At 34.0% G+C, this 278,125-nt stretch overlaps 12 protein-coding genes, 1 long non-coding RNA gene and 1 pseudogene across 20 annotated transcripts; 8 read left to right on the forward strand and 6 right to left on the reverse strand.

The window, feature by feature from the left end:
- Positions 1-24,469: 24,469 nt before the first annotated feature.
- LOC148602198 (uncharacterized) lies at positions 24,470-45,980 on the reverse strand. The gene is made up of 5 exons (XM_088554468.1): positions 45,974-45,980; positions 45,663-45,742; positions 26,937-27,007; positions 26,332-26,380; positions 24,470-25,208 (listed from the first exon to the last, which is right to left on the reverse strand). The coding sequence occupies exons 1-5, from the start codon at positions 45,978-45,980 to the stop codon at positions 25,104-25,106; spliced, it is 312 nt and encodes a 103-aa protein (XP_088410594.1). The 3' UTR covers positions 24,470-25,103.
- A 9,122-nt stretch (positions 45,981-55,102) lies between these two features.
- Positions 55,103-97,966, reverse strand: LOC148602199 (phosphatidylinositol 4,5-bisphosphate 3-kinase catalytic subunit alpha isoform-like). 5 transcript variants are annotated; one of them, XM_088556707.1, is made up of 20 exons: positions 97,533-97,961; positions 81,652-82,075; positions 76,423-76,635; positions 75,710-75,960; positions 73,470-73,587; positions 72,852-72,970; positions 72,179-72,358; positions 71,173-71,308; positions 69,734-69,873; positions 69,044-69,153; positions 67,507-67,753; positions 66,344-66,447; positions 64,130-64,289; positions 61,996-62,111; positions 61,390-61,511; positions 60,522-60,600; positions 59,862-60,029; positions 59,171-59,288; positions 58,361-58,512; positions 55,103-57,544 (listed from the first exon to the last, which is right to left on the reverse strand). In XM_088556707.1, the coding sequence occupies exons 2-20, from the start codon at positions 81,995-81,997 to the stop codon at positions 57,280-57,282; spliced, it is 3,144 nt and encodes a 1,047-aa protein (XP_088412833.1). In that variant the 5' UTR covers positions 81,998-82,075; positions 97,533-97,961; the 3' UTR covers positions 55,103-57,279. The 5 variants fall into 5 exon arrangements, with proteins under 5 accessions (XP_088412833.1, XP_088412835.1, XP_088412837.1 ...); XM_088556709.1 differs by lacking the exon at positions 97,533-97,961 and adding an exon at positions 83,836-83,990; XM_088556711.1 differs by lacking the exon at positions 97,533-97,961 and adding an exon at positions 82,853-82,873.
- A 42-nt stretch (positions 97,967-98,008) lies between these two features.
- Positions 98,009-102,896, forward strand: LOC148602200 (uncharacterized). The gene is made up of 3 exons (XM_088556713.1): positions 98,009-101,474; positions 101,904-102,080; positions 102,356-102,896. The coding sequence occupies exons 1-3, from the start codon at positions 101,421-101,423 to the stop codon at positions 102,854-102,856; spliced, it is 732 nt and encodes a 243-aa protein (XP_088412839.1). The 5' UTR covers positions 98,009-101,420; the 3' UTR covers positions 102,857-102,896.
- A 448-nt stretch (positions 102,897-103,344) lies between these two features.
- LOC148602201 (uncharacterized) lies at positions 103,345-104,886 on the reverse strand. Its single transcript, XR_015917358.1, has 2 exons — positions 104,761-104,886; positions 103,345-104,369 (listed from the first exon to the last, which is right to left on the reverse strand). It is a non-coding gene; the product is annotated as an uncharacterized LOC148602201 (long non-coding RNA).
- A 5,320-nt stretch (positions 104,887-110,206) lies between these two features.
- Positions 110,207-115,093, forward strand: LOC148602202 (uncharacterized). Of its 2 annotated transcripts, none has more exons than XM_088555594.1 (3): positions 110,207-110,471; positions 114,101-114,277; positions 114,553-115,093. In XM_088555594.1, the coding sequence occupies exons 1-3, from the start codon at positions 110,406-110,408 to the stop codon at positions 115,051-115,053; spliced, it is 744 nt and encodes a 247-aa protein (XP_088411720.1). In that variant the 5' UTR covers positions 110,207-110,405; the 3' UTR covers positions 115,054-115,093. The 2 variants fall into 2 exon arrangements, with proteins under 2 accessions (XP_088411720.1, XP_088411721.1); XM_088555595.1 differs by having other exon boundaries at positions 110,209-113,668.
- A 2,269-nt stretch (positions 115,094-117,362) lies between these two features.
- Positions 117,363-118,085, reverse strand: LOC148602203 (uncharacterized). The gene has a single exon (XM_088554469.1). The coding sequence runs from the start codon at positions 118,083-118,085 to the stop codon at positions 117,363-117,365; it is 723 nt and encodes a 240-aa protein (XP_088410595.1).
- Positions 118,086-134,283: 16,198 nt separating this feature from the next.
- On the forward strand, positions 134,284-158,948 carry LOC148602204 (uncharacterized). Of its 2 annotated transcripts, XR_015916986.1 has the most exons (10): positions 134,284-134,401; positions 139,549-139,662; positions 142,238-142,678; positions 142,993-143,136; positions 146,258-146,818; positions 147,707-149,505; positions 150,097-150,266; positions 150,774-150,931; positions 151,224-156,119; positions 156,189-158,948. XR_015916986.1 is itself a non-coding variant. In XM_088554500.1 (9 exons), the coding sequence occupies exons 1-9, from the start codon at positions 134,383-134,385 to the stop codon at positions 151,640-151,642; spliced, it is 3,825 nt and encodes a 1,274-aa protein (XP_088410626.1). In that variant the 5' UTR covers positions 134,284-134,382; the 3' UTR covers positions 151,643-158,948. The 2 variants fall into 2 exon arrangements, 1 of the variants encoding a protein (XP_088410626.1); XM_088554500.1 differs by having other exon boundaries at positions 151,224-158,948.
- A 2,404-nt stretch (positions 158,949-161,352) lies between these two features.
- On the reverse strand, positions 161,353-183,172 carry LOC148602205 (uncharacterized). Its single transcript, XM_088556137.1, has 9 exons — positions 183,062-183,172; positions 173,110-173,281; positions 172,466-172,634; positions 170,822-170,976; positions 167,628-168,969; positions 165,382-165,519; positions 164,399-164,497; positions 163,420-163,511; positions 161,353-162,023 (listed from the first exon to the last, which is right to left on the reverse strand). Exons 3-9 carry the CDS (start codon positions 172,554-172,556, stop codon positions 161,721-161,723), a joined length of 2,220 nt encoding a protein of 739 aa, XP_088412263.1. The 5' UTR covers positions 172,557-172,634; positions 173,110-173,281; positions 183,062-183,172; the 3' UTR covers positions 161,353-161,720.
- Positions 183,173-187,076: 3,904 nt separating this feature from the next.
- Positions 187,077-221,630, forward strand: LOC148602206 (large subunit GTPase 1 homolog). Of its 2 annotated transcripts, XM_088554228.1 has the most exons (16): positions 187,077-187,254; positions 194,813-194,939; positions 197,266-197,386; positions 200,032-200,118; positions 200,847-200,933; positions 202,805-202,948; positions 203,994-204,081; positions 208,157-208,276; positions 209,479-209,880; positions 211,313-211,414; positions 213,092-213,235; positions 214,088-214,211; positions 215,948-216,027; positions 216,657-216,809; positions 218,212-218,315; positions 221,390-221,630. In XM_088554228.1, exons 1-16 carry the CDS (start codon positions 187,081-187,083, stop codon positions 221,418-221,420), a joined length of 2,088 nt encoding a protein of 695 aa, XP_088410354.1. In that variant the 5' UTR covers positions 187,077-187,080; the 3' UTR covers positions 221,421-221,630. The 2 variants fall into 2 exon arrangements, with proteins under 2 accessions (XP_088410354.1, XP_088410353.1); XM_088554227.1 differs by lacking the exon at positions 218,212-218,315 and having other exon boundaries at positions 187,078-187,254.
- A 9,603-nt stretch (positions 221,631-231,233) lies between these two features.
- Positions 231,234-235,088, reverse strand: LOC148602207 (uncharacterized). Its single transcript, XM_088555176.1, has 2 exons — positions 234,930-235,088; positions 231,234-233,359 (listed from the first exon to the last, which is right to left on the reverse strand). Exon 2 carries the CDS (start codon positions 233,356-233,358, stop codon positions 231,310-231,312), a length of 2,049 nt encoding a protein of 682 aa, XP_088411302.1. The 5' UTR covers position 233,359; positions 234,930-235,088; the 3' UTR covers positions 231,234-231,309.
- Positions 235,089-238,392: 3,304 nt separating this feature from the next.
- Positions 238,393-240,500, forward strand: LOC148602208 (uncharacterized). The gene has a single exon (XM_088555497.1). It carries the CDS (start codon positions 238,401-238,403, stop codon positions 240,441-240,443), a length of 2,043 nt encoding a protein of 680 aa, XP_088411623.1. The 5' UTR covers positions 238,393-238,400; the 3' UTR covers positions 240,444-240,500.
- Positions 240,501-249,545: 9,045 nt separating this feature from the next.
- Positions 249,546-253,387, forward strand: LOC148602209 (uncharacterized). The gene is made up of 2 exons (XM_088555380.1): positions 249,546-249,680; positions 251,280-253,387. The coding sequence occupies exon 2, from the start codon at positions 251,288-251,290 to the stop codon at positions 253,328-253,330; it is 2,043 nt and encodes a 680-aa protein (XP_088411506.1). The 5' UTR covers positions 249,546-249,680; positions 251,280-251,287; the 3' UTR covers positions 253,331-253,387.
- An 853-nt stretch (positions 253,388-254,240) lies between these two features.
- On the forward strand, positions 254,241-255,245 carry LOC148602210 (uncharacterized; annotated as a pseudogene).
- Positions 255,246-262,344: 7,099 nt separating this feature from the next.
- LOC148602211 (uncharacterized) lies at positions 262,345-266,202 on the forward strand. The gene is made up of 2 exons (XM_088555400.1): positions 262,345-262,494; positions 264,093-266,202. Exon 2 carries the CDS (start codon positions 264,101-264,103, stop codon positions 266,141-266,143), a length of 2,043 nt encoding a protein of 680 aa, XP_088411526.1. The 5' UTR covers positions 262,345-262,494; positions 264,093-264,100; the 3' UTR covers positions 266,144-266,202.
- The last annotated feature ends 11,923 nt before the right edge of the window (positions 266,203-278,125 follow it).

Genomic DNA, 278,125 nt, shown 5'->3' on the forward strand with positions numbered 1-278,125 from the left:
TGGTGTCCATTGTCCAAGGCTAAATGTCGTGTCCATTTATAGGAACGGGACTTAAGGTCATTACAACCAGGACAGTATTGAAGCTTAAATGAACCATGGCCAGCTGCATGACAAGACATACAAAAAGAATACATATATAAACAAAATATTTCATTTAACCAATTAGGCTTCTGGAATAGGGTTAGTTTGCTACAATATTGAAGGCATCACTACAGAAATTTAACGGTCGTCATCATGAACTCGTGGATTATTTCGGCACCATGAAAACCGATTTGTTCCCCACATCGTAGTTTTTTACCCTACTTGGTGTATCCCGGACTAGGCATTTTATCATTTTATGAGCAACTCGGCAGGTCTTTCTAGAAAAGAAGAGGACGATTATCCAACAGCAGTGCACCTGGTCCATGCTCTCAGTCCGAGTTGCTCATTTACTTGTTTCTTTGTACGTGTTATTTAAGGTATTTGATATTCTTTCTTGTGTGTGTCTGTTTTCTCTGTCTGGTTTTAATCCTTGGATTATGTTCTTTTGATTCTGCTCAAAACTTGGTTCCCTTGATTACTCTAATCCAATGATAGTCCTGGAAATATAAATAGAACATAAACACAGGGATAGATTCCAAAACTGTGAAGGGGCCTTAGGCTATCTTTTGATAATTTTTGCCCAAATTGTGTACGAAATTACAAAATTTTCCAATAAAAGATTCACGACTGGAAAACAAAGAAAGAGTTGTAGTGGTCTGTAGATTGGTAACTTAAGGACATGAAAACAAAACAAGACATTGTTGAATACGTGAAAGGAAAGTCGTCCTCGGATGACAATTATGGTTATCATGACTTTTTCTCGAGGCGACCTCCAAACTACAATATGCTGTCCCTTTCCTAACCTTTTAATTGATCTGCTTAGCAACCATCTACAACAAAATAATCCAATCACCTGGCATGGGATTTCATGGAAAATTTAACAATATTTCAACATGTCAGCAATGAAATGTCTGATGGTCATTTAAAATCGATCAGGGAGCATCTGTTGTCGTTTGGCCAGAAACATCTAAAAACCTTGTCAAAACAAAATCTCAGACAGCCGTCTCAATCATACTCTCGTCAAATGGGAAATGTCACGAGGCTCTGATTGATAGCTTGTTTTCTGTGACTTCCATACTGATGGTCATCTAGTTCCTTGCATATTTGAGGGGTGTGTGTATCCCATATCTTTTGAGTTGGTGTATTGCATTATTCCCGAGCTGGAAAAGAAGCATTCTCCTTTTTCCTTTCTGCGGATTTATATATGAATTTTGACTAGTTCCATTCCAATATCTCACATATAAATTAGCTTGAGCAAAATGGCTGCATAAAAGAAGTTCTTTTCTGATAAAGAGATTTCAATTTTAAAAGGACCAAGAAGTACAAAAAAAAATCGTAATTTTCATTAATTCATTATTTCTTTGCCTCTGATAATACCATCGCCCGTCGCTCGACGAACGTTTCAGAGAATACCACTGTCTCTTAGGCAGCCATCACAATGGTACCTCTACATAAACAACTTTTGTATTATTAAGTTAAAATATATTCCAACACTGATGAAACACCGATGTCTTTATTTCTCCACGTATGTAAATGTTTATTGTATTTTAGGTAACAAAACACGTTACTAGCAGTATTTTGTCTTTGCATTTTGACTTTTTCCACATGCTTTTAAGTGCTGTTTTTTTTTCACTCTCCTTCATGTCTCTCATACAATCAAACGTTATGCACCCAGGCTATTACAAGGTTGAACAAACAAGCTCTAAGTGATACAAATGGTATTTGCCACCGAGACTCGGTCATCTTTGCACATGTAACGGCCATAAAAGCACACGCAAAGCTCGATCACAAATGAAGCATTCTGTTTCTGCAAGTAATCAAAGAGGAAAGACAAATAACCGGAGAGAGGAATGTTGAACGTTCATCAATAATTTGTCAGAAGTGTAGAGACCATCCATCATCCTGATCATATACAAAGTTGTTTATTCTCTTCACTTATACATATATTGAACTAGTTTCATAAGTTGGAGGTTTGAAATGGTCCGTTGGGAGTCATTCAAATACTCCTATTCTGATATATTCTGTGACGCCCGACAATTTTTTAGATAAAGTCTCCATATACTCTAATAAAAGTACAAAATATAACCCTAGCAAAAACGAACAAACTAACAAACAGTATAGAAATAAAACGAAAGGGTCTATGCCACCATTTAGTGATTGTTTCAAAATACAATGTAACCTGTGCGGATTTAGAAGGGACAGGAGAGACGTTTCATTTTAGAAATGTTTAAATGTATGCTTTTACATAAGCATGAATTTTACCGAAAATTCTGACCTCAGAAAAAAAATGGCATGAATTAAATCATGTTGCGACTCGTCCCTCTCTTTAATTGATTAGATTTACCCCCTCCCACACCCCCCCCCAAAAATGAATCTTTGAATCCGCTCCTAATAACCTGTCCCAATTAAACCAAGAAATTATCGACAACCTGTCCATACTATAATGTTCTGAATTACTAAGCTCAGTTCGTATGAATTTTCCCTATGTAAACCAGACAAAATCCTGATACCAGGAGAGGTCTCGTGTAGACATGCTTCTCTGTCCGACAAAGATAAATGCAGAAACGTATTGATGTGACGGAAGTAAACGAAAATAGCATTTCAAATGCATGTACTCTGTGGATCAAACATTGATTAATTACAGCCCATCATTTGATAAGAATTCTAAAGTCAGGCAGTCTCTATTCTCTTATAATACTTGTAAACTTTCAAATCTGAAGACATGCATATTAGTCAGAGTCCTGATTCATGCAGAAAATATTGCACTTCTGAATTCAAATTAAATGGTTCTGCATTTCAAGAAATATCGAAACTAGAAGAAATCTACGGTTGTTTTTAGTGGCGGATCCGGGGATTCTCAAAAAGAAGGGTGTCCCCGATTTTTTTTTCTCATGAAATGCGAAAAAATACATTTATTGTTCATCTAATGTTTTTAACATAAAAAATAGATCTTTTGAGAAAAAAAATTTATAAGGGGACTTGGTGATCTGCCGATGTCACTGCCACACTCCACTATATTTTCACATGTTAGAATTAGTATCACGTGGTGGCTATAAAAACTGAAATTACCATGATATCCACGCATACTAGTTAGCCCTATAAGTATAACGATATAGGAATGATAAAGTATATATGGTAGGACTACCGCTGCTGAAAAGATATGTTATGAAGGGAGATCACTCTCTTGTGGTAAACATCTACTGAAAAACCTCCAGACGTGTATAGTTTAATGTTTTGAGATTCTTAATCCGGTTAACGTACCACACAGGGTAAAAAGAAGAAAAATAATATCAAAAAGGGTGACGAATGCTTTAACTAGACACAATCAAGTACATGTATCTGTGAATGTACTAGTTCATCAATGAATAATATCAGAATTCTTTCAATCTAAGCTGCACTTTTATCAATTTCATTATCGGAACTGCGTGCGATATTGGTATTACAATGACAGTTCTGGAATCATTCCGTACACATTATGGGAACTTATACTTGATTATAGTGAGATGATCTGTAATGATGGCGGATATTCTGGACAATCTGCAATAAACTTTAAATGGAGGACTTTACCACTATTAATTCTAAAGTTAATAGATACAGCTGACCAGGTTTGCATTGCTCGAAACACTTCTATAGTTGAATATGATGGGTAGGGTATTGAACGGGATAAAGTATTGGTTCTGTTGAATATGATGGGTAGGGTGTTCAACGGGACAAAGGATTGCTTCTATTGGATATGATGGGTTAGTAATTGAACGGGATAAAAGATAGGTTCTCTTGGATATGACGGGCAGAGTGTTGAACAGGGTACACAGCCAAACATGCCACATATGATAATCATACGGTGCTCGATTCAAATGATAATTAAATGGTAGTCATAATGATATTGAACATATGATAGTCATATGATTATCATATGATTCTCATATGGTAATTTTGGCTTAAAAACATATGACAATCATATGTTTGTGAAAAACATATGATTATTGTATGATAATCATGCGACAATCATATGTATACCGAAATATATGATTATCATATGGTGCTCGATTTATATGATAATCATATGATGCAAACCATATGATTTTCATGTGTGGCAGATTTGCTTGTGTAAAGGATTGGTTCTCTTGGATATGATGTGTAGGGCATTGAACGGGGTAAAGGATTGGTTCTCCTGGATATGATGAGTAGGTCATTGAACGAGATCAAGGATTGCTTCTATTGGATATGATGGATTGGGTGTTGAACGGGGTAAATGATTTGCGCTACACTGAAATGTAGTCATATGAAGAATAATTTGCGTTATGTTGCATTACAATACCAAGCGTCCATGCAAATCCAGAGCTTAACGAATTTAATCAATTTTTAAAAAGATTTTTCATTAATTGCATTTGTTATCCCTATCAATAATTCACGTGTATTTTACACCTGTCGTCTACTAGCGAATCAATTGTACCCTGATTATATTTTATACGAGGATGATCAAAGGAGTTTATATTTTGGTAACCGTTTAATATGTATATTTATGCGATTTTACTTTTTGATGCATTTTTTATACAGTAACTGAGGAGTGAAATGCTAGAAAACGTGGCAATTGGAAGCAAGTCTTAGAAACCAATCACATAACCTATTACAATGTATAACACGGACATTTGATGGGGTTAGTCAATCGTCTTCATAAAAAATTATATGCAAATTCAAATTCATATTATTTCCTTGATATACATAACAAGAGACCGAGAAACAAGCAGGACGTGAGACATAAAAGCAGATAGAATATGTACATGTACTTTTAGGGGAAAGCATGTGAATTAAGACATAAATTATTTATATGATCATCATTGCTTTACTATCGTCCTTATATACACGACAATTGTTCTGTTTACTTATATACATACAAAGGACTGGAGGCTCTCTGCTCAGTCGATTATTCTCTCATAGATAGGCTACTGGAAGCCCTCAGCTCATTCGATTAGTCTCTCACGAGAAACAGGTATCTGTAATCAAGTGAAGCAAATTTACACAGCACTATATATTTTATGCAGAAATAATAGTACAGGGGACTCTACAGACATTACAGCGGTGAATCAGCCAAGGACAAATTTCAGATTTTCAGTGTATAGGGATTACAAGAAGAAAGAAATTATGTCAAACCGAGAAGAAATTGTTATATATGAACACATAAGGGAGCAACCATTTGTTTTTAAAGGGCGTCAAATTTTCTACCCCGCCTTTTTATTTTGAGAAAATTTAGGTACAGTCATTTTTTTCTTAAGGGCTTATAGCAATTTTTTTAAATTTAAACAAAATATATCAGGGCAATAAAAGATCCTGCCTTTTAATTTTTTTTCCTTATGGTCCGTCTTGGCTTTTTATTTCTTGAAAATTTCAACCCCGCCTTTTTATTTCCCATTTGATCCCAGCCCGAAAAATCAAATTGTAGTTCCCGAAGAAGTTGTGTGATGTTGATATTTGTATACTTCTCAGCTTTTCTATCATTCACAACTTAGCTTTTATTATTTCTTTGTACCAACTCCCTAACAAAGTACTAGTCAAGTACATAGAATGCGCAATGTTTTATAAGGATTTGAAGGATATGTGTTTGAAAGTCACTGGTGTAATTTTAATAGTTACAATAACTAATAAAAGATCCATATAGACATTTCCCTCTAATAATTAATGTTGTTAAATTCTGACTTAATTAGATACTGACCAGAAAAACAGTAAACGAGGCCAAATTCAAATTGAGCAGAAGAATCGGCTCTGGAAGGCATCAAAACATATTCTACCACATCTCGCGAATTAGAGTTTAGATTGATAAGAAAATTATGACACAAATGTTCGATCCAGTCTTACAATTTTTCGTTCCATATAAAAATTATGGCAAGGAATAAAACCGAAACCAGCCAATTCATTCTGTTGTAAGGTACTTTTAATAAATTTACAAGCACTTTATTGGCCACAGTCAGCCCACTACCAAAAACAATCGGATGGAAAGTCGATGTCACCATGAATTTAATACTTCGAATAACATTAGTCAATTAAGGTCAAGGATACAGAATAAAGCAACAAAGAAAATAAAGCAACGGAATGACTATAAAAAACTAAATAAAATCATGAAAATCGAAGATGATTTAAGGTTTTTGTTGTTTTTTTTTTTGGTTTTGTTTTTGCCAGTTATACAAGTAATCATCAAGTTACACGGGAAAGTGTATCTTGAGATTGATGATAATTCCACTGCTACAATTTTCACGGTCCTTGATGGCACCAAGATGAATAGTAAGGGAGCATTGGAATGTTATGTTACATAACAATAACACATTTGAATTCCTCAAAGAATTACTATACAATATATCAATTACTATGATATGATGTCACAGAACAAGATATGTGCAGTGTTACGGCATTAATGTTCCACGGTGAAATGGTACTACATGTACAGATGCAACACATGAAAACAATTTAGTGATTCCGTCAGCAAAAAATCTTGTCACAGAACGTAGGAAGTGACATGAATGCACTGGTTATTTTAGCTTTTTTTTTCAAGGAAAGTTCTTTAAGTTATCATGACAATGTTTAATTCTCGCCTGCTGAAATCAAAGCTAATGTAATATAACGATTTCACATGACAAGTACTTTTAATGTCCATTAAATATTGAAAAAAAAGACTCGTGTCCTTTTATAAATGAAACTTATTCTGTTATTACTACCCTTCCTCTGTAAAATGGAAATACTGATGGATATAAATATACAAATATAGATTCCATTCAATCTAGAGGAATCATAGATATAACTCTTTGATTGCCTGGGCATTTGATTCACTTTTAATGATGCAAAGGAATTTTATTTCAGTTACAACTTGGTGTTCAAGACACACCAAATTTTATAAAGTCATAAAAACTACCAACCACAACAAAAATTAGTGCGTGAAGAGTTTAATGACTCAAAAGAAATCAGAAAGAGCAAACCAGAACACCATGTAAACATACTATCACGTACTTAACCTATTCAAGATAGAAAAGAAAACAATCTACAAATAGATGAAAGATCAAAATGTAACACAAGCTAGGGTTATTCGGATGTCAAGCAAAAAAGTGAAACAAACTATAAACAACCCCTTATAATGAATATTAAAACTGTGAACGTTTAAACATGTTGTCGGGGCCTTTCAGAGCTTACTTAAAGGTATGTAAGTGACATAAGGCAGAACAACTGTGTAAAATTTAATGTTTAGATTTCTCAAGAAGAACATCAAAGTTATACTAATTGTTTAGACATTTCGAAAAGAACCTTTTTAACAATAAATATCAAAAACACAACGACAAAATAATCATGATCCCAAAACAAAACAAAAACAAGAAAATAAGACAACAAAACAAAATATAACACCAAAATTCTGGAATTGCCCCTACTCAGGCCGTACAATTCAATCTGGTAATACCCTCCCTTGACTGAAGGTTAGCACGTTTTGTCAACCAATGGAATTAGAAAATAAGAATGATTTAAGAAAGAGAACATTGAAATGCTCTGTTGCATAACAATACACGTGTTACATCCATATCCTTTATCGGTTTTCATTCTGTCTACGCACTTGTAATTCTGAGGAATCCATAATAACAAAGAAATATTACCTTAAAATAGATCTTAATGTGTCACTTAGCAAATAACATTGTAGAATGAATAATTCCTCCATCACATGACATACAGACGTTCAAACCAGTAACGACTGCCCCATATGATATTACAAGAGCAATCATATCCATGTGTTCCACGCTGTTTTTACTTGGATGTAAAGCTTGATTGAAGTTGTTTTTAATAAAACATTACTTTCTTAAATATATCCAATTAATTAATTAAATAACAGATTATTTAAAATAAATAATTGGAAGATACTTGGATAAACTGTGAGTCTATATGAGTCAATATCTGAGTTACCATGGCATTTCTAAACCGGAATTATAAAGAAATTAAAATAAAAAAAAAAACAAACAAACAAAGGAAAAAAAAACAACAAACGAGAGTGGTTATTAATAACAAATGATAAAACTAAACAATTTAAAATGGGTTTATTTTTGTTAGATTACCTCGAACTACATGTATATATTTTTGCTTATCCTGTTTCTTTGAAAAATCTACAAGCATCAGAGACGCCATAGAGAACACTAATGCTCTTTTTAATGATCTACAAGCACCAGAGAAGCCATAAAAACACATTTGCCCTGTTAAATAATCTACAAGCATCAGAGACGCCATAGAGAACACAAATGCCCTGTAAATTAATCTACAAGCATCAGAGACGCCATAGAAAACACCAAATGCCCTGTTTAATGATATACAAGCATCAGAGACGCCATAGAGAACACCAATGCCCTGTTTAATAATATGCAAGCATCAGAGACGCCATAGAGACCATCGATGCCCTCTTTATTGATCTACAAGCACCATAGACGCCATAGAGAAAAAACAATGCCCTGTTAAATGCACGGACAGTTTACAATGATTTACATTCCGCTATAATGATAAAAACAAATTATTATTCATCAAATATTTGACAAATACTCGTTCGGTATGTAGCGTTTATCGTTGTTTTTTCTGACGCCTTATCTGATGAAGCGCCACTTCACGGCGTTTATCAGAACCAAGATCAGACAACTATGGAATAAGCAGCTTACAATAAGGAGAGAACAATTACATAGGAGATTAGATCTAATACCGCTTTGATTGCCAACAAAATAGGATAAGAAACGATTGCTCTTTGCTTTCTCTCAATTTCATTTCAAAAAGAGTTGATTCGTACCCGATATAAAAACTCTGAATTAATAAACAGCGAAACTTCTGAACCAAAGTCGAATTTTATTGACAAATTTGTTGAGCAGCTGGATGATTAATGAGAGGGGATTTTGGGATAAAACACTGTCTGGATACAATCTTTATTTACAGACACTTTGCTGTAGATGTGTAGGATAATTTAACAAGGGAGACCTGAGCAAATAACATTCAAAAATCTGCTTTAATGGTCAATTTACACATCAGGACATTTGGGATCGGTAATCTCAATTTCATCAAATGTTAAGAATGCATTTGAATACAAACTTAACGATGCTGTGGGTAAGTAGTCGTGTCCTATTATTGAGGCATCTCAAAAATATTTTAAATCTGTTTTACAACTCGCATGCGACAGCACGACGGAACTCAAATTGCCAGATTATTTTCTTTCACATCTATTTTCCACATCCCCTTTAAATGATAGATTTTATATTAATTTCAAACGAAAAAGTTTGATTGCTCATTGTGAAATGTACTTGGAATCCGAATAGGAAATCCACCACGCTTATTTTCTAAAGAATAAAATTTCTCCTGGACGCGGCAAAAATGCTCCGAGAATTCTGACCAGCAAAAATTGCAGACGTCTCGTTCAATCGATGCATTTATCGCTATAAAAATTGTGACAAAAAGCGGTATCAACAACTGAAAAAGGGATTTTTAAGGAGTAATTTCAGTATTTTTTTTTATTGAAATAGAAATTGTTGTAATTAAGGTTGTTGTACTAGATCTTATAAAACACCATTAGTAGTTTTCCATTTCATTCACCAGACGAACTTGTTTTTTTTAAAGCATTTAGAAGAAATTTAATACAAAAAAATCAACATTTTAACACGATTTATCGAAAACACTTCACAGTTTTTTATTCGACTTTGTCTGGATATGTCACCTTAATATGGCGAAAATCAGTTTTCACAACAACTAATGACTTTGTACCGGAAAGGTGAACACTTTCCCGCGACAATGAATATGTCGTTTGACCGAGCGGCTGCCATTAAGAAGTTAAAACATTTTCAGTAAAACAAATTCCGATAACAGAGGTAGATTTTATCTTTGATCCAAACTAAAAGCGATATCACTTTCTGTTGATCGTGTTTTCGTTCTTAGTAAGACAAACATTGTTATGGTGTGATTAATTATAAAATAATACAATTCCGGATATTTCACAGAAATTTCTTATTAATAGTGTTGATCCTGGTCATGATATTTTGTGACAAAGTGTTGTAACATCTGATTGATGCTGAACAGATGACGTAGGCACTAGGTGAATCTTCGTTTGCTTATATTATCATTAAAGGTAAAATAATATATGATGTATGTAATGATGACGTAGCTTTACGTTGCGCATGGGAAGTTTACTCTATATAAAAGCATGGCAAATTGTGTTAAACAAATTATTAGATTTTGAAATTTCGATTTAAATTGTAAAATTTTAAGAAAAGCGAGACGAATTAATCTGAATCTTCGCATTTTCTGCATAAATTAGATTTTTTATCATTTTATCCACCTTTGTCGCCTTTTAACGTACAAATACGTGCATAAATACAATGGTTTCATTTCTTCACAAATATCTGTCTGGCAAAAAATTGTTTGAAACGAAATAATTGCATCCGCGCATAATCTAAATCCAAAACAATAATTACATTCAGTGGTCACCGTATGGTCTTCTACTTAAGTGTCGTAACACACCTTAATATAAACACATAACTAACAACAACTCTTGGGCGCGTGGAATCTGTTGTAGGTTTTAACTAGTTTTACACGGCCTTGACAAACACTCCTTTATTATCAAGTCCAAAATAAACTGAAACAAAAAAACAAAAGCCACACACACAAACAAACAAAAATAAAAACAAACAAACAAACAAACACGTACATAATTAAATTGACTCAATAATACATTGAAAGAGTAATCAAGGGACCTAAGATTCTAGCAGAAATCAAACGAATGTAATCCTGGGACAAAGACCGAACACGGAAAACAGACACACACAACAAAGAATATAAAATAACCCAAATAATATTTAAAAAGTAACAAAAGCTAGCCCAGAACGTATAAAAAAGTGACGAAACCATCAACACTGTATACCATCATTAGCAATGAATCATATACAAAGGTGTTTTATTTTTAATTTTTACGCATGATACGGGGTTGGGAGTTAGCAAAATAATGTTTAAGAAAAAACGGCTCGCACAGTTGAACCCTAGCATAAGAGAGGGCACAGTCCGGTATTCAAAAAAATGATTGGTTAATTCCGGTAGAATGTCCTTTTAGTGCTCCACCTGTTGGGTATTTTAGTATTTCATTTTAACTAACCATATTCCCCAACGCTTTTGCTAACAATTACCCGAGTCGCAAGGAAAGATTGCTGTGTCTTTAAGACCACTGAGCATGCACTTAAGAAGAAGTTTTAATTCTAACCATAATAGGTTTTCATGTTAACTATCCATTATAAGACGGTGGTAATTCTATCCTGTAATCGCCAAGGTCTAGTCGGCCTCGGATGCCATTAGAAACAGGTTCATCAGTAAAAAGCTGGACATATATGTTTGTATACAAACCATTGATTTTGCATGAAAAACGGCTTTTATATCGCATTAATACGACATAACACGTCGGCTAGGAAGTACTGAGATTTTTTCGCAATTAATGTGTCTTGTTTTAATGGGTTTTGTCTTTGAGAATTTATTGTTTAAAAGTTGCTTACGATTCTTTCCATTTATTCATAATAGCACTTACAAAATATAAAATTCGTCGAAGCTCGTGACCTATAATTGAGTACTTATGGACACGTAATATATGTACAAAGAACGTCAGTGCATGCTAAATCATTTAGTCTTCAATGCAGGTTGACATTCTAATTACAACAAGCATACATAGAGTTAAGTCTATGAGCATGCGTGGCATATACTTCCGCGAGGTACACTGTATGGTCTTGGTAGAACAAAATAATTTTCCTCACGGAAGTGCATATTAAGCATCATCGACTATTTCACACTTAACAGGAAAGGGTCTATTAACCGGATGACTGGGGGCCATGGTTACATTTTAAAAATCAAAATTTCGAGGGAATGACACATTAACAGACAGCAATACCGGAGGGTTTAACAACTTAATGGGAAGACACGAAGAACTAGGTTAAACTGAAAAATTAAGAGCTTCATCGGACCGAATGTGATGTGACTGCTGTACCAATTTTACTTTTTTCTATATAATATTCATCGAAAATAGAAAATAACAGGTTAAGAGTTGTGGTAGTTCAGGAAAAAAATCGATGGTTCAGAGAATACTACGTTTCGGTGGTTCAGAGAATAGTATGTTTCGATGGTTTAGAGAATAGTACATTTCGGGGGTTCAGAGAATAGTAAGCTTCGGTGGTTCAGAGAATACTACGTTACGGTGGTTCAGAGAATAGTAAGTTTCAATGGTTCAGAGAATAGTACGTTTCGGTGGTTCAGAGAATAGTAAGCTTCGATGGTTCAGAGTATTCTACATTTCGGTGGTTCAGAGAATAGTAAGTTTCGATGGTTCAGAAAATTCTACGTTTCGATGGTTCGGAGAATAGTGAGTTTCGATGGTTCGGAGAATACTACGTTTCGGTACTTCAGAAAATAGTAAGTTTTGATGGTTCAGAGAATAGTATGTTTCGATGGTTTAGAGAATAGTACGTTTCGGGGGTTCAGAGAATAGTAAGCTTCGATGGTTCAGAGAATACTACGTTACGGTGGTTCAGAGAATACTACGCTTCGATGGTTCAGAGAATTCTACGTTTCGGTGGTTCAGAGAATAGTAAGTTTCGTTGGTTCAGAGAACAGTAAGTTTTGATGGTTCAGAGAATAGTGAGTTTCGATGGCGTTTCGGTGGTTAAGAGAATATATGTCTTCAGGTAATTTGCAGCTATGGTGACTATGTTTATAAATGAAATAAGCAAACTCTAGATAATGATATACAATAGGGACATGTCTATATAACCCATAAGTTATGCAGTAATTATTGTATGTCCTCACAACTACTCCAAATTTATCCATTTCTGTAGATGACGCATACTATTCTAAAGAATAGACCATTTTTATACAAATACCCATATCTCCTGTTGCAGGTTATTAATTCCGCAATTTCTCTTGGTCATAAAAAGTCAACCTAATAAATGCACAATTCCATTTCGAGAAATGAAGAAACAGTCATTTACAGAACAGTGATTTGTAAAGTTGACAGGAAAACTAGCAAGATTTGGTCATCAACTAGATATGAAATTATATAAAAATGATTTATAATGTTAAATGGTTCTCAGAAAATTAAACTTGGGGGAAATACCAACGATAAAACAATGATCAAATACGGCCTTTCTCCTAAATCTATAACTTTCTGAATTGGTCTTTGGCCCTATCACGAATATCTCACGCAGATATTTGACAGCAGATTAAACTAACGGCAGTCATTCTAAGAACCTGGCATGAAAGAAATAATTTTGATGATAGCAATTCTTTTTGGTCTTTTTATGCGATGCAGATATACTAATACAGACAAGACGATCCAGCATAAAATATGAATATCGTAATAAACGAGTTAATGTGTTAGAATCTGTTTTGAAATTAGATATTCCAAAATGAATTTGATGAAAACTAGGAAGAGGAACTTTATTTTCTGATACAGGTATTGCAATTATTTTTTTCTAATTGGCAAAACGAGAAGAAATACAACGTTCAAAATATTGGTTTAAAATCAAGACAACTCGAAGATGTTGAAAAGTAATAGGGTAAACAATGGGAACACAAAATTCAGTAAAACAATACACATTTCTGTATTCCATGTATGAAAAGAAAATGCACTTTGAATCTATACGCACCCGAAGCATAATTGACCATAGAATGTCCATTTTGAGGACTATATTGGTCCAATCTGTTGCAAAGGATTATTGCATGCCTACTTCGTAGAAAGACTGATGAACATTATAGCAAATCAAGAATCTCTAATACTGTACACTATAGTCAATGGTATAATGGTGTTTCTGTCTGGTCTAATGTTGTTTTATATGGCGTTCCTGTCACTTTTGGTCATTTTTAACTTGTTGGTTATTAGCTTTATCCTTTAAGTGCCATGCGTAAAAATGGAAGCAAGTGAAAGATTGCTTATCATTTTATGAAGATCTATAATGGCTTTTCCTATTATCTATGTGATTAATTGACTGTTTCTGGATTTTGATACAAATTTCGAAAATACAAATGAACAATTTGTATGGTGTAAATAAATCACTGATTATTCAGCCTGCATTTGAGAGTGTATTCGGTTATTGGTTAAAAGTGATCGGAAATTTGCTGCAATGAGTGGCGATATGTTTCTGAGTTTTAATTAGATGATGCTGGAGATGACCATATGTTCCCCTACCACCCGAGACCCCCGTGTTGTGTAATGTGTGCAGTTTTGCGAATTTTTTTTTTTCAAGTTCTGTCTTTTTGATTGATTGTGTCGTGTTTTAAAAATAGCCAAGCAATGAAGATTTTAATTATTCGCTACAAAATAAATTAACATCATACCTTATATTGTTCGTGCATTATAAGTCTTCATGAAGATTTTTTTTTCGTGGAATTAAGAACTTAAAAATGATTAACGGACGTACATACCGGAAGCAATATGATGAGGAGCTTACCCACGCCGATAATCAAATTTTGAAGAGTTAACATCGGCAATAACACTTAAAATCAGTACAATTAACGTTAATGGTTTGGTACTTTTAACCTCATATTAAATGATGAATTACGATCATGAACAACTTTGACCATCAGTATCTGTAGAATGCTGAACGCTACAACTATGTACATGGTAGTCTGACCGACAACACCCATAAACACTTCACTGAAGGTAATAGATATGTTAAATTGTTCTGACCGCTGCCAGCTGTCTCTGATCTTCAGGTGGAACAAAATTAATATAACAATCGCCGACATTTGAATCATCATTACCTTTGTTGTACTGCAATGTATACTTTTACCAACGCAAAGATGGAATCAAAAACAATACATGGGTATTCTTAAAACAGTCGTGTCACATCTCTCTGCAACTTTTTATTACATTACAAAGGTGAGAATCAGTGAATATAGATATCCATATATAACGTAAGAAGATACGAGAGTCAATAAAACACCGGAAAAACATGGAGAAAGATTATTGTAGGGTACTAGACTAGAGCATACGTTCAATTAACTTATTATCAATAACGTATAGTAGGTACAAACACGTTTACATTGTAATTGTACAAAATAAGAAATATCAACAGTACCGTAGACAAAACAAAATTAGAAATTCGAAACTCGAATGACTAAAAAATCGCAATGACAACGAAAAAAAAACATATAACACAAAACCCAACCAGAAAAAAGAAGATCCTCATCAATAAGATCCAACATATTTTACTGATCATAAAATTACATGTCGAGAGGATGGCCCGTAATGGCGATTTCTAAAATACAGTTAATGGATTTGATCGTTGCCATCTGATTCACACAAAGGCTTGACGGAACAAAACGAGCACAATTTACACACGGCAACACTCTACAATAATTAAATGGACAGGCGGAACGAGTTGGCGATAAATACGTCAAATTTGACACGGTCTTGCAGTTAGACTCTCCGCTTGGACACGAGATTAGAAACATTTGAGGTAATTAATCATGTACCAGCTTCTGCCAGCTTTTATTGGAAAATATATATATTCCAGGCATACCGTAAAATGATGTCTTTTATGATTGATATGGCACGAAAGAATGACAATAAAGCTTGAGCCATATCATTGCTCTCTGCCGCATTTTGATTCCATGCTTTTGAACAAACTGCGTTTTTCAGTTTTTTCACCACTCTAAACATTACTTTTTTAAAAGAATGTGAGTAAGTTATTATACGATATTTTATCAATCCTTCCGGTTTGCTTTTAGGTCAGCCATTACGGGCCATCCTCTCGGAACTTTAGGCATCGTTTTCCACTCGTATTAAGACCGGAAGACTATAAGAGAAAATCATACAAGACGGAAAAAATCCGGGAAACCTTGACGAGCTAACCAAATCAGGGCTATGGCAACAAAATAACAAATCGGGATACCACTTGTAAGCGGGCCGATTTTACCCAAAGAGTTATTCAGATTAGTGCTTCGTACTATAATGTACAAAAGACGCTGACGGACAGGTAAGCTAGATAAATTGGAGAGGCACCTTACAGTTTCAAAAATGCAATGCGAATAAAATATACACACAAATTATTAGATGTTCGTGTTTTTTATTAATTGTAAAAAAAAGTCAAAGTTTAATTATAGCATCGACCAAATGTTAACACTTGCAAAAATAAAAAAAAATGTATATCCGCTTTCCAGTCATAAAGCCACACTTTGTTTTGAATATAAGCAAATCAAACTTTCTAAAGCAGATTAAAGATTTATACTAAGGGAAAATTAAACACATTTGGATGAAAATCTGTCACGTTGAACTGGTCTGTGAGAGGCGTAGATATTTATCTAAACTTTGTTTGACCCGTTCCGGATATTCTTTTGTATAATTGTACTTTTTGTTAATCATAGAACCATGTATTTTTACAAGGACTTAAGATATATTATGCACAGTCGCATGGAAAAGGTTTCTCTATAAATATTACCAGTATACAACGGATATCCGATTTCAAGTGTGTACTGATTCTAAACAACTTCATTGTGGCTGAGTTACAGTTATTCAGTGCTGCAGTATTTTAGTTCCACTTTTAACATAGCCAGAAAAACTGTGCTAAACTCACTAAAGGAAACCACCCGGTAACTAATACTGTCAAAATATAAACAAACCCGTCAAACTAGACTCACTAAAGGCGACCTCGCTCAACACCCGGTAACTAATACTGTCAAAATATAAACAAACCCGTCAAACTAGACTCACTAAAGGAGACCTCGCTCAACACCCGGTAACTAACACTGTCAAAATATAAACAAACACGTCAAACTAGACTCACTAAAGGAAACTTCGCTCACCACCGGTAACCTATACTGTCAAAATAAATACAAACTCTTCCAACAAAAAGTTGATGTTGCTTCGTTCTGAAATCAAATCCTACTCTATGGCAAACCTACATGTGCATTAAAGACTTCTGTCAAAATACCAAGTGGCTCTAATAGGTAGGAACAGAGAAAATGTATATGATCACTGTAGACGTCCCACAAAGCTGAGGGGGTGTTGACAATAGGAGGCGATAATTAACAATGCAAGTTGTTATTGTTTTCGAATGAAAAGGCTTACAACTGGTTAAATTAAGGGTCTGTCCTTGGTTACATTGTAAAGATTACCCGTTTGATAAACCAGGATTCTGTAACTAATACAAGTACACTATAAAAAAGGGTGATTTGCAGGAGCCTCAATGAGGATACACATACTTATCAATCAGAAAGCAGAGAAATGGTAAAATCTTCCCTTGTCTGAAAATATCGGATCTTTAATCATAAATAAGATCAATCCGATTTCGACCTTGATGAACTTTGTATGATAAATTTTCGTTGGTTTGTTATTTTTATATTAAAAGCGCTTCAGGGACAATATGAATGGAAAATGGAAAACCAATTTTGTACCACAATAATCCCGACACGATTAATATCTAGAATTTACATGGAATTTTAAAGTACGTTTATTTATTGATAATGATTTCATAATTTTTTAATGTTTGTTCTCTTAAAGGAGAGTTGGGTACCTGACATAGAGCTAATCAACGGCCGTGTACCCAACCTGGTTTGCTGTACAAACATTGTATGTTGATATGTACTGGAAAGATGGATTGCTGCGTACTAATTGTATCCAGATCTGGAAGTATCAATCTGTGATTAATGTCTTATACTACCCCGTGCTGTGTGGGAAATGTATAGTGATCATGGGGCCCGCCGTCCGTTCGTCTGTATACAACTTATTTGTAATGTTTTCTCTGCCACTTGATATTTTGACAGAAGCTTTATATATGTATGCCGTATCTCAGACTGATTTCAACTTTCTTGTTATTTGACGATTTTGTTTATATTATGGATTCTGAGGTGGGGAGCTGCGATATTCGTAAGTGAGCATTCCCTACAGTTTGTATAGTTTTGTTTTCGTATTTTTTCCCTATGTCTGAATATGAGTTATAAAAACGCAAGTTTAAGATTGGAAACGATACCTTTAGGAGTCATATGTTCGAGTTTTGTCGTTATTTCATTAACTTCAAATTAATATACGATACTTAAAACCAAATAGAATTTAACCTTGCTATGGAGTATATCTGAATTTAATTGTTCTACTGAGTTTCTATACTTTGGTATTTCAACATCGTTTTCCCATAGACTTAGTTCTATATTAAAAACTGAACCCTGAATAATCCGACAACCGGTCTAAACCAAACCCTTAATAATTCGACAACTTGTCTAACCAAACCCTGAATAATCCGACAACCTGTCTAACAAAACCCTGAATAATCCGAAAACATGTCTAAACCAAACCCTGAATAATCAGACAACCTGTCTAACCAAACCCTGAATAATCAGACAACCTGTCTAACCCAACCCTGAATAATCCGACAACCGGTCTAAACCAAACCCTGAATAATCTGGAGATTTGTCTAAGCCAAACCTTGAATAACATGAAGACCTGTCTAAACCGAACACTGAATAATCTCTCTAAGCCAAACAGAAAGTCTCTTAATTTAAATCCACTTTGACCCTTTATAACAACTGTCTAAATCGGACCAAATGGGGTTTGGTTTAGACAGGTTCAATGTACAATAATTGGAGACAAACACAAATGTCTATTGTATATCAAGATTGAACCTTTTTATTGACAGTTCTGTGTTGTTTTTTTTTCGGACTTGTAGTGTAACAAGTTCATGTTGACAAATTTCTTGTTTTATTTAAACTTGCACTTGCTAGCAGACAAAAACAAGGTCTTTCAAGTCTTATCCTTCAAGATATATCATGGAACGAAATAAAACGAACATTTTCTTAATGCCTTTCACATTCTTGACTAAATAATTAAATATAAGGTTTCTATACACTTTGTCACTTCCACAATCTAAAGAAATATACATAAGATTTGTTTTCACTTTTTCCTCTTCCTTGGCTACGGGACAGATACAAGTTTTATACAGATCTGATTAGTTCCCGTTGCTAATTCCGTTATTTGAGACAAAAGATTGTCAATAACCCTAAGGACTGCAGAGAATTTAAGCCAATATTAGAACTATGGAATTTTGCCTTAAATCGCTTTGTCAAATTAGATTCTACTGATTGCATTAGCTGCTTCAATTATTCAGAAAATAAGAATTCCAAATTGAAAATTTTCTTTGGCTCGTATGTCCTGAAACTCCTACATCTGACCTTGTTACAGAGGTGAAATTTTGAATGAGGTCAATGATATGTCAACGTGCGAAATAGGAACAATTTTTCTATTTTAATGCAAGGGCTATTTTAAGTTTTGTAGAACTGTCATTTGAGATTTCCTGATTTCTGTGTTGTCTATATATTCTATAAAATTACAGATGCATTTAAATAGAAGGTCAATTCAAATATAGTAAGATCAAAGTACATGACCAAAAACATGAAGACAGAGACGATCTACATACGCAAAGAAAAAAAATACAATTACGAAAATTAGGAAAACAGGGCACCACTAAAACTCACTTGCAATATGAACTCAAATAAAAACGGAAGTGACAGCATGTGCTTCGGAAGGGTAAAAATTCCCTCCTCTGTCAATGTTACCCGTCACAACGCAAGAGAATGATATCTGGTTTGAGTTCGATTGGTTGTCAATCCGGTATGACGTGAAACTTAACGAAAGATATCTTCACGTTTTCTTTGGAGGGGATAACTTGAAGTACATCTTAGATTAACTGACAATGCAGATTTGTATTGACACAATGCTAAATAAAATCTAAAAACGTGTCACCATAAAGAAAGATTTTGTCATGTCTTTACCTAGACATGCGGTGACGTGTAGGTGAATAAAAAAATCGAACAAATAAACGTTAAGAACTATAAAACCAACAGAATTACATAATTATTTCATTTAATGCAATATAAGTGCAAGTTGTGGTACATTTCAAATGATATACGATGGTAATATTTGGAATGCTCTTTACACTTTAAAGTCTGACTTCATTTATTTCCTAGCGACTTCAAAGTATTAGAGAAATCGAAAACAATGCATCAAGGTAGTACATACAGAATGTAAACCAACAATGCTAAAAACATGAGGTTAAGTTCGATCTCCTATCAACACCTGACCAGATCATCATTTTCGTTTCTCACAAGAAAGAAACACATCTATCTTCTGACCACCCATGCACTTGAGTGCACAATGCATTAAATTCTGCAATTTGTGACAGTCTTGAAGATAAATTCAGTAGATAATTGTTTTTGTTGCATGGAATTTCTTGTTGATCAAATGTTGTTTATTTTGTTCATTTGGTGGATAATGTCCGCCTGCCAGCAGTTCATATTAATTGTATAAATACATGTTCATGAATCAAAAATCAAAACACCGAACTACTTAAATGTTTTTATTGTCAATTTCCCGCTGAAATAAAGCCTAAAATTTTGTAAAAAAGAAGTTATATCTACTCTATAGAGGACTGCATACAACACAAACATATGGAGTCATTCAAAAAAAAAACAACAAACAAATAGCAAACAAAAACAAAAACAAAACAAAACAAAACAAACAAAATAAACAAACAAACAAAAACATTGAAATAATTTCATCTCCTGTTAGCATTGATTTTTCTTCGGTACTCAGATATATCTTAAGTATAAATCTCAAACTAGGTCAGAGAAAAATACACGTTACCGAAGACAGCACAATTAAAGTCCATTCGATGAGAATTACGAAACAGAAAACTGTTTACCAATCGCCCTTTTAAAAAACGTTATAATTAAAGTATGAATTCGATCTTTTAAACAGAAGATGACAATGTTTCCTTGTGACATATGACATGACAGTCTTATTAACAACGTGTGTCACCTTGACAACAATCACCTGCTTAAAAGTCATTTGATACGAAAATCTTAATGTAGACAAGTATGTCGAATTGAGTGCAATTTGTTCGGAAAGTCACCAAGATTATCTATTTTCTTAAATTCTGACCTGGAAAACTTTAAGCTGACGACATTTATAAAGATTTAAAGTAGTCTGATTTTTTTATTTGGTCTCATTAATATATTACTAGTCGGCGCCTTCCTTTGATTCAGATAAGACATCTAATACCATGCTTTTTTATTGTATATTACTGGTGGTGGAAATAGGAGCAAGGAGAAGACTGAAAAAGCATTAGGTGAAAATTGAATGAGCTAAAACTTTAAAGCCGTTTGAATTGTTGAAACCTATTCCATTAGAAATTATTTCATTTGAATCGATCGCCCATCCCAATTATTCTAAAATGAGCACTGGAATAGTTTCTTTAAAAAAAATTAAAAAATTGCCGTATATCAATTTGTCCAACACAAAAACAGGACGGATTGAGCAAGAAAAAAAATATCGGCAAAAAAGTTACTTAGAAAAAATACGCCATCACCCGTTTCTCAAACTAAAACTAAAATCGATTATGTAAGTAAATTCTATTTTGCTTAGTGTCATATCTTTTGTCGAATTTTTATAACTTTGTTTCCTTAGTCCACTCGGGATTGTGTTTACTGGACCCAGTAAGGCCTGAGTCGAGTCGGGATTGTGTTTACTAGACCCGGTAATCCTTAGTCCACTCGGGATTGTGAAGACCCAGTAAAGCCTTAGTCCACTCGGGATTGTGTAGACCCAATAAAGCCTTAGTGCACTCGGGATTGTGTTTACTAGACCCTGTAAGGCCTTAGTCCACTCGGGATTGTGTTTACTGGACCCAGTAAAGCCTTAGTGCATTCGGGATTGTGTTTACTAGACCAAGTAAAACCTTAGTGCACTCGGGATTATGTAGACCCAGTAAAGCCTTAGTGCACTCGGGATTGTGTTTACTAGACCCAGTAAAGCCTTAGTCCACTCGGGATTGTGTTTACTAGTCCCAGTAAAGCCTTAGTCCATTCGGGATTGTGTTGACCCAGTAAAGCCATTTACTTTTATTATTTTCCACTTTATCAATACTTTTCAAAGTTATATCTTATTTCTTTTAGAAAATTACACGTCTTCGTTCCTGGGACCGGCAATTGAATCGATTACTTCGGTGCAAAGAAATATTGCCATTTTCACTGCTTGAACCCAATACAAAAATGCAGAATTTATGGATATGGAAGGCATGAGTTCATATTGATGGAAATTTTGGTTAAATATCTTAGACAGTTTTGGCATTAAATCATGATATTTTCCACGAGAAACCTAATGAAACCAGCTCCGAGATTGGTTCTAATATTCCAAAACGTGTTGACTCACTGATATGGAATTGCAAAATCGTTTAAATAATCGTAAATTTTTGTTCCGTTGAGTGAAACGGGGATTTGGAAACGCATAAAACCATCAGGGCGCGGTATATATCCATTACATCCTGACAACCAGTAGTTCTCACGTGATTAGGACATTGCACGAGCTGTCTTCTGCTCAGTTCCATACGGATTGCGCTATTAAAAAGTTAATCAGCTGAACACAGAATTATACCCTTTTTATCGGTACCTGTTCCGTTTCAACATTTATCAATCATTGCCAAGTTTAGATAACAGGTCTCGATACGCCTTTTGATGCCAACTATATTCTCCATTGGAAACGCCTACAGATCCGGTTCACCAGATCGTGATTTCCTATGTAACCCAGTTTAGATAACATGACTGCATATGGCATTTGATGCTAACAATTCTCCATCGGAAACACCTACGAATTAATTTCACCAGGCCTGCGTTTCCAATGCTATCCAGTTTAGAGAGTATGATTGAGTGAGCCTTGGTTGCTATTCTCCACTGGAAACGCCTACGAATCCGGTTCACCAGCCCGAGAGTCCTCACAAAGTCCAGGAGACACACGTCCAATATAAAGTTTAAAAATCCGTGGTCTAGATTTCGGAAAGAAATATAATACATTCAAATAGATTACATTGGCCTCCGGTCGTAATGTCAAAAAATGTCATCTGGACAACAATACCATAACGTATTTGGCTTTCAATAAATTTGATGACGACAATGTAACAAAAATTCTTCAGCGGTAAGTTCTTGGTAAGGGAGAGATACAGCCTTATCATGCACATCACAACAATATATACTTGTTTTGAGCTTCTGTAATTCATTTAATTTTAAAGGAAGACATAACTTCCCGGAAATACCGAAGACGAAAATGACGGGACAATGTCGGGACAACCGACCAAAAACAAATCCATAAAAAATAACTATATAAACAGTACACGTAGATATTAAACGAAAATCATAAACCCAACTAAAAACCGGGGTGAGGTAAGATGCACAGACAGGACGAACAAGTCTAGCTGGTAAATCATCGAAAAATCAAAGTAATCGATATGTATAAAAGACCAAGTCAAAGGATTAGCATAAAAAGACATAGACAACATCCTGAAGTTTGATATTATTGTCTTCTTGTTGATTTCTCTTAAATAAATACGAATAAATTAATTAGGTTAAATGACTGACAAAACGCATCAAAAGTATCGAAAATAAGATGAATAAATTATCATTTAATTTACTTTTTGTAGATCGGAAACAGCTATTGAAATCAGGTCACCGTCATTTATATCTTTTTACACTTTAAACGCAGACTGTCTGTTTGCTTGTCAATCTTTTCTATTTATCTTTACCTTACGTTCTGAATGCATACAATCTTACAGTACCGTAGGTTCTAAAGATGTAAATATAATTGGTGGTAAAAACCTGTATCTTTGACAGGTTTCACAGGTTCGTTGGATGATGAGTGAAGTCTGCATCGTGATGAAAGCTTCTCAAATAATTTGAAAGACAAGGCTTACCATTGCTAAGATAACGGAAATTCCATTTTTTCGCTTAGAAATTATATTCATGTTGAACCCCATGCATCAATCCTGTTTTAGCATTATTGCTGCTCTGAAGTTTCATATACCTGTCATCTTGAATTATACATGACACTATTCATTTCTAGCGTTCTTCTTTTTTGCCAATTAGTTGCTCTAGCGTCAGCCATGTTTGTCATCTCGACTTAATCGAAATCTCGTCATTTCACGCGAACGTTGACACTTTCCAAATGCATCTGTTGGTAGTTGGACGCATGATGGATGATGTAGATAATTTGTGTGCATTGAGAGATTGTTTCTAGAGGTCGTAAAATGCATATTCGAGGTTTTTGTTGCTCTTAAGTTAGATGGCAGATACATACAGATCAAACTTAGTACCTATTAACTTACAGGATATCCACAATATAAGAAAATGGCAAGCATTTTAACATTTCAGCCTTTTAAACATCCATTGTTTCATCAGAATGGACCAACTCAGAAATTCAACTTCCGTGCTTTACGTGTGTCATCGCAGCGTCTTCGTAATGAATAAAAGTTTTGACCAATGAGAAGCGTCATGAACAATATCAACCCCAGAATGCAATGCAGTTTCTGAACTGGTCCGTTGAGCTAGGGAATGTAAAAAAGTCTTAGGTTGATCTACGGAGTGATCAATCTTCACAAGTATTTCACGCGAAAATTTTATACATGAAAGTCACGTGAAGGGCAATACACGAATTTCATGTCAAACTTATAATTTCATGTGAATGTCCGAGTATTGCTTTATGAAACTCACACTCTACATGATATATTACTGAAGATAGAACTAGATAAAGAAAAAACCAAAATTTTCCAAAGTTGAAGTAGATATAGCTCTTTGTACTGTGCGCGAAGCCGTCATGTTTTTTTTTGTTTTTTTTGGTGTAATATTGATTTTAATGCATTAATTCATATGGAGATACATTGCATTCTTATTATACATGCAGCAGTAGATATTAGGACACACAAGAAAAGAGAAATGGTAAATAAAGACTTTAGGCGGATGTATATGTAATAGATATAATAACCTCATGCACAAATCTACCTTTTATTTATGCCGTGTACTTCGTCAATTAGTGAAGGACCGAAGTTAAACAAAATATTTTATTTTAAAATTGGCATTCTAAATTTTCATCGTCTTTTGCTGCTGATTTTTTTTCTCTAAATAGAAACCACCCTTGATTTACGAATGTCTGGCATCAAGGTTCGCTTACATCATTATCACGTTCTTTTTCACAAACATGCGATGTATTCACGATTAACAAGGTGATTAACGTGTATATGTTGCACGTCCGGGGTTATCGTTCTTGTTCTCTGGCTGATAAATGTCATATTCACCTAAAACAATACGTGGGGTATCATGAAAGACGTAGTAATACAGAATATTAGGATTTTATTTGAATTTAACATACAATTACCGACCGTTCAAGACTTTGTATCATACAGGAGATAAGGAATGACACAAACGCCGTGCTCTCAAAATATTTCTGGAAAAGGTCGTCTGGGGATTTGATATAAAGATGAAATATGAACATTATGAGCAATAAGATCAGCTGCATATCATAGAAATTTATGGAATATTATGAATCAACTTTGAATTATCATGCATATAACTGCATGTCTACAAAGAAAAACTTATAGTATTGATATGATAACTAATATAATGTCTGCTGGAGTGGAATATAATCATTTATCAACCAATTTATATCATATTTCATTTAATCACAATTCATATAAAAACTGAAAAAAACGCTAATGATTTTGAACCAAGAACTTTCACGTGGCATACGTTGGGTGTCAAAGTGTATAATAGAGTTTTTAATACAATTGTTTTTTTCAAACTTATCAGGGAGATTTTTATATGAATTTTCCATGATACCGATAATAATTCGTGGTTAAAAATAATCTTAAGACTGTATACCGGTATTTACTATCAAAACATTTGAGCTGTCAAATCTGTCAATATATAGTGTGACTGTTGGTAGTGCCGTAAAAACAGGCAATATGATACCAGTGGACATAAATCAAAGACTTATCTGCAGCAGTATGTTATAATATTATTGCTTCCGTCGGAAATAATGTCTATTTACTATAACAGAACCTTACAATGTTATTTTCCCGTTCGACCAACCAGCAGAAAAAGCTTACACCTAATCGACGACGACGGCGGCATTTGTCAGGAGACGGAACGACGAAACCAAAACTACACTAGGATTTATTTCTCCAATCGACGAGACAACGGCGGCATTTGTCAGAAGACGGAACGACGAAACCAATACTACACTAGGATTTCTTTCTTTAATCGACGAGACGACGGCGGCATTTGTCAGAAGACGGAACGACGAAGCCGAAACTACACTGGGATTTCTTTCTTTAATTACACTCTAGAATAGCTTTTCTGATTTTGTTATTTCTATTTCATATATACGTGCGTTTAAGTGTTATAGCTAAGTACTATTACCTGTTGAAGATTTTCCCCTGTGAAGATAGGTCTCAAAATCTCACTAAACCTACAAAAAATAATAGTGTCACATAAATATAATTTCAAACAGAGCTACCCCATAAAGTTTCAGAAATGTGGTAAGTATCAAACATGTTGCACCACGCAATATAGAGATCAGAAAAGAAACCAGCATCGGTACAAAAAATTCGGGAAAAATACTCCAGACACAAGTCGCAATGAGCATGATATAAAGATGAAATATGACCGTTATATATGGTTTGATCTGTAGAACACATGCAGAATTACCACATGATATACTCATCATGGATTGGCCTCTGTATGTCTGCACGCAAGCTTTTACCAGTATTAGTCACATGTTACATGGTATGGTGGAGATTTTGTTGTGGTTAGTCACATGTTACATGGTATGGTGGAGGTTTTGTTGTGGTTGTTTCTTTTTTGTTGCAAGTTGTTTGTTGGTAGAATTTTGTGCAGCTACTATAAGACAGAATGTTTTAACACTATAAGACAGAATGTTTTCACACTATAAGACAGAATGTTTTCACATTTAAAAAAACAGCCTTAGAATGAACAGTTATTCTTAGTCTTCTTTTTACTTTTACCTTTTGTTTGACACGACTGGATCTTTTTTTAGAAATTGCACAATGAAGTGAATTATCCGTGATTCTTTTTGCTGAAATTTAGAATGGTATACATCTTTGGTTAATTATACTTTGTATTTTTTAATTATGACGGACCCCAACTTTCCATTTGACGAAGCTTGAATTATGATGGACCCCAACTTTCCATTTGACGAAGCTTTAATTATGACGGACCCCAACTTTCCATTTGACGAAGCTGTAATTATGACGGACCCCAACTTTCCATTTGACGAAGCTTTAATTATGATGGACCCCAACTTTCCATTTGACGGAGCTTTATGGTATTTCTTACGAGTGAGATCTTGTTGGCCAGTCGTTGTGTTTAACTCTTGTTTCGTTCTAAATATATATGAAAATTACTAGGTTACTCTTTGATAACAAAATAACGGTTGTTTTATGAAAAATGAGATTAACAATTATTAAATGTCTCAAAAATTTTTATTACATACACAGAATTTTTATTCCGCACTAGGATTTCAATCATTCAACAGAACTGGCTAAATTGTACAGGGAAATGAAAGGACGCACTCGAAAATTACTCAGAATTGTGTATAATTTGTACTCGTAGTAATTTCTGGTGCAAATCTGAAATTCTAGTTCGGAATAAAAAACAATGAAAATAAATTGATTTCGTGATAAAAATTTTGAGTTTGTAAAGTAGAAATTTTGAGTCCGACATAAAACATTTTGAGCGGGCAATTTACATCACATTTTATTCTAATACCTTTGACGACAACTGCTAAAAATGTAGATATGAAAGTTTTGTGCATTTTTGAAACCGGAAGCATCTATGGAAGGGTAATCAAGGGAACTAAGATTCTAGCGGAAATCAAAAGAATGTAATCCAGGGACAAAGACCAGATATGGAAAACAGACACACACAACAAAGCTAGAAAATAAACTAACCAAAATAATACGTACAAAGTAACAAAAGTAAATAGTTATAAGTCTACTACGGTTTTTCTTAACAACAAACTGCTTATATCTATAATTGCACGATGTTCTTATTGTACGTGTATGTAATGCTATAAGAACATTTACAAACAATGGTCATAGCATTTTCCATTTTACTAGTTTTTTATACCCACGAGTGTTTTTGTCCTGTAGTGATCGGAGGAAAAATATTTTACCAACTACATTTGAACTCGGCTTCCCCACCCTGCAATTGGCTTCAACGGACGAGAACAAGTGATCAATAAAATCTTAATAAAGAAGCCTAGAATAAAGAAGAGAAGTTAAAAGTCTCGTGGATCGTTATGGTGTATCCATCAGCACCATGAAAACTGATTTATTCAACGGGACATAGTTTTCCTTTCATCGTTTGTCTACCCCGGACTTGACTTTTTATGAGCAACTCGGCGGGTGTTTCTAGAAAAGCAGAGGACGCTTATCCTACCGGTGCACTTGGTCCATGTTCCCAGTTTTTAGTGGAGTCCGAGTTGCTCATTTACTTTTGTTACTTTGTATGTATGATTTTAGTTACTTTATGTTCTTTGTTGTGTATGTCTGTTTTCCATGTCTGGTCTTTGTCCCTGGATTACATTCTTTTGATTACCGCTAAAACCTTGGTTCCCTTGATTACTCTAATCGGAATACCATGACCATAATCTGCACACCACAGACTTTCTCTTTTGACTGTAGCCCAAAGTTTATCAGGTGATTTTGTTAGTACCCTCCAATTCGACTGTTACCCAGAGTTTATCTCTTAGGTAATTTTTTTATGACCCTCCAATTAGATTGTGGTCCAGAATTTATCAGTTAGGTAATTTTGTTATTCCCTTCAATTAAACTGTTGCCCAGAGTTTATCAGTTAGGTAATTTGGTTATTACCTTTCATTTAGATTATTGGCAAGAATTTATCAGTTAGGTACTTTTATTATGACCCTTCAATTATACTATTGCCCAGAGTTTATCAGCTCGCTGATTTTATTATTACCTTTTTTCATACGAGCCTATACCGGTATACTGGTTCCGATACTAAGTTTCTAAGCTAATAATCGGATATGATATCGTACACAAACCAAATACACGAAGGGAAAGTTCAACGCGCAATGCTTAATAGAATACAACTAGAGACTACCAGGAGCCCGAATCGCTCACCTGGTTAATTTTTTTTTAAATTGATCATTTCATCAATCGAAAGTTTCATTCTATTTATTATAATTTTCAAGATATTGACAGAAAACTGCAAGAAATGTTATGTTTTGCCTTTCAAGGGCAATAACTCTTATACGGAGTCGTCTGACAACTTTGATCCTTGGAGACTTTTGTAAGCCTTATAATAAGAATCATTTCAGCAATTGAAAGTTGAAAGTTTCATTCTATCTATCATAGGTTTCAAGATATAGACGGAAAACTGTAAAAAAGTCATTTTTCACCATTCAAGGGCAATAACCCTTCATGGAGTCGTCTGACAAGTTTGATCCCTGGAGACTTTTGTAGGCCTTATAATAAGGATATTTCAGCAATTGAAAGATATTGGTCAAACCTAACGGTTTTGGAGATATATGCAGACTACTATACGACCCCTAGGTTCTATATTTAGTAAAGGCGACCATGTTTTTTAACCGATCATAAATCCGAACATTCGTGTTGTTAAGGATACCCTAAAAACAAAAATACCAACTTTCATTGAATTCTGTACAGTAGGTTCTGAGGAGAAGATTTTTTAAAATAAGAACAGCAAAAAAACGTCCAAGAAAAGGGCAATAACTCCAACATGGGTAAACAGATTTCCACCAAAATTGGACCACAAATAGATCACATCATACTAAATACTTTTACCCTATCAGAATTTGGCGAAACCGAACAATTATGGAAATATATGCAAAAATCTGCTGTCTGACCCCTATGTTCTATTCTTAGTAACGGCGGCCATGTTTTTTAACCAATAAAAAATCCGAACGGTCATTTTGTGCAAGATACTCTAAGAAACAGTCATTATAAGTTTCATGCAAATCTATTCAGTAGTTTCAGAGGAGAAGAAGTTTGAAGAAATTGTTAATGACGACGATGACGATGACAACGGACGCAAAGTGATGGCAATAGCTCACATGACCTACAGCCACGTGAGCTAATGAAAACGGATAGTGTGATATGCTTCTTTAAAGTAGGCTTCAGGAGTACATTTTACCAATGATTTATATTGTAACATTTTCAAACACGATAAAGGTCATCATGTGTTTCTAAGGTTGTGTACAACGGAAGTTTCGTCATGTGCAAATATCGTTTGTTGCAATTGATAAGCGTAGAAATAAATCTCTATTTGCCTGAAGAACTAACTAAAGAATGTCTTGAAAGGGTAGCTTGGGGTTTAATATAGTCATGAATTTAGAACGATGCATATTATTTGATCAATCGGAAACGTTATGAAAAATGAAATTCAGTTTATCATCTTCAATTATCATGAATTCATCTCAAATGTAATCAGCAGTCGGAAATATTTTGGCAATTAAATTTACATATGAAATGTAGGCACAGACCATTTCTATTTCCATAGTGCAGCAACTATTCCAACTATTTCTTCTCTCTCAAACTTCAAATAACAGAATAACAATAACTCATTAATGGATTAATTGGAGATTTTTGATGGACAGTCATTGCAAACAATCTATAGAATCTAATTCATTCGAGAAGTTTATTTTAAATTACAAGGATATGCTGTGAAAGTGTAACGTTTAACTATCAAAATTGTAGGAACTGTTCGTCGAGTCCGATCTTGTTTCTTTGATTTCTTGAAATTTTTAAACGAAGTAATATGCAGCCAAAAACATATTAAATATATATGTGTGACAAATCGATATACATTAACAAAACGTATTTTTTGTATAAAAATAGTGAAGTTTGAAATGGATCTTTGATTATCTATGGACTCAGTCTTTGCGGCCATTAAGGTTGTTTAAAGATATATTACCCTGATGTGGATGATATACGCCCAACGCTTAAATACTTATCTTGTGTTAGGTTAGTTTTGTACTTCTGTTCTATGAAAAACTGTAGAAGTGCTTTAAACTTTAACAAACAGACCAGTATTGGTCTTTTGGGAATATAATTAAATGCGTTTCTATGAAATATTCATCAAGTCAACACTACGAAGTAATGCAAAAAAACCCATTCGTTTTGCTCGGAGATATACTAAGTTAAAATAGTTAAGAAGTAACGATTTTCTATAGTGGAATAAAACAGATTAAAACACATTGTCGAATGATTCAATAATACGAAGCCTAAAGGCAGTGATGAATATTATTAATACCAAGCTATGCATATTGGTAGTTTATTCCTTCTACAATTGCGATGGAATGTATTTTAAATTGCAGATATAATTCGATTCCATCATACCATTGTGTAACTAGCAAATACTGTTAACCCCAGGTACCAGACTTCAAAGGAGATACTCGACCCGAAACTCAACATGCATTTGCTACTTCAAACACTCAAATCCAATAATACGACAAATTTTCAATTCATTTAACAAATAAATGATGGCCGAAATGTATTAAAAATTACAAGCTTTTCACATTACAAAAAGTCTTTAATATGAATATTCACTTTTCCCTGTTCAAAGACAAAGCGACATTTTGATTATTGAAAAAGCAATATAGAGCGAACGATTAATACGAAACGTATATCTTTATTATGGCTTTTTCAGGAAACTCCGTCGGAATAATCATATTTGGACCGTTATATTGCTACAAAAATGTTCGATGGAATGGATGCTTCTCAATTTACAAGGTGCTGTTGGAGAAATAAAAAGATTTTATTCACTCTAGTTAATTACAAGTCATGTTGAGCCACCATTTGCAATGTTGCATCTCGGGGAGAAAAGTAAAACACAGCAACACTTAATTTGACACAAAGTCATCACGGATTTCACACTAATGGCTAATGTTTTCTATCTCAACATGAACAAATGATGTTCTGAATCAATATAAACTTTATTATGTACTTTAAGGCAGAGATCCTCTGAAAGGTAAAATGTGTGACAATGAGAGATGACATAGAAAATCAGAAACAAAATCTTCCATAAAACTAATTACAACTTCCTGATTACCAAAAAAAAAAACAAAAACAAAAACAAAAAAACAAAAAACAAAAAACAAAACAAAACAAAAACAAAAAACAAAAACAAAAAAAACCAAACAAAAATATGTAATTGTCACAGACTAATACTTTGTTGATCTCATTTAAGTATAACACACAAAACAACTCTCTGGACCTGAGAATACTAAAAGTTTAGACATCCCAGTGTAGTGGAGTCTCTGGACCTGAGAATACTAAAAGTTTAGACATTCCAGTGTAGTGGAGTCTCTGGAACTGAGAATACTAAAAGTTTAGACATCCCAGTGTAGTGGAGTCTCTGGACCTGAGAATACTAAAAGTTTATCCCAGGGTAGTGGAGTCTCTGGAACTGAGAATACTAAAAGTTTATTCCAGGGTAGTGGAGTCTCTGGAACTGAGAATACTAAAAGTTTATCCCAGGGTAGTGGAGACTAGTGGATACTACATAAATCAGTCAACATCACTAAATGACCGACATTCACATCTGTACAGAGGCAAGAATTGAATAGGTAGAATTTTTCAATTAAAAGTCATTATCTTGACGAAGCCATCAAAGAAAACAAATTATTTATGTACCCGATGAATAAATCAATTCAGAGGATGGGAACACAGGTCCAGTGGGATTAAAGATACGATCTAAAATTCAGTCAGTGACATGCCACCAAGTCGTCCATTGCCCCCAAACACTGAAAATCTGCGATCGTACAAAATCTTGGTTATGCACTTTAGGCTATATGGTTACTTTCTCTGAGTGTTACTTCATCTGGATATGTCAGATGCCAGTAGAAATACTTTGCGCCTGCTTTACTGTTTTGTGTAGCATTAAAACGAAAAATGATATTATAATCTTCAGATATTGAGACTGGTGCCAATTTAAAATATCACTGTACTAGTTTTGAAATGCATCTTACCTTTCCGCCGTAGTTGAATAATACAGTGAAGGTACTTTTAGTCGTGGAAATTAATTTTTAATCCACATGCTTACCATTCATGCTGATGCCACTCCCATTATTTTATGTTAGTTCATATTGTAAGTGCTTTAGGTTGTTTTGTGATGTCTTGTTTTCCTAGTCATCTTTGTTTTCTGTTCTCGCGTTCTGGCAATGCATTGGAATTTAATAATGTAATTGAAATTGTCTTTTATTTTTGATGCTTCGATGCCGATATTGTTGATGTTATTATTAGCAGTGGATTGATAAATTCATGAAAACCATTACAGAATCTAAGTATATATTGACCAAACAACGAACTGGTACCTAACGAACAACACATTACAACAAATCCAAGGCCATGAAAAAGACAAAATAATATAAAAGACAATTAAACATGAGAAACGAACAGGTACGAACACTGAATGTTTTGACATTAAACTCCAGTTAGTCTCTGGTTGGCGAGTATACACGCCGAAATGAACATGAGACCATCGCCTCATCAGATTTGATGCCCGAAATCCATCGCTTTTTTTCATGCTTAACTACCATTGGTTGTTTCTTTTCTCCCGTAAACCACCTTTCCAATAGTTGTTCATATATCGTATTTGTAGTTGGGGTGATATACCCCAAACCCCATGCACCCCACCACCCATCAACCAAAATATTCTTTTAGGTACCATTATACTCCTATTTACGCGATATTTTGTTGCCAAAATATCAGTTGACGCATTTTTGTATTTTCGACCACTTTTGATGTATCGTTGAGTCAAAAATCAATTTGTAAATGTAAAAAGTAAAATCACACATATATATATATCACCACACAGCCACATGACTCAGCTTTTTAATGGTACCAAGAAAGTTGCGGTGACCCTTACGGTTTTGAGTTTAATGCAAAATAGTTTACAGTATCTTATGAAAAATCACAACAGTTTTTTTTTAAATATATTCTTTAAATGTCACAATCCCTACAGTATTTATGCTTTAGTGAAAAAAAGATAATTGGTATTTTCTGTTAGTACTATAACAACCGACGCATCTGGGAATCTTTTGTTGAATTGTGCCGATTTTCATAGTCAAAATGTATCAAAAAAAGCTAAAAATGGAATTAAGAATTTTCCATAAAGAGTCTACAACTCTACAAATTATTGAACGACAGAAAAGTCTCCAAGTTGGTATCATTTGATTGATTCCACATCAGGGAAGCTCAATAAAGTATTTTTTTTTACTAAATAATTAAAAAAAAAACTAACTCCTAGAAAATAACTGCTCAATGCAAGCGCTTAGTTTTTTGTTTGGGGGTTACAAAAATTATAATGAAATAAGAAGATTTTCCAGTATTTCAGATTTCATCCACTATTGTCATTTTTTTCAAAATACCGTAGATTAAACGAACTTTCATATATAAAGTACCTTTATATAGAGTACATTTATATAGTTCTTAGCTTTCAAATGAACCAAAAAGTAATACATATAGGAATTTTTTCATGTCTATTTATGTGAAATATTGCCGCACCTACTCTTTCCCCAACTTGCTATTTTTTCAACAAAGAATAGAAGAGAATGGGCACTGTTGTTTTAGTCATCCATGAATCTAACATATCCGACCATCTCAGGTCTTTAATTCCAAGTTTTAAGATGGCAATAATGACCTTATATTAAAAGGGGAATTTTCAGAATTTCTTATTTTCTTCCATTTCACTTGTTTTTTTTTTTCAATCAGGGCACTTTTCAAATACCATACTTTAAAATAATGTACGTTCAAAACATTATACAGCATGTAACATCTATTAAAGCCGTCGTGATAAATAATTGAACAAAGTCTAGGCCATTCTGACAAAAAGGTACTCTTACCCCGCTAAAATTGTCCACAATATGGAAGAAAATAATCGTTTAAAATATATAAAAACTGTAGATAATACTCATTGTGCATTTATGATGACATTATCTATTACATATCATCACTGCAGAAGTTTTATGGTCATCATCATGAACTCGTGGATCCTTATGGTGTATCCATAAGCATCATGAAAACTGATTTCAACGGGTCATAGTTTTCCTTTCCTCGTTTGTCTATCCCGGACTTGACTTTTTATGAGCAACTCGGCGGGTGTTTCTAGAAAGGCATACGTTTACCCTACTGGTGCACCTGGTCCATGCTCCCAGTTTTTACTGGAGTCCGAGTTGCTCATTTGCTTTTGTTACTTTGTATATATGATTTCAGTTACTTTATGTTCTTTGTTGTTTATGTCTGTTTTCCATGTCTGGTCTTTGTCCCTGGATTACATTCTTTTGATTACCGCATAACATTGATTCCCTTGATTACTCGTCCAAGACAGGTGCTCAATGATTATTAAGGACTGAAGTCTTCAAAGTCACTAATCGTCAGATATTCCTGGCAACTGATTTCGGCTTGCTTTCAACATCCGAAATGGTACAAATGCGATATTCTCAAAAAATGGTTGACTTCCGCAATAATCTTGGTTCCCTTGAAAAATTATTCTTTCGTAACCGTGATGATCCGAATGTTTTTTTTCAATCAAAACAACTATTAATCAGGAAATGCGGGTAATATTTTTGTTTCCATTGTTTTACCGGTCTTTGGGTCGCTTATGATATTGACCATGGGAACCAGATGATATAGTCAATTGCGACGAACCCCTGTGACTGAATCGGAAATTGGGCAATGCTGAATGGTAACAGATCATTTCAGCTTTTAATGTAAACTTTCCGTTTTCACAATAAAAGCAAAAAATATAATAAATGCTATAGTTTGGTAGTTGACATTGGTCATCTTTCTGTAATCCTGTTCAGAACTATCAACATTATAAATCATTAATTGAAAGTGAAACCAGATTGAAGACAAATTAGTTCTGAATTATGAATCAGTTAGAATGTTTAAAGAGTCAGAAAGTTTTAGTGTTAAATCTCATTTGGTCACAATTGTTTTTTTTTTGTTAATGTGAAGCCGGTTCGAGCTGTAAATTCTCTTGGTTCAGCTTTAGTTAAATAACGAGTGTCTTATCCTAGGAATGATTTCTCTTGATTTCATTTAAAGGTATGCTGAAATATAAAAGTTGTCTACATATAAAAAAGGTATTTATGGCTGCATTATATAATTAGTTCATAATTCCTCCAATAATTATATCTGCAAATCAAGAAGATGTCAGGACTGGTAAGGTTTACTCACAGTTTGAGAGAAGCAAAATGAAAACTATTAAATTTGATGTAAACATAGGAAGTTAAACCAAACAAATAAAGAACAACATTATCGTTTTCCTTAAAATCTATAATAAAATAAAAAACTTAAACAGTTTAGCTGTTTTAGTTTTACATTATTTAAAGCATGCAACTACGTTGGCAATAGTGTAGTAAAGAGAATACGTAATAACGTTAAAGTGCAGTTTCAATGATGTGCTTTGCCACAGGGCCTTAATTAAATTTTCAAACTAAGTTCTACTGTAGTGGAAATTCTGTGATTACTTAGTTTAAAGTACACCTTTGATTTTGCATTCTTTTTCAATACTATGAATTCTACAAACAGTATGAGGAGCAAATTATCATCGATTTTTCATCAGTGAACAATTGTTCATGACAAGTTTGTCATCAAGTCCGGAATGAAACAATCCAGATCCGATTCTGTGAAGACGAACGATTCCGTTTGTCAACAATAGGATATCATGCCGCATAATTGTAATCCAATATGTCTTCATTTCCCGCCAATTGTCAGGAACCTTACTAAGACCCATGGGTAATTATTGATGAATTATACAATCATCGGTATCTTTGGTTTGTGTTTTCGCCAATACAATTTAATTGTATTCAACAGTTGATGAATATGCGTAGGAATATATGAAGATCTACAATGATATTAGCGCCATTTTCGTTTGCTTTTTAAGTCAAAGATCCCCTTTGTCAGTGCGAATTTGAATTATTGTAAACTTCGTGCATTGCATTTATTGCTATTTTCAACCATAAGTCTCTTATTGTCTGGGGCGGTTGGAATAATTTGACCATTAAGAGACAATTATCACATTTTGTCTTGTCTGTCCAGAAATTTTAAACATTGGTCTTTTTGTCTGCATGGTTTTGAAACATTTGATAACCTTTGTCTGCTACCTTGTATTCTTGAACTCTAAGATCATTGAGTGATTTTGTTTCATTGTCTAAGGCGGATCAAGGGAATCAAGAATCGAGCAGAAACCCCAATAATATAATCCAGTGATGAAGACTAGACAGGAAAAACAAATACACAACAAAGAAAATGTCTTCTTCAAAATAACACGTACAAAGAAACAAAATCAAATAAGAAATTTGGACTCCACCAAAAACTTTGAACATGGTCCAGGTCAATCGGAAGGATAAGTGTCCTTCGATCCTCCAGAAACACCCGCTAAATTGCTCATAAAATGTTAAGTCCGGGATAGACGAAAGAGAAAAAAAAACATATATCCTGTACATGTAATTCCTTTCTTCCGTAGAAATTATTTTACCAATTATTATTTTACAATATGAATGCAACCTGTAACTGTTAAATTCTATAGGAATGTTGATGATAACGAAAAACATGAAATATTTAAAAAAAAAAAAAAAAAAAAAAAAAAAAAAACTTTCAAGGAAACTGGTACCGTTGTCGCAAAGCAGAATTGACTTTTAATTATTCATGGAATATCGACAAAGAAATGCTCATACTGCCTTGCATTATTTGTCTAAGTAAAAACCTCAAGCTAATTACTGTTCTATCAATGATGCAATAAGATCAAGAAACGTCTAACCCATCACGACAATCTACACAGACAATTTATAGTTCTCTAGAAAGACATAACTCTTGTCGGTACTGATCTTTAGAAATAAGACTTAGCTACCTTTAACTAATAATGTACTTGTATAAAAAAGTGAAAGTACAGTTGATTAAAATCGTGATAACACGAAAACTACGATTTTTATGATGACGTTAAAAAATCCAATTGTGTATGCATCATACTATGGTACAGTGCATTAATTATTTTGTTCTTACCTTTTGAGAATTTTAATAAATGCAAACATTTATCCTAAAATGCAGTTACGAGTAGAAGTCAGTCAGAACAAAATTTCAGTTGCTGTTGGCTACACTGACACATATATAAAAAATGTATCAATCAGGTTAACAAATCGTATTAGTAAATCAAATATACAATATAAAAAATCAAGTCATATTTAATAATAATTACAAAACGAAATTTCCAAAATCTTATTGAAAACCAAAGAGACAAATGTTGAGTGGAAACTATGCTTATGTTTTTACTTTTCAAATAAACATAATAGCATGATAAACACCATTAAATTCCGGATTCCTACGATACTCTGTTGGTGTATCTTACAAATCAGGACAAAATTATTCTGATGTTTCATCAGCTCTTTGTCCATCTTCATAGGGCTGACCAACTGTTATTCTTGTTTTTGCCTTCTTGTGAAATAGATTGGAAATAAAGAGACAAAACAATAATGACTCTCTCATCAATTATTGACTGTACACGGTCTAGGGAATCATTTAACTGTCTTGTATTTTCGTTTAATTAACAGCACACCACTAATTACATTTCTTTGCCTTTCACCAATTATTGATGTAATAAGGAGGGACAATTTCTGACAAAATCAATTCGGTTATACCGACAGATTTATTGTCGTCAATGCTGTAACTTTCTCATCGTCTATTACTACATGTATTATGCATATTTTGCGATAGACATAAATATTACTTTAGGAGCTTGTGCATTTCAATTTTGTGTTTCTAAAAAAGCAGAGGACGGTTTCCCTTCCAATGTACCTGGTTTATTCTCTCCGTTTTTGGTGGAGTCAGAGTTGCTTATTTGCTATTGTTTCTTGGTACGTGTTAATTTCGTTATTGTGTGTGTCTGTTTCCCCAGTCTGGTTTTTATCCTTTGACTATATTCTTTTGACTTCTTCCCGAATCTTGGTTCCTTTGATTACTCTTTAACATTTAATACCTTTCTGTGGTGTGACTTAAAGTACACTATCCTTCGTGGTTGTAAGAAGCGATGGTTAATACAAAAAGAACTTAATGAAAAGTTACTACAAAATGGTTCATACTTAGTGCCCTGAACCAATGTAGCAATATGAAAATATTGTTTTTTTGTAAAGGAAAACTATTGACCAAACTTTACGACAAACGTGATGACTGTTCATTCAAAAATTGTCAACTTTCCTTTCATCTGTGGCAACATCCCTTCGGCTCCTGCATATCACAACTCATACGTTATGCCAGAGCTTGCCGAAACTACGCTGACTTTTTGTATCGCGCTAGAACTCTAACGAATAGGCTTCTGGAACAGGGTTATGTTGCTACAAGATTGAAGTCATCACTACAGAAGTTTTATGGTCGTCATCATGAACTCGTGGATCGTTATGGTGTATCCATCAGCACCATAAAAAACTGATTTATTCAACGGGTCATAGTTTTCCTTTCCTCGTTTGTCTACCCCGGACTTGACTTTTTATGAGCAACTCGGCGGGTGTTTCTAGAAAAGCAGAGGAGCTTACCCTACCGGTGCACCTGGTCCATGTTTCTAGTTTTTAGTGGAGTCCGAGTTGCTCATTACTTTTGTTACTTTGTATGTATGATTTTAGTTACTTGATGTTCTTTGTTGTGTATGTCTGTTTTCCATGTCTGGTCTTTGTCCCTGGAATACACTCTTTTGATTACCGCTATAACCTTGGTTCCCTTGATTACTCTTTAAAATGTATTTTAAAATTTATTAATTTTGTGTAAAATGTAATTCGCATGTTTTAGACAGATGAAAAAAATGAGGATCGTGAAATCCAATCAAACAAGAAAACACACAAAACAATAACCAAAATCAAAAACAAAAACAAAACAAAACAAAACAAAACAAACAAATACAAAAAAAATAATAATATCAAATGAATAAATAAATAAATAAAGAAAAAAAATTTTATGTTAAAATAACTAGGTTACGGATTAAAATTTATTCCAATTAATATTCCAATGTCATACTAAATATTGTGAAACGAAGGTCAATCTATGAACAACACATCACCACCAAAACTGTTACAAAATACGTAAAACCAGAACGGTAAGAGTTTGTGATGCAGTACTTTACTTTCTATGACTGAATAATTTATTTATTTTCAGTACTACAGAAGTAAAGTCCAATTACTAATTACTTTCATTCAAGAAGTCTTTAAATATCTCGTCGTCGTCGTCGTCGTAACTGTTGTATAATGTTATAGTTTTAGACTATCGTTTTAATCTAATTTTCTTATTGTAGTTGTATAATGAGTTTCATGGTCTCCTTACCTGCTAGGAATCAATTAGGCATTTAAGGTTAACTGGATTCTAAAGCAAATCGCACCTTGTTATCTACCCATCAAATCATTTTATCAAGATGAACATTTTTGACGTTTGCGGACATGACAAAATTCTCTACAAACTTGCCAAACGCTTGTCATGTAACTACATTAATAATTGTTATGTTGTGCTCAAAACATTTTGATTCAATGCATTGTTTTCCTTCTATCCAGTAAATTGCTTTACGATAAAATTTCAAATATTATTTTGTCGCAAGATAAACAGAGAGCTATTGAATTTAACAGTAGTCAAAATAAAGTGTTTCCTTCAGAAAAGATTTAAATGTAATTGAATAATGATTTAATTTCGATTTTGTCAGGTGAAAATTAATGTTATATGTAGCGAAAGGAAAAATAAGGATCAAATTTCATGTAATCCCTTATTATCCAGCCTTGGATTGACATGTATAAATAATTAAGTCAGCATTGTTTAAAATAAGACAGGTATATCAGTCATACATAAACAATATAAAAAAGAAACATGACCAATGGCGAGCACAACGCTCACAAAATGTAATTCCAATTTCCGTATTAGTATCGAGTTTTTTTTTATGTGTATAGAAGGTTCAAAGGGATATCAAAAATTAGGTAGCATTGTAAATGTCAATAATTTGATAGACAAAGAAAACAAACCAAAGAGTTTGATTTTGATTTTTTTTTATATAATTCAGTTATGTAGCAGTGAGATTGATAGATACGTATACATTAAACCTAATATGAATTGATTACGAAAAATATGAAAGAATGAGCACACTCGATGCATCTATTAAAGAAACGTTGTGAACTTTCGGTTATCTTTGATTTCAAATATTTTTCTTCCGTGCCACACTAAATTTTATGTTATTGTTTAAGTAAACAAATTAAGATCAAATGGCCTTATGAAGATATCCGTTTTTTTGGTTTAATATCATGACTAAGCTTTGTTTATTTTCTAAGAAAAAAAATAGTAGATGCTGTATGATTGCCAATGAGACATTCGTCCACCAAAAACCAAGTGACCAACAATAAAACTGTACAGGTCACCACATGGTTGTCAACGACAACCACTGGACTACAGGTTCATGGCTTGGGACAGGCACATAAAGCATGTGTCGGGATTAAATGTTTTTAAACGCTCAACCATCCCCTGATGTCTTGTTATTGTAGTTATTTGGAGATCTTTTTTCTTATTTTGTTTTATTTTTTATATATTAATTGTTGTGCAATTCAATCGATTCTTATTTATCAACAGTAGATACAATGAATTATAACTATGCATTGGTAGAATATTGCCTCCAATCAACTGTCTTATAAGTTTAATACTATGCATTTTTCATTTGTAGCCCCTGTCTTCCCTCTCTTAAGGAGGAAGATCAGCAAGGACCCTTTTGGCCTCATAATTTGGGCATTTTTTGAAAATTTGATGAAAGCTGATTTCAAGGTAGTAACAGTTTAGTAAAATGGTCGCAAACACTGAATATAAGATGTTTTTGACGATATTTATGACGTTAATGCTTATTAAAAGTATGAATATATGTAACTTTTACAAAAACCTTTAACTTATAACATTTCTGAAACTTTAAAGATGGTTTTTTGCGTGAAACGGGAATGGGAAAACATCTGTTGACTGAAGATATTTTACACGAGTTGTAACTGGCAATTATACACAAAATGTATAAAGCACGAGAGTCAACGCACATGTGGCCATTGATAAAAGAGAGAAAAACTGCACAAAATTCGGTGCTTCCCAGCCTTTTTAACAGATTTTCCCAATCTCAGCCAAGTTTGAAGGGCATATACGACGATATAAATATTATTATCAAAAATTATTATCATAAAACAATCAATTGAATTATAAAACACATCAAAGAGCTGGAGAAACAAGATAAAATTTTCTTTGTTTTTGGGGCAAATTTTTTCCCTTACCGTACCAACTTCTTTGTGAACAACTTGCATTTGTTTCATTTTCAACAACCATGGGGACCATTTTTGTGACCAAAGTTAAGGTATTCAGTGGGCATACTGAAGTCATTCAGATTCAAATGATAAAGTTGTTTAGATTTCCGAATCCTGATATTAAGCCCTGATATGTGAGCTCCGAGTGCTTCATCGTGTGTGTCATACAAACCACAATATGAATTTTAAGTTTAAATTCTAAACTAGTCATGTGTTCTCAAGTGTACCCAGATGTAATTGAATTACTTATGTTCAAAAACATGCCTGTGAAAATGTCGTGTCAGGTAAGTCAGGTGTAATTGAAAAATATATTGTTCCGAAACAGACACTCACGAAAACCCACTCAATGGGAAGGGTAGATTCTATTTACCACAATTGTTGATATTCAATTAAGAACACAGGTAATTGAATTAGCAGAAACGCAATCTACCCAGTTGAATAACACGGGTACCAGCGATAAGGAACAAAAACATTTCAGTCTAGAATTATTTAACAGATCAAAACAAAAAGATAAACCACAAGGCATAAAGTACGTTATTATCTGATATACTTTGAAGGTGTGATTGGTAATCAGATAAGTTATTTGTAATAAATTGATTTCATTTTCTTTGTTTCAAAACAATAAATGAACATTGACCAATAATTGTTTAGAATGTCGACCAAACTGTAACGGTCGTAAATTTTAGAAAGATAGACTTTGGAATTTTCGTTGTTTCAGAACAATGTAGAATTGGTAAATGAGTTATGTCAGCAAAAACCTTTGAATTCAGTTTAGAAATATGGAATCATCAAGTCGAAGGACTAATTTGAAAATTAAAATTTGTGTGAAAATGTTTGTAATTGTGTTATAAATAGCGTAAATATGTATCATAAGCGTAGGTTGGATAAAGTTTCCGTGACTGAGCAAATCGAATAGAAAGGCATGCATAAATACCACATTGATTTAATAAAACAATATTTTGATATGATAAACTTGTTTGTCTATAAAATATTTGTTTTTACATAACTCCGCGGCAAGTGATAATTGTGTGTTCAGTAACATATAGGAACAAACAAAATCACGCTTTCTACAAATCAAAGGTACGAAAGTGATGACTTTAAAGTTTAAACTTGCAAATTATCAATGTTTTTAATTAGTGTATTGAAAGCTTATTTTATGATATATGTATAGTCGAACTTCACGCGCTCGAACTCGGATGGCTTGAACACCCGGGATTTCTGTAACGCAAGTTAAAATACAAAAGTTTTCTCCTACAAAATCAATAAAAATAACCATGGATTTCTCGAACACAAGTTTTCTCCTAAATAATCAATATAAATTACTAGTTGGAAATGAATCTTTGAGAATAACCCTTACTAACTCGTCACCCATTCTGTCAGCTTGGTTCATAAAAAGGTATGAAAAACTGACACCCTATCAATAATCAAAGTGTCATTTTAGTTGATTACAGGTAATATTAAGGTCATCACTAACTAGTGAGTTTTGCTGATTGAAGTTCGAGAACGAATATACAAATTATCAAAGCAATAACATATTTTACTCAAGCAGACACAGCAGATTATGCTGATATTCATCAATGAAATAAGAGCAGACCAACCAAATTTTGTTGAACATTTCATATGCAAAATGATGATTTTAGCAAATAATATATGATATAGAAAGAAATATGAAATATGAAATTCATACATACCATTTTTTGCAATCTTGTCATATGAACTTTAAACTTTTGTTTGTGTATACCCTTTATCTCTATGAATGTTTTTTCTTAATACAAACAAAAGCATGTATTATTTGATATATAAATCCCCAAAAAAGCAAACAAATATATAAAAATTAAAGTAACATAAAACATACAAAAACAAAACAAACAAACAAACAAACAAACAAACACCAAACATACCAACAAACAAACCACAAAACAAAACAAAACAAAATTAAAAAAATAAAACGTACAAAAAAAACCCATCGAATTATAAACACATGTATAATATAACTATCGGCTAAAACATGACTTAAAATGTTAACTTAGAAAAACAAAGAATTCATTCGTGACCGAGTATATAATGTGAATTACTCCGTTTGTGTGGACAGAACTAAATTTAAATGATTTAATTTCATAACATGTGAAAATATTGTTTTTGAAAATATTTCGTGGGTTAGCATGTGATGATAGTAAAACTTGAAAGGTAATTGATGATGTGGATATCCAACTTTATTTTGCAAGTAATTATTTATTTTGATAATTGATAACTGATATTTAATCAATAAACAGGTTAATACATTATTCAAATTAAGAGATTATTTTTCCCTTGTTTGTCTATAAATAAAGATGCTAAAATAATCACATAATTTGTAAAGAAAAATAACATTCTTATTAGAATAGCGTAAAGGATGTAACAAGAAAATGAAAGATTCGGATTTGACTAAACAAATGTCCAACATTTTTATACAATTACATATGTCTCATTCTCCAGTGTAGTAACATTCAAACTAATAAATTTGATCGATATTTATTTTGAAAAAATGTGAAAGGGGGTTTAAAAAAGCTCAAACTTATTTGGTATCAAGTGATAATTTATTTGTTTAAATTTATTAAATTATCATTTCAAGTATATAAAAAATGATAAAATTAGAGCAAGTCTTTGAAGTGTATTCAAACAAGACACATTCTACAGTATTGCGTAACCTTGTCTCATAAATTCTACACGTTTATCAGTATATTCTTGTCTGGTCGTATTTCATATGTTTGTGCATGTGTTTCGTATTCCAAGTATTAAAAGTAATTGATGTTTGTTAACCAAAAACGATGAAAAAAATCTCTTAACTGCTTAGTCAGTAAGATCAGGAAAAATTATCAATTGTATAACAAATCATAAAATATATTTACAAACAATAAGTTAATAAATTCGTTTCGGAAAACAATTAACTTTATCAATTATCCATATGATTCAACAATACAATTTGACTGTCATATTACGATTAATGTACAAATTTATCTTAGAAATATAATATGTAGAAATAGTTCTAAGGACAAAAGTCACGACGTTAGCTAAACGTTATATTTATGAAATTGAGTAATACCTTTGAAGTGCTGATTAAAATAACTATAAATAATTCATATTTAGCTAATAATTTCCAGCTTTTTGCGAAGTTGTCACATAAACTGATTAACTTTTATCGGTATAGTCTTGTCTGGGTACTTCTAATAACACTATGCATGTGTTTCTTATTCTGTAGTACCAGATACAATTGATATATGTTCCCTTAAATGATTGGATATTCGTTTATTTCACCATTTTGGACACTTTATCTGCGTGAAACAATCTCTTTAACTGTAAAACCAGAAACCGTAGAGGAGATAAAGGAAATTTGATAACTTAGTATAGAACTTACTGCAAGGCTACTGTCTGGCTCAAAGTGAAATTTATGGCCTTTTTGTTCATAAGATACATGGTTGCACGTAAATTTGACAGCTTATAAATCATTAAGCCCACCAGTTATCTCTTTGCATTGGTTGGTGTTTTAAAATACATCAGCCACCCTCAACCATAAATACAATTCGAAAAATTGATTTGTAAAATTTTGCAGATTTATTTATTATTCATCTCACTTCTTGGTGTATGATCATAAGTTTGGTATTTCAGTTTTTTATGTCCTACATACAAGGGAGGGAGGTTTGGTGCCCTGAAAAACCTGGATTTAACCCGACATTGCGTTTAAAATGCTTGTACCAAGTCGTGACCATTGCGTTCCCAGCTCCTCCGGTGGTGTAATATCTATTTTGGCAGATTTGTTTTTGTCTTGACTGGATTATAGATTGGATTAGTGTTTGGTAATTTTGTTATTATCCTTATTTAGCCAAAACACAGCTATAAACATATTATTATGAATAAAAATATTTTATCAAGATATGATCAAATGTTGGATTGTTATCAATTTCTATTGCAAAACCTAAAAATAAAATGTGAAAAGCTACCATTATGTCCAGGTGTGTAGGTGATGCAGCAAATTTCATTTTCATTAATTGATACAAAACGTAAATATATTTTAATTTCTTGTCACTTTGTTTTTTAATACTTTAATATCCCATCATGCATGTGGATTGATCCTCATTGTAATACTCACATCCAATAAAACTAATTAAACAGTAACAAACTTAAACGAAACAAAACAGAAATGTAGAGAAGAAATTTAAAAAAAAATTCTCTCTCTCACATACAGAGAGAGAGAGAGAGAGAGAGAGAGAAACAAAATAATCTAAAAAAATATTCAGTAAGTATTGAATGTGTATATGAAAATATTTTTGAAAAAAATACTGTGATATTTCAGCCTTAAATCTTATTTTTAAGTGGGCATGCATGCATTAACAATGTCCAAGTAAAGTTCCCGTTGATTTTCAATGAAGTCCTCAAAAAAGTATAGTACATTTGATACCTTTATAGTTGAATGTTTGTTTGTTTGTTAGGGTTTAACATCCGAGCTGCAATATTTCAGCTATATTCAGACGATGAACATGAAATTGATGATAAAATGAACAACATGAAATGATGATGAAATGAAAAAGGGATGGGACATAAGGATAATGGGGTCGACAAATTTTGATTGCCAGTGGAAATAGGGGGAGATGGGTAGGGTCGGGCAAATTAGCCTCCTGTGGCGGAGCCCTATGGTTCCTACTCCGGGAGAATACCACAGTAGGGTTCTTTAACGTGCGAGGAACGTGGCATCTTTCCCAACATGGTGCACCACTATGGTTTGCGGTCAGGTTTTCCGTATTATAGCCTGACAACCCCAGCATGTAACACGCCAGGGGTACCCAATTCTACCACCTAGGGCACACATCCCAGTTGCTCTGTGGGCAGAGCGCCCTAACCCCCGGCTAGGGTTCCGAAAAAAAAAGAGATAAAAAATTAAAAGATTTCCATAACAACAAAATCGCCGAATAGTAGTCCGATCCATAATCAAGTCAAGTCCAATATATATCTGACAAAGTACATATTACACCACCGGGACGACTGGAACCGCAATAGTATTGCGTCATAATTGGCAAATCAGCGGTAACATCAGCACAAAGAACAATTTACAAGAAAAAAATATATATTACTCATTATTTCAGAAGAAACTGAGTATTTTTCATCCAAGGACTAATATCTTAAAAAGGATTTGGTAAGTGACCTTTTGAGACGCATTTCTTCATACCCCAGATTCAGGAGACTGTTATGCAGATATTTATTGTGATGAGGAAAATAAGAGTTAGTACTTACTCTAGTGTAGCGAATCAATTGTGAAATATAAACACCATATACAGGAGATGAAGGTATATTAATGCACAGGATAGGAAAATTTATGATATTTAAATTCATCTCTTTTATCATAATTCTTAGTGCTGAGATGACCACTGTATTTGTGACCAAATAAAAATAATATTCTTGTATGTAAACAATGTTTATTAAAAAAACCAAACCATGTGTTTTGATCTATTTTAAGCGGGCGTGTGCTGATCTTTTTAGAATAGCACCCACTCCCCCCCCAAAAAAAAAAAAAAAAACATGGATTGAACACATGTCAAACTGAAACTACAACAAAATCACATTTTTTCTTTTTTTGTTCACAGATACCATGGCTATTTTTTTTTACCAGATAACTTCTACGATGAAAGTGGCAAAAAAATGCATCAAGGGTAGAGAAAACTTTTTTAAATACATGATCATGTTTAGTAAATGGTTTCAGATTGGAAAGATTTTAGAAACTTGTTAATCTAAAGTCTGATGAAAATCTGTTTTTTTTATTATACTAAAGAATGAAATGGACTATATTATGAAATTCAAGAAATATTTTATCCTACGTGAAAAAAGAATGTGACTTATTAAATGTATTGAGTTTTGTTGTTTTTATTTGAAAACCTTCTTCACATTGTACATTGTTCATAGGACTCAACATTATACAAATGTCCTTTGACGTACAAATTACAACTTGATCAAGCTTATTCTAGACAACAAATTGTGTACAAAATGAAATTAATGAAATTAACAGCTCTGTACAATTTTCTGTACACATTATATTTTGTTTAACAAGTTTCTTTATTATATTGACCTTGTCAACTGACCTTAATAATGGTCCCAACCAGTTTCTGAAATAGGCTTATTTACAAAAACAATTTAAATACTGAGATAAGGAAACATATGGGCACATTAATGGGTGGAATAAATCGTCGTTCTGTTGTTTAATGTCTTCACGTTGGACACAAAATTATTGACATCCTGGCAGCGCAGACCTCCATGTTCACACGTACCGGACTAAGGGTTATTACCAAATACTTCAGAAAGATCCAATTGCAGTAGTCGACGCCGGTTATAATTAAATCAACGAAAAATGTTTCTTCCAAGCATTAATTATCTTATCATGGAAATTTTATGCCTTTGAATGAAGACAGAAGTTAAACTGTCGTTGTGAATGATAATCGAATTCAAGCATGTGCCAACGGGTAATACGATTCCAAAAGGTTTATGGGTAAAATCACGTGATTTAAGATCCAACTGACGTCTGAAGACTATAAAGTGTCCCAAAGGCGGTAAAATTTTCATTTTTATTAAAAAAAATCAATGGGTGAACAATTGTAAGGCGGAGATATTAGTCTCTCCCAGACAATAGAGATCCGTTAATTAACACCATCAAACTCATTACACTGGGTTTTATGTTCACCGGACCTCAGGGGCTATAAAGTAACAAAAAGGCAGTCATGCCTAATTTAGCATCTTGAAAAAAGTTAGCATTTGACTCTCGATCAATCTTACGATTGTCTTATTCTAAAATCTGTCAATTAATATATTTTCTCCGGCTACGATTGTGAACACTAAACTATTGATGTTTCCTTTACACATCGATCCGAGTTCGTATAATTGTATGCTAAGGTAGATTACTCATTTTCAACTAATATTATACAATGGCAATTAACAAAACGAGAGAGGTAACACAACAAAATATTCAGAATGTGTGGCAGGCAAAAGAAAAAAAAACGTCACGTTCTGAGCGTGTGATAACAACAAAACAAAAAGTACAGAATGTATGACAGGAAAAAGGACGAAACATTCTTAACATGTGACAGCAGCATACCGAATTACTTTGAACTTTCAAGTCAAGTCCAAAATAAATCTGACAAAATAGATATTACACCACCGCAGCAGCTGGTACCGCAATGGTCCTGACTTGGTAAAGGCACTTCAGACGAAATGGTGGGTTAAATCTAGGTTTTACAGCGCGCTCAACCTCCCTCTTTCATTGCGGCGTAAGTATATCAGTGGTGATTAAAAAACATTTGCATGCTATTGTCATAATCGGTAAATCAGCGGTCACATCAACACAAAGAACATTTTACAAAAAAAAAAAAAAAAATCATTACGCATTGTTTTTCAAGAAATTAAGTATTTCGCAATTAAGGTATAATATCTAAAAAAAACCTGTAAGAGACCTCTTAAGACGCATTTCCTCATACCCCTGATTCAGGAGTCTGTTATGAAGATATATGTTGAAGGAAATCAGAGTAGTTAGTACTACCAAATAACTCATGTGACAGACGCATACCAAATAACTCTGAACATGTGACAGCAGCATGCCAAATAACTCTAAAACGTGACAGCAACATACCAAATACCTAAGAACATGTGACAGCAGCATATCAAATTACTCCGAACATGTGACAGCAACATAATACCAAAAAACTCTGAACATGTGATAGCAGCATACCAAAAAACTCCGAACGTGTGACAGCAACATACCAAATAACTCTGAACGCGTGACAGCAAAATAATAAGAGTGGACAGGCGAACAGATGATACTTTCAGAACCTACGATGGGTAAAAGAACGAAACAGTCTGAACAGATGATATGCAAAATAACGAAGCACTTTGTATGCAGATAATCTGGAGAAATCAGGGAACCATACCAAGAAATATACTAGTATCTGAGAACGGTCAAAATCTATTTGTATAAAAACCACAGAAAGTTATACGGGTTCGCACCTATTAACGCTTAGTTTGGAACCGAGGAACATAATGAAGATAAATAATAACTAATTAAAAATCCCAACCAAGTATTTAGAACCTGGATCTAATAATGCATTCACGTGCTACCCAAAGTAATATATCTCACAACCGCACAAAGAAGTGACCTTGAACATAACAGCCAATAATAACACCACGGGTAGAATGAAGCTAAATAAATACTATCTAATGAAGCTAACAAGAAAAATCCCTTAAAATATGCTTGGAATCTCCGAAGGTAAAATATATTAGGAACACAAATAAGTAACGTACGTAAGAACCACATTTATGTGATATATCCTAGAGCCTCATCGAGTAGCGAATTAATAACACCACATCATGAATGCAGATATTGAATCAAAGAACCATGAATACAAGCCAGGTGATAGAATACTACATGTTACAAGGAAGATATTCGACCTGCAATGAGTAAAAATAAAAATATAACAACTCCTTAACTTAAAAATCTTCGAACGTCTAGGATGTTGCAGGAACGTCGATAGACATCATTAAATATTTTATATAAATTGAATTTACATTTCTATACAAACACCTAATTTGCCTGCGTAACAGGCTTGTGAAATTCTGTTTTTAAAACATTGGATTCCTTTCTGCAAATTCAGCATGAAGCAAATTTCGGATTGTATGCTTGAAAGTCATAAAATTTGGGAAAACTATTAATAATCATATTCCCTTAATGTTTAATTCACTGGTTTTTGATTGTAACTGCTAATCTTTAATAGGAGCTACCATTAATGATTGAATAGAAATAAAACGTTTAGGATCTAAATATGAATTTCAAAGTAAGGAAATCTAATGTTCAAACTGTATTAGATTGAAATGTCATTTATTATGCAAGGGAATAAAATAGAAACTAATTTGGATTGATACATTACGCTTCAAAACTTAATAGTCCAGGACATGACCAATTTTTCAGAAAAAAAATGATTTATAGAAATAATATTCAAGTCGAAACCCACACTTTTAAGTAAAGAGCATATTAAAGGGGGAAGAAAATTTAGTTGTCGATGAAGTTTTAAGGCTAATTTACGAACTTGTACAGTTCATCGTTAATGCAATACATCTGTCGTCAACAACTTCACTGTGTCCATTAACTTAAGCTACAATTTATGGAAATGAAGATCTATTTCCCGAATTTGCATTCCGGGTTATGGGCGCGTTCTCCCTGTAGCTTATAAGAATCATCCAAACGCTTTGAAGCGTTGCGTTCGCTTGTCAGGTCGGTCAACGCAATTAAGGAAATTTTGATGGGAAGCGTTCATGTCATACATATATCATTTCTCAGAACTGAGCCCAAGTAGAACGAAAGCGCTATCGGTTTAACCATTTAGGTACTTAATTTGGTAAAACCTAAAATGCCGTAGAAACCGTAATATTGTTTTGGAAGTAATCCGGAACTTTAATGCCCGATTAAGTTCCGCGATTACTTCATTAACTCAGTACCGGTTCCTTGTCTTTCAATTTTGTATTATGTAATCTCATCAAGGCAAACGGACACATTTGTCATGCGTTTTTTTCCTTGAATTCATTTGTATGAGGCCTGCCCTTGTTTGCTAAAGTTACAACTGCTCTTCTTTAACTTGACGTTCACCGTAAACGTCAATTAGTAGAATGCTTAGCTGAGTAAATCTTAGTGCCTTAAACAGAATCATGGATACGCTTTTAATGCAAGGTAGTTAGCGGCCAAAACGTGTAGCTACACGGTCGTTAAACCGCAAATAATCCGGAAGAATGATAATTGATATAAAAGACGAACGTCATTCCTCGAAGAAATTGCAGATTAAAGTTCACGAAGGTTATGCTAAAAGAACAGTTATCTTGTTCATAGAAAGTCTACATAGAGCTGCTGCACGACACAGTTTTAAGGCACTGAAAACTGAATCTGCAATCAGTGAAGTGCACCAGACCCTGTCCTTGCTCGCGAGTTTCTTCCATTATCCAGCTTGAAATCATCCAACCTTTAACGTGAAACTAGAATTACTGTGAACATACGTTTACCGCAACCCTTTGCCACGTATGTATGGACTTATTAGAATTAGACCTTTGAAAATATGATGCTGCACATAAGCATTACTACTGCAGAATAGGAGTTTAAGGTAGGGACAATATGGCTTAAGGATATTCAGACTCTTTGAAATAAAAAAAAATCTGAACAGTAAGTGCATAAAGGCATTACCTATCATTATGTCATGAAAATCCACCATGTAGTATATAAGGAATTACAGATACTGTAAAAGGGTATTCCCATGCCATCTTTCTGAGGCAATGACAAAGTTCATGTTTAATTAATTAAAGATTAATCCAAATTCATTCGGATAAAAAATTATGAGAGCAAGTATGGACCTTGTTCAGCATCAATAAAACTAGAGGCTCAAGAGAGCCTGAATCGCTCACCTGGTTAACCATTTGCTTATTTGAAAAAAACTTGAGGAATGAGACAGGCTAAGTTAAAATCATCTAAACCGTCAAATGCAGGAAATGCTTTTCATAGCATTTCATGTCCTGAACCAGAATTTTGCTAAAGACAACATTTTTTTAATTTTTTTTTCAAAAACCTGTCTTATGACCCCAAAGTTCTATTTTTAGTATAAGCAGTAATATCTGTTCACGGTTATAAATCACAACAGTCATTTTGAGCACAATACACTAAAGAACTATTATGCTTATTTCCATTCAATGATCTTAAATGGTTTTAGAGAAGATTTTCAAAGTTATACGTGTGAAAAACAACAAAAAAAACTGTTTCAGGGGTCGTAACTCCTACGTTAGTCAATGAATGGTTATGAAAATTTCGGCATGGGTCCTTCTCATTATGCTTAACACTTTAACACATGCCAGAAATTTGGTAAAGGCAACGGTTTTTGAGTTATTTGCAAAAAAAACTGCCATCTGACCCCTATGTTCTATCTTTAGTAATGTTTTTTTCATAAATGAACAATCCCAACGGTCAGTTCGTGTGGGATACCCTAAGGAACATATATGCCAAGTTTCATTGAATTCTGTGCAATGGATTTTGAGAAGATTTTCAAAGTTGCACATGCAAAAAAAAAAACTGTTTCAGGGGCCGTAACTCCTACATCAGTTGGCCAATCGTTTTGAAAATTTTTGCAACGGTCCATCTCATGATGCTGAACAATAACAGCATATGCCAGAAATTTGCTGAAGGCAACGGTTTTTGAGTTATTTGCAAAAAATTGCAATCTGACCCCTATGTTCTATTTTTAGTAACAGCGGCCACGATTTTTCATGGATCAAAAATCCCATCCGTCATTTTGTGCAGAATACCCTAAGGAACAATCATGCCAAGTTTAAAACCTGCCAGTCCAGTAGTTTTTTTTAAACGTGTCCACGACGACGACGACAGACGCCAAGTGATGGCATAAGCTCACTTGGCCTTTGGCCAGGAGAGCTAAAAAGTTGCATAAACACTAATCGAGCGGTTTATGAAGAATTGTAGAAACAAAAGTGAGATGGATGAAAAAAACTGTCGGACATTCAGACCACAACATATGTACCATTCTGCTTTAAAGCTAGGGGTGTCATATACGGCGATTAATTATCACTTTATTTTTGTTTTAAAAGCTTTTAAAGACCTAGACAAACAATGTTTGTAATCCTAAAAAGATGTTCCATTTCACATTGTTTTAGCTAAATCTCATACCCAACATCGTACAACAGAGCATGCAATATATGACCACGTCCACAATAAATTATGGATTCCTGTAATTATATCCTTATCAGAAGTCGTCACATTATGGCCGTGAAACACACTAAAATTGGACATTTACGGTGACATCTGCGTCTAAAGGAAAAATATAACATATTGAAGGGTCACTAATTTTGTTATTTTTATTGGGAATATGTCCATTTCCAGTCAAACGTAATTTGAACCGTCATTAAAACTACAAGACCACAATGGTTGTGTCATAAAACGCCGAAGCGCGCGTAATACAATTGATCCTCTGCTGTTGTTCAAGTAATTGATCCGAAGGAATAGTTGCAGAAAATGTTGATTTTTATGGAACAATTATTACTCAGGGGCCTTTTGAAGAACTGTGTTGTATTATCTAATACATCCATGTATTAATGAAGATTTGAAATAGGATTAATTTCATTCTTTAGATCTGTTGTGTTTTAGTGAATAAAAGTCAGAGGTCAAAAATTCATTGAACTGTTTAAATTTATTTAACATTTAATAATAAATTAGACATGGTTCTTTGCAAAAAGACTGAAATCAGTAATCATCGGTTTCCCACAAGATTCATGTGTTATTTTACAGTAATTTTTGTTGAATCTGGTAGAAATTCATTTAAAGAGATATTGCAAGGTATTTTTATGATGTACTTCTTTTGTATGTGTAGTACAATTACTGTATTTACATGTATGGATTTATATAATTCTATGTAATCTTTGATCAATATCCTGTTCAAGATTTAATTCAATAAGGTCAGAAGGTCGTAGAGTACATGTATTTTGATTCTCTAACAAGTTTAATAGATTAAGGATAAACATCAGTCATTTTTCAACTAAACTTTTGACCAACACTGATTAAGAGATGTGACACTAACAGTCAAATCAAAACAGTCTGTTGCTGAGAACCATATAACCAGGCTTATGTCAAAAACATTAACAAATACTTCATTTTGTGGTACTGTTTTCAGATGGATATACATGTATGTCAGAGTTAAATACACAATGAATTATTTCCATTCAAAGAGAAACAACCTTCACATCTCCAAAACAACACAAACAGTTCTAGAAACAAGAAATAGGTCATTGTAAAGTTTATCTATAAAACATGTGATGTACAAATTTGTCAAAAATAAATACAGTATATAAATTCAATACCTATCACTGGAGGCAAAAAGGATGAAAATACAACCTTTCAAAGTACAATGACCAATCATGAATTGCTGCTAAATAAAACAATTTGTTATTAATAATTTACCTGTTTATTTCACATAATTTATGTTTTTTTGTTTATTTTTGTTTCTTGAATTGTTAGGTGTAAAAATTTCACATAGATATAATATTATTTTCAGAATGAGGAAATAATGCTACCTGGTGCCCTTTTTAAGGCCATTTATAAATAAATTTTCTCTTCGATACATGTCTATTATGGACTAATATAAGTTCACTTTTGAGCAATAATAAAAAGCCCTAAAACAATGCAGCTCATTTCTAAACCATAAATAGTGTACTATTTCATTACTTAAGCACTGTTCACAATAAAAAATATTTATAACAGATGAATAAATTATCATTTCATATATCAAATTATTTTCCCTTTTCTTTACAAATAATAAAAGTTTAATAAATAATAAGTTTTTCATTTCAACAGTTCACATGACTGACAAGTCTGAAATTCTTAATGCCAAAATTAAGCAAGAAAGCTACACCAAAAGGTCTAAATTTGATTTAAATTTCCGATAAATCAAAACACAACAAAAATAATAAAAATCTGGTCGGGATAGAACTGTTCTTACAGCAGTTTCCAAGCCGAGACAGAAAATAACACATCAAGATCAGTGTTCTACGATTCCACTTTCCCATCACCCTGGGCAAGTGCAAATTGGAGTTGGAAAGTGGTTTATTTAACCCACTCTCCCTTTGGAAAGTGAAAAGCTTGATTTAATAAAAGTATCTGTAAAGTTTGGAAAGTAAACTTCAAGTGTGGGAAAATTAACCTTCATTCAGAGTTTTCTTGTGAAAACATAAATTTTTGAAAAATCCTAGAACACTGCAAAATTTTGGATGTTCCATCAAGACGATGAAAACTATTATTCTGTTGATCAGCGATGTCACAGTTAATTTGAAATAAAGCTGTCATATAAAAATTACCATTATGCCTACAGTATGACAGTCTAAAGATGAAAAATATTAGGTAATTAGTACAAATAGTAAAGTAACAAACTTCCAATAAAATTATAATATTCTTCAATTAATGATAACCTATCTGATTATTCTATAAACTAACAATTACCTCCTTAAATATGACCACAATGCAAGTGACAAGGATGATATTTCAACAATGGATAAATTAGTAGGAGCAATGGTAAAAGATACAGGTAACCAATACAGTTACTTCCTGTGAAGGTCACTATAGCTACCAAAAGAATGAACTTTGAAGATAAAGAGAAAACATAAACTATACAGAGACCCTGAGGTAGATTGGACAGGTTTTAATAATAAATTCTTTATTTACAAATAATAAATTCTTTCAACCAAACATCCAGATCATTTTAAACCATTTTCCATCAATTAAAGAGAAGAAAACTGGCACAGTAAACATCAAATCAGCACTAGACTTTAAGAGAGTTAACACTATTTGTATTAATAATCATGTAGTACAAAAAAACGTATTTAAATAAAATCAAAAGGCAATAAAACCTATAAAGGTTGGAAAAAAAAATATATCATATCATATCATCTTTGTCCAACTATTTTCATTCAATAACTAATATATGCTAACAACTCAAAGTATGGTTCGTACCGATTCAGTGACCATTAGCTCACTCTACTAACTCAGCTTCTTGACTTATTCATACCTTAGTTTTAACACAGCATGATTTATCAAGTAAAACCATTCAAGCTCTAACTGCTGCTCAAGTTCCAGTGTTTCACTCATCACTCAAATTTAAGTGATTCACTCCAGTCTCAAGTTGCAGTGTTAAGTTCCAGTAGTTTACTCAAGCTCAAGTAACTCACTTCAAACTGTCTGCCCTTATGACCTACATTTCATTACACTCCTTCCACTGAAGTACCCTTAAGTAAGATACATCAGTAAACATGGTCCATTTTTATCAAGACTTTCCATTCCTCTCTCTCTCTCTTCAGTCAGATACAGAATAAAGAGAATAAGCCCAGCAGTCCATCATGTGGAAGCTCATCCCGTTTTAACCATCTGAAGGTCTTTATTGCACAATAATATCACTGTTGATAGTCTGGCCTCATTTATTCCTGATATAGTGGAACAACCAATCAGTCTTTACTGTCCACGCATCAGAGTATGCACTCTGGAACTGTGTACTGAAGTATTTCAATGCTTTCTGATCATCTTTTTCCTCTACTGCCAAGGTGTTCCGAAGGTAACTTATATCATCCAATGATTGCAGCTCTTGGATACCACATGACAACATCATGGACATTAAGTTTATAAATAAATAAGCGTTCTTTCTGATGATCAGGTAGGCTTCACAGCACAGCTGTTGGAACCTGGAGAAAAAAAAAACAAACCACAAGTTCAATCAATACATAGGTTTTATCAACAAAGATGAGATAAGTAGCATATGTTTTGATCTTAAGTACCAGTCCACATAAAATTAAGACACTATCAATGATAAACTGATTCATGGTGTAGAAAAACCCATCAAACAAATGATGGTTTTTCACTCTATACATGCGACACATTCACATAACCATTATCATTTCTGCATTCAGATCTGCAATTTTTAGAAAATCACACATTTGTCTCCCAATAAAATTGACCAAATGAAACCAAATCAAGAACAATAACTCTTGCAAAGTGCTAATTTCATGTACAATCTATATAAATTTTATTTCAAAAGCGCAACACCCAAATGAAAACCTATGACTGGTTATGTGGTCTGTACTTGAATCTGAATAAGAAATAAAAGTAAAGTTGATGGGTTTTTGACAAGTACGAATCACCTCATTTCTGATCTTTATAAAGACTGATATTTACATAGTAGATTAGAAACTCAAACTTAAATGAAAAGTTACAGTTAAACAGTGGACAGTGATTATAGTAAGACTGATAGTAATTTATGATAATATTTTCTATTGTGTTGTTTACTCTAACTACTTTTTGTGAAATTGACTACAGAAACTGAAATACTATGGACAACAACATAAAAACCATTAGATATTTCTGACAATGGAATAAAAAGCTGTTTTTTAATGACTCCTTCATAAAATATTTATCTTAAATGACAGTGTACATTTCCTATGTTACCATTTGTCATAGTGGCAATCCCCAAATAAGTTATTGTAAATCTCATACACACTTACTTTTTAAACTCTTTATGTTTAAGTGGTTGATCAGATCCTCTAGCGATAACTTTAATGAAATCCATAGTCAGAACAAATGGGACACGTTCTCTACTGATACCAAACTTCTTCTTGATATGATTCAGGAAATGACCAAAATCTATATGGAATACCTAAATACAAACAAATATTTACACCTTTAAGTCATAAATACACAAGCAAATAGTGTTCACATGAGTTCATGTGATCAAGCTACACATTAGATATACTTCATATTATTTTCATGCGAAGGCTTGATTTAATGAGTTTCATTTGAACTTTGAAATAAACTATTTGCTCAAATGAGCTGAAAGTTATAAGATATTCATGTGAAAAAGAAATGTGAAATGTTTTGCATTTTTACAAAAAAACTTTCATAATCCATGCCCTGAACAGAATTTCTGTATAGATTGAAATAGTGTAAACAGAACATCTGTCTGAGCTTCACAATGTTCCCCTTTAGATTCAATTCACCAAAATCAAGGCAATGTAAGTAACAAAATGAATAGAAATTTCAGAGAACTGAGTTGTTTAAAACATCATACATCATATTCGTTAATCTCTAAATAACATGTATATGAACTAAATATATTAAGTAAATTGGAGAAAACCATTACTAAATATAAAATACAGTATAAAAACTGAAAAATCTCCCTTTAATTTTTTGTATACCATCAGATTAAACAAATTTCAGTTAGATTTCAAATCATAGTTTATACAGAAAAAAATGATTAAGAAACATCATTAGACTGGCAGGCAAACATGTTACTACCTTACTTTACGTCAACTTACCTGGCCATTTTGCCTGACCATAATATTACCACTATGTCTATCTTTAATACCCAGTATAAATGTAGCCACACAGTAACCTGCACATGATCTGGTGAAGTTAGTTATTGCCTGTTCCTCTCTGAAATAAAACCAAATTTTTATTGCCCTATCTCTACATGTATTGATCTGGAGAAGTTAGTTATTGCCTGTTCCTCTCTGAAATAAAACCAAATTTTTATCGCCCTATCTCTACATGTATTGATCTGGTGAAGTTAGTTATTGCCTGTTCCTCTCTGAAATAAAACCAAATTTTTATTGCCCTATCTCTACATGTATTGATCTGGTGAAGTTAGTTATTGCCTATTCCTCTCTGAAATAAAACCAAATTTTTATTGCCCTATCTCTACATGTATTGATCTGGTGAAGTTAGTTATTGCCCTTCTTGACATCACTGAAAATTCTTATCTAAAAGAAAGGTAAGTGTTAATATTATATATTTCTTAGAAAAAGCCTTGTTTTATCAGAAACAGACATGAAATCATATTCAGAGCCAAAAGCATAGTACAAACTGTCATTTTTAAAGGGTCAGTACGAGAGTGGTCATTTTTAACAAATATGCAACAATCCTTTAAAAGTAAAAGAAACCTGGCCAAGTGGTGTCTTCTGCACAGTTTTCAACCATAAGAATACCCACTTTTTTCCTGAAACTGACCTGTCCTTATTGTGATTTAATATCCAATTGTACAGTCCAAGGGAGTTAATCTGAACAGCTGATCGAATTCCATTCTTCTGTTGAATCTTCATGATAGTAGAGGAATCCCTTACAGTCTCAATGACACCAAGATCCTTACCCGTAGATACCACACCATAAGGTGTCATTCTGGAATGAAGCATTGACATAGTCCAGTTAAAGTTAGTGTAATCTTTCTTTGTATTTGATTATGCTTTTAATCTAAAAGTTTAACTTCATTTTAAACTTCTGGAAGATAAAAAATCACATTCTTCAAAGGAACTTCCTAAAACAAAACATACTTCTTTTAAGTCCATATTTACTCAAATTTCATCATTTGTGTGTGTACTTTTCCATGTTTCTTATAACCTCATTATTAAAAAACAATTCAAATACAAAAAAAAATGGCACAAGTAATTATATTTTGGTTATTCACAATAATGAATTGATTATCATATCTACTATTTAGATATTCTCCTATATTTATTGCTATTTTTTATCATACATTTTAAATTTTGTGAATGGCAGATTGATATTTGTGGTGTGACATTTTGGTTGGAGGAAGTCTGAGAGTGAAATTATTGAAATTTTTTACACAAGGCACATTCCATAACTTGATATATTGATACAAGTAACACATACCTGAGATCTAAGCCTTCATTTTTCCATAGAGTATCCATGATTCTGATAAGTTGTAGAGTCAGCATGTCTTGACGTAAATCTGTAAACATTATCAACAATGAATACTGCATAAAACACTCATGATCCGTAATAGCAAAATAGAAAATACCTTACAACGATCCTGGTAGAGACTCTTTATTTCAGGGCTGTGGGTTCAAACCACACATTTGGTGATCAATTGTAAGTGAAGGTTTTCTATAGGTAAATGAGCACTGCCATCATGATAAAAAATTGATAATTTTTTATGTCAGCACAACATTTCAGTTCCATTATTACAAATTAATTTATTTTAATACCAAGTTTGTATCCATCACAAAAAATCGAGTGGTGTCGTTGGGAAGATTTTATTTAAATTTCTTGCATCATTTTGTTCTTGCTCAACCAGATCTTGGTGGTTGTTGAAGTTGTTTCGAGGTTACTTTCTGCAGCCTCTGACAAAGGTATTTATATCTTGAAACGGGAAAACTTTTAGGAAGGATTATTTTCAATGTATTACACATAATGCGAAAGTAAAGCTGTCACAAATACTGACATTCCAAAAACCTCAGGAAATGTTGTATTAATTGTCTTTTTCAACCTTTTGAAAAATATTTCGTCCATTGGCCTTCTTCAGTTTCCTTTCCAGCTCCTTTTCTATATCTATGTCATTTGATGTTAACTGTGTTGTGATTTTGTGACAAACAGTTTCATCAAAGAAGATTATAATAGACAGTTACAAATATGATAAAGATACCATTTGGCTTAGAATAAGACCTAGTTTTTTTTATTATTATTTCAATTGTCAGACTTTCAAATTGGCCACAAAAGATACAAGACTATAATAGCTTACCATCCCCATTCTTGAAGATAAGTTTGTAGTCTGTAAACCAGATATCAGACATTACATCAGGGTTGTTAAAGATTAGCCACAGGGGTTTCTTCTTAGAAGTCATCACTTTACAAGATGTGATACTGGAATGAAATACAGAGAATTAGGAAAATTCAGACCTTACAATGTAACTTCTTAAGGATACATTTCAAAAGATGTCAGTCATAAATTGTCAAAATAAAAAGAAAAAAAGTTAAGGAAAAGCTATGGTTTAAACTCCATATCCCCCCCATGTACAGGAGGTGGCACGCAATGTCATGCTACACGTGTCTCCACATGTACAGGTGGCACGCGTTGTCATGCTACACGTCCCCACTTGTACATAAGGTGGCACGCATTGTCATGCTACACATATCTCCCCCTTGTACAGGAGGTGGCACGCAATGTCATGCTACACACATCCCCACATGTACAGAAGGTGGCACGCCTTTGGGCTAATGAAATGACAGATGAACAAGACAATTATAAGACTATATACTAAAAATGTTGATAACCTGATTTTTTTATATTATAAATTTACTATAACATCCATAGATGATGGTTACCAAGAAACTATAAATAACTTACTCTAAATCTCCGAGTATATGACTATTATCAAGAGGAGATAAAAAGCCCTTCAATCCATCCTGATAATCTGGTTGCTGTAACTGGTTTGACAGAAACTTCATTATTTCATTAACATCCTGGAACAGAAAGATTTTAAATCAAGCATTTTGTTAGCATACCTATAGCTAAGTACAGATAAGTCAGTGTTCTAGGATTTTTCAGAAATTGAGGTTTCCTTGGGAAAAATCCATATAAAATCAACTTTTCCACAGTCAATGACTGTTTTCCAACAAAACGAATCCTTACAGTATATGAAGTTTTCAACTTGCCACGGGAAAGCATAACTAAGTACCTAACTTTCCCTGACCCAAATTTCACTTGCCCCGGGTAACGGGAAATAGGAATCCTAGAACACTGTAAGTATAGTTCAGGGAATACAATATCATCACCAGCTGCAAAAATGAAAATAAGTTGTGTGACTGACATACTGACTCAGACCCATCGAAATTTTTTTAAGCACATCTGACATTCGGTCAGACACAAGGTGATGACTTGTCTGACCGAACGACAATTTGTCTGACCGAAAAAACTCTGAACAATTTATCGACACGCTAACATTTTTGATGGGGGGTGGGAATCTCCAAGTACATTTTATTATCAAGCTGATTATAAAACTACTGGGTATGGGCTCTTGAATTTGTTAATTTGTCACCATTATTCATTTTGGCTAGAGTGTATCTGATGAGTCTTCATAAACGAAACATGTGTACTTTGTTTTGAGTTCTTTGTATTATATATTGTTGATTTTTTAAATTTGAAATAAAGTATTGTTATTAAATTATAAAATCTATTCTCAATCTCTGGCATAAAACATAATCATTTCAAAATTCAACATTTCATCTTGATAGTCAAAACATTCACTGTCTTCATAATCATCATCATTGTCTTTGTCACAAAGGCTCTCCACAATGTTAAGTGTTGAGTTAACTTCAACTTGTACATTATCAATATCATTCTTTTCCTCATCAAGTATTTCAACATCTGCATCATTAGTCATTATAACATCAACAGTATTTTGTGTTTCATTTTCAGTTTCCAAATAAATAAGTTCGACCCAACAAAATTTCAAATGAAAATTTGTTTTATCAGATGTTCAATTATTAATCTTTATCAATTTCGATGTAAAAGAAATATACTTTATTATTTTGACAATATAATGACCGCATGTTTCACATGTAAACGAGTAGCGAGACAACGGAAGGGACGATATATCAAAGGACGAAATGACGTGTAGCGAATGAACCGGAAGTTACATATTATTGTTTACAATCAAATTGATTGACTATCTCACTAGACTGTAGACTAATTCACGTAATTATTAAAACGTTCTAGTTTTATTATTCACAAAAACCACTTCAGTTTTGAGAAAATCTTTAACGTAAGAAAAAAAAACATCGGACACCCGGGCCGACAAGCAACGTGTATTTACCGGACCCGGGACAATTTTACCGGACAGGTCCGACAATCCGGCAGGTTTCGATGGGTCTGCTGACTGATTGGCAAATAAAGGCAGCAAAAGTCTACACTTCTCATCAAAGAGATCAACAATTCATTAAAAACATGATGCATTACATTCATTTGTTTCATGACTAAATAAAAACATATTTGTTTTTTCTGTAAATTCTTTTGATAATTTCTTAACTATAGGAAAATAACCATCATTATCTCATGGTCTGAACATTTTCTCAGTCTTGCTAAATTAAAGTGAAATTCATTTTTACAATACCTTTTAAATGTGTATCTATTGTTCAAAACAAGTAATATGTGAGCAATGGCTCACTAGTGATACCTCTGCTTTCAATCACAACATGAGGAAAATAAACAAAGTCATTGTTAAACAGGAAGTCATTTAATTTGCTCAAAAATGGATCCAACAATATGGAATACCTACAGAAAGAATGTATTAAAATTTCAAGCAGCTGTGATGAGTAGTTGCTGAGAAAACTGGTGGAAAAAATTGTTACAGATGAAAACACATACAGGAAAAACAGTATACCCCCCTCTCCTTTGAAGCAGGGTTATAAATAGATTCTCATATCAAAAAGGAGTATACATTGTACACCTAATCACAGATTATTTATGCCACACAACTTACATCTTTAACTTCAGTTTTAATCATGTTGGTGAGTTTAGTGAGTTTCTCTAGAGCCTCTACTTGTTTCATTAACATCTTTAGGTAGGAGCCACATCCCCGACAAAATGCCTCTAGAACTAACCCAAATCTGAGCTGAATGGACGGCTGATGTATCTCTGATCTGTATCAAATGTAATCAGTACACACTTATAAATATAGCAATAATCTGTTCGATTAAATTTGATTATCTCCCTGTAAATTTCATGTTTAATATATTTTTAACTTCCTGGTAAATTTATACTAAAATCTATTAAGAATACTTGCCTTCAAAAGTTATTTTGAAGGTCAAAATCTATTACAGTGAAACTTCTCCAAACTGGCCACCACTGGGACAAGAAAAAATGGCCGGTTTATAGGGGTCACCGGATTTGTGAAAAATAGCAATGCATTCTAAGAGCTGTTTCCATTAATCCTTGTCAGTTTGTTGGTCGAGACATGTATAATGTCAATTCAAAACTTTTCGCCTTTTTTTACATTTCAAAGCTTGCATCATCTGTACATGATTTGATTTTACAAACAGTACTGCTGACAAAATAATCTTGAGAGTTTTGAAAGAATGTGTATTAAAGATCAAAGTAATGATGGTAATTAATTATTTGTATTGTTTTCGTAAATTACCTATCAACAAAGTGTAATAATTTCACCCCTATGTTGTTTTGGCTTGGGAACAGGTCACATTAATTGACAGTTGAACGATCGTTAAGATCGTACTATTAAATGACCCTGGTTGCCTGATGTGTGTACATACCAATTAACAGCCAACCAGTGACAAAATGTAATGTCTGGATTAAATTTGTTGTTTGAACTACTGTCCCCTTCAATTATCATCTGTCCACTGATCAAATGCAAGTCGGTCAGTGAATGAATTATTCATTACGTAATATTATGTAATCATTTACAGTTTTGTTGACACATTTATTACAGGTGAACAATCACCGGGTGGCTGGAATTGAGAGGTTGTTTTTATTTGAAATATGTAACTAAAACATTGAAAAACTGGCCGATGTACGGTTTTAGGGGATAGCCGGTCTATTGAAGACAAAACATACAGGTTTTAAGGTATATCAGGCATGACTTTTGAAAACGGCCGGTTTGAAGGGAAGACCAATTTTCTGAGGGTCCAGTTTGGAGAAGTTTCACTGTATTAGTTTGAGGAGGAGTTTCCTTCACAACTTATATCGACAGTCTGATAAACAGAAATCTCAGGAATTCACCTGCTGATGCAAAATATAATCTAACAAAATTTTATTTTTTAAAGTTGCTAATGTACTGTACATTTGTATATGATTTACATAATTACATATTACTACACCACCTTATGCTACTGATCAGTGCCATAGAAATGTCAATTTTAGCTTCATACTAGATCAAAATGTACCTCTTATATACCATATGTGTACATGTGTTCTACATATGTTTTTTACTTGTATGAGAGTGGGAAGCTTACATTAAAAGATAAAATGATCAGATTAGCTTTCTTTAATATAGCTGAGAAATGCCTGGTCTCAGAGTTTTTTTTATTGGAAAACATTCAGGTCACAAGTCACCTGAGCATATTGCAATTTGCTTGAAGTTTGTGCCAGTCTTTGCCAACTGAAGAACTGATGCGTTACACAACAAAGTTCAAAGTTCAAAAGTAAAAATGGTACATATAAAACATTACAACACAATCTCTAATGAGCTTTTAAAACTGGTATAAGCTCTGAAACATTCTAAAATGTCAAGTATATTTTTGAAAAAGGAATACATTTATTTTGCTAGTAATGTACAAATGTGTATGTCAAAAGATGTAAATTGGAATAGAACATGAATGTATATTATCAACTGACCTAAAATCTTCAAGTTTCAGCTCACTAAATTTGTGATTTTTAAAATTCTGTACCAAGTCCATACATATATCTATGCCAGGGTTAATGGTAAAAATGAGAAAGCCACTGATTGATTTTGAGGAAAGTTTAGTAGAGCACTGAATTTGCCTGGACGTTGCAAGCAATCAAAAATCAATGGCATAGGATGATGGACGATTAGCAACTTTGAAGACTTCAAGTCTTTGATTTGTATTTTAAAAAATTTAAAATTGTTTTGAGAATGCAACTCCTTCGGCATTAAAGCAGAATTTATTGCAAAAAACCTATGGTACTTAATCATAAGAAAGTTTCTCTCAACATGTCTTACCTGAGATGCCAGAAGAAAACCTGCCCAGTCTTCTGATTCAGTAAGGCTCTTCTCAACAGAAATCTGCTGATGGGACTGTCTAAGTATGGTTCAAACTTCAGTGCCTGTAGAAAAAATAATAAAAAAATAATGGTTGTTAATGTTAGACTAAGGTTAATGTGTAGAGCTCTTAAACTCTCTGTTCTTGTGATCTTCCTCACAAGAGAAATGCAGATATTTGTGTAGGAATATATTTCTTCAGGCATAATAGGTCATTCAAATGTTAATTATGTCTAGCAATTTCTAATCAGTAATGATTTTGACCAACCTAATTTTTACATATAAATCCACATAAAAATATATTTTTTTAAAAATTGTATGAAAATACATATTTTACCAAAAGCTATTTATAAAAAATTTATTCATAAGTTTCTTAAGAAATTTTTCCTGTGTAGATTTCAGCCAAATGATCAATGCAAGTCATTAATTCTGTCTTTTAGTTCAAATATAACAATACTTTTATGAAAACGTTTCTCAAGACTGTCCCTTTTATATACAATAAAAGTAATTAAAATTCTTTATGATTTTGTCGATTATCTACTTCTAGAACAGATAGATATTTGTGATGTGATATGAAGTAGATGTATTATCAAGAGAGCTGATGAACCCCTAGATTTAACGAGTGAAGTTAAATCGTCAAGCGTTCTAGGCCTGAGTGATCATATTTTGGTTATTCACATTACCCAATTGATTATCCTATATATTATATAGATTTATCATACAGATTTTCTTCATAACTAATCCATATTTGTATCATGGATTTTAAATTCTGTGATTGGCAGAATGATATCAAAATTGTATGTTTTGGTGGGAGAAAGTCAAGGAGTGAAACAATTTAATTTAATTCACAGTGTGAATTATCAAAATAAATTACAATGGGAACATTCAGTAAATCACTGCTGTCTATATAATAAAAAGGTTTTATAACTCGTAAAAGTTAAAAATAGCAAAGTAACAACTCATATTATTTAGTTTCAACATGATAACAAACAAGCCTAAGTGAGTTTGTTATGTTGTTCAAATTGAATAAAGCAATTTGTTATTTTACAATACTCAACTTTCACTTATAATGGAACCTATAAATACTGAACCATAAAAACACAGAATTTCAATAGAATTCCTACCTGTACTAACTGTAACATAAAGAGTTGTAACTTGTCCTCACAGAAGCCATGTTCCAGGCAGGATACAGCAAACTGCCTTACTCTAAGATCTGGATAGGAACAGTCTAACAATTCCATAGCTTCCTCTGGTAACAACCTTGGCCAACGCCTCAACATCATGTACATCTGAGCTACATAATCACTCTCATTCCATTTAACAGCTTGTAGTAGTTTGGGTAATGACTGGGGTTTGGTAATACAGTACTCTCTGAAAATTGTACACAAATTCATTGTTGTTTCTTTGTTTTGTGTTTGTTAAGGATACATGTCAAAATTAATGCAAATTAGTGGCTAGTTTAAACCAATAAAATTTATGTAGCCAAACAACTCAACTGGCCAACAGAATGCAAGCAGTTTGTTTATTGGGGTTTAACGTCCGAGCAGCAATATTTCAGCTATATTCAGACGATAATGCAAGCAGAAATAGGTGAAAAAATATAAACTTCTTAAGGAATGATGGCCATATAAGTAAAAGAGTATTTCCCCCTATGAAGAAGAAATAGTTAAATGTAAAATTTCTCTTCACAGGGTGTCTGTCATGATCAGATGTATATATTAACACTCTACATAATTTAATCTTAAACAACACACCACTCCTAAATAGCCTTAGTTCCCTTTATAGTGAGGAATGTTCACACTGTCTAATTCTAAAATCAATACAATGTACACTACACAGCTCTATAAGGTTGAATTAAAACAAATGATATTTTTAGATTGCTGAAACTACACAAACTTTTTGTATCAGGCTAGACTTCTTTCAATTAGGCTTCTGGAAAAGGGTTTTGTTGTTACAAGATTGAAGTTATCACTACAGGATTTTTAAGGTCGTCATCACGAAGTCGTGGATAGTTACAATGTATCCATCTGCAGCATGAAAAGTGATTTTTTCAACGTGTGATAGTATTCCTTTCCTCTTTCATCTACACTGGACTTGGTTTTTTATGAGTAATTTGGTGGGTGTTTCAAGAAAAGCAGAAGATGCTTACCCTACCGGTGCACCTGGTCCAAGCTCCCAGTTTTCAGTGGAGTCTAAGTTGCTTATTTACTTTTGTTACTTTGTATGTATTATTTTGGTTATTTTATGTCCTTGTGGTGTTTGTCTGTTTTCCATGTCTGGTCTTTGTCCCTGGATTACATTCTTTTATTTCCAATAGAATCTTGGTTCCCTTGATTACTCTTTCTTATACTCTCCTAGGAGATCTTCTGAGTCACTATCACAAATAAAACAGAGGAAGAATGTAGAACATTACAGTCTAGGTTCTTTTTGGGCTATAAAAATACTATGACTGAATAACAGGTAAACAGAATAATATTTACTTTAGATTTTAATACTGACAATATGAAGAATATCTTATGCTGACGAAGATATTCCACATGATATAGTCAGTAACAAAATCAAAGATGTATCAAAATTAAAGTAACTATTTCATTATTTTGTAGTGCTTTTTATTCAATGAAAATCTGTACAGAGTTTTACAAGGTGATGTTTGTATAATACCTTAATTTCCACAGAATTTCTTTCTCTTGTTCTGAGATTTCTGACAAAGGATCTCTACTGATGATGTCATCAACCATAGCTTGTTCTTTCCCTTGGATTTGAGGGGTATCCTAAAAAGATAAAAATAGATTGCTGGAAAGGAGTTCTACTAATGATGTCATCAAACATAGCTTGTTTTTTTCCCTGTATTTGAGGGGTATCCTAAAAAGATAAAAATAGATTTCTGAAAGGGGATCTCTACTAATGATGTCATCAAACATGGCTTGTTTGAGGAATATCCTAAAAAAGATAAATATAGATTCCTGACCAGCAATCTCTAATGATGATGTCATTAACCGAATCTTGTTCTCTCCCCTGTTTAAGAGGGGGTCTTAAATGCACCAAAATAGATTAAAGCCCAAAAGATACCTTACAATACAAGTAAATACTGTCTATGGAATAATCTTTAAAAATCAGAACTACATATTATTTTTTGTAAGTCACTGGACGTAGGATCATACAATAGTCCATTCTACTATGGAAAATTAGCAACAGTGATAAAAATATTATTAGTCAGAGAATATTCTCAAATAAATAAATATCTGAATTTGATTGGTTGAGAAGTTTTTTGGGATACCAAGAAGATTTAGACATTTTCTTAAACCACAGAAACTGCTACTACCAAATTGACATAACCTGGAATAAACTTACAAGATAAACAAGTGGACCTTCTCTACCTGTAGCTTTAAAGGCTAGTTCCTCTATTTCTCTTTCTGATGGGTAAGACACAGGATCTCGAAATCTATCAAACTCTATTTCTAAACATGGTGTTTCAATATCAGGGTTGGATCCTTTAAAAAAGATAAATTTTATATGCATTTAGACAATGATCATTATAAATGAATAGTTTTGTCTTCCATTTGACTAAAATTGGCAAGTTTTAAAAATTTGAAAATACTTCCTATTTATCTAAATGTTAGCAAAACACTGTACATACAAATCAAATTATTTGAGCAATAACAAGCAGATATAACAGAACACCATTATTATATTCTACACAACAGCATTGCTGGGGTATAACTCTGCTTGTCTGTTATTCACATAGACTTTCTAATATGATAGTATTGTTTCTTTATCTGAAAATGATTGACAAGTTTAAAATGTCTACATTTCCAGTAAATGGGAAGACAATGCACCATCTTTCAAATTCAAGCATAAAATGCCCCATTACAACTTTTAATAAAGAATGTTATCAGATGGCCCATGAAATTGCATTGGTTTTAAGTGGCCTATTATCAAAATCTTCAAATCAATCGCTACATTTCTAAACCTAATTGTTTTGTCCTTGAAATCTTTTTCAAAAGCCACATAGAAAATACCCAATAAATTTATTCATGACAAAACCCTTCACAACAGTGAAAACCTCCTTAGTAAAGTCAACACAATTTTACATGCTATGTTGTGCTAAGAATACCTCAACTCAAGCATTTGTGTCAAATTAAGTCATATGTATAAGACCAAGTAGATAACCATGGAACATTAAAATGGGAGACACAGTACAAGCCACAATGCGAAAGCAATATACCAAATAACTAAGCAAAAGAAGCTGAGAAATCAGTTACAGACACGGAACAGAAGGACTGACAGACAAAGAGTAATCAAGGGAACCAAGGTTATAGCGGTAATCAAAAGAATGTAATCCACGGACAAAGACCAGACATGGAAAACAGACATACACAACAAAGAACATTAAGTAACTAAAATCATACATACAAAGTAACAAAAGTAAATGAGCAACTCAGACTCCACTAAAAACTGGGAGCATGGACCAGGTGCACCAGTAGGGTAAGCGTATGCCTTTCTAGAAACACCCACCAAGTTGCTCATAAAAAGTCAAGTCCGGGGTAGACAAACGAGGAAAGGAAAACTATGACCCGTTGAATAAATCAGTTTTCATGGTGCTGATGGATACACCAAAACGATCCACGAGTTCATGATGACGACCATAAAACTTCTGTAATGATGACTTCAATCTTGTAGCAACATAACCCTGTTCCAGAAGCCTATTTGTTAGATAGTGATTACAACAGCAGCATATCAAATGTCAGAAAGAAGAATGTTGGTACTACATCCAACTTTGTTTACAGTACCTGGTAAACCAACATAGTTGAGTAATTCATCCATTCCCTGAGGCTGTGGCCAGAGATTTAAACTGACTTTCTCATTCAATAATCTATCATTGAAGTCAAATAACTGTAAGTTTGCCCAGCCCAGTGACATTGTTTCCTGAAAAAGTAAACATTTCCATTATTCAAAAATTTGAAGTGTATTATCCATAGGAGGCAGAAATAATTGTCCCTTCATCTTTAATAAACAGGTTGGACCTGTACATGTATGACTTATAAACAGGTTGGACCAGTACATGTATGATTTATAAACAGGTTGGACCAGTACATGTATGACTTATAAACAGATTGGACCTGTACATGTATGATTTATAAACAGGTTGTACCTATATATGTATGATCTCAAACAAGAATAATAAATCTACAAGCCATAATAACTTCCATATTATTACAGTAATACCTGTCTAAACCAGACACATTAATATTCTGAACCTTGATATATAGAACACCTGTCTAAACAAAACAAAAGTTTAAAGGGGTTTTGTTTAGACAGGTTCACTATGACATAGAAATGGAAGTGAAATGCATGAACTAGGAGCTACATATGTATATAGTATTATATCATTGAGATGGTTTTACAATGTCAACAAAGTGGAAATTGGCAAAGTCAGAAGTAAACATACAAAAAAAAAAAAAAAATAGAAACATAACAGTAAAATTCGGATTTGAAATAAGGGAATTCTGATTAAAAGTGAAAAATCAAGTCTGAATCAATTAAATAAAATATACAGGTTGTCTGCATGTGTTAAGAGCTCAACTGCATGGATCCATAACAGACTGTTATGGTGTTGAAATATATGGACTTTTCAACCACATCCAATAACAACTTCAGACTGATACAAAAAAAAACCTCAGGCTTACATGAATGTGTTTGACTTGCTTTGGAAAATCATATAGAAAAGCCCAAATGGTATTATAACAAGGTATGGTGAATATGTCATAGTAACAACAATGATATTGTATTTCTTACCTTTCTCCTTTTAGAGACATAACAAATACACAGACATAATTTAGCACTCCTAGGAAGATCTTTCAGGTCCAGAAACTCTAACCATTCATGCCATTGGGGATTATTGGATTCCATTTGTTTTGTTTCCTGACATTCACACATAGCTTCAGTTCCATGGTATATCCCAGCCTTCACATAAATCTAAAAATAGATAAAACCCCAAAATAAGTACTGACAGTCAATAACAGCTTGGTATATCCCAGCCTCTACATAAATCTATAAATAGATAAAACCCCAAAATAAGTACTGACAGTCAATTACAGCTTGGTATATCCCAGCCTCTACATAAATCTATAAATAGATAAAACCCAAAAATAAGTATGGACATTAAATTATAGCTTTGTATACTGTAAATGTATCATTTTTCGTGGTTGCTAATTTTTTGCATATTCTGTAAAGGGTACATATTAGCAGTTTCAATCAATGATAACATTGTTTAGTTTTTAAAGTCAATATCGCAGTTATTATTTTTCACACTTTTATGTTCACTGAGAAAATATTGAAGATTAATACTTTTACAGAATCCCAGACCTCACAAATGCACCAGCATGTAACCTTAATACAAAATATTTAATTCTTTCAGAGATTACTAAACATACATTAAAGTAAGCTCAGAAAGAGTGTTTAAAATTACCTTGCCAACTTCCCTGACATTAACATAAGTAGCACAGAGTATTTTAACCCTCAGCTTGGCAGGAATGTCCCACAAAGAACTTGTCTTCTGTAGGTTTATTTCTTGTAGTAATGTCATACCTGTGAATAAACAATTTTAATGTTTATATAATACGAAAATATCAACAGACCAGACAATATTGTATGTTGTATCATATAAAGACTACACAAAGTCTTTCAAGGATATATGACCAATATGCCATATTAGAAATTCATCAGTTTTTGAGCTTCTTGGAGCTACAGAGATTAAATTTGAAAAGAAACTAAAATCATCAATTCTTTTACTTAATACTAAATTAAGGGAGATAACTCTAAATAATTAAAATATTGAACAACTTAACCAAGTATAAATCCCTGAATACTATATGAACACAAGCATGACAGGCCAATTCTTGATTAGAACATAACTAATAGCATTTTGCCTTGAACTTTGTCTAGTTTTCACAGTTTATACCTCAAACATTTTGATCTTCAATTACTTACTCTATCTTTTGTGTATTAGATGAGAATAAAATAACTACATGATGTTATATAAAAAAAAGGGAAATAACTCTAAATAGATCTTATTAATTAACCCTACCTTTTTGTGTATAAGATGGACTAATAAATACATTTGGAGATAAAGATGCATATAAACTGTCCTTTGTTAACAGCATGAACTGTGGAATCACATCTCTGGCTATACATTCTCTTACATACTGAAAACAAATAGTATAACCCATTGTACAGGATGTTCAGGTAAAGATGTCTCATGAAAACATAAAAAAATCCAACAGTAAATATATGGTTTCCACATGATTTATATAAATGAAAAAAATTGTGTCTATTTCTTTTAGAATGCATAAAACAAAAACAAATATTTCCTTAATGGTTGGGAACATAAAATACTGCATGATTTTTAAAACTCTAGTAATTTATCCATGTAACAGTTTTTTACCTGTTTGATTTGTAAGAATAAAACATTGTATTTTTGTATGTACTAAATAGCATAAAATAAAATGTTTTATATATAAAATGTATTTCACTTTCACTTATTCATCACCTATAATTCTATGGTTCTATGGAAGAGAATAAATCAATTCTAAAGATTTCTCTTGCTATAATTCTCCTGGATATTGTTATGTCTCATCCAATATTTTAAACAGTAATATTGGCTGGGTAGAAGTAGATTTAAAACTAGAAAAAAAAACTGTGAGCAATAAACTGTAAGCAATGCTCACTAACTTGATGCGATCAACTTCCCTTTTTTCATAACATGCATTTTCTAACTTTGATTTTGAATTGTAGCAAAATCTAAAATACAGGTGCACAATGGGAATATGTACCGGTATTAAGATTCTATGAAAATTTCATTCAAATCAATTCAGTAGTATAGGAGAAGAAAGGAATAAGAGATGGGTCCCCAATGTCCTGATATTCACAAATGACAATGTTCATGTTTCACTATGTGAAACCCCCAAACTGATTTAAATCAAATTCTAAAATTGGAGTTGCATCATAAAAACATGTAATAAAGATTCTGTCAAAGTTTCATTCAATCCCATTCAGTAGTATAAGAGGAGTAACGGATAAGAAATGAGTCCCCCATTTCCCAATATTAACAATTGACAACCCCCCTAATTGATCAATTTAAAATCTTAAATAGGAGGTGCACAATGGGAACATGTAATTAAGATTCTGTGAGAATTTTTATTCAATTCCATTCAGTGATATAAGAGGAGTAAAGGATAAAAGATGGCTCCCCTCTGTCCCTAAATTAACAAATGACAAAGTCCATGTTTTGCTATGTGAAACCCCTAAACTGATTCAGATTGAATCTAAAATTGAAAGTGTACAATGGAAACATGTAATAAAGATTCTGTCAAAGTTTCATTCAATCCCATTCAGTGGTATAGGAGGAGTAACAGATAACAGATAGAACCCCAATGTCCCCATATTAAGAAACGTGTCCCCATATTAAGAAATGTGTCCCCATATTAACAAACGAGTCCCCATATTAAGAAATGTGTCCCCATATTAAGAAATGTGTCCCCATATTAACAAACCTGTCCCCATATTAACAAATGTGTCCCCATATTAAGAAATGTGTCCCCATATTAACAAACGAGTCCTCATATTAAGAAATGTGTCCCCATATTAACAAACGTGTCCCCATATTAAGAAATGTGTCCCCATATTAAGAAACGTGTCCCCATATTAACAAATGTCTAAGTCAATATTTTGGTATGTGAAACACACAAATTGATTAAAATCAAAATAACTTGTAATAAAGATTCTACGGTATAGAAGGAGTAGAGGATAAAAGATTGGTCCCCCTACGAAATGGAAGGAAGGATGGGCAGAAAGACTGAGGGAAATATGAACAGACATGCATGTGAGGGGTATAGAAAAAGGTACAATAAAAAAAATAACAATAAATTTGTAGAACATTGTAGTACATGTTTTAGGTTCTGCATGTATGTGTAAGTATAGGTGGCATTTCTTAATGATCCATTAAGTCAGAATGCAATTCGTATCATTAAGAACACTGTGGCCAACTTAATTTCACCTGTATAACCTCTCATTACAATATCTTTTTTTGATACACTAAAAATGTTTTGATATTAAAATCAGTCGACCCCAAGTTTTTCTCAAAAGGTACTTCAGGCCCAAATGTCACGACATATATAGACTAAATATAATTCATTACAAAATTAAAATCATACAAGATAAGTACGTTTCAAGTGTTTCACAAAATGCCTAATTAAAGTATGTTAAAATATGTTAAAAATCCCAGGCCAAATTGTTAACTTGATGGACTTCTCCAGTGTCATAGCCTACCTTATATTGACTTAATGGATGTTCTTCTAACAGGAATAAATCACAACCACACACTTTTAAAGCATAAGTATCACTATATTCCTCTATACAACGTTCAGCATGTTCCTTAGAAATACCCATCATTCTACTTCGTCGACGAATCGTCTCTGCAATCACATTAATTGGATAAGCATCATGTGCCACTTTCACTGTGAATTTACTCCTAGAACTGTCCTCAGATACAACCCATATACAGATCACAACATCATTTTCTGAAAAAGAATAAAAAACAATATATTCTTTTTACATTAGAGATAAAAAATAAAATTACAATTATACAAAGTTAATCAAACTGAAATGTTTTAAAATGTATTGCATTATTGTTACAGGATTAAATCGAATGAAATAGACACAAGGCACAATACACATGTAACCCTTAGTTTATATTTAAGGTTTGTAGTCTGAAAGCTTTCATAGTATCATGTCCAAAAAAAGAATAAGATTTAAATATGATTTAAACTATTCTACATACATTGAAGATGTCACAAACCCAGAATTTTTTTTCCAATTTGAAATTTCAAACAAAGAAGCAATGAGAAACACTGACTTATTAAATCTAGAAAGTTGAAGCCTGTTTTGTTAAAGACACAATTTTACTGGTTTCAATGTTTCATTGCTTCATACTGATTCTACTACTTCAGCCTTTAATAGTAGTACAGGAGAGGTCAACATACTCATTTCCCTAATTTTATCCTGTAGATGAGATGGTAGTACAGGGGAAGACTCCAGATCAGGAGGATAGGCATACAGAGCTTGGCTAGCCTTTCCTCTCCGCTGTCTTTCATCTATAGCTGATTTACAGACTTCTAGTATATTACGACGGAATGTCATCACTTCCAGATCTTTTGTATCGTTAAACTGTGTGATATGGACACCAATGGTGACACCTACAAAACAACAACAATCTACTTATGGCAACTTTTATTACAAAAAAAGAAAAAAAAAAAAAGGAAAAAACAATTTTTAACAACCACATGTATTCAGCAATAACCTGTCTTAGTGTTCACCTGTATTCAGCAATAACCTGACTCAGTGACCACCTGTATTCAGCAACAACCTGTCTTAGTGTTCACCTGTATTCAGCAATAACCTGACTCAGTGACCACCTGTATTCAGCAATAACCTGTCTCAACAACTACCTGTATTCAGCAATTGCCTGTCTTAGCAACCACCAGCATTCTGCCATAAACAGTCTTAAGACTATAATTAAACAATGTTGAAATAACCCTAAGTAGTACATTTTTTTTTTATAAAAAAATAACCTGTATTATTCAGTATATAAAGACCACCTGTAATATTTGATCATAAATTTGTTCTCCCTGGGAAGGTTACTTATGAATTTGTCCTCTCTGAGAAAGTCACATGTGAATTTGTTCACTCTGGGAGGGTCACTTAAGGCAGAATTGACTGTACATGTACATGAAACTTTTGCCATATTTCAAATCTAATACCATCCTCAAACATTTGTGAGGGCTTAGTGGCTGATTACTGGAGGTTTAAAGGTAAACAATTTTCAGTACTTGAAAACTTTATATCCTATAAAGATAGCTACTTCTAAGTCTTGGACTTCAGACAGAAAATGAGTAATGCTTTATTTTTATGTTAACATAGTCCTGTATTTAGATATGTATTGGGAAAATTCCTACATTTAACTCCCACTTAAATCAACCAAATCAAGAACAATAACTCTTACAAAATATAACAATCAAAGTACAAACTAAGACTGATCAGATGGTCTGTAAAAGTTTCTGAATTAGGTGGGTTTTTGACATGCATGAATCACCTCCTGTCTGTTTTTTGTTTTTATTTTTTTTTGTATATAAAATCTGCTGCTTAAAGTTAAAAGTACACACAAAGGTAATGAAATGATAGACAATGGTTCCTTGTAACATAAACTCTAAGATGTGGCTAACCCATCCTTCATTTATCATCTAAACAGGAAATGAAAAAAACCTTTAAAAACTTTTTACCACAAAAAATGTTTTGCAGACAGAAAAATTTAAACTAAATATTTGTCACCTTTACAAGATATTTATAGTAAACAAGTTTAAAATACTTGTAGTCTGGCTCTTAAAATGTCACTTTAAATAAATGTTAACAAGTGGTTTGTTTACTGCAATGATTCACACACAGAAGTACTTAGATGCCCATAACAGACTGATGTTTTCATTTCTCATTCCTCTTTCAACATTTATTTGAAGTTCAGGATAAAGGAAATGATCCTTGAAAGGCCCTATCAAAGACAAAACACACATGTTTGTATTAAAAGTATAAATTTGTGCCCCTGTCATTGCAAAAACGAAATAAAATATTGAAAACCCAAAGGCCTTCAATTATTAAGTGCGATGCCTAGGTGCCTAAAGCCATAAAGATTTGAAAAAAACATTGTACTTGACAATACTCTACTGGCAAAGAAAATGGTATACATAAAAGCCTGGGTAAGACAAAGTTATGCATATAAACATGGGCAAGATAATGTAATACATAAAAGCCAGGGCAAGAAAATGCCATATATAATAAATTGGCCAAGAAAATGTTACACATAATGAGCAAGACAATATTTTACATAAAATCCTGGGCAAGACAATGTTAAATGTAAAATCCTGGGCAAGACAATGTCAAATGTAAAATCCTGGGCAAGACAATGTTAAATGTAAAATCCTGGGCAAGACAATGTCAAATGTAAAATCCTGGGCAAGACAATGTCAAATGTAAAATCCTGGGCAAGACAATGTCAAATGTAAAATCCTGGGCAAGACAATGTTAAATGTAAAATCCTGGGCAAGACAATGTTAAATGTAAAATCCTGGGCAAGACAATGTTAAATGTAAAATCCTGGGCAAGACAATGTCAAATGTAAAATCCTGGGCAAGACAATGCTATATATATGTAAGCCTTAAAGTATGTTTTTAGTAGAAATCAGGCAAAATGGGAAAAATCGGAAACATGCATGTCAAAAACCAACCAATCTGACAATATCATAAGATCTTTTCAACAACTGAAAGTTTCTTTTAATCTATCATAGTTTTCAAGATATTGACTGAAAACTATTATTTCAAGGGCAATAACTCTTACAAGGAGTCTGAAGACTTTTGTAGTCCTAATAATATGGTTCACTTCAGCTATTGAAAGAATTTGGATAAACCTAATGGTTTAGGAGATGTATGTGAAAAACTACTGTCTGATCCCTATGTTCTATTTTTAGTAACGGCGGCCATGTTTTTTGACGAATAAAAAATCCCCACATCAGTTCTATGCAGCATACCCCAAGGAACATTCATATCAAGTTCAGTTCTCATTAGTCAAGTAGTCTCAGAGGAGAAGAGTTTGGTATAATTGTTAGCGATGGTGATGGACGAGGACGATGACGGATGCCAAGTGATGGTAATAGCTTACATGGCCTTTGGCCAGGTGAGCTAAAAAAGTCATTTTTCATCTCTCAAGGGCAGTAACTTTTACATGGAGTCATCTGACAACTTTGATCCCCTTAAGACTTTTGTAAGCCTTATAACAAGGATCATTTCCACAACTGAAAGATATTGGCTAAACAGTTTTGGAGATTTATGCAAAAATTTGCTGTCTGACTCCTATGTTCTATTTTTAGTAATGGTGGCCATGTTTTTTAACCAATCAAAAATTCAAATAATCAATTTGTTTAGGATACCCTTAAAACAAAAATACCAATGTTCATTGAATTCTGTACAGTAGTTTCTGAGGAAAAGATTTTTGAAAGTAATAACATCAAAAATGGCAAAAAATGCCAAAAAAAGGGCAATAACTCAAACATGGGTGATACAAGCATATCTGCTGTTCAACCCCTATAGTCTATTTTTAGTAACAGCAACTATGTTTTTTAACAGATCAAAAACCCTAACAGTCATTTTGTGAAGGATACTCTAAGGAAAATTCATCTTAAGATTCATCCAAATTCATTTAGTAGTTTCAGAGAAGATATATGAAGAAACTGTTAATGACAATGACGATGATGGAGATGGACGCTAAGTGATGGCAATAGCTCACATGGCCTACGGCTCAGGTGAGCTAACAAAGCAAAAATTGTCAAAATCGAAAGTAAATGTACAGTAAAAAGAGAATTGTTATGATAAAATCCGGATTTGAAATAGCGGAATTCCACTAAAAAGTGAAAAAAAAAACATCCCTGCTTGAGTAATGATAATATTAAACAGATTTTTCTTCACCACTGTGCCCAGAAATGATGACGTGACATAGAGCATGTTGATCTTCAATTTCTTCCTTATTTGATTTCGATTGAAAAAAAAAAAACAAAAAACACCTTTATACTAAAATGGGTAATGCAGAAAATAAAACAATTCTACACAGATACAAAATGTAACCTAAAATGACATTAGTAATTCCCTATAATAAATACCCTTCGATTAACTCCTACTTCATATCCTATGATAACCTAAGTAATTCCCTATAATAAACTCCTACTCAATGATTCTATAGTCGTTAAGGAATGTGATCAGTGTAGACTTGATGTTTGTTTTTATGTATATTGTTATTAATGACAACAGATTAAGACAGATTTGGAATGTACCTATATTACATGTGGAGTAACAGTCTTCTGTATTCATTGGTTTTTATGATCATGTGATGTAAAGGTTATTCCACGTACAAGAAGCCTTGTTTCTATTTTTAAATATATTGACGCTATGTTTCTATTTATCTGTATATTGGCGCTATACTTCTAAATTTAGATCCGGATATTAACCGTTCCGTTCCATAATTACTCTCAGCCAATCATGGTGGAAGTGCTTAAGACAAAGAAGACAAACAGAAAACATTATCTACATATGTAACATATAAATTAAGGACTTTCACTCAGTCAATACGTTATATATATGGACCTATTAGATTATATTGACCTCGAACTTTGTCCTCAAACAATATAATCAGATAGGTCCATGTATAACATATTGACTTCGTTAAAAGTCAATAATTGATAAAAATGTCCAATAATTAGAACTTTAAAATCATAAACTGAACACCTAATGCAAGTTTCTCATGATAGTGATCTAAGAGTCAATTTAAGGGTATTAATGATAGCCTATAAATTGTTCCCTTTATTCTATTTTTAATTGATTCCTTCTTGAAGCAGAGGGCAGTAACAGAGAATGACATAAGATGGCATGTCATCTTAAACTTCTTCTATGAGTTCAAGGAACATGAAGAAGCTGTTACAGCATATTTGAAAATGGCCAAACATTCAGTCTATTTGACAGGAAGAATTGTCTGTGACCTCATATGTCTTATTAATTTACCATAGGAATTGCTCGATGTTGCCTAACTAGAAAATATAGAGAATTAATATTTGTTAGAAGGAGTTCAAGTACTAAATGTAAATAACTAAACACATAGTAACTATTAAACAAGTAACATATAGTAGTATAACTTTCAAATAGCTGTGCCAAATCATGTTAGAAATAGATTATGACAAAATGACATCCATGTATACTGTACCAGGATTTTACATGGTAGGACACTAACAGTCATCTGGTTGTCCCTGGCCTACCTTATTTGAGAGAGGACTACCTAGAGATTTTAACTGCTAGTCCTTTAAATTGGGCAAGACTATACCCTAATTAATTCTTAAAATTTTATTATTCCTAATGACAGGACTACTTAATTCATCTATCAGAAAGTCTTGTGGGCTACATAGAAAGAAAAGCTGGTGTCATACCCTGGTCATAACCCTTTCTCTAAATTTTGAGGCTGAAAAGATTCCCATCGAAATTCATGATGACTGTTATGTGAAATTATTTATCAAAGTGTTTCATAGTAATACAGTACTTCAGTGAGTGTACATGTAAGTACCGAGGAACAACTACATGTACTTCTAACATGAATGGCATTTTGAAGTGCTAAACATCTAAGAATACCTATTTCAAAATTCAGCATTTTTTCTTCTCTGTTACCAACAGGTTCAACAATTTTCAAAATAGGCTGAAATAATCTCAAGTCACAGAATCTCCTGGTCTCATCATAGAATTCTTCTTTTCTAGCATCTTGAGTAACGCTTACAAAGATATAAGAAGCTGGCTCATGAAGCATTTCATACAGGGGAAATAATTTTGCTTTAATCCATAGTTCTGATTTGATACGTTCCAGAGTCTCATCTCGGCTAACCTCAATCTGAATGATAATTCCAGTGGGCATCAGACAGTCTACAATAACAGTTGAGGGCATCAGATGATGCCCCCATAATTCTCCAGAACTGGGTGGCATTTTACATCAGAACTGGTAAACGTTTACACATGTAGTTCTATCTTTACTCAATATGACTATCAGTGATGATAAAGAAATCTGAAAATATCAAATAAACAAATAATAGAATGGCCTCATCCTTGCATTGAGTAAAACTTATTTACATGGTCTCATCCTTGTATTGAGTAAAACTTATTTACATGGCCTCATCCTTGCATTGAGTAAAACTTATTTACAGGGAAGATTAACAGCTTCTAATAAAGGTAAGTCAGCTTGACATGTTGAAGGGGAGTTTAGTTATCAAAGATTCACATTTTTTTTAACCAACAGGCCAAAAACCATATTTTGAAGAATTTTTTATATGCAATGTAGGTGTAACTGGCCTGTAAGTGGAATTTTTAGCAGCATTCTTACCAGCCTTGAACTTGGCATTTACTGCTTTATTGGGAAGACCACAATTAACCCTTCAAGATTTATTCTCTCCTTTTCTAACAAGCCAAAATTCCTGTTGGAAAACAAATTGTCAAATCACAGCACTCGTACAGGACTGAATTGATACTTTACCTTACATGAAGTACAATATATTCCCTTTGTGACAGTACCAGTCACATCACAATTATATTGTATATTCATTCATAAACAATATGCATAATTACTACAGCAAATAATCCATTTAGTGTAACAGTAAAAGTTCTCCACTTAAATATATGCCTATGGCTATGGTAGAAGAGTCCATCAAAACATGTTTATAAAATATTAAGCCTTCAGTATACTACATCCTTACTGTGCAGGTGTTACTTAATCTAATTAGAGGCTACTAGTACATGTACAAGTATCAAATCAATGTCGTTTGCACCTGGCTGATAATAACTTTACCGTATGTTATTATTAAGGAAATGACTTGTCCTTTTTAGCTTGTTTGTACTTCCTAGAGTATTTTTAGGTTTCTCAAGGACAGAACTGATCAATACTGCTATTAAAGATATTTGACTGTGAAGGACTTCAGGGGTAGATAACTCATCAGTTTGTTTTGATCAAAGTACATTAACCTTCGGCCTTTTGGAATGCAGTGTTTAATGTTTATTGTAGCAGTAAAAACAGCCCTTCTTGTAGCAGAAGAATACACTGTACAAAGATATTAAATAACAGGATAGGATGTTTGATATGTACAGGCACAGTTTGGAGTTTCTGTAGGAATTTCCCTAAAGCTTTGAAGAACAGTTCAAAAGAATTATTAACTGATAGTATGTTTCAAATGCATATTTTATGTAACTCGTATGATCTTTTAAGAGGAAACAAAAGTAGATAGTGAAAAACATTACTTCCTCAACTAACATAACCTATATGGCTTTTTAAATTTTGACTCCTAAATTGAAAGTTACTATATAAAGTGTACATACATTTCTACTCTTTTTCAACTGATTATACAACATCAAATAGAATTCCCCAACAGTTAATTACAAGACAATAATACTAGAGAACATGTTGATTAAAAGGGTACATGTGTGTAAAAAAACAGACAAAAGGGGTGGGTCGGGTGGGGGGGGGGGCGCTTTCAGACACCCATAACCTCCCCTGAAAATCTAAATGTTTACTGGACAAAAGTTGTCATACTCCAATTATACTCCAATGAATGGATTGTCTATTGTTCTATGTAAATTTTATACTATTTATCTTATTTTCATTAGTATACTAATGACTTCTAACCTGTGACACAAAATAACATCTTATTTCACTGTTTAATTAAAAAAATCATAACTATCTACATATAATACACTAATGACTGTTACAAAACCCCTTAACATCAAATATTTAAGTCCATAAAAAGTTGATAATATACAATTTCATAAACAACTTACACTGTATGTACATCAGTCTCAATCAACATGAAAAGTCAAAATACATCTGTATATATGCAATGTTCAACAAAGATCCAAAAGCCAATAGAAGTAGAAAGCAGAGACTACCTGGCCTATATACTGGACAAAAACAATTTCCTACAGTCACGCCTCATTTATTTCAACCCAGACACTCTGTGGTTTTATACTGAAGTGCATTTAGTGCATTGGAAATAAACATGTTTTCAAAAATAAACATTCTTCAACAGATACAAACAACCCCCAGGGCTATTGTTATCTCAATGATAAGTACTTCCTATTGAGTGGCAATTCAAATGACCTTTAATGACTTTCAAAAGTCTTGAATTGGAAAAATTAAGTTGAACAGACAATAAATTATCAGTTTAAATTCCTTTACTAGAAAAACATTTTTTGATTGCTAATTACATTTTTAAAGATTAACAAAAAAAGATAGTTTACAAATAAAGAAGAAAGAATTACCAGTAAATTAAGTACTAGTCAAAATAAAGTTCAGTTACTGCTGATGGTAGAGGTGTAGAAAAACCATCAAACAAACAATGCTTTTTCAGTCTATATATGCTGTATTTTTAGGTGACAATCCCCCTTCTTCATTTAAATGTGCATTTTACAGGAAACCCATGCATTCATCTCTCACTAAAATGAACCAAATCTAAATAAGAATGATAACTCTGTCAAAGCACCAATTTCTTACACATTTAACATAATTTTTATCTTTTAAGTGTAACAACGGAATGAAAAACTAAGTCTGTAAAGAACAAATTGTGCTGCAACACTTTTTCTTTAAGTGCTAGTACATGTATGTATTCACTTTAAATACTACAAATGCATGAAAGTGCAGATCTAACACGAATTTTTCAGTCTGTTCTAACAAAAACTTTCTTCAGCTACTAGCCTAAACCCCCTTTTTTAATTACTTCCAATGTATATTTAAACAAACTTTTGCCAAAGTTCTACTAGTCCTCTACAATTTTTCATTTTCTTACAAAACTTCAATCAATAACTAATTTAAAAAAGTTAAAACAATATTTGGTGTTTTTTTTAATTTGATAAAATTGTCAACCAATTAGGACTAAAGTAAAAAAATGAAGTCAAAGGTAAACAAATAGGAATAGAAGTTCATTAATGCTACATGTTAAAACTTTATCATGCCACTTTATATAAGTTTTCCTGTCCTGACAGAAAATAATTCTTTAAGACTTTTATGAGTCATTTATATTTTTGTTGGTTGGGGAGAATAAAAATACCATAAACAACCAAACACAAATATACTGCTAACTTCCTATATACATTCATTTAAGGACATGCCTTTATAGAGCTTTTGTTACCCAGAAATTACATCAAAATACAGATCATTTCCCTTTACAAATTAAGTATGGGACTATCTAAAAATCAGGTAGAGAGGTAGTACATCATACAACAGTTGTTACTTCCTAAAAACAACTCTTACTCTGTTCATTTCCTTGAATCTGCTTTACATGTATATCAGGAAATAATTTTTGACTGGCTATAGTATTAAAATTCTGACAGGAAATTTTCCTGTACTTTTCTACAGATGAACTCAACCAAATTTGAAGAGGTAATATCTCCAGTAACTTACTTTTATTTCAGCTTTAGTTGTTGAATACAGTTGATATGAGTCTTACTGAAGGATATACAACTAAATGATTTTTTGGATTAAGATATGTGTGAATCACTAACCATAAGCTCCTGCATGGTTTTAAACCAGAGTTGTACTTCAGTAAGAAGTATATATTCTCAATAAATTACGCTTAAACCCATAGTTTTTACTTTCCCCCAACACCTATAGAAAGGAACACTTAAGAAAAATAAATCCACATGCTTCCCCCAACACCTATAGAAGGGAATGCCTAAGAAAAATAAATCCACATGCTTCCCCCAACACCTATAGAAGGGAACACTTAAGAAAAATAAATCCACATGCTTCCCCCAACACCTATAGAAGGGAACGCTTAAGAAAAATAAATCCACATGCTTCCCCCAACACCTATAGAAGGGAACGCCTAAGAAAAATAAAACCACATGCTTCCCCCAACACCTATAGAAGGGAACGCCTAAGAAAAATAAATCCACATGCTTCCCCCAACACCTATAGAAGGGAACGCCTAAGAAAAATAAATCCACATGCTTCCCCCAACACCTAAAGAAGGGAACACTTAAGAAAAATAAATCCACATGCTTCCCCCAACACCTATAGAAGGAAACACTTAAGAAAAATAAAGCATCAAAATAACTACACAAAATTCATCACTATGTAAACAGGGCAATTCCATACAGATTTAAGGAGATCTTGAATGCCTTCAAACATATCATGAATGATTTTCCAATTTAAAATGAACCATCATAAGACTTGTGTGGTAAAACCAGACCACAAACCTTGGTGCAAATCTCTACCATTATCTATAAAAAACAACCACAAAAAAAAAGTCCAATCCATTTAAAATACCAGCCCTTGACCACAGACGATATAGCTAACAATTGTTTTCTGTTTTGGTTCGATAAATTAAAGACAAGGACAAATTATGTGTAATCGGCACAGAAACCAAACCATGGGGACAAAACCTGAACTGGAAACTAACAGGTACAAAGAGACAAGGCCGATCATTGAAGTCAATTAACATTAAAAATATTAATTTGTATATCAGTTTATTGTTTATACAGACTAAAAATACAATTAAGGTTGATGACCGAAATTAAAATAAGTAATGCAGGAAGCATACCAATAGTACAAATCTACTTCTGTAACTGGATCTGTAGTTGATCTTTATACTAACAGACATCATTTGGTAGGCAGGAAGTCTGAATCACACCAATGTTACTGGACCTGGAGTTGTAACAACAGACACCATTCGGTAGGCAGGAAGTCTGAATCACACCAATGGTACTGGACCTGAAATTGTATCAACAGACATCATTCTGTAGGCAGGAAGTCTGAATCACACCAATTGTACTGGACCTGGAGTTATATTAACAGACATCATATGGTAGGCAGGAAGTCTGAATCACACCAATGGTACTGGACCTGGAGTTATATTAACAGACATCATTTGGTAGGCAGGAAGTCTGAATCACACCAATGGTACTGGACCTGGAGTTATATCAACAGACATCATTAGGTAAGCAGGAAGTCTGAATCACACCAATGGTACTGGACCTGGAGTTATATCAACAGACATCATTAGGTAGGCAGGAAGTCTGAATCATACCAATGGTAATTGGACCTGGAGTTGTATAAACAGACATCATTAGGTAAGCAGGAAGTCTGAATCACACCAATGGTACTGGACCTGGAGTTATATTAACAGACATCATTTGGTAGGCAGGAAGTCTGAATCACACCAATGGTAATTGGACCTGGAGTTATATAAACAGACATCATTAGGTAAGCAGGAAGTCTGAATCACACCAATGGTACTGGACCTGGAGTTATATCAACAGACATCATTAGGTAGGCAGGAAGTCTGAATCATACCAATGGTAATTGGACCTGGAGTTGTATAAACAGACATCATTAGGTAAGCAGGAAGTCTGAATCACACCAATGGTACTGGACCTGGAGTTGTATCAACAGACATCATTAGGAAGGCAGAAAGTCTGAATCATACCAATGGTAATTGGACCTGGAGTTGTATAAACAGACATCATTAGGTAAGCAGGAAGTCTGAATCACACCAATGGTACTGGACCTGGAGTTGTATAAACAGACATCATTAGGAAGGCAGGAAGTCTGAATCAATCCAATGGTACTGGGCCTGGAGTTGTATCAACAGACATCAATTGGTAGACATGGAGTCTGAATCATACCAATGGTACTGGACCTGGAGTTGTATAAACAGACATCATTCGGTAGGTAAAATCTGACATTGCATTACCCATGAAAATATAAGTAGCTAATAATGTAACAAAATTGTACAGTTGCCTTGCAATGCAAATATTAATGGGAATACAATGTAAGAACAATCATCATGCATGCAACAAGATTGAAATCATCGATAAAATTGTCAACTCCTATCAAAATTTCATACATGTATATGTACATGTATTTTACAACTTAATAGGACTAAAATTGTGACTTTCATAGATTATCAAAAGCCAATGATTTCCAACATAAAACTCTGGTTTCATGATGCATTGCTGATAAGGCAAGTTTCTCATCATAAAAAAATGTATTCACACAACTGTAACTACTGGTATGAACAGCCTGAAGACCTAAGCTACTGACAATAGTATGAACAGCCTGAAGGCCTAAGTTACTGAGTGTATTTTATAGCTGACCTATCAATCCTGGTTACTACCCAACAGTTCATAAAGTCAAAAGCCAAAGAGTTATTCATTAAATGTGGTTTAAGATATCACCATAAATTTAGTTCACTTATCTCCAGGGATCATTTCTAGTGCTAACACCTTAAAGATCTTAGACTTATTTATTTGCACCTAGTAAAAAAGTGACTCCACTGTGAAGGGTGGAGAATTTAAAATTTTGGTCGATAGTAGTGTATGGAGGGTAACTACAGAGATAAATATGTTTTAACTATTATAGAAACAGAATCTACTTCAGTAAATGGTTGATTATTGATTTTCAAGAAGTAAAATACTTTACTCATCCTATTTTAACAAGATAATTACATGTATTTTACAAAAGCAATGCTCTTTTATTCCAGGAAATTACTTAAGAATATGTAGACTTTTTTATCATGTCACTGTGGCTTTAGTTATTACGTAACAAAAAATTCTATTTCAATATTTGTTATTATAATTCCCTTACTATTGAAATGCATTAAATGTTCCCTACTTGTATCTCATTACATACATGTTTATTCTTACTGATCACCATTAAATACACACCAGGGTGCACACCTAGTTATACTGTTTTTCACCATATTCTATGGAAACAATCCATAAAATCATGAGTTTTTTTGTGAAATTTTAATATCAGTACTATGGAGATATTCACAATCTGCAGAGCGTACTTTGCAGTCAAAATTTGTTGAAAATACCGAGAATCGATAAAAGTAAACACCTCTGTCAGGTTACTGTGTCAGGTATATGGGTGTCAGGTTACTGTGTCAGGTATTTAATCTATCCTGGAGACTTTGGACAAAACATTTAAATTCTCTGAAACACCTTCAACTCATTTTAAACAATAAATATAAATACACAGTAAAACCGGAACATTAGGCCAAGAAAAAAATACAATTTTTTCCCTCTGGCCTTATGAACCTATGTCAAAGTTGTGTTCCATTCATATACATAGTAAATACACCTGCACATGCTGAATTCAGACAGGTGTCTGTCACAATTACTGTGAATGGTATCATTTTTTATGGTTGCTAATTTTCACGAATTCTATCAAATGAACAATTTTGGGAGTATCAAATTTTGTAATTTTATGAAAAATTGTATCTTAGTACAAGGCCATGTAAGAACCAAGAATGTCCTTCAGTATTAATGAGTGACACATTTTCAGACAGTTCATACATGTACTACAAATAAAGTTTGAATGAATGCAGAAAATGCATTTAAAAAGTTCAAGGAATTCAAAAGGATAGAAGAAAATCCTTCCTGATTCTAGAGAATGAGACTACATGTACATGTACATGTATGTTAAACATTACAGGCTTTAGTTGTAAAACTTAGATGTACATTTTGTACAGGTTAAAAGTTATGAATGTCTTGAGCAAAATGAAATAGAAATTACCATTTTTAAGGCAACACTGGCTGTAATCAAGCTATCAATGCAGGTGTATATTTGTACATTCTTGTTCCACAGAAAGTTCAATGACTGTGTGGTTAATGTGGTCAAAACTAAACACAAATATCATAATAGTACAACTAACACTGTAGGAGTGTTTCAAATACATCCTGTGAAATATGTAAATTTGTGGCCCGTAACTTGTAAACAATTTATAAATAGTTGTTTGTGTATCAGTAGTGTCTGGTGAACATCACATACATGTATCCTTTCAATTAAATGATTAAATGTTTTGGTATATTGATTATTAAGGAATCTCATTAACTTTAATTACAATTCATTCATATAATCCAATAGAATTTGTTTACATGTTTACCAGTAACATCATACCCAGTCACAACAAGTTCTAATAATACAATTATTTAAATTACTGTAGAAATAAAGCTAATTATTCCCTATTAATGGCTGAAATGTGAATCACATCATCTGTCTGGGAGCAATTCATGTATCAATTAATACAAGGCACTTCTATGGATCTACTGATATGGCAATACTTGTTTGTTAAATCTTTTTGGGTGTGTCAGTAAGTTTTCTTTGCTCCAGTAGATAAACTTGTTTTCTGTCATTTAAAATTTATAATGCGAGGAAATGAAAGGATAAATATTTAATTCCCTGCATGTTCTCAAAATCTAAGTGTTTACTGGGATTTAATCAAAATACTCATATACTATGTCAATAAATATCAAATGAGAAACATATAACAACATTTGAATAAAAAAGGAACACAATAAAATCAAAGACTGAAGTCTTCAAAGTCGCTAATCGTCAAATATTCTCTGCCACTGATTGTGGGTTTCTTTCAAGATCCAAAATGGCATGAATGCAATATGCTCTAAAATCAGGTGGCTTCTGCTAGAATCTTGGTTCCCTTGATATGCTTTCTCTTTCGAAACCGTGATTTTTTCAATCAAAATTACCAGGAATCAGATTAAACAACTAGCAATGGCTATATGTAAGAAGAAAGATGTTCATTCCAATTAAAAAGCCCTTTGACAGAGCATAAAATTACATACAAATGACTGATATAATTATTGATTTTCTTTTTATAATATGTGAACACAATGTAAATATCAATATAACATTACATCCATTAATACCATACCAGTATACATATGGGTTGATATCAAGGGCCCTGATAATGTATATGACCTATATAGTCATTTGTAACAAGCCCCTGTGTTTGATTCGGAAACTGGGTAATATTACATAAATTCAATGCTAACTGATCACTTCATCTTTTCATCTAAACTTCCTGTTCTCATACAAGCAAAAAACACACATAGACATGTATATGATATTTTAGCAATTTTTGGGTCACTTATGATAATGACAAGGGAACAAGATTAAACAACTGGCAAAGAATATTTATAGATATCGGGGCCCTGCCTGAATCGGAAACTGAGTAATGTTCAATGCTAACCGATCATTTAATGTAAACTTCCCGTTCTCATACAAGCAAGAAAAACACGCAAAACACACGTGTGGTAATTCAGAGGTAAATTTTTTATCTTGTAGGAAATTAGAACTATGACGCTATGGCAGTAAACACAGCATAACGTGGAGTAGTAATATATAATTATGCAAATTATATGCAAATATAAAATACTGAAATTACGAGTGCAAAAAGTGGCAAACAATATTAGCGGCTTAAAAAGAATAATCAAAATCAGAAGACATGCATTCCCCATGGGTATTGGTAAAACATCAATTTTGGAACCTTCCTTTAGAGGTTAGTGAAATCATATCAAAATTACATAATAATTGGTCAATTACAACTAATGTTATCACCAGAAATGAAGTGTCAACAGACGACAACACCGACAATTGTGCCATAACATTATACGAACAAAATTTTTTGCTGTCATTTAAAACTAGGTCAAAGACACAAATGGTCAGGTTGCTGTAAACAGGAAGTAGAAGCGTGATAGACCTGAGATTGCATCCCACGATATGGGACCCAAAACTGAAGCTGCATACCAAATACCTAGTGTCTGTGTTTGTAGTTGCTGAGAAAAATGTTACAGAAATATTTACCCATTCACCTGACCGACATCCCCCATTCTATAGGTTGGTTTGCGTGAGTGCAATCTGGCCAAAAATGAATAGCTGTATTTTCAATGCTCTTAGTCGTAAGTGAACCCTGTTCTTGTAGTAGTCTTCATTTTCTTTGATCTTTTCAAGGAAGTCTTTTTCCCCAACGACATGGCAAACCTAAGCGATCAGTGGATGGATATTGCTGTAACTGCAGCTGCATCATCATCATCATCTGGGTTGGCCTCTTCATCAGTACTATCTGATGCCATGGTAACCACTCGTGTCATTTTTCAGGGGAAGGGAATGTCACAAGAAATTGTTTCGGAAAAATGTATGCTAAACATATAAAAATGTTGAGAAAACAATGAATAGGCAAATCCAATATCTTAATTACAATACTAGTATACCAGTATTGTACAAAATTTTGAAAAAAAATCACAATACTGGAACAAATTTTTATACTAGTATTGCGATCGCCAAGTACAGGAAATTTACTCCCCAATAAAGAAAACCAACATTACAAAAAGATCTGAAAGCAAATTAATCCAAAAATATTATGTTTGGAAGTCTCATTACAGGAAGTTACATGTACATTTGTACATATACAATGTACACAGGAAAAACCGCTACATTTATTTTCACATGTTCTATAGAAACATGTTTAGGACCATCATGGAAATAAATCTTACATCAACATGTAAAACACATGGAAACATAAATTCCATTACAGAAATTGAGACAGTGTGAGTCAAACAGGAAATCTCCTACACGCAAATACATGTAACATTCAAAATGGATCGACAGGTCACAGATATTCAAAAATCTGATAGACTAGACTGGTCATTGTGTACAAATGGCCATTACCTAGAACAGTAGAAAATGAGGTTTGGGTTACCAGGATATTATATCTGAGGAACAATTAAGCCTCAATTTGAAATCATGAGACGTACCACATTTCAATCACTGAGATGGCATACAAAAAATGGCTGTGGACATTTTAAATCTAAAAACCATAAATTTTCGCTGTTGTAGGAATTTTTTATGATTTTGATTGACTAGGAGCATCACTTAACCAATCCCATTTACCTAGGTGTTGCCAGGTGTAACTAACAATTTCCCCATGACATCACATGCTACTTGTATTTAGCACAAACAAAACATCCATTGAAAATATATCCGGAAATTTTTGTCTTGAGTTGACTTTTGAGCATTAGAAAACCCTTGAAATATTTTCTAGCAACATGAGAAATATTTTTTCAAAATGACCTTTGGCTTTTACTGAATCTGTTGTTACACAAGTATAGATTGTTTTGTATACATGTTAATGTACACTAACACATATATATATTTATCCCTGGCATATGCAAATAAACTTTATTGACATTATGTAGTTTTGACGACATTGACAGCAAAAGTACCTGTAGGGTACCTTCCCCCAAAGGTACATGTACATAAACATTATAGACCCCTTCACTTAATTTTATGAAAATGACTTGATTTTCTCAAATTTCTAACAATGTCAAAATAATGCAAAAGAAAATGTTACTGAGTGTAAAATAGATATTTTTGAACTAATATTAGGGATTAATTCATTACAAACAAATGTATGTGTATGTTAAAATCTGGATATATGGAGATTTTTTACACCTTCTGTACCTTATTCACTGAGGATGAAGACTTTCATTGTGATATTAATGTATCAAGACACTTTTGGTCACAATATGATATGATACATTTGACTGATGTTTTGATCAATACAATACAGGTCAAAAACAACTTTTTTTAAAACAACTGATGAAATTCAAAGTAATAGACTCTAATCTGAAACCTGGCTTCAACAAAATTCATCATTTTTATATCTGTTCAATATCATTTATTCCGAATTGAAGATATAGAACAACATGCTGTTGTGCATTGTATCGTGACGTAGGTGTATCGTTACAGCCCAACTGTCCTCCCTATGGCTACGCTTCAGTAGGAAAATGATGGTTTCTGGCCCTTTTTTTGGTCCATTCCTAAACAGTTCACACCTTAACCACAAATAGTACTACCAGCCTTTCTTTTGTGGTACAGAATATTTAGGAACAAAATCAAAGACATCCATATACTTTTACTGGAGATACAAACGTACACTGTATTTATATTCTATAAAATCTTGATTATTTTTACCCTTTTATGTCCCTAATTCAAAACAAATCATGACCATAATCCTTAAAATCAAAACAAGCTATATTTGTTGTTTAGAATTTATTTGCAAAATTTCATAAAAATTTAACAATTAATATTTCAACTAGTAACAAAAACCAAGTGTCTATGGACGAGGATAATGCCAGTTGAATAAAAAAGGATATGCTAATTTTAAAAATAGGATGAAAATCATGCATGCTGTTGGTGTCACTTTCATGTTACCCATAAAGCTCTCAGATTTGATCAAGCTGGATTTTTTAACACTGTATCTCACTTTCATAAATTGGTTACCAGCAGTTAAAAATTTATAGCCAAAAATTTGTCTTTTGATGTCAGTGAGCTTACATGTATAGGGGAAAGTTTTTTATTTGTTTCAAATGTAAAATGTCTTTATTTCGACATACATATACATGTATTAGATATACATGTATGAAAATACGGCTTAGGACTTTTTCATTATTTAGATTTTAAAATAATAAATTTCCCTTTCATGTTCAGAAATATACCAGTTTCCCAAACATAAAGTGTTTATATTTCTCCATTGTTAAGGTATGTTTTGTATACCAGAGCTTCATTTTGTATATATAATAGGCACTTTCTGACTTAGCCATCGTTGCCTGAGAAACTCGCTTTTGAATCAAGGTTATAAAAAAATGTTGGATAGGCTGCATGGAAAAATTTATTTGATATCCAGGACTTATTGAGAAATTGTCTGTTTCTGACAATGAGATTAACGGTATATATATAATGGACAGTTATATTGTCACCATCATGTCAATATATTTTCTGAACTATGGCAATTTGTAGCTGAATGTTTGTACTGCAAACAATTAACTATAATAAAAAAGTGAGCACACAATAAAACCTGGTTAAAAACACAACTTCTATCAAAAAAACCTGTCCTTGAGATACAAAATGTAACTCTTGAATTTTCTCACTATTGAGTCAACTGTCAGTTTTAATGACATAAAATGGGTGATTTCAAGTATTACAATAGGCCATGTAATAATATGAATAATGCATTATTTATACACACAAAAAAATTTACCCAAGCCTTCCTATCTTTTGGGTCATATATGTATTTTAGGGCCAATTGTCTATGCCCCACAAAAGTGATCCCTGGTCCCATGTCACAATCAATGGGATTATTTCACTGGGTCAAAATATATCATTACACTGTTGCCTGCACTTTTTGCTTATACATGTACATGTACATATCAAACCCTTAACTTCACTGGTGAAAAATCGAATGTGGTAATGACAACTACCATACTCCCAATATGTAGGACAGAAATCCTGGTAATTGCCATTTTGACACTGTTTGTCACCAATGAAGTCTACCAGTTTTGACTTTTCTACCATTTACATACACGATACATGACATACAGAATGTAGACACAGGCATAAAAGTCACTGAAAAGAGTCACAGGCATAAAAGTCACAGATAATTAAGTTCCTGTATACAAAAAAAGAATGTGGAGTTGTTACGGAAAAGATCAACTGTAAATGACTTTTGCATTTTTTTTTATTTTTGTATTTTTCATTATTCATTTTATATCATTCAATACTGAAATTAAGGAATTTTATATTATAATGGTAAATTGATGTCTAAAAAGTTGAGTTTAGATGTAATTTTTACCAGTAGTACAAAATATTTCAAAAAAAAAAACTTTGAAAAGGAAACACTTTTAAAGTAAGTAGGTTTTGTTTATTATGAAAAGGAAGCCATTTAGTTTCTTAATATACTTATTACGTGTACATTGTATTTAAAAGGGGGAGGGTGTATCCACCAGAACAAATGTTACAATTATTACCTGGGACCTATCTGCATAGTGTAATTTGTTTTACAAGAATGGAAAGGCAGGAAAGCAATGAAAATTTGTAAGAAAACATAGCTACAACTGATGTGTACAAATGCATATGAAATCATACCTCCTAGCACGGCCTAATCTAGAAGGAGAAATGAGCAAAAACTTCTTGTTTATGCTCACTTCTCCCATTTGTCTTTGACAGGAAAGAGTTTAAATATTAGATTATATACATCAAAATGTCAATATTGTCATTTTTCAAACAGAATTTACTAAAACTTCTCCTTGTCTTTGATGTACAATGTTTTTTTTTAGAATTACATTTTTGTATGTACATGTACTGTAATATATCAATATTTATCCTGGGACTGTTTTCCCGAGCAAATATTGTGACCTTTTGCCCAATGACTTTTTTCCTACCATAATTATGACTTTTCTTCATGTGACTTTTTTCAATTCATCAAAACATGTTTTGAAAAAATAATACAAGAATCAAATGTCTGGAAATATTTGATGTCTTTATAATACATTTAATTGTCATTTAGTAGTTCTTCTGGTATGTAAATCATAGTTTTTGCTGCTATTTCTTTGAAAAAATTGTTCAAAATTGATGAAAATTGGTACAAGAGTAGCAGTTGAGATACATGAAATTTGATAGAGCTTTTTTTTATATGTTTGTGCTGGTAAAACAGATCACCAAGCACAAAATACTGATAACAACAGTATTTTTCGGCATGAGCATGAGTGTCAGCAGACTTACTGACTGAATTCCGTCTCCCCGTTAGGAGAATCGAGCCACTAACAAGTCCTCTCCATCTTCGTCTCTCATTACTGTGGTTGCGTCAGTCCATGATTGGTAGCCAAGATCTTATTTCTCTTTCTATTGTTCTTTCGATGATTAAATACAAATCAAATCTTAGATTTTTCTAAGATAGGGTTGGTCAAATCATGGCACCCGAATGTTTACAAAAATGACATGATTAACCTGGAAGCCCAGGTAATATTTTCATTCCACAAATTTCTCTAAATATAACCCCAGGTCACCAGTGATGTCTTCTGTCTTTTGATTGGCTGAGTGAAAATGACATTATTTTATTTATTTTTATTCGTTCTAATATTCAAATTCAAAGAAAAATATGTTTAAATATTTTTTTCAAATTACTTATATTTTTCGATATAAATGCACAATTATAAAGTCAATTCAAATAATCTTATTTTATTTCATAAGTGGCAATTTACTGATACAAATGTATATTGTGCATGTCCGTCGCTGGTGACCTGAGTTTATATTTTTAGCAATCCTAAGGTCACTTATGATATTGACCGAGGAACCAGATTAATGACGTTATCAGCTTACCGATACCACACAATTCAACCCTAAGACATTTGGAACCATGACAACCCACAGTTCCTTACCAAAGCTAGACATTTCAGCCCATACTATTTCAGACAATAGGAGAATGCATAAAGACAATTAAAAAACACATACCATCACAAATTTAACCATTTTGGAAGTAAATAAAATAACAGGGCTGACAAAAAAATTGAAGGGACTTTTAACAGGTGTTTGAATTCATATGTTTCTGTGGGAGTGTTAAAGGTTTCACCTTCCTTATATTTATTTGGACTACATAGTCTCTTCGTTTGCTTTCACTTCAGGAAAAATCATGAAACAGACTGAATTAATAAAAACCAAATTCAGTTTTAATGTTTAAAACTCAATAATACAACAAGAACCACCTCCTTCATTGGATAACCAGTGTATTCAGAGATTTGTTTATGTTGAATTTGTTTTCTTACAAGTACATCTAAAAATGACGGACAAGAAAAATATTGTCAATTTCGTATGTTTGTAATATGTTGAAGACATGTTTTACCTTTCCAGAAATCCAATAGTCTCGTCAGTTTTCGCTTTTATCTTGTTGAAACTCCCCAGCTGATCCAGAACTGCTTTCTGGTGTTTGTCTAATCCAGCTACGATCTCGATTCAGCAGTAAATAATATGAAAATAACTATTATCGGTCGATAAAAATATCTTTATAATTTTAAGAATAGTATTATCAAATATGTAATTATTCTCACACGATTTCTTTTCATTACTTTTTATACAAATATTATTTCCACAAATTTAGCCAACTACTAAAGTATAAAAATTATAAAGTTATGCAACGACGTACATTTTATACCAGTCATTCAGTGGAATCCATAGAGTTATTGTAATTTTCAAGAGATAAACCACACAAGATATTACTAAGGGGTTTTTAAATGTCCTTGACTACCCTGTCGGGTCACGCACCGCCACGGACGGACCACAAAAGATCATACTGACCAGTCTTGTATCACAATACTGCAGCTCCTCGATCCCGAGTCCGATTCCGATTGGTGGTTTATACAGTCTTGACTATCCTTACAGTTCTCGCACGACCGTCCCTTGTGGGTTTGTGTTAGTAGATGTCTGTTGGTAGTTGGAGGTAGCGAAACCCAGCCTTCGATTTACCTGACCGAAGAACTCTGTCTGAGTATGTCCTATTAGCTAGCGGCTAGGCTGATCTGTTGATGCTCTGGTCTACTCACAGACCCCACGTGGGTCCGAGAGCGTTTCCCCACCCTAACTGTTTGAAAGTACGTCAACGTGAAGAGGATGACCCCGGGTCTCCGACACCAGAGACTTTATATTACACTTCCTGCCGACATTAAGAGGTTCCTTACAAAATAATATTTCAATATTTTTAATATTGGAACACTGCTTGTATATTGGATTGGAACAAGGATTTTTTCAATAGTCTACTCTGGGATTAAATATTTTATTAATCCCAAGCCTATTATAATCAAAGTACTCATTTACCGAATCAATTTATATCGACCGTTTGAGTTTTTACGCCTCAAATAATCGTCATATTGCAAAAATATGGGATAAAAGGAATGTACGGTAATCGAATTCAAACATATCTTTACTTGAGCTTATTGTTATAAATGGTTAATATTGAACTCTGTTTTATATTTAAATTCACTTGATTACGACAAGGATTTATATATTGAACTTCTTGATTACAAAGACCATTTTAAAAACACAAATACCAAAAATTCATAATGCATCGTAGCAGTGCGCCATTTTGCGTAATATTCAGGTTTGATATAGGTTTACATGGAATACCTAGATGAATGAACACAAAACTCTCCGACATAGTGCCTAATTGAGTTACAAATTACTAGTTGGCCATTCCCAGTTTTTAAATTTTCAAGTCGAAATTCAATTTATCGACCTCCAGGTCGAGACTCTTTGTTAAATCACCCAAACTTAAACCACAATTATTGATATGAATCATATCTTAAGAAATATGTTCCTCTGAACCAGCTACATTTCTTAGTTGATAAGCTTTATAGCTAAAATGCTACAAGTTATTCTATAGACACCTTTGGCTATGTGTCATGTGAAAGCGCTTAGTTTCTAGGTACCTAGGCCAGAGACACGTACATTAACAAAACGATAAAATCTTATAATATAATCTCAGGGGCTTGCTCCCACTATCAAATATCCAGCCCGACTAGTATATAACACGGAAAGGGGGATCCCAGATTTGGTGGTAACTCGCTTCAACTCATTTCCCCCTAATAAAATCGAACATATTACTATTGACTGCTCAGCAACCAATCTATTAAATAAACCCAGGTATAACCACCAAATACATCTTATTATATACAGTCTGGTTGCATATTTTATACAGGGAGCTATCCCCTGTAATATAATTTCACCAATCATGCCTGGTGCAGAAAACATTAGCCATGCACATTTAAGGCCCTGGAGCACCTACAGCTATATTTTAATAACATACACATGGCCAAAACAGTCAAATAGAATGATTATTGCAAAAAGCAATAACACCAGACCAAAAATGACAATTCCCGAGAAATTCATCATCGAAATTCCTATGTCATTGTCTACGCAAAGTTTCAATTGTATTTGCCATCTCCGATGTCACGAAGCGGTAACCGTAATAAAATACACGATACAGTGAATGGTACGTGAGGGTGGTTTCTGGGGCCATGCTAACCTTTTGTAACTAAACGGCCAAAAGATGAGCTGCAAATTATAGCCTGAAACCTTATTCTTTATACAAGTTTCTTGATCGGAACCACTGCCCCTTTTATCCGTCAAGGCCTGCATGAAATATTTGGAGACAGTTCTTTCAATTGGTAATCAGCATTCCTCTTTATATTCCAGTTCAATGACTGAAGACTATTTATAGTCTTGCTAAGTTTGCATTTGTAGCTAAATATCAAATGGTTTTTATGCCTTTAAAAATAAATAGGCAACTTGAATGTATCGACACTGAACGACTTGTTTATTCGGGTAAACGCATAGAGATAAATAGGTTCTGATAAGAGGTCATCAGCAGATTTAGTTCGCAGTTGTATATTGGGTTCGTTTATTGGCGTCATAACACAGAATTGAAATTAACATATTAGAAACACCTTCAAATGGGATCTAACTATCTGCATGTGAACCTTAATGGGGTATGCCAAAGGGACTATTTTCCTGCGGTAGTGTAAGATAATTACAGATGCTACCAGTCGTTACAAATTTGAAGGCTCTGGCGACTGCTATATCAATTCTGATCTTCGATCTAAATATACTATACAGGTCCTTGCGCTGACGGACTATGACATTTTTAAATCCTCCCGGAGCGCCTTATATCACTCCCTTCTTGTTCATATGGCTATTCAGTAGTGTTTTACTTTTTTGTATGACATCTTGTTTGTGTAAACTATTTTATTCGGTTCGCTACATTGTGTACATGTATAAAGATCGTTTTGTTCCCCATGTTCACATCAAGGCCATGTTTTCAATTGGATTTTGACATATTTAAATTATACCGGTGGCCACTGATGACATTTCAGCATTTTGATATAACTTTACTCTATTTAATAATATAAGTAAGTTAGTAAGTAAATTCTTTATTTAAAGAGGGGTAGCCCGATTCGAATCTATGTCAACCCGTACCTTCGGCAACTCGTACCCAACAAAATAGATAATGCGTGTAAAATATACATTTTAGGAAATAAAATATACATTTTGGGAAATAAAATAAACATTTTGAGAATTGATACATAGTCTATATTTTTATAATATATATGGCACGTGTTTGTGTGCAAAAATTAGACGCACATTTTGAGAATTAAGATATACATTTTGATTGGGATAAAAATAAAATTTTGAAAAAGAAATAAGACGTTTGTTTGATTGATAGTAAATTAATTAATACGGTGATCATTAAAAAATAAAGGGCCATTCTAATTAATTTATTTTGAAAAAGAAATAAGACGTTTGATTGATAGTAAAATAATTAATACGGTGATCATTAAAAAATAAAGGGCCATTCTAATTAATTTATTTGGAAAATGAAAATAAAAATTATAGGTAATTAATGATTAGCAGGACAATTAAGTTTATATTATGCTACATCAAAGCTTAATGAGTAATATTTGTATAAGCAAATTAGTTTTTACGATGGTTAAATAGCAATAATTGTAAAAACAATAAGTATGGTTTCGGATGCCGGTTTGATACTTCAAAGATGTATGAGAAATGCTTGTACTAACAATCTGTTGGCTTCAAAGTAAATGCAAGATTTGTATTTTGTAAAAACCAAGCTAAAAATGATGATATAAAAGACATATCCATGGAAGTTCGCATAATATTTCGATTGCCACCATGGTGCGACCAAGGTGTGTAGATTGTAAGAAGACAGTAACATTACGCCAAGATGCTCTACAGTGTGATACCTGCAATGACTGGCAGCACAGATTATGTAATACTGGTAAATTTATTTTTGTTCTTTGTTTTTTTTTTTTTTTGTTATTATTTTTTCACAAATAAATAAAATTATGCTCTTATAACAAGATTATAATTATATTTTAAAAGTGTTCAACGAATTTATGTATTGTGAAAATTTCCTTAGATAGATTACATTCCTGTAAGTAATTTAAGCATATATACTAATGAATTTCAGGTCTTACACTTACACTTCAAATTCTGATGTGATCAATAGTGATGAGGTATTAATTTACCAAAATGGCCGTCTACACAACTAAAATATACTAGTATACGATTAACATTATAATAAATACTATGTACAGAGTAAATGTAAATGAGACAATATACATAATAATTAAGCAATAGCATATCATAGCATGAAGCAATACTCACTATTTCTATATTGTTCTTATCATTTCTTATTATATTTCAGGTATTACAGGCTTTGACAGAACTTCTTGCTCAGCCAGCAGTATGTGGTTTCGTTGCTGACTTTGAGTCTGGTTTATGGCAAGCACTTCGTGTGGTGTTTCCAGGCAAGACCATCAACGGCTGTCTTTTCCATTTTACACAGGGTGTGTTTCGACATGTGCAGGAACTTGGACTTCAGGTAAATAACTTAAAATTCATACTTTCATAAAAAGGATAACATAAAACATCGACAATGTACGACGCAATCAACAACATTTGAATTTTGTACAACACTGCGTGGACATTTGTATGTTGCACACAAATCCGAAAACATGACTAAGAGCACGAAACCCAAAGTTCCAAACCAGTAATGCCAAATGAATGATATAAACATCAGAGCTTTGCATGCATGATTAAATTTTGACGATCTGTTGTGTTTGTACATGTTAACTAAATATTCTTTTTCTTTTTCAGCCAGCTTATCGCCAACAAGATAGTATCTTCAAATACATCAGGAAGTTGATGGTCTTACCATTTCTGCCAGCAGAACATATTGCACCCGCCTTCAACAAACTGAAAGACATGGAGACGGAACTAGTGACAGCTTTAGTAGAATACATCAACAACACATGGATACGTAGTACCGTTTGGCCGATTGAGACATGGACCGTCTATATGCAACCAACGAGAACGAACAACGACGTGGAAGGGTGGCATCGACGTATCAACAAGAGATCCAACGACGAGACAAAACCGTTCTACCTCCTGGTTCCCAAGTTGTATGAAGAGGCCGCTCTATTACCAACCCAGATGAAGATGGTGACAGAAGCCAAGCTGACGAGACAACAGAGAGCATCAACCAAGCTGTTACAACGGAAGTTTTTCGAACTGTGGGACCAGTACAGCTCCAGTGATCTTACTGCTAGCCAGTTACTTCGCAGTTGTGGCTTACTGAATGGGCCTGCAGCAGTTTAGACTGACAAATGTGAACCATTAAATTGTATTAATTTTATAATGTATTCTCTTGAAAATGAAAATAACAACACATCAATCTTTTTTAAATAGTAAATTATCCTTCAGATTAACGAACACGAAGGTAAATACAAATTTATATAGAAAGGTACGAATTGGCAAAGGTACGAGTTTGTTGGGTACGAGTTGCCAAAGATACGAGTTGACCTGTACCCCCCGATTCGAATATAACTAGGGTAGCCCGATTATAATATAACTCATATGGCCGACTTAAACACAAATAAAACTACTACAAAACAAAAATAAAATCAGTATTATTTGTGGAATAGTGTAGGTCAGTTTCTTTGATGTTTTGGTTATTGTAAATCCGATAGAGTTTTTAGCGATCTAAGGACGGAGCTTTTTTGTGTTACAACAGTACAATAACTGTCTGTATCGCCGGTTATTGAACAGATGTACTGACAATTTCTAGCTGCAATGAATTGAGAAAATGAAATGCATATTTAATTAATAAAAAACACGAACATTTGAAAATCTGAATTACAAAAGGAAAATTAGCCTTTATGTTTTTAACTCGCTGTCTGTCACTGGGTTTTGACCCACCAATTCAACCAATGAGCATTTGGAACGTACGCAAAAATAGTCCTACGCAGAAATTACCCCTGTTCCTCATAGTGCTGTGAAAAAAGGTCTCATCTCAATGAAAAAATTTAAACAGTTTCTGAAAGGAAAAACATTTCTGTACATTTTATAGGTGCATTTTGCTTCTTGTGATGTGAAGCCTAATCTCCATAATGATTTTTAAATATACCCCTATCTTATGAAAACACTGGGATTTCCCATGCTATTTATAGACACTTCACTTCCGGTGACCAGTACTACACTGCAAGTCTGCTAACCCCACATGCCATTCTGAGGACTGTGAGCTGACATATGTAGAATCATGCTGATATATAGTCCTCTGCAGGTTAAAGTTAAGGTAAAGTCCAGAGAAGCCATTGAATATTGTGAAATTAGCATAGAAGCCTATGGGAAGTGGAATTAGTGGTTTTTAGCCTGAAAGTTACATCAATCGGTTCGTCAATAAATGTTCGTATTTTTTGACTCAGTAAAATGTCCTGAATCCCATTCGCAGTAAATACATAATGTTCATTCTTCATTGTCTCGGTTATTTGGGATAAGTAATGTCCAATGATGATGAATTTTTGTTTCATCAACTTTGTAGAGGCAGAATCCATGGCTCCATAAAACCTGCAAAATTAATGGTGCAACTGCATTGCTTCACACATTTTTTCTCTTCCTCCTCAGACATCATGAGTAAATATACATCGACCTAATCGGACCACATTTAAAAAAAAATGAATGCTGATAATCAACTTTCAAAAACCTTGTGTACCGTGGAAAAATTTACAGCGACGTGTGTTGTGCTGTCTACCGGACAGATGTGGATTACAGCCAAATAAACCCATATTAAGAATGTTTTCACTTCTTTATTCTTGATAATGATGGTAAAAAGCTGTAACATAAATGAAACGCAACATAAGGATCAGAAATAACATTGATCATATAGAGACAATAAATGCACTTTACATTATGACACTTAAGGTTTTCCATAGTTTGTAGAAAATTTGAGCAGCGGTTCCCCTATATTATTATAATAAAAAAAATCTAAATTCAATAAATCTGTATTCTATAGTGGCGGACAAATCATTATTATTCATAAGTATCAAAAAGTTGTGTAAATTAGTTCTATGAAAGTTATTTTTAACTTCAGTACATGTAAACAAACATTGCTGACGTCAACACATAATTATCGATTGATGTTATTTATGTACGAAATGAGATGTTCGCAATTGGCTAAATGTTATCAACGATCTTATTAATTATAAAGGTAATATTGTTCACACTCTGGTCAGTTGTTATATTCCAAAAATCCATAGAATTATGAAATTAATAATGAGCGGAAGTTCACAAAGGTAATAAGTTTTACGAATTAACTCCCTTGAATGTACGGAAGCTGGGGCGGAACACCACCCCCCTCTTCCTGATAACATCGGATACCACTACTCAGATTCTACCAAAAGAACTATTTCCGACACCGGTCGGATGAATGTTGCCTTTTGATCATTTCTAACCACAAGAACTTATAATTTTCTGACTTTTCCATCCGCCCTTGGAAAGGTCTTTACAACTTTGCCCAAAGGCCAGTTGATTCTACGGGATTGTTTGTCCACCAAAAGCACGATATCATGCACTGAAATGTTTCTGCAATTGACTTGCCACTTTCGACGTTCTTGAAGCGTGTGCAAATATTGTAACTTCCATCGGCTCCACAATATTTCCGCTAAGTACTGAACACATTTCCAGTGTGATTTATACATGTCCTTAATGCTTAATGAGATATTTTGTGGCACTAAGACATCGGGTTTCCAAGTAATAATTAAGGAAGGACTTAGAAGAAACGGGTCTGCTGAATCTGACGACAGTGATGACAAAGGTCGTGAGTTTATAATTGCCGTAGCCTCGGCCAGAAATGTCACGAGAACTTCATGTGTAAGAAGCTTTCCAACGTGCACGAGAAACATAGTGTCTAGAATGCGTCGCGTGATTCCAATCATCCTCTCCTACACGCCACACATATGCGACGCATGAGGAGGGTTAAAGAGCCAGGTTACGTCACTGTTGTAAAGAAATTCATGAACCGGACCATCCTCTACGTTAATAGCATTGATGTTCAGGTCGTGAGTTGAGCCGACAAAATTCGTCCCACGGTCAGATCTGATTTGCTTGACTGGTCCACGGAGAGCTATGAAACGTTTGAAACAGTTTCTAAAAGACGATGCGCTGAGCTCCTCTACAACTTCGATATGAACTCCTCTTGTGGTTAAGCAATTAAACAACACAGCTCATCTCTTAGAGTTAGAGTTCGACGCTCCTCCACGAGTTCGTCTCGTGAGGATTTCCCACGGTCCAAAGGTGTCTATCCCTACACATGAAAATGGTGGTCCCGGTTCCAAGCGATCAGTTGGTAGATCGGACATTTTCTGATGTTCTGCATTTCGACGAAGTTTCCGACAAGTAAAACAATGGTATAGAATCGAAGATATTTTCCTCCGACTATCCAGAACCCGACTGAACGAACTGCACCGGCTGTTATGTGTCTACCTTGGTGTCTGCATTTTTCATGATGCAACTTTATCAACAACTTAGCGACATGATGTCGACCTGGTATAACAATAGGGTTTCTCTCATCTAAAGACAGAGATCTGTTGGTGGATTTTGTCCTCGAGGGTATCATCAACCCAGTAATACAATTTTTAAAATTAATGGTTTTAACAAGAGGAATGAAAGAAAAACTGGCTCGGACGTCGCCCAATATAAAAAGGTCCGAACCTGACAAGAGATCGGACACTCTGTTCTCTTGTAAGTATATGGTGTCCCCAGATGGGAATCTTAGCACACACACATCTGGTATGGAAAGTGCCCCGACCAATTCAATTAAAAGTACCCTATCACACTTCAGTCTGCAGACCATCTATTCCAGTACAAAAATTCTGACTTTTTTAAAATTATCAAACCATATTCCATCACTTTAAACGATATATTTGACTACAACGATGACGAACCACATTGTATCATATCAAAATGTGGTATTAAAAATTGCAAAACATGCAATATTCTTATACCGACCCTTACTTCTCCAGTTCCGGTACAAACAAAACCTTCCATACAAGAAGTCACGATGATTTAAGTTGCAAATCAATAAACTTAATATATGGATTCGAATGCAACTTATGTGGTTTAATATATGTCGGAGAAACGCAAGAACGATTAAATAAAAGAATGTGCGGTCACCGTTCGGGAATAAACACCACCAAATTCCCGACAATTTATCAACACTTTAATCAACAAGATCATTCAATCCTCTCCATGAAAGTTCGTATTTTAGAAAAAAAAATTACCATCCTACGAACAGTCCCGTTCTAAGTAAAAACTATCGTAGGGAAAGAGAGGAGTACTGGATACGCAAACTAGGTACTGTAATATCTTACGGATGCAATGACTACATCAAAAGTATAGGAAACCTTTCAAGCCAATATAACAATAGCATAAATGTGATGAATTTATTTGACAAAAATCCAAGACGGGAAAGGAGTCATGGCCATCGCCACTATACGTCATCTAAGTTACATGATGTCTCCATAGATGGTCTCCTTCCTTTCATACAAAAACCTCTTGGACTTCATCACATTAGAACCAAACTTTATTCTATACCTCTCACTCTACTATACTCCCTTTACAAAACAAGTCTTGACACTCCCGTTTCTGACCCCACCTCATCATTATACAGACTTGTTGCCATCGTTTTGGATATTGGTTTCCACAGACTCTTTAAACCAGTTTGTGTGAAAAGTCAAGATGAAGAAAAACGATCATTTCTTCCACTACCGTTTGTCAACAAAGGTATAGATGCAATTAATTTGGCTAACATCCTCCATCACAAAAACGTTACCAACAAAATTCCCCCATATTTCAAAGACAAATCCATACCAATTATTTCATATTCATATACTTCACCCATCGCATCCAGAATTTTCAATTATAAAAGGCTATTGCAGAACCTAGAGATTGAGGACTTCAAGGCTAAACCACCTGACTGTTCTTGCAAAACCTCTCCATTCAAATATGGTCCTTTTGGTCACGTCGTTACGGGAGATTTAACCATTATCGAAAACGAATCTCTGCGTAATATCCTTTCTAAAGGTCCCAAGTACTGTGAACCACGCTCCATAAGTTGGAATTATAACTTTAAAGTTCTTATGGATGCCAGTAGTACAAAATATTTCAAAAAAAAAACTTTGAAAAGGAAACACTTTTAAAGTAAGTAGGTTTTGTTTATTATGAAAAGGAAGCCATTTAGTTTCTTAATATACTTATTACGTGTACATTGTATTTAAAAGGGGGAGGGTGTATCCACCAGAACAAATGTTACAATTATTACCTGGGACCTATCTGCATAGTGTAATTTGTTTTACAAGAATGGAAAGGCAGGAAAGCAATGAAAATTTGTAAGAAAACATAGCTACAACTGATGTGTACAAATGCATATGAAATCATACCTCCTAGCACGGCCTAATCTAGAAGGAGAAATGAGCAAAAACTTCTTGTTTATGCTCACTTCTCCCATTTGTCTTTGACAGGAAAGAGTTTAAATATTAGATTATATACATCAAAATGTCAATATTGTCATTTTTCAAACAGAATTTACTAAAACTTCTCCTTGTCTTTGATGTACAATGTTTTTTTTTAGAATTACATTTTTGTATGTACATGTACTGTAATATATCAATATTTATCCTGGGACTGTTTTCCCGAGCAAATATTGTGACCTTTTGCCCAATGACTTTTTTCCTACCATAATTATGACTTTTCTTCATGTGACTTTTTTCAATTCATCAAAACATGTTTTGAAAAAATAATACAAGAATCAAATGTCTGGAAATATTTGATGTCTTTATAATACATTTAATTGTCATTTAGTAGTTCTTCTGGTATGTAAATCATAGTTTTTGCTGCTATTTCTTTGAAAAAATTGTTCAAAATTGATGAAAATTGGTACAAGAGTAGCAGTTGAGATACATGAAATTTGATAGAGCTTTTTTTTATATGTTTGTGCTGGTAAAACAGATCACCAAGCACAAAATACTGATAACAACAGTATTTTTCGGCATGAGCATGAGTGTCAGCAGACTTACTGACTGAATTCCGTCTCCCCGTTAGGAGAATCGAGCCACTAACAAGTCCTCTCCATCTTCGTCTCTCATTACTGTGGTTGCGTCAGTCCATGATTGGTAGCCAAGATCTTATTTCTCTTTCTATTGTTCTTTCGATGATTAAATACAAATCAAATCTTAGATTTTTCTAAGATAGGGTTGGTCAAATCATGGCACCCGAATGTTTACAAAAATGACATGATTAACCTGGAAGCCCAGGTAATATTTTCATTCCACAAATTTCTCTAAATATAACCCCAGGTCACCAGTGATGTCTTCTGTCTTTTGATTGGCTGAGTGAAAATGACATTATTTTATTTATTTTTATTCGTTCTAATATTCAAATTCAAAGAAAAATATGTTTAAATATTTTTTTCAAATTACTTATATTTTTCGATATAAATGCACAATTATAAAGTCAATTCAAATAATCTTATTTTATTTCATAAGTGGCAATTTACTGATACAAATGTATATTGTGCATGTCCGTCGCTGGTGACCTGAGTTTATATTTTTAGCAATCCTAAGGTCACTTATGATATTGACCGAGGAACCAGATTAATGACGTTATCAGCTTACCGATACCACACAATTCAACCCTAAGACATTTGGAACCATGACAACCCACAGTTCCTTACCAAAGCTAGACATTTCAGCCCATACTATTTCAGACAATAGGAGAATGCATAAAGACAATTAAAAAACACATACCATCACAAATTTAACCATTTTGGAAGTAAATAAAATAACAGGGCTGACAAAAAAATTGAAGGGACTTTTAACAGGTGTTTGAATTCATATGTTTCTGTGGGAGTGTTAAAGGTTTCACCTTCCTTATATTTATTTGGACTACATAGTCTCTTCGTTTGCTTTCACTTCAGGAAAAATCATGAAACAGACTGAATTAATAAAAACCAAATTCAGTTTTAATGTTTAAAACTCAATAATACAACAAGAACCACCTCCTTCATTGGATAACCAGTGTATTCAGAGATTTGTTTATGTTGAATTTGTTTTCTTACAAGTACATCTAAAAATGACGGACAAGAAAAATATTGTCAATTTCGTATGTTTGTAATATGTTGAAGACATGTTTTACCTTTCCAGAAATCCAATAGTCTCGTCAGTTTTCGCTTTTATCTTGTTGAAACTCCCCAGCTGATCCAGAACTGCTTTCTGGTGTTTGTCTAATCCAGCTACGATCTCGATTCAGCAGTAAATAATATGAAAATAACTATTATCGGTCGATAAAAATATCTTTATAATTTTAAGAATAGTATTATCAAATATGTAATTATTCTCACACGATTTCTTTTCATTACTTTTTATACAAATATTATTTCCACAAATTTAGCCAACTACTAAAGTATAAAAATTATAAAGTTATGCAACGACGTACATTTTATACCAGTCATTCAGTGGAATCCATAGAGTTATTGTAATTTTCAAGAGATAAACCACACAAGATATTACTAAGGGGTTTTTAAATGTCCTTGACTACCCTGTCGGGTCACGCACCGCCACGGACGGACCACAAAAGATCATACTGACCAGTCTTGTATCACAATACTGCAGCTCCTCGATCCCGAGTCCGATTCCGATTGGTGGTTTATACAGTCTTGACTATCCTTACAGTTCTCGCACGACCGTCCCTTGTGGGTTTGTGTTAGTAGATGTCTGTTGGTAGTTGGAGGTAGCGAAACCCAGCCTTCGATTTACCTGACCGAAGAACTCTGTCTGAGTATGTCCTATTAGCTAGCGGCTAGGCTGATCTGTTGATGCTCTGGTCTACTCACAGACCCCACGTGGGTCCGAGAGCGTTTCCCCACCCTAACTGTTTGAAAGTACGTCAACGTGAAGAGGATGACCCCGGGTCTCCGACACCAGAGACTTTATATTACACTTCCTGCCGACATTAAGAGGTTCCTTACAAAATAATATTTCAATATTTTTAATATTGGAACACTGCTTGTATATTGGATTGGAACAAGGATTTTTTCAATAGTCTACTCTGGGATTAAATATTTTATTAATCCCAAGCCTATTATAATCAAAGTACTCATTTACCGAATCAATTTATATCGACCGTTTGAGTTTTTACGCCTCAAATAATCGTCATATTGCAAAAATATGGGATAAAAGGAATGTACGGTAATCGAATTCAAACATATCTTTACTTGAGCTTATTGTTATAAATGGTTAATATTGAACTCTGTTTTATATTTAAATTCACTTGATTACGACAAGGATTTATATATTGAACTTCTTGATTACAAAGACCATTTTAAAAACACAAATACCAAAAATTCATAATGCATCGTAGCAGTGCGCCATTTTGCGTAATATTCAGGTTTGATATAGGTTTACATGGAATACCTAGATGAATGAACACAAAACTCTCCGACATAGTGCCTAATTGAGTTACAAATTACTAGTTGGCCATTCCCAGTTTTTAAATTTTCAAGTCGAAATTCAATTTATCGACCTCCAGGTCGAGACTCTTTGTTAAATCACCCAAACTTAAACCACAATTATTGATATGAATCATATCTTAAGAAATATGTTCCTCTGAACCAGCTACATTTCTTAGTTGATAAGCTTTATAGCTAAAATGCTACAAGTTATTCTATAGACACCTTTGGCTATGTGTCATGTGAAAGCGCTTAGTTTCTAGGTACCTAGGCCAGAGACACGTACATTAACAAAACGATAAAATCTTATAATATAATCTCAGGGGCTTGCTCCCACTATCAAATATCCAGCCCGACTAGTATATAACACGGAAAGGGGGATCCCAGATTTGGTGGTAACTCGCTTCAACTCATTTCCCCCTAATAAAATCGAACATATTACTATTGACTGCTCAGCAACCAATCTATTAAATAAACCCAGGTATAACCACCAAATACATCTTATTATATACAGTCTGGTTGCATATTTTATACAGGGAGCTATCCCCTGTAATATAATTTCACCAATCATGCCTGGTGCAGAAAACATTAGCCATGCACATTTAAGGCCCTGGAGCACCTACAGCTATATTTTAATAACATACACATGGCCAAAACAGTCAAATAGAATGATTATTGCAAAAAGCAATAACACCAGACCAAAAATGACAATTCCCGAGAAATTCATCATCGAAATTCCTATGTCATTGTCTACGCAAAGTTTCAATTGTATTTGCCATCTCCGATGTCACGAAGCGGTAACCGTAATAAAATACACGATACAGTGAATGGTACGTGAGGGTGGTTTCTGGGGCCATGCTAACCTTTTGTAACTAAACGGCCAAAAGATGAGCTGCAAATTATAGCCTGAAACCTTATTCTTTATACAAGTTTCTTGATCGGAACCACTGCCCCTTTTATCCGTCAAGGCCTGCATGAAATATTTGGAGACAGTTCTTTCAATTGGTAATCAGCATTCCTCTTTATATTCCAGTTCAATGACTGAAGACTATTTATAGTCTTGCTAAGTTTGCATTTGTAGCTAAATATCAAATGGTTTTTATGCCTTTAAAAATAAATAGGCAACTTGAATGTATCGACACTGAACGACTTGTTTATTCGGGTAAACGCATAGAGATAAATAGGTTCTGATAAGAGGTCATCAGCAGATTTAGTTCGCAGTTGTATATTGGGTTCGTTTATTGGCGTCATAACACAGAATTGAAATTAACATATTAGAAACACCTTCAAATGGGATCTAACTATCTGCATGTGAACCTTAATGGGGTATGCCAAAGGGACTATTTTCCTGCGGTAGTGTAAGATAATTACAGATGCTACCAGTCGTTACAAATTTGAAGGCTCTGGCGACTGCTATATCAATTCTGATCTTCGATCTAAATATACTATACAGGTCCTTGCGCTGACGGACTATGACATTTTTAAATCCTCCCGGAGCGCCTTATATCACTCCCTTCTTGTTCATATGGCTATTCAGTAGTGTTTTACTTTTTTGTATGACATCTTGTTTGTGTAAACTATTTTATTCGGTTCGCTACATTGTGTACATGTATAAAGATCGTTTTGTTCCCCATGTTCACATCAAGGCCATGTTTTCAATTGGATTTTGACATATTTAAATTATACCGGTGGCCACTGATGACATTTCAGCATTTTGATATAACTTTACTCTATTTAATAATATAAGTAAGTTAGTAAGTAAATTCTTTATTTAAAGAGGGGTAGCCCGATTCGAATCTATGTCAACCCGTACCTTCGGCAACTCGTACCCAACAAAATAGATAATGCGTGTAAAATATACATTTTAGGAAATAAAATATACATTTTGGGAAATAAAATAAACATTTTGAGAATTGATACATAGTCTATATTTTTATAATATATATGGCACGTGTTTGTGTGCAAAAATTAGACGCACATTTTGAGAATTAAGATATACATTTTGATTGGGATAAAAATAAAATTTTGAAAAAGAAATAAGACGTTTGTTTGATTGATAGTAAATTAATTAATACGGTGATCATTAAAAAATAAAGGGCCATTCTAATTAATTTATTTTGAAAAAGAAATAAGACGTTTGATTGATAGTAAAATAATTAATACGGTGATCATTAAAAAATAAAGGGCCATTCTAATTAATTTATTTGGAAAATGAAAATAAAAATTATAGGTAATTAATGATTAGCAGGACAATTAAGTTTATATTATGCTACATCAAAGCTTAATGAGTAATATTTGTATAAGCAAATTAGTTTTTACGATGGTTAAATAGCAATAATTGTAAAAACAATAAGTATGGTTTCGGATGCCGGTTTGATACTTCAAAGATGTATGAGAAATGCTTGTACTAACAATCTGTTGGCTTCAAAGTAAATGCAAGATTTGTATTTTGTAAAAACCAAGCTAAAAATGATGATATAAAAGACATATCCATGGAAGTTCGCATAATATTTCGATTGCCACCATGGTGCGACCAAGGTGTGTAGATTGTAAGAAGACAGTAACATTACGCCAAGATGCTCTACAGTGTGATACCTGCAATGACTGGCAGCACAGATTATGTAATACTGGTAAATTTATTTTTGTTCTTTGTTTTTTTTTTTTTTTTTTGTTATTATTTTTTCACAAATAAATAAAATTATGCTCTTATAACAAGATTATAATTATATTTTAAAAGTGTTCAACGAATTTATGTATTGTGAAAATTTCCTTAGATAGATTACATTCCTGTAAGTAATTTAAGCATATATACTAATGAATTTCAGGTCTTACACTTACACTTCAAATTCTGATGTGATCAATAGTGATGAGGTATTAATTTACCAAAATGGCCGTCTACACAACTAAAATATACTAGTATACGATTAACATTATAATAAATACTATGTACAGAGTAAATGTAAATGAGACAATATACATAATAATTAAGCAATAGCATATCATAGCATGAAGCAATACTCACTATTTCTATATTGTTCTTATCATTTCTTATTATATTTCAGGTATTACAGGCTTTGACAGAACTTCTTGCTCAGCCAGCAGTATGTGGTTTCGTTGCTGACTTTGAGTCTGGTTTATGGCAAGCACTTCGTGTGGTGTTTCCAGGCAAGACCATCAACGGCTGTCTTTTCCATTTTACACAGGGTGTGTTTCGACATGTGCAGGAACTTGGACTTCAGGTAAATAACTTAAAATTCATACTTTCATAAAAAGGATAACATAAAACATCGACAATGTACGACGCAATCAACAACATTTGAATTTTGTACAACACTGCGTGGACATTTGTATGTTGCACACAAATCCGAAAACATGACTAAGAGCACGAAACCCAAAGTTCCAAACCAGTAATGCCAAATGAATGATATAAACATCAGAGCTTTGCATGCATGATTAAATTTTGACGATCTGTTGTGTTTGTACATGTTAACTAAATATTCTTTTTCTTTTTCAGCCAGCTTATCGCCAACAAGATAGTATCTTCAAATACATCAGGAAGTTGATGGCCTTACCATTTCTGCCAGCAGAACATATTGCACCCGCCTTCAACAAACTGAAAGACATGGAGACGGAACTAGTGACAGCTTTAGTAGAATACATCAACAACACATGGATACGTAGTACCGTTTGGCCGATTGAGACATGGACCGTCTATATGCAACCAACGAGAACGAACAACGACGTGGAAGGGTGGCATCGACGTATCAACAAGAGATCCAACGACGAGACAAAACCGTTCTACCTCCTGGTTCCCAAGTTGTATGAAGAGGCCGCTCTATTACCAACCCAGATGAAGATGGTGACAGAAGCCAAGCTGACGAGACAACAGAGAGCATCAACCAAGCTGTTACAACGGAAGTTTTTCGAACTGTGGGACCAGTACAGCTCCAGTGATCTTACTGCTAGCCAGTTACTTCGCAGTTGTGGCTTACTGAATGGGCCTGCAGCAGTTTAGACTGACAAATGTGAACCATTAAATTGTATTAATTTTATAATGTATTCTCTTGAAAATGAAAATAACAACACATCAATCTTTTTTAAATAGTAAATTATCCTTCAGATTAACGAACACGAAGGTAAATACAAATTTATATAGAAAGGTACGAGTTGGCAAAGGTACGAGTTTGTTGGGTACGAGTTGCCGAAGGTACGAGTTGACCTGTACCCCCCGATTCGAATATAACTAGGGTAGCCCGATTATAATATAACTCATATGGCCGACTTAAACACAAATAAAACTACTACAAAACAAAAATAAAATCAGTATTATTTGTGGAATAGTGTAGGTCAGTTTCTTTGATGTTTTGGTTATTGTAAATCCGATAGAGTTTTTAGCGATCTAAGGACGGAGCTTTTTTGTGTTACAACAGTACAATAACTGTCTGTATCGCCGGTTATTGAACAGATGTACTGACAATTTCTAGCTGCAATGAATTGAGAAAATGAAATGCATATTTAATTAATAAAAAACACGAACATTTGAAAATCTGAATTACAAAAGGAAAATTAGCCTTTATGTTTTTAACTCGCTGTCTGTCACTGGGTTTTGACCCACCAATTCAACCAATGAGCATTTGGAACATACGCAAAAATAGTCCTACGCAGAAATTACCCCTGTTCCTCATAGTGCTGTGAAAAAAGGTCTCATCTCAATGAAAAAATTTAAACAGTTTCTGAAAGGAAAAACATTTCTGTACATTTTATAGGTGCATTTTGCTTCTTGTGATGTGAAGCCTAATCTCCATAATGATTTTTAAATATACCCCTATCTTGTGAAAACACTGGGATTTCCCATGCTATTTATAGACACTTCACTTCCGGTGACCAGTACTGCACTGCAAGTCTGCTAACCCCACATGCCATTCTGAGGACTGTGAGCTGACATATGTAGAATCATGCTGATATATAGTCCTCTGCAGGTTAAAGTTAAGGTAAAGTCCAGAGAAGCCATTGAATATTGTGAAATTAGCATAGAAGCCTATGGGAAGTGGAATTAGTGGTTTTTAGCCTGAAAGTTACATCAATCGGTTCGTCAATAAATGTTCGTATTTTTTGACTCAGTAAAATGTCCTGAATCCCATTCGCAGTAAATACATAATGTTCATTCTTCATTGTCTCGGTTATTTGGGATAAGTAATGTCCAATGATGATGAATTTTTGTTTCATCAACTTTGTAGAGGCAGAATCCATGGCTCCATAAAACCTGCAAAATTAATGGTGCAACTGCATTGCTTCACACATTTTTTCTCTTCCTCCTCAGACATCATGAGTAAATATACATCGACCTAATCGGACCACATTTAAAAAAAAATGAATGCTGATAATCAACTTTCAAAAACCTTGTGTACCGTGGAAAAATTTACAGCGACGTGTGTTGTGCTGTCTACCGGACAGATGTGGATTACAGCCAAATAAACCCATATTAAGAATGTTTTCACTTCTTTATTCTTGATAATGATGGTAAAAAGCTGTAACATAAATGAAACGCAACATAAGGATCAGAAATAACATTGATCATATAGAGACAATAAATGCACTTTACATTATGACACTTAAGGTTTTCCATAGTTTGTAGAAAATTTGAGCAGCGGTTCCCCTATATTATTATAATAAAAAAAATCTAAATTCAATAAATCTGTATTCTATAGTGGCGGACAAATCATTATTATTCATAAGTATCAAAAAGTTGTGTAAATTAGTTCTATGAAAGTTATTTTTAACTTCAGTACATGTAAACAAACATTGCTGACGTCAACACATAATTATCGATTGATGTTATTTATGTACGAAATGAGATGTTCGCAATTGGCTAAATGTTATCAACGATCTTATTAATTATAAAGGTAATATTGTTCACACTCTGGTCAGTTGTTATATTCCAAAAATCCATAGAATTATGAAATTAATAATGAGCGGAAGTTCACAAAGGTAATAAGTTTTACGAATTAACTCCCTTGAATGTACGGAAGCTGGGGCGGAACACCACCCCCCTCTTCCTGGTAACATCGGATACCACTACTCAGATTCTACCAAAAGAACTATTTCCGACACCGGTCGGATGAATGTTGCCTTTTGATCATTTCTAACCACAAGAACTTATAATTTTCTGACTTTTCCATCCGCCCTTGGAAAGGTCTTTACAACTTTTCTCATAGGCCAATTAATTCTACGGGATTGTTTGTCCACCAAAAGAACGATATCATGCACTTAAATGTTTCTGCAATTGACTTGCCACTTTCGACGTTCTTTAAGCGTGTGCAAATATTATAACTTCCATCGACTCCAGAATATTTCCGCTAAGTACTGAATACGTTTCCATTGTGATTTATACATGTCCTTAATGCTTAATGGGATATCTTGTGGCACTAAGACATCGGGTTTCTGAGTAATAATTAATGAAGGACTTAGAGGAAACGGGTCGTCTGAGTCTGAAGACAGTGATATCAAAGGTCGTGAGTTTATAATTGCCGTAGCCTCGGCCAGAAATGTCACTAGAACTTCATGTGTAAGAAGCTTTCCAGCGTGCTCGAGAAACATAGTGTCTTGGATGCGTCGTGTGATTCCAATCATTCTCTCCCACACGCCACCCATGTGCGACGCATGATGACGGTTAAAGAGCCAAGTTACGCCACTGTTGTAAGGAAATTCATGAACCGGACCATCCTCTACGTTAATAGCATTGTTGTTCAGGTCGTGAGTTGAGCCGACAAAATTCGTCCCACGGTCAGATCTGATTTGCTTGACTGGTCCACGGAGAGCTATGAAACGTTTGAAACAGTTTATAAAAGACGATGCGCTGAGCTCTTCTACAACTTTGATATGAACTCCTCTTGTGGTTAAGCAAGTAAACAACACAGCCCATCTCTTGGAGTTCGACGCTCCTCCACGAGTTCGTCTCGTGAGGATTTCCCACGGTCCAAAGGTGTCTATCCCTACACATGAAAATGGTGGTCCTGGTTCCAAGCGATCAGTTTGTAGATCGGACATTTTCTGATGTTCTGCATTTCGACGAAGTTTCCGACAAGTAAAACAATGGTATAGAATCGAAGATATTTTCCTCCGACTATCCAGAACCCGACTGAACGAACTGCACCGGCTGTTATGTGTCTACCTTGGTGTCTGCATTTTTCATGATGCAACTTTATCAACAACTTATCGACATGATGTCGACCTGGTATAACAATAGGGTTTCTCTCATCTAAAGACAGAGATCTGTTGGTGGATTTTGTCCTCGAGGGTATCATCAACCCAGTAATACAATTTTTAAAATTAATGGTTTTAACAAGAGGAATGAAAGAAAAACTGGCTCGGACGTCGCCCAATATAAAAAGGTCCGAACCTGACAAGAGATCGGACACTCTGTTCTCTTGTAAGTATATGGTGTCCCCAGATGGGAATCTTAGCACACGCACATCTGGTATGGAAAGTGCCCCGACCAATTCAATTAAAAGTACCCTATCACACTTCAGTCTGCAGACCATCTATTCCAGTACAAAAATTCTGACTTTTTTAAAATTATCAAACCATATTCCATCACTTTAAACGATATATTTGACTACAACGATGACGAACCACATTGTATCATATCAAAATGTGGTATTAAAAATTGCAAAACATGCAATATTCTTATACCGACCCTTACTTCTCCAGTTCCGGTACAAACAAAACCTTCCATACAAGAAGTCACGATGATTTAAGTTGCAAATCAATAAACTTAATATATGGATTCGAATGCAACTTATGTGGTTTAATATATGTCGGAGAAACGCAAGAACGATTAAATAAAAGAATGTGCGGTCACCGTTCGGGAATAAACACCACCAAATTCCCGACAATTTATCAACACTTTAATCAACAAGATCATTCAATCCTCTCCATGAAAGTTCGTATTTTAGAAAAAAAAATTACCATCCTACGAACAGTCCCGTTCTAAGTAAAAACTATCGTAGGGAAAGAGAGGAGTACTGGATACGCAAACTAGGTACTGTAATATCTTACGGATGCAATGACTACATCAAAAGTATAGGAAACCTTTCAAGCCAATATAACAATAGCATAAATGTGATGAATTTATTTGACAAAAATCCAAGACGGGAAAGGAGTCATGGCCATCGCCACTATACGTCATCTAAGTTACATGATGTCTCCATAGATGGTCTCCTTCCTTTCATACAAAAACCTCTTGGACTTCATCACATTAGAACCAAACTTTATTCTATACCTCTCACTCTACTATACTCCCTTTACAAAACAAGTCTTGACACTCCCGTTTCTGACCCCACCTCATCATTATACAGACTTGTTGCCATCGTTTTGGATATTGGTTTCCACAGACTCTTTAAACCAGTTTGTGTGAAAAGTCAAGATGAAGAAAAACGATCATTTCTTCCACTACCGTTTGTCAACAAAGGTATAGATGCAATTAATTTGGCTAACATCCTCCATCACAAAAACGTTACCAACAAAATTCCCCCATATTTCAAAGACAAATCCATACCAATTATTTCATATTCATATACTTCACCCATCGCATCCAGAATTTTCAATTATAAAAGGCTATTGCAGAACCTAGAGATTGAGGACTTCAAGGCTAAACCACCTGACTGTTCTTGCAAAACCTCTCCATTCAAATATGGTCCTTTTGGTCACGTCGTTACGGGAGATTTAACCATTATCGAAAACGAATCTCTGCGTAATATCCTTTCTAAAGGTCCCAAGTACTGTGAACCACGCTCCATAAGTTGGAATTATAACTTTAAAGTTCTTATGGATGCCGTCGAGGACTATGCAAGAAAATGGATAAAACGAGAACAAGAAGACATTGATTCTCTGTCAGAGTGGTTTAAGGCCGTGAGGTCTTTAATTTTGAAACGAATGAAAGTTTCAAGTAGGTCAATGAGTGCCAAGGCTACATCAGTTTTCAAAGACCCTGATGTAGCAAAAACATTGTCTACTATACATGACAAATATGTTGTCGAACCAGCAGACAAAGCCCAAAACAACATTGTTTTTGTCTGCAAAACGTTTTATATCCAATGTTTATTTTCAGAGGTAGACGTAGAAAATAATAGCAGTGACAAGACCTATACTGCTACCACTCTCTCCAAAGAAGAGATTGTGGAAAACCATAAATCTGTGCTATCCTCTTTTGGTCTCTCTACCAGGGACGATGATTGTGATTTACCGTCTACGTACTGGAATCCATAAAAACAACGTTTCATAGCTGGATCTGCAAAATGTACCACCAAAACTCTTTCAAAACTTTTAACTTCTATACTCACAACTGTCAAAGAGGGTCTGCAGTCCTACCACAACACTTGTTACTCCCGTAGTGGTATTAATTCATTGTGGATCCTGAAAAATTCGAAAGATCTTTTGGAGACAATCAGTTCAAGACTATTATCTGAATATAATAGCATTAAAACTTATGATTTTTCAACACTATATATTTCTATTCCCCATACTCAGTTAAAATCCCGACTTAAAAACATTATACATCGTTGTTTTTCCAAAAAGGATGGTACACCTAGATACTAAAAACTGGGAAAAATGAGGAATCTCTACCAAGAAAATAAATATATAGTTCTTGGTAGAGATTCCTCATTTTTATGAGCAACTCGGCGGGTGTTTCTAGAAAAGCAGAGGACGCTTACCCTACCGGTGCACCTGGTCCATGCTCCCAGTTTTTAGTGGAGTCTGAGTTGCTCATTTACTTTTGTTACTTTGTATGTATGATTTCAGTTACTTTATGTTCTTTGTTCTTAGAGACTAGTATAACTACGAGGTATCTTAATATTGCGTAAAAGTGTCAGTGATTCTTTCCATTTATCCCACCAGTTATATTCGTCCGCTGATAACGATGTGTCCCAGTCAACTGAATTACGAACCAATGATCTTCGAAACAACTTCCCTTCAATCACTATTGGCGCTAAAACCCAAGAGGGTCGAAAATACTGTTTATTAATGAGAGGACGCCTCGTCGAATGTAAGGTTTATCATCGGTCTCAATCTGGAATAAGAACGAGTCTTCCTCAAGATTCCAACTGATCCCCAAACTACGTTGTGCAGGTAGAGTCTCTTTCCCTATATCTAAGTCTCTGAGATCCTTGGCAAGATCATCGGATCCGAATGCCTTCATCACATCACGGGAGTTTGACGATATCTTATGGAGACGTAAGTTTCCATCATTTAACAATGCAGACTGTGTCCGTTTAAGCAAGTCAATGGCTGCTTCCTCGCTCGGGAGTGAAGCCAGACCATCATTAACATAACAGTTCCTTTTGAGAAAGTTTTCTACGTCCTATCCAGAGGTCGACGAGCTTCTAGTTGCAATTTTCTTTAATCCAAAGGCCGCTACGGCGGGAGATGGTGTGTTACCAAACACATACACCAGCATTCTATAGTCTATCAAATCTTTACTAGGGTCATTGTCACAGTACCACAGAAAACGTAAAAAGTCTTTATGATCATTGGTCACTCGAAAACAATAAAACATTTGTTGGACGTCAGTCATAATAGCTATCCTTTCTTGACGGAAGCGCATTAATACACCAATAAGGCTGTTGATAAGATTGGGGCCAGACAATAAGACGTCGTTTAGAGAAAGTCCACAATGCTTCGCCGAGGATTCGAAAACGCCCCTAATTTGATCTGGCTTCCGGGGGTGATAAATTTCCGAAAATCGGCAAGTACCATCTTTCCTGATTGTCTAATAATGGTGGTGCTATCTCCGCGTGACCATTTTTGATGATGGCGTCCATGAACAACATCATATGTTCCTTCTTTATCGGATCTTTCTTCATGCTAATATCAAGACTTTTCGCTCGCTTAATAGCTTGAGATTTATTGTCCGGCAGCTTAGGCCTGCCTTGTCGAAATGGAAGAGGTGCTGTCCAGTACCCTTCTACGTCCTTGACGAATTCCTTCTCCATAAGATCGATAAATTCCCGATCCTCCATCGAAAGTCCAGGCTTTTCATCGTCTTTCGTTTTGACAAATACTGATTCTCCGAAATCATCGTATCTTTCTTTAATCAAGAAATCCTTGTCGCACGGCTCTAAGATTGAGCCTCGGCCTGAACTGATGGGCTGATGCACTTTACCGAGACATGTCTCACTTATCAATGTCCATCCCAACGCAAGTTTTTTGGCAAATGGTGTACACTTTGGTCCTACTATTTGTTCAATAGCATGATGGGCCTCTGGTAGGTCCCTTCCAATAAGTAACGAAACGTCTGCTTCATCGTCTATCGGGGGAAAGCATAAAGCAATGTCAGTAAGATGGAGGAAGTGGTTCACAATATCCTTTGTGGGTATTTCATCCCTTGCATCTGGGATCTAATCACACTCAATCAATGGAAAATTTTGTGAAATCCGACGATGCGTTTTGATTTTCAGAGGTGTGCACGGTCGATGAGAACACTGGTGCTGTAGGATCTAAGTTTGATTCCACTCTTCCGCTTGGTGCGATGTTAGGCTTGAGGCCCGGACCCACAGTATCATAGTGATCTCTCATCACTACTGGCGCTGGATTTGTATGTTGGTCAACATAATTTTTCAGCAAAGATGAAATCGGATCTCTGTGAAGTGACGTATGTGAATCTCCATCGAAAGATTTTAGAACATTAACCTCTACCTCTGCTACGGCAAACTCCCTTTCGAGTGTTAATACTTCCAGAGTGTTTGTTATTTCAACTTTCTGAAGTTCTATGTTTGCTTTTGCTGTCGCTGCTTCTATCGCATGTTGTTGATCTAGTAAAGCCTGCTTCTTTTTCAACTCAGCTTCTTGTTTAGAAAATACAATGCTCACTCGTGCGGCTTCAACCTTTGTCGCTTTCCTGGCAATAACAGAACTGACATTTGTTCGTCCAGTTTTACTACTTCCACGAGATGTTTTTGACGACGCATGTGATTGTGTATCTGATACAGTCAATTTATCCAAGTGCCTTTTCAAGCTTTGTATGGCGCCTAACACAGATGCACAGAATGAGTTACGTGAAAATTCGAGACTAGTCTTTTCTTCACCACTTTTCTGAGTTTTAGCGTGAGTAAGAAATTCCACTTCTTGATGATACTCGTTATATCCATCTAGTTGATATTCTAAAGTTTGTTTTAACTCCAGGAGCATTTCTCCGTCACTTTTTTTTGGCTTCTACTGATTGTACTGTAGCTTCTATCTGTTCACGTTTTTTCGATATGTGTGTTAAATAGTCCCTCATTTTCTCAGTATGAAGATCAGCGCCCTTCTCCGAAAGCGTCCTAGACGTACGTAATCGTTCATCACGCTCTTCACTTGCAACTTCCGGTTTCTCATGGTCTGACATTTCGAATAGCTTTAGCGATGTCCGTGTACTTCAATATTTGACGTCGACGATGCTTGTACTCCTTTCGAAATCGATCAACTGTTTTAAGTCTTTTTACTGTGCTGTCTACCAGACAGATGTGGATTACAGCCAGATAAACCCATATTAAGAATGTTTCACTTCTTTATTCTTGATGATGATGGTAAAAAGCTGTAACATAAAATCAACACTGCATAAGGATCAGAAATAACATTGAGCATATAGAGACAATAAATATACTTTATTACACTTACGGCTTTCCATAGTTTGTAGAAAATTTGAGCAGGGGTTCCCCCCTATATTATTATAAAAAAAATCTAAATTCGATAAATCTATATTCTATAGTGGCGGAGAAATCATTATTATTCATAAGTATCAAAAAGTTGTGTAAATTAGTTCTATGCAAGTTATTTTTAAAACTTCAGTACATGTAAACAAATATTGCTGACGTCAACACATAATTATCGATTGATGTTATTTATATGGAACGCCTAAACTGTGTGATGAGATACACATTTGTTTACGTGTTGTCAATTTTATATTACTTGCTGTGGTTTTATAATTACATGTGGTCATTTTGTATTTACGTTATGTAGGAACATCTTTACATTATGTCGTTTTGTCGTTACGTTCTGTCATTTCGTCTTTACGTTTTGTACTTTCGTCTTTACGTTCTGTCCTTTTATGATTAGTCATGTCAACATATATTTACGTTATGTGGATTTATCTTTACGTGCAGTGGTTTTCTTATGACGTGAGGTCGTTTCACCTTTACGCTATGTCGATCTCTAAATACTTTATGTACATTTTCTTTTCTTTACGTGCAGTGATTTCTTCTTTACGTGATGTGGACAAAAATGTCATGATGACGTGTGACCCCGGAACGTTTCGATCCGATGTAACTTCAAATCAGTCCGTAAAAGGCAAAATAGACGTCACAACGCCGATTAGAAAATGCTGAACGAAATACACTTGGGTAGTCTATCCAGTCACCCTAGAGTGTTTATTCTATAGTGAAAATAGCTTATTTGTTATTTACGTTCAATATTATCACAATTGATACACCTGGGACTCTGTTGATGACTTGTGGCGATTTTCGTAGTCAGAATCTATTTTTTGAAGTTTACACCGGATCGAAAAGTTCCGGAGTCTCACGTCATCATGAAATTTTTGTCCACATCTCGTAAAGAAGAAAACACATCACGTAAAGAAGAAATCACTGCACGTAAAGAGATGAAAATGCACATAAAATATTTAGAGATCGACATAACGTAAAGATGAAACAACCTCACGGTATAAGAAAACCACTGCACGTAAAGATAAATCCACATAACGTAAATATATGTTGACACAACGTATTCATAAAACGACAGAACGTAAAGACAAAATTACAGAACATAAAGACGAAATGGGAGAACGTAACAACAAAACGACATAATGTAAAGATGTTCCTACATAACGTAAATACAAAATGACCACATGTAATTATAAAACCACAGCAAGTAATATAAAATTGACAACACGTAAACAAATGTGTATCTCATCAGACAGTTTAGGCGTTCCATATTATTTAGGTACGAAATGAGATGTTCGCAATTGGCTAAATGTTATCAACGATGTCATTAATTATAAAGGTAATATTGCTCACACTGTGGTCAGTTGTTATATTCCAAAAATCCATAGAATTATGAAATTAATAATGAGCGGAAGTTCACAAAGGTAACAAATAGGATTCGTCATCATTGGACGACGTAACATTATCCCAAATAGCCGAGACAATGGAGAATGAACATGCTGTATTTACTGGGATTCGGGACGTTTCAATAAGTCAAATTATTTATTGACGAATCGCTTGATGTAACTTTTGATATATCGCTTACAGAAATCAAATCAGAAGTTCCGAAATAAGATTTGGATTCCGATAAATATAGATTTCAAAATCAAGTGACGGACAGCGAGTAAAAACATTAACAGAAAACCAGGAGAGTTTGAATACGAAAAGTAACACGAAATGGGCATTTAAATTTGAAAAGTGGATGGAAAAATGAGTAGATTACATTCCATAAATTCATACCAAGAACTCAGTGACAATGAATTACTGGTTGCAAATGTTTATCGTTGAAACTGGGGGAAAGGGTTGAAAATAATACCCACCGAGAGTGAAGAAATAGGTCAGCAAGGGTTGAAAATAATACCCACCGAGAGTGAAGAAATAGGTCAGCAAGTAGAGGAGCACTAGTTTTTTTTTTCAATTGGAATGATGTCCGTTTGTTGAAAAACGCGTCCTCCACACTAGACAAATGTGTTGTTAATAAAGAAATTTTAAAAATCCAGCATTTTGAAAACATCTACTTCGGTGTATTTGGAAGATGATTTAGAATCGCTTTTCACAAAGTACGAGGAATCTACATATTTTTATCTAGGTGTACCGTCTTTTTTTGAGTAACAACGATGTATAAAGTTTTCGAGTCGGGATTTTAAATGAGTATGGTGAATAGAAGTATAAAGACTTGAAAAATCAGAGATTTAATGCTATTGTTTACTGATAGTAATCTTGAAAGAGTAATCAAGGGAACCAAGGTTATAGCGGTAATCAAAAGAATGTAATCCAGGGACAAAGACCAGACATGGAAAACAGACATACACAACAAAGAACATAAAGTAACTAAAATCATACATACAAAGTAACAAAAGCAAATGAGCAACTTGGGCTCCACTAACAACTGGGAGCACGGACCACGTGCACCGGTAGGGTAAGCGTCCTCTGTTTTTCTAGAAACACCCGCCGAGTTGCTCATAAAAAGTCAAGTCCGGGGTACACAAACGAAGAAAGGAAAACTATGACCCGTTGAATAAATCAGCTTTCATAGTGCAAATGGATACACCATAACGATCCACGAGTTCATGATGACGACCATAAAACTTCTGTAGTGATGACTTCAATCTTGTAGTAACATAACCCTTTCCCAGAAGCCTATTTGTTAGAGTTCTAGCGCGATACAAAAATTAAGTCTGCGTAGTTGCGGCAAGCTCTGGCATAACGTACGAGTTGTGATATGAACACTCCATACACAGGTGCTGAAGGGATGTTGCCACAGATGAAAGGAAAGTTGACAATTTTGAATGAAAAGTCATCACGTTTGTCGTAAAGTTTGGTCAATAGTTTTCCTTTACCATCGATTTCTAAATGTAGGTCAAGATATGAGGCTGACTTCACAGTGTCTGTAGTATCCTTTATCTCAAGTTCTTTTGGGTAGATGCGATCTATCAAATCCCCGAAATTAGGATTGCTTAAAGTTAATACGTCATCTATTTAGCGGAAACTGAGATTAAACGATCTAGCTAGGAACAAAGATATAGATATAACACTGGGTTACCCATGGTCTCCTATATGAACATACATACAGATGTAACACTGGGTTACCCATGCTCCCCTATAGTAATATACATACAGATGTAACACTGGGTTACCCATGCTCCCCTATAGAAACATACATACATATATAACACTGGGTTACCCATGTTCCCCTTTAAGAACAAACATATATAGATATATCATTGGGTTACCCACGGACACCTATAGGAACATACATATTTAGATATATTATACTTCATACAACAATCTTGAATTCTGATTGGCTAATGGGTGATGAGTTATTTTAGTCTATTCCCTGCACATCCTTACTTGCCCCGCCCCACTGAACAGTGATTGGTGGATCGATATATCACCCTGATTGCAGCGATATATCACACGATATCACCTTACTCTAGGATATATCACCCTCGGCGTCTCGATATATCACCCTCCCTTGGATATATCACCCTCGACGTCACGATGTATCACACTCTAGATCGTATTTAGTATAATATAACACATACTGACTGTAGTAGAGGGTGTTATGCATCGTATCACACTCTGTAAATATATCACCCTTGACTTCGTTTAGTGTGATATATTTACCTCGTGTGATACTAAAGCGTAACACCCTCTACTACAGGCAGTATGTGTATAATAACATTGGGTGACCATTGGTCCCCCATAGGAACATACATATAGATACCTCTCTAAAACATGGGAATTTCGACTCCCGCGAAAATTTGCATAAATTCGACTCTACAAGTTATTGCGTGACTAAATTTAATTTTCTACATTAATAAACCACCAAAACTAATTTTCAAGAAAGAATTTAAACAAAAATGTTAATAATATTACCCCTACCCCTAGAAAACTAGTCTCAGTATAAAACATAATTCTCATTCACAACATACCGACCATTGTGAAACTCATATTTTAGGCACTCATAATTTAAAAGATAATTATTTGGCCAAAATATCTGAACAATTCAGGCGTGTGATTTTTATAGGGTTATAATTACTATAAAATCGTAAAAAGTGGAATTTACAGAATTTCAGAATTTCTTCAAATATCACCCGTTATTATCTTTGTTCAGAATATCGTAGTTTAAACAAGCTTTTGTGTGATACAGTAGATTCGTATAGTGTCTAAGCTTTCAAATCGGCCAGGTAATTAATATTTGAACTTTTCCAAGTAAAGTTGGTGCAAAAATTACCACCCCTACCCATGAAAAAATACCTCAACATGAATCAAAATGTTAATTTTTAACATATAAACGGCGTACACTGGGCATGTTGCGGGCGATTGCTTTCATTATCGATGCATCCAACATAATTGCTTATTTCAGGAGTGTAGGCGACAATAATGTGTTTCTTCATAAAAAGGGAAAATTCCGGAATTTCATTTTTCTTCCATGTCACCGTTAATTGGCGTATTTTTTTTCAAATACCGTACTTCGAAAGAGCTTTTGTATATAAGTATACAACTATATAGCGTAGTAGCTTTGTAATGAGCCCAAGATATATAAGTACTTGAACTTTTCCAAGTCAAGTTAGTGCAAAAATTGCCCCTACCCATAATAAAAATACCTTACTACGACCCATCGCCTATGCTTATTAGCAAGCTAAGATGCTAAATAAATATGTTTAGATATGCAAAGACATATTTGAAGTACGATAACAGGTTTTAAAATGAAAGAAAATACGAAATAATAAAAAAAAATCCCCTCTTTACTATGAAAAACACAGTATTTTCACAATGAAACTGGAAACAATATGCCCCTGAAATGAGTAGATATGTTGAATACGTCGATAATTAAAACACTAGTACCCAGCATGTCTTTTTAACATAGATTATATGCTAAATATAACAGAAATTCAAACAACTGAGTTGATCAGATATGTTGAGTAAATCATTATCTTAATTATGAGTGCCTAAAATATGAGTTTCACAATGGTCGGTATGTTGTGAATGAGAATTATGTTTTATACTGAGACAAGTTTTCTAGGAGTAGGGGTAATATTTTTTAACATTTTTTTAAAAATTCTTTCTTGAAAATTAGTTTTGGTGGTTTATTAATGTAGAAAATTAAATTTAGTCGCGCAATAACTTGTAGAGTCGAATTTATGCAAATTTTCGCGGGAGTCGAAATTCCCATGTTTCTTGGAATTAAAACAAATATATATACTGACTACGAAAATCGCCACAAGTCATCAACAGAGTCCCAGGTGTATCAATTGTGATAATATTGAACGTAAATAACAAATAAGCTATTTTTTACTATAGAATAAATACTCTAGAGTGACTGGATAGACTACCCAAGTGTATTTCGTTCAGCATTTGTGATGCCTATTTTGCCTTTTACGAACTGGTTTGAAGTTTACACGATCAAAAAGTTCGGGGGTCACACGTCATCATGAATTTTTTGTCCAAAATCACGTAAAGAAGAAACCACATCACGTAAAGTAGAAATCACTGCACGTAAAGAAAAGAAAATGCACGTTAAGTATTTAGAGATCGACATAACGTAAAGATGAAACGACCTCACGTTATATGAAAACCACTGCACGTAAAGATAAATCCACACAACGTAAATATATGTTGACATAAACGTAATCATAAAACGACAGAACGTAAAGACAGAATTACAGAACGTAAAGACGAAATGACACAACGTAAAGACAAAACGACATAATGTAAAGATGTTCCTACATGACGTAAATACAAAATAACCACATGTAATTATAAAACCACAGCAAGTAATATAAAATTGACAACACATAAACAAATGTGTATCTCATCAGACAGTTTAGGCGTTCCATATATTTAGATACTTCTTATTGATATCTATATTCTTGCAAAAGCATCTAAATGTTTCCCACAAGTATCTAGATAATTCGCAAAAGAATCTAGATGCTTCTCACAACTATCTAAATACATATCAAAAGTATCTAAATACTTCTTTCAAGTATATAGATTCTTCCCACAAGTATCAAGATACCTCGCAAAAGCATTTAACTGCATCTAACATCTATATAGAACTTCGCAAAAGCATCTAGGTGCGTTGCACAACTATCTAGATACTTCTCAACGGCATTTTGATGCTTCTAAAAAGTATTTAAATACTTTGCAAAATATAGATGCTTCTCACAACTATCTAGATACTTATCGAAAGCATCTAGATACTTCCCACATGTATCAATCTAAATACTTCTCACAAGTATTTAGATACTTCGCAAAAGCATCTAGATACTTGTCAAAATATCTAAGTAGTTTCAAAAACATCTAAATGCTTGTCACAACTATGAAGATATTTATCAAAGATACATTGATGATATAAACGACCGGTTCCGGTCAAATAGCCACTGCATAATAATTTTGCATTTACGTGAAAAAAACCTTATCCGACATCAAGTCCTAACCCCCCCCCCCCCGATAAAAAATGGTCCGCCATTTTTAATATGCGTAAAATATTATAGAGTGTCCGACTTAGCCCCCAAATTAAAGGTTTGCGGTCGTATTTTGTTGGCCTCAGCGTACATGCAGCTCTCTAAAATCATTGTTTTACCACGATTCCATTACGATCTTCTACAGATAATGACGGTCTTGGAGACAGTTGTGAATTCGGGATTTGGTGTTACTGGGTTGCTACTTTGCATCATTCGCTGAGTCGCTCGTATGTCAAGTCCGTTAGTGATCCAAAGTGGAAAACTATGGTACAGGAAACAAAAAAGTCTGTCCTCAAAGCAGATATAATAACGATAATAACGGTATATGATCCTACATTTTATCAATAAGTTCGTGATGGCGGTCATGAAGCTTATTTTTCATACATAAGGAAACAGTTAATTATATCGGCAGAGACGTCAATATTATTCCAGTTTTTTATCCGTTTTGCGTAATTTGATTAAATTTCTAGCAGCGTCTAGATTATTGTATGAAATATTTAGATACATGTGGATAAGGCAAGCATCTAGATACTTGTGAGAAGTATCTAGGTGCTCGTGAAAGGTTTCTAGATAGTTTTGAGAAGCATCTAGAAGCCTTGAAAAGTACCTAGATAGTTGTGAGAAGCACCTAGATACTTGTGAGAAGAATCCAGATGCTTGTGCGAAGTATCTAGCTTCTAGATGCATGTGAGAAATACCTAGATAGTTGTGAGAAGTATCTAGATGCTTCTAAGAAGTATCTAGATAGTTGTGGTTAGCATCTAGATGCTTGGGAGAAGTATCTAGATAGTTTCGAGAAGTATCTAGGTGCTTGTGAGATGTATTTTCCGAACGACCAAATGTGTCAAGAACTGATGGAGAACAAATAGCCGAAAGGACCTCACCTAACCAGTAGAGCAAAAATAATCTAAGTACAGACCTTTTTTGTATACAGGAGTTACTCCTTTTAATATTTCATTATTTATGATGTGTTTGTTTAAAATTACATCATTTGATTCAAAGTGTTTATCTAGATGTAATTAGTACAATCTGAGTAATATCAATAAAATTAGAATGCCTTTTGCACAGGACTTATAAGGATACTTTCATTTTTTCGACCAGATATTTCTAATGTTTACAGCAAATATGAAATTTTACCTTTTTGGACCACTTTACAAAAGTCTTACCCCTACCAATGTTTGTCAGAACATAACTGTTTAGGCAAAAGACCACCTAAAATATTGCACGAAGCATTTCTGAACAGAATATAGACAACTCGGGATACAACACTCCTAATCAATGTAAAAATCAATAGCAGATAATTTGATTATAATAATAATAATTAAAAAAAACAGAGCATTGCAACCCTCATTTGAGGTAGACATTCAGAATGGCAAACCATTGACACGTTGACAAATCTGTATCTGAATACCCTACAAATGATAACTGTACCTTTATACACTTAACATAAAATCATAACGTGAATCAATAACATGATTCCAGTGATGAAAAATGTCATTGTGTGTGTAACCCCTTCCCCTTTTCTATGCAGCTCGTTTTTAGAGCGTAAGCAATAATACTGCAGGCTCAAGAATCCAAAATTTAGCCTATACGCCGGATTCAATGTGTAAAGTTTCAAAATTTTAGGTTGGGGACGCTGTCATTTTTTCAGAGTACGATAAAATCAAGGGGTCGGGGTACATCCCCATCATTCATAAGTAAATAAACATGTTAAAACCAATCTGCTTAACTTAGTCACACCTTCTTGTCAATAACCAGGCATAGGTATTAATTATCTGGATAAAATTAAAACAATGGTTAACGAAATGTAGAAAGATGGCAAAAACACACAAAATATAAAAACAAAATTTTGACCCTATACGCTACAAGACAAACCCATTCCTCCAAAAAAATGCTATTCAAACTAATACAGCCAATGACAATCCAACCCGCGTCTAGACAACATGACTTGTTAAGACATAAGAATGTGTTTTTATTTAAGGATCTTGATTAGAATAACTTTCCGTTTACATAGAGTATATTCTCATGACTTCTTTGCATATCATTGTAGCATGAATCCAATACCTTTTTTCCGTAATTAAATGTATCAGGAATAATACACGTATATACATCTAAAATAAATTTTGGTAATTGTGATAGAAGTTTTATCATAGCATTTTATAATTATAATGCATGCATAACATTGCTTCACTAAAAGTAAATAAACAGTGAATTAGAAAAAAAGTTATAAATCAAAATGGAGCGCAATTTTTCCTTCTTTCTGGTTATAAAAAAAGCAATACCTGATCATTTAGATCTTCTGCAGGTTTTCCAGTCAAGATGTCTGAAACATAGACACTGGAATATGGTTCGCATTGTCCAAAAACTTCCAAAATGTTCTAATTGGGGATCCTGAATAACCCTATGTTATATCTATATGTATATTCCAATAGGGAACCATAGGTAACACAATGTTATATCTATTTTTTTCTTATAGAGAACCATGTGTAACACAATGTTACATCGTATGTATGTTCCTATAGAGGACCATTGGTAACCAATATTATATCTATTTGTATGTCCCAATATATGGCCATGGGTAACCCAATGTTATATCTGTATGTATGTTTCTATGGGGCCATGGTTACCCATTATTATATCTATACGTTTGCACCAATCGGGGACCACGGGTAACCCAATGTTATGTCTATATGTATATGTACCTACAGATAGAATAAACACTGTCCTTTATAAGCTGTTTATAGCTATATCATCTACTGAGAAGCTCTTGAGAATTGAACGAAGTTTCTCATTTTTATGAAAAAAAAAAAGGATTCACATAATAATTTTATCTATGAATCAGGGTTTCAATCTAATATTTTACATTAATTCAGCAGTAAAGTATTGTAAATCCTTTATTTATATATCTGTGTTAGTGTGCGTGCGTGTGTGTAATTATTTAGTGTTAACTTATCGACAAAAAAAAACCATCTTTTATTTTCTATGCAACAAGATCACGTTTTTGTAAAGTGAAAGTATATATAAATAACCTCCAATGTGTGTAAATTAGATCTCAATCATCTGGCACTATTTACGGAGGGGGGGTCTCTGGTCACCGTTGAGCGACAGATATATCCTCATAAGCAGGGTTTTAAGACTCCGAAGTCACGTGACTTCCCAGTAAAAATTCAGTACCTTCATAATATATGCTGTCATGTCAGAACTTGGGAGGTACCCAATGTACATGTACTTAATTGTTACGTTAACAACGTCGAAATATTATCATATATTAATAAATTTAGAAAGTGAACTTTTGCATGATGCATTTATATATTGCAAAAAACTTCATCAACTTCAATGTGAATTCGTGGTACTCTAGTATACTATGGTTAAAAAAAATCTGTTAGTTTTGAAAAAAAAAGAGAGAATTTTTGTTTAGGCGGTGTATTTATAAAATTAGACTATTTTCTCACTTTTTAAAAACCATAGTAAACTTAATAGAAAATGTCTATACTGTACACTAGAAAAAAAAAACTGAGGAAGAGATTCATTTTGTTACAGAATGTCCTCTTTGTAAAATACATACGCAGATATCTCTTTGACATATAAAGAATTCAAGATATATGTATAAATAATAAAGTAAAACTGTAGTTGCTTTTAGTAATAGAACATACATGTATTTAACTACTTAAATGTTCGGAAATTTTTGTTAGGTATTTTGAGAATTGGAGATTGTAGGAGAAGTAGGAGATTGTAGGAGAAGTAGGAGATTGACCAGCAACAGGTAGTATGAATTATTGATTGTTCATTTTTTATCGAATCAGACAGTGTTGATGATTCAACCAGGGACTTTATATTAATATTATATAAAATATAGATATGCTTGAATATTTATGGTACTGAGAATATTTAATGAAAATATATGAAATTTAAAGACATCTTACTTTATACAGCATGCCAGGTCACCCACCGTCCCTGGACACGTCCACCCAGAATATTTTTTAAAGCCGGTCGTTCTTTTGTACTTTTAAACAGAAATTATTTTCGGTCTTCAGATGTTTCATAATTTGCTGCGGGATGTATTATTTGCTAACACTTGGTTAATTTTCATTTGATGAATCTGAAAAAAATCTAAATTTCTAAAGCACTAACACCAAAGCAATGTCTTCGGGTGCTTCAGGTATAAAATGAGAACCATATCTATGTAATTACCTCCCTATTTTGTGTGTCTTCAACTTAAATTTGCACGATTAAGAAATAGAAAGTGAACGTGCTGTTCGAGCCGGCTAGATTTTGCGCAATGTTCTGCGGGTTCCTCTACCATTTATTGTCCTAGAGAACTCATACTGCCCATGCATATTTAATTTTGTAGTTTTATTTAAAATGTGCTGCTAGTGTTGGGGCCTGATTATTGATTTTTCTGTTCTAATAAGTTGAGAACAACTCTGGTGTAACTTACCCCCATCTCACTATCTCAGACGCAGGGGACATTTTTGCCATTCCCCAATGAAGCAGCAATAATAAAGTGATCAGGGTTGTCAAAGGTTCACCCTGTGCCTTATACATTTGTATTAATTTTTGCTGGAGTTTAAGTTAAATCACAGAACAGAAATACCCTTTCTTCCATGCATCTTTCAGAAATTGGTATTGTCCCCATTCCTTCCTTTTTCTTTTCATTAACATTTACATGTAGTATTTCAAACAAAAATAATAAAAACAATGCAGCATGCATGCATGTTATTTGTGTGCCTCTGTCATTTCTACAGTGCCTAAACTAGGCCCCCACATGAACACTTGTCATGTGACATAGTCTTAAGTCTTATTAGGTCAAACCAACATTATTTGCTATTAAATGGTCCATACCTTGTCAGGCATGACTAGTATTTTTAGCCACCTGTCCGGTGAAATTTGTGTGATTTCTGGACCAGATGTCTGGTACATTTTTTTTATTAGACACACGTCAGCCGGAACTTCCAGTTTAAATATGGCGTCCGAATCAAGGCAAATTTAAATTGGATCAGAGAAATGATTTCGGTCTGGCAGATAATTGTTTGGTCCAGCAGATTTTGTTAGGTTGCCAGCCAAATGTCCGACAGGTTGAAAAATGATTTTGCCAGATCTGCTACAAGGGAGAGACAAATCCTCTCTTACTTAAATTTCTCTTCCAAAATCTCCCTCTTAGCAGAAATATTGCCCAAATTATATTCTAATAAGCTAATTATATTGATATACATTGTAATTAAAATGTTTATCTAACATGGCAATCATTCACAGAGTTAGAAATTATAGCCTGCCCGCCAGCCCGAGACTGGCTATTTTTTGGCAGGGCTGGCTAATTTAAGCAAAACTTGATATAGCCATATAGTAAATATATTGAAAAATTGTACTCAGGACTGGCTGGAAATTGAGCGAGTTTCTTACCCTGTCATTCAACAATCAACAAATAATTAATCCTCTTGTACTAATTACTCAAATTTTTATTAGAAACCCTTAGTAATTAAACAAAATTATCATAGATTTATATCTTTGTGTGGTCTTTATGCTTGGATTTTTAGCAAAACTATCCTATATTTTTGTGAAAAAGGGCAGCATGCTAAATTTCTCTATTAGAAAAGAGGAAGATCTCCCTCTTTGAGCAATCATAAGGTTTACAGATACGATGGTACCACAGTTCAAAGTCAATCAAATAGACGCAAAAAAGGATTAGAGTAAACAAGGAAACTAAGGTACCAGCAGAAATCAAACTAAAGCAATCCAGGTACAAAGACCAAACATGGAAAACAGACATACACAACAAAGAACATTAAGTAACTAAAATGATACAAAGTAACAAAAGCAAATGAGGAGCTCAGACTCCACTAAAAACTGGGAGCATGGACCAGGTGCACCAGTGGGATAAGCATCCTCTGCTTTTCTAGAAACACCTGCCGAGTTGCTCATGAAAAGTCAGTTCGGGGTAGAGGAAAGAGGAAAGGAAAACTATGACACGATGAACAAGGCAGTTTTCATGGTGCAGATGGATACATCGTAACAATTGACGAGTTCATCATGGCGACCATAAAACTTCTGTAGTGATGACTTGTAGCAACATAACCTTGTTCCAGAAGTCTGACTGTAAGAAGTCTAGCATGATACAAAACATCTGCGTGGTTACGACAAGATCTGGCATAATGTATGAGTTGTGATATGAAAACAAACGCAGGTGCTGAAGGGATGTTGCCACAGATGAAAGGAAATTTGGTAATTCTTAATGAAAAGTCACCACGTTTGTCGTAAAGTTTGGTCAATAGTTTTCCTTTACCATTGATTTCTAAGTGTAGGTCAAGATATGAGGCTGACCTCACAGTGTCTGTAGTATCTTTTATCTCAAGGTCTTTGGGGTAGATGCGATGTATCAAATCCCCGAAATTAGGATTGCTTAAAGATAATACGTCATCTATTTAGCGGAAACTGAGATTATAGGAACTATACTCGGCGTCACATAAATAACATACTGTTAAAATTTGAATAAAAATATTTTCTACGACTTTATTGACACCAACCGTCGTTTAAATTGTCTTAAATGACTTGCTCATTCGTTTAGCCAAACAGCTTCTCAAAAACAAGTCGCTTATTAGCTTAAATCATGCGTAACAAATCCTTACGGGAAAATCCCATACTAATATCCGCCATGTTGGTTTTTACGGGACGATTTGTTTACAAACGAAGTGCGTAAGTTCCCGTCGAACTCCGGTGACAATCGTCTGCTTGATCAACTTCTCGGTATTATACGTTGTTCGCGTAAAATAAATCCGAGATATCCGAAATAACGCCGAATTGCATTCTGGGTTCTTCGGTTTTTGGACAAACCATTTAAACGTAAACAACATCTCCTAGCAACCCGATCACTGTAAACATGGCCGACTTTTTACAATGTAAATATTGCCACCTTGAATTAAAATCTGACCGGAATTTAACGATTCAATGTTTAGGAAGAAGCCGTTTGGCTAAACGAATGAGCAAGTCATTTAAGACAATTTAAACGACGGTAGGTGTCAATAAAGTCGTAGAAAATATTTTTATTCAAATTTTAACAGTATGTTATTTATGTGACGCCGACTATAGCTAAACGATATTATTTCTTTCGGATCAGATCAGCTATAAAGTCAGCCTCATAAGAGTGAAGGAATAGTCAGCAAGTAGAGGAGCAGAATTTGTTCCCATTGGAATGCCGACCGTTTGTTGAAAAATGCGTCCACCACACAGGACAAATATGTTGTGAATAAAAAATTCCAACATTTTGAAAACATCTTCTGTATATTTGGAAGATGATGAATTATATAGTTCTTTCTAAAAACAAGGCAGGGGGAGATTTATCATATCTCAAGGTAATCAATGAAAGTGTTCAAATATATTTGTTACATCCAAAAAACTACTCTTTTATGCTCATTTCCTAGGATCTATCTATTGTGAACATTTTTTGACTGGTTATAGTGTAAAAATTCTGGCAGGAAATTTTCCTGTACTTTTCTGTAGTAGAATGCAACAGAATTTTATGTGTTAATATCTCCAATGGACAATTTTCTTTTGCACTTTTATTTTTGAATACAGTCTCTACAAGGCCTACTGAGCTACTGAAATATTTTCAATTAGGAAAAATTTGGAATTAAAAAGTGCATGAATCACTAATCATATGCTTCTATGTGGTTTAAAGCCAGAACTGTACTTCAAAATAACTTCAATGGGCAGTTCTTAAGCAATTTCAATTGAAATGGGAGATTTTGTAGAATGTGATAAATGGCACATGCCCCTTCTTACCCCAATCAATGTTTTTAGAAATGATTTTTGTTAAAATTATTTTATTTTATTGATTTTGCTTAACTCTTATTATACAGTATCACTGCATGTACAAGCAAGTAAGCTATCTTAATGTAGAACAACTAGGAATGGATAAAGTTTACATAAAAACTTGGCACATGCATACACAATTTTAAACAAAGATGGATGGTTGCAGGTGGGACCTCCCTACATGTCCTTGATATTAGATTATACCATTATTGGACTTCATTACAATCAATGACCATTAACCCAATGAGAGCCATGTCACAGGAAATTGATATATGGTGTGTTTACATGTAGGGAGATCTTCATATATGATTTACATGTACTTGACAAACACCCTTTAAACCCATAATAAGCAAGCATAGCTCGATCTTAAATGTATAGAAGTTTGTGAGAAAGGCATCATACTGACACTTGAGAAAATTTTTGTCCAGGCAAAATATCGGGATACTTTGAAGATTCAAAAATATTAAAAATGCAGGCTACACAAAATGTGCAAAAGACGTCTGTTATTTTTCAAAAAAGCTACTTCCAGTTGGAAGTATCTTATTAAAACCCTGCAATATATGCCCAACCCGAAACAGTTCTTCTGGTAATTTTTACCAATATTTGGAATTCCCTTTGCCTTCTTCCACTTATTACTGCTGAAAAATTTCTAAACGAACTAGACAAAATGATAAATGGTATGAAGTCTAATTTGTTGAAACCCTGATACTTTTGCTTTGGACTTACTCGCACTTACATGTAAAGCTGATGCCTTCCTCATACTAAATACTAAGACCCACTAATTAGCCTTAAAAATTTAACAAAATCAGTTCAAATGCCTGTTATTATGCAGCCAATATATACTACTGTCAACACAAATTTCTCCAATCTTCACAGTGGATGTATTGTGAGAGGAGTCACAGTGTGTCCACTCTCCACAATGGAGTCACCATTTCAGAAATTGTTGACTCTTCCTGTCTTTATACCAAGGTATAATTCATGGTTCTAGCAGTTTAATAACATTTCTCAGTTATTGACAGAAAAAAATATTGAAAAGTAAAGAAATGGAACAATTTTATCCTAGTTGTTACTTTGATGGACATAAGTGACTCCATTATGAAGAGTGGAGAATTTAAATTTTGGTTGACAGTAGTGTAAATGGCCAAACAGGTAACTGAGATATTAAAATCCTTGAACAGAGAGTGATTAGAACGTAAACTGAGTTACTAATTCTCTTTTGCTTGTGTTTTTTTAAACTAAAGGGAGATAATTTGGTGGAAAATCATATGTTTCTAATTTGGATAATATGAGACAGGTGAAACCTACAAGGTATAATGCTTCATTAGTCTCAAAACACTGCATGGTCTTATCAAGTCTTAGTCACATCTTTTATATATTTTGTTTTCACATCATGAATTCATAGAGTAAATTCAATTTTACAGCTAATGTTTCATTATTCATCTGTCCATATTCTTTTCTGATAAGAAGAAGCTGTTATTACAAGCTTTTGTTGTATTTTAGGAGGGTATATGACAGGAGGGGGTAGTGCAGCTCCTCCTCCACCTCCTCCAGGAGGACAGGGAGGATACTCCCAGTACCAACAGTCTGGATATCCTTCTGATAATTACTCATCAGGTAAGTAAAAACAATGTCCTGTTTCAAACCTATCTCTGTTTTTTTGTTGCTACAAAGAGTATACTTTACAGACTATATTGAAGGCCAAAAAAGAAGTATATACTTATATGTAAGTAGGGAAATCTTGTCTTGGCAGTTTTTTTTTATAATGGGCAATTGAGAAGATCCATTTTTCAGGACAGGTGTGGGTCAAACAATTTTTATACGACTGCAAATAATTAGCACACATAATGTTATGGCACAGTCGTCATTGGTGTCATCGTCTTCGTCTGGGGACACTTTATTTCCGTGCAGTAACTTAAGTTGTGGTTGACCAATTGTTCTGACATTTTTATGTGATTTTAGTTACCACTGAAGGAAGGTTCATTTTCAATTTGGACTTTGTGGCCCTTACTGTTTTAGAAAAAGGGGGCCTAAAGGGGTAAAAATAGGAGTTTGATTAAAACCCATGGAGAATTTTTTTTTTTTTTTTTTCAGATTTTGATTATTCTTTTTTTGTTTTTTTTTTGTTTTTTGTTCCTTGTTTAATTCTGATAAACCAATGTATCAGCAGATTCTATGTGTTTGTGACCATTTTTCAAGTTATAGGGTGTCAAAGTTGGGCAACACCCCAAAAATTATTTTTTATATTTTTGGTCCCATTTCGAAATTTTTATTATTGGATTCCTTTTGAAAATCCCTGCCTGACTTTTCAATCAGATCTCGGATATCTCTTATAGTTTTCTAAGTTTATGGGGTCAAAGTGGCCACACTCCCAGAAATTGACGTTTTAGTTCACCTGCCATCACTTGGCGTCTGATGTCGTTGTTGTCTGTCGTTAACAATTTTTCAATACTCGTCTCCTCTAACACTACTTGACCAGTTGGAATTAAACTTGACATGAATGTTCCTTGGGGTATCCTGCATTGAACTGATGTTGGAATTTTTGATTTGTCGAAAAACATGGTTGCTGCTACTAAAAATAGAACATAGGGGTCTGACAGTAGTTTTTTGCATATATCTCCACAACCATTAGGTTTTGCCACATTCTTTTTATTGCTGAAATGATCCTTATTATAAGGTCTACAAAAGTCTTCAGAGATCCAAGTTGGCAGACAGCTCCTTTTAAGAATTACTGGCCTTGAAAGGTGAATGTTTTTTTTTACAGTTTTCAGCCAATATCTTGAAAATTAAGTTAGATAGAATGAAATTTTCAATTTCTGAAATGATCTTTATTATACAACCGACTAAAGTTTGTGTGGACATAACTTGTTTGACAACTCTTTATTAGAGTTTTTGCCCTTGAAAGGCAAAAAATTATATTTTTAGCAGTTTTCATTTTTCAGCCAACATCTTGAAAATTATAATACTAGTAGATAGAATGATTTTTCAGTTGATGAAAAGATCCTTATGATAAGTCATACCAAGGTGTTCCTTGGGTCAGAATTGTCTGACTGCTTATTGTTAAAGTTATTGCCCTTGAAAGACAAAAAAAAATAACCAGGCGAGTGATTCAGGCTCCTTGGAGCCTCTTGTTTATGTTTTGTCTGATTTCAAAAAAGTTTTTTCATTGCATTCTTCATAAAAATCCCTGCCTGCCTTTTTCAATCAGATTTCAGATATCTCTTCCGTTTTTCTAGTTGTAAGGGGTCAAAGGGTACCACACATAAAAAAACTTTTTGTCTTGCTTGTGATGAAAGTCACGGAAGGCGAGACTTAGTTTATGCTATTCCGACAATGGCGACAGTGTCCACATACTTAAAGTTAAGTTTTCTGACAAGTTCATTTTAACATGAACTGCTTATGCTAGGTCAATGATATTTGATGTACTGATACATTACCATCATTGCATCACAAATTCATACCAATTTTATGCACATACCTCCACAGTCATGGTCTGTTGACTTAAGAAATTTAATGTTAAAGTTTAATGTTAAGTTTTCTGATAAGTTCATTTCAACATCCATCTGTCGCCTAGTGCATTTTGCAGTGGTAACACGAAAATGATAATATTGTGATTTCTTATTATTATACAAAATATGAAAGCAACACAAAAAATTAATTTAACAAACACAGCATTATATTGTCAATGTCAAACAAGCGCGACTTATCTCTGTAATAACAGTTTATTTTTGGTCTGATTTTACATTTTTAATTTAATATAAAATTTTGTGCAAAATAGTGTCAAAACCATTTGATGTTATCCATGATAAATTGTAAGTCTTTATGCTTAAGTGTGTTAAAAACTAATATTGTGTCCACACTTGTCCCAACTGTTCAGGGTTCAACCACTGCGGCTGTATCATGCTGCTTTTGGTGAAGCTTTTTTTAGATTTAAGATTAGAGCTAGTATATGTTGTCTCTGCGACATTAAAATTAAAAGCCCCATGTTTTCTATTAAGGCCTTCAAATTTTGTATACATGTGTGTTAGGTAAATTTTCTGTAGATTAATTACTTTGTGTTGATATCACCAAACCTTTGTGGAACTATTGTAATCATGTGCCATGTTGCTTTTGAATTTTAATTCATTTAAACTTATGGTTCTTCTGTGTAAATTTGTGCATTTTTTCTAAAAATTTTATTTTCTGATTTTAGGTTACAATTACTATTCGTCAGCACAGTATCAACAACCATCACAGTCTCAACCATCACAGCCACCACAACCTTCTCAGCCTCCGCCCTCAACGCAATATTCTACATCATCAGCTGGTTACACAACAACAACAGCTAACAGTTCATACACAACTGCACAGACCACTGCATCATCACAGTACAGTACATCTCAGACTCCCAGTCAATACTCTACCAGTAGTACTGGTTCTTCTGGTAACAGTCAACAATATTCACAGTACAACTACTCTCAGTATGGCAACTATACGCCAGAACAATACCAACAGATGTGGTCAAATTATCAACAGCAGTACCAGCAAGCAGGGTACCAAGGTTCACAGACTGGTTCATCTAGCATTCAGCAGCAGGGATCCAGTGATAAACCCCCTCTGCCATCGACGACAGGGTACCAGACAAGTACAACAGGTATTAAAGGAGATAAATGTAGGGAAGGCTTGTTAGTATAAAAAAAATCCAAACCACCATGCATTGAATATATAAATATTTTACTTCAAATGTACTGAATGTAGTTGATGTATGAGAAATAAACAGCTTTGATAAAACATAGATGTCACAAGTCATTGTATATGTACTTAAATTAGATTCATACATCCTTTTTCATATTTGAAAAAAAAATGGATAATTTGTGAAAGTAACTGACCACCTCACAAACTCTGTAAGGGGTTACTAAAATTATATGTATATCTTCAAGAATAATGCTACTATCTATTAATTGACAGCTTCATCTACGAGTTATCAGCAAGCTCCTAGTACTCAAAGTAACACGCAAACTACACCATCTTACCAACAAGGATCTAGTTATGGTTACCAACAAACAGGATATCAGCAGCAGGGAAATAGTAGCTGGTACCAACAGGGTTCAGGTGAGTACCAGTGTGTAATTATGTTCCATGCAGATGAAATATATTTCAAATGTTTACCATTCATTGCCAATTGCTCTTTACATGTAGTATATAGTATATTTACATGTGCCGTATTTAATTTCTTACTATACACAGAATAACTCATATTTTTTTAAGTTGAGACAGAAAATACCACAGTGATGATCTGTCAAGGTGTTCAAAATTTCTGTTGGTCTGTTTAACAGTGATGGAAATAGCCAGTATTGTTCAGTTTCACATTAGCCTGAGATAGAAATAGTCATCATTGTTCAGTTTCACATTAGTAGCCTGAGATAGAAATAGTCATCATTGTTCAGTTTCACATTAGTAGCCTGAGATAGAAATAGCCATCATTGTTCAGTTTCACATTAGTAGCCTGAGATAGAAATAGTCATCATTGTTCAGTTTCACATTAGTAGCCTGAGATAGAAATAGCCAACATTGTTCAGTATCACATTAGTAGCCTGAGATAGAAATAGTCATCATTGTTCAGTTTCACATTAGTAGCCTGAGATAGAAATAGCCAACATTGTTCAGTATCACATTAGTAGCCTGAGGTAGAAATAACCAATGTTGTTCAGTATCACATTAGTAACCTGAGATAGAAATAACCAATATTGTTCAGTATCACTTTAGTAGCCTGAGATAGAAATAGTCATTATTGTTCAGTATCACATTAGTAACCTGAGATAGAAATAGCCAACATTGTTCAGTATCACATTAGTAACCTGAGATAGAAGTAGTCATTATTGTTCAGTTTCACATTAGTAGCCTGAGATAGAAGTAGTCATTATTGTTCAGTTTCACATTAGCCTGAGATAGAAGTAGTCATTATTGTTCAGTTTTACATTAGTAGCCTGAGATAGAAATAGTCATCATTGTTCAGTTTCACATTAGTAGCCTGAGATAGAAATAGCCAACATTGTTCAGTATCACATTAGTAGCCTGAGGTAGAAATAGCCAATGTTGTTCAGTATCACATTAGTAACCTGAGATAGAAATAACCAATATTGTTCAGTATCACTTTAGTAGCCTGAGATAGAAATAGTCATTATTGTTCAGTATCACATTAGTAACCTGAGATAGAAATAGCCAACATTGTTCAGTATCACATTAGTAACCTGAGATAGAAGTAGTCATTATTGTTCAGTTTCACATTTATAGGAGAATATGAAAAAATGATATAGTTGGCAATAAATACAAACACTGTTGGTGTCATATTGTATTGTTAGTGTGGCCACAGAATCAGCAGTGATTTTCTAGCACAAGTCTCATTGCATCATCTGAAATCTGTATGTAATTAAATGTTTTGAATGTTAATGGCCCACCGATTGTTTTGAATCATGCATGTGAGTTAATCATATGACTTTATGAACATCTCTGCTGGTGTTTTTAGAAAAGCAAAGGATGCTTACCCCACTGGTACACTTGTTCCATGCTCAAAGTTTTTGGTGGAGTCTGAAATTCTCTTTTACTTTTATTTCTTTGTATGTGTGATTTTGGTTGCTTCATGTTCCTTGCTGTGTCTTTTGATTTTCTGTTAAATCTTGGTTCCCTTGATTACTCTTGCACACATTAACTAAAAGTCATTAAAGGTCAAATATGAGTAAATAGTTCTATTGAGCCAATTCCCTAACTTTTTGTTACTTATGCATCTAAACAACATTAAAATTTATTGTCTGTTTTATTTCTACATCTAAATTGAAGCGTAAATGCTAGAATATTATCCGGGAATAATACATTAAATTGTCATTATAATATGGTCTGCTTTTAATATAAACTAAAGGAAATTGACAGTTGAAAATTGAGCTAAAAACAGAATCCAATTAAAAAGTTTGAGGTAACATAGGGGAAATTATAACTTAGTACCAGTAAATATTTCAATTTGATATATATAGATTTCATACCTCAAGTAGGAGTAGTTTATTACATTAAGGTAGTTTAAAGATTTGTAGGGTAGGAGGTGGTTTCCCTTTTATAAGTTTACAATACCCCGGTATATTGAAATATCATATGTCAGATGCAAATGATCTCTTGAAAAAATCACATAAAATTACTTTATTTTCACACGTGAAAGTGGCGAAAGCTTCTAAATTGTAGAAAAAACCCTGATAAGAATTACTATTAAAACCGGCTGATAAACACAACCTTTCATTAAGTATCAGTCTCTGTAAGAATCAGGTAGTGGCAATGAAAAACCCACCATTTTGAAAGTTTTAATTCGACCATTTGCACTATCAGAATCAAGGAAAAAAGATTTTCCATAGAATTTTGGGAAACTGAGTTATAGATTCATTGATGCACTGGAAATGAACATTACAAGGGCAGATTCTTGTAAATCTGTCAAAAACCTAATTTGTCTAAAATTCCATTGAAAAAATTCTGAGGAAATCCTGTGACAGTGATGCGGAGATCAAATATTGAGGAAATCCTGTGACAGTGATGCAGAGATCAAATATTGGTCTTTTCTTATAGAATAGTGGCTGTACATAATTCAGAAGCAATACAAACAATTTTAAAATTGTACAAGTTCTGTCTCTGTACTTGAGTTGCCCTTATTGTTAATTTCAGTTTGTATTTTCAAAAAATATATTTGTACTGATTCAGTGGGGTTTATTGGGTAGTTATAATCACCTTGTCCATTCCGTTTGTCCTGTCTTTCATCCATCTGAATTTCATCACGGTTATCTCTAATGGATGAATTAATTTTCCTGTTCTGTAAGTGATTTTATATAGAGGTCGCATACATTGTAAGCTAAGTAATTTTGGGTGCTGTCTGATATCAACATCCTGTTTTAAGGGACTTAGTAACTTCTTTCTGTATGGAGTGAGAGACAAAATTTTCATCACAAAAATCTCTGCTCCTAATGGATGGATTGATTTCAAATTTAGTGTGTGGGTTTTTATGGATATGACATTTGTTCCAAGTGATTGTTAAGTGCTGTTCAATATCAACTTCCTGTACAAGTGGGAGTATACCCAGCTCGGAAGCGTGTGTAAGTTCATGTTTTATGAACAAAAATTTTCAAGTATTTGTATATAATTTTTAGTATTTTAAGTGTTTACCTGGTGGTTTCAAAATATTTTGTTTTTTTTTATTTAGGTGGCTATCAGTATCAATCTGGAACTGATTACCAAGGGAAACAACCCCAACCACCACCTCCTGCAGAACCCAAAAGGGAAGTAACTCCAGAAACACCAACAACTACACCATCAACTTACCAAGGCTACCCATCTTCTTACCAACAACCTGCATCACATTATCAACAAGATAATAAAGCTCAGAATTATCAGAGTGGTGGGAGTTATAGCCAAGCAGGCAATTATACTTCACAGGGATACGACTCTTCTCAAAGTACTGGATATCCATCAAGTCAACCAGAGAATCAAACTCCACAGGGAAGTTCCTATGACAAACCTCAGACTGGTTACCGTCAAAGTACAGGATACCAGCAGTCTCAAGGTGGCTCAAATTACCAGCAGGGACAGGGAAGCACTGGTTACCAGCAAGTTCCTAGTACACCTGGCACTGGTTACCAGCAAGCACCTAGTGCTTCTGGCACAGGTTACCAGCAGGGACAGGGAAGCACTGGTTACCAGCAGGGTCAGAGTATGTCTAGTTACCAACATACTCAAAATGCACCAGGATATCAGCAAAATCAAGGCAAGAATAAGTGTAAATTGCTTTAATTGGTCTGTTTTCTATGTTTATCGTACTATTGGTTCACTTATATACTGTCTGTACCACTATTTTGAACATTCTAGAATATTTTGGTAAATTTTCATTAAACTTGTCACTCACTGAATGGATAGTATCCTATTGACTGTCAGTTCATAGGTCAAAGGCTAAGATTAGACTCAATTTTTACAAGGCAAGGACATTTTTAATTAAGAAATCCACATGTGGAAAAAAACAACTTAAATTTCGGGAATTTTTATATTAAGAGTAGGACTGATATTCAGTAATTTCCTGTGGTTTCATTTATTTCCGTGGGTATCAATTTCCATGGTTAGAGGACATTTCTTTGAATATTTGAATTGGTGGTTCATGGCTCAATGAAGAAAAATTCTGCATTTCCGGTAAATAGTGAAATAAAACTACTTTTGCTCAAGATTTTGTAAGAATTTTCCAGAGTAAAATTTCCAGTAAGTCAAATTACTTAATGGTTAACAGAATGTGGTAAAACCATGTCACTTTTATGACAACCTTTTTCAGTGGAAAAACAAGAAGAAAGGAGAATACTGAATGTCTGTCTCTTATGATTTATTTTTGATTAACACTCAGATAGCCTGAATGGCTATATGGGGCTGTTAAACAATTGCTATTCTGTTTGATTAAACAATTAAGAGTGACAGGATGTTGACTACTCTATAAGGCTTCCTGTTTGCTTAAACAATTAAGGGTGACAGGATGTTGACCATTCTGTATGGCTTCCTCACTGTGTCACTTCACTGAGACATAGTAAACATTCATCCACAGGAACCCAACAAATAAAAATGAAATCACAGTAGAAATATAATAAAATTCTTATTTTTAATGCTTCATCTCCAGGAAGTACTGGTAACCAACAGAATCAAGGTTACTCGTCACAGAGTCGTCCTGGATACCCATCAGGTCAAGGTAACAATGGGTACCAGCAAGGGCCAGCTGGCTATCAATTACAGGGACCAGGTAGAGATGGGTACCAGAAAGGACCAGGCAGCTATCAATCAGGTCCAGAAGGAGGTTACCAGAGTGGAGCTGGCTACACTCAGGGCAATGATAACAACCAGAATGCATATGGGCAGAGTGGAAGTTATCAAACCCCTGGTTATGACTATAACAGATCAAGCAATTCCTCCGGTCCAGGCTGGAACCAAGGTAATCAAAGCCAGAAATGGAGCAGTGATAACCAAGGTCAAAATTGGAACAGGGAAAATAAAGAACCTGGTTGGAGTAAAGAAAATCAAGGCCCTGGTTGGGGTAGAGAAAAGCAAGGACCAGGATGGGGAAGAGATCATAGTGACAAACCAGACCAAGGATATCCACAGGACTATCAGAGAACTAGACCAGGAAGTAGATTACCACCAGGCCCTCCCCATCATCCTGAAGAATACCCAAGGGATGAGTATAGAGGATATGATAAACCAAGTCTCCCACCACCAGACTTGTATGATGAAGGGCCTCAGGAAGACAAACCATTCATGACAGGGATGGTTGGCTCCCAAAGGGATCCTTATGAAAGGGAAGATAGATTCAGAGGCCGAGGTCGAGGCAGAGGTGGTAGAGGAGGAAGAGGCAGGTTTGATGATGATGGTGGTTTCAGAGGTCGTAGAGGAGGGAGGGAAGATGACCGGAGAGGTGACTCATTTTGGGACAGATATGATGACACAGACAGAAACAGAGATGAATTTTCTGCTGGCAGAGGAGGACTTAGAGGGGGGGGCCATGGAAGTTTTGATGATAGGGGCCCCAGAGGTAGATTTGATGACAGAGGCCCAAGAGGTAGATTTGATGATAGGGCACCAAGAGGTAGATTTGAAGACAGGGGTGCAAGAGGTAGAATTGATGACAGGGGTCTGAGAGGAAGATTTGATGACAGAGGACCACCTCCATTTGATGACAGAGGACCACCACCTTTTGATGACAGACAACGACCACCATTTGATGACAGACCTGGTGAATTTGAAAGAAGAGAAAGAAGGGATGAATTGGAGGATAGACATAGAGGCAGCTTACTTGGAGATTTTAGAGGCAGGGGAGGCTTTCGCGGTGGGATTGGTCGTGGTGAAGCTGACAGGGGTCGTGGTAGGTTTGGAGGCAGAAGAAATAGTTATAATGATAATGAGGGAAGGAGAAATAGTTTTAATGAGATGGAAACTAATGAAAGATTTCCTAAACGTAAATCAGAGGAGCAATCAATAAAGGAAGAAAGAACGGTGCCAATAAAGATAGCTAAAGTTGATCCCCTAAAGCCTGAAGACAAAACAGAAGAAACACCAGTAGATAAAGATGAAGGTGAAAAAGAGGAAAAGAAATCATCATACGTTGAGTATAATGAGAAAGAACTGGATCAGAAAATTGAGGCAATGAAACAACCTCTTTATTGTGAGCTTTGTGAAGCTAAATTAAGTAACCCCAACCAAGCAAAGCAACATTATGAAGGTAAACCTCACATGAAAAAAGTCAGGGCTTATAAAAATCAGGTTGCTTTAGATGCAACACTCGCAAAAATAGCAGCAAAGACAAAAGGTGTTCCTGCATTTGAGAAAAAACCAGATGATGAAACTGAAGGGGAGACAACTGGTGATGGTAGTAAAACAACAGATGAAGTTGTTGCAGAAGCTGAAGAAGACAATGCTGATGTTACGGTATGTAAAAATAAGAAAATGAGTTATTAACTCTTAATATAAGCATTATTCAGCTGGAGGAAGTAGTATATATCAGGACCGTACTTGCTATTATTAAGGTGTGTTTGTTATGTGATTTCACCAATTTATACAAGAAAAAAGAGACCCAACCAATCAGAAAACTTATTACAAATCAAATTAAATTACGTATTTGTACAAAATTCTTTGAGGAACAGCTTAAGAAAGAATTAGGGTTACTCCAAAAAACTTAGATGCCAGATTTCTCTACCTTTTTTGTACAATGTTAATGATATGTTGAATGAAAGTTATGAATCCGCATTCATTGTTTTCTAGTTCATAATCAAATGACTTAAATGAGGGAGAACAAACATATGGTTTGATGGCTTATTTTGGCCAGTACAAAGATAAAAATATCCACAAAAATTCCCTAATCTAATTTTTACAGATGCTAAGTATTGTTTTAAAGATGTAAGGTCAGAGAAAATATTTTGTGGAATTTATTTTAGCATTTTTAGACAGATCACTAAAATATGCTGAAACTATCCACTATACAGTATCATGTACCAGCAGATTTATGATTATATTTTGTAGGTTGTAAAATATCCTGAATGTTGTGATGTTTGTGAAATGGCCTTTCCTCATCCTTCTCAAGCTGAGGCTCATTTTAACAGTAAAAACCATAAAAAGAAGATGGCAAAGTTAGAAGGCAGACAGGAATTAGCTTTTGATTTGTTAGTTGAGGATGAAGACTTTGTTACCAAGTAAATAGTTGTACATAAATGATACAAAATAAGAGAATCCATAGAAATCAATTCTTTCTTTTGGTTGACTTATGTAAACACTTGAGTGGCATCATTTACATCTGACTGTTATTTGCCTTTTGAAGTTTGATATTTTATGAGGAATGATATAAACATGATGGTTTTGCTATTTATATGTCAACCCACTGATACAAATACGCAATGTGTGAAATGTTACAGATTGGGAAATTAATTTTCTTATCTACCCAATTTTCAAGTATTATCAGAATTGAACTTTTTAAAGGGAATTTATGGGTTCGTATACTTGATCATGCCACCCACAAAGTTATCATTTAAGTCACAATTCCATGAAAAATATGTTTAAACCTGTATAATATTCTCTCAATGAGATATCCATGTATGCAGTATTTAGTTAATACATTTTGCCTGCCTTCCTCTGTACTTAACATACTGATCATAATCATTATACATGTTCATTACAAGTATTTCCTTTATTTTTTTTTTCAGAGAGGCAGAAATTTACAAATGTAAGAAATGTAATTATCAGACCATGTTTGAGGATAGTATTATAGATCACCTGAATGGTACGAAACACAGGACAAAAGTAGGACTACATGGTCCATGGCCTAAGTACAGGCCAGGAGGGAAGCTACAGATGGGACCAGGTAAACTAATAATTATATATTATTATCATTATAATTTATACCCAATTATTGATAGACATGTTTGCAATCTTTCTTCGGGTTAGGCCAAACACAATTTTAATCTTGTTTCCTGCTGCCAGCAAGGAAACCTAGGGTTTGTAGGTAGGGAATGAGAATAATAATTTTAATTATATTTTATTGGAAGAAGTGTTCATGATATACAGGTTTTACAATTAAAAAATTCATATTATGATTTGTTCTTTTATTTTTTGCAAGCTATTAGAAAAGTCAATGTATACTGTTTTTATTACAGAAGATGGACCCCCAGGCTTATTAGGGTCAGGCCCAAGAGGACCACCATCTTTGTTGGGTATAAGACCTTTAGGACCCCCAGGGGGACCTCCGTTTAGACCGCCATTTTTTGATGGTCCTCGAGGTCGATTTCCAGGACCTAGAGCCGGTTTTGATGGACCTAGAGGTAGATCATATGGAAGGCCTCCTTTTAGAGGAGGTCCAATGGATGATGATGATGACTTAGATGCAAATCCATTTAGGCGTGGACCCAGACCTTGGGGTCCAGATTTTGATGGACCTGAGCAGGAATTTCATTGTAGACTGTGCAATATAACGGTTGGTAGTGAATATGCCTTTGAGAGACACATGCAAAGTAGGAAACATAGAATGAATCACCCAGTGGAATGTGGGGATGATTTTGAGGATCAATACATGTGATGATGTTTGGTCTGTTAGACTTTCTTTGGTCCATTTTGTCATTCCCTTTTGTGTTTATGGAAAGTGTGGTTTTATGGTCCAGTACTCTGTGAAAAAATTATGGTAATATGTTGATCTTTGATATCAGGTATTCATTACTGACAGTATGTTTAGGGTTCATATATGAATCATCAAAAGATTTAAATTATCAAAATGTCTTTGACAGAATAAGCTCGATTTGCCGATAGCTGTTATATTGTTGTTGGTCATTTATTGTGGTAGAGACATTATTAATGTTGGTGACCTTATTTAGTCTTCATTTCATCAATTTGCCAATCAAGTCATTGGTATCCTTGTAGTAAAATGTCATAGATCTACATGTGTTTTTGCCAATCGTAGCATTCATACCATTGCAGAATAAGTGTACCATGTGACTTATTACTTCATCATAAGGCAACTGAGATGTCCTGCATGTACTGTGGGATAATGCTTAACATGATTAAACCATGTTGGTTGTTGTTAATGATTTGGATCTCTGATTTTAGAAATCCTTTTATATATTGTTTTAAAAAAAAATACATAAAAGTGTAATGGTTTTATTGTTTAACATTAATTTCAGAGCTTTATGTAAAGAACAGTGGTAATTTGTTCCTGTATGAATTACCAATTTTAATCCATTTGATTTACTGTGAGAGAATTGATCATTTAGGGCCAATGTTTATGATTTTATTGTTAAGTCTGTTTCCCCAATAACAATTTTTTTTTGCATAAAATTTAAAGAAAATAGAAATCTTCAATAAGTAACTAAGTTACACCAGATGGAAAAAGTTGGTTTGTACAGGGAAGTACTGAGGATTATGCAAATTTAAAATGTTGTTATTTAAACAAAACATTTCTCTTTTTATTTTGAATTAAATGAATGATTGGTTTATCTATGGTTAAAATTTTTTGTGTTTTTCTTTAAACTTAAATATTTAAATTTTCTGACTTGAATTAACTAGTTTCATCATAAAAAATGGTGTCCAAAGACTAATTATATTTTCGTGGTAATTATCAAATTGGATGTAACAAATTAGCAAATGTAATAACGAATATTTATCATGATGCTGCTGGATTGACAGACATACAGGAAAAAATTGTTTTATTTCTACTTTCAACTTCAAAGAAATGTACATCAAGCTATCTATGTAGCCCACTGAAATGTCCATGTGTTGAAGGTCTAAAGATGAATCCGCCGTGGAAGTCACATCAGTAGTTAACTTGAATACATTATGAATTGACGAAGCATTGAGACAAGATATTCTCATCAGATTGACAATCCATCAGCCCTTACTGGATTTTACTCACTGACTTGCATTGTAATGGGTGTAGCTGGTAAAGCAGGACATGCCTTTCCTCCCAAGCACCTTATATCACTCCCAGTTTTTCAGTGCTTTGATTTTTGTGGGTTGGCTTTGTTTTTAGACCCAGCCACACAAATTGGTGAGGTATTATGTGATACCTTCCAAAAAGTTGTTTGTCTTTCTGTCTGTCCTCCGACAGTTTCCAAATAATAAGTTGAGAATGGATCAATGAATTTTTTTTTAAAACTGCACAGTTTTTAAGTACCAAAAAATACAGATTAAGTTCAATTTTTAGCTTAATGCAAAATGAAGTCATTGAATTTGGTCAGTTTGAAAATTTTGCCATCCCCCTTTTTTTTCATCATTATGTGATGGGCTATTGATGTTCCTTCAATTTTGATATTTTATTGGATTTTATTTTCTTGTCTACATTGTGTATGGGGATTGTCTCAGTTTCCTGTCTTTACGTTTTAGGATTTTCTTTGGATGTGGATGTCTCTGAATTGGCCTTCAATTGTGATTTTTTGATATTTTTTGTTGATACATTTTGTATTTGAATGTCATTATCACACTGACATTAGACAACTTATCAATTTCTCTGTAGAATAGGTCTTCAGGAATCCATACTGTATTCAAGTTTACTCTAGATGTAACCATTATAGCTTAAACTGATTTTCAGGAGATAAATTGGTCTTTTCTTGTTTAAATGACCAAACATCTTATCATCTAGAGATGGAGAACTTTAACCTAGATAATTCATTAAGATATTTGTATCTATGTCTGAGAGTATATTATCCAGTTGGAGTACCTTAGATAGTTTAGTTGGTGTGACATTCTCTTTCGTCATCACTGTATGTGAAACTTCTAAAATTGGATATTAAGTAGGTAGCTAAGCTAAATATTAACGATTTTATTTCTCATAAGACTGAAATGTACTCCATAAAAGATATTACAATTGATTCAGATATTAGACAATGATAAATATGATAACGTAAATAGTGGACTCATTATTTAAAGCCAAAGTTAATTGTTACATAAAAAAAATCATAAAGAGACGAAAAAATTCTCACATAAACTGATAGCAGAATAATTCATCCATTTGCATGAATATAAATCATGGGGAAAAAGCTTCAGATTCACTTTTCAATATTAATCTATTCATCTGCATATCATTTTCTTGAATACAAACAAATTTCTGAAATATTTTTTATAATTGTATCTTAACACTTAATTTTATTTTCCTTTAATACATTTCTATTCTTTTTTTTGTCTGAATTTCTGTTTCTATTTAGGTAAGAAAAGCTGTAATAAAACAACTGCAAATAAATGTGTATCAGATTAAAATTACGTTAAGTCATAATACGCCATAGGTCTTTTGAAAAAAGAGTTGTATAATTTTCTCAGAATTTGTATGCATCATAGACAAATAAATATAGTTAAAAATGATTAATGAATTTTCACAAGTGATTTTAGAGCTCAAAACTGTATGTGATGACTTCCATTGAATTTTCTTCCGAACTGCAATGTTGTCAGAGTAAAATGTATTTCTGACTAATTTCTAACAGCTGTTTTTAAGAAACTTTGTAACGGTCAAGGCATAATATTTCTTCTGTTAAAAATCATATAATCGTCCTTCTTGTTCTACAGAGTTTGATGTAGAAAATAGAAATACAAGCATATTTATTTCTAGGTGTTTGGTCAACTCTTGTACATTTTACTTCTCTTTCTACTTATAAAAAACTGATTTTATGGAGTGATTGATTCTAGTTGGTCGTAAGTTGTTATTTCCTATCAGTTGTTATGTACTGACTTATTTTCTGTAAAGTGGTCAAAACATTTTGAGTGCAAAAGTATCATTTTTAAAACCAATTTTTTTTTCATAAGGAATTTGCAGGTTGAATACCGAATATAAATCAATAAAGGTAGTCAAAACTATTGATTGTGGCACACGGATACATGGCAGCTGGAAGAAGTATTATTGCATCATTCAATTATAACATCCTCGTTCAGAACCAACAATTTTATTTAGATATTTGAATAAATCTTTGTAATATGTTTAAAGTAGATTCTTTTTTCACTTAATTTGACCATTTTATAAAATAAGTTGATGACTGATTTTTATTTGGTGAGTTACTTATGTCAGGTATAGATTCTGATGGTGAGTTGTTGTGTCAGGTATATTATTTGATGGTGAGTTGTTGTGTCAGATATAGATTCTGATGGAGAGTTATTGTGTCAGGTATATTATTTAATGGAGAGTTATTGTGTCAGGTATATTATTTAATGGAGAGTTATTGTGTCGGGTGTATTATTTGATGGAGAGTTGTTGTGTCGGGTATATTATTTGATGGTGAGTTGTGTCAGATATAAATTCTGATGGAAAGTTATTGTGTCAGGTATATTATTTGATGGTGAGTTGTGTCAGATATAGATTCTGATGCTGAGTTGTTCTGATGGTAAGTTATGTTGACTTAAGGTTCTAATGAAGAGTTTAGGAAGGATAATATGGTTGTTGTACAGATTATAAATTGATGTTCTTCTGTTAAAAAGGTAAATCATGGATTTCAACTTTGAAACATAGTTCATATTGTTAGCATTGTACTTTTAGGCTTTGATTTGAATTGTTGTTGTTATGTTCTTTGCATTTTTTTTCTCTTTTTTGTTTATCAATATTCCCATTAAGTACGAGGGAAGGCAACACAAATTTAAACATTGAAAAGACAGAACAGGACCGTGTCAGATGCAAGTTAATGAAGCCATAAACGTAGATTTTAGAAAAGTTTTAATTACAACATTCTTGATTTATGAAAATTGTGACTCGACCGTGGTACTGTAGGGGTATGGGTGTTGTGACTGACTGTGGTACTATAGGTGTATGGGGATGTTGTGACTAACCGTGGTACTATAAGGGTATGGGTGTTGTGAGTGACCGTGGTACTATAAGGGTGTGGATGTTGTGACTGACCATGGTACTATAAAGGTATGGATGTTGTGACTGACCATGGTACTATAAGGGTGTGGATGTTGTGACTGACTGTGGTACTATAAAGGTATGGATGTTGAGAGTGACCATGGTACTATAAGGGTGTGGATGTTGTGACTGACTGTGGTACTATAAAGGTGTGGATGTTGTGACTGACCATGGTACTATAAAGGTATGGATGTTGTGACTGACCATGTACTATAAGGGTGTGGATATTGTGACTGACTGTGGTACTATGAAGGTATGGATGTTGTGAGTGACCATGGTACTATAAGGGTGTGGATGTTGTGACTGACTGTGGTACTATAAATGTGTGGATGTTGTGACTGACCATGGTACTATAAAGGTATGGATGTTGTGACTGACCATGGTACTATAAGGGTGTGGATGTTGTGACTGACTGTGGTACTATAAAGGTGTGGATGTTGTGACTGACCATGGTAACATAGGGGTGTGGATGTTGTGACTGACCATGGTACTATAAGGGTATGGATGTTTGAGTACCATGGTATTATAAGAGTATGGATGTTTGAGTATTTCTCTTTGCGAAAAAAATGTGCAAAAGATTGAGAAAAAAAAGCATGAGATTTATCTCTTATGTTAGGGAATAAACAGAGTAGTTAAACATATATAATGTACATGTAAAGTAGGCATTAACACTGTATACTTATGGTATTTGTAAGACCAGAGGCCATTTAAATTTCGGGGAATATGTCCATGAGATACAAGTCTGCAGGATATGGCAAATATATACGAGACATAAGTACGCGGTTTATGGTAAACGTACATGAGACACAAGTTAATAGTTTAAGGTAGTTACACGTTGGACGTGCACGATTTTATTTGTGGTTAATTAAAAACTGCATTTAGAAATGATTTGTCTTAAGAAACATGATTAATATGCCCCTAGTAGTGCAATGTAAAATTGACATGCATATTAACACCATCTGGTTTATTTGACCAGGATTTTGGTCCCCCATAAAAGGTCACCGAAGTCCGATTTCACCTGTCTTAAGTGACCTTTCAAGGGAGGGCAAAATACATATCAAATAAGACCGGTGGTATTTATATGCAGGTTAATTTTACTAAGAATGCATAACAAAGGAATATTTGAAATATAATTTCTTGAAAACGGGTTATTGCTAAGTACGCATGGTAACTAAGACAAGGTCTATTGTGTATTGAAATGAAATTACGTAATGTTACATTAGCCAATATTAGGACCTATGTTGGTTTCTATTGATTAAAATGAGTCCCACCCAGCGAGATATCAGAACGAAGTTTGTTTTCTTGACATTGAACATATAATGTTTGCTTCTTTAAACGACATTGATTATGTTCAAATATAATGTCAATGGAATGTGACCGATGTTTTAGGGTATTACCTTAAGGTAAAGGTAAATTTATATTCGTGAAAATTAAACTAGGCACAAAAGGCTAAAGGGGAAAATGTAAATGAGACATGACTTATGGTAAATGAGATTCTTCAGGGGAAATGTACATGTGACAATACAGTTGATATTTAGGAAGAATGTAAATGAGACTAGTACAAAAATACCAATCATAAATATTGCAAATGTAGATATGCTGTACACCTGTTCCAAGAAGTAACCTCAGTCTGTAGCTTTAGAATCAAATGTATATACGGAGATCTACAAGGCGTACTCCAACCAAAATTATCAAAATAGGAAGCCAGTTTCATTACCCAAAGGTTTTACCATGTGCAATACAAGGAACGAAGCTTCAGTGTTTTAGGTATTTTGAATTTTGTTATACTGCAAATTTTAATAAATATGATAACGACGGTAAATTGTAATCAGGAAAGTTATAGTACCATAATATGCACTCCTCGTTGTAAATGTATACTGAACGAAGATAATTCTGATAAACTTTTATCAGACGGGACATGCACTTTGACAATAAAACGTAGAATAGAGTTTAAAGGTTGTGATAAATGAAACAAAAGCAAATGTATCTGGACTCGTTTGGATCTTTGGATCATTCACTAGTACAGAATAATCTTAACGCATGTGAATCGCTTATTGCAAAGGGTACATGTCGTGTAAAACATTAACAAACTCTTTGTAAATTCAACAAAAAATAGAAAGAAGTCGACAATATCAAGTTAACCATCATTTAGGAAGAATTGCCTAAATTCACCCCCCCCCCCACGTTTCCGAGTAAAGAAATCATTTGTAGATGCCACTATTGAAATATTGATTGAGAATATGGAGTGGACAGATCATTAATCAATTCGACTTCATATGGCTATTGGATAAACAATCTGTCATGGCTCCATAATAGTTGTTTGTTTCTCTTTGTCGGACGTTTTTCATGGAGCATTACAAAAATGGTCTGGTATGGTGGATGCTTATTTCAGTTATTCAAGTTTCGTCTTGGCATCTCTGTATTGCTTAAAAAAGATTGATTGTTGTAATCTACTGCTTCAGAAGGTTATGTTTTGTAAAAAAATTATACAGTTGTTGAACCTTTTTGTAACAAGTCTCTAGGTTACTGATAATCATATTTCGGTGAAGACCCAAAAGTTATCCCACAAAATTAACTTTGTAATCGGTATTAATTTTGCGTGTTTTTTTTTATAAGAACGTCCCCCGTTACTCATCATTTTATCCAGTTTAAGTTGAATATTATTTTATTGTAATTTGATGGAAACATAAATGTTCACCGTATATATACAAAAAAGTCATGTATCAAACAAACACTAATTGACATAACTACGTACTTGGACAATGTGAAGTGTTTACAGGGTTCCTAGAAATGTACGGTTTGGAGACAAAGAGTTGCAGTGTTTCAACACCTAATTTACAAAACAAATTATGAGAACGAAAAATACTACATTACAGCTGTCGTCAATGTACATGTAATTGTAAATAACTTAACTTGCGTGTTTTATTATTATAATCCTTTTAGTTCTAATTTTTTTTCTTTTGTTTGTGGCTTAACCTGAAATTATATAATCATAATAAAATATTGAATCAAGTGCTAATATAATTTATTTTCTTTTCTTGTTAAAAAATTTACATCGATATCGAGTGACGGTATATATATATATATATATATATATATTGCGTAGCTTCTAATTGGGAAAGTAAACAAAATACATGAAAAAAGCGAAAATCCGAGTACATGGCAAACATGTACTATCTTTAAATAGATTACCGACGCATATTCTTGATTTGTTTATACAAGATGCAAATCCAGACATTTTGAAAGGGCTCGAGAGGTGCCAGCCGGGATTACTCTGAAAAAGGGGGTGCTATGACATAATTTATCATTTCTTTTTGGAATGTGACAAATTTTCCAATAAAAAGGAGGGGTGCCTACCCCTGCATCCCCTGGATCCACCACTGTTAATACCCAAATCTGATTAAGATTTTATTTCGTGAACTGATGATCACTGCTATGTTTCGTATTTCAATTATATTTATTTGTTAAACAAGTAAACTATTTCCAATTATTCAATATATAAAAAATTCAATATATGAAAGTGATTTGAAATATTTAAGACACCAGTGCCCCCAATGGAGCCTTAAATTTCACAGTTGCTTTCACATTTGTCCAATGAAATGCAAAATTGTTAGCTACATTGGTTAGGTTGCCACGGTTTGGCATCGCATCGCCAATGTCAGGTGATGTCAAAGCGAACTCAATATGCACCATGCACATTTTTTAGTGGATTCCGAGTTGCTCATTTACTTTTGTTACTTTGTATGTATTATTTTAGTTACTTTACGTTCTTTGTTGTGATTGTCTTTTTCCATGTCTAGTCTTTATCCCAGGATTACATTCTTTTGATTTCCGCTAGAATCGTGGTTCCCTTGATTACTCTTTCAATACCGATTGCGTCGGAAAAAGTTAAACCAGGAAACAGATGATCACACGTACACAGTTTAGATAACAAAATAAAACACCCTTTCATTGAAATACCGGAGAAAACAAGGCAGCCTAATAAAAATTAAAACACTTGGAATATGCACTCCCACCACACACACAAAAAAGAAGGAAATGACAAATATTAAGATATTTTGGAAGGGGAAACTTGTTCTGCTCTGCCAGCTGTACCCGTCACTTGGTAAATAAGTAAGATCCGGTAAACGTCATGTCCGATTTGTTATCAATCCTGTAAGATGTGAAATTTTCACGTCCCACTTAATTTACTTTTCCTGGCGTTATAACTTTTTTCAGATTTTTGTTTAATGACTGATAATAGCATATAAAATAAAAGTGAGAAAGACGTGTCTCGTATTTGACACTTTCTGTATTTGAAAAAAAAATTAGCAAAACTGGTAAACTGTTATAGCGTTATACACAGATCGATCGAACATCCTATAATGGGATTAAATACCTAACAAAGTAAACTTAGAAAATTTCTTGCATTATTATAAATACTAGATTGTTTAATGATCTCATATCGATTGTATAAGCGCAGCATTTCTTGGGGTCCATTACAATTTTGACAGCCAGGAAATTTTCAGTGTCACACAAAGTTACATAAAGCACACACAGAAAAACGAGCTTAACGAACGCAACCAAAAACTACATGACGGCTTCTGATTGATGACATTGACGGTGGTGGACGCATTTTTCAACAAACGGTCTGTATTCCAATGGGAACAAATTCTGCTCCTCTACTTGCTGACCTATTCCTCCACTCTTATGAGGCTGACTTTATAATCGATCTGATCCGAAAGAAATAATATCGTTTAGCTAGTTCCTTTAATCTCAGTTTCCGCTATATAGACGACGTATTATCTTTAAACAATCCTAATTTCGGGGGATTTGATACATCTACCCCAAAGAACTTGAGATAAAAGATACTACAGACACTGTGAGGTCAGCCTCATATCTTGACCTACACTTGGAAATCGATGGTAAAGGAAACTATTGACCAAACTTTACGACAAACGTGATGACTTTTTATTCAAAATTATCAACTTTCCTTTCATCTGTGGCAACATCCCTTCAGCACCTGCGTATGGAGTGTTCATATCACAACTCATACGTTAGGCCAGAGCTTGCCGAAAGTATGCAGACTTTGTATCGCGCTAGAATTTTAACAAATAGGCTCCTGAAACAGGGTTATGTTGCTACAAGATTGAAGTCATCACTACAGAAGTTTTATGATCGTCATCATGAACTCGTGGATCGCTACGGTGTATCCATCTGCGCCATGAAAACTGATTTGTTCAACGGGTCATAGTTTTCCTTTCCTCTTTCGTCTACCCCGGACTAGACTTTTTATGAGCAACTCGGCGGAGGAAAGCAGAGGACGCTTACCCTACCAATGCCCGTGGTCCATGCTCCCAGTTTTTAGTTGAGTCTGAGTTGCTCATTTGCTTTTGTTACTTTGTTTGTATGACTTTAGTTACTTTATGTTCTTTGTTGTGTTGTCTTTCCATTTCTAGTCTTTGTCCCTGGATTACATTCTTTTGATTACCGCTATAACTTTGGTTCCCTTGGTTACTCTTGAATTACACAGAAAAGGTCTCCGCAAATCATTTCAAGCAAAAAAGTCTTTTCAATAAAGGAAAATATTCAAAATCATTTAACCATTTATTACAAAACAGAAACCTGAAATTCTATAAATTCTTTCATCTTACAAAAACGTAATGACGAGTTCCCCTCTTAAACGCCTGCAGCAGGATGTAAAACGGACATGATGCAAAATAACCCGTTTCTCACACAGAAATTACAGTTTCACATCAATGTCATTGTTGCGTACGACTGGACCCACTTAAAATTATTATCTTGGTTACATTTCAGTTTCCTCAACAAGAACATGGTCGTGTGCTCTGTAACGACGTGAGTTAGAAGACGCTGCACTTAAACCGAAAGAACAATGTGGTATCCCGCCTATATCGTCCGACTGAAACAAATGTGCATGTTTCCATACCGGGGTCATACCTTCCTCAAAGTCAAACTCGTATAACGGTTTCTGTTCAAGTTCAATAGGGTTGATGATGGTGCTGCGTCGTTTTATAGCAAGTTCTGGTGCTATGGACACAACAGATACCTTTTTGCCTAGTAACCAATGTGTACAGATTTTCTTTCCATTCTGTAAACAAAAACATGAAAGACAACTTATCAGTTATGTACACTAACTTACACCTCACGTTAAATGCGAACTATTTACTTGTTATAGACGTACGATTACTTGTTATACACGACCGATAATCGGTTTAGACATAACCGTTGAAACGAACCAAATGTTAAAAACCAGGTGGAATTTGAATTACTGAAAATGGTTAGATGAAATAATTGATCAATGGAACTTCGATTTCATAGATTAGTTTATTCGATTTGGACCCACTCTTCTCTTCTTCACTCACAAAAAGTGTTCTTGAAACAGACACTACTTCATGTTTCTTTGCGTAAATAGTGGTCTCTTTACCTCCATGCAATATATGTCATGCACACATTGTCATGAAATTGGTAATTTTTTAAAAATAAGATGGTCGGAATTATAAAAAAAACATATTCCATAATTTTGTAAGAGGAAGACCACAGAAACTATGATTTTGTATTGTATCAAAGACGTTTTAAGTGTAATTTTTTGTAAGAATGACGATAAATGCGGGAAATTCAGAAACTTGCATGTCAAAACCTCACCGATCTGACAGTATAATTTCACACAAGGATACCTTTATCTATTTGAAAAAAGCTACTCTTTGATCTCTGCTTCACTGGATTTGCTCAGAAATTTTTCAATAGAATGTCAGAAAAAAATAGGTTAAATTGACAGAATTATCTGCCATTGAAATGTTCATTTTCAGAGCATTTCAATATCTGGTCTTTTTTCTTTATTCAGATATTAAACTTTAAAAATGTTGTTTTTATCATACCATGTTTCACACACTTCCTGAGTATTACAGAGGCTGACACTTGGTTATCTCTTTATGATGTATAAGACGGGAAAGCGGTAATACAACCTTCGGAACATAGGCGCTTTTACTCTAACTTTTTATGTGCTAAATCTAAGTAAGATCGTTCATCACGTTAGACACCTTCAAAATTAAAAAGCTACCCAAATGTTGTAAGAAACTGTCCATATAGATACAAGGCAGATCCTATTATATGGGTAGCGCAGGGTAAATTTGATCTTTCTAGATATTTTGTTCCAACGTTATGTTAAACTCATTATGACAGAGAGAATAGGGACTTTTCTGTATCAAAAGTGAACGGCTCAAAATTATCTAACAAATCATCTAAATCATAAACAGATCAAAGAATTTCTTTCCTTTTTTTAACTTTTGAAGTGTTTTTATATATAATTTCTGTCATTCCTATCTTTTCAGTGATTTACAAAGTAATATTCATTTTTTTTTTAGAAAACTTGAGTTTGTTACCTCAAACAGATAAAAATGTTTTGAAAACAAAATTTAGCATGTGCCCACACACTGCCTCGGTCTTGCATGTCCACTCTTTTAGTATATACTAAATAAAACAGTTACCTTTAAATCAATGAAACTCCTTTTCATGGTATTGTACGCCCTGTCTCTAGCCAGCAATGCATATGTCTTGTCACTTATCTGGATTTTGTTTGCTAAACAAATATATGTATATTTCAGCTATGTTAGACGCAACTTGTTTGTTTCGATTTTTTCCTTTTTTTATTACGAGTCCTGTTTGTCGATGTTGTGTCAAATCTTCAGAAGTAATTTTATATATCTATGTTTGGGTTTAGTGATTAGATTATGCCTTACAAGTTGGTCCCTGTTCAGAGATTTGATGTTGTACGCAAGAAGAAGGCTTATAAATCGTCGTCGTATTATCTTTAAACAATCCTAATTTCGGGGGATTTGATACATCTACCCCAAAGAACTTGAGATAAAAGATACTACAGACACTGTGAGGTCAGCCTCATATCTTGACCTACACTTGGAAATCGATGGTAAAGGAAACTATTGACCAAACTTTACGACAAACGTGATGACTTTTTATTCAAAATTGTCAACTTTCCTTTCATCTGTGGCAACATCCCTTCAGCACCTGCGTATGGAGTGTTCATATCACAACTCATACGTTAGGCCAGAGCTTGCCGAAAGTATGCAGACTTTGTATCGCGCTAGAATTTTAACAAATAGGCTCCTGAAACAGGGTTATGTTGCTACAAGATTGAAGTCATCACTACAGAAGTTTTATGATCGTCATCATGAACTCGTGGATCGCTACGGTGTATCCATCTGCGCCATGAAAACTGATTTGTTCAACGGGTCATAGTTTTCCTTTCCTCTTTCGTCTACCCCGGACTAGACTTTTTATGAGCAACTCGGCGGAGGAAAGCAGAGGACGCTTACCCTACCGGTGCCCGTGCCGAGTAAATAAAATAATTAAATAAATCTAAAGGCATTTTGTTTAGATATTTTGTCAATAAGACTTAAATTACATAAACAAAAGGAAGGAAATGCATGAATAGATACATTTACTTACGGGCTGATGTTTTCTGAAGAGTTTTGACTGTTTTCAGGATACTTCCATATATCCTAAATTCTGCTCTTGGTTTAGACACCACCGTTGCACATGTAGAATCTGAATTATACATTACATTTTGTATGTAGATATTGCTCCGTTTTGACGACTGATTTTACAAATTTTGACTGCAGGCAATTTTATGCTACCCGTTTGTATAGTAATATTCCTTCAAATAACCGTAACGGAAACCGGATGATAATCAAGCTGTTAAACCTTGCTTAACATACAATTCTCATCGAAAAATGCCTCACCAAGTCAGGGTGTTCAATCTTCTGGTTTTCCCTCGACCATGTCGTTTGTATACAGATTTTACTTCTCGAATATACAGTTTGACTATTGCCTAGAGATTAACAGTGCGTTAATTCTCTTTTTATCCTTCATTTAAATCGACTTAACATTTGATATTCTAGATCTAGAAATAAATATAAAAACAAATCACTGGTTAAAACCGTAATTTGAAATTTAAATGGTGCAAAATTAGAATTGCAGGTATCAATGATAGGCTTAAGGTATCGATGTCTCCATGTCAGATGCCAAATTTGGGCTAAAGTTATCGATGTATCTATATCAGGTGTCAATATCGGTCTGAAGATATCAAGATCTCTGTGTCAGGTATCAATATTGGGCTGCAGGTATCGAGATATCTGTGTTAGATATCAATAATAGGCTGAATGTATGGAGGCCTCTGTGCGATAGGTATCAATTTTAAGGCGAAGGTTACGTTCAGTTTTATATGTTTCGTTAATGCTACATTGTAATTCATCTTTAGACTTTTTGAAAAACTATGGTTTCCATGAATTTTAGGTACAATGACAACACTCGGATAACACTAAGATATTGCACAAAAATATATGTATGACAAAGTGAAAAATATATTAAAAAGTCTTGGGATTATTAAGTGTTGAGTTCAGACAAATTTCACTGTTAAACATTTTTCTTACCAGTATGAATTCCAATGCGAAGTCGTAACTTAGAATCTGGAACCTTGTCAATTTCAAGATCACTACATGACACATTGACATCAAGGGCCATATTGGCTATCTCCGATGCATGGTAGAACTTTTGTTCGTCTGTGAATCCTTAAATACAGATTTTATTTTCTTTCTTGTAATGACTACACAGCATGATTTAGGACGGGATGATAACATTAGGTAGGCATGTTGATATATGATCAATGCTTTGATTTGTTTAACGAACAATATTTATTTTCGATTTGGTAATACTCTACACAGACAGGTTGTATTCATATGGGGACTAATTTAGCCCCTCCGACAGTTTCTTTACTGTTACGAATCAATTTAAAGTTATTTGCCAAACTTTTAAAAGATCCCTCAAAATGATTAGTTGCGTGAATTTAACAACACTTTTAGACGTCCTGGTGATATTTGACCGTAAATAATCCATACTTCGAAAACTATGTTCAAGATATCAAGATATCAGGATAGCATAGTTTTCCTTTCCTCTTTCGTCTACCCTGGACTTGTCCTTTTATGAGCAACTCGGTGGGTGTTTTTAGAAAAGCAGATGACCCTACCGGTGCACCTGGTCCATGCTCTCAGTTATTAGTGGAGTCCGAGTTTCTCATTTCCTTATGTTACTTTGTATGTATAATTTTAGTTACTTAATCTTCTTTGTTGTGTTTTTCATGTATGGTATTTGTCCCCGGATTACATTCTTTTGATTTCCAATAGAATCTTGGTCCCCCTATTTACTCTTTCAAATGGTGCCTATTAAGTGCTTGATAGTCCACTGATGTAGTGACCGATTATGTCAAATGCTGGTTGTTTTGATGGGTTTGCATTTATTTAATATGTTCTGACAAGGTTTCAGTTACTGCAAGCGTTCTTTAAATGGATATCTTTACTTCTCTATGCGGTGCTTCTTAAGGTATTCCATGTAGCGAATCGGATGTATTATTGAATGAATTTTATGGTGTTTTTCTTTGTTGTGTCAGTTCATTTTTATCTTTAAATTATAAGAAATGAAATAGACCTTATAAAACTAGTTAAATCCCACCACAGACATGCGCAGTCCACATTAAGGAGATGTTGCATGGTCCTTAATATATCTTTGTGTCATTATCATAATTCTTAGTTTTATTATGAAGAAGTGTCACCGTCATCGTGGATGTTATAACTTTTTACTTAAAAGTATGTCTACACTTGTTGAAGACCTTTTGGTGACCTCTGAAAGTATTTACTGTTTTGTATTTAGGTTATACACTAGTGCATTTGTTGCGTTTCACTACATCCGTTCTTTTTGTTCAGTAACGTAATGAATTTTTGTTTACAGAACGCGTGCCTTGCTATTTACATATGAAATAGGACATAACAGATATCTAGGTAAGATACATAATGCATACCCTTGTTATGATATCAAGTTCTGAACGTTCTAATATAGAATAAATACATTAAGATGAATTAACGATACATGATTTGACAAAATTTTCTTTTGTCCGTTAATAACAATTTAATTTTTGTTTTTGTTATATGTAATTTTTTAGTCACTTTAGTCTTTAAGGTGAAAAAAAAATAATAAAAGTGTGACGATGAAATTAAGTAAAAGCTATACCACTATATCCGGTAAAATATGATAAAAGAGTAATCAAGGGAACCAAGGTTATAGCGGTAATCAAAAGAATGTAATCCAGGGACAAAGACCAGACATTGAAAACAGACATACACAACAAAGAACATAAAGTAACTAAAATCGTACATACAAAGTAACAAAAGTAAATGAGCAACTCGGACTCCACTAAAAACTGGGAGCATGGACCAGGTGCAATAGAGGAAAGGAAAACTATGACACGTTGAATAAATCAGTTTTCATGGTGCTGATGGATACACCATAACGATCCACGAGTTCATGATGACGACCATTAAACTTCTGTAGTGATGACTTCAATCTTGTAGCAACATAACCCTGTTCCAGAAGCCTATTTGTTAGAGTTCTAGCGCGATACAAAAAGTCTGCGTAGTTTCGGCAAGCTCTGGCATAACGTATGAGTTGTAATATGAACAGTCCATACGCAGGAGCCGAAATTAGGATTGTTTAAAGATAATACGTCATCTATATAGAGGAAACTGAGATTGAAGGATCTAGCCAAACGATATTCTTTCTTTCTGATCAGATTAAAAGACATTCATGAAATACTTTAGAAAAATAAATGACAAAAAGCGGTACATACCCGAAATGACCGTATATGAAGAAGTCCCTTTTGATGCCACAAATACGTCATAATAGGATGCCCTGTCGTCAATAAGTTTTGTTAAATACGTCACAACATTTACTGCCTCGCTTGCTGACAGGTAATGCAGTAGACGATTGAAATGTACTATATCTATCATCATTATTGTAACCTCTTGATAATATGGGTCAATAAGAGTGGTACTGTTTACACTAGATCTCGGTGGTATGTGTAAAGAATGTGTTTTTCGCCGTTCGATATTGCGTGTCCTTTTATTTGACGTATGAGAAGTAGTTCTTCGTCGTCTCCGTGTGTAAGAGTCACTAGTACTTATTGAAAGTTTTTGAAACACGTCATCTACTAAGTCGTTGCTATGTTTTATTCGACGCAAATCTGCATTTTCATCGTATTTAATATCTACGTAACAAAATAGCTGTTTAGGTATAGCATCCGCTAAGATCGACTGAAAGAAATTGCTTTCAATAATTATTTCTTCCTCCAGAAGATTATTATAATATTTCATGTCTTCAACTTCCTCAATCTTGAATTTGTACACAAATACGTAAACAATTATTATTATTATTGAAAACAAAACAAAAAGCGATATTATCAGAACATTGGAAAGAGCTCGATTTACTCGATGTTCATCAATCATTATTTGCTGCTGAACTGTCTTATAGGCAAAGTCTAATGTATGTTGCGATGTGTTTATTGATAGTATAGTCTCCACAAGGCGTACACAAGACTTGTTACTTTGAAGAAGCTCTTTTTCTATAGTTACTTGATTATTTTCAAACTCATTTATGGCATTAATGATAACGGTAGTGTTTTTCACAAATTCCCTTAGAAACAAAGACTTCAAATGACCTTCTACGTGGTTCAAATGAGTTAATATCTCATCCATATCTAAGGAGTTAAACCGACACGCCATTATAAGAAGGTAGTGAGACTTCCGGAGTATAGTTGACGAACGCATTACATGGAAAACTCGTACCAGTGGATCCTCATTCTGTGCATCCACATCTTTGGTTAGTCGTAGAATAAGCTTGTCGGCTAGGTCATCTATGATCAGGAAGAATAAATCAAACACAAATGCTGTGTCTATATGTTTGAAAGACACATCAGTTTTTCCACCAAGGGTCAGTACAGATTGAATTGTTTTATTTGCTAGTGGGTAGCCATGATGGAAGGCATATATATCACCAAGCATCGCGGTGACCATTGCAATATCGTCATGTGTTACATTGTCACTCGTAGCGATATCAAAGAATGTCTTTAATTTCCTGTACATATTTTCTATTTTATTCATGTCTTCTGCAACACTTTTCAGAAACATTTTGCTCTGATAGAGAAAATAGAACATAGAGATCATTATCATTAAATTCTATTGGTAAACGACTGATTTTTAAAACAAAATATTTTAACCAAGGACTAATTCTATCAGTTAGCGGTAACTTCTATAAGTTTATTGCTTAAAAGTAATTTTCTTTTATCCTATTGGTTAAAGCCTAATTCATTTATGAACGGTGAATTTTCTTGAATTCTATTGGTTAAAGATAAATTCATTCATACATTCATAAACGAGTTAAATTACATGTCAATGGGAATGTTTGAAATTAATTGCGTAATAAGTATTGAAAAGGACAAGATTAAAATAAAATAACTTAATTTCTGTAGTCTCATTTTGAAGATAAAATAATGAATAATAGAATTTGATAGAGTACTGCCCACATGTTGTGATTCTGTACCATAGAATAGGACATAAAAGTCAGTTTTATTTTAGATTATCTGGAATCTCTCCTGAAATTTCCAAAATTAAACACACCAAAATAAAAATAAAAAACAAAAACAAAAACAAACAAACAAACGAACAAAATATATGAATGCAAAAACGTTGCAAATATAGCGGGAGACAAGTTTGACGATGGACAGATTCATTAAATGTTCATTCCGACCATTAACGTATCGCTGTAATTGTTTAAACATGATTTGTTCATTGCAGAAATCATTTTAGAATCTGGACTAATAAATGATAACACTTTTTACTTATAAATTATAACATTTTTTACCTATTTCCTCCTGAAGACAAGTTTAATGCTTTTCAAATAATAAATAGTACTTCGACCAATGAAATTTCGATTTGAACTTGTCAGCGATCTATCTCGTGCAGAACTTTTATAGCACACTTCCGGCCCCTTTTGTTATATAAAACCGCCAAAGTATCACAATTAACGGTATCAATAATATATTAAAGATGAATTAAGAGGGAAAATAAAGATATCATACGCTTACTACGGTTATGTAAAGTAATGGACAATAGGTAAAATATATAATTTATGAATTAAAGTAAACAAAATGACCCACACAATTTTACATAATCATGTCTGACTACGACAGATTTGTAGTTCAGCTAAGTCAATATCTAGGACATTCCTCAATGAAATGTTTTCATTCATAGTTTAAATAATAATACATTAATTTGAGCGCTGAAACATTGCCAAATGTATCTGTATTTGTATTTAATACAAAAACACACGTCGAACTTAGGAAATTGTGTTTTATAAATTTATATAACAATAACAAACGAAGTCTAAACAACATATTTTAGAATAAGTCTACACTGTCAAAAACATAATTTGAAGTAAGAAATTCATATACTTCTGTTCTTAAATATATTCTGCAGTGCAAGCTAGGAACAACTTTCTTGAAAAAATGCCATTTATTTAACTTTAGATTAATTGAGATATTTTATGTCATGAGTCAGCTAAATGCCAAAACTAATAAACATTAACATCCAAATTTCATTCAAATCCAAATCTTGCAATTTGTCACAAATAATTGCTAGCTTGCGCTGCACTAAATATTAAAGCTACAGCATAATTGCATTTCTGAACAAAACCATGTTCCGGCAAATCTGTACATTTAGTTTAGAATTTGATGTTTACACCTTAATCTGATGCTAGCAAAATATGGCTGTAACACGTTTTGTGAAGGAAAGAAACATACACATATGAAGAATACTGTATAAAAAAGCAGTTTTCAGGAAAATAATAATTGCATTCTTAACATCTTGATTAAAATTATATTGCAAAAAATTGTCCTAGATTTTGACTTAAGCAGAACCTTAACTAGTTTAATAGTCAGGACTCAAAATAAACGGCTAAGCTTTTGAGTAATTTAAAATATACACTTACTGTTGTTGCTCTTTCAAGATTGTAGACACTTGTTCCGCAAAAGTAAAGACCAATGAGTATCAGCACAGAGTAAAGCATGATGAACATCCCAAGTTTAACCACTTTATTTGTGTGTTTGTACGATCTCGTCACGGACATCTGCTTAGATAACTTTCCTAAAATAGTTACATTACGAGCACAATAAAAGTTATAAAAACAAAAACATCAGTTCCTGAAGCAATTTTCTCAATGCTCATATTTTAAGCTTCAGTGTAAGTTTTTTTTTGGTAAGAATTAAGCGAAATGGAAAAAAAATCAGAAACATGCATGACAAAAGCCCACCAATCTGACAATACAACTTTACTCAAGGACGCGTTCTCTATTTCTGAAAACACCATTGTCTAATCTATACATTTTTTCCTTGATTCTAATGCTGCAAATAGGCAAATTAAAGTTTCAAAATGACTGATTTTTTCATACCATGTTTAACCCACTGCCTGATTCTTACAGAGTCGTACATTTAAATACGACCCTTTCTATGCACCCTATCTATGACTAAGATGAATTGATGTAATGTCAACGAGACTCTTCTGGTGAAGTTTTGTAACAAAGATAGGTATTTTGCTATACCTTTCTTCATAAAATACCGTAATTATGATTATAATGATTTAATTGTCTCACATAGCCAATCTCTTCAGTAAGATTCTATTTCTGAAAACACCATTGTCTAATCTATACATTTTTTCCTTGATTCTAATGCTGCAAATAGGCAAATTAAAGTTTCAAAATGACTGATTTTTTCATACCATGTTTAACCCACTGCCTGATTCTTACAGAGTCGTACATTTAAATACGACCCTTTCTATGCACCCTATCTATGACTAAGATGAATTGATGTAATGTCAACGAGACTCTTCTGGTGAAGTTTTGTAACAAAGATAGGTATTTTGCTATACCTTTCTTCATAAAATACCGTAATTATGATTATAATGATTTAATTGTCTCACATAGCCAATCTCTTCAGTAAGATTCCACATCTAATCGGATTGATAATTCTTCAAACTGGGCTCTAATACTTAATTTTGATCACTGAAGGCTGCCTTACTTTTTTATAGAAGCGCCTGATGTCATCCTAGAGCTTGTCTTCTGTCTTGTTTTTTTATATTATGTATTCATATACATTTTTGTTCAGTTGTCAATACAATGTATATTGATTGCTGCTGTCTCAAAAATGATCTTTCTGTTTTGATCCATTGGCATTTCTTGCCGATATTGATAAGCACAAATAAAAATATTCAAATTCTAGTTAGTGAAGGAAAAATAGTTCAATTCAACGAGCATTAGAAACTATTTAGGTGACGATCATTGAACAAGCGTCATGATATCAATACTTCCAAAATCAGTTTTAAACTGGTTACGGTAGGGAAAAATATATACTAGGGAGTTATTTTTTTTGTTGTTGTTTACAACAGAACATGAAAACATGAATCGGCTATATCTCCATGAAAAACAAAGAAATATAGTAGATTCGGTTTGTATTCCTTTGAAGCGATATACCTGGTTACATTTATTTCAATTTTGAGTTTAGAGAAAGGTCACCAGCTTTTCAATGATGTCATCAACATGTGGGCAAAACTGTCTTATTATTATTCTACATGTACTTACCTTCTAGTTTGAAGAGAGTATTTTCCAAATCTTTTCTTGTGGCGCTAATGTCACTCATAGTTGAACTGAATTTCTGTAGATGTTGCATCATTTTGATATTGATAAGTATACTAACCTCAGCTAAACAAGATTTTTGTTTTCTATCTGATATCTCGGATGTATGGTGAGACTGAAAAATAAACCTGGCAAAATATCATATATTTTCAATAAGATATCTTTTAGAATTGAAGTCTGCTTTTATTCAGGTACATTTACTACGTAAAGAAATATACGTCATACCGAGTTTACACTTGAAAAATATTTACATGATCATTTTCTGAGGATTAACGACGTGTACATCAGTAAATATCTGTATGATCGAAATCTATCAACGTTATATATTTTAAAAATTAACCCAAACAATTATATGCAACATTTCTGCTCATATAAATATACGTTATCTACAAAACGAAAAACACAAATTCGTAAAAGCATCTTAAATAACATGTAATTCAAAAAAGCAATTCCATTCCGTTATTAACCTAAACATTTACATTGTAGTTCCATTTCAAAACGAAAGTGATACTTACAATTTGAATTCAATAATAACAAGTAATAACTACATTTTCATCGAAATTTAGCTACCTAGGTAGTCCTTTACACACCTATATAGTGCCTATATTCCGGAACTGCTTTCATCACCTGATATGTGACGTGATACCAGCTGCTTGAATATGTCTACCTTATACTTTGTTTACCACACGGAACAGGCGTCAACTGTCAAAGGTTTTACTTGATAACTAAAACTTCAATATGCCATTGCACCATATTGTCAAACTGCAAAGTACATTTTAGTTTTTTCATAATAGTACGTGATCATTTGAAATAAGTCGACATTAAAAACGAGATGACAACATTCCAGATCGTTGTATTATAAATGCATAATGCATAAAGACCCCATAAATTTATTTTTAACAACAGTATTTTTCAGGCAGAAATTATTTACAACCATAAGTCTGGGTAGTTGTAATTAGGTCTATGTGAAAAGACAATTATATTTTGCTTTCGTACGAACTACCTATCTGTGATCTACCATGTTTTGTAGATATTTTTTGTACGATAAGTTTTTCTTCATTTATTTCATTTTTTGTTCAAGGATTTGTTATGTTCACTGGTTTGATTTTACAAAATAAGAAATAAGTAATTTTAAAAACCAACTAGTTAAGAAATCTGCAACCTGAATTGAAATTATATTTGGATGCCAAAATTTAACAAAAAATCAAGAAAAGAAATCATATTTATTTTCAGATTGTTGTAAAAGATTATTTTTTTTCTTACCAGTTAGTAATAAAATAGTCTATTAAAGTTTAAGATATAGAAATCAACTGAATTCAGGGATCAGTATGATACATTTATCTGCACCGAGAGAACCAATTTGTTCATTGTGCCATATTTTTCATCTTTCGTCTACGTGAAATATTATGTTAAACTCGTTGGATGTTTCTAGGAAAAAATGACGCTTACTCTATCGGAACACCTGGTCCATTCTCCCAATTGTAAGCGAAATCACAATATTATGTGAGGTAATATTTCTAAACTTATGTCATAAATATAGAGAAAGTACAGAAAGTTCAGCTAAAAATTAGGAGCATTGCGAGTCCGGGTTGTCAATTCCCAATTAACTATGTGCATCTTACTTTGCTATTTCATGTTGTTTGTGATTATTTTCTTTGTCGTATCCCTGGATGCACTGTTCAATGATTATTTTCTTTGTCTAGTCGTTATCCCTGGATGTACTGTTCAAATTATGGTTCCCTTTACTTCACTTACATCAATTTTAACTATTTGTTGAATGTATAACATTTGTTTCAGAGGATAAAGAGGTGTGGCAGTATTTGTTTAGTATCCTATGGCAATTAATTCTCTAGCAGGGAAAATAAGCTAAACGCTAGCAATACTTAAGATACAAACGAGGATAAAAACAAACATTTGATACTATAAGGGCAAAGTCTGATGTCGTTATGTCGTTGTTTAACCCCTTGTTATTGCTAGAGTTAACACAATGCGACATAAATGACCGACCCGTGGTAAAACAATGATAAAATGTAGTTTCCGTGATGTATTCCCTAAATATTAAATAATTGTTGATATTTACTTGTCGAGTGTTTATCAACACATTTAAAAAGAAATTTGATCTCCCTGATTTGTTTGGTCCTGAAACCAAGATGATTTACTTTCTATTGATAACAACATGTTTTGGCGGAAGTGTTAACTCAGTTGTTGGGTACAAAACAAACCACACAAATGTTATTACAGATTTTAGAGAACGATGTTATTTTTGCTTCAAAGTCAGTTATGTCAAATCTGTTCATTTATGTGTTAATCAAGTAAAATTGTTCCGTATCAAAACGAGACACAACAATAAAAATAAATATTTGATTTTGATGGTACATATAGAAAAGCGATAAAACAGATCTGGATTAGTGAAACAAGAAGCAGCGATAAAACAGATCTGGATTAGTGAAACAAGAAGCAGCGATAAAACAGATCTGGATTAGTGAAACAAGAAGCAGCGATAATACAGACCTGGATTAGTGAAACAAGAAGCTACCTCAAACATAGAACATTTAAAAAACCAAAATTGTTTTAAATACGTTGAATATATGAAACTTGTATGGGATGCAATCCTGAGTAACTTTTATGAAGTGCTAATGACCTACAATATTCAAAACTTGCCGTAAATACGCAGACTTTTGTAGCGCACTAGGCTACTGACAATTAGGCGTCTGGAACAGGGTTGTGTTGCAACAAAATTTTATTGTCGTGATCATGAAGTCGTGGATCGTTACGGTGTATTCATCTGCACCATGAAACTGATTTGTTCAACCTATCATAGTTTTCCTTTCCTCTTTTGTTTACCCTGGACTTGATTTTGATGGGCTTACTTGGCGGGTGTTTCTAGAAAAGTAGAGGACGCTTACCCTACCAGTGTACCTGTTCTATAATCCGCTCCCAGTTTTTATTGGAGTCCGAGTTCTTCATTTACTTTTGTAACTTGGTATATGTATTATTTTGGTTGTTTTGATGTTCTTTGTTGTGTGTGTCTAATTTCCATATCTGGTCTTTGTCTCTTGGCTGCATTCTTTCTGACATTTCACATACCATCGCCTATTATTGAAGAGGGTGTAGTGATAGTCAATATGTTGGAATTGTCCACCATGCACCACATTCATCAACTTCATGACGATTTTCTGCACACACCCCCCCCCCATTACCGAATCAACTTGTCGCCAAAGAATGTTTTGGATTCTTTTATAGTAGAAACCTATATTTGTACCCCACTGGGTCATTTGGGCGGGCATTTAAGTCTTCCTATGATATCAAGTATAACAAAACAACATATACATAGATATGTTTCAGCTTTTCTTTGGTACAAAATATGTTGCAATAATAGTTTGCGTGTTTGAGTCATATGCAAAATATGTACCGCTACCCCATCACAAAAAAAAATCACTTAATTCGACATATTTTTCAAAACCTCTAGAATATTCATGTTCTCGTAAAAAATTGCTTATTTTGTATTTTTTGCTTAGTAACATTTCATTCTTCTTGTGTTCTTTTACGGAATTGTTGCTATTTTTTAGACAGAATTTATCGAAAATTGCCAAAAAATTGCTATTTTCGTTTTTTTTTCACTTGTTTTTGTTTCTTAGAAATTAAATATCAATTTGAAAAAAAAAAAATTAGGATTTTTGCCTCAATGAGGTATAAATAGTGGCAAACATGCTTCCGTTCTTTTTTTTTTTTTGGCGACAAATTGATTCGTAAATGGGAGGTAAAAATGTACTTGAATATTATATTAAGATATTTTCCTCATCGAGGTATAAAAAGTGGAAAAAATACAAAAATGCATCAGTTTGTTTGTTTGTTTTTTTTTTTAATTTGTAAATGGGAGGTAAAAATGTACTGGAAAATTATTTTAAGATTTTTGCCTCAACGAGGTCTAAAAAGTGGCAAAAAATACAAAAAATGCTTCAGTTTATTTTTTTGGCGACACATTAATTTGTATATGGGGTATAAGGGTACCTGAAAATCATATTTTGGTTCAGTTGGGGGAGTGGGTACCGAGGTTTATCCCTGCCAATATATAATAAAATTTACCTTGATTTGTTGTGTGGTGTACCACTTTACCCCCAGCAGAGCTATTGAAATAAGGGTAAAGACAAACCGTCCGTTCTGTTAGTTCAACTTTGTATCATGATTTTTTTAGCAAAACTCATTCCAAATCGTTTTATAGAAAGATTTCGTATCAATGAATATTTGCATTAAAGAAGACAATTCTAAGTGGGCTCGACGCTCATGAGAAGTTATCAACATTCTCGTTTGACATGATCTCATCTAGCATGTGCAAATACCCCTTAATCCATCCCTGTTTTTTTTCACGTAGTCAGGGAAATGTTGTAAGTAGTTAGTTGGAAATAAAGGTATCAACTACTAGTATTATGCAATATATCAACAACTAACATATTGATCAAAATTCTTTTGAAATTTTGAGATATTCATATCAAGTATAATATGTAGATGTACATAAAACTAGAACATTATCTTTCAATGCCTGAAATGGGATGTTATCCAACTTAAAATTTTAAAATAGTTTCTTAAGCAAGGGGGTGGGGGTGGGGGTTGTTTTTTTCTTTTGTGGAGGTCCTTAAAGACTTTTATTTTTTTTCAAACTAGATCATTTAATTTAGATTACATTTTATCTTCTTACTTAAGATAATTCGCTCAAAATCGTTAAGATGGATGCGACATTTCGGATATTGTTTACATAAAACCTTTATTTTTGTACAAAAAATTATTCGATGGTAAAGATAAGTTAACGCGTTGCTTATTATGCGAGATGTGTCATTTAAAATATCACGATAATAATAATGATTACGTCATCTTGAGAAACTCAATCAAGGATTGTGTTAATCGTGAAAATTAAATGGTAGAATAGTTAAAACTTTAATTGAAATTTATTCTTTGAATAAAAACTCAATGCCAAAATACATAGATGTTCGCAATGAATAATGCTGTGAATTGTAAAGAAAGAGTCTATGGTACTACGGAGATGAAGTCTTCATTCAAATATGGTTTTCCCGCTCACGTCATCATGAGAGTTTAGACATCGTAGCTACAAAAATGAATCTCTCCGGAATGTCCTTTCTTATGGAGTGTTCATATCACAACTCATACGTTATGCCAGTGCTTGCCGAAACTACGCGGACTTTTTGTATCGCGCTAGAACTCTACCAAATAGGCTCCTGGGACAGGGTTATGCTGCTACAAGATTGAAGTCATCACTACAGAAGTTTTATGGTTGTCATCATGAACTCGTGGATCGTTATGGTGTATCCATCAGCACCATGAAAACTGATTTATTCAACGTGTCATAGTTTTCCTTTCCGCTATTGCACCTGGTCCATGCTCCTAGTTTTTAGTGGAGTTCGAATTGCTCATTTACTTTTGTTACTTTGTATGTACGATTTTAGTTACTTTATGTCCTTTGTTGTGTATGTCTGTTTTCCATGTCTGGTCTTTGTCCCTGGATTACATTCTTTTGATTACCGCTATAAGGTTAAAGACCACCAATTCAACCAATGAGCATTTGGAACGTACGCAAAAATAGTCCTACGCAGAAATTACCCCTGTTCCTCATAGTGCTGTGAAAAAAGTTCTCATCTTATTTAAAAAATTTAAACAGTTTCTGAAAGGAAAAACATTTCTGTACATTTTATAGGTGCATTTTGCTTCTTGCGATGTGAAGCCTAATCTCCATAATGATTTTTAAATATACCCCTATCTTGTGAAAACACTGGAATTTCCCATGCTATTTATGGACCCTTCACTTCCGGTGACCAGTACTGCACTGCAAGTCTGCTAACCCCACATGCCATTCTGCGGATTGTGAGCTGACATATGTAGAATCATGCTGATGTATAGTCCTCTGCAGGTTAAAGTTAAGGTAAAGTCCAGAGAAGCCATTGAATATTGTGAAATTAGCATAGAAGCCTATGGGAAGTGGAATTAGTGGTTTTTAGCCCATAACCTTGGTTCCCTTGATTACTCTTGTAGTGCCAAATACAGTGAACCACGCTCCATAAATTGTAATTATGGATGTTGTGGGGGCTGTGCCAGAAAATGCATACAAATAGAACAAGAAATGCTGTGAGGTTTTTCATCTTAAATATATGAGAGTAAGTAAGTCAATGAGTGTCAATTTTACATCAGTTTTCAAAGACCCTTATATAACCTGGTTGTCTTTAAACAATAATAGATTTGGGGATTTTATCATCCCAAATGAATTTGAGATATAGAAAAATGGAACAAATATGGTGAAACACAATAAAACTATCATCACATAACCTTAATAAAAATAGTAAATTCTTACAGAGATCACCCAAGGTCTTCAATAAGTGTAAACAAACCTTTAAGTAAGCTCTGAAAGTCAAATAACGACACGAAGACACATTAATGGCCAAATCCGGGGCAATCATCCCCTGTATAAAAACACTTCAGACACTATGAAGTCAGCCTTATACTTGACCTACTCTTAGAGATCGATGAAAAAGGAAAAATTAAAACCAAACTTTACGACAATCATAATGACTATTCATTCCGTACTGTTAACTTTTCTTTCTTCTATGTCAACATCCCTTCAACATTTTCCTATAGAGTTTTTGTATCATACGTTATACCGGAGCTTGCCGAAACTACACGGATATTTTGTACTGTGCAAGACTTCTTACAATAAGGATTCTGGAACAGGGTCATGTCGCTGCAAGATTGAAGTCATCACTACAGAAGTTTCATGGTCGTCATCATGAACTCGTGAATCGTTACGGTATGCCCATCTGCGCCACGAAAACTAATTTGTTCAACGTGTCAAAATTTTCGTATACTTCTATTCCACATACTCAGTTAAAATCCCGACTTAAAAATATGGCAAGCCAAGTGGACAAAAATCAATATTTTGTAATATTAGAAAATGATTTTTTAATATTACAAAATCATTTTCTTTTAATATTAGAAAAGATTTTTTAATATTAGAAATTCAATTTGTAATATTGAAAATTCATTTTCTAATATTACAAGTAATATTATAAAATATCTCACATTTTGTAACGTTACAAATTGAATTAGTAATATTAGAAAATGAATTTGTAATATTAGAAAATCACTTTGCAATATTGCAAAATCAGTCACATTTTTTAATATTACGAAATGATTTTTTATTATTAAAAAGTGTTTTGTGATATAAGAAATCTAATTTGTAGTATTAGAAAATGAATTTGTAATATTACAAAATGAATTTGTAATATTGAAAAATCATTTTTTAATACGTAGTATTAGAAAACGCTCATTTTTGTCCACTGTGGCTTGCCATATAAAAACATTAAACATCATTGTTCCCCCCCCCAAAAAAAAAACAAAAAAAAACAAAAAGACAAAAAACAAAAGATGGTACAACTAAATACAAATAGATAGTACTTGGTAGAGCTTCCTGATATTTTGTAAGAAATAATTCCAAATCATCTTCCAAATATACAGAAGACTTTTACAAAATGCTAGAATTTTTAATCAATAACATATTCCTTCACTCTTATAAAGCTGACTTTATAGCTGATTTGATCCGAAAGAAAAAATATCGTAATTCATTGGATGCTTTAATCTCAGTTTCCGCTATATAGATGACGTATTATCTTTAAACAATCCTAATTTGGGGGATTTGATACATCGCATCTACCCCAAAGAACTTGCGATAAAGGATAAAACTACAGACACTGTGAAGTCAGCCTCATATCTTGACCTACAATTAGAAATCGATGGTAAAGGAAAACCATTGACCAAACTTTACGACAAATGTTATGACTTTTCATTCAGAATTGTCAACTTTCTTTTCATCTGTGGCAACATCCCTTCAGCACCTGCGTGTGGAGTGTTCATATCACAACTCATACGTTGTGCCAGGGCTTGCCGAAACTATACATACTTTGTGTATCGCGCTAGAATTTTCACAAATAGGCTTCTGGAACAGGGTTGTGTTGCTACAAGATTGAAGTCATCGCTACAGAAGTTTTATGGTCGTCTTCATGAACTCGTTGATCGTTACGGTGTATCCATCTGCGCCATGAAAACTGATTTGTTCAACGTGTCATAGTTTTCCTTTCCTTTTTCAGTGGAGGCTGAGTTGCTCATCTGCTTTTGTTACTTTGTACCAGCCAAATGTGATAATCATATGGTGCTCGATTCATATGGTTCCCTTGATTACTCTTTTAATTACTTTATTTTCTTTGTTGTGTACATCAGTTTTGCATGTGTAGTAATTGTCCCTATGTTACATTCTTTTGATTACAGCTATAACTTCGGTCCCCTTGATTACTCTTAAAATATAGCAATACCAATCATATATATTGCAAATTTTGATATGCTGTACACGTGTTTCTGTCAGTAAACTGTCGTCAGCAGCATTGACAATCTGTAAAAATCAAATACATAGGAAGGTTTATATCTAAAATTTAATACTTAACAAAAAATCTATCAAAACTGGAAGCCAAATCCATTCAAGTCGCTGATTTACTTTTGTTACTTTGTATGTATGATTTTGGTTATTTTATATTCTTAGTTGTGTGTGTCTGCTTTCCATGCCTGGTCTTTGCCTCTGGATTAGTATGTTTTTATTTCCACAAGAATCGTGGTTCCCTTGATTACACATCTATCATCCTAAGGTTGTACTATCTTTAATTCAAGGAATGTAGCCTCTGTGTCTAAAATGACAAAACCATCGGTCACTTCTTTAACATCTCAAAGAATATTTTTTAAGTCTACATATTTTCAAAGTTTCTCCCAAAATGTGTTTGTTATGCTGATTAGTGTATTTATTCCAGAAAAAAGTACATTCAAACCATCTCTTGGTGCAATAAGGTTGAGGCAATGTTAACTCTTTGCCAGGTGACTGAAGAAATTTCATAAGATAAAGCTAGTTTCCTACTCATTTCTAATAATTAATTACTTATTCCCTGTGGAAGGTCTCCCCGTGGATAAAGAACCCTGGTTCTACCTAACACCTTTTTAAGTCGCTAATATTGTTAGCGACTTCTTACACTCGTAATTTCAGTACTTAACATTAGTACATGATTTGCACAAATATGCAGTTATCCGCCCTGTAATGCTCAGATCCTCAACGTGTCGATCGCCAAAGCGTCATAGTTCTAGCTTCATACGAGATAAAAATTTACCTCTTAAGTATCATTCACGTGTGTTCTACGTGTGTTTCTTGATGATTGAAGTCATCACTACAAACGTTTTTTGGTCGTCATCATGAACTCGTTGATCGTTACGGTGTATCCATCTGGTCTTTGTCCCTGGATTACATTCTTTTGAAAATCGCTATAAACTTGGTTCCCTTTATTACTTTTATTAATCTTGCTTGTCCGAGAATGGAAATTTTACATGAAATGATCGGTTAGCTTTGAACATTACCCAGTTTCTGAATGAGGAACTGAGGCTCGTTACAAAACTATTATATAGGTCATATACATTAGCATGCCCCAATATTTATGAATATTCATTGCCAGTTGCATCAGGTTCCTAAACTCGTTCTCTTGTCAATATGATAATTGATCCAAAGATAGTTACAACGTACCTCTTTTAAAACACATATTACCCAATGTACGATTCAAACACAGGCGTTCGTTACAATTGACTGTATAAAGTTCATATATATTATCAGGACCCCGATTTCTATGTATAGCCATTGCAAATTGTTTAATTTTGTTCCTGATGATTGAAAAAACATTCGGCTCATCACGGTTACGAAAGAGTACGCAATCATATCAAGGGAACCAAGATTTTAGCGGAAGTAACCCGATTTTAGAGCATATCGCATTCGTACCATTTCGGATGTTGAAAGTAAGCCAAAATCAGTGACTGAATACTTGACGATTAGCGACTGAAGACTTCAGTCTTTGATTTTGTGTTAAGTACGGTGCGGTAATCAAAAGAATGTAAACCAGGGACAAAGACCAGACATGGGAAACAGACATACACAACAAAAAACATAGAGTAACTAAAATCATACATACAAAGTAACAAAAGCAAATGAGCAACTCGGACTCCAATGAAAACTGGGAGCATGGACCAGATGCATCGGTATGGTAAGCGTACTCTGATTTTCTAGAAACACCTGCCGAGTTGCTCATAAAAGTTCAAGTGCAGGGTAGACGAAAGAGAAAGGACTTGATCTTTTTGTAATCAAAATCAATTTGTAAGACAAAAGTCTATCTTATGTCACAAAATTCAATTTTAGGAGACAAAATTCAATTCTGTGTCACAAAATTCAATTCTATGAGACAAAATTCAATTTTGTGTCACAAAAATCAATTTTGTATGCGAATTAGTTTACAAAATCCTTTGGATATGCAAATGAATTCAAAATGGGCAGCATCATGTACACGTGTATTACAAACTAAAAGCAATTACTGCAATACAGTGGATAAGCTACGAATGTGCACGGTTAAAATGAAGCACAAAAGTAAAAATAAAATATCGGATAATCGTAATCGTATGACTCACTGTGTCACTTAATAGGGTATGCAAGTCTCGTTCTAGTTTCATTTTCTTTACCAGAATTTCGGATGTAGAACTTATTGAAAACTAAAGACCAATCTGCATTTTATTGTTTACTTCCGGGTACTGGAAATACTTACATACCCTATTTTGAATCTAAAGATAGATAATTTTAGAGTATTTGTAAACCAAAGGGAAACGGAAGTTAGACACGTACTATGTCTGTTTTTCATATCGCCCGACCTGTTCCACTCAACCGAATTTCGTGCGTCATACATCAATAGAGTCGGAATGAAATAAGGAATCAAAGGAATCTATCTGTATCTTGCAAAATCGTGAGGGATAGTGGAACAAAACAATCTTTAGCCGCCTTTGACAGATTAACAAATTTCACCGCACAACATATTTCTAATATGATTTTCTTGGCTAATCTGACGATTTATTTTTTTCCCACTAAATTTGGGACAAATTCATTAATACAAATTATCTTGTGAAATTTAAAGAAATTTGGTTGCGATTAACAGATCGGGCAAAAGCATTTTATGGTTCAGTTGAAATATGTCAGGAAATGATCACGGGATTCACCAGGGAAAATAAAAAAAAAATCGAAAGTAGAAAAATCGGTATAGACCCTTTTGTGCTAACTGTAGACTACAGCATGCCAAATACACACTTCCGCGAGGAAAATTCTTTTGTTCTACTTAAGCCCTACCTCGCGGAAGTGTATACTGTGCATGCTCAGTAACTTACCACAAAAGGGTATATTTTAAAACCTGTTTTATCAAACAAATCTCATAAAAAACGTATAATAGCAATTTTAATAATTTCAAAACAGTTTTACTGTAATGCAACGTAAAAGATTTTTCTTAATTTCACTTAAAACGACCTTAACCGTCAATTTCAATTTTGTTTTGTCTTATGTGAAAAATGGAACTTTGTCATACAAAATTAAATTTTGTGACACTAAATAGACTTTTAACTCGAAGAATTGATTTTATACATAATACACAATTTCTGTCATCAATTAACTACGTATACGTATGCATCAAATCGTACGTTTAGTGCTATTGATATAGATTCTCTTAGCTTCAGTAATAAGTGGTTTGAATTATTTATTAAATACCGATCGGAAATTAAAAAGCCACGTGCATTTTCATAACCAGCTTAAGATGCATATATCCTAACGTTAAGTTAATGTCTTGAGCATGTTCGATTTACACTTCTGTAAGGTCATGCCTGGTAAAACAAGAGAATATTGTTCGCAGAAATGTATATTTTGCATTCTCCACGCATGCTCATCGAGTATTCAAGTTTATTTTACAAAATGTCTTTACGTGTGCATTTACATGTATAACATAAAATATCAACAAATCAAAGCCGGTTTCAATGTGGTTTCAATATGTATAAGAGTAATCAAGGGAACTAAGATTTTAGCGAAAAATAAAAGAATGTAATCCAGGGACAAAGACCAGACATGGAAAACAGACAAATAATCTTGAAAAAGGCAGCAGAATCAAGACACAAATCACATATACAAGAACACCTAAAAACATCGAACAACAGAAAAAGATCAGGTCGGGCTAGACAAACGAACTGTGAAATGTAAAACGAAAAAGAAATAAATACTTGGAAATGCCATTGATAAAAGGACGAGAGTAAAAAAAATAATTAACGACACAAATGTAATGCATGCGTTTTATGATATTACCAGCAGCGATTTGGCGTGTTTGTTTTGTACGGTTTTCTTTTGGATCTAGATATTTTTACGTATTTTTTGCTTCCTATTTTTAAATTTGAACCACGTCTTTGGATTTTACTGTCTCTAAATTGTCTTTCTGTTTTGGTGCTAGTGTATTTTGGTGTATTTGTGCCAATGGTACTTTTAATTATTCGACGTTATTGATTGCATTAAAAAGGTGCCTGCAAGATGAGCTAGGTTATCATGTAAGGTTATCACGTAAGGTTAGGTATCCAACTTATTAATAAGACTTCTACAGGTGCATTATATCAATAAAGCTAATGTAATATGAGTACAACTTAGGCAAAGCCTAAAATTGTATAAATCTACTTATTCATACATTAGTTTATGTACTGATAAGTAAAGGCCAAAACGGAATTACGGATCGGTAATTCAAAATATATGGCCAACCTTGTGGAATGAAATTAGCTTAACTTTATAATTACCATGTTTTCAAAGGATGATGATTTGTTAGATTGAAGTGATAGTGAATTCCCCTGGCTTGTCCTTTCTACATTGTTTGACAAACTGAGAAAAAAAATAACATCTGTCCTTCGAGATTATCGGGCATAGTGAATAATGCAGTTATTGAACAGATTTATTGTCGCGTGTTTTTAATATTAACGAGAATGGATGTGGTGAATGTGTCAAGGAGACAACAATTACCTCGCTGGGATGAAAAAAGTCAGCTCAAAGCCACGCATGGGTGCATGTTCAATGAACGAAGAAGAGATCCTCATACCACAGGACAGGCTTCAGCTGGCCCCAAAACAACATTATACACAGGAACACCCCAATATACTCAAGCAACATAAAGTAAACTGAAAGTGAAACGAAACAATATTTGTACATAGAGGCCAGCACTTCCTGACTCGGACATGCGAAAAAAAAAATGCGGCGGGGTTAAATTATTTTGGCGTGATCACAAACTTCTCCCTTTTTAATGGCTAATTATATAAACTTGTATGTATTTTAGCACATTAATCACATTATTCCTACACTGGAAGATATTTAAAACCAAAAATACCATCAGACAAAAGAGTTTGTAAACACTGCTCAAATAAAATAAAAGACGAGTCTCATTTTTATTTTAATATCCAAAATATAATCACCTGTAACATGACCTGAATTGCATTTAGTATGATTAAAAATGTTTCTCTCAAACTGAAATTTCAATAGAATTCTACATAAATAACGTTTTCCAGTCATCTCGGCCATAGAACGTTTCGGTCATTACTTTTCGGCCATAGTCATTTCGGCCATAGTCGTTTCGGCCATGGTTTTCAATATGCGATTAATTAAGGAGTTCATTCTTTTACATTTAGTTCAGGAAATATATTTAATATAAGGAACAGTTTTACTTGCACCTCAGAAAATCTTCTGTTCATTGTAACTTGCAGTGGATGCGGGGAAAACTATATTGGAAAAACAGGAACACCACTCCGGTAGGAGAGGAAAAATGTAACTTTATACATTCATTTGTGTGTCTTTTTGTATTTTATTGGGTCTTTAAATACAAAACATTGTGTGTGTGTATTTATATCCCGCTGGAGGAGCGACCAAATGTGCATCGCAAATTTGCAACCTCGCATCGATTCTAGAGTTGGGTTGTAGTTTACACGATTATATATATATGTGTGTGTGTGCATCCTTGTATTAACATACTATGTTGATCCTCGCCGTGCATGCTATGTATCTACATAACAATGTACTAGCAACATGGTAGATCGAGTTACCTCACCCATTAGACTTCTTATATATGTATTATATACTTGGTGTGGCTGTATTTGTATACTGTTACAGATCCCCTATTGTCTTACTCGATACCATCAGAGGTTGTCCTATTCTGCTAATGTTCGCTCTACATTTACTTACGAAGAAGTATCACTCGGTTAACGTAAGCTATATGTTATATAGCCAAGTTGCCCGAGTGGTCTAAGGCGTTGGACTTAGTGTAGACGGTGTTGCCATAGATGTGAGAGAAGAGTCAAGTCTTTGCAGTTGTTTTCTGTGAAATTTGGGAGAAAATAAAATTAATAAAATAAAATCCCGACCTACCTACCCATTTTTTCCCTGACACGTACAGAAAATATAGTTATAATTTTATTTCGCCTTGGAATTAACAAAGGTAACAGCACTCTACTATAATAATCTATTATAAAAATCCTTCAAATGAAATCTTTAAGTCCAAGAAAGATGAATATGAAATACTCTGTTCATCGTTTTCATTACGGTCTCATTGCTTGGTTATGTCCGGGGTTTACTATCCGGTATTGTTTTAGAATTTATGTGTGATTGTATATTTCCTGTTGATTTTTCTTATTGTGCAACACGTGAATCTGACTTAATTATCAACAAATTTAAGAACATGGGAAAGAAGAAAAAGGAAGGTGCGCTTGGAAAGACTTTAATTAGAGACAGATTTAGTCACAGAAAACAGAAAGGTGGCGGGGAAACCTTTGTAAGAATGATTTATTCTACACAACTGCTATACACAAAAACATAATTTGCTGATATCGACTGCTTTGTACATAGAATGGCTCGATTCCTTAATATCACTCCCATATAAACTACAAGTGCTCAGGATACATCATCATGTAATCTACAAGTAAAAACTTAACCCTTAGACCCAGTTTGAGGTACTACACACATAATTCGTTTTTTTTTAAAATTTTTATCAATTACAATATTCTCGCCATATTTTTTAGATACTGATAGCACAGTACGTACTGGTATAGCACAGCTCTTACGTTATAGAAAAGTGATCATATTGCATTCTGGCTAAAATAAATTACTGATAGCACAGTGCTAAGAAATCATAGTGCTAAGAAATCATAGTGCTGCAAAGTACAGTGTTATAGGAGAGTTCTTCATGATGTCATCACTTACCTGTGATTTGGGTTTGGTTGGTAAAATATCTGTTGAGTGGCATAGGGCATCAACTTTAAATCATCATAACTTTTTCATTTTTTTTAAGATAATGAAAATTCTTTTGGTTCCCTATGCTACCAATATAGTCCGAATTTCTTCTGACCCTGCAACCTTCCTCTTTTTTATTTGGATATTGATATGTCAGGTTAGGGTCAGAACGATGTGTCATACAAAAAGTTGGAGATTCAGTGGTACCACGGAGTATCACCCTTCACACGCTTCTTACGACTTTCATGTTAAAATCGTGTAGGTGAAGCATACCTAGTTCAATTCGGGATTCATTTTTCTTATGCTGATGTAAGTTTTATCGGCTATTTGTCATCAAACATCGGTTAAAAGAAGTTTGAAAGCCTTAACCCAGGGTTAGCAGCCATTTACTTTCGATTTCCAACTTTGAGTGACGCAAGCAAGATTTGGTCGTATGCAAATGAGATTCCGTCATGCACAGGTGGTCACGTGAGATCAACAAACACCGCCTTCTTTGTGTGTCTAAACAAGCGTGTGTACTGGAACAACATGTGGTCGATAAGTCTGAAGAGGGACACTGGTAGAATTGGAATCGAGGTGGTAAATGAAAGAGGTCGTCGTATATTTGATGGACGCAAATTTAAATGTGACTTTTAACAGTAGTTTTAGTAAGTTTCGCTTAACTTTTTCATTAATTTTATCCCTTGTCCCCTGCACTTTGTAATTCAGTTCCCGCAATTTTATTCCCAAAAATTGAACCAAATTATGCCGCATGCATTTTTTTTTGAAAAAGCAACTCCATTAAAATGGTGGCTGATGTCTTTATATTTTTCATTCCATTAGTGCACCACACCAGCCTATTTATACCCCACTGGACATATATATCTTATCAAGGAACAGGTGCAGAAACTAAGAGACATAAGATTTCTTCATATGAAATTTATGAAGGCATAACACAAAATGGATGGTGTATGTGTCATTGAGTTAAAAATAATCTGGATTTTTTTTCAGTGTAACTATGAACAAATGAATTAGGAATGGGAAAAAAGTGAGGGGGTGTCTTGTCAAAAATGCAATATATTCATGTATTGGAAATGTTATGTAAAATCAATGAATGATCCAAGTCCATAAACAGTTTTGTTTAATTGTGTACATTTAGCATGATCACGAAAACTGACAACTTTTCAATTAACTGATTTTTGCTTCACGTATCAAAGAAGGTTGTGCTATAATTCTCCTGGCATCACCAGAATAAGTGATTAAAAAGCATTAGAGAGAAATCCTGTTAGAAACATATTCTGGAAAAAAGTATGTTTAGTTGTATATGATGAGGCACACTGCATATCAGAATGGTATGTTGTATATAGTGACAAAAAGAAATGTATACCGTACTGTGAGAAATCTATCTACATGAATGTCTTGTTGATGTACATAAAATGACAATTACAACATGTAACATTACTAGCAAATTTGTATATATTTTAATAAAAGCAAACCCACAGTGTACTGGTAGCTGTCTCCCATGTGTAATAACATATGTTTAACATGAAAAGGGGCATTTTTTTGTAAAGGGTTACTGTTTGAGTTGGCACACAGTGTATATTTATTTTTTTTTTAAAATACACAATAAAAGCCATATTTAATTTTACATGTGATTAGATTTTAGAGAGGACCATAGAAAAGTTTGAATTATTCAAAGTAAAATAGATTCCACAATTCTCAATCTAACTGCAACTTCAACCAAAGACAAAAGGGCATATCTGTTGTATTGGAGTTTAGTGAGGCATCTGAGGTGTCAGTTTTATCAAACAATTAAAAGTTACATATACATGTACATGTACATTTGTATATCTGCAAATTTATAAAAAACTAATATTTGTGTTGGCTCTCAAATACTAAAATCACAACGTTTTTTGTACAGAATGATGTTTTTGGCATTGATGCACAAAAATGATTTGTAAAATGGACCATGTCTTATGTTTTTTTATTATGTCTTTGTTCAATTTCTGAAGCATCGACCATTTTATTAGCAAGGGGCAAGTAATCTTTTAAAAATGTTCCAAATTCCTGAAAGGAATATTTTACTCCTCCATTGAAAAGTAGAATGATAATGATTCTATGTTTCCCCAATTACTAAACAAGGCATTTTTTTTTTCAAAATGAAATATTGATTTCAGTTGCTTCTGAATTAAAACTAAATGTTTGTGCTTGTGCAACATAAATTTCTTATCAGACATCAAATCCCTGCCCCCTAAATCCTACAAGAATATTTTCACTGGAAGATGTAACTAAGTTTACTAGTGTATAAACCTGTTTTATTTATGATGCATGCACATAGTAATAGAGACAAGTGCAACATTTTGTTTAAACATGTAGGTACTCAAGTAAATTCCAAAGAAACTTTTAATTAACAAATGTGAATGTTATAACTTTCACCATAACATACATAGGTGAAGAAAACTCCTCAGCAATTAAACAAATTGAAAGCAAATGAAAAACCCTACAATACAAGAATGTGTCCAATAAAAAGCTTTGCCAAATGCAGCATGATACAACCACAGTCAATTAAATTCTGCAAGTGTGGACACAATATTAGTTATTGACGCATTTAACATAGAGTCTTACAGTTCATTATGGACACAACAAATCATTTGGACACAATATTGCACATTTTGAAATTCAGTACAAGTATAAAGGTCTGCTTTAGAGTGCATTCATGGAACACTTTGTACTTCATTATCTCAAAAAATATGATTTGTTAGGGCGTGGCTTTCTTAATAATTTGAAAACTGTAAAAGATATTTGAAATCTAATTGAAAAACGCAGGCAAGGATTTTAATGTGACATCTTTAAAATTTTTTCAAACCAAACCAGTAATAAACAAGTATTTTTCCCCTTTATTTCTTGAATCAAGGGGAAAAATACTTGTTTAGGGCCCTTATTCTTACTTGGCTTAAATCACAACCCAAACAATCAATCCAAGTCTGTTTATTGTGGTATAGAATATTGTGAAGCTGTATCATAGGATTGCTATACTTTTATTAGAGTTTTATTGTTAATTAAATGAATTTCTTGTTTTAGGACCTATTTATGCCCCTAATTCTAACCCCCAAAATCTATACCAACCTTCCTGTTGTAGTTTGCTACCTTGTTTTAAAGTTTATAAAGATCAACTAACTAATACTCAAATTTTCACAAAAACCAAGTGTCTCCAGATGACCACAACGAATCCAAACCAATATGCGAGTGAACAATTTTTGGGGTTGTATAAATATTTGAGATAATTTGGACTCAGACCTGTGAATACATGTAGATATCTTGTATTGTGACCAAAGAGTATAATTTGGAATTTATGTCCTCATCTATGGTAACTTGTTAGGACTTACGTGTAGTCAACAGAACAACACTGGTATTCAGTTGTAAGAATCAACCATACATTCATATGAGGTAGTACGTATATGTATTACTGGTAGTTTTTATAAAATGCACAGAGATATGGCTGTTTTTTTCTGAAAATAATATTAATCTTTAACTTAGATTGAATTTCGTCTGAAACTGCAACCCTCTTTTTATTTGGATATCCCAACTCAACATACTCATAACTAATTAAAAAAGAGGTGAGTTGGAGGATCAGAGGAAGTTTGATGGTCTTCAGGTAGTTGCAAGTACTACATTTTTGTGTAGAAAGTCAGACATAGACATAATGAAACAAAAAAGCTTAAATATGCTATATATAAATCCATGCAGAGATATTTGGTAGTGAAAGAAAAAATATTTCACAAGCTTAATATAATTGGGTTCCCTAAGCCCTCTTTTTCCCATAGAATATAAACAAAAAAAAAACAAGAAACAGGTATACAGACATCCAGTTCATCACAAGTTACACTGCCAGTTAAAATCTCACATTGAAATAACATTATGTTAAACTTCAATATATTAAGAATCTAAGCGATTGAAGATTAAAAATAAGTGCAAAACATAATTATAAACTGCTATTTAAAAATATGAAGCAATTTAAAATCCAGTAGAAAATGTATATGATTGCCTTCTGTCCCCCTCCCCCCCCCCACACACACACCCCAATGCATTTCCAATATTTTAATAACCTGCTCGAAAATTGAGTTTAAATAGTTGAATTAGGGCATTCTAAGGATGAGGTGCCACATGTAATATTTTACACATTTAAAAAATTCATAGTTCAACCAAAAGTAATGCAGCCAATTGTAAATTGGATCCAGCCACGTGTTTTCATATGTTGTTCCAGTACACACGCTTGTTTAGACACATAAAGAAGGCGTTGTTTGTTGATCTCACGTGACCATCTGTGCATGACGGAATCTCATTTGCATACGACCAAATCTCGCTTGCGTCACTCAAAGTTGGAAATCGAAAGTAAATGGCTGCTGACCCTGGGTTAAGGCTTTCAAACTTCTTTTTACCGATAATTGATGACAAATAGTCGATAAAACTTAATCAGCATAAAGAAAAATGAATCCCGAATTGAACTAGGTATGCTTCACCTACACGATTTTAACATGAAAGTCGTAAGAAGCGCGTGAAGGGCGATACTCCGCGGTACCACTGAATCTCCAACTTTTTGTATGGCATATCGTTCTGACCGCAACCCAACATATCAATATCCAAATAAAAAAGAGGAGGGTTGCAGGGTCAGAGGAAATTCGGACTACTACAAATAAAACTCTTTTTATTCAATTACTGAATATATTTCTATAAATATTCAGTAATTAGACTATTTGAGTTTAAAAGTTAAAAAAAAAAAAATAATATGAAAATGAGGTTTACATGTAAATATTGGATATAATATAACGAAATTATTAAGATTTGAAAATTGGGATTCTAAGGCCAAATATAAAAATATGTGTTTTTCCGGCTTCCCAACCGACCCTATTTTTTTAAAGGCGAATTGCTGACCCTAGCATTTTTTGGGGCAAAAATCGGAAATTCCAGAGTTACTCGGATCTTGTTCTGGCATTTCTATACATGGATCGCGCTGGGCTTTGTCAATATTTACCTGAATAATTAAGTCGTTATACAAAGTGTATTATGTTCCCTAGGATTTCTCCAGTGGCATTGAAACGGATACAGAGAAGGGTTATGCCAATGTCGCAGTTTGCGATTTTTATTAGATCTAGCGACAAAAATAACCTGTTGGCGATTTTCTCTGTGCCTAGGGTTTGTATATTAAAAATAAAACCAACAGAAAGTTTAACAGCAAACAGATATTCACACTAATTAAACAATTGTGTTGACACCTGGTCAGAGTTGAATGACCATAACCAATTTATGACTGAAACCAATCAAATGTAATTAGACCAGGTGATCGTGACGCACAATATCATCATGGGAGATGTCAATCAGATATAAATATATTATTGAGCCAATCAAAACTGATAATATGGTCAAAGGTAAAAGCAATCATGACCATGTGCACATGGCTACATACAGGCTTCACAGCCCTTTTAAACCATATGATACAATCAGAATCAGATTTACCTTATAACAAAATAAATTAGATCCAATTAACAATGACTATCCCATCAGGAATTGTCTAAAACACTTCGAAACACTGGGAGCGTTCATTTATCGTAACGCATGATAGGAGCATTTATTTAATGCATGATAGAAGCAATCATTTATCGTGGGTTTGGTGAGTGTTTAGCATATGTTTAGGTATCGTGCGTGCAGGAAACCTTAATGTCTTAAGGAGTGTAATCTGCTAATATAGTTTTTGAATGTAAATGCAAATTAACTTATGGACAGGTTTAAATATTTGGGATAAAGGTGAAATGGAACAAAAATTGTAAACGCATGTCAAGCTGGATACTGGAACCAACTTTTATACTTTAGAAATCAGTAGTATTGATTGACATTCAGTTTATGCAATATACATATGATGAAAAAATAGTTCTAAATAATATGAAAAATGCAAAAGTATAATTCCAGTTTTATTTTACATCATGTAATCTTTAAACTTTTGTTCATGCTGCATTTTTCACAGAATCAAAAACCTCCAAAAACCTAACAGCACTTTGATTAGTCTTTGGTATGAGTCGTATGGGGATCAAACCCACTACATCCTGCACTTGGGGCAAGTACATGTATGCTTCCCTGTGACCACATATCAGTCCTTCCAATACAATTAATACATGAATTCCCACTTTTGAATAAAAAATAACAATTTCCAAACTTTCTAATTTTTATAATGGATAAAAAACCCCTTCATATGAGGGGTATGACCCCAAACAGGGATTAACCCAAATTTCAGGTCTTGTTCCCAACCTGTTAAAAGTTCTTTTTGAACCTGAAGTTACATGTATGCCAATGCAGCATAACTACTTGGCATATAAATTACAAAGTATGTTTTAAGATCCAACCAACATTCTGTGACTGCATGTATGTCTCTTTTTTTCTGCATGATGTACAAAATGTACATATATACATTAAGCTAACACTCCTCAGCTGAAGTTTTAGCAGGCTTGATGTGACTTACAATGTAGCCTCAAAACTTCTGTTATCCTGCACCTTACCTATTCATGTACAGTGTACATGTACTAGTGTTGTTTGGAAAAATATATATTCGTTAAAGTCTGCTGTGGTTTAAAAGTCTTATAGGTTTTAATTTTAAACATTTTTTTTGTGTGTGTGTGTGGGGGGGTTTTGCCATATACACATATACAATATATAAAAAAAGCACAGAAATATTATTACATGTAGTTACATGTACAATGTATTACTACAGTAGTACACACTTTGGAATGTTCACATTTCCCATTTTATCATTCGTGCATCGTTTATTGTGTGTTTAAGCGCATGATGAATGATAATTTCATTTTCTATTTTTTCTTCTTTCATTATTTGTTAATATTATTATTTTTCACCGTTTGTCTATCCTGCGTTTAAACCACGATATGAGTGTTTGTTTATCGTGCATTTGGTGAGTGTTTAGCGTGCGTTTGGGTATCATGCTTTCGGGAAACCTAATTAAAGGAGTGTATATGTATGGCACTATAATTTGGCTAAAAATCTAGAAAACAATTACAATGTACACATGTAATTTGTATCTATATGCGTTTAATTAAATCATTGAATTTTATCAATAGCTTCACACTACAGAACTACAAGATGGCTATGAGTGGGGTCGGTTAAATTTACAGTCAGTGACAGAACAGAGTAATCTAGATGACTTCTTAGCTACAGCTGAACTGGCAGGAACAGAGTTCACAGCAGGTATGGACATGTATATATAGGGTTGGTTCAATTTACAGTTTATCACAGAACAGATATATCTGGATGGTTGTAAATGCTATTCATCAGTAGTTGGTTACTAATCTAATATATCAGCCACTGAGTGTGAGGAACTTTTGATTTGTGCCTGTATGGAATTGCTTTACTTTTTGTCATAGGCAGTCCTGAATTATACACTTAATTTAGAAAATGATCATGATGAAAAAAAAATTTATTGCTAATTAATGCACAGTTGAACCTTGATATGTCGAGCTCAGAAGAGTCAAAATTTTGGGTAACTTGAAGGAGTTTTACAGTTCCAGCAGAACTTTCTAACTCCAATACAACTACAAGTTAAAACCTCATAAGCACAACTCCTAAACTGCTCAAGACATTTTGATAAAATTTTATAGGAAGGTTGGGTATCATATGCAGATGTGCAGGAAAAAATATAATTACTGTCAGAAGATTTCAATGGGAGATAATCCATATTTAGTGTTTTACATGTTAAAACCTTTCCAGCCCAACTCCTCTTTAATTGCTCAATGGATTTTGATAAAACTTTACAGGAAGTTGGATATCATATGTAGATGTGCATGAAGGAATATAATTACTGTCAGAGGACTCCAAAGGGGGATTTTCCAAATTCAGGGTTTTTTTTTTTTCATTTTAAAACCTCATACCAGAAACTCCTCCTAAACTGCTCAATATATTTCTGGACCATGATTTTATTCTACCTCCATTGTCTCAGACACTTGGATATACAGTCGAACCTCGTTAAGTCGAAGTCGAAGGGACCATGCAAAAATGTTCGAGTTATCCGATGTTCAAGTAATCCAAGGTCGATGATAAACCGGAAATACTAGTAGTTTGGTCCATGATTGTTTCTGTAGTTACATCATTTGTTGTGCTTGTACATGTACTTCACTTTACACGGTACTTCGTAATGTTATGCGTTTCATATCGGAAGACTTTTTTTTTTTCTTTGTTGTATATCATGTTCGAAATACTGAACGGCACCGAGTGTTTTAGTGAAATTTCCTTTTTATTTTTTCTATATCAAAAACGTCATAGTTCGTAGCATGCTGCTTTGTTTGTTTCACGATCAGGAATATCGTCAAACCATGTGCTCTACAATATTACGGTAAAATTTCAAAATCACTAGCGAAACAAATGTAGTCGTTGAAATACCCTTACTATTGTCTGTTTAATGTTTCATTAAATAGTCAGTTACCATAATACAATTCATCTGTATTTTTTATAAAATTTTTCAAAATATGAAAATGTCCCATATCACTGTTAGTGTGAATTCCCACATGTTTTTAATAAAATTCGTTTCTTTTAATAACACGCACAATTTTAAATTAATTAAATAAATAAATCAAACGAAAAAGAGTGTCAACAAATTAATTTTAAAAGCCAAGCTAATTGTTGTTTAAACACACTTCGGTCATGGTGGGTAATAAAGCAATCAGTTTTCCGACTAATTAGTTGACTTCGCGACATTGGGGTTAATTAACCTCGAAGTCCTATCGAGGGGACTGATTGATTACCTCGAGGTTTTGATTCATCCGAGTTTAGTCATCTGAGGTCAAATTGTATTGGAGTAAGGGGAGTTTTGCTGGGGCTTGTAATAAGTTCGAGTTATCCAAGATTTCGACTAATCCGAGTTCGACACATCGAGGTTTCGACTGTACATTTAACCAGAACTTTTTTGCCTAGGCCCTTTGACTGTGGCTCCACGGTGTTTGACGGTAAGATAAACATTTAACTAAAACTTTTTTACCTAGGCTCTTTGACTGTGGCTCCACGGTGCTTGACAGTAATATAAACATTTAATTAGAATTTTTTTGTGTAGACCGTTTGACAGTGGCTCCACGGTGCTTGACAGTTATAAAAACATTTAAATAGAACTTTTTTGCCTAGGCCTTTTGACGGTGGCTCCACGGTGTTTGATGGTAAGATAAAACAAATTTCTGCTGGATTCTTTACATACTATAGCTAAGCAGTATTGTTTCACTGCTGCACTGTCACTGCATATTGTTCTTGTGTAAAGTGAAGGGCTATTTATTAAAGTAATGTTTTTCTGATGAATTTTACAGGTAACATCAGGTCTCAATGGTTCCAATGCAAATAATGAATATCATCAATTTAGTATTTGCCAATTTAAATTTTCTAAATTGAAAATGACAATATACTTGCCTAAAACATTTCCGAATGAGTAAAAAATGGAAGTCAAATGCATGTAATGTACAGAATGAGAAGCTGATATTTAATTGTGTCCTGTAATAGTAATTTTATATTGGTATTTACATTTTTATTTTTGTAGAAAAGTTGAATGTGAAGTTTATAGATCCCAATAAGAACTCTGGTTTGTTGTCTGAGACAGAACAAGCCAATATAAACTGTCTACATGATCAACATAGGAATCTCCTCAGGATACCAAGAAGGTTTGATAGTTAATTATTAGTCTGTAAATCAGACATTCTGTTGCCATTAATCATTTCATTATTATACTTCATTGTTTCTAAATGGGATAATGATGAAAATTGAAATACAATAAAAAAATTTAATTTCTAACTCAACACATCCTTGTTGGTCTCATGGTAGCTGTTAAGCAAGCATTGCAGATAGGTTCCTGACCCAATCATATCATAGACTTGAAAATTTGCAGTCACTGCTTCCCTGCCAAATATGGACATGCAGGATATAGAATGTTGACTGTTTAACCCAGAGTCAGAATAATGTGTTGGTGACATGTCTACCCATGGGCTGTTGCTTTAGTTTTGAGTTGGTGACATGTCTAACCAAGGGCTGTTGCTTCTGTTGTGAGTTGGTGACATGTTTACCCCATGGGCTGTTGCTTCTGTTGTGAGTTGGTGACATGTCTACCCATGGGCTGTTGCTTCGGTTGTGAGTTGGTGACATGTCTACCCATGGGCTGTTGCTTCTGTTGTGAGTTGGTGACATGTTTACCCCATGGGCTGTTGCTTCTGTTGTGAGTTGGTGACATGTCTACCCATGGGCTGTTGCTTCGGTTGTGAGTTGGTGACATGTTTTCCCCATGGGCTGTTGCTTCGATTGTGAGTTGGTGACATGTCTACTCTTGGGCTGTTGCTTCTATTCTGAGTTGGTGATATGTCTACCCTTGGGCTGTTGCTTCTGTTGTGAGTTGGTGACATGTCTACCCAAGGGCTTTTGCTTCGGTTGTGAGTTGGTGACATGTCTACCCGTGGGCTGTTGTTTCTATTCTGAATTGGTGATATGTCTACCCGTGGGCTGTTGCTTCTGTTGTGAGTTGGTGACATGTCTACCCTTGGGCTGTTGTTTCTATTCTGAGTTGGTGATATGTCTACCCTTGGGCTGTTGCTTCTGTTGTGAGTTGGTGACATGTCTACCCTTGGGCTGTTGCTTCGGTTGTGAGTTGGTGACATGTCTACCCGTGGGCTGTTTTTTCTATTCTGAGTTGGTGATATGTCTACCCTTGGGCTGTTGCTTCTGTTGTGAGTTGGTGACATGTCTACCATTGGGCTGTTGCTTCTGTTCTGAGTTGGTGACATGTCTATCTGTGGGCTGTTGCTTCTGTGAGCTTGAAGAATGGAAATCAGACTTTTGTCAGATTAGTACAAAGCATGGTCTGTTTGATTGGTATTTACTTGCAACTAATATTGGCCACAGGATATTAAACCTCTATTTTTCTATCAAATTTAAGCATTTTGCATTTTTGTTTGAACACTTAGTCAGTTACACGTGTATAGCATATTTGAAATTTATGCAATTGGTATTTTTTTAATTTTATACATGTACATGTATCTTGCAATTTTCAGTAAAACTTGTCTTAGCAAGTACCTGTAATCAGCTATAGACAAGCACTATAATGTCCCCATGTAGTACAATTTATGTGAAATCAACCTGTTTATACAGACCACTTGTCTAATTATACACCCCCCACTTAAGGAGTGGTTGGTATATAGGAATCAATTGTTTGTCTTTTAGTGGGAATTTTGCTGCAATTATGTTTTCCTAATAGACGGATTGCTTTAAATTTGGTGTTTGGCTTAATATAGATGGGGAATATGTTACTAGTGATTTGGCTGCTGTCTGATATCAACTTCCTGTTACATGAGGTTTCATTATATGGAATGATAGAGACAAATTTCGTCACAAAAATCTTTGCTCATGTACTTTGCTATGTAAGGATTGATTTAAAAATTGGTGTGTGGCTTTTTTAGAGCTGAGTATTGTTAGAAATTTTATGATACAGTACTTATCATGATATCTAGAAGTGATATGATAGTATCATAATGAATATTGCCCCTTACACAGACACCACATAACTATATTTTTATCATTTTTAGAAATCCAAACTACTTCCAGGCATTTTATTTAAACACTAAAGGCACATTTACAATCACTTTTTCTTCAAACTCGTCAATTTCAATGACTTCCGCCATATTGGCTCTACAGAAAGGAAGACCCACATCTGAAATGAAAAATTTTAAAAAGCCTGTTCCGGTATTGTGATTCCATGTGGAAGATACAATATGTGAATCATCCACACTTACGATTGATATAATCGATTCACAGGAGTGTTACACCTGTATTATTTTGATTTCCCATGGAAGATCATGACAGATAGATTTGACTGTAGGCATCATGTGACTTAGTGTGTGATGTTGTTTATATGACTGCTAAAGTATGGTTGTACTCTCAGATGTAAATCATGTTCTAATAAATGTGTATGCTAAAGTATGGTTGTACTCTCAGATGTAAATCATGTTCTAATAAATGTGTATGCTAAAGTATGGTTGTACTCTCAGATGTAAATCATGTTCTAATAAATGTGTATGCTAAAGTATGGTTGTACTCTCAGATGTAAATCATGTTCTAATAAATGTGTATGCTAAAGTATGGTTGTACTCTCAGATGTAAATCATGTTCTAATAAATATGTATGCTAAAGTATGGTTGTACTCTCAGATGTGAATCATATTCTAATAAATATGTATTAGAAATGGTAGATTATTTTTACTTTAGGCATTACGGTTTTCAGATTAATTGTAACTAGTTAAGGTTTGTCTTATTTCTATCTTTAGACCAGCCTGGGACAGTACCACTTCAGCTGATGAACTAGATCGGAGAGAAAGGGCGATATTTTTAGAGTGGAGAAAATCTTTAAATGTGTAAGTTAAAATGAGGATTGAATGGTTGTTTCTTTTTAAAGTTGAAATAAAATTTTGAAAATGGGAATACTATGAGACTTTTTTTTATTATAATGACCAAAATTTTAGGATGTATTTACAGTAATTTAGTTAGACTGTTTTTGATGGCAGGACAATCCAAAGTTTTTATCTCATAACTGTGGAAAATATGCATTTAGATTTCTGGTGTTTTGGAACAAACATTGAAACATACAACTGAATATGACTTTCTGTTGTGATGTCACAAATTTTACAATGTTTTGAAGTTACGAGGATAATGTCAGCTTCAAATAAAAAAACATTGTTTTTCTTGCTTAAAACGTATAAACACAATAACAGTGTACTGACTTGACACAAACTTTGATGAATTAGGCTCAGCACAGTTTCCCTGCAGCCTCATCCATATATCAGTTTTATGTCAGTGCACTCAGTTACTGTTTATTTACACCCCCTTATGTTATCCCCCTGAGAAGGTAAATTTACTAAGAGAGGAGATTTAGATATTGCAGCATGGGTAAATTATCATGGAGGGAAGGTTTTACATATTGCAATGGGAGTATACTTGGTATTTATCATAGGTGAATTATCGCTATGATGTTTTAACCCAGGGACATTATTTTGTGGTGTCAAAGTAGTATACATCTGACACCAGTAGGTCAGAGTTAAGTCATCGATTCATGAATTTATTGTACTTATTCTCTGTTATTAAGGCTGTCAGAAGTGGAAGGTATTATTCTGACTCCATATGAGAGGAATCTAGATTTTTGGAGGCAGCTTTGGAGAGTTATAGAGAGAAGGTTTGTAGAATATCGGAGGTGGGCATGATAACTTTAAACAGTAATCCATTATTAATCGATTACATGTTGTTTTCATGTAATCAGTTATTAATTGATTACACTAGTTTATCATGTGTTATCCATTTCAATTTGATTACTTTTAAAGATGTAATCAAAATCATCGACTACATTTCTCAGAAGGCAACAAAAATGCTCAATATACTTATATAAGAAAAAAATTATATAATTTTAAATGCCAGATCAAAGTGTAAATCATGTATTGACAAGACTTAAACATCAGAGTTGCACTAAATCATTATTATTTTGTGAAAAGTGCCATTACGAAGTCAGCATATATAAGGTCAAAATACCATTCCCGCTATGCTAAACAACCTTTCCACAGGTGCTGAGATGTAGGAATTGCTAGAAAATTTGTGTGAAAACTTGTATTCATTGTGTTTTATAATATTTTGATTTAAATTCACCTATTTGTTTAAAAGAATTTAATTTGGACATGGATTACTTGAAAGTGAAGAAAAAATCAATTGTCCAGAGATACAATCTAAGAATATTATCTTTATACAACATTTACTTTCATTACACATTGTGTAGTGCTTTAATGACATTGTTATACAACATCCACTGCATTTTATAGTTCTTTTTCTCCCATCTTTTAGCTGGGATTCAATTTCTTCAAGAGTTTTCCAGCCATTTTACATTTTCCAAGCTTTTTTTCAGATTTCATGGGAAAAACCAATTCTCCTTCAGTCTTGATCATTTCTCCACTCTCATTTTTGGTGGTTTTTTTTTTCATCTTGAGTGAAAGATTTACATTAACCATTTTGAGAGTCCATATTTATTTTGTTTCTCTAAAATCTATTTTTAGGTCCAGCCTATGAATTTTCCTTGAATCTATCAACTTGAAGCATGATTTTTTGTAATTACATATAAATTATTTTAGTTTACTTATTTATAGTTCTGTATTTTTAAAAATGAAGATATTATTTTTCTTCATTATTCTAGAAGAATTTCTTTTACATTGTATGCTGTATATTGTCACTATACAGTAAAATCTATGTCAGCCCTTTAGGACTTGGTTCAGTTAAGGCAAGTGTTTAGTTTTGACATGCAATGAAACTTATATATTAGTTATCAGAAAATGTCAGGTATTAGACTGGTTTCTGCCTATGAGAGGAGTATACTGTTTTACCTGTGTCATTTTGTCATTTCCTCATTCATATACAAAGTTTCATATGGGTATATTGCATTTTGGGATGCATATTTGTACTTGTATCACATCTACTTTCTATTAGCCGTAAAAAACTTGAATTTTTCTTATACAGTGGTAGTATACAAAATTTTTCCCACTTTTTTCTCAACTCCTATTAATCACAGGTTGCTGATATATTGTATTATATTATTATATATTGTATTGTGCCAAAAATTGTGTATAGTGGGATACATTTTTATAACTCAAATGACATCTATTTCCTGTTTGCTAAGATAACATGAGTTTTCCTTTTATTGTGATGGAAAGCAGGGGTATCGCTGGTGAGTCCTTATTCTCAGATTTAGGTATGTTTCACTGTACATTAATAACCAGTTAATCAAACCTCCATTCTGAAGTAGAGGAACGTATACTGTTTTACTCTTACCCATGTTTCTGTGTATCTATAACAAAATTTTCCTCACAGTTTTCTCAGCGACTACTCACCACAGCAGCTTGAAATTTTAGTAGATTTTTCCTGTATTTCATATGGTGGGATTTCTGGAAAAATTCAATAACATCTTCCTGTTTCTTAAGGACTTTGTTCATTTTTCTTATATCTTTATTGAAAGTGGTGTTTCACTAGTGAGCCATCACTCACAGATTTCTTGTTTATTGTTTTTAGTGATGTTGTTGTACAGATAGTTGATGCTCGGAATCCATTATTGTTTCGTTGTGAAGATGTAGACTTGTATGTAAAGGAAGTTAACACTGAGAAGGTCAACCTACTGTTGGTAAACAAAGCTGACCTTCTTACACTTGATCAAAGGTATGGAAATCTATTGTAAAATCAAGTAAATCTAATTATACGTTCTTGTGAAGTTTCTTTGCATCAGTATTTTTGTTACTCTGTGCACCGTTTCATAAACAATCTCAGAATAAGATTTTTCTTAAACCCTTCCTCAACTCAATTTTGACCAATCAAATCACTTGAAATTGAAGACTTGAGGAAAGATTTAAGGATAATCTTAATTTATTTTTTATGAAACCCAGACCAGATCACTTGAAACTAAAGATTTGAGGGAAATCTCAATTATAGGTTTGTTTTTGAAACCCAGACAAGGTTAGGTAACTTTTTAGAAATATACCTGAAAAATGTAGACACATATTTTTCTTACAGTATAGAAAATTGTTACACATGACACAGATAGACTAATTATAAGGAAGAAATTGCTTACAAAACAAAAAATAGTGTAGAGTCATTTGGATTTTGGTGGCTATTTATTTCCTTGAAAGGAGAAAATAAGACATTTTGTGAAGTATACAACTTTAGGTTAATAGTCCTGAAATTAAAAAAGAAACAAGTCTGCATTTTCAGTATTAGTATCATCAAATCTGTTTCCATACTCCCACTGTATATTGTCGTCAGTCAATACGCGGATGGGAACATGGTAATACCAGTGTCTGTCCATCTGTCTGGTCACTTTTATGGACGCAACTCCTTGGAAACTGCTTGATGGATTTTGTTCAAATTTTGTTTGTCACCATTTGTAATTCTCTTGTCAGTCATACCATACGTCCATCATTTGGTCATCTGATTTTCATTACAGTTATCTTGATTCTCAATAGAAAGATTGATTACAAATTTGCTATATAGCTTTATGCAGATTGGGTATATATTATAAGTAAATTGGGTTGCTCTCCAAGGTCAACTGCCAGTATTTTGGGACTAACCCATATTCACTAAATGGAATGAGAGGGTTAATATAAAGCATGACAAAAGATTGCAACTTTACCTTTCTGTATGATTTATACTGTACAATGAGTCATCATATGTACAACAATTCTATGAATGCCCTTCATTTACATTTCAGGAAGACATGGTGCCAATACTTTGATGAGAACAATGTTAGAGTAGCATTTTGGTCTGCCCTGTCTGAAACAGAGAGACAAAAACAAAGTGTAAGTTTTACTTATATAGCATTTTGGTTTGCCCTGTCTGAAACAGAGAGACAAAAAAGTCTTTATTATGGTCAAAGTTGTTAGACAACTCTTTGTTAGAGTTATTGCCCTTGAAAGGTGAAAAATGACAGTTTTTGCAGTTTTCAGCCAATATCTTGAAATTTATAGTACATTGTAGATAGGAAAAACTTTACATTTGATGAAATGATTCTTATGATAAGGCCTACTAAAGTGTCCACAAGTCAAAATTGTGACAACTCCTTGTTAGAGTTAATGGCCTTAAGTTAAAATATTGTGTTTTTGCAGTTTTCAGCCAATATCATGAAAACTAATTGATTAAAAAATCCTTCAATTGATGAAATGATCTTAATGTTAAGGCCAACAAAAGTCTTTTTGGGTCGAAGTTGTCAGATGACTGTTTGTTAGAGCTATTGCTTTTGAAAGGATGATAAATGGCAATTTTTGGCCTATGTTTTGGAAACTATGATAGTTAAAAAAATAACTTTTATTTGATGAAATAATTCTTATAATTTGGCCTACTTATCAAAGTCGTAAGAGTTTTAACGCTTTAAGAATTATTGCCCTTGTAATCATTTTTGCAATTTTTGCGGTTGCCTCAAGAACACGAAAACTAATACCCGCGAAAATATATTTACATTTCCAAGTCTTTTGACCGTTATAATTATGGTTCCCACAATTTTGAATAGAAACATCCTTTTGTGTAAGGGTCATGTCATTCGATGCAATCAAGTATGAATTTATACTAAGTCTATTATAAAAATGTATATGATAAAAGCATGTGGGTTATTATTTCTAAATTCGCGATCTTGTTTACATGTTTGTGGCCATAGAGTACATGTCACATCAGAGAATAAAAATCAATACTGTGCAAACATTCTATTCACAAAAAGAACAAAATGTATCGGTAAGTGTCAAACACACACTACAGGTCATCACCGATAAAAGATAAGCGTTAAATACACAAGCTGAGAACTGTCAATAAAAAGCTAATCCGTAAACATGCAATTAAATTGTCAAAAGATAAAATACCTACAATTAGCTACAGTTTGCGAATTAAGTGAGTTCTTTTTAGTTTTAAATAAGAATACGCTGTTAGATTAAATGGCCAGAGGAAACTATATATGTGGATTTGTCAATTTGTTAATGTTGTATCAACAGCTTCATTAATTTATTGAAACAAGTGGTCCAAAGAGGAATCACACACTGAAAAACTATTGAAAAACTTTATTTTTTCAACCTTGAAAACTGTGAAAATTAATACCCTTGAACATGTTGACTTTTCAGAAACCGCTAAAATTCGCTGCAGCAAAAATTAATGTTTACAGTAATTGGCCTTGTCTGTAATACATGTATGTGACGAGTAGGGTGACAGGCCTACTGAGCATACACATTAAAGATCTTACTCAGTTTGTCAGACTTTTACAAAGCATGGTCTGACCCGATCTGTTTGATTCTTATCCTAAAATGCATGAAATATGTAAAGTATGTACACCATAATGTTCTTTTCTAACTCAGAATGAGAGAATTCACTTATTTAACTTGAGTTGTTCAGCCATGAAAAAAGGGAAGTTTCCATTTTTTGAGGTGTTTGTGTTACCTGAGGCCATTCCTACATATTAAATTGGTCCTTAGATTAGCCAATTCACAGTTTTGAAGGAATAATAGGTGTTTGTGTTACCAGAGGCCATTCATACATATCAACTTGGTCCTTAGACTAGCCAATTCACAGTTTGATTCAAAATCATAAGGTAAATATTATCTTATGTTATTCAAAACTGCTATAATTCTTATTTGTTTGGTAAAAATGTGTCTCTTTTTCTTCAGTGACATATAACTTCAAGAGTTTAATTGTTATGAGTTTAAGAATTCATGCTAGCTGGAATGTCAAAAAAATTAGAGACAAAATGTTAAAAGCAAACTGTGGAAATTATGTTTGAGGCACTCAGTCAAAACAATAGCTGAAATATAAAAATTGAATTAAAAAAGTGTGAAAACAGATGGAAATATCTCATGTGTTTTTAAAGGACATGTATTAGGCTATGAGTCGAAATATATATTGGAAAGGGGTTGGGGGATGGGGGGTAACTGAGAAATTGTACATACATTGTATAAGGATTTCTCTTGTTACCTAGCAAGGGGAGATATTGAAAAATGAGAGTCTAACATGATTCAAGTCCAAGTGAAGCAGAAGTATTCTTTTTATTGGCTAAAACACAATATTTTGATCAATTTCGATCGAAGATCCAAATTGATATAGAAGTTGCCAGAACCTTTAGATTTGTAAAGCCTGATGGCATCTGCAATTATCTTCCACTATTGCAGTAAAATAGTCCTATCGGCATACCCCATTTAGGTTCAAATGTTAGGTCCATTTTATAGGTACAAAAATGTATTTCTAGTATATTAAAGTTAACATAGGTACAAAAATGTATTTCTAATATATTAAATTTAATGCCAATAAACAAACCAAATAAACAACTTTTACTGTGAACTAAACAAGCTGATTAATTAGGATTGTACATTTGTATTAACAACGATCCATTTAAAAATAGTTGACGTCTAATATCTTAACAGTACGTGTTTATTTTTACGCAATCAGTTGTTCACTATCAATATATTCAAGTTATCTGGTTTTTTTTAGAGGCATATTATAGATAGAAATGAAAACCTTGTGAGGCTATAAATAGTCAGAATGCTGAAGCTGTCTTCTGATGTTTCATGCAGGCCCTGGCGATTCCAAATATTTACAAAAAGGGGGCAGTGGATCTGATTAAGAAACTTATATAAAGAAAGGGGTACCATGTTATCATTTGCCACTCATTTTTTTGCCAAATGTTTTACAAAAGAATAGCAAAACTCCTGAAACCATCCCTATGTATCACTCACTGTATTGTGTATTTTTATTATGGTTACCGTCTCATGAAGCCCGAATGGGAATGGTGTCGTCTGTGTTCTGTTGATATTGCTTTTTTTGTAATAATCATTCTATTGGGTTGTTTTGGTCATGTGTGAAGATAATTGAGCTGCAGGTGATCCTAGGCCTTAAAAGTGCATTGCTTGTGTTGTCTGCACCATACATAATTGTTGAAATTGTATTCTAAACTTTGGCATTTATGTTAATATGTGTTTGTCTGGAACAAGATGCCCAAGAAACTAAGAACTTGAAATGACACATAGGTGTCTATGCGATAACTTGTAGCACTTGAGTTATTAGGGTTCTCAACTGAGGAATGTAGCTAGTTCAGAGGGACATGTATCTTTGGACATGATTTATTTCAATGATTATGGTGGCTTAAGTTTGAATGATTTGACAGACAGTTTCGACCTGAAGGTCGATAAATTGAATTTCTACTTGAAAATATTTAGAAACTGGGAAAGGCCATCTAGTAGTTCGTAGTTCAATTACACAGTGTGTTGGAAAGTTTTGTGTGCATTCATCTAGGTGTTCCATGTAAACCAACATCGAACCTGAATATTACACAAACTGGCACACTGCTATGATGCAATATGAAATTGGTGAGTACTTTGGTTAGTTTCTGTATAGATCAGTTACATTGCCATTACTTGGTGTCCGTCCTTGTGGTCAACTGTTTTTTTTTTTTTTTAAATCACATATATGTCCCCAAAACCGTTTGGTTTAGCCAAATTCTTTCAATTGCTGAAATGATCCTTTTTATAAGGCCTACAAAAGTCTCCACGAGTTCCAAGTTGTGAGACGGTTCCTGATTAGAGTAATTGCACTTGAAAGGCAAAAAAAATTTTTTTTTCCAGTTTTCATCCAGTATCTTGAAAATTACAAAGATAGGATGAAACTTTCATTTGTTGATATGATCCTTATGAAAAGTCCTTCCAAAGTCCTCTTTGAGTCAAAATTGTCAGACAGCTCCTTGTTAGAGTTATTGACCTTGAGAGACAAAAATTTAACCAGGTGTGCGATTCAGGCTCTTGGGAGACTCTTGTTGGTCTGTAGGATCTCTCCTTTTATCCTTTTTTGTAAAAATAGTTATCATATGAAACTTGAATGAAACTAATTTTCACAATGTTTACTTATCAGAAAGCAGAAGAAGGTGAGAAGATGTCAGATGATGTCAGTGAAAATGAAGATGATGATTTTGAGGGGATCTTGGAGGAACACTTGTTTCATCATCCCAGGGAAATTTCTGATCTAGAAAAGGTAAGGCATAGTACAGTCAAATCTTGAAAAGAAAACCTGTGTAAACCTGGCATTTATTAAGTTGATATTTGTTTCAACTGTATAAACTTAACACCTGTATCACTGTAGTCATATATTTTTTTTTTCATTCATGTAATATTTTCTGGGTGAGAAGATAAAATGCTACTCACATGTAGTAACCAGTTTTGAATGTAACATCCCACCCTAACAGACTCACTGTGATATTTTCTGTGGCAACTACAAAACTGGGGGTATTCTGTATGTATCTGTATATACATGTATTAAAACTGCTAAAAGTTTTCAAGTAATAAATTAGGTCAGCCTGTTTATTCAAGGGTTAGTAAACAGGAAAATTGGTAACATATGTTTTCATATGCTTCAAAACATATGAAAATATATGTTAAAAACCAGTATGGTAATATATATTTATTTTTTTCCATTACATCTCATGAACTGCCCCAATTCAAATAAAAACACATGCCTTTAAAGATTAAAATCATTTAAGAAACATTTGTTAACCAGTTTTAATTAGAGAATCTCATATATTTAAGAAATAAATCATGGAAAGGGCGAATTAAGTAGAATGATGTTAGATATGACTCAGTTGTTTGCATTATAAGGTCACACATGAACAGGTACAACACTTGGACTGAAACGTTTCTTTCATTGACAATTTTTATTGTTTGTTTTCCTACATGATGGCGCATATGGCAGGTTCTACCATGTACCTATGTAAGTGATTTTTGTGGAATATATATAACTTTTCTAAAACATAACGTCTCTTATTTTTATTAAATATTAATTTGATCATGCTACTGAAATGAATGAAAACAGCTGATACACATCAAATGTTACATGTGTTTGTTTACATGATTTAAGGTAGGCGGTAATTTACATACACACAAGCCACACCCAATAAGTTGTGTGCTGCTCATATAGCAATCTAAAATCAATCACATTTGTGATCTCAAAGCCATTTAAGAACGTCATATTAGAATTATATTTTTGATATGTTTTTCATGGTGGTCCTAAAGATATGAAAATCATATGTTTTTAATGGTGGTCCTAAACATATGAAAAACATGTTTTTCATGTGTTTCAGAAAATCATATGTATTTCATATTTTCCTGTGTAATTTAAACTTATTTTCAGATTTCTACTATAAGTGAAATAAAGTAAGCATGTTTTTGTTCTTATTACAGAAGATGGAAGCAAATGACCTTCAAGGTGATGACCCATTACAGGACAGAATGGAGGAAGAAAATTTTGAAGATAAAGACTTAGATACAGAGAAACAAACAGGAAATGCAATTGAAAAAAAGGAAGTTGATGGAGTTGCTATGGCAACAAAATGTAACAGTCAAACTGACAGTGATATAAGTTGTGAAGGTGGACAAAAAAGAAAATTATCTGAAAATGAAAATATTACTGAAGGGCAGGACAATTCATGCCAGTGTGATGTTGACACTATTGGTGATGCCAAATTAGACAACAGTTATCATGGCAACATACCAGATATTTTAAATGGAGATCAGTTAATAAAACTGTTCCGTTGTTTACATTCTGGTACCAAGGCAACACAAGGTCAAACAACTATAGGCATGGTAAATAATTACTTCACTACTCAAGTTCAGGTCAAACAACCATAGGCATGGTAAATAATTACTTCATTACTGAAGTTCAGATCAAACAACCATAGGCATGGTGAATAATTACTTCACTACTCAAGTTAAAGTCAAACATCATAGGCATGGTAAATAATTACTTCACTACTCAAGTTCAGGTCAAATATCATAGGCATGGTAAATAATTACTTCACTACTCGAGTTAAAGTCAAACATCATAGGCATGGTAAATAATTACTTCACTACTCAAGTTCATGTCAAACAACCATAGGCATGGTAAATAATTACTTCACTACTCGAGTTAAAGTCAAACATCATAGGCATGGTGAATAATTACTTCACTACTCAAGTTCATGTCAAACAACCATAGGCATGGTAAATAATTACTTCACTACTCAAGTTAATTTTAGCCAAGTTATCCTAGTTCTCATAAAACCAAGCAAAAAATTCAGAATTGAAGAATAAGCAACAGCATACAATGCAATTAAGAACACAAATCTTGGATACATGTATAGCTTTGTTTACTGATTAAACCAGCTGAGTGGTCCTAGTTCTTGTAGAACCTAATGAAAAAAATCAGAATTTGAGGAAAAAGTTATGAACCAACGAACCTAATAGTATAAAAATATCTTTGATAAAAGTTTTACAGATTTTAAACTTAGAGTAATAATAGTTACAATTGGTGATGCAGTTTGAAATTTAGAAATAATTAGAACACTCATCAAGTGAATTTTACAAATATAATACTCTATCACAAGAAGTCAACAACCAGTGAACCATGAACAGCACATGTCAAAAGTGTTTTACTGAATGGTTATCACATGAATTGTTTATGATAATTTTTAAACTAACAAGTTTTCTTATTTGATATACAATTTTCATCTATCATCTTACAGACTGAAATGTTCCATGTGATGATGACCTCATCTGTAAAAGCTGATTATATTATCATCTCTGCAAGCACAAACTTGAACATAAGTGTGTGTCACATGATTGACAACATTTCTTCATGGACCAAACTTCTGTTGCTGTTTGAGGCTTCCCCTAGACCAATATAGAATATCACTGCATTATGCCTTCATCTTCAAGCATCATGAAGTTTAAGATGTGTCCCCAATTGGTCGTTTTAGATTTATTTGTAATTTTTTACCTGATTTGCAATTTCACATATACTACTGTTGTGTTTGCACCCATTTATTATACTTTTACAAGACCATATTAGGGTGAAGACTACTTATAGAAGGTTTTGGAAAATGTATTGTTTCATGTGTAGGTTGGGTGCCCCAAAAATAATAATTTCATGTTATGCTTTATTGCCCTATGAATGCATGAAAGTACCCTAGTTCATAAATTTCTCTGGAAAACTCTGGCATATATGTATTTTATATCTGTATGTCTTTGTTGTATGTAGGTTGGTTATCCTAACGTTGGTAAAAGTTCCACAATCAATGCCATACTAAAGATGAAGAAAGTTCCTGTATCTGCTACACCAGGCAGAACTAAACATTTTCAGGTGGGTATCAAAATATTGTGTTACCTCCATGGTCTACATTGTAGTCCTCTGACCTCTGGTGGAAGAGGATGAGGAATTAATCCATAACTTAGTCAGTACCAGTGGTGGTGACTGCTCCTTTGTCGTTGTCCATTTTTTTTTCTTTTTAGACAATAACTTGAGTATAAGAGTATGAATCTGTATGAAATTGTATCACAAGATGCCATACCAAATTCATCCATTAAGGAATTTGGAGCCAGAAACTACAATTTTTTCCTCCCATTTCCGGACAATTATTTGAGTCCTTTTAAACTTGTACCACAAAGTGTCACACCACAAACAGAAGACTGGGATTAATTTTGATAGTTATGAACTGTTTAAGAATTACATACATGTAATATGGGTAAAAATAATGGTTTTCATGATGTCTGAAAAATAGCATGAGTATAAGTGTAATGAGAATAAGTATGGTGAGTATGTCAAAGAGACAACAACCCCCTATCTGAAAATGTCAGCCAAAGGCCATGCATTGGTCTCCAAAAGCGAAGAGAAAACCCTCTCACCACAGGGCAAGCTAAAATGTACTGTATAGATCTATGAAATTGTACCACAAGGTGCCAAACCTTTAAAGGAAGGCTGGCATTGGTTTTTGTTATTGTGACTTGAATTGTTTAGCAATTATGGGCTTAAAAGGAGCCAAAAACAAGCACTGTTAATACAATTAACACCATAAAGTTGTTTACATTGGAAGGAAAAACAACATGGCCGACATGATAGCCACTTAAAAGTGAGCTCTACAGATTTTTGGCAAATTTGATGGTTTTCTGTAGGATATTATTCATTATATTTATATGAGAAGAAACAGAAATTTTCATACTTCCAAGTGACGTATTTGATTTGTAGAAATATTGGATTTTGCACTTAAATGTCCACCATTAATTACACTTATGATAAAGGTGAATCCTTACTGGAGAGCTCATTAGAGTTATCTCTCTTAGAACATGTAAAACAGAAATTAAATGGAAATTTAACAAGTACTTGACTGCAAGTTTGAAATTGTACTACAAGGTGTCATACAGGTAGGCTGAGATTGATATTAGGGGTTGTGACTGGAACCATTAATGAAAGGGCCAAATTGATGGATGGTCAAATTCTTATCTTGTGTCAAATATTTGACTAGAATGAAAATTCAGAGCTATATCAAGCTTGACTGATGTGTCCACACTCAGGGTTTGACCTCTGTGGTCATATTAAGTGCACCCTGTGAAGCATATTATTAAAATGATGCTTGCAGCAAGAGATGTGATTTGTGAAATATTTAATACTTTTATAGAGAAAAAAAAATCTGTTTATTTGGTGAAATCATTCCTTGCTGTAACTCACCCTTTTTTTTTTTCAAATTCAGATTTCTTTCCTAAAACATAAAGAAATTTGGTCTGCTGTCTATTTGATAGCCTCTTCTACTTTCCAGTTCAGACACTGTCTGTATAGAAGGGCCTGATTTGTGAAATATTTAACACTTTTTACAGAGAAAACAATCAGTTTGTAATGTAAGGCAGGTTGGTGGGCAGACTGTCAGGCAACCTTGTTATAACTCAAACAACCTTTGGCAGAATCAGATTTGTTTCCTAAGGAAAGTTGGTTTGCTGTCTGTCTGACAGCCTCTTGTGTAATAAATTTCACTACTTTCTATTTCAGACACTGTACTTAGAGAAGGACCTGATGTTATGTGATTGTCCTGGACTTGTCTTCCCATCATTTGTGTCAACCAAAGCTGAGTTGGTTGTTAATGGCATCCTACCAATTGATCAGATGAGGGACCATATACCTCCTGTGTCACTGGTATCCTTTAGTATAACTTAGTAAGAAAGTGTGGGCTGGGTTGTACAATTGTAAATGACATCCTCTTCTTTGATCAGATGAGGAGTGTCACTGGTAGACTTTGATATAACTTTGTAAGAATTGTAATGGACAGAATGTGTTGTAATATTATAGAGACTTCCAGTCCTTCGCAAGATGGCCATCTATAAACTGTGTGTGTCGTAAGTTCCTGTTACAATATCTTGTAAAAATAGGACATTGATGGAACATTAAATGATATCCCCATGTTATGGTAAAAAAGGGGTTGGCAAAACTGCATTTTGGATTTTTACTGAAAATTTAACTTAACCTGTATTTTATGGTACTGAACAACTGTGCATAGTTTCAAAAAAGTTTATTGATCTGTTCTCAAGTTGTCATGTAGAAACCATCGGAGTACTGACAGACAGATGGATGAACAAGCGGACGGTAACACATAATACCTCCCACTGGCAGAAAATGGTTGTGGTCATACATAATAAATAATATTCAAAAAGGTGGAGAATAGTGGGAAATGTTATTCTATCTATGTAAAAGATGGTGAATGAAATACCTCCATTGTCGTAGGTCATGTATCTCCCATTTCTTAAGTATCCTGTATTAATGTATTGTAAAAAGGGGAAAGGGTTATTTACATGGTACCTTTCAAGATTAAAAAGTATTAAAATAATTGCTTGAAACTAAAAAAAAAATCAGCAATTCCTGAAAGTTTTCTTCTTTTTCATGCTTTATAATCATTACAATCTTTTCAGTTTTTAGCAAGCCCTAAATTCCAATAAAATATTTTTGTAACTCTGTATCATAGCTGTTGTATGTCCTTAATTTTGACCTCAGGTGTGTCACAACATACCCCGGACAACACTTGAGGAGATGTATGGTATACATTTGCCTCTCCCTCAGGAAGGAGAGGATCCTGACAGACCCCCCACAGCTCATGAAATTCTGAATGTTTATGGAAGTGAGTACTACATTTATTTGTGGGTAGTGGAAGTTTCATTTACAGCCAAACCTGTCTTAAGTGACGTTCCAAGGGACGAAAAATCATGGTCACATTATACAGGTGGTCTGTATGTATAGGTCAATTTTACAGTGAATGCATTACATTCTTTTAAGACTTATTATTGGTTAATCCAAGAGGTTGTAAACACAAGTTGACAGTAAAATCCTTAAGATTTTATTGAAATGAAGTTCCTTTTTATTTATTCTTCTCTTAAATTGCCTCACATACAGTAAAACCTCTCTAAACCAAATCCTGTATTGGCAGTAGAATTTGTTCAGTTTAGGCAGGATCAACATACATTTAAATTGACATGAAGGGATAAAAAACAGTGTTTGGTGTAAAGTTATTTTTGGGGTTTTGTAAAGGCAGGTTTCACTGTATATGGAAAATAATCAAAATGTATCTAAGTAAATAAGATGCTGAAACATTTAAATATACCAATATTTAATCCAAGTGTGGTTGACTAGATTTTAGACCATTTTCATTTATATTAATCAGGGAATAATAAAAAAGTTCCAAGGACATATCCAAAACCTTATGTGGTAGATAAGTACCTAGACAGATACATTTTTTGTGATCAATCATCCTTCATTGATTTCATTGATTACAGTCATTGATAAGTTATGGGTCCATCATTGGTCAATCCTTCAGTCATTAATTATAGTCACAGATCAATCATTGGTCCATCATTCAGTCATTGATTATAGTCACTGGTCAATCATTGGTCCGTCCTACAGTCATTGATTAAAGTGACAGATCAGTAATTAGTCTATCATACAGTCGTTGATTATAGTCAGGGATCAGTGATCGGTCCATTATGCAGTCATTGATTAGTTACAGATCCATCATTGGTCCATCATACAGTTATTGATAAGTTACACTTGAAACATTTACATTTCCTATTTTAGCATTCATGCATCCTTTATTGTGTGTTTACACATCGTTTGTGTTCGTTTAAACGCACGATAGAAGCATTTAGTTTAAACACACACTAGGAGTGTTCGTTTAAATGCAAGCTAGAAGCATTCCTTTAAACGCACAGTAGGAGCATTCTTTTAAATGCATCCTTTATTGTGCATTTACACATTGCTTGTGTTCTTTTAAAGGCACGCTGGGAGTGTTCGTTTAAAGGCGCGCTGGGAGCATTCGTTTATTATCATAATTTGATTATTTCCATGATTCAACTGTTAATTTTATATTATTTGCTATCATTAATTTACATGTTTTCATTAATTCAATTTTTTTCTTTCTTTATTCAACAAGCCATTTTGAGTGGAGCAATGATTTAAACCACACATGACTGAAGGAGAATTTATATTTCAATATTTTTTTTTATTTAAATTAGATGCAGTATGTGAATATAATATTTTGAATTTGAAGCAAAATTACTTTGTATTTTAAAATTAGATCTATTGAAATTTAGAAGAATTGATCATCCCCTATCTTACATAACAAAACCATGATCATATCAGTCAATGGTTATCAATCCATCAAAAAGTTGCTGGAAATAGTTTGTTGTCTATACATATACATGTTTATAATATAGTACAATTTATTATGGATGATTAATAAATGGAAATAATTTCTTTGGCAATCCTCATAAGTTGAAACAATGACATCAATTACAAGTCAATTCTACTGTTAATTTCTAGATTTTCACACCGTGAGTTAAATCATTTTTACATGATTTTTAGCAATGAGAGGTTTTATGACATCCAAAGGATTACCTGATGGTCCCAGGACATCACGCTACATTCTGAAAGACTATGTCAATGTAAGTCTGTCTTCAAAAATAGGTCTAGATCACAGTACATACTGAAACAATTTTTAGATATAAGCTGGTCATATCAAATAGTCATGCTACATACTGAAATCTACATTTTTGTATGTTATTATATTTGTTGGAAAATACTACATCAAGCTACAAACTTAATGACTTGTAAATGAGAAATATTGTAAGTCTAAGACTATGTTCAATTGAGTCTATCTTTAAACAAGATTAATCGCATGCTACACATGCTTTAAGTTTCAGATCTTGGTATATATTTTATTCAAATGCAACTGATGAGAGGTTGCTCCTTGAAACACGTGTGCAGCATATCAAAATTTGCAATATACATGTATATAATTTGTATTTTTTGTATCTACATAATTTTTCAAAAACCTGTTTTGGTATGTGTGTCAGTGATTTCTCCCTAGTATTTAACAGTTTTAAATGTCACTCCTGAGAGTGCCTTAATAATACCCCATGGAGGCTAGAATGCGTTTTGGCTTGAGAGTCAGTCTGTTAGTCTACTGTTATAACTCTTTGAAATTTATGAAGTATATTTAATTATTACTGAATCATCTTGTTAATAAAAGAAACATTAAAGAGTTTCATAAAAAGAACATGTTTAATTTTAGGGTAAGTTACTGTACTGTAAGAATCCCCCTGGTACTGATCCTGAGGAATTCAATTGTGCTTGTACTATTATCCCTGAGGAGAAGAAAAAGCATCCTGTCATACAAAACCAAATGCCACAACAGTCAAAACTAGACAAAGAATTCTTCAGAAAGGTTTGTTATTTTGGTTTTGTAGAAGATGATTGATCCATTTTCAGCTCACCTGGCCAATGGACACGTGAGCTATTGCCATCACTTGGCATCCATCGTCATCATCCGTCGTTGTTAACTATTTTTCAAAACTCTTCTCCTCTGACCAATCAAACTTGGTATAAATGTTTTTAGTGGTATCCTGCATAGAACTGGTATGGGGATTTTTAATCCATCGAAAAACATGGCGGCCATTACTAAAAATAGAACAATAGGGTCAGACAGTAGTTTTTCACATATATATCTAAGACTGTTAGGTTTAGCTAAATTCTGACCAGGTAAAAGTGTTTAGCATGATGAGATCTATCTGCAGTCAAATATTAGTTTTAATCCATCAAGCCGTGTTGATGTTATTGCCCTTTTTCAATGTTTTTTTGCTATTTATAACGTTATTTCTTTCAAAAATCTTCTCCTCTGACAATACTTAACCAATTGAAACCGAACTTGGTATTAATGTTCCTTTGAGGTATCCTGCATATAACTGATGTGGAGATTTTTGATCTGTTGAATAACATGGCTGCTGTTACTAAAAATAGAACATAGGGGTTAGACAGTAGTTTTTCACATATATCTCCAAAACAGTTAGGTTTAGCCATTTTTTTTCAAAAGCTGAAATGATCCCTATTATTAGGACTACAAAAGTTTTCAAGGATAAAAGTTGTCAGATGACTCCTTGTAAGACGTTTTTTTTTTTGTTTTTTTTTTACAGTTTTCAGCCACTATCTTGAAAACTATGATAGAAACTTTCAATTGCTGAAATGATCCTAATCAAAATTGTTATACAACTTCTTGTTAAATTTATTGCCCTTGAAAGGCAGAATTCAACTAGGTGAGCAATTCAGGCTCCTGGGAGCCTTTTGTTTCGTTCACTTGACCAAAAGGCCATGTGAACTATTGTCATCACATTGCAGCTTTATGTTGTATGTAGTAAACTTTTGAAAATGTCTTCTCCTCTGAAACTACAAGATGGATTGCAACCAAACTTGGTATGAATGTTCCTTAGTGTGTGCTCTACATAACTGTTGTAGGGATTTTTTTATTTGTCGAAAAACATGGCTACCATTAAAAATAGAACATAGGGGTCAGACAGAAGTGTTTTGCATATATCTCCAGAACTGTAAGGTTAAGCCAATTCTGACTGTGTAAAAGTGTTCAGCTTGATGAGATCTATCTGCGGTTAAATTTTCATGGTAATCTGTTTAGCCATGTTGGAGTAATTGCCCTTTTTAGATGTTTTTCACTATTTTTAATGTTATTTCTTTCAAAAATCTCCTCTGACGCTACAGAACCAAGTAAGAACTTAACTTGGTATGAAAGTTCCTAAGGGTGTTCTGCATAGAACTGATATGGGTTTTTTTTTATCCAGCGAAAGAACAATCAAGGGAACCAAGGTTCTAGCGGGAATCAAAAGAATGCAATCCAGGGACAGACCAAACATGGAAAACAGACATACACAACAAAGAACATTAAGTAACTATAAGAATACATACAAAGTAACAAAAGCAAATGGGCAACTCAGACTCCACTTGAAACTGGGAGCATGGACCAGGTAGGGCAAGTGTCCTCTGCTTTTCTAGAAACACCCGCCAAGTTCCTCATAAAAAGTAGACGAAAGAGGAAAAGGAAAACTATGACACAAACAAATCAGTTTTCATGGTGCAGGTGGATACATCGTAACAATCCACGAGTTCATGATGGTGACCATAAAACTAGCCACCGTTATCAAAAATAAAACAAAGTAAGACAGAAGTTTTTCGCATATATTTCCAAAACCATTAGGTTTAGCCAAATTCTAACATGAGAAAAAAATGTTTATCATGATGAGATCTATCTGTGGTCAAATTTTCATGTTAATCTCTTTTTTTTTGCATTTTTTATGTTAGTACTTTGAAAAAAAATTTCCTAAAAAATTACTGGACAGAATTCAATAAAAATTGATAAATTTTTATCTGAGAAAAAACGGCAGCTTTTACAAAAATAGAATGTTGCTTATCAAGCTAGGTGAGTGATTCAGACATTCTTATTTTTAGCCAAATGAGATTTCCTTATCGCACTTGTTAGGGACTTAAAACATGTGATGTTTGTGACATTCAGCATGCCCATTCACTAACTGCAGTTGGTTATTCACATACAATAAAATCATGTTCGTACAGTCTCACAAGTCAAAACATTTATATGTAAACAGTATTCTTTTTTAAATTTTAATCTTTGAATTTCTGGTATTCTGTTATGTTGGGTAATTTGATCGCCTGCTATTTATTTTTTTGTTTAATCATGGGAAGCTGTTTTTTATTCAACTGCCATCATATTCAACATAGACCAACATGTGCCAAACAGTACAAATCATATTACATCTATTCTACACTGTACTGTCACATTACATTTCTATAATAAAAAAAAGTGCAAATTGATCATTTTAACATTTTAAAAACGATCTACCCCGAAATACAAAGATTAAGGGATGCATTAACCCCCAAAACTAGTGGGCATGCTGACGTTCCAATAGAATGTTTTAAGGCGTCTTATGAACACAATAGGGACAGGCATTCTGAATTGTAGTACTGATCAGAAAACTAATTTTAAAAGTGAAGAAGAATCAAACACCACCAGAAACTGAAGGAAATCTCATGTGTCAGGCTCTAACAGTCTACTAGTGCTGGCTCTGAAAGTCTCTTGGTTACCTGTATCTTGCTCTGAAAGTCTCTTGGGTACCTGTATCTTGCTCTGAAAGTCTCTTGGTTACCTGTATCTTGCTCTGAAAGTCTCTTGGTTACCTGTATCTTGCTCTGAAAGTCTCTTGGTTACCTGTATCTGGCTCTGAAAGTCTCTTGGGTACCTGTATCGTGCTCTGAAAGTCTCTTGGGTACCTGTATCGTGCTCTGAAAGTCTCTTGGGTACCTGTATCGTGCTCTGAAAGTCTCTTGGGTACCTGTATCTTGCTCTGAAAGTCTCTTGGGTACCTGTATTGTGCTCTGAAAGTCTCTTGGGTACCTGTATCTTGCTCTGAAAGTCTCTTGGTTACCTGTATCTTGCTCTGAAAGTCTCTTGGTTACCTGTATCTTGCTCTGAAAGTCTCTTGGGTACCTGTATTTTGCTTTGACAGTCTCTTGGGTACCTGTATCTTGCTCTGAAAGTCTCTTGGGTACCTGTATCTTGCTCTGACAGTCTCTTGGGTACCTGTATCTTGCTCTGAAAGTCTCTTGGGTACCTGTATCTTGCTCTGAAAGTCTCTTGGTTACCTGTATCTTGATTGACAGTCTATTGGTTAGGTGTATTTGGCTGTGACAGTCTATTGGTGATGTGCATCTGGTTCTGACAGTCTGTTGGTGTCGTGTTTCTGGCTCTGACAGTCTATTGGTGACGTGTATCTGGCTCTGAAAGTCTGTTTGTTAGGTATTTCGGTGTGACAGTCTATTGGTTAGGTGTATCCAGTTATTTGTGGTGTGTATCTGGCTCTGGCAGTCTAAATAAGGTTTCAGTATCCATTACTTTATGTTATACGAAAGAACTTGATTTGGTTAATCATCAGCCTTTATATACCAAATGGTTGAAGCCATCCTTTGAGCAAAATATGCCAGCAGTCTATTGGTGACATGCATTTTGCTCTGACAGTCTATTGGTGACGTGAATCTTGCTCTGACAGTTTATTGGTTAGGTGTATGTGGTTCTGACAGTCTGTTGGTTGCCTGTTTCTTGTTCTGACAGTCTCTTTGTGACATGTATCTGCTCTGACAGTCTCTTTGTGATGTGTATCTGGCTCTGACAGTCTGTTGGTAAGGAGTATCTTGCCCTGACAGTCTATTGGTGGCATGTATCTTGATCTGACAGTCTTTTGGTGATGTGTATCTGGCTCTGACACTCTACTGGTGACATGTATCTGGCTTTGACAGTCTATTGGTGACATGTATCTGGCTGTGACAGTCATTTGATGATGTGTATCTGGCTCTGACACTCTATTGGTGACATGTATCTGGTTCTGACAGTCTATTGATTACCTGTATCTGGCTCTGACAGTCTATTGGTGACCTGCATTTGGCTCTGATGGTCTATTGTTGACGTGTATCTGGTTCTTACGGTCTGTTGGTTAGGTGTATATGGCTCTGACAGTCTATTGGTTAGGTGTCTCTTGCCCTGACAGTCTATTGGTTAGGTGTATTTGGCTCAGAGTTTTGACAAAGACAAAGCAGGGTGTATTCAATGGTCAAGTGTTCCTGGTTTGTTTTCTTATTAAGTGGTAAGCGTACAGTCCACCGTCACTATGACTGTCCTGGTATTGTATTCTTACTAAGTGGTAAGCGTACAGTCCACCGTCACTATGACTTTGTCCTGATATTGTATTCTTACTTAGTGGTAAGCTGTACAGACCACCGTCACTATGACTTTGTGCTGGTTTTGTATTCTTACTAAATGTGGAGATGTACAGTCCACTGTCACTAAGACTTTGTCCTGGTATTGTACTCTTACTAAGTGATAAGCTTTACAGTGTACCGTCACTATGACTTTGTCCTGGTATTGTAATAGTACATTTGTCTTTTCGTTTTCAGAATGAGTCTAAGGTGCGATCTAAAGGAGTAGTGGGTGTTTCAAACATGGCTCGTGCTCAAGGACAGATGAGTAACACTAACTCACCAATGAGTAGCACACAGACTCTAAATGAAAAACCCTGGAAAAAACATCATAATACTAGAAAACGGGAAAAGTTAAGGAGACTTTATAAAGATCAGGACTGTATCTAGGTTTTTTAGCTGTGATAATGCAATAAATTATGCTATTGATGGTATAACATGTATGTGTTATTATTTTGCATTAACAATCCCAGAGCCTTACAATATGGTAGGTTTGCTAGTAGTTTTTCAAACCTATTGGTCATATGCTTTGACAAACTAAATATTGTGTCAATAATTGTCTTGATGCAATATGTTTTAGTGGTTGGAATAATTAGTTAGTCAAAGCACGTGCCAAAATCTCCTGTTTATATCATGAGTGAATGAAATATAATGAAATGAAGTTCTTTTCCACACTTTTGCAGAATTTACGCATTTCTGCACTAATGTGTCCATGGATGAACTGCAAAAAAAGTTTTGTTTGCAAAGTAAGCAAACATATGTACTAATTATTATGCAATATACAAATATGATAAACTTATAAACTTAACATACCCCTTTAATTACAGTAAACAAGGTAAATTGGATAGTAATATGTGGTTATCCCTTTTTCATGCACCACTACAAAAAGATTTTATAATAGTATAGTGCTGTCGCCATGGTCATTTTAAGTCCAATCGGAACTACTTGGCCATTTCCACTACACTAGAAAATAACCTCAGACGCAGAAAGGAGAATTTCTTCTCAAAAACATTGCCAGAATTGTAGTCATACGCGAATCAAATTCGTTTTATTCACCAGGTGGCGCTAAAAAATTTTAGTTTGATAGCTCTAGAAATAAAGAACAACAACTCTTCCAAGAATTTTGGGGCGAAGCAAGGAGCTAAGAAAAAAGTAACGTTAACAAATTCAACTATATAACTTCAGAATCGGATCGGTCAAAATCCGGACAGATCCATCCGCTTAGTGCCTCCCAGGTTTTTCTTTTGTGTAACTAGAAAGGCTGAGGTATTCCGATTGGTCTTATGTCATCGTCCTTAGACATTTGGTTTTCATTTGATAAATTGAATATTGGTTGATCTTCAGGCGTTTAGCTGAGGCCAAATTGAAGTGTAGGCAAAATTACGGCAGGGGGTCTGGGGGCCACTTCAGGGTTTAGACAGAAAATTTTAGAAATAAGGGCCAGAATCATACATTTCCCTTTTGTCCAATAAGTTGACTGTTGGCAAATGGTTCACTTTTAAATTTTATAAAAAGGTGCCATACCATGAAAGGAAGACTTGCATTGATTTCAGGGGTTTAGACTTGAAAATTTTTAAATAGGAGCCTAAACAGAGGCCTGAAGCATGCATTTTCCTTATGTTTGGACAATAACTTGAGGAAAAATAAATGGATCTTGTATAAATTTTACTACAAGGTGCTGTGCCACCAAAGGAACCTGAACAGTTGGGACAAGTATTGCCACACCGTTCAAACTTTATTTTGATTATAATTAGATGTGTAACGAAAGGAAGAAAGGATGGAAGGACGGACAACCTAATCTCTTTACATCCCCACCTGATTTGCAAATAAAAAGGATTTTTAGGGGTGTAGTCCCTTTGACCCTACAGAACTCGAATGCCATAAGAGATATCTGCAATCTGATTGGAAAACGCAGGCAACAATTTTCATATGGGATCCAATAAAAAACATCTAAATCAGACCAAAAATTTTTAAAGAGTTGAATTTTTTGGGCGTGGCCGAATTTCGTACCCCTTTAATTCCAAACGGGAATATACCACTCAAAACTATAGAGCCCTCCAAAATGTCCTTAAGAACAACGTGTCAAAATTTCAAAAAGATTAGATAAGTTTTCTTAAGTTATTGAAATAAACCAAGGTTAACGGACGTCAGTAATGACTACGAAGACGTGACGACAACAACGATGACATGGTGATACTTCGCCCAAATTTTTTTGGTGGTCATATAAAAAGCCATTGAATAATTTTAAAGCCTATAATCTTGCAGGATACAAGGTCTATTGAAGGACAAACAAATTTTCTATATATATGAAGGGTAATTATAACAAAATTATAGAACTGATGAAATCTAGGCAATAGTCAAACTGAACTAGTTTCTGTGCCCCTTGTGTCCCTTTATCCTTATTTGGCTCAAGTCACGCAACCCAAAAAAATCAATACTAAGACTTCCTTTGGTGGTACAGCACCTTATAGGAAAATTTATATAAGATCCATTCATACTCCAAAAGGAAAGTTTGGATTTAGTTTTAAGGTTTCGACTTCAACCATTTAAGTAGCAGTCCACCTAAGAATCATTTTTGGGCCTAAAAAAACACAAAAACATTACAATTTTAATGTATTTTTTTTGTATCTAATGGTGGAAATTTGTTAAACTACATAATTATATTAATGAAGTATGTCATCAAAAACAATTTACAATAAAGTACAAAGCAATCAGATTGGTTTAGATCTGGTTACCATAGCAACAAAAATTCTTAATTTTTGACAATTTGAAATATACGAAAATAGGTTATGTTCAGACCCGTTTTGCTAACAAGAGCAAGAAGATATTAATTAAATGTATGCATGGATATGTAGTAGGTGCTCGCCACTGAAAAATATCAAAAATAAAAATATGTAGCATGTCTTTGTTTTTTTGCTCATCTGCACCCAAAATCACCCCCTGTAAGGACTTTTCTTCTTAAAGTTTTTCATACAAACTTGTCCAGACCATAACTTTTTTGTCTTATGACCTAGACTTCTAATATTTGGTATGTTGGTATATCCTCTCAGGGTAGATTGTTGCATACCAGAGTGGTAGACTTTTAACCTTGATCTTTAACCTCAAGGTCAAATAACTTACAAATTTTGGCAAAATACGATACATAATTTTATCTGTGCATTATTGTTGGGTCTTTTTACTTATATACATGATCTTTGGCATTTAAGTATATCACACCAAGGCAGGGAGTAATGTTTTAGGTAGGTGACCTTTGACCTTGACCTTTGGCCCCGAGGACAAATAACATAAAAGTTTTGGCAAAATACCATAAAAAACTTCGTCTTGGCCATATTGTTTTTTTGTCTTTTTACCAAGATATCTCATGTTTGGTATGTAAGTAAACCACATTAAGGTAGAGTGTAATGTTCAAGATAGGATAACTTTTGACTTTGACCTTTGACTCCAAGATCAAATGACATACAAAATTTTGGCCAAATACCAGACAAAAATTTGTCTGGGCTAAAATTGTTTTGTCTTTTCACTTACACATCTGATATTTGGTATTGGATTATAAAACCTGAAGGTCAGGCACCACATACTAGGGTGGTTGACATTTGAACTTGACTTTTTACCTCATGTTCAAATAACATACCAAGGTTTGACGCCATTCATACAAAATTTGTTCATATGTTATGTCGTAAATTATGTGGTCAGAGCGGAGAAGTCGAGGGCATGGCATGGCTCCTCGAGATGTCGACTGCCTCCCCGTCCGACATGTTAATATGAACTCTATCTTTTCGAGTGACATTTTGTTTGTTGGGGAAAACTAGTTCATGGTAGAGTCTTGATGGAGCGGTGGTGTTTTCTTGCTATGACTGACATACATGTAGTTTTGTTTTGTGTCCCTGGCCTATCGGACACTGCATGCTTTCGAGGCTGGCCTGGTAAATAAAGATATTAAGTTTTACTCTTTTTTGTCCTAAACGTACACTGTGATACCAGGGCTGGGTCGAGCTCCCTTAAAAACTCAGTATCACGTACTGTCGGACCTGACTTTATTTACCAATGAAATCTCTCAATTTTATTTAATTTCCAAAGATGAATATTCATAACGCCTTAGTATAGGAAACGTTTGGTTATGTAAGATTACGTTTACCCAAACTTACTTTATCTTTTTATGTCGGATACTGTTTTAATTTATTTATCCTTAAACAATGGAAACTATTACCTAAAGCAATTAAATACATTTTGCTAATTTCTATAAAGTGTCAGTTGTTTACCTATGTATTATTTAATAATATTACACATATTTCTTTCTTTCGGCTAAATTTACAAATATGTAAGCTAAAATACAATTTTATTTATTTTTAATTTTTGCTGAATCATATAGAATTTTACTGCATCACACATATCATAACGCTTTTTGTCTTTTTGACCTAGACTTCTAATATTTAGTATGTTGGTATATCCTCTCAAGGTGGAGTGTTGCGTACCAGAATAGATAAAATTTTACCTGAATTTAACCTGTCTACCTCATGGTCAAATAAGATACTCATTTTGGCAAAATACCACCAAAGTTTTGCCTGTGTCATAACCTTTTTGCTTTTTACTAAGATATCTGACATTTGGTATGTGTGTATTTCACGCCAAGGTTGAGTGTCATGTACCAATTAAGGTGTGTGACTTTTGAACATGACCTTTGACCTTATGGTCAAATGACATACACAATTTTGGCTTGAGTTCATGACTGATTTCATGCAATATTTCACCTCACAGTATGTCGTAATTGTAAAGAATCACCTGATTGTGCGCAACTCCAGTAGCAGTACTAATCTTTTACATCTGTTATGGAATATGGGTCCTCTTAATTTCAAAGGAGAAGAACTCTGAGCTTAAATAATTATACCCCACGCAATGCAGTTGCGCAGGGTAAAATGTGTTTGACCCGTCCGTCTGACCGTCAGTCCATCAGTCCATCTTAAGTTTTCCGCACTTTTGTTTTAAACACTTGCAGATATTGAAATATTTTTTTGGTTAATAAGTTCAACATGATAAGTTAAAGGACAAGTATACTTTTTGATAATTTTTACCGAAATTACGGGCTCTGTAATCATCAAAAGTCACAGACATTTTTTTTCTGAACATTTGCAGATATTGACATGATAAGTTTTAAACTAACATTCTGAGTAACAGAAATTATAAATTAACCGTGATAAGTTACAATACAAGTTTGTGTTTGGTTTCACTTCGATGATTTTACTGAAATTACGGGCCTTGAACTTAACAAAATTTACAGAAATAATCGTTTTAAGGACTTTTTTTCCTAAACGCTTGCAGATAATGACATGATAAGTTTTAAACTAACATTCTGAGTAACAGAATTTAGTTAGAAGAGGTTGTTTTTCTCATCGTATATTTAAGCTCATCTTGGACGAAGGTCAGTGTGAGCCATTGCCATCACTTTGTGTTCATTGTAGTTGTCTGTTGTTGTTGACTTTTTCAAAAATCTTTTATTTTATATTGTTGCAATCTTTTTTAATGCCTATAAAAATCATTTTCAAAAATCTTTTAAAAATTTCATTTTTGTTGCAATCTTTTCTACACCTGATTTAACACTCTAATTCTTTTTTATGTAGGTCCTTCTAAATGTATTTCTCTTATCAATCTACCTACATGTTTATGCCTGAGGTCCAGCATAGTTGAGTATAGGGGAAATATATAAAGGAATATGCCAAAGAAGACAAAACACTTAATTGTGTGTGAAAACATCACGGTTGAGTACTTTTGGTATCATACCTCATTAAATATAAATGACAGGATTATATAACTGAAGTCATAAACGGATACATTAGGATATTGAATCAGCATCCAAATGAAGTCTGCAACCTATATTTTACATTTCATTGACTGTATTAACGTTTACTTCTGATCTCATGTATGGGCAATAATAAGTAGAAAGATCATGTAAACTTGTTGACTATAAATTAAAGTAGTTCATATTTTACAATTATGCAATTTATTCTTAAATGCCAATACAAGATGAAATGTATAATTTTAGGTTACCCATGTTTGGTTCTCACATAGTTTCTAGACAGCTACAAGTAATAGATGTAGAGTAACAGGCCAGTAAACAAACATTTGTTATTTTTAGCTCTTCTTGCCAAAGGCCAAGTGAGCTTATGCCATCACTTGGCGTCCCTCCTCGTCGACAAATTTTCGAAATTCTCCTCCTCTAGATAATTGTGCACAAAATGACTGTCGGGATTTATGATCCGTGAAAAAAACATAGCCGCCGTTACTAGAAATAGAACATAGGTGTCAAAAGGCTTTTTTTAAAAAAAAAAATACTCAAAAAACCGTTGCCTTTAGCGTAATTCTTGCAGGGGATAATATTGTCCAGGATTAAGAGAAAACCTATGCCGTAATTCTGCAAACGATATTTACAACTGATGTAGGAGTTATGACCCCTATAAAAGTTTTTTTGGCATTCCTCGTATGTACAACTTTGCAAATATTCTCCTCAAAAACAATTGTTCTGTATGGTTTCCACAAAAAAATAAATATTGGTATTCTTGATCCGTGACAAAAACATAACCCCTGTTACTAAAAATAGAACATAGGGGTCAGAAGGCAACTTCTTGCAAACAACTCAAAGGTTGTTGCCCTTTTTGGAGAATTATATAGTTCAGCATCAAAAGATTGACCAATACCGACATTTTCGAAACGATTCGTTTACCAATGTAGGAGTTATGGCTCCTGAAACAATTCTTAATTTTTCCATATGTATATGTGCAATTTTGCAAATCTTCTCTTAAACCATTCAAGATCAGTTAATACACATATTAATTCTTTAGTGTATTGTGCTCGAAATGACTTGTGTTTTTAAATCCATTAAAAATGTATATGGCTGCCTATACTAAAAATGGAACATAGGGGTCGGAAGAGTTTTTTAAAAATAATTAAAAAACTGTTGCCTTCAGCAAAATTCTGGTTCACGTCATAAAATGCTATGAAAAGTGTTTCCTGCATTTGACTATTCAGTTAATTTTAACTTAGCCTGTCTCATTGCCATTTTTTCTAATAAGCAAATGGTAAGCCAGGTGAACGATTCAGGCTCTCTTAAGCCTCTAGTTATCCATTTATAATGTTTCTATAATATATTATAAAATTTAATGTTGATTTTCCAATTGTTCTTATCTAAATTTCTGGCACAAAATTCCATGTTGAGTAAGTCACAGTATTGTGTATTATTTTAAACAACAAAATTATAAAACATTTTGAAATACCTACATGTTCATGTTTACAAGAGTAATAATGGGAACCAAGATTCTAGTTGAAATCAAAAGAATGTAATCCTTGGACGTTTTGATAAGGAGATGTGCATTTCAGTAAAACAGGAGTTAAAAATGGAAATGGATATAATGTCAAGAGTTGATCAACAAAAACAAGAAATAGTCTACTTGGGTCTGATTGAATTCTCTCAAAATACAGAAATTGAAAAAAAAAGTTTAGTATCAGTCATATAACATTTGTCCTCATTAACACTCATCAAGTCAAAAGTTGATATGTTATTTGACCATGAGGTCAAAGGTCAAGTTCAAATGTCAACCAATCTATTACGAGGTGCCTCGCCTTGAGAAAACATAACCCCATACCAAATATCAGATGTCTCAGGAAAAAGACAAAGAAAATTATAGCCCGGACAAAATTTTTTATGATATTTGGCCAAAATTGTGTATGTCATTTGACCTTGGAGTCAAAGGCCAAGGTCAAAAGTCATCCAATCTAGAACATTTCATTTTAACTTGATGTGATTTATTTAATTGTCTATCAGGTCAGATATCTAAGTAGAAAGATCAAAACGTAATGGCACAGAAAAAATTGTGTATCGTATTTTGCCAAAATTTGTATGTTATTTGACCTTGATATAAAGGTCAAGGTCAAAGGTCACCCACTCTGGTACGCGACACTCTGCCTCGAGAGGATATACCAACATACCAAATATTAGAAGTCTAGGTCAAAAGACAAAAAAGTTATAGTCTGGACAAAGGTTGTATAAAAAGCGTTAAGAAGAAGAAAAGTCTTTATGGGGGTGATTTAAGGCCCAAATGAGCAAAAAACAAAGATATGCTACATATTTTTATTTTTATATGTTTCAGTGGAGAGCACCTACTACACATCCATGCATACATTTGGATAATATCTTCTTGCTCTTGTTAGCAAAACGGGTCTGAACATAACCTATTTTCGTATATTTCAAATTGTCAGAAATTAAGAATTTTGGTTGCTTTGGTAACCAGATCTTAACCAATCAGATTGCTTTGTACTTTATTGTAAATTGTTTTCCATAATACACACTTCATTAATATAACTATTTAGTTTGGAAAATTTTCACCATTAGATATGAAAAAATACATTCAAATTGTGACATTTTTGTGATTATTAGGCCCTAAATTGGTTGTTGCTAAGGAGTGGTTGTTGCCATGGTAACAGTGTAAACATTTTTCATTTTTTTCATTTTATTCACTGTTTTTCTGATATATCCAACTGATTTAAAGTCAATTTGGATAAAATATCTGACATCAATAAATCACTTTCAGTGGAAATTGCATGATTCTTAGGCGGACTGCTACTTAACTTGTGTCAGGGAGAACCTGTCTCTTTTCTGTTACTCCCCCACCCCAATGAGTGGTTTTGAATGAAACTTCCACAGAATCTTTACTACATGTTCACATTGTGCACCTCTTATTGTTTATTTTGATCCAAATCGAACTAGAGGTAACACATATATAGCAGAACATGGACTTTATCATTTATACCCTATTTGTGAATATGGGGACAAGGGGAACCTATCTCATATCCGTTATTCCTCCTATACCACTTAGCTAAATTGAATGAAACTTTCACAGAATCTTTATTACATGTTCCCATTGTGCACCTCCTATTATAGATTTTTAGATTTTTAATCAAATAAATTTTGCGGTTTCACGCAGCAAAATATGGACTTTGTCATTTGTTATTATGGGGACTATAAGGGGGCAGTATATTATCCGTTTCTCCTCCTATACCACTGAACGGAATTAATGAAACTTTCACAGAATCTTGTTAACATTGTAAACTCCTATCGTAGATTTTGATCCAAATCTAAATGGAGGTTAAAAGTTGCATGTTATCAAATAAGGGGTGGGGTGTAAAGTGAGTAAGCATTGCTCATAGTTTTTCTAGTTATATATTTGGTCTGTTTTTAAATTTTTTTTTAAAATCCTTTTAGAATCCCCACCTGAATCATTCAATCAAATTTCGTATATCTCTAACGGTTTTTGAGTAAGAAAAATCGACCTAAGCCCTTGTTTATATTTCGTCCGATTTCGAAATTCGAATTTCAAATTTTTGTTTCCAGACCAGTTGTGTCCATAATGAACTGTAAGTCCCTATGCTTAAGTGCGCCAAAAACTATGTATCCACACGCCCCAAGTAAACAGAGTTCGACATGCCGTGGTTGAATCATGATAGTCGCCGCGAAATTATTGACAAAACCATATGAAAGAATAATCAAGGAAACCAAGATTCTAGCGAAAATCAAAAGAATGTAATCAAGGGACGAATTGGTTCTCATGGTGCAAGTGTACACACCGTAACGATCCATGAGTTCATTGTGACGACCATAAAACATCTGCATGTGGTAGTTACTTTAATCTTAGCAATATAACCCTGTTCCAGAATCCAAATTGTAAGACGTCTAGCGGTACGAAGTTTGCGTAGTTACTAACTTGCAAATTTTAAAGTTTTAAGTATTCTTTTATTTTGTGCCCGTGATAATAATTTATCAATCACATAATCACAATACAAACTCTGAATTGTATCCGTGTTTATACATGCCCAACTTATTCAAGATTTGACTATTCCAGCTGCGTCATGTGAAAAAATTACGGGATTCAGTATTTGAAGAGTAGCACAGATCATGTAATCATGAAACAAAAATAAATTTTCAATTACCCTTCCGGTGTATTAACTTTTTTTTCGTGATCTATTGAAAATGGTAAGCATAGAATAAAACTCGCGGTTAAAAGGCATATTTATTACAGAAATCAGATCTTATCTCTTCACCAAAAGCTCTTCTTTATGCCACTGAAAGTTAATCACATCTTGATCAGCTCAGCAGAGTGACCGTCCCAACAATGAGTTCTTCCGTCACATTTCTGAATCAAATACTTGTGGTTGGTGACGTCATAGGAAATTTCTAACATATGGTCATGTGAGTTATCGGTTGTTGTCATCACGGAAACGGTGTTTCCATTGGCTAAGTCCTGCATGTCATCGTGATCAATGTAGAGTTCATGGTAGTGGTGACCTGGTGGGTCTTGGTTGGTTACGGACGTACGGAAGTGAGCGTCTGCCTGTGCATTACCTCCGCCGGACAAGGCACTCGGCTTTTCAGTGAGGTAGTCTCCCATGGTTTCTAAGTGGTTCAACATTTCCTTAATTGCCTCTACTTCTTTTCCAACTTGTGAGCCTTCTCTTGTAACAGGCATTACTGGATATCTTAATCGAAGTTTTCCTACGCCTGGAATATCTGGTAGCGTGATACGCTGACCAGAAGATACTACTCTACGGAGGACGCCTTTAGTGTCGAGAACTCCAACTGCGCCACGGTCAGTATCGGCCTTGTCTTTGTCAACGTTGGTACCATGATAGAATTCTACAGGGGTTCTGTAAAACAAATTGTAAGCAGTTCCATTGTATGCTTTGTCGTCGGTGAGACCTCCGTTTCTGCCGTTTTTAATGATCTGTAACCTTCCACGTTTGTCTCTCCTGTCAAAAAGTTTAAGATTGTAAGGATTCCACGAGAACAAAGGTGTAAGATAGATGAGTTCAAGTGGAATGGCATAGGTATACCTTACACTTTCAGTTTTACAGAAATGATGGTGTGTGTGCTCATCTCTACCGCAGTAGTGAATGTTCATTGGGGCAACTTTAGGGTTAGACGTCTGAGCGACAAACAAGTTTCTATCGGCGAATCCACGTTTAACAGTTTTTATTCCCATAGCACCCTTCTTATCATGTCTGAAAAATCTATGGTAGTTGGCTGTGTTTAGAAGTGTATCATTGTGTGTATCATAGGGATCAAGAGTAAGCATACCAAAAGTGTTATCATGAAGTACAGCACCGTAGTTATCTTTGCCGGGAATCTCGTTCATAATTTTGTCAATGAGTCCTTGGCGATATGCACCGTCCTTAAAATCACCATATCCCTCAGTCCACAGGAACTTGTTTCTTCGTTGGCTTAAAGATGATGCAAACTCGAATCTGCCGCTTCTTGTGTGAGAAAATCTCGTTATATTCATTCTATGTCCTACCCTTGGTGCGATATCATCGACGGGTTTTACAGAAGCCAATGGTAGGTCGAAAGACAACGGGTGGCATGAGATCCTGTAGTTCCACTGCGCAAACTCAGGTGTACCATTAACGATGTTCATAATCGTTGTTGGCAGATATGAAAAATTCTCTAAATAGTGTTTACCGCCAGTGTACGATGTGAACCGGATCTTCTCCTGGAGATCGAACCAGCTGGTAGCGTCTATGTGATGACGATCACTTTCAAAAGGCTCGTCTACTGTTTTCGTGTTTGCAGTCCAAGCGCCCTCTAGATAGCACAAAACCGGTTTAAAGTACGGTCTGTAGTCTCTGAAATGGGGATTCTGGAAAGCGAATGCTCTGAAATAGTTCTGCATTTCATGAATTTGCTCCTGGAGTGTTGGCTTAGCCAGTACTGACGGCGGAACCTTTGGAAATGGAATTTCTTCTTGGGCGTTGTATCCCTTTGACGTTTTACTCGGCATGCGTAGTTTATAGTCATTATGTCTTGTTCTGAATTCAACTCCATTGAGCGATGCAATGAATTCTCCCATACCAACTGTTCTGTCATAGTTTGAATGTTCGTGAATCGAACAGATCGACCTATACGAATGAGCCGATGTGAAATAGGGTCGGGTTCCATCGCCTGTGACGCGCACCTGTTTAATTCCAGAATCCTGATCGGCTCGTGCTCTTTCACCTACAGCAAGTTCAGTCAACATGAGTTGGCGAGTGATATCTTCAACACTCTGTTTGAGCTTGGCAAAATCATGATCAGTGACAACAGCAGATGCCACTGTAAATACGGCAACGAAAATCACTGGTAGTCGCATCCTGAAAAAGAAGATAATTATACATAGATTATCCTTCTGTTTCGAGCAGGTTGAAATATTTCTACGCACGAGATAGTTAAAATCAAGAGCTTCAGCGAGAATGTTAAAAACCTTAATATCAACTACCAAGAGTGTAGAAAAGAAAGAAAATCATATAAGCTGAAGCAAAGAAAAAAGATATCCTTCCAGTGTGTTGCCTTTATAGGTTGTCGTAAAATTAACTCCTCAGATCCGATACTAAAGATTTAGTCATTCTGTATGGTTAGTAACAATAACCAAATTACAACGCTCTTCTCTATTGTGTATGGAAAATACTCTGAACTGCTTTAGATATTAGTTAGGTGGTAAACCAGCCTCTGCATGATATTTAAACAGAACTGCACTTCAAGCAAGACAATTTTAAGCGGCGGCTTACTAGTGAAACACCCTCTTTCCATCACGATGTTGGTCGGGGAAAAAGTGAATATTTTACACATTATCCGATTGTCAAATAACGTTATAAATGAATAGTGTCCGAGAAGTTCGAAAGGTCTGTCTGAAGAAGTTGGTTAGAAACGAACGTCTGCCGAAGCTTTTAGCTTGCATTCATGATCACAAGTGCCAGAGAACGCGTAGATTTAACGAGTGCCCAGAACTTAATCTTAATGCGTTCCTGGTGACTATATTTTGGATATTTACGATAACCAATTGATTATCGTATTTATCATATGGATTTTTTAACTTATTTGTGGCTATTTTCAACATTAAATTTAAATTTTGTGAACGGCGGATTGATATACACATTTTCGCTGAGGACGACAAGTACAAAACAAAAACAAAAAACAAAAACAAACAAAAACAAAAAAAAACAGTACTCTAGGTTTTTCAATACGACGATTTTTTTGCATCTTAATTGGGTTTACATTAAATCATAAGGCAACTTATAGTAAAATTGATCGACGTGGAACATAGCTCGGCTGGTGTTTCTAGAAAAGCAGATGACGCATACCCTACCAGTGTAACAGGTTCCCTTGAATTCCCTCTCAACACAAAGATTTCATGTATCGTAACTACGAGGAATCTCTTTATTTTTAAGAAGTATTAACATTTATTCATTTAGGAATGTTAATGTCTTTCTTATCAAATTAAAGCTGTATATTTACAAGTTTTTTGTAATATTTATACCAGAGGAAACGTTATAAATGCAGCAATATTGTTTAGGTTATTAGTACATTTCCATACAGGCATGTCCAGTGACTGTATACAACTCTTAATGGGAGAATGTGATGACGTGTCTTTACAAAATAATTATTATGTGCATACAAATTATTTTACATTTTAGTTTTGAGTTATAAACATGATTACCGATATATATCATATAAAAAAAAAGAATAAAAATGATTTGTTTCAGTTCGTTCTTTGTTGTATATTACCTTGCTGGCCCGAACGTTCAAATTTAAAAAGAATACCGATAAACATAATATGAAACTTTATAGAAAGTGAATTAAATAAATCCGCTCTGATATAGAAATGGCAGTTCCAAAACCTATATTTTATGATTCAATTAAGCTTGACTATATATTTTGACTTGCCTTAATTCTGTTGTCGCCTACTTCGATTCTACCTTGGAACCTCGAAGAAATGCTGGTCGTCCGTCTTGCGTAACACTGTATATTTATAGTATAATATCATCAACACACCTGTCTATCGAAGTACTTAACAAAGATACGACTAACCAGCAGATTATTCGCTCTACTTTACATCGGCATCTGTTTCTATATAGTACCTTAAAATAACTGGACCACGATAAGTCAGCAGTGGTCGTTCTCTAGTGCCGTGTCGAAAAAGTCTGAAAAAGTTCATGTGTGTTTGTCTTTTTTTTTGTCTTTGTTTGTTTGTTTTGTTTTTGATTCGTTTGTTTTGTTTTGTTTCGTTTATCTACCATGCAAGGAGAGATTATTTAAATACATGTATATACATTTTACGCGATTTTTTTTAAAGTGTCACACATTTGACTTAAATATCATGAAATAACATTTGTATATAGAATGCCGTCGTTTACAGGTTTCAATGTATTGTCGCTCTTCTGTGATTTACACCCCACTCACGGAGTGGGTGGTACATTGAAATCATAATGTCCGTTTGTCTGTCCGAATGTCGTCGCAATTATCTCGGCTCACAATGGATGGATTGATTTAAAATTTTGTCCAATTTCAACTTCCTGTTTTGTAGTACTTTGCAATTTTTCACTACATGAAATGAAACAGAAAATATGTGTCAAGAATGTCTCGACCTTTAATGGATGGATTGGTTTCACCTTTCAGTTGGTGTGTTGCTCTATCTACATGGAATAAATGGGGCATAGGTTGTAAGTGTTTTTGCGTGCCGTGGAATATTAACTTCCTGTATGACTTGGGGTATCTTTAGCACGACAACGCGTATTACTTCATGTTGTTTTTGTTTTATATGTTATTTTTGTTATTGTTTTGAAGAAGTAGTTACCATTAGTTATCGAATGAAAGCCAAACCAAAGCAATTCGTCATTCTATTATTACTGAATATTTTGTTAAAAACTGAGTACGTTTTATAAAAACTCCTCTTCTCTGGCATGCTTAAAAATTTATACAGTTAATTTTCAGTCGAGGGGAAGAAAACTCCAACACTTATCCAAATTATTATTGAATGTTATCCGCATTCGGCCATTAGTTTAGAAATGAAGAATCATTAAATCGGATTTACCTCTCTCTTTTCTTAATTGTTTACTGCTTATGTCGTGCAATCTAGCGTACAATACGGGTTTACTTTTATTTAATGTTTATAGTATACACTCTTGCGTACAATACGGGTTTACCTCTTATTTACTGTCTAATATAAGCCCAGTTTGTGGTGCAATCTTAGCGCATTCTATTAAAAAGATTTGTTGTGCAAATCTTTTGAAAGCAAATAAAAATATAAACTTATTGATAGAAGAGATTTTTAGACAAGGCATAAAAAGTAAAGAAAAGTGTGATAAAAAGAAATATCTAAACAGCTAATCAGATGTGTTCATTACTATGACGAATGCTTGTTAAATATTTCTCTATAACGCACTTGATTACGGTATATGCTTTATTCCTTTAATGTATATACTAGAATTATTTTATAGGTATTTTTTTTCATCATTCCACCAAAGTAAAAGACCCAGTCGTAAGACGTTCTACTTTGCCATACGCATTGTACCTCCAGATATTGGAGATTTTGCACTTCAAGCTACTAAAAGCGAATTGACCCATTGAACACTAAATAATCAGATATAACCTGGTCCTATCTGTCCACTCTAGCAGGTGAATCTATACAACTGAGAGTATAAATTATAGCGACCTATGGTCTGGTCAAGCATTTCTCAGGGACCACTAACCCTAAGTAGGCTAGAGAACAACTGTCAGTTGAAAGAAGGTAAGTTGTTTGTTAAAACCTCAATAACAAGCAAACAAGGAATTGATAATTTAATGACACAAGTCCTCTCTTATTATAATAATTTGTTTTCCGTTGACATCAAACTGTACAGAAAGAACTGATTTAATTTTGAAACATTTATGTTTCATTATTTCGCGCTCAAACATGGAAATTGTGGTAGAAGTAGTAGACGGCGACGATTATTACTATACTGAAAATTTGTGTCATGCAAATCATCATAGGAGTCACTGTCAGTAGACAATAGTTTCTTTTTTTTTACCAAAACTAGTTGCTGTGGATAGTGTTCGAATGTTTTATAGTTGTAGAAAAGTAAGGGAATGATTTATTTTGTAAAGGTTTATTAACTTCATATTTTACGATCAACCAAAGACAATAAAATTAAAAAAGGAGCTTGTACAGACAGTAATCCCGCTGTATTAATGTAAATTACCAAGGTGCCTAAGATGAGCAAAATGTTTAGGTGTATAAATGTTTTGGTGTATAAATGCAAGTCAAATTTTATTTCAGAAACTGAAAAAAAAAATCACGACCTAAGCAGAAATAAGAAAATTGGTGTGCTGATACAAACATTTGTTTTTGAATTGATATTATTTATTTATTACAAATTACTAAAAAATAAATCAAAATCATTCACAGTCTAAGCTGCAAATACAGACGCCCTTTTAAGTCGCTAATATTGTTAGCGATTTCTTGCGCTCATAATTTCAGTACTATACATTCGCATATGATTTGCATAATTACATATTATTACACCACATTATGCTGCTGATCGGTGCCATAAAACCGTCAATTCTAGTTTCATACGAGATCAAAATGTACCTCTTGAATATCATACACGTGTGTCCTCGTGTGTATTTTGCATGGACGAGAACGGAAAGCTCACATTAAAGATGAAATGATCGGTTAACATTGAACTTAATTTAATATATTACTCAGTCTCCGATTCAGATACAGAGGCTCGTTACAATCGACTATACAGGTCATAAACATTATCAGGGCCCCGATAATATACATATTAGGGTCTTGAAAATGTTTATGACCTATATAGTCATTGCCAATTATTAAACCTGGTTCCTAATCTGGTTCCCTGGTCAATATAATAAGTGCCTCAAAGATCGCTAAAAAATTGAGAGAAACTTGTGGAACGAATGCATTACCCACACTTCGTGGTAACCTGTTTTGATTGAGAAATATTTGGGTTATCACGGTTACGAAAGAACAATCATATTAAGGGAACCAAGATTCTAGCGGGTCATCCCATTTTAGAGCATATGGCATTTGTGCCATTTCGGACGTTGAAAGCAAGCCAATATCAATGCCACAGAATATATGACGATTAGCAGGTTTTAAGACTTGGGTCTTTGATTAATCCTACCATTACAAGTTTGACACAAGCTACAATGGTATAAAAGTGTGTACAATAAGTTGGTGACAAGGTAAGCCAATCTAATGATACCCAGGGTTCAATGTCATTAAAATACTAGTGTAACTTTAATCAATAATCACGTGAACAGCATATATACATGTTGTAATATGTACTTATTTACAAAAAAACCCAAATGTATAGTTTCCAATGAAAGCACTGTTTTTATGTTACAGGAACGAAGATGAGGACCATTCTAGTTTTGTCCTTTGTGGTTACGGCCACCATGGCAGTGGTTGATGAACACCGTGTTAGTCTGTTAGAGCGCAAGCTTGAAGAACTATCCAGGCAACTGATGCTGACTGAATTATCAATTTCTGAAAGAGCTCGTTCACAACTGGATTCTGGTATCAAACAAGTTAGAACAACAGGGGATGGGACTAAGCCTTACTTTACATCAACACACACACTTAATTCAGTATGTTCAATCCACGAACATGCTAATTATGACAGAACTCCGGGAATGGGCGAATTTGTTGCTAATCTCAACGGCGTAGAGTTCAGAACTCGTCACAACGATTACAAACTTAAAATGCCAAGTAAAACATCACAAGCCTACCACAAAACGGAGGATATTCCATTCCCACGTGTTCCTCCGTCTGTCCTAGCCAAACGTACTCTTAACGACCAAATTAAAGAAATGCAGAACTACTTTAGAGCATTTACTTTCCAAAACTACCATTTCAGAGACTACCGCCCATACTTCAAGCCAGTTCTTTGTTATCTAGAAGGAGCATGGACAACAAATACAAAGAACATAAACGAACCTTTCGAGAGCGACCGCCATCACATCGATGCTCAGAATTGGTTTGACCTACAAGAAAAGATCAGATTTACTGCCTATACTGGGGGTAAGCACTACCTGGAAAATTTCTCCTATCTACCAACAACTATCATGAATATGAACAATGGAACACCCGAGTATGCGCAGTTCAATTATAGAATACTGTGCCATCCACTCAAAAATGATCTTCCTCTTGGACTTCTGAAACCAGTCGATGACATGGCTGCTAGAGTTGCTCGCAAATGGAACATTACCCGCTTTGCTCACTCCCGTGCTGCGAGATTCTCCCTTGCAGCCGACCACCGATTGAGAGGAAATCAGTTCCATTGGCAAGATGGATACGGTGCTTTTAGCGAAAGGAGATATGTTAATGGTTTATTGGACGATCTTATGAATGAGATCCCAGGCAAGAACAACTATCCAGCTAAGCTTCACGATACAACATTTGATATGAAGACAGTTGACTCTCGCCATCCACAGAACGCGACCCTGCTGAACACCGGATATTACCACAGATACTACAACCATGATAGAAAAGGTGCCATGGGAACGTTCAGAAACCATAGAGGGTACTCAGACTCAAACTTGTTCGTCGCTCAAACTTCAAATCCAGAGGTCGCTGAAATGAAAATAAAATGGTGCAGGAAGGATAACCACCACAAACAAATCTGTACCCAGGAAGGAATCCGATACTCGTACGCCATTCCATTGGAGATTATTTACATGACACCTCTCATGTCATGGAACCCTCACAATCTACCTACAATCACCGACCATAGAAAATTCTATAAAGTTACCCATGGTGGAAGAAATGGTGGATTAACAAAGGACAAAGCATACAATGGAACTGCCCTGAACAATTACTACCACACTCCAGTCGAATTTTTCCACGGTACCAACGTCGACAAGGATAGGGCCGACACCGACAAAGGTGCAGTAGGTGTTCTAGACAGTCATGGTAACGTCAAGCGTGTCGTAGCATCCGGTGTACGCATCACATTGCCCGACATTCCAGGAGTCGGCAAAGTTAGAATGAGGTACCCGATCATGCCAGTAGCAGCCGAGGGAGACCCCACAAGGAAGGAATTAGAAGCTGTTAAAGAGGTTCTTAACCATCTTGAAACAATGGGATCGTATCTTCAGGAGAAACCAAGTTCCCTTTCAGGCGGTGGTAACGCTAAAGCTGATGCTCACTTCAGAACCTCCGTTACCAATCAAGATCCACCAGGTCATCACTATCACGAACTGTTTATCCCCAACGAGGACATGCTCGCACTAGGCAAAGGAGAGACAGTCGCCGTTGTTACCACTACTGACAACAACCACGACCACACACTCGAGATTTCATATAACACACAAACCCACAAATACACTATACACAAATGTGACGGATTGGCTCATTGTTGGGACGGCCACACTCCAGACCTAGTTCGACTAGAATGAGGAACAACTTTAATACGATACCAGTAGTAAAATACTAATAAACAAAGGAAAAGTTCAGTTATCTTTATTTTAATTACCAGTAATAAAAATAACTCTCCTTCAGAACATACCCCCACAAGAAAAACAAAAACAAAAAACAAACCAAAAAAACAAAAAAAAAAACCAAAAAAAATTTACCAAACATACAAACAAAACAAAAATACCGAAACTGATGAAAAAAAAAAAGACTTAATTACCTAGTCCAACCTCTGGAAGTGGTCATTAAACATTCCAGGTCAATCTCAAAAACAATTTGAAAATACACGTAAACAACAGAATCGGATTAGAAAACTACAAACCGCATTTCTTTTCGGTCTTAATGATAAAATCAGGGACAAAAGGAACACATGGATATTGTCGACAAAAGAAAACGCAGTCACAGATCTCATGGTAAACAAATTAATCGAAATAAACGTTTTAGCACGTTCATAGCACTTATTATTCACGGAACAATGGTGGATATTAATTGTTATGTCAGTTGGGTTTATTACTTATTATAAAGTATATTATATCTTTAAAGAATGTGCACATACTAGTATATCTTTTAAAGGTCCATTCTACGAGGGTGATCGCATAATTATATCAAAAATTGTTATCTCGTATAGATAATCCTGAAGATCATAAATGACATTTTTATGTATAAAACACATCAATAGCGGTATTGATTTCATAAATTGATCAAGCATATTTCAATAAAATAACTGTTCAAAATTGCATACCTCCTATTTTCGATAACATTGAACCATCAATTAGTTCTTATAGCTATAAACAATCTAGCAGAAATTTAATTTTTGATTATACATCAGTTATATCGGATGTTAACATTAAAGATAATACTCCTTTATCATGAGTTTACTATATTAAAATTCAGATATGAGCCCTGTGGTCATGTTATTCCCAGTGACCTTAACATCATCGATGACCGAGCGCAAGCTTGAAGAACTATCCAGGCAACTGATGCTGTCTGAATTATCAATTTCTGAAAGTGCTCGTTCAGAACTTGATTCTGGTATCAAACAAGTTAGAACAACAGAGGGTGGGACTAAGTCTTACTTCACATCAACACACACACTTAATTCAGTATGTTCAATCCACGAACATGCTAATTATGACAGAACTCCGGGAATGGGCGAATTTGTTGCTAATCTCAACGGCGTAGAGTTCAGAACTCGTCACAACGATTACAAACTTAAAATGCCAAGTAAAACATCACAAGCCTACCACAGAACGTAGAATATTCCATTCCCACGTGTTCCTCCGTCTGTCCTAGCCAAACGTACTCTTAACGACCAAAGAAATGCAGAACTACTTTAGAGCATTTACTTTCCAAAACTACCATTTCAGAGACTACCGCCCATACTTCAAGCCAGTTCTTTGTTATCTAGAAGGTGCATGGACAACAAATACAAAGAACATAAACGAACCTTTCGAGAGCGACCGCCATAACATCGATGTTCAGAATTGGTTTGACCTACAAGAGAAGATCAGATTTACTGCCTATACTGGGGGTAAGCACTACCTGGAAAATTTCTCCTATCTACCAACAACTATCATGAATATGAACAATGGAACACCCGAGTATGCGCAGTTTAATTATAGAATACTGTGCCATCCACTCAAAAATGATCTTCCTCTTGGACTTCTGAAACCAGTCGATGACATGGCTGCTAGAGTTGCTCGCAAATTACCCGCATTGCTCACTCCCGTGCTGCGAGATTCTCCCTTGCAGCCGGCCACCGATTGAAAGGAAATCAGTTCCATTGGCAAGATGGATACGGTGCTTTTAGCGAAAGGAGATATGTTAATGGTTTATTGGACGATCTTATGAATGAGAACCCAGGCAAGAACAACAATCCAGCTAAGCTTCACGATACGTAAGAAATCTTTTTAGACGTATTTCCTCATACCACTGATTCAGGAGTCTGTTATGTAAAGATTTAAGGCGTTTAAGGAAATCAATATAGCTAGTAGTTGCTCTAGCGTAGCGAATCCGTTGAGAAATATAAACACCATATGCAGGAGATGAAGGTCTAATGTTGCATAAGTAAGACAAATTAGGATTTTGAATTATAGTGGTCTCTTTTATCATAAATCTTAGTACTAAAATGACCAGTGTTGTCGAATTTAGATCCTAAAAAGATGCTGAACCAGCTGTTTCTGTAGTCTCCATTATCTCGAGCTTTGGTGGATATATTGAAGGTGACCATGAAGGGTTGTTAGTGGACAACAAATCAACAACATGTATCTGTATGGAAAAAAGGATTAAGCATTTTCATATTTTGATTCTTTAGTTTACAAGATTCGGAAGAAATTCAATCTCGAATGAATACAGCAATATTGCTAGCAGAGAAACACAATTAGTGCCTGTTGTAATGTCACCTTGTTGATGAAAAATAGCTCGCCAAAATGTAACAAATATGTTATCAATGAGGAAATTAAGCATGCTACAAACATATTTTTTCTGTGTATCACACTCCCCCTTTGAGATGTTTATGAAAAAATCGTAGATTTGTAATCTAAAACAACATAATTTCTCGAATCAGCAAGAGATTTTATCAATTTATCATGTGGCAATGTAGTGCAAAGAGTTGGGAAGGTAAAAGCTTGAGAACTAATTTCCGTAAAACTATAGGATTTTCGGTTTTTAAGTAAATCTTTAAATTTTTACGTATCCACATATGATAAATGTAACTACGAGATTAGGTAGTACTTCAACTAGCTTGCTGCCAATCTTTGACTGCGGACAATGTCTTAGTAAAGTGAATTGACATCTCTGTCGTGGAGCAAGATTCAGAATGCAGCTACGCACCGTTCTTTGTATGGATTCGTATGACGTTTGGGAATCCAATACAAGTAAGGAAAGTCCTCATATTTTGTTTCAATGTTGAAAGAAGACATGAAGGTTATTTAGGATTTCATGTTTGTTAAAAGTAGTTCGTGTATATGTGTAATATTATTATCAATGCCTATCAAAGGTCTGAAAATAGATTGCACAAAGATTTAAGAATTAACTGAAAACCAAATCCACGCACAAGAATTAATACTTATCTTCAGAAACTCGGTTCGAGGTTTGTTTTTGTACTGGCAGACATAGCAGCCAGTAATGTGGTAATGCTGTGACGTAAATACTATATAAATGTACTTAAGAATGACATTTCGAATTCTTCTACAGTCCAAGCCATGTACTCAACAAGGAGTCAAATAGTAAATAATCATAATTCTGACAAAGATAAGCTAAAGGCTATACATACGTACTGAAGAAAGTGTGGACAGTTACGATTTCTCCACACTTCACACCACACATCACACCATACTTCACACCACACTTCCAAATTATTTATTAATCAGAAATTTTCTTATTAAATGGTGTTTCGATTAAATATTACAAAAATATTTTTGTTGTAATAAATTTCAAGAAATGTCATTTTCTTAGACCAACGAGAAATATAAAACTAAAATTACAGGATCCATTTAGGCGTAACAATTTATCGGCAGGTTGTCGGAATTCCGATGGGCACAAGTTGTGACTCCTTCAATAGCAGATATTCCGGTATTGTTATGTATCTCGGTTTATGGCCAAATTTCCTAACCAAAGATCCTTCCAAATCTGATTTAATAGAAAAAAATATGATACTTATCGCTACACTGATGACGCTGAATAACACTGACTTTTACAAATACACTGCTGGAATTTACCCAAAGGAACTGACTTTAAATAAAAGCTATTAAGAACAGTTTTTTGTTATCCATTTCTGTATTTGGATGCTTCCATTTTTACAAGGTAATCTCAAAACTAACATTTACTACAAGGAGGACGATTTCTCGTTTCCAATTTTTAATTTTCTCTTTCTCGACGTTCCTTCGGTGTTTATATGTTTCAACTAGTTAGATATGCCCGCGTTTGTAGCGATGTTAGAATTTAATTAACGAGATCTCTTTATTACCGGTAAATTGTTAAGTCAATGTTTCCGTTACCACACTTTTTTTCTGAATATTGCTCATAAAAATGAAGCGGTGAAGATTTGATGCTGAAGTTTGGTTGAACTTGTTGCAACATATTCAAAAATTGGATTTCATATCCTGGTTTTTATGGAAATGTAATAAAGCTCAGATCAATTTATTCTTGAAAAATATTTGAATAAACTTATTCGTAAGGGTAATTTTCACTGTTTCATTGTCAAATCTTTGCATTATAATTTTATTGGTTCTAATATTGACTCTCATGTTAATAAATTAAATATCAATTATCTTTAGTATATTTTGCCCTACTTCCTGCCAATACTTTTCATCTTGGCTTTTGCGCGAAAACCTTGTTTTTCTTAGACATTTTATGATATGTCTTCACTAAATCCTTTTGAACATGTTTTTATTGTTAATTGTGTCTAAGTAAACTAAGTGGGCTTATCAGTTGCTTTTGCATTTTGAACTTGCTTACAGAAACTGTAAGTACTCTTTCGATGTAGGCGCGGCTTGTTGTCTTTTGTCCTAATTGTTAATAGTTTCATATAATTTATATTGGGGCCTTTTACAGCTTGGCTTATGGAATGGGTTTCGTCCATTATCGAAGATCATGTTGTGACCTTTAGAAGTGTAATTGTTCATGGCTTGGCATTTGGTGGATAGCTAACTCTTCGGCAATCATACCACGTCTCCTATTATTGTTAGCGACTTCTCCTAGTTGTAATTTCGGTACTTAGTATTCGCATAAATATATAGTTATACGCCACGCAATGCTGCAGATTCTCGCCGTTTTTTTTTCGCAGTAGCGTCACAGTTCTAACTACATACGAGATAAAAATGTACCTCTTAAGTATCATACAGTTACATGTGTGTTCTGCGTGTGTTTCTCTCTTGTATGAAAATGGGAAGTTTACATGAAATGATCGGTTAGCTTTGAACATTACCCAGTTTCCGATTCAGGCATTTGGGGTCGTTACAAGACAATATAGGTCATATACATTAGCACGCCCCAATATTTGTGAATATTCATTGCCAGTTGACTAATCTGGTTCCTGAACTGATTCCCTTGTCAATATAATAAGCGACTCAAAGATTGCTACAAAGTACCTCTTTTAAAACATATACACATTTGACATTTTAGCGGAAGTCACCTGATTTTAGAGCATATCGCATTCGTAACATTTCGGATGTTGAAAGGAAGCCAAAATCACTGACTGAATATCTGACGATTAGCGACTTTGAAGACTTCAGTCTTTGATATTATATTTTGTATTTATTACTACTATAGTATTAAGTGAATTTATCTACATGATATGGGTCTTTTAAGACCCTGCCAGGTACTAAAGAGATGGAGGAGAAACCAGAACCGGACTCACTGTCAACAGTTGTCTTTGGTACAACGTCGCATTTACAACCTTAAACACTGCAATAATTTACATAAATCAGTATTCAAAAACATAGAAGCAGCAAACTGTATTGAATCTGCTCTGAGAAATGAGAAATATTTTGTTATACCCTCGACAAAGCCCTGAACAACATTGTTGTTTATGTGAAGCGAATAACTAATGCTCAACAAAAGAACCGAGATAAAAGATAATTCTTGTAATCCTACAAACACAATATGTTCTACAAATCATAGGTAACCACAAGTTCTTCATGGCTTCGTTAAATATTTTTTCAAATGATATCTAGAAGTCTGAGGATTTTCTTTATTTGTAATGGATTCCAAAACTACATTAAAATCAATACAAGCAAAATCATGTACGTGCTCAACAAACGAGCCGTCTGGACGCAGTGAAGGAGGGAAAACAAAAATACTGTGAAACTTGCGAATTGCTATTTATTATATGTGGATTTTCCTTTATACTTTTCAACATTATATACTACCTTACCCTACGAAAACCTGTCTAAAAGAAGTCAAACACGAAGCATTTCACTGTAAGAATGATAATTCTTACAAATTTGTTATTTTAGGCTTCGATTCTACAAATTTTACCACTGCAAGATCAAAAGTATCAACACAGAGCAATAGGTGGTCAGTTTGCCAGAGTTTCTCCTTGGCAATATATTTGTCACTTTCAAATTGTCACTTTTCTCAACAGGTTATTGTCATTCCAATAAGTATTCATCGTCCCCTACTCCTAGCCGACCGGTTTCTATATTCATATGAATCAGAGTTTGTTCAAATTCTTATGAAAGATTCCAGAACTAAATTATAGAGACAACTGACACATCTTTTACACGTCCTTTTTTTTTACTTCACTTATATGACAACCGTGGTCATTCCTTTTTTTTTTTTTTTTTTTTTTTCGATGGATAAATAAACGTATGCCATGCTCCAAATTTAGCAATTTGAAATGAAGGAACATGGTTAATATAACGATGTGTGAAATTAAAGGATGTAGATTCTTTAACCTTCTTGAGATTCAAGTATAAAATCCTGCCTTGCACTTTATGTTTGTATGATCTGTTTCATGTTTTTTTTTTAATTAAATGAAAATAAGGTAAGACCCAAGACATCTCAGTTGATGTAATATTCAACGAGGCAATGTAGGATTTACGGATAACTAGGATTTCATCCTTGTACAGCGTTTGTATATAGTATTACCAGATTATATTTAATTCCTTGTTCTTGTCTTTGATAAAGAACCACCCAGATGAAACTTCTATAAATTTTATATGATCCGCCATTCGGTTTAAAGATAGTTTCACTACTAGTCTTTAGCATTATAAAATTCATAAATTAATTTTCTCTACATATCTTAAAAAATGGAAAAAAAATATATTTAGACAAAAACAAAAGGTGTTTAGATGACTAAACGAAATATCTAGACGGAAAGCACATAGGTAGTTTAAAACTACCTAGATGCTTCCTTGGGTGATCCTGGGGGTAGATGCGAAGTATTTAATATTCCAATATAGGATTGAAACGTCTGAATATCATCCGTATAGCAAAAACTAAAATTAAAGGATATGGCAAAACGAAGTTCATTCTTTTGGATAACATCAGCTTTATAAGAGTAAAGGCATATGTCAGCAAGTATCGGGGCATAATTTGTACCCATTGGAATGAAGACATATAGTTGCACAACGCTTGGCACATATCTGTTGTCGATAGAAATTTGATAACATCTTTCTCAGAATATTTAGAAGATCATTTGGAATCGTTTTTGTTCGCGTATTTGTATCTAGATGCTCCACCATTCTTAGAATATCAACGATGCTGACTGCTTTTGAATCGGAATCTTAACAGAGAATTTTGAAAAGTATAAAGAGGAAAATTAGAGGTATATCGCTATTATTAAATTCCGAAAGCAGTTTAGCGAGTTCCAAGACGATCTTCCCAATTATAATCTAGCTGTTCTTGTCGAAATTTTCAAACAACCTCAACACATTTCATTATATCAAGGTGTTTAAATGTGTTTTTATTTTGTGCGTTGTCTTTTGTACCTGTACCTTTCTTTTTATCATCTTTGTATTGTCCTTGTTGTAATTGTTGGGTTTGTTGGGTTCACAAAAATATTTTATGTACTATTTATTTGTGCCCAAGTTATTGCACTTGAACTCAACAAAATACGCCTGAGTGTTCAAGACATAAAGTTAGGGAAAATTAGAATAACTTATCTTTAGAGTACTTCTTGTGCATATCAAATCATGTCTTAAAGTAATATTGACTATATGTTTGTAGACAGTTTCTGCAATAATACAAAAACAAAAAAAAAACAAAAAAAAAAAAAAAACAGCCTGAATACGGCAACTTAAGATAAAACAGAACGTCTTTAATTTTACATCGAAACCTGTGTTAACCATAGCCTGAACAAACAAAAACCCGATTCTTTTCTTTTTTCTCTCGGTTTTTGTGTAAATAATCTGTTGTTATTTGATTGTTCATGTTACAACATGACAGTGGTTGTTTTGCGTATTGAATGTTACATTTTTTTGTTATTCTTCAAACTTACTGTATTTTTTCATTTATTCATTTTCAGTCAGCCCAAAAAGAATTTTATTTGCATGATAACTGACAAACTGCAAATAATATGAACAGTAAGTATATATAAATAAGAAATAAGTAAAAATAGCCACAATTTAAAAGGTGAAAAAGGAAATAAATACAAAATACAAACAAAACGTATTGGGCGAAAATTTTCTGATTTACTGACTTTGTTTCAATTGAAACAACTTCGTAGATGTTTATGTAATATCAGGTTGGGAAACGAGATATAATGAATTATGCATTCTTAAGATAATAATCGACATATAATTATTACATGCAAGTTTATGATTGGCGAAGTGGATACTTAAGTTATAATGTAACTAAATACTACTTCATGATGAACAATTTCTTTTAATTCGCATTGATGAGCAAGGAATGATTCTTTCATTTCTTTTATAACAAGGCAGCATTTGATAAAGCAGAAACAAATAATTAAAGGTTCGGTGAGGTTCTCATTACTTCGATCGAGTTAAGATACATACAGATTCAAAATTAGGTTTCATTAGTTATTAGATGATACAGGAAAGTTGAAATGCCAAATGGTGTTTAGAAATCTGTAATTGTTTTCTAAAATTAACTGTACAGATGAAGTTTTATAATCAAAACGACAAAATGTACACAGAAAAACATTTAATAAGGAATTAACTCAAATAATGCCTTAATTATTGCCAGAAAACGTTTGGCCTCAACGCGGTGCACAACGGACATTGAACAGAAATTCGACTCTAATTGTGTAAATAGTTTAAGTCTTTTTGTTAATCATTTTTGCAAAATTGATACACATATCAACGTTAAATTCCTCTTTGTTTATTTGCAAACATATCGCAGACGAATCTATTTATAACATTATAGCTTATAATGCTCTTTATAACAGCTCCTCAGAGCATTTTCCCTTTTTGTATTTACTTTCCCCTTTTTCGCTCTACAAGTATATGTATGTAATAAAAATACATCGGAAGCATGTGCAACATGTCCTTAAAATATGATACATTCTACCTTTCTTTTTTTTTCCTAGGCAATTGTTCTTTTATATCAAAGATCTTGCACTTAGTAATCATGACCCCAGACAAAAGTAACCCAAAGGCTACAAAATAATCATTGTCGATTTCATATCACAAACACTGGCTGGTGGTGCAATTGACCTGCACGTATATAACAGAAACAGTTATGGTTGTAGTCAAGTATTTCGCAGGGTCGATCGTGAATCCCTAAGCAGCCTGTTGTAGAATCGAACCATCAGAAAGGTAACTTTTATACTAAGATATATACAATATGTATGTTCCGATAATTTGTTTTGTGTAAATGTTAAAACTTATCAAAATACCCTTATTTCAACTTGCTTTAAATTTGAAATTGAGCGGATAACTTTAAGGAAAAGAAAATATTGATATAATTCAATGTCCTCATAGAGGAAAAGGGTTAACTTGTAAAATATTTTTATGATATTGTGACAAGTTTGCTCAACGTTTGTGTTAATGCGTAATCATAGCATATCACTTCTGATACATAATTTTTATTTTAGTAAGAAAAATGTGTATTTTTTTTATCACTCATTTTTAAATGCTATACCAAATTAGGACAATTACGGTGATTTCAAAGTTTCATGGTTTTTTACCCTTATTTTGCCATTTCCTTTTGACTCTTATTTTTGACAACTGGTTAAATGTTCTCTGTTCGGTAATTTTGCCATTACACTTTTTTATGAAAATTCACACTCGTGTTGTGCAAATGTAAGACAAAAGATCGCTATTTTTTTAAATGTATTCACTAATATCATGTAAACTCACCATCGCATTAACGTACTAACTGGAATAATTTGGCAAATATGAAAATCATTTTCCTCTTGAATGTTTCTCAGCAAAACTGTGGTCTATTTGTTTTATGTCACACAAAGTATCTTGAAAATTAATTTCAAATTGAATGGCCAATTTAAAAAAATACTCGTTGGATATCTCCCGTCAAAGTTTGGATCTTCATTTTCAATGAGCTTAAGCTAGTAAACATTGGTTTGTTAAATGATTATAACTATATACTGTGAAAGTACTTTAATTCGTGGATACCAATTTCCGTTGATTAGGGAAGAAACACAAATTCGTGGATTCTTGAATTCGTGGTTTTGTGGTTTTTAGTATACACGGAAATCTTCTTGTCGTTGGGAACCAAATTTCGTGGTTTGGCCTACCCACGAAAACCATGAAAGTTTGTACCCCACGAATAATGGTGCTTTCACAGTATCCTTTTAGCGAAATTAAAGGAATAATCGATAGAAAAAAAACATCCTTGTTACCTTCATTTCTAAATGTCGAGATAGGGCTTGTAAAAGAATGGGTCCCTAATTTCTCTTCAAAGAGTAATCAAGGAAACCAGATTCGAGCAGAAAACACAAGAATACTAAGTATTATACAAGGAAAACTGATACATACAAAAATGAACATAAAATAATCAAAATGACAAGCACAAAGAAACAAAAGAAAATGAACAACTCGGACTCTACCAAAAACTGGGAGCAAAAGCATAGAAAGTTGTTGTTTTTAGAGTAAAGACTGCAATCAAATCAACGCAAACATTTATGTTAGATGTGATGATAAACATATGACTCTTACTATCCGTTTACTATGATGAGTTTGTACGAAATAAAAAAAAATGCCTCTAATTATACATCACAATAAGTAGCAAAATACATAGCTTCCTTTTTGGATACTTTACGAAATATATATATTACGGTCTGCAAAGGAATCGTGAAGGATACTAACTATCCTTTTAACATGAGAAACCACTACAGCACAATAGTTAGGACATATTAAATAGAAAAACAATAATGATCAGTTATATTGATCTTACAGAAACTACGATGAAAACCTTTTTGGTTTTATCTTGGTTGGTTACTGTCACCATGGCAGTGGTTGACGAACATCGAGTCAGCTTATTAGAGCGCAAGCTTGAAGAACTGTCTAGACAACTTATGTTGACCGAGTTATCGATATCTGAGAGAGCTCGTTCACAACTGGACTCTGGTATCAAACAAGTTAGAATAACGGGAGATGGAACCAAACCTTATTTCACATCAACACACACACTTAATTCAGTATGTTCAATCCACGAACATGCTAATTATGACAGAACTCCGGGAATGGGCGAATTTGTTGCTAATCTCAACGGCGTAGAGTTCAGAACTCGTCACAACGATTACAAACTTAAAATGCCAAGTAAAACATCACAAGCCTACCACAAAACGGAGGATATTCCATTCCCACGTGTTCCTCCGTCTGTCCTAGCCAAACGTACTCTTAACGACCAAATTAAAGAAATGCAGAACTACTTTAGAGCATTTACTTTCCAAAACTACCATTTCAGAGACTACCGCCCATACTTCAAGCCAGTTCTTTGTTATCTAGAAGGAGCATGGACAACAAATACAAAGAACATAAACGAACCTTTCGAGAGCGACCGCCATCACATCGATGCTCAGAATTGGTTTGACCTACAAGAAAAGATCAGATTTACTGCCTATACTGGGGGTAAGCACTACCTGGAAAATTTCTCCTATCTACCAACAACTATCATGAATATGAACAATGGAACACCCGAGTATGCGCAGTTCAATTATAGAATACTGTGCCATCCACTCAAAAATGATCTTCCTCTTGGACTTCTGAAACCAGTCGATGACATGGCTGCTAGAGTTGCTCGCAAATGGAACATTACCCGCTTTGCTCACTCCCGTGCTGCGAGATTCTCCCTTGCAGCCGACCACCGATTGAGAGGAAATCAGTTCCATTGGCAAGATGGATACGGTGCTTTTAGCGAAAGGAGATATGTTAATGGTTTATTGGACGATCTTATGAATGAGATCCCAGGCAAGAACAACTATCCAGCTAAGCTTCACGATACAACATTTGATATGAAGACAGTTGACTCTCGCCATCCACAGAACGCGACCCTGCTGAACACCGGATATTACCACAGATACTACAACCATGATAGAAAAGGTGCCATGGGAACGTTCAGAAACCATAGAGGGTACTCAGACTCAAACTTGTTCGTCGCTCAAACTTCAAATCCAGAGGTCGCTGAAATGAAAATAAAATGGTGCAGGAAGGATAACCACCACAAACAAATCTGTACCCAGGAAGGAATCCGATACTCGTACGCCATTCCATTGGAGATTATTTACATGACACCTCTCATGTCATGGAACCCTCACAATCTACCTACAATCACCGACCATAGAAAATTCTATAAAGTTACCCATGGTGGAAGAAATGGTGGATTAACAAAGGACAAAGCATACAATGGAACTGCCCTGAACAATTACTACCACACTCCAGTCGAATTTTTCCACGGTACCAATGTCGACAAGGATAGGGCCGACACCGACAAAGGTGCAGTAGGTGTTCTAGACAGTCATGGTAACGTCAAGCGTGTCGTAGCATCCGGTGTACGCATCACATTGCCCGACATTCCAGGAGTCGGCAAAGTTAGGATGAGGTACCCGATCATGCCAGTAGCAGCCGAGGGAGACCCCACAAGGAAGGAATTAGAAGCTGTTAAAGAGGTTCTTAACCATCTTGAAACAATGGGATCGTATCTTCAGGAGAAACCAAGTTCCCTTTCAGGCGGTGGTAACGCTAAAGCTGATGCTCACTTCAGAACCTCCGTTACCAACCAAGATCCACCAGGTCATCACTATCACGAACTGTTTATCCCCAACGAGGACATGCTCGCACTAGGCAAAGGAGAGACAGTCGCCGTTGTTACCACTACTGACAACAACCACGACCACACACTCGAGATTTCATATAACACACAAACCCACAAATACACTATACACAAATGTGACGGATTGGCTCATTGTTGGGACGGCCACACTCCAGACCTAGTTCGACTAGAATGAGGAACAACTTTAATAGGATACCAGTAGTAAAATACTAATAAACAAATGAAAAGTTCAGTTATCTTTATTTTAATTACCAGTAATAAAAATAACTCTCCTTCAGAACATACCCCCACAAGAAAAACAAAAACAAAAAACAAACCAAAAAAACAAAAAAAAAAAACAAAAAAAAATTTACCAAACATACAAACAAAACAAAAATACCGAAACTGATGAAAAAAAAGACTTAATTACCTAGTCCAACATCTGGAAGTGGTCATTAAACATTCCAGGTCAATCTCAAAAACAATTTGAAAATACACGTAAACAACAGAATCGGATTAGAAAACTACAAACCGCATTTCTTTTCGGTCTTAATGATAAAATCAGGGACAAAGGGAACACATGGATATTGTCGACAAAAGAAAACGCAGTCACAGATCTCATGGTAAACAAATTAATCGAAATAAATGTTTTAGCACGTTCATAGCACTTATTATTCACGGAACAATGGTGGATATTAATTGTTATGTCAGTTGGGTTTATTACTTATTATAAAGTATATTATATCTTTAAAGAATGTGCACATACTAGTATATCTTTTAAAGGTCCATTCTACGAGGGTGATCGCATAATTATATCAAAAATTGTTATCTCGTACAGATAATCCTGAAGATCATAAATGACATTTTTATGTATAAAACACATCAATAGCGGTATTGATTTCATACATTGATCAAGCATATTTCAATAAAATAACTGTTCAAAATTGCATACCTCCTATTTTCGATAACATTGAACCATCAATTAGTTCTTATAGCTATAAACAATCTAGCAGAAATTTAATTTTTGATTATACATCAGTTATATCGGATGTTAACATTAAAGATAATACTCCTTTATCATGAGTTTACTATATCAAAATTCAGATATGAGCCCTGTGGTCATGTTATTCCCAGTGACCTTAACATCATCGATGACCGAGCGCAAGCTTGAAGAACTATCCAGGCAACTGATGCTGTCTGAATTATCAATTTCTGAAAGTGCTCGTTCAGAACTTGATTCTGGTATCAAACAAGTTAGAACAACAGAGGGTGGGACTAAGTCTTACTTCACATCAACACACACACTTAATTCAGTATGTTCAATCCACGAACATGCTAATTATGACAGAACTCCGGGAATGGGCGAATTTGTTGCTAATCTCAACGGCGTAGAGTTCAGAACTCGTCACAACGATTACAAACTTAAAATGCCAAGTAAAACATCACAAGCCTACCACAGAACGTAGAATATTCCATTCCCACGTGTTCCTCCGTCTGTCCTAGCCAAACGTACTCTTAACGACCAAAGAAATGCAGAACTACTTTAGAGCATTTACTTTCCAAAACTACCATTTCAGAGACTACCGCCCATACTTCAAGCCAGTTCTTTGTTATCTAGAAGGTGCATGGACAACAAATACAAAGAACATAAACGAACCTTTCGAGAGCGACCGCCATAACATCGATGCTCAGAATTGGTTTGACCTACAAGAGAAGATCAGATTTACTGCCTATACTGGGGGTAAGCACTACCTGGAAAATTTCTCCTATCTACCAACAACTATCATGAATATGAACAATGGAACACCCGAGTATGCGCAGTTTAATTATAGAATACTGTGCCATCCACTCAAAAATGATCTTCCTCTTGGACTTCTGAAACCAGTCGATGACATGGCTGCTAGAGTTACTCGCAAATTACCCGCATTGCTCACTCCCGTGCTGCGAGATTCTCCCTTGCAGCCGGCCACCGATTGAAAGGAAATCAGTTCCATTGGCAAGATGGATACGGTGCTTTTAGCGAAAGGAGATATGTTAATGGTTTATTGGACGATCTTATGAATGAGAACCCAAGCAAGAACAACAATCCAGCTAAGCTTCACGATACGTAAGAAATCTTTTTAGACGTATTTCCTCATACCACTGATTCAGGAGTCTGTTATGTAAAGATTTAAGGCGTTTAAGGAAATCAATATAGCTAGTAGTTGCTCTAGCGTAGCGAATCCGTTGAGAAATATAAACACCATATGCAGGAGATGAAGGTCTAATGTTGCATAAGTAAGACAAATTAGGATTTTGAATTATAGTGGTCTCTTTTATCATAAATCTTAGTACTAAAATGACCAGTGTTGTCGAATTTTAGATCCTAAAAAGATGCTGAACCAGCTGTTTCTGTAGTCTCCATTATCTCGAGCTTTGGTGGATATATTGAAGGTGACCATTAACCAATGAAGGGTTGTTAGTGGACAACAAATCAACAACATGTATCTGTATGGAAAAAAGGATTAAGCATTTTCATATTTTGATTCTTTAGTTTACAAGATTCGGAAGAAATTCAATCTCGAATGAATACAGCAATATGGCTAACAGAGAAACACAATTAGTGCCTGTTGTAATGTCACCTTGTTGCTGAAAAATAGCTCGCCAAAATGTAACAAATATGTTATCAATGAGGAAATTAAGCATGCTACAAACATATTTTTTCTGTGTATCACACTCCCCCTTTGAGATGTTTATGAAAAAATCGTAGATTTGTAATCTAAAACAACATAATTTCTCGAATCAGCAAGAGATTTTTTTCATTTTATCATGTGGCAATGTAGTGCAAAGAGTTGGGAAGTTAAAAGCTTGAGAACTAATTTCCGTAAAACTATAGGATTTTCGGTTTTTAAGTAAATCTTTAAATTTTTACGTATCCACATATGATAAATGTAACTACGAGATTAGGTAGTACTTCAACTAGCTTGCTGCCAATCTTTGACTGCGGACAATGTCTTAGTAAAGTGAATTGACATCTCTGTCGTGGAGCAAGATTCAGAATGCAGCTACGCACCGTTCTTTGTATGGATTCGTATGACGTTTGGGAATCCAATACAAGTAAGGAAAGTCCTCATATTTTGTTTCAATGTTGAAAGAAGACATGAAGGTTATTTAGGATTTCATGTTTGTTAAAAATAGTTCGTGTATATGTGTAATATTATTATCAATGCCTATCAAAGGTCTGAAAATAGATTGCACAAAGATTTAAGAATTAACTGAAAACCAAATCCACGCACAAGAATTAATACTTAACTTCAGAAACTCGGTTCGAGGTTTGTTTTTGTACTGGCAGACATAGCAGCCAGTAATGTGGTAATGCTGTGACGTAAATACTATATAAATGTACTTAAGAATGACATTTCGAATTCTTCTACAGTCCAAGCCATGTACTCAACAAGGAGTCAAATAGTAAACAATCATAATTCTGACAAAGATAAGCTAAAGGCTATACATACGTATTGAAGAAAGTGTGGACAGTTACGATTTCTTCACACTTCACACCACACATCACACCATACTTCACACCACACTTCCAAATTATTTATTAATCAGAAATTTTCTTATTAAATGGTGTTTCGATTAAATATTACAAAAATATTTTTGTTGTAATAAATTTCAAGAAATGTCATTTTCTTAGACCAACGAGAAATATAAAACTAAAATTACAGGATCCATTTAGGCGTAACAATTTATCGGCAGGTTGTCGGAATTCCGATGGGCACAAGTTGTGACTCCTTCAATAGCAGATATTCCGGTATTGTTATGTATCTCGGTTTATGGCCAAATTTCCTAACCAAAGATCCTTCCAAATCTGATTTAATAGAAAAAAATATGATACTTATCGCTACACTGATGACGCTGAATAACACTGACTTTTACAAATACACTGCTGGAATTTACCCAAAGGAACTGACTTTAAATAAAAGCTATTAAGAACAGTTTTTTGTTATCCATTTCTGTATTTGGATGCTTCCATTTTTACAAGGTAATCTCAAAACTAACATTTACTACAAGGAGGACGATTTCTCGTTTCCAATTTTTAATTTTCTCTTTCTCGACGTTCCTTCGGTGTTTATATGTTTCAACTAGTTAGATATGCCCGCGTTTGTAGCGATGTTAGAATTTAATTAACGAGATCTCTTTATTACCGGTAAATTGTTAAGTCAATGTTTCCGTTACCACACTTTTTTTCTGAATATTGCTCATAAAAATGAAGCGGTGAAGATTTGATGCTGAAGTTTGGTTGAACTTGTTGCAACATATTCAAAAATTGGATTTCATATCCTGGTTTTTATGGAAATGTAATAAAGCTCAGATCAATTTATTCTTGAAAAATATTTGAATAAACTTATTCGTAAGGGTAATTTTCACTGTTTCATTGTCAAATCTTTGCATTATAATTTTATTGGTTCTAATATTGACTCTCATGTTAATAAATTAAATATCAATTATCTTTAGTATATTTTGCCCTACTTCCTGCCAATACTTTTCATCTTGGCTTTTGCGCGAAAACCTTGTTTTTCTTAGACATTTTATGATATGTCTTCAGTAAATCCTTTTGAACATGTTTTTATTGATAATTGTGTCTAAGTAAACTAAGTGGGCTTATCAGTTGCTTTTGCATTTTGAACTTGCTTACAGAAACTGTAAGTACTCTTTCGATGTAGGCGCGGCTTGTTGTCTTTTGTCCTAATTGTTAATAGTTTCATATAATTTATATTGGAGCCTTTTACAGCTTGGTTTATGGAATGGGTTTCGTCCATTATCGAAGATCATGTTGTGACCTTTAGAAGTGTAATTGTTCATGGCTTGGCATTTGGTGGATAGCTAACTCTTCGGCAATCATACCACGTCTCCTATTATTGTTAGCGACTTCTCCTAGTTGTAATTTCGGTACTTAGTATTCGCATAAATATATAAGTAATGCTGCAGATCCTCGCCGTTTTTTTTTCGCAGTAGCGTCACAGTTCTAACTACATACGAGATAAAAATGTACCTCTTAAGTATCATACAGTTACATGTGTGTTCTGCGTGTGTTTCTCTCTTGTATGAAAATGGGAAGTTTACATGAAATGATCGGTTAGCTTTGAACATTACCCAGTTTCCGATTCAGGCATTTGGGGTCGTTACAAGACAATACAGGTCATATACATTAGCACGCCCCAATATTTATGAATATTCATTGCCAGTTGACTAATCTGGTTCCTAAACTGATTCCCTTGTCAATATAATAAGCGACTCAAAGATTGCTACAAAGTACCTCTTTTAAAACATATACACATTTGACATTTTAGCGGAAGTCACCTTATTTTAGAGCATAGCGCATTCGTAACATTTCGGATGTTGAAAGGAAGCCAAAATCACTGACTGAATATCTGACGATTAGCGACTTTGAAGACTTCAGTCTTTGATATTATATTTTGTATTTATTACTACTATAGTATTAAGTGAATTTATCTACATGCTATGGGTCTTTTAAGACCCTGCCAGGTACTAAAGAGATGGAGGAGAAACCAGAACCGGACTCACTGTCAACAGTTGTCTTTGGTACAACGTCGCATTTACAACCTTAAACACTGCAATAATTTACATAAATCAGTATTCAAAAACATAGAAGCAGCAAACTGTATTGAATCTGCTCTGAGAAATGAGAAATATTTTGTTATACCCTCGACAAAGCCCTGAACAACATTGTTGTTTATGTGAAGCGAATAACTACTAATGCTCAACAAAAGAACCGAGATAAAAGATAATTCTTGTAATCCTACAAACACAATATGTTCTACAAATCATAGGTAACCACAAGTTCTTCATGGCTTCGGTAAATATTTTTTCAAATGACATCTAGAAGTCTGAGGATTTTCTTTATTTGTAATGGATTCCAAAACTACATTAAAATCAATACAAGCAAAATCATGTACGTGCTCAACAAACGAGCCGTCTGGACGCAGTGAAGGAGGGAAAACAAAAATACTGTGAAACTTGCGAATTGCTATTTATTATATGTGGATTTTACTTTATACTTTTCAACATTATATACTACCTGACCCTACGAAAACCTGTCTAAAAGAAGTCAAACACGAAGCATTTCACTGTAAGAATGATAATTCTTACAAATTTGTCACTTTCAAATTGTCACTTTTCTCAACAGGTTATTGTTATTCCAATAAGTATTCATCGTCCCCTACTCCTAGCCGACCGGTTTCTATATTCATATGAATCAGAGTTTGTTCAAATTCTTATGAAAGATTCCAGAACTAAATTAAAGAGACAACTGACACATCTTTTACACGTCCTTTTTTTTTTACTTCACTTATATGACAACCGTGGTCATTCCTTTTTTTTTTTTTTTTTTTTTTTTTTTTTTGATGGATAAATAAACGCATGCCATGCTCCAAATTTAGCAATTTGAAATGAAGGAACATGGTTAATATAACGATGTGTGAAATTAAAGGATGTAGATTCTTTAACCTTCTTGAGATTCAAGTATAAAATCTTGCCTTGCACTTTATGTTTGTATGATCTGTTTCATGTTTTTTTTTAATTAAATGAAAATAAGGTAAGACCCAAGACATCTCAGTTGATGTAATATTCAACGAGGCAATGTAGGATTTACGGATAACTAGGATTTCATCCTTGTACAGCGTTTGTATATAGTATTACCAGATTATATTTAATTCCTTGTTCTTGTCTTTGATAAAGAACCACCCAGATGAAACTTCTATAAATTTTATATGATCCGCCATTCGGTTTAAAGATAGTTTCACTACTAGTCTTTAGCATTATAAAATTCATAAATTAATTTTCTCTACATATCTTAAAAAATGGAAAAAAAAATATTTAGACAAAAACAAAAGGTGTTTAGATGACTAAACGAAATATCTAGACGGAAAGCACATAGGTAGTTTAAAACTATCTAGATGCTTCCTTGGGTGATCCTGGGGGTAGATGCGAAGTATTTAATATTCCAATATAGGACTGAAACGTCTGAATATCATCCGTATAGCAAAAACTAAAATTAAAGGATATGGCAAAACGAAGTTCATTCTTTTGGATAACATCAGCTTTATAAGAGTAAAGGCATATGTCAGCAAGTATCGGGGCATAATTTGTACCCATTGGAATGAAGACATATAGTTGCACAACGCTTGGCACATATCTGTTGTCGATAGAAATTTGATAACATCTTTCTCAGAATATTTAGAAGATCATTTGGAATCGTTTTTGTTCGCGTATTTGTATCTAGATGCTCCATCATTCTTAGAATATCAACGATGCTGACTGCTTTTGAATCGGAATCTTAACAGAGAATTTTGAAAAGTATAAAGAGATGGAAAATTAGAGGTATATCGCTATTATTAAATTCCGAAAGCAGTTTAGCGAGTTCCAAGACGATCTTCCCAATTATAATCTAGCTGTTCTTGTCGAAATTTTCAAACAACCTCAACACATTTCAATATATTTCAAGGTGTTTAAATGTGTTTTTATTTTGTGCGTTGTCTTTTGTACCTGTACCTTTCTTTTTATCATCTTTGTATTGTCCTTGTTGTAATTGTTGGGTTTGTTGGGTTCACAAAAATATTTTATGTACTATTTATTTGTGCCCAAGTTATTGCACTTGAACTCAACAAAATACGCCTGAGTGTTCAAGACATAAAGTTAGGGAAAATTAGAATAACTTATCTATAGAGTACTTCTTGTGCATATCAAATCATGTCTTAAAGTAATATTGACTATATGTTTGTAGACAGTTTCTGCAATAATACAAAAAAAAAAAAAAAAAAAAAAAAAAAAAAAAAAAAAAAAAAAAAAAAAAAAAAAAAACAGCCTGAATACGGCAACTTAAGATAAAACAGAACGTCTTTAATTTTACATCGAAACCTGTGTTAACCTTAGCCTGAACAAACAAAAACCCGATTCTTTTCTTTTTTCTCTCGGTTTTTGTGTAAATAATCTGTTGTTATTTGATTGTTCATGTTACAACATGACAGTGGTTGTTTTGCGTATTGTATGTTACATTTTTTTTGTTATTCTTCAAACTTACTGTATTTTTTCATTTATTCATTTTCAGTCAGCCCAAAAAGTATTTTATTTGCATGATAACTGACAAACTGCAAATAATATGAACAGTAAGTATATATAAATAAGAAATAAGTAAAAATAGCCACAATTTAAAAGGTGAAAAAGGAAATAAATACAAAATACAAACAAAACGTATTGGGCGAAAATTTTCTGATTTACTGACTTTGTTTCAATTGAAACAACTTCGTAGATGTTTATGTAATATCAGGTTGGGAAACGAGATATAATGAATTATGCATTCTTAAGATAATAATCGACATATAATTATTACATGCAAGTTTATGATTGGCGAAGTGGATACTTAAGTTATAATGTAACTAAATACTACTTCATGATGAACAATTTCTTTTAATTCGCATTGATGAGCAAGGAATGATTCTTTCATTTCTTTTATAACAAGGCAGCATTTGATAAAGCAGAAACAAATAATTAAAGGTTCGGTGAGGTTCTCATTACTTCGATCGAGTTAAGATACATACAGATTCAAAATTAGGTTTCATTAGTTATTAGATGATACAGGAAAGTTGAAATGCCAAATGGTGTTTAGAAATCTGTAATTGTTTTCTAAAATTAACTGTACAGATGAAGTTTTATAATCAAAACGACAAAATGTACACAGAAAAACATTTAATAAGGAATTAACTCAAATAATGCCTTAATTATTGCCAGAAAACGTTTGGCCTCAACGCGGTGCACAACGGACATTGAACAGAAATTCGACTCTAATTGTGTAAATAGTTTAAGTCTTTTTGTTAATCATTTTTGCAAAATTGATACACATATCAACGTTAAATTCCTCTTTGTTTATTTGCAAACATATTGCAGACGAATCTATTTATAACATTATAGCTTATAAAGCTCTTTATAACAGCTCCTCAGAGCATTTTCCCTTTTTGTATTTACTTTCCCCTTTTTCGCTCTACAAGTATATGTATGTAATAAAAATACATCGGAAGCATGTGCAACATGTCCTTAAAATATGATACATTCTACCTTTCTTTTTTTCCTAAGCAATTGTTCTTTTATATCAAAGATCTTGCACTTAGTAATCATGACCCCAGACAAAAGTAACCCAAAGGCTACAAAATAATCATTGTCGATTTCATATCACAAACACTGGCAGGTGGTGCAATTGACCTGCACGTATATAACAGAAACAGTTATGGTTGTAGTCAAGTATTTCGCAGGGTCGATCGTGATTCCCTAAGCAGCCTGTTGTAGAATCGAACCATCAGAAAGGTAACTTTTATACTAAGATATATACAATATGTATGTTCCGATAATTTGTTTTGTGTAAATGTTAAAACTTATCAAAATACCCTTATTTCAACTTGCTTTAAATTTGAAATTGAGCGGATAACTTTAAGGAAAAGAAAATATTGATATAATTCAATGTCCTCATAGAGGAAAAGGGTTAACTTGTAAAATATTTTTATGATATTGTGACAAGTTTGCTCAACGTTTGTGTTAATGCGTAATCATCGCATATCACTTCTGATACATAATTTTTATTTTAGTAAGAAAAATGTGTATTTTTTTTATCACTCATTTTTAAATGCTATACCAAATTAGGACCATTACGGTGGTTTCAAAGTTTCATGGTTTTTTACCCTTATTTTGCCATTTCCTTTTGACTCTTATTTTTGACAACTGGTTAAATGTTCTCTGTTCGGTAATTTTGCCATTACACTTTTTTTATGAAAATTTACACTCGTGTTGTGCAAATGTAAGACAAAAGATCGCTATTTTTTTAAATGTATTCACTAATATCATGTAAACGCACCATCGCATTAACGTACTAACTGGAATAATTTGGCAAATATGAAAATCATTTTCCTCTTGAATGTTTCTCAGCAAAACTGTGGTCTATTTGTTTTATGTCACACAAAGTATTTTGAAAATTAATTTCAAATTGAATGGCCAATTTAAAAAAATACTCGTTGGATATCTCCCGTCAAAGTTTGGATCCTCATTTTCAATGAGCTTAAGCTAGTAAAAATTGGTTTGTTAAATGATTATAACTATATACTGTGAAAGTACTTTAATTCGTGGATACCAATTTCCGTTGATTAGGGAAGAAACACAAATTCGTGGATTCTTGAATTCGTGGTTTTGTGGTTTTTAGTATACACGGAAATCTTCTTGTCGTTGGGAACCAAATTTCGTGGTTTGGCCTACCCACGAAAACCATGAAAGTTTGTACCCCACGAATAATGGTGCTTTCACAGTATCCTTTTAGCGAAATTAAAGGAATAATCGATAAAAAAAAAAACATCCTTGTTACCTTCATTTCTAAATGTCGAGATAGGGCTTGTAAAAGAATGGGTCCCTAATTTCTCTTCAAAGAGTAATCAAGGAAACCAGATTCGAGCAGAAAACACAAGAATACTAAGTATTATTCAAAGAAAACTGATACATACAAAAATGAACATAAAATAACCAAAATGACAAGCACAAAGAAACAAAAGAAAATGAACTTGGACTCTACCAAAAACTGGGAGCAAAAGCATAGAAAGTTGTTGTTTTTAGAGTAAAGACTGCAATCAAATCAACGCAAACATTTATGTTAGATGTGATGATAAACATATGACTCTTACTATCCGTTTACTATGATGAGTTTGTACGAAATAAAAAAAAATGCCTCTAATTATACATCACAATAAGTAGCAAAATACATAGCTTCCTTTTTGGATACTTTACGAAATATATATATTACGGTCTGCAAAGGAATCGTGAAGGAGACTAACTATCCTTTTAACATAAGAAACCACTACAGCACAATAGTTAGGACATATTAAATAGAAAAACAATAATGATCAGTTATATTGATCTTACAGAAACTACGATGAAAACCTTTTTGGTTTTATCTTGGTTGGTTACTGTCACCATGGCAGTGGTTGACGAACATCGAGTCAGCTTATTAGAGCGCAAGCTTGAAGAACTGTCTAGACAACTTATGTTGACCGAGTTATCGATATCTGAGAGAGCTCGTTCACAACTGGACTCTGGTATCAAACAAGTTAGAATAACGGGAGATGGAACCAAACCTTATTTCACATCAACACACACACTTAATTCAGTATGTTCAATCCACGAACATGCTAATTATGACAGAGCTCCGGGAATGGGCGAATTTGTTGCTAATCTCAACGGCGTAGAGTTCAGAACTCGTCACAACGATTACAAACTTGTAATGCCAAGTAAAACATCACAAGCCTACCACAAAACGGAGGATATTCCATTCCCACGTGTTCCTCCGTCTGTCCTAGCCAAACGTACTCTTAACGACCAAATCAAAGAAATGCAGAACTACTTTAGAGCATTTACTTTCCAAAACTACCATTTCAGAGACTACCGCCCATACTTCAAGCCAGTTCTCTGTTATCTAGAAGGTACATGGACAACAAATACAAAGAACATAAACGAACCTTTCGAGAGCGACCGCCATCACATCGATGCTCAGAATTGGTTTGACCTACAAGAAAAGATCAGATTTACTGCCTATACTGGGGGTAAGCACTACCTGGAAAATTTCTCCTATCTACCAACAACTATCATGAATATGAACAATGGAACACCCGAGTATGCGCAGTTTAATTATAGAATACTGTGTCATCCACTCAAAAATGATCTTCCTCTTGGACTTCTGAAACCAGTCGATGACATGGCTGCTAGAGTTGCTCGCAAATGGAACATTACCCGCTTTGCTCACTCCCGTGCTGCGAGATTCTCCCTTGCAGCCGACCACCGATTGAGAGGAAATCAGTTCCATTGGCAAGATGGATACGGTGCTTTTAGCGAAAGGAGATATGTTAATGGTTTATTGGACGATCTTATGAATGAGATCCCAGGCAAGAACAACTATCCAGCTAAGCTTCACGATACAACATTTGATATGAAGACAGTTGACTCTCGCCATCCACAGAACGCGACCCTGCTGAACACCGGATATTACCACAGATACTACAACCATGATAGAAAAGGTGCCATGGGAACGTTCAGAAATCATAGAGGATACTCAGACTCAAACTTATTCGTAGCTCAAACTACTAATCCCGAAGTGGCCGAAATGAAAATAAAATGGTGCAGAAAAGATAATCATCAAAAACAAATCTGTAGTCAGGAAGGGGTGCGATATTCCTATGCCATTCCATTGGAAATAATTTACATGACACCACTCATGTCATGGAACCCTCACAATCTACCTACAATCACCGACCACAGGAAATTCTATCTGGTTACGAAGGGAGGCAGAAATGGTGGAATGACAAAAGACAAGGCATACAATGGAACTGCCCTGAACAATTACTACCACACTCCTGTCGAATTTTTCCACGGTACCAATGACGACAAGGATAAGGCCGACACCAACAGAGGTGCAGTTGGTGTTCTAGACAGTCATGGCAACATCAAGCGTGTCGTAGCATCCGGTGTACGCATCACATTGCCTGACATCCCAGGAGTCGGCAAAGTCAGAATGAGATACCCAATCATGCCAGTAGCAGCCGAGGGAGACCCCACAAGGAAGGAATTAGAAGCTGTTAAAGAGGTTCTTAACCATCTTGAAACAATGGGATCATATCTCCAGGAGAAACCAAGTTCCCTTTCAGGGGGTGGGAATGCTAAAGCTGATGCTCACTTCAGAACCTCCGTTACCAACCAAGATCCACCAGGTCATCACTATCACGAACTGTTTATCCCCAACGAGGACATGCTCGCACTAGGCAAAGGAGAGACAGTCGCCGTCGTTACCACTACCGACAACAGCCACGATCACACACTCGAGGTTTCATATAATACACAAACCCACAAATACACAATACACAAATGTGACGGATTGGCTCATTGTTGGGACGGTCATACTCAGGATCTTCTCCGACTGGAATGAGGAACCAAAAAAAAGACATTTATTAGTTCATTTTTGTTAATTAAAATCACTAAATCTTTTTTATATCATTTCTTTGAAAAGAGAAATCGCTGTACGTTTAACAGAGACGATGAAAATGGCCCACGATAAATTACAATCCCTTGTTTAGTGGAGCAAGGTTGCTCATTTATCCTTTAAGAACTAGTTAATATGATAGCTCCAGGTTTTCGTTTGTTGTTTCCCTTAAAAACGCTACTGGGTTCAATACGTTTTATTACTTATGAAAATGGTGTGGTTACCCATGAATCAAAAATATAAAATTATAATATTTATATATATATATATATATATATTTATATATTTATATATATATATATATATTAGAATTTTATATTTTTGATTCATGGGTAACCATTAATTGAACTGAATGCTGATACTTCTTTTAATAAGAATTTGATGCTCATACATTATTAAACTGAGATTCTTTTCTAGCTGAAGTAGTTTCAAGAGATTAAAGTTACATTTGTTACACTTTCGAAAAATGGCCATAGTTTCAACTTGCAAAATGAATGCATGCACCAGTCCTTCTAAGAACCTTATTGAGAATTTTTTTTAAAAAGTTGTTACGAAATGTTGTAAAATGATTGCAAATACTAGTATCATTTTTTTCCTTTGGTGTACAGTGACTGTGTATATAGGATGCCTTAAAATATAAACTTAAAAATGTTCTTGTATAGAAAATGTATTTAAATTGCTCAGTAACCTTCCTAAATTTGTATTGAAATTGTATTGGAACTGGTCTATTTCAACTAGCTGTAATTTGATCTGATGAAGCAGTGTAGCGAATAGAATCGTCACATTCTGAGACGTTGTGCAATATTGATTTGTTGTGACATGTATCCTACAAAACAACACCTAGTCATTCTGGACGTTACCTCACTCTATACCAACATTCCTCATTCTGATGGCATCGAAGCGTGCAGAGAATTGTTGGATTCTCGGGAGGTCTAATATCCACCCACTGACTGCTTAGCCACACTATTCACAATAGTTTTAAAAAACTTCCATATTAACTGCAACCATTATTTACAAAACAAATGGCACAGCTATAGGCACCAAATGACTCCATCTTATGCTGACATTTTCATCGGAAAGTTTGAAAAAGAACTTCTTGAATCTTTAATTGAAAAGCCTGGTGTATGTTTATTGATGACGTTGATATGAAGTTAACCCATGACGAAGAAGAACTGAACAATTTTATCATCCGGGCAAACAACCAACACCCGTTTATCAAGTTTATTCATGAAACATCTTACACAACCATCTCATTCCTCGATAACTCCAGTACATTTGCAGAGGGTGAGCTGTCCACAGACCTATTCACAAAACGAACTGACACCCACCAATACCTTATGCCCAGGAGCTGTCATCCACCGCACTTGACTCAAAGTATACTGTTTAGTCAAGCGCTTAGGCTAAGGCGCTTTTGTTCCAATGGTAAATCTTTAAAGAGGCGTTTGGATCAACTAAAAAACAATTTAAGGAAATGCGGGTATAAGAATAGACCCATCAAAGAAGGTTTCCAAAAAATTCATCTCAAGTAACCTTGATTTTTTTTATAAAGTTCAAAATCCTCTCTAATTTTGATTTATTATACTTTCGACAATAATTTTAATACGTCACAGGTATTCACCTGATGATTCTGCGAGTTGTAGGAACGATATTTACCACCCTATATGCTCAGTTGATATAGACATCGAGCATTTAAAGAAACAGAAATATGTGTTCTTCTCAAAAGAAAAGGATTCAATTAGTACATTGTTTCCATTCATCAAAGCTATCCTAAAACTAAACATAGAAAAAAATTAAGTTTGAATTAACAAAATTTTGTATTGATACGTGAAGCTATAGTTGCTTGCATCTACCGTGAAGATTAAAATAAATCACAAAATATATATCTACAAAGAACCAATTATACATGTTACATTTGGTATTACTGCTTTCACTCATCACTCCAAATATTTGAAAGTATGAAAAATCTCACGGAATCGGTTTGATGAAGAATGAATAATACTATGAATTAAAAGTAACTATTTAATCAAACCATCATATACACCTTCATACCAGTCTTTAATAACAGATTAAATATTAACTTGTGGTAAAAGATAATAACCGAGATCAAGTACGTTGGATATTCGATGTTCGATATTCGACATTCAAACTTTTCAATATCAAACTGAGTATCAAACGGTAAAATACTAAATGAATATCAAACGGTTTTTTTTTCTGTTCGATATTCGTTTGACATTCGATTCCGGGTTATATATTGAATATAGAATGGATTTGAATATCAAACTGAATGTCAAACAAGATTTTTTTCTATTCGATACTCGTTTGACATTCGTTTCCGGGTTATATATTGAATATAGAATGGATTTGAATATCAAACTGAATATCAAACAGGATTTTTTTCTGTTCGAGATGCGTTTGACATTCGATTCCGGGTTATATATTGAATATAGAATGGATTTGAATATCAAACTGAATAGCAAACTGGATTTTTTTTTTTTTTTGTGTTCGATATTCATTTGACAATCATTTCCGGTTTATATATTGAATATACAATAGATTTGAATATCAAACTGAGTATCAAACAAGATTTTGATCATTTCGATATTCGTTTGACATTCGTTTCCAGTTGATATATTTAATATAGAACGGATTTGGATATCGAACTGAATATCAGGGGTGCAGTTACACTAAGATGCACTGCTTCGCACACCAAGTTACCCCGTCAAATTTTGTGAAACTTAAAATTAAAAGTTGAAATTTGTTGGATATATTGTTTAAATGTAGTTAAGCATTCATACATAGACATGTGTAATATATGTAATAGTAAACAGGTGTAATTTACATAAAAATTGTATCCAGAACGTTTCAGTCCCCGGCCGTATTAGTTTCTCTCCTCAGCACCAGGTACGAGAACACAATTAATTTCGTAGTGCATTTCAACAGACCCATTTGACATATGAAAAAAAACTCCACCTCTTCAAACTCAATAAACTTCACCAATATGGAAACATGTATTAAAGCAGTTTTCTATAAGAGTGCCAGAAAAATTCACCATTTTTTAAAATTTTAGCACCTACGCTTCTGAGACCCCGTGGACATAAAAAGTGACCAATGTCCTAACTTTTGACCTTCTTCCATAGAACCATATCACAACTTGCACATAAAATTACAGAATGAAAAAAAATCTCTTGTAAATCTGATCCTTGATCTACATTTCTGAAGCAAATACTAAGCAATAAAGTTTAGGACAGAAAAGATAAAACAATCAGGAAGAAAAACACCAAAAAAAATATAGTTTATAAATTTAGCTTATAATAGGTAAAATGGATAATCGAACAAACTTTTTCTGTGCAATTAAGTATTGCAAGGCAGAAACGAAAGTCAAAACAAGCCTTTTAGTACCCAGTCTTAAGTTTTGGGAAACTCCATGATTTTCTATTCTTTCATCCTCAAATGCTATTTTTTGGGTATGAAAATTTAAACCAATGATGAGATAAAAAAAAATCAAATAGATACTGTTTTATTGCCAAGAGTGTGAAAACAATCTGTGTCTTAATATGTTTTTTCACATGTTTACATTAAATGGTTGCATGGAGCAGAACACAAGGCAGAAATATCCCCAATCTGGGTGAGCAGACCAAGTATTAGATTTGCTATAGAATCAATATTCTATGTTCGATTTTAATGAATCTGGTATTTTGTAACTCGGCGGGTGTTTCTAGAAAAGCAGAGGACGCTTATCCTACCGGTGCACCTAGTCCATGCTCCCAGTTTTTAGTGGAGTCCGAGTTGCTCATTTGCTTTTGTTACTTTGTATGTTTGATTTTGGTTACTTTATGTTCTTTGTTGTGTATGTCTGTTTTTCATGTCTGGTCTTTGTCCCTAGATTACATTCTTTTGATTACCGCTATAACCTTGATTCCCTTGATTAATCTTTCAAATGCGACGTCATAGAAGATAAATTGTTGAAAAGAATGTCAAACGATTATCGAACAGCAAAAAAAATCCTGTTTGATATTCAGTTTGATATTCAAATCCATTCTATGTTCAATATATAAACCGGAAACGAATGTCAAACAAATATCGAATAGAAGCAATCCTGTTTGATATTCAGTTTGATATGCAAATCCGTTCTATATTCAATATGTAAACCGGAAACGAATAGCAAACGAATATCGAAATGATCAAACTCCTGTTTGATATTCATTTTTATATTCAAATTCATTCTATGTTCAATATATAAACCGGAAACGAATGTCAAACGAATATCGAATAGAAAAAATCCTGTTTGATATTCAGTTTGATATGCAAATCCGTTCTATATTCAATATGTAAACTGGAAACGAATATCAAACGAATATCGAAATGATCAAACTCTGTTTGATATTCATTTTTATATTCAAATCCATTCTATGTTCAATATATAAACTGGAAACGAATGTCAAACGAATATCGAACAGCAAATAAATCCCGTTTGATATTCAGTTTGATATTCAAATCCGTTCTATATTCAATATATAAACCAGAAACCAATGTCAAACGAATATCGAATAGAAAAATCCTGTTTGATATTTAGTTTGATATTCATATCCGTTCTATATTCAATATGTAAACCGGAAACGAATATCAAACGAATATCGAAATGATCAAACTCCTGTTTGATATTCAGTTTGATATTGAAAAGTTTGAATGTCGAATATCGAACATCGAATATCCAACGTACTTGATCTCGGTAAATATGCAAACTTCAAAGTACATACAATTGAAGGCTTATAACAAAATTACTGTAATGGTAATATCTAAGCAGAAGTCAAAAAGAATAACAAATGGCAATATCAGAGTAAAATCTGGAAACCACCGCAATGGTCCTGACTTGGTACATGCATTTAAAAATGAAAGGTGTGTTTAACCAGGTTTTAATGGGCTAAACATCCCGCTTCCATTACGGTTTATCATTTCCTTTTATTTCAACACAATTGGGAAGCCAAAAATAGTTACCACCAGTCAAAATTGGTTAGTATTCAAAACGGTACAGAAAATATGAACAATAAATAAGTGAAAATCAAAAGAACTTAATACAATAAAATAATGTAAAGGCACGGGTATCAAACTCTGTGTGGGGAAGGCGCCTCAAGTTTAAAATGAAATAACAATATATAAGTGAAAAATAAAGAAAATTAATTTGTAGACATTATGAAAATCCATAATCTGTTTGTCAGAAACAAAATATTTTTTTCAAAATATAGATATCGGATATTAAACTTTTTTGGCAGCGTGTGAGACGTATTTTCTTATAACCTTGGTCCAAAAGCGTGTCTCTTATGCAAAGGTGGCGTTTTAAGAAGTCAGAATATAGTTTCTATTAGCTCATTTGCTTTTGCATAGACCTCTACGACATCCATTAGAATTTTAAGGTCATAATTCCAATTTATGAAGAGTGGTTCACGGTACTTGGGGCATTTAGAAAGGACCTTACGGAGAGATTCGTTGACATTGATGTTTAAATCTCCCATAATGACGTGAGCGGAAGGATCATATTTGAAAGGAGAGTTTTTTTTGTAAAAACAGTCAGGTGGTTTAGCCTTGAAGTCCTTAATGCCGAGGTCCTGCAATAGCCTTTTATAAATGAAAATTTTGATGCAATAGGTGAAGCATAGGAATGTTATAGAAATGAATGTAACTACAAGTGTATCTAACTTCCGACGAACTCAACTAGAAAGTCAACTAGTAAGAATAATCAAGGGAACCAAGGTTCTAGCGGTAATCAAAGGAATGTAATCCAGGGACAAAGACCAAACATGTTGACATACACAACAAAGAACAATAAGTAGTACATGTATAGAAAGCAAAAAAAGCAAATGTGCAAATCCACGAAAAAATGGGAGCATGGACCAGGTTCACCGGTAGGGTAAGCTTTTCTAGAAACACCTGCAAAGTTTTGATGCAAACTCTTCGACAACATATAATCAAGCAAAAGAAATAAAGTACATGTGGAGAATAACCCGCGAAAAACAACCAGTCGGAAAAGTGAAGAGAGTAAACTCAACCATGAAATGGTGATGCCCAAAGAACATGGGAATGCCGAAATCAAAACTATGGGGATCTATACGCGTCAGACGTCATCATCATCGTCGCCTATGTTGGCCCTATCCAAAGGTCAATGGTTAATTGCCATGTATTATAAGGATACAAACCGCAGAACCTATTATATATAAAATGGAAATATTAGAATTTTTACAAATATATCAAAATAAAGTACAATGCTTATTACTTGACATTAGTTTGTGTTTTTTATGATGGTTTGCCCGTTTTTTATGTCTAGTATTATGGATATCTTGTTTTTCGTTTCAGTCGTTGTCTTTTCGGGCGTCACAAGGGTACAAGGTTCCTTTCGGTCAATGGTAATCGCGGGCGTCAGACCACAAGGTTACCTCTCTTAATTCATATGAATGTCCGATAAAAGGTCAGAAATTCGTAAGATTTGAATCAAGACAAAAGTTTCACCTATGACACATTTTGTCTTAGCTGTATCGGAATATAATCTTAATACTGACAGCTATAATTATTATGATGGTGATTTTGTTGGTAGAGTGTTTTCTTTTGTTTCCGTGAGAGTGTAGGTGAAAGCTCACGTCGTCACAATATGGACTGGTACCTGTTAATCCTAGGCAGCTAAAATAACAATACGTTAGTGTAGTTGGTACCAAACTTTATTTTTAAATTCATAAATACATGTGAAATTCAACAGTAATTATTTGAAAGAATTCATATTTAAACATAACAATTACTGAACAAAAAAATATCATAATTGATAGATATAACATATAAATTCCATAATATCATATTATAAAATAAATCAAGTATTTAAATTTACAAGTTTTTTCTTAAAATAAAATATCTTCAGGCGCGTAGCTGCCGTTTGGCAAAAAAGCTTTTGCCTGCACTTAATTTTTTTTATAAACTACAACCAGGAGAGGCATAAATGATGCTCTAAAATGCTATCTCCGAGGAGCTTCGGGGGGCGAACCCCCCCCCCCCCCGAACCCCCTACCACGGCTCCGCTCTGGACCTGCTGGGGTCGTTAAGCGGCCCCCAGACCTCCTGACGTAATTTTGCCTGCACTTCAATTTGGCCTCAGTTGCGCGCCTGATCTTAATACAAAATCAATAACAAAAAACAATACCTTACCAAAAATAACAATACGTTAATGTAGTTGGTACCAAATGCCCGAAACGGCGAACGTCGCCCATTATATAGGGGATTGATGTTGAACCTGCCGTTCCGATTTGTCCAGTAAGACCAACCCACTGTTCATACATAATGAGCAGCACGAAAGAAAGAGGCATCCATAAGCAATAAGATTTCAATAAAAGAAAAGTTTCTTTAAATTTCACGTATATCTAATCTTTGTTCGAAACGTAAACATAAACATTTGCCAAAATACAAAGCAGTTAACCCAATTAATTAGTTTTAAAGTCCGAAACAAGTAAGTTTAAATCATCTTTATTAATCAATTTCCTTACGCAACCCTGAATTCTAAAGTACAAAGATATTAATAAAACTATGGCACAGTTTAACCCGGTCACTGACTTATTTAGTTGGTAATTGTCGTTTTCCTTCTTTTATCAATTCTGATTCAATAGTGATTAGACCTATCCCTTAAGTTATTGAAATTTATTCTCAATTCTCGGAAGAAAAAGGTATTAATTCAGCTGGAGATGTCATTGATGCTATCATTTGAATTACTAAATCAATTTTCATCTGAATTTATCTCGAAAGAAAGACTAGTAGGATAAATCAAGTAATGAAAATGCTCGACCTTGTTTTTTTCTGACCTAGTTAACAACAACATTTTGTGACGTACAGAAAAGCTACAATTTGTATCACACTATTATAATAAGATTAACCAGTTCTCTACCTTCCAAAGTGTGAGGTGAGCTATGGCTTCTTCTGACCAGATTTGCTATGAACCTCCTATATGTACTCTTAGTATTTTTTGTGAATATAGATAAAAAAATAAAGTATCATCGAATATAAACAAAATCAAGATCCTTAGCATGTAAATGTGTTCGTAATTATCATATACTATTATTTGTCAACACTTCGTAATTATCATATACTATTATTTGTCAACACTTCGTAATTATCATATACTATTATTTGTCAACACAAAAATATCTTAAATTCAGCAGTTAGTGTTAGTAATCAAAAATAATCTTTAAAAAAGCAAGAACTTATGGTCGCATATACTGCTAAAAATTACTAAGTTTAACAGGTAAAATCTGTATATGTTTATAAACACTGTGATTGTACAATACCTTTTGATTTACAGATTAAACAATGTACTATCCAATACATAATGATAAAAAAGTTAAATATGCAAAAAAATGTGGAAATTGATAACCCAAATTTCTCCATTACAGGAGGTGCATATCCTGAACATGGGAATAAACTCTTTATTAAGTTTGAATAATATCTGTTCAATACTAGTACTTTATTGAGTTACAGATTACAAAGTACATACCAGAACAGACGGATGGAGAAAAACAGCTTTCAGTTGTTAAGATATATCAGATTCTGACTTCTCAAGACGCCACCGTTGCGTAAGAGACAACCCTGGTCAAAAAGACACTGCCTAAAAAGAATTATTTTTGATGTCCATATCTTATTAACAATATTCTGTTTCTGACAAACAGATTATAGATGATGTATTCTCATAATGTCTATAAATTGTTATTCTGTAGTTTTATTATTATTTCATATTGAACTTGACGCACCTTCCACACAAAGTTCAAGACTTTTTGAAACTAATGGCTAGGATTTACATCATGTTTGGTTCCTTTTATTTTCGATTATTTATAGTTCATTTCTTCTGTACTGTTTTGAGTACTGGTTTAACCGATTTTGACTGGCTGCTGTCAGGATTTCAGTTTTCCACCCGGGTTTCAAATTATTGAATAAATCTCTCATGATAGTCATTTTGGCCAGGTTAGCTAATAACATAAAAGATATGAAACATGCTTAACCATAAACAGGTTACACGGCAAACATAACTCAAGTAGTAGTGGACGGATTTTTTTTTCTTTTTTGAAAATTTCGGCTTAGGGCCATAACAACATGCTGATCAATTTTGCCACTTGCATGATTTCAACTTCACCCACACATTTTTCTTTTTTTTTTTAATAATTTATATGCATAAATCTTACTTGACCATTATGGTCTATTTTAATTAGCAGCGGTCATGTTTTTTCACCCGATCAAAAGTCCACACACACGGATTGTAGCGATATACAAAGGAATATTCATGTAAGTTTGATTAGACGAAATTCAGTGGTTTAAGATGGGAAGTTGGGATTATAAAAATTGGCAAAAATTCCATAAAGGGCAATAGCTACAACACCGGTCAACAGATTTTCATAATTTCGGCACAGGTCCGTCTCATCATGCTGATTGATTTTACCTCGTCAGATGTTAGGTTAACCCATTGGTTTTCGAGTTATTTCCAAAAATCTTTAATTTGACCCCTCAGGTGTACGTTTATAGTAAAGGTGGCCATGTTAATCGCCGAATTAAAAATCACTACACATAGGTTGTTAAGGATATCCTAAGGAACATTCTTACCACGTTTGGTAACAATTCATCCAGCAGCATAGCCGTAACTAAGGGCTTAAGTTAGAGGAGGCAGGGGTTTGGGGGGCCGCTGAAAATGTTTTCATGAAATGCATTTTAGGATCGTAAATTTTTTGAATTGATATAGATGTATCAATAAAGAAACTATTTGGTTTTTAGTAGTCTTTTTTGACATTATTCCATTATTATTCTATTCTGCTCCGAATGCAAAGTGGAACCTCCACTCGAAATAGGCCTAATTTGGAAATAGATATTTTAATTTCGCATTGGTAATTAATAAATATTTTGATCTTGGTCATAGCGAGATCTAGCATATATATTTTGGATTGGTCTGAAAAAAATCTTCTAAGCCCTCCCACTGAAAAGTAAGTGGTCGTCCTCTTAGTTTGCGATCCCTCTGAGTTATGTGTCACATTTTTTATATGAAGTTGAAATTCGATGTCGAAGCGAAATAACAAATAAGGGCATGCAACAACAAAATAACCGAAGAATAATCCAATCCATAATCAAATCCAAAATAAATCTTGCAAAATAGATATCACACCACCACAGCAGCTAACACAGCAATAGTCCTGATATGGTACAGGCATTTCAAACGAAATGGTGGGTTAAATCTAGGTTTTACAGCGCGCTATACCATCCTCTTCCATTGAACATATACTAGTGGTGTTTAAATCATAATCGGTAACTCAGCGGTCACATCAGCACAAAGAACAATTTACATTACACAACCATTGCTTGTTATTTTGTTATTTTAGAAGAAACTGAGTATTTATCAGCTAAGAACTGATATCTAAAAAAGAATTGTTTGTAAGAGACCTTTTCAGACGCATTTCCTCTTACCCCTGAGTCTGTTACACAGATATTTATGGCTTTCAAGGAAATCAGTGTAAGTAGTACTTGCTCTAGTGTATCGAATCAATTGTGAAATATAAACACCGTATGCAGGAGATGAATATATATTGCTGCACAGATATGGAAAATCTATGATGTTAAAATTAAAGTCGTCTCTCTTATCATAAATCTTAGTGCTTGGGTGACAACTGTTGTCAAATTCGAAATGCATGTCCAAAAAAGGTGCAGAACAAGCTGTTTCTATACTATCCTTTATCTGGAGCTCCGGTGGATATATTGATGGTAACCATTTACCAAAAGAAGGGTTGTTGATGGACAATACATCATCAATAGCATCGGCTGCGGGATTTAAGATTTTGAAGTATAGATTTTTTTAGTATTCACATATGATGAATGCCTCCACGAGAGTTGGTGGTATTGCAACTAGTTTGCTGTCCTTCCTTCACTACAGACAATATCTTTATAAGGTAAATTGACATCTCTGTCGTGGAGCAAGATGAAGATCTAGCGATGTACATTTCATTGTATGGATTCCTATGAAGTTTGAGAATCCAATACAAGTAAGGTAAGTCCTCATAATTTGTTCCGATGTTCAGAGAAGGACTTATGGTTGTTTAGGATTTCATCTTTGTCTAAAGTAGTATGTTTGTATGTGGCATTACCTGAGATGTTACTATCAATGTCCAATTTCTTAATAAGGCAATTGAGGTAATGGGGTTTGCATACAAATACGATGTTGTTTGAAGCTTTGTCCGCAGGGACGATAACATGTTTCTCATGTAGTGTGGAAAGTGCCTCAAGATCGTTGAATATAATTTATGGACACATACCCCCGTCGACCATGAATACGGAAAAAGACACATATTGTGCATAGTGATATTTCATATTAGAAAAACTTGTGTTGTGTTTAATATAAATTAACATTCAAGTTTATTCGAGTAATTCTATTAGAAAATATTTTTTAATGTTGCCGAAATCCTAGGGGAGGCAGTTGTCTCCGTTGCCTCAATGGAATTTACGGCCCTGCAGTGAACAGTTTCAAGGAAAAAGACTTTCAAATTTGGAAATATAAAATTCGGGAAAAATCCATTTCAGGACCCATAACATTAACGGATCTTTCTGAACATTTCGGCGTATGTTCATCTCATCATGTGAACAATGACTTCCAGTTTTCCTTCCCTCGTTTGTCTACCCCGGACTTGACTTTTTAAGAGCAACTCGGCGGGTGTTTCTAGAAAAGCAGAGGACGCTTACCCTACCGGTGCACTTGGTCCATGCTCCCAGTTTTTAGTGGAGTCCGAGTTGCTCATTTACTTTTGTTACTTTGTATGTATGATTTTAGTTACTTTATGTTCTTTGTTGTGTATGTGTTTTCATTGTCTGGTCTTTGTCCCTGGATTACATTCTTTTGATTACCGCTGCAACCTTGGTTCCCTTGATTACTCT

Source organism: Perna viridis, chromosome 12, assembly GCF_037379345.1.
Source record: "Perna viridis isolate PV_CMFRI_1.1 ecotype Kerala chromosome 12, ASM3737934v1, whole genome shotgun sequence".
Classification (NCBI taxonomy): Eukaryota; Metazoa; Mollusca; class Bivalvia; order Mytilida; family Mytilidae; genus Perna; species Perna viridis.

Excerpts from the sequence above, each read along its gene's own strand:
- LOC148602198 (XM_088554468.1), bottom strand. Across the intron at positions 27,008-45,662 it reads AGCCAGACAGTAGCCTTGCA|CAAAAAGAATCACGGATAAT; the intron begins GTAAGTTCTATA and ends TCTAAATTTCAG. Across the intron at positions 26,381-26,936 it reads CCAGTCGTGTCAAACAAAAG|GTTTAGTGAGATTTTGAGAC; the intron begins GTAAAAGTAAAA and ends TATTTTTTGTAG.
- LOC148602199 (XM_088556707.1), bottom strand. The coding sequence starts at position 81,997 with ATGCCACCCAGTTCTGGAGAATTATGGGGGCATCATCTGATGCCCTCA. Across the intron at positions 69,874-71,172 it reads CAACTATGTTGGTTTACCAG|GATCCAACCCTGATATTGAA; the intron begins GTACTGTAAACA and ends TCTTTTTTAAAG. Across the intron at positions 69,154-69,733 it reads AAGGTCCACTTGTTTATCTT|GATACCCCTCAAATCCAAGG; the intron begins GTAAGTTTATTC and ends TTATCTTTTTAG.
- LOC148602200 (XM_088556713.1), top strand. The coding sequence starts at position 101,421 with ATGCTCTACAGTGTGATACCTGCAATGACTGGCAGCACAGATTATGTA. Across the intron at positions 101,475-101,903 it reads GCACAGATTATGTAATACTG|GTATTACAGGCTTTGACAGA; the intron begins GTAAATTTATTT and ends ATTATATTTCAG. Across the intron at positions 102,081-102,355 it reads TGCAGGAACTTGGACTTCAG|CCAGCTTATCGCCAACAAGA; the intron begins GTAAATAACTTA and ends TTTCTTTTTCAG.
- LOC148602202 (XM_088555594.1), top strand. The coding sequence starts at position 110,406 with ATGCTCTGGTCTACTCACAGACCCCACGTGGGTCCGAGAGCGTTTCCC. Across the intron at positions 110,472-114,100 it reads CCCACCCTAACTGTTTGAAA|GTATTACAGGCTTTGACAGA; the intron begins GTACGTCAACGT and ends ATTATATTTCAG. Across the intron at positions 114,278-114,552 it reads TGCAGGAACTTGGACTTCAG|CCAGCTTATCGCCAACAAGA; the intron begins GTAAATAACTTA and ends TTTCTTTTTCAG.
- LOC148602203 (XM_088554469.1), bottom strand. The coding sequence starts at position 118,085 with ATGTCCGATCTACAAACTGATCGCTTGGAACCAGGACCACCATTTTCA.
- LOC148602204 (XM_088554500.1), top strand. Across the intron at positions 149,506-150,096 it reads AAGACAATGCTGATGTTACG|GTTGTAAAATATCCTGAATG; the intron begins GTATGTAAAAAT and ends TATATTTTGTAG. Across the intron at positions 150,267-150,773 it reads GATGAAGACTTTGTTACCAA|AGAGGCAGAAATTTACAAAT; the intron begins GTAAATAGTTGT and ends TTTTTTTTTCAG.
- LOC148602205 (XM_088556137.1), bottom strand. The coding sequence starts at position 172,556 with ATGATGCAACATCTACAGAAATTCAGTTCAACTATGAGTGACATTAGC. Across the intron at positions 164,498-165,381 it reads TCGCATTGGAATTCATACTG|ATTCTACATGTGCAACGGTG; the intron begins GTAAGAAAAATG and ends TGTATAATTCAG. Across the intron at positions 163,512-164,398 it reads TCTTCAGAAAACATCAGCCC|CAAACAAAATCCAGATAAGT; the intron begins GTAAGTAAATGT and ends ATATTTGTTTAG.
- LOC148602206 (XM_088554227.1), top strand. The coding sequence starts at position 187,081 with ATGTGTGATTGTATATTTCCTGTTGATTTTTCTTATTGTGCAACACGT. Across the intron at positions 202,949-203,993 it reads CTTCTTACACTTGATCAAAG|GAAGACATGGTGCCAATACT; the intron begins GTATGGAAATCT and ends TTTACATTTCAG. Across the intron at positions 211,415-213,091 it reads GCAGAACTAAACATTTTCAG|ACACTGTACTTAGAGAAGGA; the intron begins GTGGGTATCAAA and ends TTTCTATTTCAG.
- LOC148602207 (XM_088555176.1), bottom strand. The coding sequence starts at position 233,358 with ATGCGACTACCAGTGATTTTCGTTGCCGTATTTACAGTGGCATCTGCT.
- LOC148602208 (XM_088555497.1), top strand. The coding sequence starts at position 238,401 with ATGAGGACCATTCTAGTTTTGTCCTTTGTGGTTACGGCCACCATGGCA.
- LOC148602209 (XM_088555380.1), top strand. The coding sequence starts at position 251,288 with ATGAAAACCTTTTTGGTTTTATCTTGGTTGGTTACTGTCACCATGGCA.
- LOC148602211 (XM_088555400.1), top strand. The coding sequence starts at position 264,101 with ATGAAAACCTTTTTGGTTTTATCTTGGTTGGTTACTGTCACCATGGCA.